Here is a 288,358-nt window from a genome sequence, read left to right on the forward strand (position 1 = left end):
TTACACAGTTCTACTTGCGGGACATAGCGCCACAACATTCACACAAATAAACCAAGAAAAGACCCCCTCAGAGGTAAGGGGGTCAGACTGGACCTGTAGGCCTTTATTACATGGGACTTGGCGGACCGAAGGAGTCCCACGAGACTGTTGCAGGTTACCTCCACCCTCGTGGTGCCTCGCCGGGCCCCGGTTCGGCAACCCTCGGTGGCCCTGCCGTACTCCGCTGGACTCCGCCCGTGCCTTTAACGGCGATCCGGCTGGCGACTCCTCTCCGGCTCGACCAGCGCTTCCGTCGACCAACGAGAGGCTGACAGACACCCACTGCACTCCCAGACCGCAACTCCCAGACTGTAGCTCGACTCCGCTCCCAGACCTCCACAACTCCACAACTCCACACTCTACTATCCACTCACCACTGACTGTACGCCAACGTGGCACTCCGTTCTCCGTTCTCTCCGCGCAGCTGCCACTCCCACCAAGACCAACGCGCCCCACGACCTCTCAACTCGCCCTTTTATCTCGACGGTGCATCGTCCCTCCCTTCGCGGTGCGCGGGGGAGGAAAATTCCCGGAGAGGAGTCGGGTTTTCATGTTTAGTAACCGTCACTTCTGTTTACCAGTTCCGAGGGGAAATTCCGAGAAGTGTGTTATTGGAGCTTCTTCTTGTTCTCCATGGCGTAGATGTTATTCGCTGCGGCGAGGTTTGTGGTGTGGTTGTTTGTTGTGGTGGCGTGGCCGGTGGTTGGCATTGTGGTTGAGATGGTGGTTAGGTGATTGGCGGGGTGGAGAAGGTGATGAGGCGATGTTGGCGGTTGTGGGTATAGTGGTGAGGATGACGTGGTTTGTTGAGGTGCGGGTGTGGTTGTGGAAAGGTGGTTGGTCTGAAGCGGTTGTTGAGAGCGATGTTGGTGGTGGTGGTGGTTGGTGTGAAGTGGTTGATCCAAAATAACAAGAGCAAAAGAATAATGGCTAACTCAAAGATCACAGCCCTTTAAACATCGGTGGGGAAATCTATCTGAACACACACTTCGCGATATAACTGATCTTGGGGATATCCTTTATGGTGTCCTGTGAATTTCCACAGCCGCAACAATATAAAGAAAATTGTCTCCAATTTTCAAACGAGTTCACCGTTTCACTCTTGCTCAGTGACCACTGCTTCGGTGCACGGTGTGTGGTGGCCATTTTGACGACGGGCACGTTGTACGGACGATGTTTATGACACAGCAACAGAGTGAGCTGGTTGGCCGCTCACCTTCTTGTGAGGTGCCATTGGGGTTCGAAGATGGCTCTCGAAACAGGGACGTTCTGCCGATCGCCGTCTCCGGGGTGAAGAGTGCGTGGAATCGTATCCCGACGCTGCCACCATGCCAGAAAGGTTAAAGGGAATCCCCAACGGAGCACCGAGGCCAAACACCAGTGTTGGTGAGGTTGAAATCAACTTTAATAACACACGCGATACAATGTGCCCGGCTAGGCCAAACGTTCCACGATACCGCACCCCTGCACGGTAACCCCGTGCACCACGGTCGCACGACGGATTAAACCACGTACTCTACTGGCGAAGCTTCCAAATTCGCAACAATATAAACGATCAAAAACCATTCAAGAAACCTTTTCCTTGGATTATACAGCCGTACAAAATTGATCATGGTCGTGGAATTCGGCAGTTTCGTCGTTTTCGCTGCATTTGACTCACGCCGATGTCGAAGTAATGTTCATGTTTCTGGGCCAGTGAGGTAAGAAAAACACTAATATATTTCGTATTTATATTTTCTAATCGGTAAACAAACATGTAGTTAATTAGTATGCTCATTATTTCGCTCGTATTTACCAATACGAGCGAAATGATGTGCTGTACGATACTGTCGTGGTGTACATCGCCATGTCGTGAACGCGGTGAGTGTCCGCACATTCGGGTATTTCCTCAAGTTTCCCGTTTTGGTGATGGCGGCGGGTCATGCAACATGGCGGCGGGTCATGCAACATGGCGGCGGGTCATGCAACATGGCGGCGGGTCATGCAACATGGCGGCGGGTCATGCAACATGGCGGCTCAGCGGGGTCACGTGCGTGGTTCAGGGACAGCGCACTCCAGTTCTTACACACAGCTCGATGTTCCGGACTCACTCACTCACTCACCTCCGGACGCTGCTCGATCGCATAAGCTCACCTGACTAAAGTCCAGGTGAGCTAAAAACGGTGAAACCACACCACGGTAAAACTGGGGTGTGTTTCGTTAGCAAGCGGTTCGCTAGCGCTTGCCAAGGCAGCCGTTCCTTATCAACCGTTTCGTTGGAGTGCTTGCTTGGGTGCTTAAGCCACTTGGGGAGCGCTCAACAAGCTGATTGATAACATAGCAAGCGACTTGTTATCGCTTTCCGAGCCTTTCGTTCCGTATGAACCGCTTTGCAAACCGCTCGGCAAGATTAAGAGTGGTGTTTCAGTGCGTGAGCAAAAATGGCCGCTGTAATCGAATTCACAACGACACGACAACCAATGTTCGGAGGCAAATCCCTGATTTATCAGTTTTTAGATCCTCGTGGAGGATCTCGAAGTCTTACTCACATTGTTGTTCTTCATCTTCTTCTTGTGGACTTTTTTGTTTCACAGCCTACAGTTTTCATCGAAACTTCCTGAAACTTGGCATATATATGTAAAAATACCCTGCGCAGACAGTAACCATCTCCAATTTTGAAAATTCCTCCGAGAAAAAAAAGTTATGACGTCAAAATATCTCCGCTTATGGAAATCGCCTAAAAAATTATATCCGAAACTTGGCAAGCTTTTTGAATTCTGTTTGCGGGAATCGAACAAGGCATTAGAAAAGATGAATTACCGCACATATGATACATCACTATGACGTCATATCAATTTTTATGACGTCATTCCTATTTTTTGACATTTTTTTCTTTCACAACCCAGAGTTTTCATCGGATCTTCGTGAAACTTGCCATGTATATGGAGAAAGCCCACGCTCGGGCAGTAACCTCTCCGATTTTGGAAATTCTTCCTAGAAAAAAAAATTTGACGTCATAATATCGCCGCTAATGGAAATCGCCTATACCATTATCTCCGAAACGAGGTGAGCTGTTTGAATTTCGTTTGTGGGAATCAAGTCGGGCATTAGCACAGATAATTTATCGCAAACTTGATACATCCCAATGATTTCATATTCGTTTTTATGATGTCATCATTAAGAAGACCAGGATCTTAGCTCATTTGAGCTTGTTTATGCCGTTTTGTATTTCATAACTCAATTTTTACTCGACTTTTCATCTTGATTGTTCAAAATCTACAAACATGTAAAACCTCTCTCTCAAAATTCACAGCAGTATGTCTATAGACAAGCCGGTAGGCGGACATGGGTAGTCAACTACCCAATAGAACCTGACGCGATAGGCCCGTTCGATGGGGAATGACCTGAGGATTAAGCACAAGAAAATTCATGATTCTAGATTCAAGGGTTAATGCTGCATTGTTTTTTCGTTAAAATACCCCCACATTTAGAGGTTTTTCGGCCGTTGCTAGGCGACGGAGGGGTCCATAGCAACGATCTTTCTCACCCATAACTAGGACATACCATGAACCTACCATACCAGATTCATGTATATCTGACTCATCGAGATATAACGAAATTCGTTTTTTTATTTTTTTTGACCAGGGTTCATTCAAAGTCTATCTTCTCCGACAGTTTTCATAGGATCTGGCTGGAAATTTTTGACAATATGGCTGAATGTACTTACTGCCCACAGTCGCTCGTGGCCTGATTTTTGATTTTCGAAAAAATTAATTTTTTTTATGATTTTTCAAAAATTTCAAAGTCCCATTGCTAGGCAACGGTGGTGTCCATAGTAACGGTTCTCATTTGCACACAACTAGATCATGGTATGAACCTACCAACCAAGTTTCATCGAAATCGCCATTGTATTAACGGAGCACTGGACCGAACAGACAGACAGACAGACAGACAGACAGACAGACAGACAAGCCGGTAGGCGACGAGGGATTCGCTCGGATCGAAGCGCTGGATACGATGCTTTTCATTCTGACCGATCCACCGACGAAGATTCATTGCCAAGACGTATTGGTTCACATACAATTGTTCCTCTGCCTGGCAATATTTTTCCTAAAATTGCGTATTTTGCCAACTGGCACTCCTCATAAAAAATGATGGTAAATAGACACCTTATTGTTGAAGGACTACCATTTGAAAAATAATCGGTTTGCTGGTTTGTGCTGTGGAGCCTCGTGTTGCAGACACACACACACACACACACACACACACACACACACACACACACACACACACACACACACACACACACACACACACACACACACACACACACACACAGCCAGACGGAAAACCCGACAATAAGGGATATCTAGCATATTGTTGCGGATTCACGCCCGCCGGCGTGCGAACGGCCACGTAACTCGAATCGCGGCACGTCGCCCACCGGACGGACAATCCAGTCGTGACCCTCTCGGACTAACGCCGGGAACCAGTCACGGGTGGACCTTTCGGTCTCACCGCGATCGAGCCAATCAGCCCCCGCATGGGATAGGGTTGCTCGCCGAATTCGACCTACCTAAGTACCCACGCGGAGGGTAGACCGGGCGATCGCACCTCGCCGCAGGTCGACTTCGGACACGGGCCACTTAAGCGACCCGTTCCGTACTATCAGAATAACCGAGCGGTGTTATCGTCGACCTCGACGGTTCGATTAATTATCGGGCGTATTCAGCCCACTACCAACCCTTTACGTGAAGCAAGATGGGGATTCAATAGAGGAAAAGACGAAGCGAAGCGGGAGAACAGTTCAATAATAAAGCACATTTATTCGCGATGAACGGAAAGCACACATATTCAATTCCACCAAAAGCACACAGAAAAGAAAAACACAATGCAATTTACACAAAAAGCAAATGCGACAATGCAGATCTAATACCGATTACACGAGCACACGGCAACACTTGTACAATTTTACTTCACAGACGGCGCCGACAACACATACCCAAAACCAAGGAAAGAATACCCTCAAGGATGAGGCGGGCCTGAGGCCGAGACCGGGTCGGGCCTACCCGTCTGGTGATGAGACGCGGAGCGGCGATGGTGCCTCAACTCCGCGGGCCTCGCGGGCAGTGTCTGGTAGGGGGTGGGAAAGGGGCCCCCTTGGTCGCACTATCTCAGCGCGGGGGGAAACAGGAGGGAGTTGCTGATGCTCGGGGTATAGAGGATTTTTATTGCCCCGCAACGAGCGTCTCCACCTCGGCCAGGTCGCGCTGTCGGCCTCCCTGGGGTGCAGCTCCCTGCACGACGCGAGCACCCCCTCGTCTGCCCTCGCCGCCTCTCCACAGCTCCGTCCCCTCCGCTCCGACTCCAACGCACACGACGACCAGCTCCTTCTTGCCAACTCCACCGCCCGCGAAGTCTTAACTCTCTGTTCTCTCCCGACTCTCCTACTCACTGGACTGACGAACACGGTCACTTATATCAGCCCCGTGGCTTCGCCCTCTCATCTTTGACCCCCTCCCTTCGACCTTTCACCTCGCTCCCCATTGGCCCGAGAAAAAGTGGGCGTGAATGCTTTTTGATCCATAAATTTGCATATATCGATCGCCCTCCAACGCCCTGGAGGCGGGGCCAAATCGCCCCTCGCTCACCGATTGGACGGAACAAAAGTGGGCGTGTGTCGTTTTTGATCCGTTTTTGAAGTGGAAAATCCGTGGTTTTGTACACGCTGTTCGGCGCGCGCCCTGCACGAGTCCAACACCGGTACCCACAAGTGGCGCAAGAACGGTGGCGATGCGACGGTTGCGAGGTGTGACGTGAAGGTCGTGGCGGTTGTGGTGAAGCGGCGTTGTGGTTGGTGGGTGATGTTGTGACTGGTGGTGGTAACAATGGCGGTTGGTCCAAAATAAAGATAGTAAAAGAAAAACGGCTATCCTGAAGAGTCGCAGCACGCATAAATGACATGTATTCCCACTAGACAACGGGTTTGGGCCTAACTACACATGTACTTACCGAGATATCTCACCTAAGGGACCTGAATGGTGGTTTGCGAATTTGGTAACCACAACACTACCCCCTCCCCTTTTTACAGACTCGTCCCGAGTCGTCAAATTTTCGTGTGCCATCATGTGTAGTTTTCCCCTAGTACATTTTACCTACGGATCCCTGAGTGCGACATTCATGGTATTCGTGTCCCCAAAATAAATAACCTGAGGGCTGCGTAACTATCTAAACAAACTCACTCACACGGACGACTTAAATAAAATTGCCGGCGCTAGACAAACATGCCGGGGGCGCACTCATATTTACAGTACATCTTAACCTTAACTTACAAATTTTACACTAAACCATGGCCCAGGATCATTGAACTCTGCAAAAAGAAAGCAGTTAGCAGGGAGCCAGGCTGCCCACATGCAGTCTCTGGCTCAAAACAATGCAGGTGACAGGGAACGTGGCTGGCTGCTCACACGCAGTCCAAGGCCTTCCCTTTTGAACTGAACGCAGTGAACCACAACGGTGCATGGGCTGCACAACGCAGTCTCCGTGCCAGCTCAAGTGGCACACACAATGAGCACAACGAATGGATGCATGAACACAAACACGGTGCACGGGCCGCCACTGCAGGCCCGTGTTGTAGCTGCCAACAGGGCAGTTCTTGCAGCTTGCAAACTGTTGCCTTGCGGATCCTGGCGCACATGGAAATGAACAGGGGGGGGCAAAGCAAAAATTGAACGGGGCTGGTGAACATGGGCAGTGGGCATGGCATGGCAAAGGCAGCAGGCAAACTCAGCCCGCAGAATAAGGCCGCTGCAGGCAAACACAGCCCGCAGATGAACTGGCCGGCACAGGCCTTGAAGTACCACAGCTGCAGACGATCCGGCCGGCACAGGCCTTGCAGCACACAGCCAGCAGATGAAGCTGGCCAGCTTTTGCCGTCAGTGGAAGTTGGTGGAGGGAGTGCGGTGGTGCTGGCCACTTGGAAGGCGGGCTCGGACCTACCTACCTGTCTCCCTCCCAACCTATCGCCTTTGCCCGTCACTGTACATACCCACTCCCTTAATTTGTCAAACCCCAATTTAGCCCCAACTTAATTTTTTTTTGTTTTTATTTTTACTCCCCCACTATAAATCGTCCCCTAACCCCCTTTATCGTCCTTGTTCGGCTAACCTATTCTGTCACCTAGCCTACTCCCAACCCCTACGTTCCCTTCCCGGAGGGGAATAAGGGAGAGCTAACGTCCTGTGCCGAGGCCCAATTCAAGCCTCAGAATGGCCTCCCCAGAGTTCGGCGATCTAACCCAAAGTGGGTCCAGCGGCCCACAACGACAGCGAGGGGATGGATGGTGCGGAGGGGTACACTTCCTAATCTACCCAATCCATTAAACTGTTAAACTACCCCGGGGCTTTCAACAAGCGCCTCTCGCTTAAACTATTGGTTCTAACAACCCAGATTCCCATCGCCTGTGTTGGTGTCCTCACAATTTCGGGCCTCGCCCCCCAATTTTCTCTCCGTGCCCTCACACGGTCTCCTGGCTGGGACACGTGGCTCCCTTTGGCAGGCACGACCCTCTGCCGAATCTCCGACGATGGCACCCCCGGGCACTACACTGCCTCCGAGCCTACCAGCTCCCTAACACCGGGGAGTGCCCCCCATGGCACCTCCCCTGAAACGCACACGTGGCAGGCCGGCCTCCCGGGCCCCTTTCCGAGGGTCACCCGTGCCCACAACACTGCCCACGCGGCTAATGGCGCCCCGGGCCCCCGCACCAAGCAGGCGCACCCGTGCCCACTACTCTATCCCGGCCCCCCATGGGCCCATGGCCTACCGCGGCCGACTAGCCTGGTGCCCGGGGTACCCACTCAGCGATACTCACCTTTCGCAGCCACGCTCCCAAGCCCGTCAACAGGGCTCCTGCACCCCTCCAAATGGGTCTCGAGCCTACTTTCCCACCAACAACAAAACGACCTCCATTTTTACAATTTGACTAACCCAGCTAACTCACTCTACACTGACCCCGGGGTCCCTTGGGCGGGAGTCACTCCTCCCCCCAATCACTCATCGCACCATGCATTCCCCATTCGCTCCACTCACACAGACCCGCTGGCCTCACTCACTCAACAAGTACTCACCTCACAACTCACCAACTCTTCAACACACACACCGCTGAACTCTGCCATCCTTCTAACTACCTCCCCTAACTCGTGCTCCCACGTCGTCCCTTAAACTACAGCACGTTCCATTTAACACTACGTAGCTAAACTACGTCCCCTCTACACATTCACTGCCTGTCACTGTCTCAAATGTAATCCCATTTTATTTCCCAACCTAAATCTGGCTACAATCCCTCTAACTAATCCATTCCACGGACTCCATGAGGACTTACCCCTGCCCCATGAAGTCAGTCTAGCTAAGCTAACCCTTCCCCCTAACTAGTTTTCATCCTGTGCCCAGGGTCAAGGGGGTCTTCCACCCCTTGCCCAGGAATCCTGTGCACCCGAAAGTGAGGCTTGCTTTTTTATTTTTTTTTTTTCCATGCGCATCACCAGCGCGGCAACTCGCGCACTTTGCACCTGCCCGTGACGTCATGCAGCTGCACGTGTTCCTCGTCCCTCCTTGGACGGTACCATCTGGCAGAGATACCCCTCCTGCCGGATTCCAACCCCACGTGCAGCCATGGCGTCACCGTGCGCATAAAAAAAACACAAGCCCCACGTCTCGAGGGGTTCCCCACGAGAACACATGTGCTTTGCCCGTTGGAGCTTAACACACACGATCGCGTGGAGAACCCGTCCGGTCCAAATCCATTTTCCTGCCTAAACTTTGTCCGTCCGCGGGATCGGCAAATCCACCGCGTGCGTTTCCGGACCGGGACTTCACTCTCGCAAGCGAGCACGTGGTGGTCTCGTGCGTTGCACAGCACGGACCGCGTGCTCACTGCTGGGTGAACCCGGCACGGTCCCCGAAACAACTACAGCCGCTACTCGGCTTTCTTTCCTCACATGTCGCCGTCGTCGCCATTCAACCCACGCACACCTGCGTGTTACGACGCACACAGTCCACTCCATCACATTCACACCGGGAGACGCGGCTGCGTGCTCCCGCATGCCAACCGACATCTCCCTTACATACCGCTCTCTCACACACACGGTCTCCCTTGCACTCGGCCGTTCACTCACGCGTGCCTCACTACTCACACAAACCATACTATTTACACACGCGGGGGCACTCACCCGCGGTGCCTCATCCACACTGGCCGTTTCACTCACACACACGGCCTCTTCCACACACGGTGCCTCATCCACACACCGTCCCTCACTCACACACGCGGGGGCACTCACCCGCGGTGCCTCACTCATGCTGGCCGTTTCACTCACACACCATGTACTCACCTCACACGGTGCCTCATCCACACACGGCGTGCTGGGAAGCACGTACTCCGGCACCATCGCCACCACACCACTCACACACGGGGTCGCTTCCACACACGGGGACGCACTCACACCTTACATCACACACACAGGGACAACCACACTGGGGATTTGTGTCCCCACAAGGGTCTCCGGGGCCTCTACACCCCCCAAGCTCTCCGTGCACCCGTCCACAGCACCCGTCCCCTCAACCTCGCAAAGCACGACCGAACCCACCTGGTCGTGACTCGCCTCAAGGGGGCATACTCCCTCCCCTCGTTCCTGGAGGAGGCCATCCAGGTGCTCGCACTGGGTCTCTCCCCAGTCCGCCAGCTCACCCCCATTATCCTCCACTACCTCCGTGTGTGTGTGTGCGTCACTTACCTTGTCTTCATCGTGTTGTCTCTCCTCTATCGTTCCCATCTCCCGTGTCTCTGCCAACTCTTCACCCTTTACCTCTCTTGTCTCAACTATTATTTCCGTTGTCGTCATTTCGTGTCTCGTCTCACACGTTTTGGTCTCCCCATTTAATTTTTCCCTTTTGGTCACCGTCGATTCCTCTGTCACGACCCTCGCCCAACACGCCCCCCGAATTATTTTTTTACCCGCCTCCACCGCGGGCCTGTCAGCCGTTGCACCCCCTTCCAGCTCGTTTGCTTCCACACGTGGAGTCGCCATTCCCAGCTCCCTGGTCACGGCCTTCATGCCCGCCTGCAGGCATCGGCCCATGTTCTGCGTCGCACCCCACAGTTCTTTCATTTGCTTGTTCATGCTTTTTATTTCGTTTTTCATTTCATGCGCATTCGTTTCCATTTGCTTGTTCATTGCCGCCAGCATGGCGTATAGCTGGGCCATGTCGGGTGCGCTTGTGTGAGCCGTTTCGGCAAGGGTCGGCGGGTTTTGGTGGGGAGGGGGGGGGAGGTGTCATACACCGCGGCTGCTGCCGCACCTATTTCGGGCTCTGGGTTCAGTTGGGCGAGTCCGTGTTCCTGCACAATCAACATTTCCTGCTCGGGGATTCCATCCTGGACCATGGATCCTACACATTCTACATCCATTTCTAATACCCCCGGCTCCCGCTCGCCTTGAGACGCCATCTTGCTTCTCGTGAAGGGTTAATTTAACTCGCTCGTAATTTGGAGGGAATCGGGGGTCGCTTCTCTCACCCCTGGACCGATTCCCGTAAATTTAGCCGGAGACAGGAGAGCCCGTTTTCCTGTTCTCCGATACCAGTGCCGCGAGGAGGGCGATGAATTTGTATCGCACGACCTGACACCAGTGTTGCGGATTCGCGCCCGCCGGCGTGCGAACGGCCACGTAACTCGAATCGCGGCACGTCGCCCACCGGACGGACAATCCAGTCGTGACCCTCTCGGACTAACGCCGGGAACCAGTCACGGGTGGACCTTTCGGTCTCACCGCGATCGAGCCAATCAGCCCCCGCGTGGGATAGGGTTGCTCGCCGAATTCGACCTAACTAAGTACCCACGCGGAGGGTAGACCGGGCGATCGCACCTCGCCGCAGGTCGACTTCGGACACGGGCCACTTAAGCGACCCGTTCCGTACTATCAGAATAACCGAGCGGTGTTATCGTCGACCTCGACGGTTCGATTAATTATCGGGCGTATTCAGCCCACTACCAACCCTTTACGTGAAGCAAGATGGGGATTCAATAGAGGAAAAGACGAAGCGAAGCGGGAGAACAGTTCAATAATAAAGCACATTTATTCGCGATGAACGGAAAGCACACATATTCAATTCCACCAAAAGCACACAGAAAAGAAAAACACAATGCAATTTACACAAAAAGCAAATGCGACAATGCAGATCTAATACCGATTACACGAGCACACGGCAACACTTGTACAATTTTACTTCACAGACGGCGCCGACAACACATACCCAAAACCAAGGAAAGAATACCCTCAAGGATGAGGCGGGCCTGAGGCCGAGACCGGGTCGGGCCTACCCGTCTGGTGATGAGACGCGGAGCGGCGATGGTGCCTCAACTCCGCGGGCCTCGCGGGCAGTGTCTGGTAGGGGGTGGGAAAGGGGCCCCCTTGGTCGCACTATCTCAGCGCGGGGGGAAACAGGAGGGGGTTGCTGATGCTCGGGGTATAGAGGATTTTTATTGCCCCGCAACGAGCGTCTCCACCTCGGCCAGGTCGCGCTGTCGGCCTCCCTGGGGTGCAGCTCCCTGCACGACGCGAGCACCCCCTCGTCTGCCCTCGCCGCCTCTCCACAGCTCCGTCCCCTCCGCTCCGACTCCAACGCACACGACGACCAGCTCCTTCTTGCCAACTCCACCGCCCGCGAAGTCTTAACTCTCTGTTCTCTCCCGACTCTCCTACTCACTGGACTGACGAACACGGTCACTTATATCAGCCCCGTGGCTTCGCCCTCTCATCTTTGACCCCCTCCCTTCGACCTTTCACCTCGCTCCCCATTGGCCCGAGAAAAAGTGGGCGTGAATGCTTTTGATCCATAAATTTGCATATATCGATCGCCCTCCAACGCCCTGGAGGCGGGGCCAAATCGCCCCTCGCTCACCGATTGGACGGAACAAAAGTGGGCGTGTGTCGTTTTTGATCCGTTTTTGAAGTGGAAAATCCGTGGTTTTGTACACGCTGTTCGGCGCGCGCCCTGCACGAGTCCAACACCGGTACCCACAAGTGGCGCAAGAACGGTGGCGATGCGACGGTTGCGAGGTGTGACGTGAAGGTCGTGGCGGTTGTGGTGAAGCGGCGTTGTGGTTGGTGGGTGATGTTGTGACTGGTGGTGGTAACAATGGCGGTTGGTCCAAAATAAAGATAGTAAAAGAAAAACGGCTATCCTGAAGAGTCGCAGCACGCATAAATGACATGTATTCCCACTAGACAACGGGTTTGGGCCTAACTACACATGTACTTACCGAGATATCTCACCTAAGGGACCTGAATGGTGGTTTGCGAATTTGGTAACCACAACACTGAAAAATAATCGGTTTGCTGGTTTGTGCTGTGGAGCCTCGTGTTGCAGACACACACACACACACACACACACACACACACACACACACACACACACACACACACACACACACACACACACACAGCCAGACGGAAAACCCGACAATAAGGGATATCTAGCATATATAGCGAATCCAACAAGCCGGTAGGCGGACATAGGTAGTCGACTACCCAATAGAACCTGACGCGATGGGCCCATTCCATGGGAATGACCTGAGGATTAAGCACAAGAAAATTCATGATTCTAGCTTCAAGGGTTAATGCTGCATTGTTTTTTCGTTAAAATACCCCCACATTTAGAGGTTTTTCGGCCGTTGCTAGGCAACGGAGGGGTCCATAGCAACGGTTCTTTCTCACCCATAACTAGGACATACCATGAACCTACCATAACAGTTTCATGTATATCTGACTCATAGTCTCTGAGATATAACGAACTTCGTTTTTTTTATTGTTTTTGACCAGGGTTCATTCAAAGTCTATCTTCTCCGACAGTTTTCATAGTATCCGGCTGGAAATTTTTTGACAATATGGCTGAATGTACTGTCCACAGTCTCTCGTGGCTCGATTTTTGATTTTCGAAAAAATAAATTTTTTATGATTTTTCAACCCGATTTTTGATTTTCGAAAAAAGAAATTTTGTATGATTTTTCAAAAATTTCAAAGTCCCGTTGCTAGGCAACGGTGGTGTCCATAGCAACGGTTCTCATTTGCACACAACTAGGTCATGGTAGGAACCTACCAACCAAGTTTCATCGAAATCGCCATTGTATTAACGGAGCACTGGATCGAACAGAGGGACAGACAAACATATCGACAGAAAAAGTGATAATAAGGCTCGAACAAATTTCAAAAAAAAAAAAATTTTGAAAATAGTTTTTTTTCCGACTAGATCGACAACCCAACAGACAAACATATCGACGGAAAAAGTGAAAATAAAGGAAGAACAAATTTCAAAATTTTTTTTTGAAAACAATTTTTTTTCGACTAGATTGACTCCCCAATAAGCTCGGTGGGAGTTCCTCCTTCTTACTCCCCATTTCCCCCCCCCTCCCCTCTTTCTCAGATTCTGCAGCCGCTGCTAACACAATAAATTATTTGGGGAAATTGTCACAAGAGTATCGACTAAAACTAAAAACGACGGACCAGACGGCATTTTCTCGAGTCCGACGACAGCATTGCCGACACGGACGTCGCCATTTGTTAAGCAGTGCCGAGCACTCCGTTCCGTTGGAGTGCTTGATCGAGCACTTTGAATCAAGAAAGCCGCTTGGCAAGCGATATCAAGCCGCTTGCTAACGGAACGCATCGCCGGTGGACGTGACACGAGGTTGTGGGGGGGGGGGAATTGAACACAATGAGGGATGAATAAAGATGGAGGAAATGACACGTATGAAACGGGAAGGGGAGGAGTTCGTGGCGGGAGAGAGAGCGAGCCATCTTGTCGTATTTGCGTACGTAATTTACAGACGTCATCAAAACTTGACACATTTTTTTTGTTTTCGGCCTCGGTACCGGGGGACAGGTGGAACAAAGGTGTGCTCCTTGGAAGGCCAAACAAATCCGCGTGTCTTTCGTCGGTTTCGCCCACGGAGGCGGAAAACGCGACCCTCGGGAGTGTTATATCGTCATTGTGTGTTTGCTCGCTGTGCGAAGTGAATATATCATATTTCTCATCGTTCCCGTCTCCGCTTCCGAGCACTTTTACCAAAGAAGAAACAAAAGGAGAAAATTGAACCCGCACGTGCATTGAGAATGAATTGAGAACGAATAACGATCGAATCATATCCGACTTCCACGCCGCCATCCCGCCCAACCTCTAGGCCCGGTGGGTTTTTTTATTTATTTTAATAAACACCGTTGTGTGATGTTTTTATAACTTACCTTTGTGTGTTTAAAGCGTTTCCTAATCGGTTATCGGTTGGCTTAGTTGTTTTAATTTCAACATTTGCTTCTCTCAACATTCCATCTGTATTTGAGGCATCACCACAGGCCTCTTCGTCTCCGGCACTTCTTTACCAAAGACTCGAAAAATGGTCTTCAAAACGTGTGTCACGTCAACCGTTACGTGTGACGTGTGTGCTTTGATTAAAAAAAAAAGCCTCTTTCATGATCCTTGTGCGTTTAATTTTTTTCTTTTGTAATGTCATGAAATGGCTTTATCCGAATGACGATGAGTGAGGCCTCGACTCGCAGTGCTTTCCAAGTCGGGAAGAGGACGGGGAGGGTGGACAAAGCGAAACGGTGACAGATGTGGCACGGAGAATGGCAACCATGGGCTGAACAGCAATGGACGTCGGGTGCAGGGCAACGGGGTGAAGGTCGGTGCACCTCTTGATGGCTCCTTCCCCCTTGCCATCAAGCTTTCCCCCTTGCCTTGCCCCCTTGCCGTCAAGGTTTCCCCCTTGCTTTCCCACTTGCCTTGCCCCCTTTCCCCCCTTGCCATCAAGGTTTCCCCCTTGCTTCCCCCTCTTGCCATCAAGCTTTCCCCCTTGCCGTCAAGGTTTCCCCCTTGCTTCCCCCCTTGCTTTCCCCCTTGCCTTGCCCCCTTTCCCCCTTGCCATCAAGCTTTCCCCTTGCTTTCCCCCTTGCTTTCCCCCTTAGCTTGCCCCCTTTCCCCCTTGCCATCAAGGTTTCCCCCTTGCTTCCCCCTCTTGCCATCAAGCTTTCCCCCTTGCCTTGCCGTCAAGGTTTCCCCCTTGCTTTCCCCCTTGCTTTCCCCCTTGCCTTGCCCCCTTTCCCCCATTGCCATCAAGGTTTCCCCCTTGCTTCCCCCTCTTGCCATCAAGCTTTCCCCCTTGCCTTGCCCCCTTGCCGTCAAGCTTTCCCCCTTGCCTTGCCCCCTTGCCGTCAAGGTTTCCCCCTTGCTTTCCCACTTGCCTTGCCCCCTTTCCCCCTTGCCATCAAGGTTTCCCCCTTGCTTCCCCCTCTTGCCATCAAGCTTTCCCCCTTGCCATCAAGGTTTCCCCCTTGCTTCCCCCCTTGCTTTCCCCCTTGCCTTGCCCCCTTTCCCCCTTGCCATCAAGCTTTCCCCTTGCTTTCCCCCTTGCTTTCCCCCTTACCTTGCCCCCTTTCCCCCTTGCCATCAAGGTTTCCCCCTTGCTTCCCCCTCTTGCCATCAAGCTTTCCCCCTTGCCTTGCCGTCAAGGTTTCCCCTTGCTTTCCCCCTTGCTTTCCCCCTTGCCTTGCCCCCTTTCCCCCATTGCCATCAAGGTTTCCCCCTTGCTTCCCCCTCTTGCCATCAAGCTTTCCCCCTTGCCTTGCCCCCTTGCCGTCAAGGTTTCCCCCTTGCTTTCCCCCTTGCTTTCCCCCTTGCCTTGCCCCCTTTCCCCCCTTGCCATCAAGCTTTCCCCCTTGCCTTGCCCCCTTGCCGTCAAGGTTTCCCCCTTGCTTTCCCCCTTGCTTTCCCCCTTGCTTTCCCCCTTGCCTTGCCCCCTTTCCCCCCTTGTCATCAAGGTTTCCCCCTTGCCCTTTCCCACCCTCCTCGTCGCACATTGCCGTTGGCCCCCGAACCCCTTTCCCCAAACTTTCCGGTGTCCGGGTCGCCCCCTCTTGTCTTACCTTGTCGTTACCCGAGGCCTTGCTGCCCACTCTGTATGACATCTTGTTTGGGAGTCTGATCTGCTCGTTGCTTGGCTGCATCTCCCTTGCTAAGACTCCTTACTTCCTCCGTCACCTCCCTTTCTAAACGTCTGGGTCCTCCCCAATGTCCATGGGTCTGCCCCCAATCTCGTTTGTCCTCACCATTTCTTACCTCAGTTTTACCGGTCATTCCTTGAATTATTTTAACCTGGCAATCCTCTCTTCCTTTATGACAGGCCATGTCGACTGGGCGGCATTAGCTCAAGCATGGATTGCTCAGCGAGAGGCGGAGGTGGATGTGGGAGGCAGTTGGCGAGACCTAGGTGTCGCCGGTGGTCCTCTAGAGCCACCGCCACGCAGCCTTCCCCTTCCACATCTGCACGTTCCGCCTCTCCCACCTCACCCTTCTCTGACCCATCCCAGCCATGAGGGACACCCTCCACCCCCACCATCCGAGGAGCAAGGAGATGAAGGATATCTTCCAAGTAAGCATTTTTGTTGCGCTTGTCTGTTCAACAAACATCTATATATTAATACTGAAGGACCAATTTTGTACTCCTCCTAGCGGTCGCGTCACGTTTTTCTCGGTACTATGACCTGGACTGAAAGAAACTTCGTACCTGTAAGAGTGCATCGCACATAATGGCAATAGTCAAACTTCAACTCTGAAGCAGAATAAACACTTTTCATTTTACATTTGTTTACATGGCGACGTGTGACGTCACTGCTGAGAGGCGTAAGGACGTCATGACATCATCGGTCATTCGCTGATGTCATTACGTCTGTCGTCGACAGACCGTCACCGTTGAGAGGTGTAATTCCACTCCTCGAAAATAGCGTCTGCAATGTAAAACCCTCTTCTGCACATGCTGACTACCTCAGAATGTGAATTTGACACAAAAAATGTAAGGGTCATTCCATGTCAAATCATCAAAGAATCTGCCGTCATCTCTCAGATTTTTGTAAAACTTTGGGAACCAATTGGGACCCATGACAAACGGCAAGAACTCAAATATTTTTGCTAACAGCCTCTTAATTAGTGAGATACAGACTAACGAACTTTGGACTAATTAACACGACGTCGCGAATTTAAATGGCCATATCTCTAAAAGTATAACACCTGGAGAGCTGGTTTTGGTGTCATTTTAAAGGTTTTTTCATGCCCTATGAATTTGTCTGGGCAACATTTTCCTACCTCCAACCACAAAAAAAGTTATCACAAAATATAAACTTCAATCGTGAATCCCCAAAAAATGTATCCTTCAAATTTCCTCAAATTCATCCCAGAGGTACCTTATGATGTCAAGAAGCTTCCACATAAGTTTTGTGATGGGCACTCCAATAGTTTCTGAGATATGAGCAATAATGTACATGTACGTATGGCATATAGGTTCGAAAATCAGCATTTGTAATGTATTATACAATCATTCTAACCTAGCCATGACAGGGAACACAGGGAACGACCATCAATTGCTTTGAAGTATCATATACTTTCATTTTCAACTGGGCCTAAGGGGAAGAAACAAGTGCTGCTGTTGCTGCATTAAAGAGGAAATTGAAAGCCTAAGTCAGGTTAGTGAACACTGTGTACTTGAACTCACTTATTGATTGTATTCGTGACGTCGTGCTAATTAGTCCAAAGTTCGTTAGTCTGTATCTCACTAATTAAGAGGCTGTTAGCAAAAATATTTGAGTTCTTGCTGTTTTTCATGGGTCCCAATTGGTTCCCAAAGTTTTACAAAAATCTGAGAGATGACTGCAGATTCTTTGATGATTTGACATGGAATGACCCGTAACAAGAAACATTGTATCTATATATTAATACTGAAAGACCAATTTTGTGCTCCTCCTAGCGGTCGCGTCACGTTTTTCTCGGTACTGTGACCTGAGAAGTTTTGACACGGTGTTTGTATGTCAAAGTAGACACGTGCACAAATCGGGTGACTTCTTCACAAGGAGTAGTGTACACCAAAAATGTCGTGTACAAGGACGTTTTGTAGGCCTCATTAAGTAAGGCCATGGAGTTCATCGACTGGGATCCTGCTCTTACAAGAGCCGCCACTGGTTGTCATATTGGGCTCATGGAACAGAATCCGTCTGTGACGGGGTTTTGGCTAGTTCCTAATGATTTGCTTTGAAAAATTGAAAAATCCCCATTACATGCTTCCCAAATAGAGCAGAGGTGAAAGATGGCATAAGATTCCACCTGCAATGACCCAGTATCAAGTTCTGAGTTGAAAAATATGCTTTTCCGTTTTGACCCCTGTGACCTAAGTCCTCGCCCCCCTGGGCCATGAACCGGGGGTCAAATCCAAAAAAGTCATTACGTATTTCATGCATCCTCCAATGTTGATTGCACATAATACAAAGTTTCATCAAAATACGTTTCAAAATGTGTCCGTCATTGAAATTTTTGGTATTTCACCTTTTGGCCCCGCCCCAGGGGGCGTGGCCAAAATGATACGACGCTTGTACCTTCTTGCCTCGTAATGATCATAACTACCGAATTTGGTGAATTTCTGCATAACCGTTTAGCTTAAGGAGGAGACTCGACAACCCATGAACCCGTTGGGTCGTGACAGCAGTTGATGAAAAAAATCATTTCAAGAAAAAATAATGATAGCTCCAGCAAACTATACCACTGAGGTTGTTTGCATTGATCAAATTCTCCCGAAGAGCACTTGACTGAATCAGGAATTGATTTTTTTTTAAATAATTTATTTCGTTGCCTGATTTGAACGAAACGTGATACTGCACACCGCAGGAGAATGGTGAGTAAGGTGGCCCTAAAAGTTTTGCGCTATCTTGTACCATTTTGGTTGTATTTCGGGTACATACAAGATGAGAGTTTTAGTTATATGGTGTGACTGACGGACGGACCTGATTACAATATCCCCCTTTTTATTTATTTATTTGTTTTCAAAAAGCGTTGGGATAGCAAGAATGGAATATGAATGATTCTAACTTGGAAATGAAATAAATGAACACATCTCTTTGACTGATGAGAAGAGCATACAAGCTATCTTCCACCTGCATTGGGTGTTTATTTACTTTTGCTGATTCAATTACCAGCTGTTGTTTCAGGTTTCAAGCTCGCCAGTCTTGTCAATTGACTTCTCATATATATATATATATATATATATATATATATATATATATATATATATATATATATATACTCGTGTTTTTACCTTCGTCATCGAAGGTGGAAGGAGGTTATGCTTTCACCCCTGTCTGCCTGTATATTTGTGAAAATCAAAGATTTTCCAAGTAGATTGGTTGGTCTTGTGTGATATTCTATCTTTGTTTGTTTGTCATTCGCCTACAGGTCACAATTTTAAACTGATCTTCACAAAACGTCACCACGTGCCTCTTGTCTTAGCTTGAAGGACAAGCTCCTCATAAGCAAGAACCCTATTGTTTTGAGGTCAAAAGGTCAACAACTTTGTCAGATTTCCTAAATCCTCAATTTTCATCCGATTGACTTGACATTTGAACAGGATTTGCATATCAGGTCACTGGACCCAAATCAAAAACTTTGGTTGAATCATTGTATCCATCATAAGCTGAAGGCTACAACTCATGCTTTTAAATTAGGTGACAAAGATTTGTATATGAAATCAAGGTGTGACCTGGTAATAGTCATTATAGCGAAGGAATGGAGAGTCAGTACAATGGACCCAACGTGCGACCCCTGTGGCAGGGACTGCAATCCATCACAGACTATAAAGTCAAGCCCCCAGGGAATCGCCTACGCAGCCGCTGATATTCCAGATGAGTTGAACACCTTTTATGCAGGTTTTGAGGTGAACAACATCGATCTACCCCTCTGGGCCCCCGGCTCCCTTGAGGACTTTGTGATAAAACTCTCTGAGGCTGATTTGAGTAGATTCCTTTAAAGGAGTTCAGGCTCTTAAAGCTACCGGGCCGGACGGTGTCCCGTCTTGTGTCCTAAAATTATGCTCTGCTCAGCTGGCTAAGGTGTTTACTGACATTTTAAACATTTCTCTTTCCCTGGCCGTTGTGCCTCTTTTGTTTTTTAAAGAAATCTGTTGTTATTCCTGTGCCCAAAATATCTAAGTTGTCATGCCTCAATGATTACCGCCCAGTGACGCTCACCTCTGTAGTTATGAAGTGTCTAGAAAGACTGGTTATGTCTTTCATAAACTGCAACATCCCCACGTCCCTCGATCCATGACAGTTTGCTTACAAACTTAATAGATCTGTTGTTGATGCAATTTCTCTGGCTTTGCATACTGCCTTAGAACATCTTGACAAGCGAAACACATGTCAGAATGCTATTTGTTGATTATCGCTCTGCTTTTTAACACCATTGTTCCTTCAAACTTGTCACGAAACTACAGGCCCTGGATCTTTTGTAACTGTGTGTAACTAGATCCTTGATTCTCTAATGGGTAGGCCACAGGTTGTGAAAGTTGGGAATGCAATTTCATCATCACTCATACTTGACACTGGTGCCCCACAAGGCTGTGTACTCGGTCCACTACTCCACTCTTTGGATACCCATGATTGTATAGCAAAGTATAACACTAACTGTATAATTAAATTTGCTGATGACACCACTCATTGGATTGATAATTGACAATGATGAGAGTGCTTACAGGTGAGAGGTGCAGTATTTGACAGTGTTAACAATAACTTAGCCCGAAATGTTAGCAAGACTAAAGGACTCGTTGTTGACTTTAGGAGGAATAACACAAGCCATGTTATTATCACCATCGGTGAGGCAGCTGTCGAGGTTGTGAACAGCTTCAGATTTATCGGCGTTTAAATCTGACGATATGACGTGGTCCTTCAACACCAGATTCGTCGTAACATAAGCACAACAGCGCCTCTACTTTCTCAGGCGGCTGAGGAAATTTGGACTGCATGCTTCCACACTTGTGAACTTTTATTGTTGCATCATCAAAATCATATTGACAGGCTGCATCACAGCCTGGTATGGCTATTCCACTGCACAGGACCGCATGGCCATACAAAAGATTGTTAGGACTGCAACAAAAATCACAGGTAAACAGCTTTCATCCACTGAGGATATCCACATCAATCGCTGCTACAGAAAGGCCCTCTGCATTATGAAAGAGCCCACCCATCCTGCACACGGACTGATCTCACCTCTACCATCAGGCAGGCGTTATCGTAGTTTCCGGACTCATACCACCAGGTTTAGAGACAGCGCAACCCCCCCGCCCCCCTCCCAAGGCTGTCTGCATCCTAAATAGCCACTAAATTGGATTATGCTGATGTGCTGTGTTGTATGTAAATTGTAAAATGTAAATTCGTCAATACTGTTGTAAATTTGCTAAACTGTTGTTGTTATAAATAGTATTGTATAGAGCGAGAAGGCTGTGAATAAGAATTTCATTGTTTCTTAACCTTGGTTTGTAAACATATGACAATAAAAGTGATGACTTGACTTGAATTCAACCACCAATTATTTTTGAGGTCAACATAGGCCAAAGGTCAACAACTTGGGTGTATTTTCTAAAATCTTCAATTTTCATCCCATTGACTTGAAATTTGAGGAGGATTTGCATATCACGTCACTGAATTCAACGAACAAGTATTTTTGATGTCATCATAGGCAAAAAAGTCAACATGGGGCAAATTTCTAAAATTGTCAATTTTCATCTGATTGACTTGAAATTTATAGCGGACTTGCATATATGTGGTCATTCAATTCAACCACATTATTTTTGAGGTCAAATTCATTCTATGAATTTCACAAGTATCGTGCTATGCACGACATATTTCTTTTTTGTTTGTTTGTGTACAGGATATCTCAAAAAGTTGTGGACAGATTCAGATGAAATTTGGTTGGCAGGTTGGGTGTGTGACAAGGACGAACTGATTAGATTTTGGTGAAGGTCTGGATTCGGCTACTGGAATTTAAGTGATTCTTCACCATAGAGAGATGGGGCCAAAAACGAGAAAGCACAATATCTCAAAAAGTTATTGATGGATTCGGACGAAACTTGCTGGACACGTTAGGTGCATGACAAGGTTGAATTGATTCGATATTGGTGAAAATCCAAATCCGGATACGGATACAATAACTATTTTTAAAGTGATTCTTCATCAATGAGAGATGAGGCCAAAAACATTGTATAGCATGATACTTCAAAAAGTTATTGGGCCCGATATGTTTTACTTGATCTGCCATTGCATGGCAGAGGAATGCGCCATACCGAGTGCCCTTGTAGTTTTAGATGTAGATTGACAATGAAAATATTTAAATTGATTCCATGACATATTCTTAAATTTGCCGGATGATGGTTTGCCTCTTGTGTATCCATCAGTTCTCCACCCTGTAAACCTCCCCTCCATGCTCTCTATTTCCTCTGTCAGTCCCCTGTTTATTTGTGCTTCTTTATTCCTTCATTTGTTAACATTCCATCAAGTCCATGGGCCCAGGCATATATCGGTACCATCTGAGGAAACCAAACTTTAGGGCTACTAAGTTATTGGTAGGGACTATATGATTATTTCAATATGTGATAACCGTTCCAGAAGAGCAGCTTAGTGTATGTATTTTGCATTTTTACCATTTTACCATTCTGAGATATTGACGTTTTGGGGGAAAATCAAAAAAAAAAAAAACCAAGGACCACTGGGAGGAAGTGGCAGAGCTGAAGTCCACGCAGGAGGAAGCAGACACCCGAATGCTTCTGCATACTCTGCATGCAGCAGAGGCTGGGTACAAGGCTGTGGTGATCACTGCCGAAGATACAGATGTCCTCGTGCTGTGTCTTGCCTTCAATAAGGACATCCCATGCCCCGTGTATCAGAAGTGTGCTACGCAAACCCGCACACGGTTCCTAGACATTGACAAGCTTGCAAGATCGATGGGAGACAGTGTCTGTGATGCCCTGGTTGGACTGCACGTGTTCTCCGGTTGTGATACAGTCAGTGCCTTTGCAGGCCGGGGAAAGATGGGCGCCTTGAAGCAAATGAAGTCGGATAAGACCTACCAAGAGGCCTTCAGTCAGCTCGGTCATTCATGGGAAGTATCCACCGAGCTCTTTCAGAAGCTGCAAGAGGTCACCTGCCACATGTACGTGCCGTCTACCAACTCCACGAAAGTCAATGAACTCCGACATCAACTCTTCTGTGCCAGATGGGGAGAGATAGAGTCCAGTCAGTTTCCACCATATGAAGACTGCCTCTTCATGCACATCCTCCGTGCAAACTACCAGGTGCTATTTGGAGGCGCTGTCTGCAATGCCAACCCTATGTTCCAAGTCCCAAGGGTTGTGGATGGCCAACTGATGATGACGGGAAGCTGGCCATTGAGTGGATGCAGGGTTCTCCAGCACCGGATGCAGTGTTGCAACTGCTTTCCTGCAAGTGTGGATGGTCGTGCAAACTCCCAGACTGCACGTGCCTTGCCAATAGCCTGAAGTGCACTGACATGTGCAAGTTGCGAACCTGCAGCAACCACCCCGCTGATGTTGAGGAAGAGGTTGTAGACCTCGAGGACTCTGATGCTGATAACAGTGATGAAGACTAGACTACTGATCCATGGTGTGAATGTTTTAGCACAATCACAAGGACATTCATGGCTACAAATATGCATGAGTAAAACATAGTACATCAACATGCCACAGTAGCGTGGTGAAATTTGGGGTATCTGTAAATTTCACATTTTGGACTCTTGTTGGAACGAGGGTAGGGGAAGGGCAATTCCTTTAACTGTGGTAAAAACTTGTAAAATGTTCATAAATGTTTTCCTCATACAACATGTGCATGTTGTAGGCTACTGCGGTTCAGTAGCACTACCCAGGGAACTTGTATGACAATATTATAAATGAAAATGTACTGAAAATCACTAATCAGCAACATTTTGATAGGCCCTATTGTTCGCCCCTTTCTGCCATAAAACACATTCTGCCTTCAGGAATGACAGGATTATTCAGATGGTATAAATAAAGCATTTCAGACATGTATTTGTGGTTTGCAGTACATTCTCGCCCCATGTGGAAACAGCAATTGCATCATTAGTGAATGTTTCTGAGTTTGCCTTTTCGCTTTCATTATGCAGATGGTGGGTACATTCCAGAGATGATAACTACCAATAAGCTGCCAGTCTGCAATGGTTATCACATCAAAATATGATCTATATCTATACACCAATTCAAAAATCATAACTAGGATTGGTTTCCTTAGATGGTACCAACAAGTGGAATTTCTGGCCTGGGCCCATGGACTAATCCTCTTATTCACTTGCACATGGCCATATGCTGCATTTTGTAAGGAAAATACAAAAAAACAATAAATACAGCTTACCCCTTTGGTGTCTCATTAGGAATATAAATAAAAATGTATTCCTCTTGCTACAGGCTGGGCAGCTCCGCCATCTTGGTCCCTTCCATCTCTCCCTGTCCCTGACGGAGGGACTCGGGGAAATTTTCCTCCCAACTCCGCACCTCATCCTGCAAAAGAAGATGACTTCCCTCTTCACCCTCATCCACACTATATGGGTCTCAGTCCTTACAATCTCTCTACTCCAGCACAGTATGACTATCAGGTGAGCTCCCCCCTCCCCCACCCCACTCCCCATGTCCTCCAACCCTTTCACCCTTTTGTTTTGCATGTCTTTTCATATCAAGAGTCAAATGTTCTAGCAGTCATTGCAGTAGTTTGCTTCTAATTTGCTATATACTGAAAGTTGTTCTTTTCATGTTGTTAAAACAACACCAGGAAGTCTTCCTAAACACTGAGCTTCCACCTTGCCCCACTCTGCTGCCATTCTGATTCCATTTTTCCTATTGGATGAAATGTTACATGAGCATGTCTGTATACCACCTTACCTAAAGCCTGTTGACCATGATGTGCAATGCAAATGTGAAACTTGTGATCTTTGTTGAAATGATCTTTGTACAGGGCGTTATCAATTAATGGTGAATGTTATCTGTAAAGTCTAAATGATGAATTTGTTGCAGTTTAAGTGGATAGTGGGTGTGGATCACCTTGGTATTTTAATGATAAATTAAAAATCGGCACAATGTTTTGGCATTGCAGAAATAGCAGGTGGGGGTTATACGGTTGAATGTTGGGTTTCAGATGTGAAGTTTCAACCATGGAATTGACGTTCAGGATTCCTTACGGAATATTGGGAAGGAAGTGTGTGAAGAGAAAATGGGGGACATTTAGCAGGGGAAATCGCAAAGAAACAGCAGGGAGACAAGGTGGTAACTAAATGTTCATGAATGGGATTTACATATGAGTAATGTGCTATTTAACATCAATTAAGAAATATCCACCTAATTTCCTCTCCCTGAATTAACTCATTGAGGGAAATTTCCATAAAAATATATATATCTCTATTATAATACCAAGCTTGCACACTAAAAACTCAGCTCGCCGTCACACGATCCCTATGAAACTGCTGTGGCACTTAACGGACATGCCGACAATGTTTGGGAAGTCTTGGCGTTCCATAGTACCACTTGCATTTTGCACAATGCGTATTTTTGTCATTCCCCATGTACGGTCTGTCGTCTGCTACCAGCTATGTTGTACTGCTATCTCGTGCATGTGCACGGGTGTCGCTAGTATATGTATATAACACACATGCACACGCACACGCACGCACTAGCCAGTCAACTTTGTCCTGGGTCGACCAATGTTTGTCACATGGTCCACTAATCCTGATCCTGTTGTCAGACCTTTCTTTTATTGATTTCATTGTCTGGCCTTGGCTGTGGTTTTTTTTATTTTTTTGGACACATTTTCATGTTTATAAATTAACTTGATCACATTTATGCACTTCTCAATGGTCAACCAGTGAGATCTACTACATCTGTCAGCCATGTTTATTTAGCCAATCTGAAAATGGAATCAAAAACGTCAAATTGTCGTTGGCTTTTATCTCCATTTGTGGGTTTAAAAGGTGGAACGAATTGTGCGTGTGCATGTGCATGTGCGTGTGTGTGTGTGTGTATTTGAATGAAAGAGGAATTTGCCCTGGAACCTATATATTATTTAATTACAGGAAAATATTCCTCAATTTTTTTGAAAATATCTCTTCCTGCTTTATCTTTCGTCGAATATCCTGAATCTACAATTTGTATTCATTTATTTATTCATATTTTAGCCTCGTAACCAACTGATATAGCTGCACTTTTATTAGTCGTTGTATATGTTGGTAAATTTCATGAAATTATCCCAATAATTGTGTTTTTGTTTTTTTTTCCCTCATTCTCAACCCCAGCATGGTTTTGCATGCCCACCTCCTGCATTTCCAGGGGAGTTTCCCCCACCCTGGCACCAGCCTCTTCCCCATCGTGAGGTGGCACGACATTCCAGGGGCGAATCTCCACGTACCACCCTCCCCTCCACTGTAGAAGCTACAGTTACAGGTATAAATGTAGAAAATGGAAAGATTATGTAAATTGAATGCAGAGGCATGCAGACAAGTGTGTGCTCATGAATGTTACAGACCAACATTCATAAAATCTAATCGTACTGAGCACTGCACTGGGCAGCCTTGTCCATACCAAGGGCAAAAAGGTAGGAGAGTGGGTGGTGCAGAGACAGAGCTTCTATGAGGTAGGTATATTGAGGAAGGAAGTGTTTTAAAAAAGAAAAAAATTAGTTAAAACCGTGTTGTCTCTTTTGATCTCTTTAGATGCATCAAAACGCCGATCTCTCCCAGCCTGGATTAGAGAAGGGCTGGAGAAGTTGGAGAGAGAAAAACAAAAACAAAGAGAACAAGAGAAGGAACTTGAAGGAAAGACAGGAAAAGATGAAGAGGAAGCAGAGGATATGGTAGTTGAAGACGATGCTTATCAAAGACCTCCCCAGCGGAGCAAATTTGTGAGTAATTTGATGGTAATTGCAATGAAAATGCTTTTTACATTTGTCGTTTTGCTTGACTTTTTTTCATTGCAGTTGTTAATGGAGCAGTAGGATATTTTCAGGCTCGTGTATGTACTGTGATTTATAGCATGGGTAGCACCATACATTTTCTTTCATAGTTATGTTTCTGGGTGGGGGTTGGGCATGACTGGTCAGGTATGGGACCATGCGCTGGAGCAGCGCGTTGATGCTTCCACATTCTGCCAGTACTCCACGGGCCTCCATCTGGCCATTCCCAGGCAGATTCCTGGCCCATCCCATCTCCTTGAGATGCTGATCAACCACGAGGCACGTGGTCGGCCCGTTGCCCTCCTCCATCCACGAGGCTCCCTCACTGACAGAATCTGGTGAGCAGGATCAGCGTCAGGAAAACGAGTCACATGTCCATACAGCAGCAGCTGACACTCACGGACTATGCAGGTAACAAATCTCATTTGAGTCTCTCTCAGCAACTGCCCGTTGGACACAAGGTCCGACCAGCGATAGCCAAGGATTCTGCGAAGAGACCTGGTACCAAAGGACATAAGTTGCCGTCTCAGATCCCTGGTCAGAGTCCAAGTCTCACATCCGTAGAGCAGGACTGGAAGCACCAAGGACCTGAAGACTCAGACTTTTGTCGTCCTGAACAAGTTACCAGCAGCGCCACGCCCCATGATCCAGAGAATTAATGACTCCCCAGGCCCGAGCGAGACGTCTATTGACTTCTGGCTCACAACCAGCAGAGACGTGTATATCACTGCCAAGGTAAGTGAATCTCTACGTGACCTCAACATCCTCGCCACAAACAAGTACAGATAAGAGAGCAGCATCCAAGATGTCATTGGAAGCCTGGATCTTAGTTTTGACGCAGGAAACCTATAATTCCAGCAGCTCCAACTCCTCATTCAGCATCTCGAGGACCCCCAAAATGATATCTAGATTCTCCGCAAAGATGACTGCATCATCTACGAAATCAAGGTCAGAGATCTTGCCATTCCCAAACGATGCATCGCAGCTTGATCTCTCTGACATCCTCCCCAGAATCTAGTCCATACAAGCGCTAAAAAGTGTGGAGGCCAGTACACACACCTGGCGAACTCCAGTAACAACTGGAAATATGTCAGAGATGGTATTCCCACATCTCACAGCATCCTCAGTACCAGAGTGCAGTTCCAACATCAGATTGATCAGTTTGGGTGGCTCCCCACGAAGAGCAAGAATCCAGCAGAGGGCATCCTGATTCACTGAATCGAACGCTTTGCAGAGATCAACATAGGCAGCAAGCAGCCCCTGCCGAAACTCTAGTCTCCGTTCAGTGAGGACCCGAAGAACAAGGATACGATCAATCGTTGGCCTCTTTGGTGTAAAGCCTGACTGCTGTGGATGCTGGTGTTGAAGAGGATGGTGGCGAACCCTATCAAGAATTATCCAAGCAAAGTCCTTGCCCGGCACTGAGAGCAGCATCATCCCTCAGTAGTTGTTGCAGTCCTGTCGATCACCCTTCCCTTTCCAGAAAGGGACAACAAGGCCCTTCTTCCAGTCCTTTGAGACGATGCCTGTGTTCCAGGCAGAGCACAGAACTGCATGCAAAACAACACTAGTGCAGCATTTCCACCGACCTTGAGAAGTTCAGCATGGATGCCACAAATCTCAGGAGCTTTACCCCATTTCAACCGGTTTTCTACAGCCTGTGTTTCCACAAACGAAGGTGGACCACAGTTGATTGGAGGGTCAGCAATAGTAACACCCCTGACATCCAACTCAACAGCTGGTGGATCAGCCTGGTACAGCCGCTCAAATTAACCGGCCCATCGGGCCTTCACGTCAGACTCATCTGTCAAGAGCCGACCACCCTCCGCACTAACTGCAGTACACCGAGGGGCGCTTGGAGGAACCCAATGCGCAAATTCGCCTGTAAGCAGGAAGAGAATCACTTGACCACAAGTGATGCTCTGCTCCCTCAGATTCCTCACACATCAGCTTCTTTGTTCACCCTTGGCACACATCCAGTTTTCTGCCTCAGCTCCTTGAATAGCTCAGCTCTGCCATTCAGCCTGGCCCTGGAACTGTGGTCAATGCTATTCAGTGACCCTTGAGAGAGAAAATTCTTCTTCGCCCGATGGTGAGTTCCATGACATCCACTGGGAACATCAAGGACGGTGGTCTTGAAGGCACTCCACAACTCTTCAGGATTCCCCAAAGCACCCAGACACCCCCCCCCCCACCACCACTCAGCCTGTTTGCAAACTCCTCAGCTTCCCTCTCGTCCTTGAGCTTGCCAACATCCAGCCGAGGCTGGGATAGTACCATTCTCTCAGATTTAAGCTGCAACTTCAGAGTTGCTCCATCAAGCCTGTAGTGAGTATTGAGTAACTGAGCACTCCGTTAGACCCTGCAGTTCTGGATCATCCTCCAGCGACCATCAACGTGCACATGGTAAGTCTCCTTTGCCACAACACCAGCGTTGGAATACCAAGTCCAGCAATGAGCCTTTGGGCGCTGAAACAATGAAACAGCCACCCTAAGTCGATGACTTCTTGCAAAGTCAAGGAACTTAGTGCGATTCTGATTCACAGTTCCAGTCCCATGGGGATCAACACATGTCTCGTAACCATCCCTATCGGTTCCAGTCGATGCAATGAAATCCCCCAAGACCAGAAGAGTATCTCGCCTGTGGCACTGATCAATCACAGACTCAAGCGTGGCATGGAATGCGTCCTTCACGGTGAGATCACTCACCTCAGTCGGAGGATGTACAGAGACCAGGGAAATGACACCCAAGGAGTGATGAATCCTTCGTCTCGTATTACACTCTTGACTGGTGTTACCTTAATTATCATTGGAGTCAGCTTATTGGACACAGCTACAGCAACTCCTTGCGCATCGTAACCATCAGAGCGACAAGACTAATATCAGGTGTAACCCTCCTTCATGATCTCGCCGCAATCTGGTCTCTGAACCTCAGAGAGTCCTGCAATGTTGATGTTTGCGCTTAGATTATAGCAAACAGGTGATCATCCTCTCTTTGTGATTGGACATTCCAGGCACCCACTTGAATGGACCACCTCAGGTTAACCCAAGGCGACTGCCGTCTGGTGGACGACACCTCAGCACCACCTCGACACAAATTCCACAATCTGACCCAGAAAGGTTACCCTGTGTTTTTCCTCCTCTCATCAAAGAGTGGCGGTCCCGAAGCCCCAATCCCATCATCTGGTGAGCTGTCCTGCAGAGGACGGCTGTCCAAGAGATACTTCCACTGAGTGGATTTTCAGATTTCTTTGTGGTTTTGTACGTTTTGCGGAATGAAGGGTTTTACGGTGGCCAGAGTGCAAATCCTGCCACCAACTTCCGAATAAAAAGTAACCCAACTACAGGAGGACATCCGCAGTCACAGTTGGGCACTATAAATGGATGGCCATTGGCTCACAAGGAGCTCCTCCGGGCTTTGACGGGTTTTGTTTTTTATCCTGCTGGGTGTCCATATCATACACCCTCTTCACCAGGGAACCTGGTGGGGGAGACTGTTTAGTTGCCGTCAACCCGACCATGAATTAGGTTACTGTAGGTTTACATGGTAAATGTCGCAAGTCACAGATCTAATCTGACCTGACCTGACCATAATATGTCAGAGAATTGACTCCTTGATTTTTAGAGCGAAGAAAAAGTCGCATGCAACCAACTTGCAGCAGTCTTTCATCTTGTCCGATGAGGCATCAACTGGGACATAAAGAAACTTGAGAGTTCATAGTTCCCTTTGCAGTGTTCAAGTATATACTTCAATTTAATTAAAGAATGATTTTATAGATCGTTTAAACCTGCTGAACGAAGGGGTTACATATCTTTATTCCCCTTCGCACAGCGAACGTTCGTTATGCAAGAGCTTGTTTACCATTATTTCTTCTGGGAAAATTGCACTTCGTTTCCTAATCCTAATTTTTGGTCTACTTGGGAAGACATGGACTTGGTGCATAGACTCCTATAGAGAAGGACTGGAACGTCAAGATCTCAGGGTTTGTAACTTGAGTCTGAAGGATTAACTTGAGTCCGGGGCTAAAATGACTTCTAGAAGGGCTCGAGACACGATCTCGGGATCCATATCGGGGTTTTTGAGGACGACGAGTTCAATAGTGTCATTTTCAACACCACCCGAGGTCATCTTCAAGGTCAAAAGGTCATATTTCAAGGTCAAATTACTGAATTTTGGTATTTTTCCCCTGTTTTTGTGTCTAACTCATAAACGGTGAGAGATGGCTGATTGTAATAAGATGCAAGTGTGTAGAGCTGTCAAACTTTGATATTTATTGTCATATCGTATTACATAAGCATTATATGCATGTCACAACACTATGCCTATTACAACTATGTCTATGTCTATCACTAGTTGGAGAGCATTTCTTGCCTCCTGAGGCATCCCAAAGCTTTGTCTTTGTCACTTACATTGAGGACATGAGCTTTCAATAGAATGTTAGCTAAAGTAGTTCATGCAGCATTACAACTAGGTAAAGGTGCATCTACAGAGGATAACAGCTCAGCAAAATGAAATCGGCAACGCATTTTAGTCTTGTCATACAAATTATAGGCATTATGTACAAAAAAGACGGTTGACATAGTCGGCACACTCAATCCACCTCTATTCAAATTATCTAGAAACTCAGATGACACCTCGTTATCATCTTCATCATCAATGATCTCCTCCATACTAGTGCTATCGCCATATTTATGAACAAGGTGTCCGGCCAAATAAACTACTTTATGCTTAAGGGCATCGTCGGACCCCAAGAGATCCTGAGTGTCTTGAGGAGTAATCTCGTCAATGAGTTCACTTCGCTCATCTGGATTTATGGAAGTTGTACAGTTCTTTTCGCAATCAATCACACGAGAACTAGATTCAGGCATAATGTCATGCTTAATGAGTGTTTGCAAATTTACAATTTTAGCTGCAGCCATAATGTCAACTACGTCAAAGTAGAAGTTTCCACCGCTTCTTTGCCTGGCTTGGCCGAAAAACTTTTCCAAGGCTTCATCTGCAAATATAGCAGGAAGAACGTAGTCAAAGTCTTTCTCTGCCAGAAGCAATTTGGCAGCATCCACATTATTACGTGTGGACACAGTGAAGGCTTCAACAGTTTGCTGAGTGAGCTTCAGCTTACGACCACCACCTCCTTGCCATGCGCAGGTAGATATAATTTGGCAGGCCTACTCCAGCCTAATGAAATTGTACAGTCTACTGTCCAAGGCTGTCTTGATTCGTCGCGCAGATGAATAGCTGAGAAACGGTCTTTCTCGTTAATCATCTTGAACCACTCACTCATTATCTGGGTGAGGATGATTGTGCCTTCGCTGATACCCAGTGAATCCTTGAAGGTCTTTAAAGCAGTGACAGTCTTGTCATTGAACACTTGGCATACCAATGGTACGCTCTGGCATTGAAGGGGCTTGGAGAAAACAGCGGTGTGCGTCAGCTTGGTTAAGCGAATAGGAGTAGCCCGGTCGATCTCATAAACCTTCTAAATATCACTCCAGTAAGCTTTGTACTCATTACCATCTAAAACAAATGAGTGTCTTGCCATCAACAGTAATCCAGTTGTTGCGAACATTTTTGAAGATGTGCACGTAGTCGTACACTAAGAACATAGATCGCTCTTGAATTGACAGCACTTGGCAACTTCCTGGTCCTCCAAGTTTTGAATGAACACTGTGGTTGGTATTGCAATTTTCACATATCAAAGAAATCACAATACCGCCAGCACCAACTACAGCTGATGCAGCTTCGATAAGGAGTTCCTTCAGCTGATCGGCAGTTAGTTTTTTGCAGGGCAAAATGCGTAGAATATAGCGTGGACCACCGAAATGGCAGGCAACTTCAACAACCATAGCATGTGAAGCAAGCATTTCGTGTTCACCACCCGCTGCTGCATTTTGAGCATATCCTACAACATGCCCTCCAGAAAAATCGCAATGTCTCGACCAGCTTTACCTCATCAAACATTAAATTGACCAAACACTGCTGTGGTTTAAGCTGGTCGAACAAGGTTTTGAGGTTGGAGTCCTGCTGACTACTCGCAAGCATCTGTTTTACCTTTTTGTTGATTGTAGAATGATTAAGCCAGATCGACGAATCATTTTGTTTGCACTGGGTGATATGTTGTGAAGCTGCATTGCGAAAATCATAGTATCGGTATCAAATCGGCGACGATCAAGATGTTTGAACATAAGATGCAGCTGCGACAGAAGGAAGGTGAAATGAGTAAGCTCGTGTGCCTCAGTCATCCAACAGAGCTGGCTTATTACAAGCTGAAGAATTTCCTTGCTTGTGCATTCATAGATGTTTACCCGGTCAGTTATGGATCTAACCTGGGACCATTTTGAGAGCAGGCTGTTCTTCTGCAAAGGAAAAAGTCGTTTGGGCACCTCAATGCCATCTTTCTCAACTCTATTCAAGAATAGAAATCCAAAAGGTGAGTGAACTTGTTGGAAATGAAAGAACTGCTTGACAGTTTGTCCAGTAGCATCAGTTCTTGATAGGTAAAGGTTTTCCTGGTCTTTTATGACGTTAAAGCCAGGAAAATAGGAGCTGATTTTAGCACACAAGTGGTTGAAATCTTGGATATTGTCTGCAGCCTCATCAGCTGCCTGCATCTTCTAAGCTCTTGATTCTGACGTAGAAGATGATGTTGGGCGTGAGGCTGAGGTCACCTGCTTCAAAGCTGATTTCGGTACTCCAGGAAATATTGATGGGGGTTCTTTGGGTCGTTTGCCACCCCTAACTGACACCCAATCACAATTGAAATGTGTCTCACAAATATATATCTCCTTTAAGCACCTCAAGCTTTCTTTCTCATTTGGCATTGCCAATATCCATCTCTCCCTCTCCTCAGGATCTTTTGGGAAGGGTATGACCTTTACATAAGGCGTCCCATCATAGTTTCCTCTACAACCAAAGCAGCTGCAACGACGTGGCATATTGTCACCAAAGCAGGAAACAACACAAAGATCCTGTGAGATCACCAGCTGGACAGTTTCTGAAAGAGAAACAAACAATACATACATTAGTTAACGATTATAGAAATCAGCAAGTAGGTGCAATAGGTGCACAATGTCATGTTTTGTCATAGAATTCAAAAAAGTTTTCCTCTATGAGTTAGACACAAAACCGGGCAAAAAATACCAATATTCAGTAATTTGACCTTGAAATATGACCTTTTGACCTTGAAGATGACCTCAGGTGGTGTTGAAAATGACACTATTGAACTCGCTGTCCTCAAAAACCCCTATATGGATCCCGAGATCGTGTCTTCGCTCTCGTAAACGACGACTGATTGGGGCATTGTGTTTATCTATAAATGCGCAGAAGAAATCGAGAAATTATTATAATACAGTAAATTATCACTATCCAGAAGTCCGTACGTTGTAACCCGTAATGGGGAACGCGCTCAAACTTGGCCATAACTTGGGAACCACTGTCCGATTAATTTCAAACCTTTTGAAAGGCAAGCAAACAGAGATTGTTAGAATTATAGATGGATAGAAGATAGATACTGTCTGTGCAAAACGCCAAACAACGTGTCCTGCCATTGGTAACTGAGGATCTCTTCCCCAATGGCCACGCCTACGCAGCAAGGTGTCCTGCCATTGGTAACTAAATGGCGCCCTTTCCCCATCAGCCACGCCTATGCAGCAACGTATCCTGTCATTGGTTTGGTAAATAAATGGCCATAACTTGGGAACCACTTGTCTGATTAATATCAAACCTTGAAAAGGCACATCCTCAGGTCCCCATCAATATAGCTGGCTAGTTTCAATTAAATCGGACAAGTGGTTGTCGAGAAATAGCAGACACACACACACACACACACACACACACACACACACACACACACACACACACACACACACACACACACACACACACACACACACACACACACACACACAGCTGGAATTATAGATAGATGACTGCGAAGTCCTTTTTGAATTTTTTTTTGTTTGTTTTTTTTTGTCTTTATCGACCCCAATTGATCCCACCTTGTGTGGTTGACTGGCAGGAACAAGTCTCGGGGAAGTATTCCTGAAATTGGCTGGCCAGGCTTGACATTCAACTGGCAGGAATTTGTAATTTGTTCAGGATGCAGCGATAGCGCTCCTCCTCTTCGTGAAGGACACCGTGGGATCTTTCACGTTGATAAACAGTACTGGCGGTCAGGTCCAACGGTTTAACGTTCTTTCCATGGATGGCGCACATACTGTTCCTTTGTCTTGCATGTGAAACACCAGGGTGACAGGTTATGGAGCTGGGCATAGATTCAAACCTCAGCTAATTAGTTGAAAAGCAAGTGAGCATACATCTAAGCTATCTTGGCAGTCCTTGATATGATTGCTCAGTGAGGGCACTGAAAAGTTTGACAAATTTTGAATTCCTTTTTAATTTTGAAGCGGTGTCACTGCTTCAATATTTGGTGTGTCCTCCCTTCCGTCTGTCAAAAATATTTTTTAAGCGGTGCAGATGCTGAATTGACACAAGGAGGAGCTCTCGCCGCTTAGCTTCACGATAAGGAAATGCCAAACTGCACTGCTTCATTCAGACACGGGTGGGATTTTATTTTTAATTTTTAAAAATAATACGAGAAGCACACTCTCCCTTGGGAGCATCCAGGGTAGGTCGTGCCTTTTCAGTCTTTCCCTTAATTATACATGTTCTCACACTATGATGTGTGAAAATGATGCATTAGGCTTGGCTGGGAGATGAAGGGGTGGGGGGAGGGTGGTGTTATCCTTTCCATTTTATTGTTGATATTATGACGAGTGCGGGCCCGTAGGTGCGGTCCACCTACGCCACCTCTCTCTCACCTATCTCCAATTAGAGATAATCTATATAACTCTCCCCCCTCTCTTGCACCTCCTCTCACCCCCTCTCTTGAATTGTGATGCCCCCCTCTCCCCCCTCTCCCCCCTCTCCCCCCTCTCCCCCCTCTCCCCCTCTCCCCCCCTCTCCCCCACTCCCCCTCTCCCCCTCTCCCCCTCTCCCCCCTCTCCCCCTCTCCCCCTCTCCCCCCTCCCCCTCTCTCCCCTCTCTCCCCCTCTCTCCCCTCCTCTCCCCCTCTCCCCTCTCTCTCACCCCCTCTCGCTCACCCCTCTCGCTCACCCCTCTGGCTCACCTCTCTCGCTCACCCCTCTCGCTCACCCCGCTCGCTCACCCCTCTCGCTCACCCCTCTCGCTCACCCCTCTCGCTCACCCCCTCTCTCTCACCCCTCTCTCTCACCCCCTCTCTCTCACCCCTCTCTCTCACCCCTCTCTCTCACCCCTCTCTCTCACCCCCTCTCTCTCACCCCTCTCTCTCACCCCCTCTCTCACCCCTCTCTCACCCCCTCTCTCTCACCCCTCTCTCTCACCCCCTCTCTCTCACCCCTCTCTCACCCCCTCTCTCTCACCCCTCTCTCACCCCCTCTCTCACCCCCTCTCTCACCCCCTCTCTCACCCCTCTCTCACCCCCTCTCTCACCCCCTCTCTCACCCCCTCTCTCACCCCCTCTCTCACCCCTCTCTCACCCCTCTCTCACCCCCTCTCTCACCCCCTCTCTCACCCCCTCTCTCACCCCCTCTCTCACCCCCTCTCTCACCCCTCTCTCACCCCTCTCTCACCCTCCTCTCTCACCCTCCTCTCTCACCCTCCTCTCTCACCCCCCTCTCACCCCCCTCTCTCACCCCCTCTCTCACCCCCTCTCTCTCACCCCCTCTCTCACCCCCTCTCTCTCACCCCCCTCTCTCTCACCCCCTCTCTCTCACCCCCCTCTCTCTCACCCCCTCTCTCTCACCCCCCACTCTCTCACCCCCACTCTCTCACCCCCACTCTCTCACCCCCACTCTCTCACCCCCACTCTCTCACCCCCACTCTCTCACCCCCACTCTCTCACCCCCACTCTCTCACCCCCACTCTCTCACCCCCACTCTCTCACCCCCCACTCTCTCACCCCCACTCTCTCACCCCCACTCTCTCACCCCCACTCTCTCACCCCCCACTCTCTCACCCCCACTCTCTCACCCCCACTCTCTCACCCCCACTCTCTCACCCCCACTCTCTCACCCCCACTCTCTCTCGCCTCCTCTCTCTCGCCTCCTCTCTCTCGCCCCCTCTCTCTCTCGCCCCTCTCTCTCTCGCCCCCTCTCTCTCTCGCCCCTCTCTCTCTCGCCCCCTCTCTCTCTCGCCCCCTCCCTCTCTCGCCCCCTCCCTCTCCCCCCTCCCCTCAATTTTGTGGACAGGTTCGTTGTGTGATAAGGATGAACTGATTACATTTTGGTGAAGATCCGGATCCGACTACGAGAATTTTTTTATGTGATTCTTCACCATTGAGGGATTGGGCCAAAAACGACATGAAGCATGATGTCTCAAAAAGTATGGACAGATTCGGACGAAACTTGGTAGACAGGTTGGGTATGTGACAAAGTATTGATAAAATCTTGATGAAGCTCCAAATCCGAATCCGAGAATTTTCATCAGTAATTATTCACCATTGAGTGATGTGACTAAATCTAATATTATTATTCTTCTCCTGCTCTTCCCTTTGTAAAGGGTGAGGTCTGATGGCACCATGGTTCTGCCCTGCCTTGACCATGATACTCCTCTACCTCCCTCTGTCCTCAGCCAACTCTCTCCATTCTCCATCCACCCCTACCTTACTGATTTCCCACCTCACACAATCCTTTCATCTCGACCGTGGTCTCCCTCTTTTCTTCCGACCTTGCTCCCTCAACCGACCCGCTCTCTTTGCCATTCTCTCTTCCCCGATACAGCCCATCTCAGCCAGCATTTCACCAATCTCCTCCCTCAGTTCATCCACCCATCCTTCTATCCACATTCTTCACTCTCGCAAATGTGCAGCCTCTGTTGTCTCTCTGTCAGTGCCACCTTCTCCAGATATATAGCACGATATCTCCAAAGGTTATGGACGGATTCAGACGAAATTTGGTATCATGCTGGTTGTGTGACAAGGACAAATCACTTCGATTTTGGTGAAGATCCGGATCTGGATACGATAATTTTTTTTATTTTTTTTAATTTGTAGGTTGTTCTTCACCATTGAGAGATGGGGCCAAAAATGATATTTAGCATGATATTTTAAAGTTCTGGACAAGTTGTGACAAAACTATGTGGATGAGTTTGGAAGGTGACAAGAACAAGCCGATTCGATTTTGGTTCAGGCCCGGATCCAGATCTGGCCTATCGGTGAGATACAAAACGTAAACTGTTCAGCCTGACGGAGCCATGTGCCCTATTGAGTGCTGTTCTAGTTACTTTTGTTATTAGAAGTGGCCTTAGAAAAATGCTATAATTACCTATCTCAGCACTTATACACCTCAACATGGATTTCCCCCAAGGGGGAAAACCCCTTTGGGGAGGGGGGCAAATGAAGTCGCTACATGTGTCTGAATGTGTGGCGGTCAGACATCCAGACAAACAGACAACACATTGCGTGTTGTTGCAGGGGTTGGGTGAGAAGACCACCAGGGAGGGGGAGCTATCTCGGGTTCCCACCAGACTCCGTGAAATTGCAGGCCGTGACGCGGCGGGTCGCTAACAGACCATGAACGCCAGTATCTCAACCACGTGACCTGGGTACTCCGTCTATGGGTCCGGGTTACCTAATTAATCACGTGACCTAATTACCGGGGGACACGCCCTCGGTATGCCTTGTCCGAACCGGATCACTTTACCAAATCAGATGCAGTCGAGCGACACTGCCAAGGACGTACCTGCTGAAAGGTATAGATCGTTGGGAATAAAGTCCTGGCTAGGTTAGAATACGGACCATGCTGGATCAATGAAAGAAAAGACAAAAACGAGCTGGGAACATTTCTACAAAGGATTTATTACAGGCAGGTGAGGAAAAATATGTGGCACAGTTAGTACTTTTTATTCTTGTGTGTGAGGAGAGATAGTAAGAAAAGTGTGGTGCGACAATAAACAAGCAACTTACAAAAGCAGACACAGCAGAGTTATCCCAATATAATTCTTCTACAATCTTAACTTAAGCGAGGACAGGCACCATGACACACGCATGCACACAGACACACACACATAAAACCGGATGAAGAGTAGCCAATGAAGAGAAAAAGGAGACGAAATGAGGCTAACGGTCTCTCAATACCTTGCACGATTGCTCGAATGTGCCACCAGTATGTTTGGGGAGGGGGGGGGAATGCTCTGCTGGGCGATACCTCCCCGACAGCTGGCATGTCATCTCTTGCTTCGTGCAGCTAGCGTCGGTCCAGAGAATGAGACGCGACAGTCAGGCGTGAAGGAAGGGACTTGGGTGGAGCCAGCAGCGAGTGGGTGTAGAAAGGCGCAGTCCGAAGCAAGTGGGTGGAGCGGCAGACAGGATCATCAGGAGCGTGGGAGGAATCAGCGATGAGGCGGAGAAGGTGGAGTCAGCAAGCGGGTCGGTGAAGAAAGGTGGGTGGAGTAGGCGAGTTGGAGATCCAGAGAGACAGAGACAGAGACAGAGACAGAGACAGAGACAGAGACAGAGACAGAGACAGAGACAGAGACAGAGACAGAGACAGAGACAGAGACAGAGACAGAGACAGAGACAGAGACAGAGACAGAGACAGAGACAGAGACAGAGACAGAGACAGAGACAGAGACAGAGACAGAGACAGAGACAGAGACAGAGACAGAGACAGAGACAGAGACAGAGACAGAGACACAGACGACGACGGACGGACGGCTTCACAATCCACCTTTTTATAAACCCCCCGGTGCAGGGTGGGGGTGCCACATCGAAGGGGTGTCGTCACTTGAATCGGTCGCTCTGATTGGCCCCGGCCACTGCGCGGCCCGGCCATGATGGCCTGAAGCAGCTCCACTCCACTTCCGGCAAGATGGTTCCAAGCTGTGGAATCGTCTTGCTCCGAACCCCGTGATAAGAATCGCCTTGCACCGAACCCCGTGATATGAATCTCCTTGCTCCGAACCCCTTGATATGAATCGCCTTGCACCGAACCCCGTGATATGAATCGCCTTGCACCGAACCCCGTGATATGAATCGCCTTGCACCGAACCCCGTGATATGAATCGCCTTGCACCGAACCCCGTGATATGAATCGCCTTCCACCGAACCCCGTGATATGAATCGCCTTGCACCGAACCCCGTGATATGAATCGCCTTGCACCGAACCCCGTGATATGAATCGCCTTGCACCGAACCCCGTGATATGAATCGCCTTGCACCGAACCCCGTGATATGAATCGCCTTCCACCGAACCCCGTGATATGAATCGCCTTGCACCGAACCCCGTGATATGAATCGCCTTGCACCGAACCCCGTGATATGAATCGCCTTGCACCGAACCCTGTGATATGAATCGCCTTGCACCGAACCCCGTGATATGAATCGCCTTGCACCGAACCCCGTGATATGAATCGCCTTGCACCGAACCCCGTGATATGAATCGCCTTGCACCGAACCCCGTGATATGAATCGCCTTGCACCGAACCCCGTGATATGAATCGCCTTGCACCGAACCCCGTGATATGAATCGCCTTGCACCGAACCCCGTGATATGAATCGCCTTGCACCGAACCCCGTGATATGAATCGCCTTGCACCGAACCTCATGCCATGCCCCGGCGATCAACGGTTGGCGCTGGCCAATGTGCCTGTTCTGTGTGCCACATGGCCCGAGTGATCCGGCCGCACAGCATGCTTCTGCCTGGTAGCAGCTGCATGGAGGAGGATGTCTGCTGTCTGCGGGAGACATTTGTGGCCGTCATGGTGAGCGAAGACCAACGGTAAGACGTTCTTGTAATCCCATGCGCAGACCCGACCAAAGATGTCTGTTATTTGTGCCCTGTTCTGTACGATGATAAGGAATCACGGGCTGCGCACCAGTCCGCCATTGTAGACGTGGTCAGCGCACGGGTCCGCCATTGTACACGTGGTCAGAGTGCAGGTCCGCCCGCCATCAAGCATGCCCCCGTACAGTGCGCGTGGGTTCGCCATTGTACACGTGGTCAGAGTGCAGGTCCGCCCGCCATCAAGCATGCCCCCGTACAGTGCGCGTGGGTTCGCCATTGTACACGTGGTCAGTGTGCAGGTCCGCCCGTCATCGAGCATCATGTTCACGGTTATCAGCGGCGGTGGGGTGCACGGTGCCATGAATTGAAGGAAAGAGCATAGATATAAGTGGATTGAACAAGAATGCGCCACGTGTGTGTACTGTATGTTAGCATTTGGTGTGTTGGTTGTGCCTCTAATCGCCTGAACAGTGGGTGGGGGGTCGTCGCTGTCGGACACGTGCTTCGTGCAGTGCTGACATTTATTGTTGGCTTATACTGCTGTCCTTGGTCTTCTGTGAGGACGCATTCTTACGCGAATGGCGTGGCTGTAATTTTTACAGATGGGTGTCTGAGCGGAGTGCCTGCCGACCTCAGGAGGACCCCTTGCTTTGATTTACCTCCGGAATAGAGAAAAAAGAATAGGAATGAGGTTCAGAGGTTTAATCGGACCTTGCTTTGAGATTTATACAACGCACTGCCCGTTCGACCCATGAGGCAAAGAAGGAAGGGGCTATCTGAATGTACATTAATGAAATAACTGACTGGGGACCACTGTATGTTGGCTGCTATTGGTGTTGGAGGGATGCGGTTTCCATAACCGCAACGGTATTTTAGTATGATAAGATCTTGAAAAGTAGTGTTTGTTGTCAAACCAATGTCATCCCTCCTGACACTTGAAAGTAGAGCCAACTTGGAGCCTTGTCGCTTGATATTTTTGTTTATTTTTTTGTGCCATTTATAGGACTTCAATTGGTTGACTAGTTGAACACTTTTGTAAATCGTCATTGTGAAATATATGTTGTGCTTTGATCCCAGTAATATCTGACCTATTTTTAATGAGTTTAAAAGGGCCCATCTGAGTGATTTCAACGATGTTGTGACATAAACGTTATGTTTTAAAACTAGATTCACCAGGGAAAGAACAAAAGATTGTAGCTCACATTGTAATCCTCTGACTACTTGATTGAACAAGTTGAAACGGCTTAATTATTGCCTTATGATGAGATGTATAAATTTCTCAAAGAAAAAGAACCTGAAATGTGAATTGATGTCTCAGTTTCTGCCTTAACCAGTCAAGTGCGCACATATTTGCATCTACAGATCCAAAAGCCTCCCAAACCTCTGTCTTGTAATAGCTTGGTTTACATGCATGATGTATGTCAATATTTTCAACAGCTAGATTTTGACTAATTTCCTCTCGACAGCGCATCGGTTCTGCCGAAGCAGTTTCTTAGCTCGGGTTACAATCCTGGACAGGTCGCTACTCCGACAATGGAAATCAGCGCAGGAATTTGTAATTTGTTCAGGATGCCAGTGAAAACTCAGCTACTCTTTATGAAGGACACCCTGGAATATTTTACGTCCACCAACTAATGCTGGCAGACATGATGCCCAGTTTAACGTCCATCCAAGAGACTGCACACACATTGATGAATCACCCTGTTTGTGAAACACCGACCTGGATGACAGTTTATTGATGGATGATGATTCAATCCCAGGCTAGACAACTTGGAGACGAGTGCGCGTACCTCTAGGCCATCTTGCCAGCCCAAGGTTTAGACCTATGGTTAAAATTAATTTCACAAATCCCAAAACATTGTTTAAACATTTATTTATACAAAGGCATCAGCTCAGATTGGAATAAAATGCTGATTATTTTTAAAATAACTTGTTATTCCAGACACTTTTTTGATATCTCCTAAATGCTTACAATCACCACATGGCATGAAAGTGCAAGAGCAGTGTAACTTTGCTCCTGCCCCCTGGGGCAGGGTCGAAAGTTAAAACACCAAAAAAATTGGATTCGACCCCCTATTCATGCCCCCACGGAGTGGTGACCGGGTCACGGGTAAAAATGGGGGGGAAAAATTTTCAACTTAAAATCTTATATTGGGTCCATCCTGGTGGACTATTTCAACCTTAAGGCCCGGTCACACCTTGACGTTTTAGCCAGCGATGGCAACGTATTAAAATGTATGTTAAACGCTGGCTTACGTTGAACTTTTGATGTTTTTTTTTAAAGATTCGGACGTATTCGTAGCGACTTGGTCTTATGTATAACGCATTGGTAACGGACACAGAACGTTTCGTTGTGTTATGGATAACTTATACCAACAAATGCTGAACCTGTTGTCGGCCTACACAACCGATGCCCAACGATAGTCTAACTTAGGCATAGCGCGTTGCACGCATCGCCGATGATGTCGTGACGTAGCCTATTAAAAGGCTGACGCACAACGATTTGAATCATAACTGCCGTAGAAATGGAAGTGTCAACATCGCGGTCACACCTTGGCGATCTTGCCAGCGTATGCCGACCTAAGAAAAATGTGTCTAAAACGTTGGGACACGTCAAATACGGTATGAGTAAGTTTGGTATACGTGAGTAGAACGCTAAAGTACGCTATCATACGTCGTAGTAAGTAGTGTACGTCAAGAAATTTTAAACATGTTCAAAATTTTACGACGTACTCGGCGTATGACACACGTTCTGCATGCGATGGGGATAAGTTTTACACACGATATGTGGACGCTTACACACGTCCACAAAGGCTACTTATAAGCTACTCGTAAGTCGAAACACGTCGCGGTAATGTCTTTTTTACGCGAAACTTATTTCTAACTTATGTTTGACGTGCTTTGAACCAATTCTTTACGTAGTCCCAACACACATCGACGTATGTAGACGTATTCCAATGACGTCTTCCGGTCAACAAAAAATAAATAAATTAACGTGTTTCTAGCTTACAACTGCCATATAAAGACGTGTTCCCAGCGGTTTTGGGAATTGGTTTATAAAAATGCTGCTCATAAAAGGGGAACCCAACAGTGTTTTCGAGTCCTTTTTGAGTCGATGTCCATGTCAGCAGTAACAGTATCAGTATTAGTATTAGTAGTAGTTTGTTCATGTTGGCAGTAGTAGGTGAGTGTGAGGGGGAGGGTGTGGGTTATGATGGATCGTCCGCGTGTCCACGGGTAGGAGACATCTTTTCACCATTGTTCGAAGTTCTTCGCGGCTAATTTTTTTATGGGGCTTTTTCAACAATGAGCTATAGCTTGTTTTTACGATTTAGGTCTATTCATAACGGGTTGGACAAATGCACAATGAACTAATAATGTGCATAGAGCGCTTTGATTACTTATAGATACGATATACCAACGAATAATTATCGTGAAGCCGGCGTTCACAAACTATGCCCAACGATAGCCTAACTTATCCATATCGTGCGGCAGTTTATCTTTGCCGGTGACGTGGGGTTTGCTATTCATAGGCTCCACTCAACGATTTAAATGGCTGCATCTCCACAATTGAAAGTAGACGCTTGCACTCAACAATTGGATTTTTTTTCCACTCAACGACTTTTAAACGGTACCACTCAGCTATTTTCATTGTTTACAATGAACGATTTAAATTGCTGTCACTCGCCTTTGTTTTTTGACGCTGGGGTTTGGAAATTTGAAGCGTTTCTTCTGAACGTGTTAAAACGCTCAAACTCGACTATTTTAAATAGACGCTGCCGATGGACAATTGGAATCATAGCCAAGCTAGACATCGAAGTGGGAACATCCTCGTCATGCCGAAGAAAAGTTTGAAGAATGCTGCAAATAAGTGTCCTGGCCGTGGCCGTGGACGCTGACGCAAGGACGATCCATTATACCGACGTCTTTCAGCCTATGAGTAACTTAAAAGTAACGTCTGTCGATGTGTGGCAACGATCGCGTAACGTGCCAACAACACGTTAATCATAGGTTAGAAATAAGTTTCGGGTACGCTAAACATTACCTCGGCGTGTGTCAACTTATGATTAACTTTCAAGTAGCATGTGTTGACGTCTGTTAACGATCGCAGACCGTGCATACAACTTGTGGCCAGCATAGCGGAACGTGTGAGTCATACGCCGGCATACGTCGTGAAATTTCAAGCATGAAAAAATTTGAGGACAACCAAAAAGTACAACGTTTAAAGCCAGCGTACAATGACGTATGGCAGTGTTTTTCAGCGTGCTCTCAATGTTATCAAAACTTAGCCATAACGTATTCAACGTGTGCCAGCGTTTTAGAAAAAAAATTCAAAAATCGGCATACGTTGGCTAAAACGTCAAGGTGTGACCGGGCCTTTACTTTAGGTAAGAAGTGTGGGGATTTGCAATAGGGTGCCGTTGACCTTGCTCTTGTTCAGTATTTTATTCAATAACAGGAAGTTAGGCTATTTTCAAAAGAAATACTTTAATTTTAGCGTGATCATGGTTTAAGTTTCACCATCAGTCAATGTTCAGCCAAAAAATTTGATTTGATTACTGTGCCTGTGTTGTAAAATTATCTCGTGATTCACATTTTGTTAAGCATTAGTCGATGGTTAAATTACCAGGCCTTTGCTGTCTTAAATTTTTCATTTTCACCTTTATGGCAGATAAGTCATACATTTGTCTCCAAGATGGAATTGCAGTGTTGCTCAATCCCCAAGGAAAAATAATTTCGATGAAGAGAAAAAATACAACTGTACATGTTTGGATATCAAATAATGTTGTACAATTGTGCTGCATAATTTGTAGATCGATAGACATGAGACACCTACCTACCTCGACGTGCCAATCACGTAATAGACCTGCCGACTTCTACCCAAACTCTATAGACTTTTTAATTTATTTTTTCCTTATTGTGTATCCACAAAATAAATCTTTTTCTTTTTTTTAGGGGACCTTTATTCTACTCCCAAAGCTGAGACAGGATTTTGAGTATTTTCTTTGAAGGCAAGTCTTGCCAAATCACTGGCACATAATGGTTATTATTTTGGTGACCAAGTGGACCTTTCGCGTGCTTCGGTTTTTGGCAGCATGAGTCGTTACTCCCTTGCTGACATTGTTCAAATGATGTGCTTGAAATAAGGCCCTTTTGGGGTAATAACTCTAATCTTATTCACATCATTTCGGTTAGTTTTTTTGCTTAACGGGAGGAGGCTTTATGAATTTATTTTTTCATGTATTTTGAATAAACTTTTGAACCTCATGCGGCCACCATTGTTGGATCATGTGCCCTGCCAGAATGGGCGTAGCTTGGTGAAAATATCTGATCGAAAAATTGATATACACATGCAGTGCAAAAGTAATGTGAGGTTATTCTTTGAAATGCTCGTTCTTAAGCATTTTAAATGCAAAACCCGTTCATGTCCGCTTTGTACTCAAACTAATCGATGAAAACAGCAGCAAACAAAAAAAATATTAATGTTCTTATCATAAAAGGTTTGTTGAAAATTTGATAACAAAAGCTCAAATGCTAAAGGAGTTATGGCCTGTACAATCACACTGCAGTTAAAATGGTAAATAAATAAAGAAACTCGGAAGTGATTTCAAAATAAATTTTTTTAAAAAGTATTCATATTCTCATAATAGAGGTTTGTTGAAAATTTGACGACAAAAGCTCAAATGGTGAGTCGAGGACACATACGCACACACAAACACATGGATGTGGATACTTTGAGACCCCGAATGGCTCCATTGCACCTTCTGAAACCTGCATATGGCGATAACAACCAACTCATGCAGACACATACACAATTACAGAACCCTGTCTCCTGCTTCTGGGGGGGGGGGGGGTTGAGGGCTAATGAACAGTTCATACTCTAATGAATGAAATACTGACGTGTATTCCTAATTATAATGTGATTTTTTTTTTCCCCCTTCTTCGAGGATTCAAATGATGAAGAAGAAGAAGAAATCGAGAAAAGAGTACAACAAGAGACATTTGTTGGAGATATTGCGGAGGGTCGATTGAAGGAAAAGGAAGAGGAACCAAAAGACCTGGGAGATGGAGAAATTACAGAAGTGGAAGCATCAAAAGGGGATGAGGTGGTTGGAAAAGAAGTTGGAGAGACGACAAGACAAGAGAAAACTCAATGGGAATTTGAAAATATTGTTGGTGATGGTGAGGACATCAAGAAAATGGCAAACAAAGGAATAGAGAAGGAAGAAGAGAAACATATTTTAGATGATTCAAACGTGAAGGAGGACACGACAGAAGCAACAACAAACACTAAATATCCGGAAGGAAACAGTGAATCTGAAACAGAAGAAGAAATTACCGAAGAAGAAAAGCAGATTTTAATGGTAAATACTCTTCATTCCTTTTCATTTTCTACTTTTTTCTGACTTATTACCCTAGGATGCGATGAAGGAAGTCTGGTCAAAGCACTTCCAGTTCATAAGGGGAAGGTAGAGTGAAGAAATGTGTTCTGTCCCCTGGCAGCCTCGATTTGATTTTTTTACTAGAAATGTGATTGCAGGTTTCTATGGTAAAGGTGATTCTGACAGAGGTGTTATTAGAAGTCACAAATGAAGAAATGGCTACGGTGGCTCAGGAAGAGAGGAGGAAAGCTTGCAAAAAGGCTGCAAGACAGAAAGGTAAGTTTGATCTGATGACAGAATGGGTTCGCTCATTAAAATGAAGGTGGTACTCACTGCGGGCCATTTGTGTTTGTGTGGATGTTTGTAGCAAACTTGTCTGGGCCAATTTGGAACTAGGGCAATGCGTTAACCTGTTTTTCCTCTGCTCAAAGCCCCCCCTAAGCAGTTGGTATGGTCTGTTGCAACGGGTAACCTCGGTGGACTTAGTAAGTATCATTTGCTCTTCTTTTAATAGGTTTTATAGCACATTGTCACTTATTGCCATTGCATATATGTATTGATTGGCTTATTTGAGAGTTAACACTTGTTTTGAAAATACAATTGTTTAATCATTGAACCAGATATATGTCTTATTGAAAATAAAATTCTAAATGCATCAGTGCCATTTGAATAAAAGGAATAATGTTAGCTTGGACTCCAACAGGTGGCCTTGGACAGTACGGGTCTGAAAGCGAGGGTGAGGGACTTGCAGAAGGGGAGAGAATGATGGGGGAGACAGCAGGAGATGCAGACACCTCGTCGTTCTCAGAAACTGATGACGATGAGCTCCAAGAAAGAATCCGGCGTAAACAGGAAGCTTTCTTTGTGCATGGTGAGTTTTAACTGCTCCAGATTGTCAAATTCGCATTGCATTTTGTTTTTTTTTCTAATACCATCTCATACAGATTGAGGCCTTCATCCTGCACTGGACTAAATAGGCTGGTCAAGTCAACTCAAGTTGCATCACCGTAACTTCATAAAAAAATGTGTGAAACACAGACCTATTTTTTATGGTTAGCACAAAAAGGTCAAAATATTCAGCCATTTCTTTGCATACGTAACTAGACTGTTCTTAGAACACCTTACCCCATGCGATGTTCAAGTTCAAGTATATAATTCAATTGAAATATAATAGACTTTCAAGGTCATAGAAAATGATATCGGGAAGTTTACACTGTAGATGCAGTGTTTTATAAAACACCTTATCGAACACCTTACATTCGTTCTTCATGCCTGTTGTTTCTGTCCTTTATAACATTCTTAAAAACAGTATCTTTCCTGTTTGGAATTATTTTCAATTCTGTTTGACAGGCAGACAGAGTAAAAATATCTTACTCCTCTGCGCATGTGCGATCAAGTCAAATTCAGAGCTAAAGTACTGTTAAACTACAGATTTCTTTTCCAATTCGTTTTCAAAATATAACATTTAATTGAAATCAAGTTGTTCCTTTATCATAAATTGACATTTTCAGACAGACAGACAGACAGAAGTGAACCAATTGCTTAACTCTGCTTTTTGGTTTGCATGCGTGGGGTAAAAAATGGATACTCTTTTAGTGCTGTGGCCATTCCCCATAAGGGCCCTAAAAAGCAGGGTAACCCCTCCCCAAGGAAGAACAAACCACAACCAAAATTTTTTGGTTTATTGGTATGTCTGAAGTAGGAAATGGATGGTTGTGAAAAAATATATTGGGGATAGCATGTATTTTGGTCATGATTTGTGTTGGTAGTCTCCAAAAAGTGGCAAATGTTGCGAAATCACCAAAATGACTGTTAAACCTGCAATTTTCAACCGATTTGCACAAATAAGGTGTCATTTTGTAGGAAATCTGAAAGGGCAGTACATAATTAGGTTGTGACAGTATTGTTTTGCCTAAAAAAAAAAATAAGAGTGTGTATATGTGTCAAATCCAATTCCAAGGAACATGTTTTTAGTCCCTGTTATTTTACCAGTCCTTCTTTGTCTTTGTAGGGCAGAGAAACTTTCATCATTTAATGCAGTACAAGAAAAGCATAATGGATGGTAAACCTCCTGATAAAAAAAACTCGTTTGAACACCAAACAATGTATATTGTGCTTCAAATCCCTTACAAAAGGAGGTGCTGTTGTCAAGAATCCAACCCAAGATGGTCTTAGGACTATCATGAATGTATGTGAGAAACGCAAAGATGATGTCTATGAATTATTTTCACCCTTAGAAGACCAAATTCTCTCCAGCGAGATTCATGTGAGCTTCCACAAACTTTGCCGCACAAAATATACAAGTTCCTCAAACAATTACATGTATGATGATGCCGCAGGTCCATCTACAAGTAGTCCCTCATTGCGGCAAAGCAGTAGATCACATTCCTCCAATTTCAATATCCGTACTCAATGTTTTGTCTGTGGCAAAGGAGACTAATTCAGAAAAATTGACTCCAATTACAACTGGAAGTGGTAAATCCACCAGACAGAGAGTTCTGGAAGCAGCCGCCAAATGAAATGATGAAGAGATTCATACTCGAATGCTTACACATTCAGACCTCTTTGCCTTTGATGCAAAGTATCATCGGAGTTATTATGGACATATCAGTGATCGCAACATTGAAGCAGCATGTTCGAAGGCAGCCACATCTGACAAAGAAGAGACTTGTCACGAGAAAGCATTCCACGTTGTTCAGAATGAGCTTGAGAAATCAGTGCCATCCCAAAAATTGACAATGACAAGCCGCTCTATCCTGAAAGAAAAGTATGTCCAAGCATTGGTAGACATAGGGGTGACTGATGCACAACAATATTCGTCCTGGAAGTTAAAGACAAAGCTAAAAAAAATATTATGGAAACAGACTAATCTTCGTGCAACACCGTGGACAATCAGACTGGGTCTGTTCAGGCAACATGACAATTGGTGATGCATTCCAACAAGCATCACACATGGAAACTGATGAAGACATTGAGTTTTCTGATTTACATTCAGCAAAAGATCAGCTTGATGAATATCAGATCTTGCATATGACAGCAGCAATCTTGAGAAGCCATATGAGTAATATAACTGACAGTGACAACTACATATATAGTTTTGATCTGGAGCTAGAGGAGTGTGGAAAATTTGTGCCAGATTGTCTGAATGATTTTCTATCATGGTGTGTGAGCAAACAAGCATTTGACTCTGTATCATGCTTTGCCAATGGTGACTCAAACTTGGGAGCTGAAGATCATTGCTATACTAGCCGAAACCCCGTCACAGACGGATTCCGTTCGTTCAACCACCCTCCTCAGCTCACCCACACTTGAGGGACATGGATTGGACAGGGCATGCTTGCCCCCGCCTACTCATCCCCCGCGCCTGCCCCATTCCCCCCGCCTTCAATTTGCTTACCCCCGCCCAAAAATTTAATTACCCCGGCCCCGCCCCCGCCTCTTCACTCCCCGCCCCCGTCTCTTATTTCCCTGCCCCACTTGCCCCCGGGCCCCCGCCCGTCCACCCCTCACACTCAACCCCGCCTAATTCACCCCAGCCCCGCCCACTCATCCCCCGCCCCATTTCCCCCCCCGTCTCCCGCTTTCAATTTGCTTACCCCCGCCCAACAATTTGCTTACCTTGCCCCCCGCCTCTTCACTCCCTGCCCCCGCCTCTTCACTCCTCGCTCCCGTCTCAACGAAAAGTGTTTATTCTGCTTCAGAGTTGAAAGTTGACTATTGCCACTATGTGCGATGCACTCTTACAGGTACGAAGTTTCTTTCAGTCCAGGTCACAGTACCGAGAAAAACGTGACGCAACCGCTAGGAGGAGCACAAAATTGGTCCTTCAGTATTAATATATAGATTCCAAAATATTGTTGCGGTATTCGCGCCCGCCGGCGTGCTGACGGCCACGTAACTCGAATCGCGGCACATCGCCCACCGGACGGACAATCCAGTCGTGACCCTCTCGGACTAACGCCGGGAACCAGTCACGGGTGGACCTTTCGGTCTCACCGCGATCGAGCCAATCAGCCCCCGCGTGGGATAGGGTTGCTCGCCAAATTCGACCTACCTAAGTACCCACGCGGAGGGTAGACCGGGCGATCGCACCTCGCCGCAGGTCGACTTCGGACACGGGCCACTTAAGCGACCCGTTCCGTACTATCAGAATAACCGAGCGGTGTTATCGTCGACCTCGACGGTTCGATTAATTATCGGGCGTATTCAGCCCACTACCAACCCTTTACGTGAAGCAAGATGGGGGTTCAATAGAGGAAAAGACGAAGCGAAGCGGGAGAACAGTTCAATAATAAAGCACATTTATTCGCGGCACACGGGAAGCACACATATTCAATTCCACCAAAAGCACACAAAAAAAACACAATTCCATTTACACAAAAAGCAAATATAAAAGCGAAAACACAATGCCATTTACACAAAAAGCAAATATAAAAGCGAAGACAATGCAGAGCTAATACCGACTACCGAGCACACGGCAACACTTATACAATTCTACCTCACAGACGGCGCCGACAACACATACCCAAAACCAAGGAAAAGAATACCCCCAAGAATGAGGCGGGCCTGAGGCCGAGACCGGGTCGCGCCTACCCGTCTGGTGATGAGACGCGGAGCGGCGATGGCGCCTCACTCCGCGGGCCTCGCGGACAGTGTCTGGCAGGGGGTGGGAAAGGGGCCCCCTTGGTCGCACTATCTCAGCGCGGGGGGAAACAGGAGGGGGTTGCTGATGCTCGGGGTATAGAGGATCTTTATTATCCCTGGTGTGCGTCTCCACCTCGGCCAGGTCGCGCTGCCGGCCTCCCTCGGGCGTGCAGCTCCCGGCACCGACGCGAGCACCCCCTCGTCTGCCTTCGCCGCTGCCGCCTCTCCGCCTCTGGACTCTCCGACTCTGGACTCTCCGACTCTGGACTCTTCTTTGGACTCTCCCGTTGGACTCTTCTTTGGACTCTCCTCGTTGGACTCTCTTTTGGACTCTCCCGTTGGACTCTTCTTTGGACTCTCCTCAGCTTCTCCAGCTACTGCAGGCTTCGGGCTCCAGACTTCCACACTGCTCTGACTGAGGAACACGGTCCTTTTATCCCCCCGTAGCTTCGCCTTTGACCCCCTCCCTTTGACCTTTCACCTCGCTCCCCATTGGCCCGAGAAAAAGTGGGCGTGAAGGCTTTTTGATCCACAAATTTGCATATATCGATCGTTCTGGAGGCGGGGCCAAATCGCCCCTCGCTCACCGATTGGACGGCAAAAAGTGGGCGTGTGTCGTTTTTGATCCGTTTTTGAAGCACAAAATCCGTGATTTTGTACACGCTGTTCAACGTGCGCCCTGCACGAGTCCAACACCGGTACCCACAGCGGGGCAAGAACGGTGGCGATGCTACGGTTGCGAGGTGTGACGTGAAGGTTGTGGCGGTTGTGGTGAAGCGGCGTTGTGGTTGGTGGTTGATGTTGTGGTTGTGGTGGTAATCATGGCGGTTGGTCCAAAATAAAGATAGTAAAAGAAAAACGGCTATCCTGAAGAGTCGCAGCTCGCATAAATGACTTGTATTCCCACTAGACAACGGGTTTGGGCCTAACTACACATATACTTGCCGAGATACCTCACCAAAGGGACCTGAATGGTGGTTTGCGAATTTGGTGACCACAACACTACCCCCTTCCCTTTTTACAGACTCGTCCCGAGTCGTCAAATTTTCGTGTGCCATCATGTGTAGTTTTCCCCTAGTACATTTTACCTACGGATCCCTGAGTGCGACATTCATGGTATTCGTGTCCCCAAAATAAATAACCTGAGGGCTGCGTAACTATCTAAACAAACTCACTCATACGGACGACTTAAATAAAATTGCCGGCGCTAAGACATACATGCCGGGGGTGCACTCATATTTACAGTACATCTTACCTTAACTTACAAATTTTACACAAAACCATGGCCCAGGATCATTGAACTCTGCAAAAGAAAGCAGTTAGCAGGGAGCCAGGCTGCCCACATGCAGTCTCTGGCTCAAAACAATGCAGGTGACAGGGAACGTGGCTGGCTGCTCACACGCAGTCCAAGGCCTTCCCTTTTGAACTGAACGCAGTGAACCACAACGGTGCATGGGCCGCACAAACGTAGTCTCCGTGCCAGCTCAAGTGGCACACGCAATGAGCACAACGAATGGATGCATGAACACAAACACGGTGCACGGGCCGCCACTGCAGGCCCGTGTTGTAGCTGCCAACAGGGCAGTTCTCGCAGCTTGCAAACTGTTGCTTTCTGATCCTGGCGCACATGGAAACGAACGGGGGGGGGGGGGGGGGGCAAAGCAAAAATTGAACGGGGCTGGTGAACGTGGGCAGTGGGCATGGCATGGCAAAGGTGAGCAGGCAAACACAGCCCGCAGAAGAAGGCTGCTGCAGGCAAACACAGCCGGCAGACGAACTGGCCGGCACAGGCCTCGAAGAAAACAGCCAGCAGATGAACTGGCTGGCACAGGCCTTGCAGCACACAGCTGCCGATGAAGTTGGCCGGCCTCCGCCTTGAAGCAAAACACGGCCAGCCGATGAAGCTGGCCAGCTTTTGCCGTTCAATGGAGGTTGGTGGAGGGAGTGCGGTGGTGCTGGCCACTTGGAAGGCGGGCTCGGACCTACCTACCTGTCTCCCTCCCACCTATCGCCTTTGCCTGTCACTGTACATACCCACTCCCTTAATTTGTCAAACCCCAATTTAGCCCCAACTTATTTATTTATTTTTACTTCCCACTATAAATCGTCCCCTAACCCCCTTTACTGTCCTTGTTCGGCTAACCTATCCTGTCACCTAGCCTACTCCCAACCCCTACGTTCCCTTCCCGGAGGGGAATAAGGGAGAGCTAACGTCCTGTGTCGAGGCCCAACTCAAGCCTCAGAATGGCCTCCCCAGAGTTCGGCGATCTAACCCAAAGTGGGTCCAGCGGCCCACAACGACAGCGAGGGGATGGATGGTGCGGAGGGCTACATCTCCTAATCTACCCTAACCATTTAACTGTTAAACTACCCCGGGGCTTTCAACAAGCGCCTCTCGCTTAAACTATTGGTTCTAACAACCCAGATTCCCGTCGCCTGTGTTGGTGTCCTCACAATTTCGGGCCTCGCCCCCCAATTTTCTCTCCGTGCCCTCACACGGTCTCCTGGCTAGGACACGTGGCTCCCTTTTGCAGGCACGACCCTCTGCCGAATCTCCCGCTATGGCACCCCCGGGCACTACACTGCCTCCGAGCCTACCAGCTCCCTAACACCGGGGAGTGCCCCCCATGGCACCTCCCCTGAAACGCACACGTGGCAGGCCGGCCTCCCGGGCCCTTTCCGAGGGTCACCCGTGCCCACAACACTGCCCACGCGGCTAATGGCGCCCCGGGCCCCCGCACCAAGCAGGCGCACCCGTGCCCACTACTCTATCCCGGCCCCCCATGGGCCCATGGCCTACCGCGGCCGACTAGCCTGGTGCCCGGGGTACCCAGCCAGCGATACTCACCTTTCGCAGCCACGCTCCCAAGCCCGTCAACAGGGCTCCTGCACCCCTCCAAATGGGTCTCGAGCCTACTTTCCCACCAACAGCAAAACGACCTCCATTTTTCAATTTGACTAACCCAGCTAACTCACTTTATACTGACCCCGGGGTCCCTTGGGCGGGAGTCACTCCTCCCCCCAATCACTCATCGCACCATGCATTCCCCATTCACTCCACACACACAGACCCGCTGGCCTCACTCACTCAACAAGTACTCACCTCACAACTCACCAACTCTTCAACACACACACCACTGAACTCTGCCATCCTTCTAACTACCTCCCCTAACTAACTCGTGCTCCCACGTCGTCCCTTAAACTATAGCACGTTCCTTTTAACACTACGTCGCTAAACTACGTCAACTCTACACATCCACAAGTCTGTCACTGTCTCCAAATAAATCATTTTATTTCCCAACCTAAATCTCATCTAAATCCCTCTACCTAATCCATTCCACGGACTCCATGAGGACTTACCCCTGCCCCATGAAGTCGGTCTAACTAAGCTAACCCTTCCCCCTAACTAGTTTCCATCCTGTGCCCAGGTAAAGGGGGTCTTCCACCCTTTGCCCAGGAATCCTGTGCACCCGAAAGTGAGGCTTGCTTTTTTTTTTTTTTTTTTTTCATGCGCAGCACCTGCGCGGCAACTCAGAGCTCGCGCACTTTGCACCTGCCCGTGACGTCATGCAGCTGCACGTGTTCCTCGTCCCTCCTTGGACGGGACCATCCGGCAGAGATACCCCTCCTGCCGGATTCCAACCCCACGTGCAGCCATGACGTCACCGTGCGCATAAAAAAAAACAAGCCCCACGTCTCGAGGGGTTCCCCACGCGAACACATGTGCTTTGCCCGTTGGAGCTTAACACACACGATCGCGTGGAGAACCCGTCCGGTCCAAATCCATTTACCTGCCTAAACTTTGTCCGTCCGCGGGATCGGCAAATCCACCGCGTGCGTTTCCGGACCGGGACTTCACTCTCGCAAGCGAGCACGTGGTGGTCTCGTGCGTTGCACAGCACGAACCTCGTGCTCGCGGCTGGGTGAACCCGGCACGGTCCCCGAAACAACTACAGCCGCTACTCGGCTTTCTCTCCTCTGTCGCCGTCTCCGTCTCCATTCCACACACGCATACCTGCGTGTTACGACGCACACAGTCCACACCATCACATTCACACGGGGAGACGCGGCTGCGTGCTCCCGCATGCCAACCGACATCTCCCTGACATACCGCTCTCTCACACACACGGTCTCCCTGGCACACAGCGACCTTGCACACGGCCGTTCACTCACGCGTGCGGGGGCACTCACCCGCGGTGCCTCACTCGCACTCCGTGCCTCATCCACACACGCGGGGGCACTCACCCGCGGTACCTCACTCATACACACGGCGACACTCACACACGCGGTCTCTTCCACACACGGTGCCTCACCCACACACGCGGGGGAACTAACCCGCGGTGCCTCACTCGCACTCCGTGCCTCATCCACACACGGCGTGCTGGGAAGCACGTACTCCGGCACCATCGCCACCACACCACTCACGTGGTGCCTCACTCATACTGGCCGTTTCACTCACACACACGGCCTCACTCACACACGGTGCCCCATCCACACCCGGCGTGCTGGGAAGCACGCACTCTGGCACCATCGCCACCACACCACTCACACGTGGTGCCTCACTCATACTGGCCGTTTCACTCACACACACGGCCTCACTCACACACGGTGCCCCATTCACACCCGGCGTGCTGGGAAGCACGCACTCTGGCACCATCGCCACCACACCACTCACACACGGGGTCGCTTCCACACACGGGGACGCACTCACGCCTTGCACCACACACACAGGGACAACCACACTGGGGATTCGTGTCCCCACAAGGGTCTCCAGGGCCTCTATACCCCCCAAGCTCTCCGTGCACCTGTCCACAGCACTCGTCCCCTCAACCTCGCAAAGCACGACCGAACTCACCTGGTCGTGATCCGCCTCAAGGGGGCAGACTCCCTCCCCTCGTTCCTGGAGGAGGCCATCCCGGTGCTCGCACTGGGTCCCTACACGCTCCGCGAGCTCACCCCCATTATCCTCCACTACCTCCATGTGTGTGTGCGCGTCACTTACCCCGTCTTCCTCGTGTAGTCTTTCCTCTATTTTTTCTATCTCCCGTGTCTCTGCCAACTCTTCACCCTTTACCTCCCTTGTCTCAACTATTATTTCCTTTGTCACGGCCTTCATGCCCGCCTGCAGGCATCGGCCCATGTTCTGCGTCTCACCCCGTAGCTTTTTCATTTCTTCCTTCATGTGCTGTGTATTCGCATCCATCGTCGTTTTCACTTCATTTGTATTTGTATCCATCTTTTCATTCATGCCTTTCATTTCGTTTTTCATTTCATTCGCATTCGTTTCCATTTGCTTGTTCATTGCCGCCAGCATGGTGAATAGCTGGGTCACGTCGGGTGCGCTTGGGTGAGCCGTTTCGGCAGGGGTCGGGGAAGGGTTTTGGTGGAGAGGGGGAGGGGAGGAGGGGGGGAGGTGTCATACACCGCGGCCGCTGCCGCACCCATTTCGGGCTCTGGGTTCAGTTGGGCGAGTCCGTGTTCCTGCACAATCAACATTTCCTGCTCGGGGATTCCATCCTGGACCATGGATTCTACATTACTACACATATACATTTCTAATACCCCCGGCTCCCGCTCGCCTTGAGACGCCATCTTGCTTCTCTTAAAGGGTTAATTTCGCTCGCTCGTAATTTGGAGGGAATCGGGGTCGCTTCTCTCACCCCTGGACCGATTCCCGTGAATTTAATTGGAGACAGGAGAGCCCGTTTTCCTGTTCTCCGATACCAGTGCCGCGAGGAGGGCGATGAATTTGTATCGCACGACCTGACACCAGTGTTGCGGTATTTCGCGCCCGCCGGCGTGCTGACGGCCACGTAACTCGAATCGCGGCACGTCGCCCACCGGACGGACAATCCAGTCGTGACCCTCTCGGACTAACGCCGGGAACCAGTCACGGGTGGACCTTTCGGTCTCACCGCGATCGAGCCAATCAGCCCCCGCGTGGGATAGGGTTGCTCGCCAAATTCGACCTACCTAAGTACCCACGCGGAGGGTAGACCGGGCGATCGCACCTCGCCGCAGGGTCGATTCTTCGGACACGGGCCACTTAAGCGACCCGTTCCGTACTATCAGAATAACCGAGCGGTGTTATCGTCGACCTCGACGGTTCGATTAATTATCGGGCGTATTCAGCCCACTACCAACCCTTTACGTGAAGCAAGATGGGGGTTCAATAGAGGAAAAGACGAAGCGAAGCGGGAGAACAGTTCAATAATAAAGCACATTTATTCGCGGCACACGGGAAGCACACATATTCAATTCCACCAAAAGCACACAAAAAAAACACAATTCCATTTACACAAAAAGCAAATATAAAAGCGAAAACACAATGCCATTTACACAAAAAGCAAATATAAAAGCGAAGACAATGCAGAGCTAATACCGACTACCGAGCACACGGCAACACTTATACAATTCTACCTCACAGACTGCGCCGACAACACATACCCAAAACCAAGGAAAAGAATACCCCCAAGAATGAGGCGGGCCTGAGGCCGAGACCGGGTCGCGCCTACCCGTCTGGTGATGAAACGCGGAGCGGCGATGGCGCCTCACTCCGCGGGCCTCGCGGACAGTGTCTGGCAGGGGGTGGGAAAGGGGCCCCCTTGGTCGCACTATCTCAGCGCGGGGGGAAACAGGAGGGGGTTGCTGATGCTCGGGGTATAGAGGATCTTTATTATCCCTGGTGTGCGTCTCCACCTCGGCCAGGTCGCGCTGCCGGCCTCCCTCGGGCGTGCAGCTCCCGGCACCGACGCGAGCACCCCCTCGTCTGCCTTCGCCGCTGCCGCCTCTCCGCCTCTGGACTCTCCGACTCTGGACTCTCCGACTCTGGACTCTTCTTTGGACTCTCCCGTTGGACTCTTCTTTGGACTCTCCTCGTTGGACTCTCTTTTGGACTCTCCCGTTGGACTCTTCTTTGGACTCTCCTCAGCTTCTCGAGCTACTGCAGGCTTCGGGCTCCAGACTTCCACACTGCTCTGACTGACGAACACGGTCCTTTTATCCCCCCGTAGCTTCGCCTTTGACCCCCTCCCTTTGACCTTTCACCTCGCTCCCCATTGGCCCGAGAAAAAGTGGGCGTGAAGGCTTTTTGATCCACAAATTTGCATATATCGATCGTTCTGGAGGCGGGGCCAAATCGCCCCTCGCTCACCGATTGGACGGCAAAAAGTGGGCGTGTGTCGTTTTTGATCCGTTTTTGAAGCACAAAATCCGTGATTTTGTACACGCTGTTCAACGTGCGCCCTGCACGAGTCCAACACCGGTACCCACAGCGGGGCAAGAACGGTGGCGATGCTACGGTTGCGAGGTGTGACGTGAAGGTCGTGGCGGTTGTGGTGAAGCGGCGTTGTGGTTGGTGGTTGATGTTGTGGTTGTGGTGGTAATCATGGCGGTTGGTCCAAAATAAAGATAGTAAAAGAAAAACGGCTATCCTGAAGAGTCGCAGCTCGCATAAATGACATGTATTCCCACTAGACAACGGGTTTGGGCCTAACTACACATATACTTGCCGAGATACCTCACCTAAGGGACCTGAATGGTGGTTTGCGAATTTGGTAACCACAACAATATCATTGCTCAGAGTCGGTGAATACGGACAACAATAAGTCTTAGTTTAGGAATCTCTGTGCATCATTTGTTTGGGAGTAAGAAAATGGTTGATAATCTTCATGACTTGGGCTACTCTGTGTCCTACTATGAAGTATGGAGGTTTCTTACGTCAGTTGTACTTGACCAAAAAGGGACAGACGTGTACATTCCTAGTGGACTTCAAAGTGTGAATGACCTTGTTATGGTGGATGCTGTCATTGATAATTTTGACCAAAATGAAGAGACCCTTGACGGCAAATCCACAACCCATGCTATGGCTGCAGTCCTCTTCAAGCGCTGCCCGTTGTATACTTCAAAATGTCAAGTAAAACGAGTCAAGGAAAAGTCACTCTTCTACCGATGCACTAACACTCGATGATGACATACGAAGGTAACAATATGTATTTCATCCATAAGCATCCAGCAGTGTGTTGCTGAGGGTGCTAAATTTACATCATTTTGCTTGGTTATTATAACAATAGAGTGACATAATCTTAGAATGTGTTAGTGTAATGCTTTTCTTAATGCTATTTAACCAAGTAGTGTAAGGTGTTGGTTTTCTCAACCAATGTATTTATCATTTCATTTAGTAATGAATGTAATGCTTTCCTAACATCTAATGATCTTGGAGAATATGGTGGTGGGTTGCATGCTTGTCTTTACTGTTTTTAGGTATGTAAAACCTGCACGCAGACCTGAGCCATCAGAGTCCCACGTAACAGTTACTGATGTTCGCCAGAATGCGGACAGTTACAGAGAAGCAAATCAGAAAGACCTCCTATGGCAACTAGCTCGTCTACAGGAATGAGATGCAGAACAGTCAATACCAGCCTGGACTGGGTTTCACATCATCTGTGAGAAGACCATGCCAGTGACTACTGTTAGATACATGCCCTTCCTAAGAGCTCTTCCATCAGACCTCTCAACCATTTACACTATCTTATGCAAATTCGTTGATGTATCTGAACATATTGGACAAAATCACATCTTGGTAACTGCTGATATGGCTATATATAGCAAGGCACAGGAGATCCTATGGAACAAACCAGCATATTTAGATGGAAAGGTGACAATGCGTGTTGGTGGAATGCATACAACAATGGCTTTACTTGCTAGTTTTGGCAAACTGTTTGGTGATGGTGGTCTTATGGCTTTACTAACTGAGTCATCTGTGTATGCTGAGGCAACAGCAAGACAAATGTTGCAGGGTACACAAGTATCACGTGGCATCAAAATTGTGTATGAGGCACTCTTCCGAACTTTCTTCAGTGCAATGGTTATGTGGTTAGAACAATCTGGTAGATCGCTATGCAATGCTGACACTGAAGAGAAGTTCTTTGATCTACAACATGCATGTGGTGTCAAAGACAATGCAGTTGCAAGTGATATTGCCAGAGAACTGATGAACAGTCAGTTGCCAGAAGTTATTGCAGAATTCTTAGCTGTTGGTAGAGAAGAATCAGCTGCATTCACATATTGGGCTGATTTTATGGAGGGTGCTCAAGTCTTGTTGCGTCTACTCAGAGCAGAGAAGGAAGGCTTGATGGAACTTCATTTAAATGCGATGTGCGAAGCAATTGTTTGGTTTAGGGCTGCAGGCAGGCACAATTAAGCAAAGTATGTCCTGACGTATGTGGCACATATGAAACGTCTGGATATTTCACCTCAAGACGTCTATCGGCATATGTGTGAAGGTGGCCAAGTCGTCAGAAGGTCTGACAATTACCGATTTAATGCTGTCAGCACCGACCAAGCACCAGAGCAGACAATTGACCGAGAAGGCAAAAGTGAAGGTGGCATTATTGGCCTTACACTTCGGAAGGGAGTGATGACCCGTTAGTTGATGACCAGACATATCACAAGTGAATATGCCAATGCCTTTCAAGTGCTATGCCATGACAAGATGGAGAGAAAGAGAACACAGGAAGAACTGGGAAAGAGCCGGAAAGCAAGGGATGAATCTGATGGTAATCACATTAACCACATTCTGCACAACAGTCAGAACCCATTTGATATAGAGACTGTGCCTTCAGAACTGGTAAACATCACAGGTCGGGTTGCCTCCCCAGAAGTAGCCAAGAGTCTCTGGATTTCTTGACGAGGGTCGTCAAAAGTACACAGAGTTCATGGAAAAGAGGCTGGCACCAGTATCTAAGTCTGTTTCACTCTGGGATCCAGAAACACGAAAGAAGATTGTGACCTTTGCAGACATGAAGAAGTCCATTAACATAGATAAGGACACCAAGAAGTTGTTGATTGATTCAGAAGTGTTATTTAGAAGGCTTCTGGCTGTGTTTCCATGTTCACATTTCGCTGTTTTGACAGTCTTACAGCATGAGCTTGCAGTCATCCCGCCTGCCTTGTTCTATGATGATGGAAACATGAGGAAGTGTGTTAAAGCAGATCGAGCCAGTAAACTGGACTCAACAACAGAGGAAATCCTTGAGCTTCCACCATTTGATGGTCAAGGGATTTACATATATGATGGGATGGTGCTTCTCCAAGGGATATATGAAACACAGTTCAACACTTTCAGGGATATTGCACAGCTTATCTTGCGCAAAATTGTTGCCCTGCTTAATAATTCATGGAACATCAAGTCTGTAGTCCTTGTGTTTGATGTCCCCCATTCTGTCAAATATCAAGAAAGACAATGCAGAGGTGGCACTTCTGCAGTTGCAAGTCATGTAATTGCTCCAGACAGAGTTGTGCCACATTACAGGAATTTCCTAAAGAATTCTGCTAACAAGGCAAACCTTGCAGCATTCATATCACTGTCATTACTAGATGACCCACCTGGACTGATCAATGGCCAGAGTATAACTCTTGCAGGTGGATTTCCAGAAGCTGAGAGAGTTGTAACCATTGACTCAAATGGAAAAAAATCTTCTCCGGCTCTTCAGCACACAAGAAGATGTAGACACTCGGATGCTTCTTCATGCCATTGACCTAGCATCATCTCATGAAAGGCTGATAGTGAAGTCACATGATACAGATGTCCTAGTCTTACTGGTTTACTATCTAAATGAAGGCAAACTGCCAAAGTTAACATACATGCATTCTGGACACACTGGACAAAGAACAAATAGGGAAAGATTTATACCGGTTCATAGTATCTGTCAAAATGTAGGAGAAAATGTAGCACGTGGCTTACCATCTGCACACGCCCTTACTGGGTGTGATAGCACCAGTAGTCTCTACAAGATTGGCAAGTTTACAGCCTTCAGTAAGCTAGTTCAATATGCAGAGGATCTTCCTGCTCTGAGCACCCTGGGCACAACTCCTGATTTGACAGAAAACCTGCAGGATGCTCATCGGTACACATTAGCATTGCATGGAAACAAAAAGAAATCCAATCGCAACTTGTGTACAACCTTAAGCCGCTGTCACACCTTGACGATTTAGCCAGCGTATGCCGACGTATGAAAAATTTGTCTAAAGCGCTGGCACACATTGAATACGTTATGGGTAAGTTTTGTATACGTTAAGAGCACGCTGGCATACCTCGTAATACGCCGAGCTCGTCGACAAATTTTAACGTGCTAAAAATCTTTCGACGTATGCCAGCGTATGACTCACACGTTCCGCATACGCTGGCCATAAGTTGTAGGCATGTTACGCGATCGTTGACACACATCGACACACGTTACTTGTAAGTTACTCATAAGTCGAAACACATCGAGGTAATGTTTAGCATACCCGAAACTTATTTCTAACCTATGAGTAACGTGTTGTAGGTACGTAACGCGATCGATGACACACCTCGACACACGTTACTTGTAAGTTACTCATAAGTGGAAACGCGTCGAGGTAATGTTTAGCGTCAGTGTTCCAGACTCCATGGTTTTTGGGTTTTTTTCCTTCGGCATGACGGTGATGTTGACACTTCAATTTCTAGTGCGGTTATAATATAATATAATTAATAGGCTGCTGCTCAACGATGTAAATCATAACCGCACTAGAAATCAGTGTCAACATCACCGTCATGCCGAAGAAAAAAAAAAAAAAAACATGCAGTCTGGAACACTGACGGGTTTCTCCTGTGTGAACCCCATTTTTTTTATACCAATTCCCCTAAACGCTGCCCATACGCCATTATATGGTAGCTGTAAGTTAGTAACACGTTCAGTAAGTTCTGTGGTCGTCCGGAAGACGTCAAATACATCTACATATGTCGATATGCGTTGGAGATACGTTACAAATAGGTTCAAAGCATGTTACTCATAGGTTCAAAGCACGTTACTCATAGGTTAGAAATAAGTTTCGGGTACGCTAAAGATTACCTCGACGTGTTTCGACTAATGAGTAACTTACAAGGAACGTTTGTCGATGTGTGTCATCAATCGCATAACGTGCCTACAACTTATGGCCAGCTTATGCGGAACGTGTGCCTCATACGCTGGCATACGTCGAAAAATTTTCAGCATGCTTAAAACTTGTCGACGTACTCAGCGTACTACGACGTTTTGCCAGCGTGCTTCAGCGTGCTCTTAACGTATACAAAACTTACCCATAACTTATTCGACGTGTGCCAGCGTATTCGGCAAATTTTTCATACATCAGCATACGCTGGCTAAAACGTCAAGGTGTGACAGCGGCTTGACACTTTGATGTCTAGTGCGGTTATGATTTGAATCGTCGAGCCGCAGCCTTTTAATAGGCTACGCCACGTGATCGTCGGCGATACGTTGCGACTCGCTATGCATAAGTTAGACTATTGTTGGGCATAGGTGGTGAACGCCGACAACACGCAAATCATTCGTTGGTATAAGTTATCTATATGTTATCGAAACGTTATGCATACGTCCAACTCGTTCTGAATACGCCCAAAACTGGAAAAAAAACATCAATCGTTTAGCGTACGCCAGCGTTTTACATACATTTTGATACGTTGCCATACGCTGGCTAAAACGTCAAGGTGTGACACCGGCTTTAGATGAGTTACGGTATGAATTTGCTTGCAAGAGTGTCAAACCTGCATCAGCATTTCCTCCAACTGAGGATGCTTTCCTTCAACATGTGGTGTGCCAAGTACCAGTTAACTATATGGATGCAATGTGAAGTTTCGAAACCACAACAGTTGAGCCCAATTGGTAATGGCTGGAGATGGGATGAGGAACATCTTTCATGCAACCTGTTTACTATGTGAAAGAGGCTGCACCCATTGAAGTCCGAGACCTAACTCACATGTACTTAACTGTATGGATGCTGAATGCAAGACTTCACAGAAGTGCCACTGTTTGGCATTAGGATTGCCTTGCATTGACTTCTGTTCATGTCTCAGTGTGGAATGTGACAACATACGTGAAGCTCCTGTTGCTGCAGATGAGAGTGACGTGGACAGTGATGATTTTGATTAAATCTCTTTGTGAATTTCATATTCAGGACCATTTTATGCAGAATGTTTTGTTAAATATATTTGCTAGTTTCAGTGTTAAAGCAAAAAATATTAGTATTCAACAAAATGTAAGATAGCATTTCGGAATAAAATTAGTTAGTAAAATCAATTTTTTTCAGTTTTGAAAACTTAATGATTGAGATTTAGCTACTGAGATGATCTGAAAGCAACATACTCTTGATTCTGTACAAAATGACATTTTAATTCTGAAAATTGGTTGATAATTGAAGATTTAACAGTCATTTTTATGATTTTCCGAAACTCACAAAAATTTCAGGCACTATAATTACAAATTCCACCAAAAATACATGTTATCCCCAATATATTTTTTCACAACCATCCATTTCCTACTTCAGACATCCTAATAAACCAAAAAAATATGGTTGTGCTTTGTTCTACCCTGGGGAGGGGTTACCTATTTTTTTTTTCCAGCCAATGCCACAGCACCATTTCATGCTAGACTACTTGCAGGATTGCTTAGGTTTTGTATGAAATTTATTGTCTTTCAAAAGAGCCCCAAAAGTATAATTCTCTAAGGCTGGTTTATTTAATGGAAGTTTTAAATCCCATTTATTAGTTTTTTTCCTTGGCCATGTTGGTGGTTTATGCTATTAGGTTCCAAATATAATCTCAACCACACTTATTCTGGTGCGCTTTTTGTTTTTCTTCCTTTCCTTTTTGCAAGACCTTGACACTTCAGAAACCTCTGCTGCTAATCATGCTGGAAGTTTGGGGAGAGAACTTCAAAAAGAGGGTGGAAGAGGAACAACTGGGAAAGAGCGACGCAGCCGTTGGGATGAGAGTGAGAGAAAGGAGCGGCCCATAAAGACAATGGTATTTTCATTTTATTCATATTTTACGTCCTCTTACTTTATTTATAAAACTTGGTTTTTTGACCAAACTTGACATAACTATGGACTGTAATACAAAGGTGAACTGATTAAATTTTGGGTTCAACAGATCAAATATCAGAGGTCATGTGCCCTTTGAAAATATTTTGCAGACCATAACGCAACTTGGCAGCATCTGATGTTGTCTTTCTTATTATTATCTCTTCTTTTTTTTTCTCTTCCGCACGCTCTCTCATATGACCCAACATTTTCATGTGCCCTCTGAGATACAAGTAACATTGGGTTGCATCTAACATGGGCATCAACACATTCGTGTCATTCTGTTTTCTATTTCTATTCTACATCCAGAAGTCGAGGATCAAGGAGGCGCTAAATTATAGAGTACAACTGTTTTACAGACTAACAGGGAAAAAGGGGAATGGGCAGAAAAAGTGCAAGGACACTGCAAATTGGTAGTTTGAGTGTCCGGAACAAAAGAGGGAGGAGCAAAAAAAAGAAAACCCAGAAAACAAATCGAACAAAAAAGGGGGTGAGGGAGGAGGGTGTCAGCCATTTTGTAGAGCCTTGGTTCTCCAGAGATTGTACCTTTTCAACAAGTTGGCCAGAATGAAATTGACGGAGTTAGCCAACTGATCCTTATGGATGGCCAAAGTGAGAGCTCGGTACCTTCCTACATTGGAAGACAGAGTCCGTTAACTTTGAAGTGTTCAAGATGGGGTGACAGGCAGGGAGGACAGATGGCTGCTCGGGGTAAATAAAGGGTAGGAAAGCAGGGGGGTCTAGTGGGGGATAGCTGTGGATGGGGGCACCAGAAAGAGCTGAAGTAGGTATAGAAGAGATAGCAGCTGGGTGAAAACACTTGCAATAATGTGAGCCATGTGCTTCTGTTGTTCATGTTACATCGAACAGTCATAAACATTGTTGCCAAGGTGGAAAAGCAGACCATTCAAAACTATCAACCTATTTGAATTGTCCATTTCCTTGTGGGATCATTTGGAAGGGCAATAAAATGCGGAAGTGAGTGTCTGTACGTGGAGAAGCTAATATGGTTTGTAAATAGACCGATTAAAAGGAGAGCTTTTGATATCGTTACAGTTTTCGGAGACCTTGGGGAGACGCATGCAAACACAAATACTACAGTTATATCTGTAGTATTTTGTCTAACTAAATTAATGGGTAAAACTCCTTCTGTATATTACGGAAATCCGTATTTTTGTAACGACCCATACGGAGGTTTCCGTCTGTTCTTCATCAGAAAAGCTTGCCACAATTATAAGGAATTGAGGTGCTATTCCGATATGCTGATTAGTTTCTTAACACATTTCATATCTGGATGGAGTGCATTGCTAACGCATTATGACCATGATTATGTGTATTCCTCCCATGGTAGTTTTTTTGAAAGGTATTTTTGTCGAGGTTAGCCAGGTACAAAAGCTTCCAAGTTTGTTACCGTGATCAGAAGTGTTGTCTTTACTTTGGATGACGTAAAATGCAATTCTGCTGCACACAAATACAAAATATGTCTGTTGGTCACAATGAAGTTTGTGACCACAGCAATACCAGAACAATAAATCCTAACTAGAACGGGCACTTGGGAGAGCGCATACCTTCGCCGCCGCTACTTTTTTCTGGGCACATTTGAAAAACGTCATTTAAAAACGTCCATGACGTCACAACCATCAGTCCGATAAACGTCAAATTTGGTGTTAGACGTCATTGAGGGCAGTCCAACAAAATGGAATGATAAACACTGAAAAAAATCGAAAGTTTAAAAATGACGTCATCTTGTGACGTCATTTTGACGCACTTCCAATGACGTCACTACCAATCGCGGACTACCATCCTGAAAGCTCTTATTTCACGAAACATTTTAACGTTGGTTTCATGTTAATAGCTCTATTAGATCTGAAGTTATGCCTACAAGTATATTTTGACCTTGAGTGTGACCTTGACCTTGACCATAGAGTTAATTTGCAAAACCTGTTCATAAATAAGCAGATATTTTGGTAATGATCATAATGCCTGGATTTGGGACAATTTCCTTAACAAATTACATAGATATTTGAATGTAAAATATCAGGACATTTTAGCCACAATTGAAAAACGTTATGTTCAAACGTTAATGACGTCATAACGGTCAGTCCGAACGACGTCAAATTTGGTGTGTGACGTCCTTAAGGTAAGTCCTACAAAACGGTATGATCAAAACTTATGAGGTCTAAAATTGAAAATTTACGTCATCTTGTGACGTCATTTTGACGCACTTCTGATGACGTCACGTCAAATCTGACACCACGTACCCGAAAGGTATTTCGTCATGGAACAATATGGCGTTGGTTGCATGTCGATAGCTGTCTTATGAAGGAAGTTATGCTCAAAAGTTTGTTTTTGACCTTTTCATGACCTTGACCTTTGACCCGATCACTCCCAAAATCTAATCAAATCGTCCTTGGATAATCACGAATCATCCCACCAATTTTTATGCAATTCAGTTTAATGCTTTCTGAGTAATGCGACCAACAAACAAACACACATATTCACAAATAAATAAATACAGAGCGACCAAAACATAACCTTTTGCAGAATGCGAAGGTAAAAAGGAGCTTTGATGCAGGAGGAGGCCATTTGGCCCATCATGCCTGTGTTGCATCACCATGTGGCATGGCATTGTGTGTGCTTACTGACCCCTGCTGGAGGGCTGCTTAGAATTAATTCCATTGGTCTCTTTTCAGAGAATTTTACCAATGTTAACCTCCCCTGTGGATTTGCCATTGAATTCTCGCCTAAATGGTTTATCACGTGTTAAATCTGCAATGTTTATTACAAGAAGGCATGGGATGACGAAAATGGAGAATGCCAGGACAAAAGATAGATGGACATGAAAATGGGTAGAGAAATAAGTAAAGTACACTCACGATCCGATATAACGAAAACCCACTTAATACTGCAAATGTTATCCAATCAAAATGGCCACGAGCGACCAACAGAGGATGCCAGGTGAGATGTTTTGGGCAGACATTATGGCATTGAGTCCAGTATCCGCCAAGTAAAGAAATGCGCAGAAAATGTAAGGGGGAAGTGAATGCTCTAGTTTACACTGGAGCCAGGGTGAACCACTCCTTTCATGATGAGTTTAAAGGGGTAGTGAATGCTTTTGTTTACACTGGAGTTAAGGTAATTCTTCGCCAAATTTCATTTGCATTGTTTTTTCTTTTGCTACAATTTGGACAGGATCACCCCCAAAATGCATATTTTTCATAATTTTACAGGGACCTGCACCTCTCCCTTGACTGTGCACTACATCCTCTACCCCCCCCTTCTTTCTCACCCCTTTCTTACGTTGGTACCAACGTGAGCCCACCGGCTTGCGTCGTGTGAGCGAGAGGCCGACCCTACGCCTCGACATAATCTCGTTTCCCCCGGAATGATTGAGGCACCTGTGTATGTGAGAATTGTGATGAGTTGTCTGATTAAGTGGGCTTACATGCTAGGGTAAGAGGTTTCTCTTGTGACACTGTCTTGCCTCGTAAATACGTGATTTTTGCCAATTCCTTATAAGCTGTTTTAGGACGACAGGACGACAGAACAAATCGTGATAATCGAGCATTTTTGAATACATGTTTATTTGGAAATTAATTGGGTCTTGAAGCATGTTTTCTGTTTTCAAAACTGGTGCCATTTGTACTCTTATTGTTTGAGAGCTGGCTGAGTTGAAAAATTGTGAATGGATGACAGGGTTTCCATTATTGGCTGTTGTGAGAACATAGCTTGTACATTTGCCTTTAAAATGTTTGTTTGTGTGTTTTTTTCACTCCGTGTTTCCTGAACACCCATGTTGAAAAACGTATTTATATGTTTTTCTTGTAATGGCAGGTATTCTTTGTATTGTGTTTGCTTGTAAGACTTGTGCTTAAAAATAACATTGATTGAGGAATTTTTTATTTTTATTAAAAAATTTTTTTTTAAATATTCACATTGTGAAACATGTTAACAGATGCACAAATAGGATGACATTGTGGCCAATAATATTGTATGGGAGGAAACAATTTCATTTTATGGATAAAAGTGTCAAATTGTAAAGCATCATCGAGAAGTTGGTGCATGTCATATGCCAGGGCAAAGATATTAGAGACGTCATGCAAGCACATCAGTAGGTAATCGACACAGATGTAATAGTATAAGATTTTGATCCTGGGATTCCAGCATCATGAGTTCTGCACTCAGATATGAACACCAAGTAGGTCAATCCCCCAAAAAACAAGATAATGAAGAGAAACTTGACTAGTACAAGATAACATGCACTTCCTGCATATTCATTAAAAACAAATTTTTACACTCGCATGTATTACTCAAAACTTTGTTTTATTTTTTTCATTTCATTATTTTGTTACCACCTCGTAACAGTTCTGCCATTGTCTTCTTTCCTTTCCTTCATCATAGACACCTGCCAAATGTCGTTCTCCTTCACGATCTCGTTCTTCCTCCAGTTCTTTGGGTTCCCACTCTCACTCACGTTCTCCATGCTCTCCTTCTCCAACTGGTGAACGAAAGCACAGGAAGAAGAGGAGAAAGATGAAGCGGAAAGAAAAGCGGAACAGTCGGAAAAAAGAGCGAGGGAGGGAAAGTGAAAGATCAGGAGAAAGCAAACGGGAGGGAAAGAATGAACGATCTGGCGACACCGGAAGAGAAGGTAAGAGAGATCGGGAGAGAGAGAGACAAAAGTCAGAAGACAGCAAAAAGGAGAGAGGCTATGAAAAGATCAATGAGGGTGTAAGAGAAACCAAGGTGAAGAAGCAGAGTGTGAATAAGCAAGAGCAAGAAAGAAAGAGTGAGCGAACAATTGAGAGTGGAAAAGAAAGAGCAATTGGTGAAATGCGTCGAGGAGAAAAACAGGAGGGTGATGAGGTTGTGAGAGAAAACAAAAAAGAGCGAGAAACTGAATATGGTCCACATATGGTTCGTGGAAAAGATATCAAAGGTGAAAAATATAAAGATAACAGAAAAGAAGACAAGAGAGGGAGAGACAATGAACAGCTAGAAGAGAGGGGTAGGGATTGTAAGAGCAATAAGTTGGGAGAAAGAGAGTGTGCAAAAGAGTACAAATGTAACAAGTTGAATGAAAGTGAAAATGAAAATCTTGAAGATATCGAAAAAGGAAAAGCAGAGGTTTCTGAGAAGTTAAAAAAAGAAAATGAGATTGAGCGACTGAAAGAAAGCAATCCAACAAGCAAAATGGATACAGGAAAACCAAGAGAAATTGGAAAAGAGGGCTGGAAAGGAAGCAAACCTGTAAATCCAGACAACCTCAAGACAGAGCGACTGGTTGTGGAGAGCCGAGCGAGCAGAGTTGTAGTTCTGGAAAGAGGGTGGAAAGTGGGTGAACAAGAAAACAAGCAGTTGGGAGAAATTGGACGACAATTTGTGAGCGATAGGATCGTAGAGTTTTACGAAAGAGCTCCAGCCACTGCAGAAGCTACGAGAGAACGAGATCGAGTAAGAGAGATCTATACACACACTAAAAAACGAGACAGAACATCAAGAGAGAGAGGTTCAGCAGAGAGAGAGCCACAGGAGAAAAAGAAACGTGAGAGACTGTCACAGGAGGACATGCCACAGAGGAGGGGTGAGAGAGCGCGCCAGGGAGATGTTCGAACACGAGACAGGGATCGTCATAAGTCTTCCAAAATGGAGGGACGAAATGAACGATATGGGGAGCACGAAGACCGGAGATTACAGCATGATGAGCGTGAGAAAAGGAGCAGAGGGGACAGCCGTTCTCGCAAGCATGCAAGGAGGAGAACAAAAGGAGAAGGAAGAAAAAGACATCGGTCACGAGAATCTTCTTCATCTTCGTCGTCGTCGTCGTCATCATCTCCGGTATCTGATTCTTCTTCTTCCTCGGATTCAGATTCTTCTTCCTCTTCCAACCGGAGGGGTTTTGGGAGGCGAGGGGTCCGTAGATCGGGTAAGGAACCGGGAAGTGGGCGGCGAAGGAGATCAACAGCAACAAGGTAACTTTGTCAACCACAAACCTCACAATAACAGAACATTTGAACCTTCACACAACCTCCATAAAATAGCTCGTACATCAACATTCTTATCTTCACCTGTTAGTTATCGTAGAGTGCCAATTTCAACAACATGGATTCTTAGCCCTCCCCATTTCCTGTGAGATGCTAACTCGCTCACACTGCCATCAATTTGATGTCATATATTGTTGAGAACATTCGACTATAATGATGAGTAATTAACAGTAAACTGGCTGTTCATCTGAATGTCTTTGAAACTTTCTTGCTATTATTCTCACAATGCCACACTCGTTCCTCCGTCTCTGTTATTGTCATACACATCCATCCACTCCAATGCTATGATTTTGTTCTTTTTTGCCTTTTTCCCCTCACACCTTTCCTTCTCACCCTAGGGGTCATTCACTCTCACCAGCTCGTTCCCGTCGTTAAGCCAACACCGAAAATGACCTCGAGCATTGAAATGGAGACGGAAGCTCTGAGTAAACTCCAACAGAGGTTGAGGTTTTTTTTATTATTTTAAATTAAAATGTGTCCGGTTCCCCAAAATTCCCAGCTCGTTGTGTTTTTTTTTTTTGTTTGTTTTTTTTTCTTCCAGATTCCTCAGTCCTCTGTGTAACTCTTTTTAAAATGTACAGCTCTTAAAATTTCTCCTGCTTCCTCGAAAAACTCAACCCAACCCACAGTAACACACTCAGCCTGATAACCTTCCAACTTCTTCAAAATGTTCAAGTCTGTCACTTGCCCCCTAAAGTTCCTACCATATCCAACAGTTCTCATGTCCTTTTCAGTTCTTAGGTGATCTATTCCCCTTTGACCTCCAGCCTTTAACCCTTGTAGGTTTCCCAAATTCCAGGCTTACTTTGGTTTTGCAACTTTTGTTTTTTTTTGCATCTGTTTGCAGATCCTTGTAATAAAGATTACAGAGTTTTTTTTTTTTTGCTTTGTTTGTCTTATGTTTCCGTTTCTCGGCGCTTATAAAGGCTTGAGATGCTAAGAACGCCAGATATGGAATTCTCTCTGACATGTGGGATAGGTTTTATTGAACAGATTTACAAGGGACATCCTACGTGTTTAATCTGATTTAAAAAAAATCTTCTTTGTATTGTTTAAATCCCTGCTGCAATACTTACAGCTAAATCTTTTTTGAATTTTAGGCAATTTTGTTTCGAGCCTGAACAAGAAAATGAGAAGATATAAGATCGGAGCTCGTATTATTTTCATTGTAATTGCTCACATTCAACTCTATTTATTTTTGGTATACAAATTACTCTTCACAACATTCACCATCACACTCGAAGACGCATACACGGATGTTTTGCTTGTTTGAAAGTTGGAAATTGTCTGAGAGGGCAAAATCATGTCAATAAGGAAGTATTTCGAACACAATTCCCGCTGATTGCATCGTCAAAACGTTCATTGCCTGAGAATTCTGGGATCCTCTCTTCGTCATTTTATGCCAAAGTGTTTTCTTGAGAGGATGTTTTTATTTTTTATTTTCCTACAGGGGTGTGTGAAATATCAAACTTCTCATTAACATAGCAGGTGTTTTAACTTTCTGATCATAAATACCTTTTCCCACCCCCACCCCATTTTTCCTGCATCATCTCATTTGCCTATTTCTTGACGAGTATGTGTCATGAATACGAGGTGTGATAGTCAACTTTTCTGATTGGTTGAAAATGAGATGATTATTCTTTCTCATCCCAGTGTGGTGCTTGGCAAGTGTGAGCATCCACTTGGAATTTCTGTAAAATATTCTCAATTGACCAGACTCGAGAGTGTTTGCTCTGACTCTTGGAGGTCAGCGGTTCGAACTCTGGCCGAGTCATACCAAAGACTTTAAAAATGGTACGTGCTGCTTCCTTGCTTGACACTTGGCGTTTAAAGAGGGCCAGAGCACGGACAAACAATGCTGGGGGGGTGGGCAGGGAAATGGCAAACCACCCAGTGTAACCCTTGCCAAGAAACTGCTTCGGCAGTATCAGCACTCTAAAGATTGCAGCACATCAAACTCAGAAATATTCTCAATTATGTCAACTTATTTTGTTTATAAAAAGTAGCTGATTGTAAATAGGTTTAGCTGTGTAACTCACTGTGAATTGCATTTTGCTAACATTGAGATGATGGATGAGATGATATATCTTTTCACCATCCTAATACAAATGGAAGTGTTTGATGATACAATAAATGTGGAAATTTTCTGTGCTTAATTTTGCTCCAGTTTTATTCAATTGGAAATAATCAATGGTAAGCTGATTATGGAAAATATGAGCAACTTGCATAAATACTGATAAGATCTATGTAACGTCTTAACACCAGAGTTCATAGAACACTTTACTCCATGCACTGTACAAGTATATAATTCAATTTAAAATAAAATGATTTTAAAGATCATATTTAAAAAAAATCCTCAACTTTGCACTGCTGGTGCAGTCTTATACACCACCTTATTTGATATGTACAAGTACTGCAAAACTGGAGCTTTTTGGAAGCAAAAAGAAGGTGATGTGTTCTTCAGTGTTCAAGTATAGTATATAAATAAATTTAACTTTAAAAAAGTCCAGTATATAAATAAATTGAAATAAAAGAAAGATTTTAAAGGTCATAGAAAAAGATTACAGTACTTCCAGAAGTTTACTGCCGTTAACACAATAGCTATTGCACCACCTTATCTAACACGTCATACTAGTTATTTTTGCTTGTTGTTTGTGTTCTTTATGGCATCCTTAAAAACAGTAAGTTGCCTGGTTGGAGTGATTTTCAATTTTGTTTCTTTTTTTGTGGCTTCCGTCTGGCCACTCTCCCATAAAGCCTAGATTTATGAAGTGCTGCAGAGACTGTTGTCCTTTTGACAGTTTCTCCCATCTCAGCCAAGGAACTCTGTAGTTCTCTGAGAGTGGTCATTGGGTTCTTGGTCACCGAAATAGAATTTTGGTCATAGAACTCCGAGATATAATTGTGAGGAGGCATAGATCTGACCAAGGTGCTCTTTGCTCATTTGCTCTCCCTGACCAAGGTGCTCTTTGCTCATTTGCTCTCCCTGACCAAGGTGCTCTTTGCTCATTTGCTCTCCCTGACCAAGGTGCTCTTTGCTCATTTGCTCTCCCTAACCAAGGTGCTCTTTGCCCAGTTGCTCTCCCTGACCAAGGTGCTCTTTGCCCAGTTGCTCTCCCTCACCAAGGTGCTCTTTGCCCAGTTGCTCTCCCTCACCAAGGTGTTCTTTGCCCAGTTACTCTCCCTACCCAAGGTGCTCTTTGCCCAGTTGCTCTCCCTACCCAGGGTGCTCTTTGCCCGGTTGCTCAGTTTAGCCGGACGGTCAGCTCTATGAAGAGTCTGGGTAGTTCCATATTCTTTCCATTTCCAAATGATGGAGCTCACTATTCTCTTGGGAACTTTCAATACTCTAGAAATTGTTATATATTCTTCACCAGATCTATGCCTCCTCATAATTCCCTCTTGGACTTCACGGTAGAGGTTATGCTTTAACAAGCACGATCAACTGTGGAACCTTGCATAGAAAGGTGCGTTTCTTTCTAAATCATATCCAATCAATTGAATTGGTCACAGGTGGACTCCAATCAAGTTGAGATCTCAAGGATGATCAACAGAAATTGGATGCACTTCAGCTCAATTTGGAGTGTCCATGGCAAAGGGGGTTGAACATTTATTTTTCTGCAAGACATTTCAGCTTTTCATTTTTAATTAATTTGTAAAAAATTCTCAAAACATGTTTTCACTTTGTCATTATGGGATATTTTTTTGGAGATCGGTGACAAAAAATTTAAATTTAATCCGTTTTAAATTCAGGCTGTAACACAACAAAATGTGACGAGTCTAGCAGTGTGAATTTTTAATTATTTATCCAATGGGAAAGGGGTTTCTTAAATGAGTGTTGTTAAATGTCATTGGTAAAAACAAAAAAAAAAATTAAAATTAATATTCATGGATTTAGTCATGTACAAGTCGTGGTGGAAATTTTTTTTCCTGTTAAGTACCCTCTCGTAAGGAAAAGTGTATTGCCTTTAGCGGCAGCCAACAATTGTTGTTGGTAGCCAATAGACAACCGCCTTTCAATGTAAAGTAATGAATTGTAAATCGCTATCAAACGAACGTTGATTCTCCATGTTTTTTGTTTTTTTGGACCCTTTTTCTTGGAGACTATCTCTTTTTATTACATATGCATGTGGTGGGGAGGGAGAGGTAGGAGGAGATAAAATTGAGAGAGGGGAGAGGAGAGAAAAGTTTGGGAAGAAATAGGAAAAGACTTGCATGGAGCATATTGGATAGAGGGTGGTCAATAACTGATATTTGCATTTGGAATAAAGAGGGTCCCTGGACAGTGGCCTTTCCAATAAGGCCAAAAAAAAAAAAAATGTTGCATTGGCGTAACGGGTCACTGAAAAATAGGGTAGGTCGGTCGGGATCTTTTTTTTTTTTTTTTTTTCTTTTTCCTAATAAATCCCTCCCAAAATCTCCCCCGGCTCGAGTACCACCCTTTTTGTCGGCGGGTTCTGTCCGAAACACTTCCGGGTTTTTGCGATCGCGATCGCAATCAACAAGATACTTGAAAACGATAGCAAAACAACAAAAATAGCAATAAAATAGGGTCGGCAAAATTTTTCGATAGCAAAAAAACGTAGGATCGGCGGAATTTTTAGGGTCGGGCGGGTTACGCCAATGCAACATTTTTTTTTTTGGCCTAATCGTGTGTTGAGTTCAATTCAAGATAAATGTTGCCATGATCGCTGTTTGGAGCCTATGAGAGACAGAGAACACAAAATGCCATTGTAGGGGAAAATGTAGGATTCTGGTTGGGGTCATCAGGTCAGGCTGCAGCTCACATTGCACTCCCAGCAATGAGACTGTTTGTTGATCAGATCACCGGTCCAAGTGTAGGTGTCATGGAATATCTGCAGAGCCATGCTGCACACGTGCTTGTATTTCATTCATTTTCAGTACATAAGCAATCTTGGGGGGGGGGGGGGGGGAAACCACTCATAAACCTAATGAAATTTCTTTAAACATTGAAGTGACATCTTTCAATCTTGTTGGGGCGAGGTCAGGAGTACATGCCCGCCTTTCTTCTTGTTCGGCCTGCAGGAATGCAGCGGAGCATGCTTTTTCTACAGTAGTCCGGATGTCAAACACCATTTTTCAAGATGACCTTGCATTAGGGTCCGCACAATGTTTTTCTGCATTTTTGTGATCACCAGACCATCTGAATGAATATTCAGATTGATGCCACTGGCACCCTTGAACATTTTTGTATAAACCTATTAATATGCAAATTATTGGTGGCCATTGTCGAAATTACTATTTTTTTCTTAATATCTCCAAAAGTAAGCATCCAAATAGCCTGGTTTAGGTGTCTACACCCATGTTTTTAGGGTCACTAGTCATGATAAATCCACTTAAAATTTAATAACATTTAAATTTAGCTCATTAATATGCAAATTAGCAGTCGCCATAAATGAAAATTTGGATAAATAGACATATAGATAGAAAAAAAAAAAACACTTCAGTCTTTGTGAATATAGATCACTGTTTTTCATACAGATTCAACAATTCGACTCATCATAGGAACAGGTCACACGATAGTTGTACAACTGCTCGATGAGGCTTTTACGACTGACGAGAACTCCCAGTGCTATTTGGAGTGTAGTTGGTCAATTGGTGATCATATTCGTTATGATGTTTCCTATTGGAGCACCTGGAAGTGTGCAGTCCAGTTTAGCTGATATTTTGGAGAGTAGCAATTGAAGGGTTGAACTCACTGCTTCATTAGCAATATCTATATTAATTCTAGTCTGATAGGAACTGGGGTCGGACGACAACTGCTTAGATTCCTGTGCAACCTTCTTGGCAATTCGTTCTCTGGAAACATCAATGGTGTCATCTTCATCTGATGCTACTAAGTTGATAGCAGTAGACGCTCTGCTGCGAAACAAGATTAAACTTGTGACACCTTCACCAGACAGAACCAGAATCTCAGAGCCAAGTATATCCAACAATTTGGATAACAGGGTTCCTCGAGAGTATAGCTTTCCTCCATGATCCTTGTACATATTGTAGACTTCTACTGAATTCCAGATGTGCAACATGTCGTTTTTCATCGATAGGATGGTAGAACTGACAGCTGGCTCAATGTCCTGAGTTTCTCTGCCACTGTGTGCTGCTGCTGCAACAGAACGGGGTGCCATGAAGGACTTTCTGCAGTTATTGTGCAATCTCGCATCAGCAGCATGAAGATCGCTGATTGTGCCCATTAATCGTATCTTGACCTGGCGTCCTTCATCCTGGCGGGAATCGATAACATCTAGAATAGTTTGTTTGAAAGTTGTCTGATCAACAGGATCTGCAGCCTTACAAAGGAGAACTCGCCGCCAACGATTGGGATTCTTCTTATCAAAGTCCATGATGCACTTTTCGCCGCAAAAAATGCAATGTTCTTTAAAGTCAAATACTGTCGTCTTTGAACGGCGGCTTCTTTTGCTTGTTGAAGCATCTTCCAAACAGACATTACTCATTCGTTTCAAGTGTCTTTCTATGGGTGAGCGTGATGTGTACATTGACATACAGTCTCTATGGCATTTCAGCTCGATAGATTCGTCTGCCTGTAATCTCTGTTCAAGCTCTTCATGCATACCATCTCGTCTTGCTTTGCTTGACCGGATGATGCTTCGCACTCTGTCTGGACCAGCTGTTACCAGATGTTTTCCAGCTTTAGTTGCATCACAGGGACTGAAGAAACAGTCAGTCTCCCATGGTGATGGAGCCTCAACCTGTAACAATAGAAGTAATTATAAACATCAGTAAACATTTAATTTCTTTGTTCGTATTTAAAAAAAAAATTCTCAGGAAACAGGTTCCAGCCTGTGTACTTTTAAAAATCAATAAAATACACAGTTGCTTTCAGACAGATCATGTTAAATAATAAATAAATAAATTGCTTGCAAATAATATCGATCATTCTAATGTATCAGAAGACATTACTCTTACTTAAAACTCAGTTCTCCAAGTTTCTTTCATTACATTACAAGCCTCAACTTACTTGATCAGAAACAGTTCATGCTGTTGATTTTTTCTGGGGTCAGCCATTTCTTTACAACTGTACTGGGGATAAATGGCTCTGCGCAAGTTATTTTCAAACAGTTTTGTTGTTGTATAACTGTACTGCAAAAACGCCAATCGGCTTGGACAAATTCAGGGGGTAGGGCTATGCTCATTTGCATATTATTGAGCGAAATTTAAATGTTATCTAATTGTAAGTGGGTTTATCATGACCAGTGAGTGAACCTAAAAAACATGGGTGTAGACACCTCAACCAGGCTGTTTGGATGCTTACTTCTGGAGATATTAAGAAAAATTATTTTTACAATGGCGACTGCTAATTTGCATATTAATGAGCTAAATTTTAATGTTACTAGATTTTAAGTGGGTTTATCATGACCAGTGACCCTAAAAATATGGGTGTCAACACCTCAGCCAGGCTATTTGGGCACTTACTTTTGGAGATATTAAGAAAAATAGTAATTTTGACAATGGCCACCGCTAATTTGCATATTAATGGATTTTCACAAAAATGCTCAAGGGTGCCAGAGTGGCATCAATCGGAATATTCATTCAGATGGTCTGGTGATCACAAAAATGCAGAAAAACATTGTGCAGACCCTACTGTACGCTTTTCTGGCCAACACTCGGATTACAGCCACGGTATGTTGGGTTCAGAGTATCCGCAAGTCAGCTTTTGCCATTGCTTGTTCCGCTTTCAGCTTGGCCTCAGCTCTTGCTCGGTCTGCTTTGGCTCTTTCTTTATCCGCTTTCAGCTCAGCTTCATGTTTGGCGACTGTCTTCGTTGGCCGCATTCTGAGCAGCGGCGGAGGCTTGAGCCTGGGGCTGCGCACTGAAAGATGAAGAAGATGACCTTGAATATCTTGATGACTTATTTTTTGTGTGCTGGGCCATGATAGTCTCGAGGCATTTTATCTGGTTTCTAGTGCCATGGAATACGTCTTATCCAATGTCTAAGCAATAACACCATTGGCATATTTACTGTTGCCAAGATATAGGTCTCAGTGTGAAAGGTATCTTCGTGATATTTCTGAGTATGCTTGGAGCACCAAACTGGCATCGGTGGGGGTCCATTTGGATTAGGTTTTCATCATTAGCGGCATCTTGAAGATTCTCGAGGGTTTGCTTGGTTTTTCTCCATTGGCGATCAGGCATTCTTTCCATTGTCTGCATGTTGTTGTACATGACCATTGTTGTGGGGCGTCATTCCCTCTGCGAGTGCCCCTGAAGTCCGTTGCGCACGGGGTCTGTTTGGCTGTGAGGTGTCATCGTCAGGTCGAGCTGGGTCAGCATGCGAGTTGTCTGACATGGAGATTTTTTTTTCCTTCTTCACCACAGCGGTTTACTTGTTAAATCAATCCTTGTGCAGAGTTTTCTAATCAGTAAATCATTGTACTGGTTTCAGTTCAAGCAAAGTTCAGAGCTAACAGTAGCTCCAATTCCACCAGTAAATGTCAACTATTCTATAAAGAAATGTCATGTGCAGGCACAGACATGGGATTTAGTAATTGCTTCCTATAATACAACAGGACTGCAACCACAAAACAAACAAACCACTCGATGTTTGCCAAGCTGCAATCTCGATCCAAAATAGAGAAAAGTACAATTGTCATGATAAAAGAATGGTGAACAGTAAATCATGAGAACCCTTACAACCATCAAAATGCAGAGACCGCCCACGACACGAGATGATGTGTGTTATTACTCACTTGATTATGATTTTGTGCAGGGTGAAAACAAGGATTAACAAATATTGAGCAGCAAAGATCATCACGATTTGACAGGATCCAGATAGCTTATCAAATCTCAGGACACCACTCCCCTCAAACCTGATCACAACCAGACTAAGCTCCAGATGAAACTCTGCCCAGCTTTGTGATTCCCAATCTCAGCTCTGCGCATCTTCACACTTTAATCACCGATCATTCGAAGGACCATTACGGGCAAACCATGCTGAACCTTTTTTCGTTTTGTATCCCACTGATACATTGGATCTGCGTCCCCACCTGAAGCAAAATCTAATCAGCTTCTCTTGTCATATCCCCAACTCATCCACTAAGTTTCCTCCAAATCCATCCACATCTTTTTGAGATATCATGATATGTATCGTTTTTAGCCCCCATCTCTTAATGAGGAAGAATTATTTTTAAAAATTAACAAAATCTCGTTTCGGGATTCGGGTCTTCACCAAAATCTAACCAGTTTGTCCTTGTCACACACTCAACCTGTCCACAAAATTTCATCCGAATCCATGCACAACTTTTTGAGATATCCTGCACATAGACAGACAAACAGAAGGGTGAAAACATAACCTCCTTCACCTTCGGTGGTGGAAGTAAATTGAAGGGCACTCAGTAGAGCACATACCCCCACCACGTAATGCCTGATCCACGAGAACATATCGGGCCCAACACATTTTTGAAATATCATGCCATGTGTAGTTTTGGCCCTCTCCCTCTCAATGGTGAAGAATCACTTTGCAAGTTAAATAATCCTTGTATCCAGATTTGGATTCGTATCTTCACCGAAATTGAATCAATTCTTCGTTGTCACACACCCAACGTGTCCACCAAGTTTTTGTCTGAATCTGTCCACAAATTTTTGAGATGTCGTGCTCTGTATCATTTTGGGCCCGATCAATGGTAAAGAATCATTTCAAAAATTCGAGTAGTCGGATCTGGATCTGGATCCTCATCAAAATCTAATCAGTTCGTTCTTGCCACACACCCAACGTGTCCACAACGTTTTGAGATATCCTGCACACAGACAGACAAACAAGAACAAGATGTCGTGCAGAGCACAAAACTTGCAAAATCCATCAAACAAATTTGACCTCAAAAATAATTGGCGGTTCAATTCAAAGACCAAATGTGAAACTCGTCTTCAAATTTCAAGTCAATCGGATGAAAATTGAGGATTTTAGAAACCCCACCTGAGATGTTGACTTTTGGTCAATATTGACCTTTTGACCTCAAAAACAATCGGCTTCCTTTTGACAAACTCGACCACGTGGTGTTACCAAGTTTCGTGAAGATTGGTTTTGTTAAACAGACGGATAGAACAACAAAATCGACTCACCAATATACAGTACTTGAAAATTAATTCCAGCAATCTCTGTGTGTCTGTCTGTCTGTATGTGTGTCTGTCCATCTGTATGTGTTTGTCTGCGACCACCGTTTCTCGACGACCCCTGGTCCGATCTAATTGAAACTTGCCAGCTATATTGCTGGGGACCCGTGGATGTGCGTTTTCAAGGTTTGATATTAATTGGACAAGCGGTTCCCAAGTTATGGGCATTTATTTGCTCACCAATGACAGGGCACGGTGCTATGACGTCACAATGGTTTTTTTTTTGTAGGTGCGGGCACGCACTAGTACTTGAAAAATGGTGGATTTGCAAATGACACAGACAGACAGAGAGAGGGGTGAAAACATAACCTCGTTCAAACAAAGACGTTTAACTCGTTCCTAAGGAGTTGTTTTCACCGCGTTAAAATGGCGGCGGCCGTTGCTAAGCGGAAGTGACCCAAAGCTGCGTCCGCCGATTAACGAGATAAAATAAATTTAAAAAACATTTTTTTTCTCCATTTACATTTTTAACACCCTCAGCCTGTCACACTTTTGTCATCCGCACAATGAAGTTTACTTGGGTTTATTTAATCGGGTGTTAGTGTCGCGCAGGCATGATGGGCCGAACAGCCTCCTCCTCCTCGGTCAAATTTCCTTGTTATCTCATAACCTGAACCCTGCACATCTCGCTCGGTAGAAATTCTCGCGAGAGTTCATGACGATTCCTGAGCCGTACACAAAGTGTAATCGTTTTTTTATTTCCGCACGTTGCGGACACAGAGTCTGACGGCGCAATCTGAAGGAGCATAAATTGTAATAAAGAAGAAGATCCTGAATATTATCGACGATCCTGAACTTTGCCCTCTGTGTCGTCACGCATGCGCCTTGTCTCCTGCCACGTTCGATCTGATGTGAGTGCGGTTGTTTTTTGTTGTGGGGGGTAGGGGGGGGACGATGGGAGAATTTAATTCTTAACATGAACTTTTCCTCATGGAACGAAAATCAACGGCTTATCACGCGGAGCAGTTGAAGAGTTTGGTGTCTCTTTTCATTGGGACTTCAAATCGTCAGATTGAGTGGTACTGGTAGGCCCATCCGGTTGGGAGTGCATCTTGATGTTGGGAAGCTTTTCCTCAAGACCATCAAGGTCGGAGGGACGAGGGAGGACGAGGTGTTGTTCGTCCCCGAAGATGGATCTGATCGTTTGGAGTGTGAAAGTAAATATCGGGGTTGAGTTCGTGTATCCTTGTCATGCGTGTGCACCTCCGCCATCAACAAATCTCCCTGCCTGACTGGAGTTGCCTCCTCATGGTGATGTGTGTATGTGTGTGTGTGTGTGTGTGTGTGTTTTTGTGTGTGTGTGTTTTTGTTTGTGTGTGTGTGTTTTTGTGTGTGTGTGTGTGTGTGGGTGTGTGTGTGTGTGTGTGTGTGTGTGTGTGTGTGTTTTTGTGTTTGTGTGTGTGTGTGTTTTTGTGTATGTGTGTATGTGTGTGTGTGTGTATGTGTGTGTTTTTGTGTGTGGGTGTGTGTGTGTGTGTATGTGTGTGTGTTTTTGTGTGTGTGTATGTGTGTGTGTTTTTGTGTGTGGGTGTATGTGTGTGTGGGTGTGTTTTTGTGTGTGTGTGTGTGTTTTTGTTTGTGTGTATGTGTGTGTGTTTTTGTTTGTGTGTTTTTGTGTGTTTGTGTGTGTGTGTTTGTGTGTGTGTTTTTGTGTGTGTGTGTGTGTGTATGTGTATGTGTGTTTTTGTATTTGTGTGTGTGCCGCCACCCACGAGCCGCTGCTCGCCGACGTGATGTAACATCATCGGTGACTAATCTTGTTTTGTTTGAGACTACCGCACACTTGAATCTCACGACACTCTCACGACTTTCGGTGCTTCTGAGTGTGAAGCCCTTGGTGGAGAGTGGGTCAGCTCGGGGGAGCATTCAACGTACTTGCTCGTGGAACTCACTCTAAAGATCAGGGAACTCGTATTTATATTCACCAGCAAATAACCTTTCCTTCCGGAACTCTTGTGTCATGGACGAATGAAGACGCCAAATATTCCGGTCTGCATTACCGAGTACGTATGTCGAGCACGACTCGGACGTGGAGAAGCCGGAACCACGTATCTTTGTTCACACCTGTGTACGCCTCACCTCCGCTGATGACGTCCCCTTCCTTCACATTCCGCCATGTAACATTCCTCACTCGTACATTGGAAACGGTCACACCTGTTACCATGACGATACACCTGACATTGGTAATACGAACTTTCAACCCATTACATGCAAGTCATCAACTAATCGGTTAAACCAACCTTCTCAACATCGATAATTCTATAACTGAATTTTTTAATCTTAAAAATGCAGACTCTGTGGAGGTCGAGATACTCTGTTGGACCTTCCAGGTACCGTTGGAATTGCTCCACTCGAGTCAGATTTTGAACTAATGTTTGGGAACTGACTGGAATCTGATTTAGGGAGAGATGTAATTTCTCGCACTGAGCTGTCAGACGAAAACGGTAATGTCTGAGGAACCATACTAGGTTGAGCAGGTGAATGGGGTTCCACGATAAAGTCAGGTGACTGCTGACTATTTCTAGGTATTAAATCAAGAACCTCTAACGTTGGTTCGTACTCAGGTAAACTTTGCTCTGGTCTGCCACCATAAATGCATCGCATTTGTCCACGTAATCATCGAAGAACTCTACTTTCTCATCGAAAGCTCCAATATTTCCAAGCACAGCCATGTTTTGCAATGTTTCTTTGGGTTCAAAAATGATGAATGATCCGAGTTGGCAATTTGTTGTATCCTGGATAAGTGAACAAGGTACACTGAATCGTCCAGTCTACATTACTAAGTCGATCAAACACGGCTCGGGTGTAGAGAAGCCATAACCACATTCCTTTATTCATGCGTGCGTGCGCACCTCTCCCTCATGGCATCGGCTTCCTTCAGATTCCACGATTTTATCAGCAACGTGCCACTGCATTAAGCTCACGTTTCTGCTTCTTCTTCTTCAATCACTAGAAAGGCGTGCTTTAAAAGCGGTCATCTTTACGCTTCAACAGACATAAATTTTTGTTCCAAGTGCCTGGAAATTGATTATTAGCTTTGTTACCGAATAGATTATTACTTGTCAAATGGTACCATTTTTATTGGCAGAGTGGGTTGTAATAACTTCATTAAGGTAATGCAGTATGGTCAGGCCAGATCAGATCTGTGACTTGCTACAGGTACCATGTAAACCTGTGCTAACCTGTTCTATGGTTGGGTTGTCGGCGACTAAACTGTCTCCCCCACCAGGTTTTCTGGTGAGGAGGGTGTTTGGATATGGACACCCAGTAGGATTAAAAACAAAACCTGTCTAGGGCGGAGGGGCTCCTTGTGAGCCAACGACCATTCATATCGAGGGCCCAACTGTGCGGACGTCGTCCTGCATCGGGTTACTTCTTATGAGAAGGTTGGTGGCAGGATTTGCACTCCGGCCACCGTAAAACCCTTCATTCCGCAAAACACAAAAACGCAAAGAAATCTGAAAACCTACTCCGTGGGAATACCTCCTGTGCAGCTTCCCTTCTCAGGGCAGCTCACCGGATGACGGGATTGGGGCAAAGCCTTCGGGACCCCCAATCTTTGAAGATAGGGGGGAAACCACGGGGTAACATTGCTTTTGTCAGATTGCGGGAGAGTGTGTCAGAGTGGTGCTGCGGTGTTGTCCACCAGATGGTGGTCTCCTTGGGTTAACCTGAGGCGGTCCCTTCCCGTGGGTGACTGGAATGTCCTGTCCCAAAGAGAGGATGATCGCCTGTCTCATAATTTGAGTTCAAGCGTTTGGACATCGGTATTGCAGCACTCTCTGAGGTTTGGAGACCAGATTGAGGTGAGATCATGAGGGGTGATTACACCTGCTATTGGTCTGGTCGCTCTGATGGTTACCATGCCCAAGGAGTTGCTGTAGCTTTGTCCAATAAGCTGACTCCAATGATGATTGAGATAACACTGGTCAACGAGTGTATTATGAGACTAAGGATTCGTCACTCCTCAGGTGTCATTTCCCTGGTCTCTGTTTATGCTCCGACTGAGGCGAGTGATCTCACCGTGAAGGATGCATTCTATGCCACGCTCGAGTCTGTGGTTGATCAGTGTCCCAGGCGAGATACACTTCTCGTCATGGGGGATTTCAATGCATCGACTGGAACTGATACGCTTGGTTTTGAGACATGTGTTGGTCCATGGGTCTGGAACCGTGAACCTGAATAGCACTAAGTTCCTTGACTTTGCAAGAAGTCATGGACTTAGGATGGCCAGTTCATGGTTTCAGCGCCCACAAGCTTGTCGCTGGACTTGGTATTCCAACGCTGGCAGTGTGGCAAAGGAGATTGACCATGTCCTCGTTGATGGTCGCTGGAGGACGATCCAGAACTGCAGGTTCCATCAGAGTGCTCAGTTCCTCATTTCTGACCACCGGCTTGTTGTGGCAACTCCAAGTTGCACCTTAAATCCTGGAGAATGGTACCATCCCAGCCTAGGCTGGATGTTGGCAAGCTCAAGGATGAGAGAGTAGCTGAGGAGTTTGCGAACAGGTTGAGTGGAGATTTGGGGGGTCTGGGTGTCTTGGAAGATCCTGAAGAGTTGTGGAGTGCCTTCAAGACCACCGTCCTTGATGTTGCCGGTGGAGGTCTTGGAACGCACCGTCGGGCAAAGAAGAATTTTGTCTCGAGGGACACTGGATACCATTGACAGGAGTCACAGGACCAGGCTGAATGGCAGAGCTGAGCTGTTCAAGGAGCTGAGGCGTAAAACTGTATGTGAGCCAAGGGTGGACAAGGAGGCCCATGTGCGAGGAATATGTGAGGGGGTAGAGCATCACCTGTGGTCAGGTGATTCTCGTCCTGCTTACAGGGGAATTCGTGCATTGCATTCCTCCAAGCCCATCCCTCGGTGTACTGCAGTGAAAGCAGAAGGTGGTAGGCTCTTGACAGAGGAGTCCGAAGTGATGGCCCGCTCGGCCGATTACTTTGAGCGGATGTACCAGGCTGATCCACCAGATCTTGAGTTGGACATCAGGGGTCTTAATATCCCGATTACTGACCCTCCAATCAACTGTGGTCCACGTTCGCTTGTGGAAACTCAGGCTGTGGAAAACCGGTTGAAATGGGGTAAAGCTCCTGGGATTTGTGGCATCCATGCTGAACTTCTCAAGGTTGGTGGAAATGCTGCACTCGTGTCATTGAATGCAGTTCTGTGCTCTGCCTGGAACACAGAAATCATCCCAACTGACTGGAAGATGGGCCTTGTTGTCCCTCTCTGGAAAGGGAAGGGCGATCGCCAAGACTGCAACAACTACCAAGGGGTGACGCTGCTCTCAGTGCCGGGCAAGGTCTTCGCTTGGATAGTTCTTGATTAAAACCATCTGCTTGAGCACCAGCGTCCAGAGCAGTCAGGCTTTACACCAAAGAGGTCAACGACTGACCGTGTCCTTGCATTTTGTGTCCTTACCGAACACAGACGAGAGTTTCGGCAGGGGCTGCTTGCAGCCTATGTTGATCTCTGTAAAGCGTTTGATTCAGTGAATCGGGATGCCCTCTGGAGGATTCTTGGTTTTCGTGGGGTGCCACTAAAACCGATCGATCTGATGTCTGAACTCTACTCTGGTACTGAGAGTGCTGTGAGATGTGGTGGTACCATCTCTGACTTATTTCCAGTTGTTACTGGAGTTCGTCAGGGATGTGTACTTGCCCCCACACTTTTCAGCACTTGTATGGACTGGATTCTGGGGAGGATGTCAGAGAGATCAAGCTGTGGTGCATCATTTGGGAATGTCAAGATCTCTGACCTTGATTTCGCAGATGATGCAGTCATCTTTGCGGAGACTCCAGATATCCTTTTGGGGGCCCTCGAGGTGCTGAATGAGGAGTCGGAGCCGCTGGGATTACGGGTTTCCCGGGTCAAAACTAAGATCCAGGCTTTCAATTACATCTTGGATGCTGCTGTCCTGTCTGTGCCTGTTTGTGGTGAGGCTGTTGAGGTCATGGAGAGATTCACTTACCATGGCAGTGGTATTCATGTCTCTGCAGGCTGTGAGTCACAGGTCAATGGACGTCTGGGTCGGGCCTGGGGAGTCATGGATTCACTGGATCATGGGTTGTGGTGCTGCCGGTACCTGTGCGGGAGGACGAAAGTCCGAGTCTTCAGGTTTTAGTGCTTCCAGTCTTGCTCTCTGGATGTGAGACTTGGACTCTGACCAGGCATCTGAGACGGCGACTTAATTCCTTTGGTACCAGGTCTCTTCGGAGAATCCTTGGCTATCGCTGGTCGGACTTTCTGACCAACGAGCCGTTGCTGAGGGAGACTCAAATGAGATTTGTTACCTGCATCGTCTGTGAGTGTCAGCTGCGGCTGTATGGACATGTGGCTCATTTTCCTGACGCTGATCCTGCTCACCAGATTCTCTCAGTGAGTGGAGGAGGCCAGTGGGCCGACCACGTCCCTCATGGTTGCAGCAGATCGATCAAAATCTCAAAGAAATGGGGATGGGCCAGGCATCTTCCTGGGGTATGTCCAGGCAGAGGCCCCTGGAGTACCGGCGGAGTCGAAGCAGCGACGCGCTGCTCTGGCGCATACTCCCATACCTGACCTGAGTACTGGACTGAAAATTTAAATGAGCATCGACTCTAAAAACACACATACACATACACATACACATACACACACACACACTGTATTTAGTATTTTTAGTTGCAGTTGTAAATGAAATATTGCCAGTGTAGGGTCCGACCACTACAGGGGCCTGGGGCCTTCGGGCAGTCCCAGATGCTGGAGGTTCATCGAGGGTTCCTTGAGGAGGTTCTCAGCCATTTTTGACCATAAAAATGACTTTTAATCATGCCGACATTTTGATATTTTTTAAGCATAATGTAATTTTTAAAATCTAAATTTGTTTGACCATCAATTTGCTTGACCAACAATTTGCTTGATGACACATCTTGGTATCTACATGAAAACGAAGAAGAGAATGTAAAATTTTATGATGGCATTTCCAGTAACTGCAGTATTTTGCTCATTTAGGCACTTGTGCACTTATTAACCTCCGTCATCGAAGATCGGAGGTTACTGTTTTCACCCCTTTTTGTTTGTTTGTTTGTTTGTGAACAATATTACGGAAAAACTCCTCGACGGATTTCGCCGAAACTCGGTGGGGGGATTTGGTGTGGTCCATTAGATCATGCCATTAGATTTTGGACTTGGTCCAAAATCCAATATGGCGGGCATTTTGAAAAAATATTTGAATTTTTTTTTTTTTGCCTTTATACATGTTTTAAGTTATTTCCAACCCCCCCCCCCCCAAAAAAAAAAATTGTTTGAGAAAAAAAAATTTTGCAACTTTTTTTTCAACAAAATTTCGAATTTTTTTTGAATTTCTACAGTTATCAGTGATTTCCAACAAAAACATGCCAAAATTATAATTGTGGCTGATTTTGGAACTTCAGGTGGATATACTCACGTAAAATCAATTTCTCTCTCAAGGAATCTCGTTATGACGAATGAATTGAGTATGTAAAAGTAAAAGGGAAAGTTGCAAACGATAACTCTTTCAGCACTGTTGACGTCAAATTGAATGAATAGGATATCAGGTTCACTTGAGTGACCAAGCAGTATTGGTGGCGGAGGTTTTGCACTCTACCGAGTGCTCCCCCTCTAGTTACGGTCTGTCTACATGAAGGTTTTACCTTTGAACTTGACATACGAGCCTTTCTTTGCCTTTGAACTTGTTGCAACTCATATTTAAAAGAGATTGAACTTCATTGCTTGTGTTACCATTCAATAACTTTGCATCGACTATAAACGCACTCGAGCCATTACTCCTTGGGTGTACTCCTGAAAATTGAAATGGTTTAGTCGGCCTGCACGCTCGAACGGTGCCGCACACGGTCGAGTTCCGAACACACTCTGTATCCACGACAGACCGGCATCTAAATTCATCCATTCTTACATGGGAAGTTGAGAAACGCACACACACCTCGTCAGTATATACTACTATAATTTAATGGGGAAGACTATCGTTTAATGTTTTTATAACACACTGCATCTAGAATAGCGCTATTGTGTTGTTTCTGAACGTTTGTTTAATATGGGAAGCAAAGGGCAGACTCAGGCTTCCATATTAAACTTTCGTTATACCTTTTTGGGCTTCAAAGTTCACAAAAGATAGAATTGTTAAGAAATAAAAATTCTGCTGAAGATGTGACACTGTGGCCGGAAACTATTGAAAGCTCATGTTTAACTGGTCAACACGTTTCACTGCTTTGGCGATTGTCCAAGACTGTCACACACTACACCGTTATGCACGATTACCATGGATAACTCGTAAAAGTTGAACGTGTTCTCATTGTGTCGATGCTTCCCACGCTGCGTTTGAAAAGCTGCTGATTGGTTATTTTTCATTTTCGTTTCACTTTTGTTGATGGAATATAGTCGGTCACTTTATTGTCCCTTTCATTCATCTTATCTAAATCGATAGAATAACTTAAACTTTTCCCATCACTGACCCATAAAGTTTTACATCAGGGTGAATGGGTACTTTATTTATTACAAGATTAACGGGGGATTTACTAGTTGAGGATAAGCAGAAGACATTTTTTTTACCTCCGCCACCGAAGGTGAAGGATGTTATGTTTTCACCCCTTTCTGTCTTCGTCTGTGTACAGGATATGTCAAAAAGTTGTGAACGGATCCGGATGAAATTTGGTGGAGAGGTTAGGTGTGTGACAAGGCCGAACTGATTAGATTTTGGTGAAGATCTGGATCCGACTACTTGAATTTTTTAAGTGATTCTTCACCATTGAGAGAGAGAGCCAAAAATGAAATGTAGCACGATATCTCAAAAAGTTGTGGACTGATTCAGACAAAACTTGGTGGACATGTGTTTGTGACGAGGATGAATTTATTCAATTTTGGTGAAGATCCGAATTAGGATCTGGATACGATAATTATTTAATTTTTGAAGTGATTCTTCACCATTGAGAGATGGGGCCAAAACGATATGGAGCATGCTATTTCAAAAATGTATTGGGTGCGATATGTTCTCCTGGATCAGGCATTACGTGGCTGAGGTATGCGCTCTGCCAAGTACCCTTCGAGTTAGGTATAAATCAACTGGACTGGGCTCAGACATTGGATGGTTTTTTTTTATAGTTGACTATTAACCAAGCTTGGGGCTTGTGAAATAGCTGGTAGAGTATAAAAATGAATTCAAAACTCGTTTCATGATAGGCAACAGAGTGCTTGTGAGTAGGAGGATGTCTGGCTGGGAAATTGTAAGTAATGGGGTTCATTGAGGATCGGTGCTGGGTCCGTTATTATTTATAATTTACATCAATTATTATTTGAACGAGAGATAGCTTTTCTAAGTTTTCAGATGGCACAGAGCTTGAACATAAGTTCAATCGTAGGGCTGAGGGGGAGGTTGGGAGGTTGATCAGATTCAGGAAAGTCGAGATACTTTCAGAGATTTTGCAAAAGATTGGCAGATACAGTTTAGCATAAAGAATTGTACGGTGCAGAGGATGGGCAAGAATAATGAAAATGGAGATTACATGATGCAAGGAACAATGTTAGAGCATGTCACACAGGAGAAGGATCTGTGGGTGGTGATAGATACGGAAGGAGTTCGCAGATAGGGCAGTGCCAGGCAGAGCTAATGGGATTTTAGTCGAGGATCAATTGTAAATCTAGAGAGGGAGTTTTTAACACTATAGGAGCAAAATAAGGCCTCATGTAGAATGTTGTGTACAGTGTTGGTCACTACATCTGAGGAAGGACATTTCTGTCAGAGTCGAAAGAAGAGGAGGGTTAAGACGGTAGTAAGGCAAGGGTCCTTCACTCAGAGAGTAGTTGATGCACGGAATGGTCTCCCTGGAAAAGTCGTGGCAGTAAAACGACAGTACAACTTTAAATTGAAATATGATGGAGTGTCGAGATGCATTGGGGATAGAGGGGTACATGTACATTGGCAGCACTGGTAAATAGCTTTGGTATGGAATACGGATTGGGTGATTGTATACGTGTGCCGTGAGAGGGTGTCAAAAGGTGAATGTGCTGTGTGTGTTTGTTCATTCTTCACCTAATAACCATCTTGATCCACCCCTTCCTCAAGTGTCTGTCTGTCTGTCTATCTGTCTGTCTCACCCTGATGACGTACTGTGTTTTCCCTTCTGTTTTCTTCCCTACTATTCCTCCTCCTCCCTACCCTCAACCTTCCTAGAATTCAATAAACTAATCGATAGGATTCATGTGGTGTTGATGTGGCACAGGCACAGCATGACGGACTAACTTGCCTGCTATTTTTTTTTTTTTTTAAGTTCCTTGTTGGGAAACAGTTTTACGTCGGGTTCAGGTTAGAGTTATCTATGAATCACAATAGTCACCATGTATAAAGACGTTATTAATTTTTATCATTATTATTCCTTTTCTTCTCTTGTTTATTTTACTTGATGTCTCTTATGGTATTTGGAAAGCTGTCATGTTTCTTTATTGCTACACTGTATTGATGTAACAAACCTTTGAGCTGTTATTTAAATTGATTAGATCTATAATATGCTTACGACGACATTGCATGATTATAGAAGAAGCATTCCTCCAACACCCCCACCTCTTTTTTTTTTTTTTTTTTTTACCTCCACGATATCTATCTGATCCAGCTCCCACCCTCTCCCTCCCCCACATCCTTTGCTGAGCTAAAAAAAGAATCCATTTGTACATTGGTTGCGTTTTATAAAACTACATACTGTGGTTAACGTGTCCTTATGAATGAGATGTGTCTACCTGTTAGCTGGAATACATCCTCTTCCATAAGAAGAGTGCAAACACAAAGCTGCTCAGCTATCGATCAGTTAGCCTGCTTCCCATAATACAGCAATAGAATCCATACTTGCTGCCTCCATCATCATTCTTTTTCACCCTCAGCCGATAGCCGTCAATCACCAGTTTGTTTTCTGCCTAAGCCACTTAAATATGGCCATGCTGTTGATTCTCTCACAACAATGGATGGAGGCTCCGAATCGGAATAAGGGAAGGACTGTGTCTCTGGATGTATTCCTTGATCGAAACGGTTTAGCATCCAGCTCTATTTGCCAAGCTATCTGATTGTAACATTCAGAGGATGCGTAAAAGCTGGTCCGATATCTGGAATATGACTTTTAATCCAGGTAATTCCCGTATCCTCTGCAAAGACTGTTGGATGAACCTCTGGAAGAAGTCCAGTCCCTTGAACTTGTGGGCCTCACCAGAAGCGATGTCTTCTCCTACGCAGACTACACCTCCAAGCTGGTCGCTAAAATCTGATGCAAAGTTGAGGAAATAGTATTATTTTTGGAAATAAAAAGTTCTTACTATTCGTCTTGAACTATAGCATTTTCAGGGATCCTCTGTCAGTGTGTTATTAAATTATGGAGAATAAACTGAATTGCACACTGGGTTCGTAGGATGGCCTAGAGCAGGTATTCTCAACTGGTCGTGACCCATCAGTGGCCTGCAAGGTGCCATTGAGTGGTCTGTGGAGATCATACCATAAAAGAAGGCAGGCTGTGGTGGCATCATTTTGGCTTTAAATGTCTTAAATAAAGTTATTATTATTATTATTATTATTATGATTAATATTATTATTATATTTATTCACTGCTGCAGACAGCGACATATAACTTTCAGTTCAGAGCACCCTGGGGGTTTTTATTTTATTTATTAAAGTTATTATTTCTTGATGCGTGCATCTATCTATCTTGATGCACGCATCTTTGATGCGTGACTGGGAAGGAGTAGGTTTAAAAAATTTGAACTCGCAAAAATCAGGCTGATTGTTCGATGTCCAACCTTGAGTCGGATGTAATCCAAGGTTGAGTTTATTACCTCTGCCACCGAAGGTGAAGGAGGTTATTTTTTCACCCCTTTTTGTCTAGTCTATATGTCTGTCTGTCTGTCTTTGCTTGTTTGTTTGTGTGCCGGATATCAAATGACCTCGTGCTTGATCAAAAGGCAACTCGTGTGACATTTGCAAAAGACCTGCAATTCTACCAGAGGGAGGAAGATTTTCTCTTGAAGATTATAACATCATGAAACCTGGGTCCGTAATTTCATACCAGAATCCATGTAAGCCAGTATGGAACGAGGACATTTTTGGTCCCCCATAACCCCAAAAAGATGAAGTTCAGCCAGAAAGCCTCTGATGATAATTGTGTTTTGGGACCTCAATATTTTAAGTGAAACTTATTGAATATGTAAAAACCATGCATGCACAGTACCACATTGACTTGTTATCCAATGAAGTGGGAAGCAATATGCAGACAACAGCCAGGTATGCTGTCTCAGGGTGTGCCTGCTGCATGATAATGCTCATCTTCGCTCAGCAAATGTGACGACAACAGAAAAAGATTGGTGTTCTGCATCATCCTTTGTACAGTTCAACAGATGTATCACCTTGTGATTCACATCTCTTTGGACAACTTGAATAACTTCTGGGTGGAATTGTAGTTATTCACGATTGAAGACATCAAAGCATGTGTCCTAAAAATAGCTGTGCACCAATCCTAACAGATTACATAAGGGTGCAACCACATAAAAAAAAAGTGCATGTATTCTTAAATAAATAATTGGTTTCCTTGACTCGCCAATCCGTTTTTGAAGGGTTTCCCCCCCCCCCTCCAGTAAAAAGTCCACATCAACTCTTAACTACCCTCATATGGTGGCCCCTTTCTTAAATATTTCCTTTTACCATAAATGCCCTTCCTCCTTTCAACCATCATTTAAATTCCTATAACGCTGTTCAATCATTCTCTTTCCCTTCACAGTGAATCGCAATGAATGGCCAGTTGGACCTGGCTGGAAAGCTGATCATAAAGACCTGTTTGGGAAATGATATTCGCCGAATCCCAATCCACAATGATGAGATAACGTATGATGAACTGCTGCTCATGATGCAAAGGGTTTATCGTGGTCACTTAGGCCCGACAGATGAAGTTACCATCAAATACAAAGATGAAGGTAAGAGGAACGAGGAGGTTGATTTATGTACATGGCCCTATATGTATGCACGTGTTCAACCATGTTAAGCCAAACAGATATAGTGGACACTCGATAATGCAAACACCTGCCAATTTGAATTTAATAATTTGCATTTGGTCCCATATAGACCATGCTTTCCAATTTTCTAATAATTTTGAATAAGCCGTTTTTAGCTTATCTGGAATCTTAAAGGCCCCTTTCAGTGTCCTCAACGTCTATTGGCTCTTTGGAAAACCTCCACTGATTGGCTGCTCGTGTTCACGCGTTTGCTTCATCACAAATATTGGCAAAAATGCAAAGAAAAATTGAGTCACGACAAGCGTAAAAAGACGACTATTTAATTTGTCCATTTCCCACCACATTTCCAGATTGCAACCAATAAGGAAGTCACGTGAGCTTGCAAGAAGCTTAAAAGCGATGTCCATTGGTTATGAGACGTGCAGGCAGACACGTTTACACAACAGATGAATGTTTTTAAGTTTTTGTTATTCCTTGCTTAAAACTTTGGTTTATTTTGCTGTGTTCCTGGTTTTATTTGTCATTTCTTTTTCTTTTTCTTTATTACAGATGGAGATCTTGTGACCATATTTGACTCTTCAGATCTTTCCTTTGCTATTCAATGCAGTCGAATTTTAAAGCTTACTATTTTCGGTACGTATTCTACAACAGCCAGTGTGTTTCCTGCTTGGCATTCCTATTTGAGCTCAAATATCATGATTCTTTGATCCCAGATTGATATACTGTATCGATCTGTACATCGTCTACTCATATCCTTGTAATGTTATAAAAGGGCATTGACATTGCCATACTTTTCATAATACCAAGATAACTCGATTCAAAAACTCTGACCCTGAACCTCAATAGTGTCATTGAACGTACTTGTGCAGAAAGCAAAGAAATGGGGATTCTCACATGCTTGGCATCTGCTGGGTGTCTTTGGTCCTGAAATTCTGATGTGTTTTCTTTCCCTCTGAACTGCCAAGTACTATGGATTGTAGATGGCAGCTCCAGAAATTTGTTTCTTCGTACAGTTGTACGAGTAGAAAGGCTGTGAAGACAGATTATTTGAATAATACTGCACAAGGAACTTTGACATCAGAGGAGGCCATTTGGCCCAACTTCTAAGACCGACAAAATAAGGAACAATAAAATATACTTGATGCAGTACCAGGTAAATCGCACAAAGGTGAGAAGGCTGTTTGTTGCAGATAAGTACCACAAAATACCAGATAATACCATGAATGTATGAGTTTCCTAAAATGCACAAGAGTCCTTGTAAGATGAGGTTGATCGAAGGTAGAGAATGCAGGTAGAGAATTGAAACCTTGTCAGGCAGCATTACAGAGGCAGTGAAACAAATTTACAAATGCCTGCAAAACTATGATAAAAGGCAAGGTTTTATTCTTCTATTAGTAAATTCTGGATCATTGACAACTCCAAACCTGTAATCGATGACATTCACAATATTAACAACAGGGTGAAGCTTGATGTCGATCATCTTACGATTTTTTTTTTTCCCACATGACGAACTCTTTGCCACATTGGACGGAGCAGTCGACAAATAATTTCCAGGTTGTAAACATTACAGTATGACTAAAGAGAGCACGTTGTTGTCTTGAAAAGAAAACATTTTCATGCAGTTTTTCAAAAAAGAAAAATCAACTTTAAGAAAGTATTATCCTTCTCTTGCACACCCAAGCAGACAATAATACCCATGGGGTCGGATCCGGCACCTTTCTTTGCAAATTTGTTCCCGCGCATGTACAAATGTGATTGGGTCCAGAAAATGATTCGTTAAGTTGCAGGAAGTCTGATGAGGTGACTGTCCCTGTGATTGGGAAGTTCCAGTTTCAGAAAGCAAAATGATTGCTGTGTTGTACGATAAAGATATTTCTCCTAAAAATTGTCTCTACAGAAATTAGTCTACTTTTTTCAGGGTTGACATTCATCGAAAATTCTTTGTTGGATTGCTCGAGGATTTCTGGGATATAGTAAGGAACATGACTGCTGTGAAAAGGAACACCGTGCTCTTTTAGTGAGTAAATTATTATCCCCACGCTTAAAAAAAAAAACACTGATATTTCTGTTTGTCTGTCTGTCTGTCTGTTTGCCTGTCTGTTTGTCCTTCATGTTACCACCTTCTAAACAGTTGTGTAGAAATTCGCCAAACTTGGTAGTTATGATCACCACATGGCAGGAAGGTGTGAGAGCAGTATCATCTTGTGGGACCTGAGTATATTTGAGGGTGAGTCGTAAAGTATCCGCAGTATATTTTTATTGAAATAATATAATTACAATTCAGCATGTACAAGAGCATCTTTTTTCCACATCGTCCCCCTCCTTTTCAACCCACTTAGTCCATCGGTTCACAAGCTTTTGTATGCCCTCAGAAAAAAAATGTTTTTGGCTGAGTGACGAACCACACACACACACACACACACACACACACACACACACACACACACACACACACACACACACACACACACACACACACACACACACACACACACACACACACACACACACACACACACACACACACACACACACACACACACACTGCTTCTTTCACTTGTTGGTCACCGGCAAAGTAGCAGCCTCTTAAAGCGTCTTTGAGTGGACCAAACAGGTGCAAGTCTGAAGGGGTCAGGACTGTACAGAGGATGCTCCAACACCTCAAAGTTCAATTGCTGGAAGATTTCCACAGTATGTGTGGCAGTGTGTGGATGGGCATGGTCATGTAACACCTTTCGACATTAGCCTTCGGCATTTCCATTGGATAGCTGGTTTCTACTAGTCCCAAAGCATTTCACAATAACAGACACTGTTTGCCGTTGTGCCCCCCCCCCTCTTGATCGTTTTCCAAAATTGGGCCTTGTGAGTCCCAGAAAAGCATGAACATCACCTTTCTGGCCGATGGTTGACTTTTGAACTCCTTTTTGACTGGTGATGTCGTTGTTTCCACTCCATAATCTGGCGTTTGCTGTCTCACTCATAATGGTGGATCCATGTCTCGTCTCCAGTGACAATACGTCTCAAAAAAAGCGTTCCCTTCATGATGAAACCGGTTCAAACGGATTTGGCAGATTGTCACATGGTTGTGATTTTGCTTTTGTGTAAGTTGTTTTGGACCTAATCTTGCAGAAACTTTACGAAAGCCAAGTCGGTTGTTGATGATTTCATGTGCAGAACCATGACTGATGTTCAGGATGTTGTTCCGCTTCAATAGTCGGCCGTTGGTTATCCAGAATCGTGGTGCGGACTCGTTCAATGTTTTCTTCTGTTGTGGAGTTGGATGGGCGTCCTGGTCGATCATCATCGGTGACACTTGTGCGACCGTTTATGAAAATTGTAATCCAATCATACACAGTCTGTGATGGATTTCTACCCCTCATACACCGTCAGCCCACAAAAATGGTATCACTGCACGCTGCTCTTCTTTAGTACAAACGGACAGCAGAGCGGTCATGATAACTCAGTTACGACACAACTACTGACTTCTCAAGGTTGAAACTGCTCCACAGTGGCACAGACAGTTCATACTTGTACCTGCAAGTACAATAAGCAATGTATTCAACACAACGCAGTTTTTAATAAATCATTGCGGATACTTTTCGACTCACCCTCGTATGATGTACTGTATAGCATGGGGTCAAAAGGTCAAATATTTACCTCCGCGACCAAAGATGGATGAAGGTTATCTTTTCACACCTGTTTGTCTCTATCTGTTTGTCTGTCTGTGAGCAGGATATTTCAAAAAGTTATGTACTGATGTGCACAGGTTGGGTGTGTGCCAAGTCCGAATTGATATGATTTTGGTGAAGATCCGAACCTTTTGCCATCTTTCAACTTTGCCTTGGTAGAAAGCGTGAAGATTTTTGTATTTGTCTTTGATACCTGTTCCACCATTCTAATTAAATATATAATATTTTGTCCTTTGTTAAAAGGATAACCCCAAGTATAACCTCAAATGTGGAATATAGGCCAACATGAGTGACTATAGACATTGAGATGAGGCATGTCCAACACATGACAACCAGAGATGTTGGTGTAGTCGAGAGATTATTTCTTTTTTCTTTTTTCTTTTTTCTTTTTCCTTTTGAGGATTAGCTAAATGCATTTCAAAAATAAATAACATGATGAGCAAAATCGTCTTTTGTCACCAAGCTCCTCCATTTCCAGTAACTTGTGGGCCCATTGGTCTGATGTACCAAAATTTCATTGGTCTTCACAGCCTTATTGCATACCCACCGGCTGTACTGCTCGAGCATTAGCTTGCCTTTCACCAAGTCCAGATGTGCTTGGGGCCAGCACGGGGATTATTTATGTTCGTTATTATTATTGCCATTTGATACTACTATTCTTATTATTGTTGTAAATATTATAAGTATTTATGAATATATGCTTTGCTACAATGTTATCATTGTTTTTTGTAAGTTGAATGCCATGGTGGAAAGACATATTAAGCTGCTTAATACACCTTGACATGGTGTGCATTTAAAACATGGGAATTATAATGGACTTTTTTGTTGTTAATTAGCCTAATCGACTCAGGAGCTCATGACTTTCATTTTGGTGCATCACATTCCACATACTTTAGTGTAGTAGATAGTAGAAAAATCGTGCAAATGATGATACAAGCATCAAATTTGGCATTTCTGTTCAGCAGGGCTTTCTGATCAAATCTGCCTGATTGGCCATTTGAAAATCCAAATTTTGAAAAATTTGAAGAAAAAAAAAAACTTCAAAAAAATTTGAAGTCACAGCTGGCTGAAATTCTTGAAGTGCAAGTGAACATCCCAGACAGAGAACCAAGGGGAGATGCAGTCATCATCGATGGCTTAGCACTTATCAATGCCCTACCTCCACGTTCTTCAAAGATATTTGATGACTATGCTAAAGAAGACATCATCCCAAAGGTAGAATCCTATGGTGCCAGGTACGAGAGGGTGGACGTAGTGTTTGATGTGTACAAGAAGTAAAGTCTGAAGTCCGAGGCAAGGTCGAAAAGGGGGCAAGGAATCAGAATAAGAGTGACAGGAACCAGTAAGACCCCAAGTAACTGGAGAAGCTTTCTTCAAGATGACAGCAACAAGACTGAGCTGTTTCACTTCCCTGCGGAAAAGATGTTTGAAGCACAGACGACAAGCACAGTCATTGTCACAAAAGAAGATGCCATTAGCAACACAAGGAAGTCACCGGATGCTGTGTCTCCATGTTGTCATGAAGAAGCTGACACTCGAATATTTTGTACACGCCAGGGATGCAACGACGGATGGTAGCAAGTCCATTATCATTAAGGCTAATGACATGGACGTACTAGTCATAGCAATATCTGTACTGCCATCCTTACAGGAACTAGGTCTTGAGAACATGTGGATCGCCTTTGGCCAAGGAGCCAAGGCGCGATGGATTCCAGTCCATGAGGTAGTTTCTGCAATACGGCTCTGAGAAAGCTCGAGGGATCCCATACTTCCATGCGTTCACTGGATGTGACGTCGTGTCTGCCTTCCGCGGTAAAGGGAAGTAAACTGCATGGCAGACTTGGAACGTCTTTGATGATGTTTCTGAAACGTTCACCAATCTCAGCCAGCATCCAACATTGATTCGTGATCTTGACTTTTTTGAAGTTTTTATTTTTATTTTTTCAAATTCTTCAAAATTTGGATTTTCAAATGGCCAATCAGGCAAATTTGATTAGACTCCCCTGGAGAACAAATGTGCCAAATTTGATGCTTGTATCATCATTTGCACGATTCCTCTCAAAAATTGCTGTTATCTGCCCCACTAATCAGAATGGTCGAATAGAACTCCACAAATAAACATGACACATACACATACAAGCAAACACTAAGAAACAAACAAACGCACGCACCTCAACCATTTATAGTATATTGCAGTTTTCGTAAGGCATCTGGAATTTATCCCTTGTACAGTTTTTTAAAGTTATTTCCTTTATTTATTTATTTCATAATTTTTCAATGACCTTGAAAGCACAGGTTCTCTCTTATGCATCATTTATTATTTATTATTATTATTATTTTTTAATCTTCTCACTTTTTGTGTGTTGCCCAGCCATCCCAGAAACGCATGGATCCAAATTTAACGAATTTCACTCTGGCCTGTTCTCAAATCTCACATTTTCATTTCATTTCTTTTCTTCCAATGGTTAAGGCTTATCTTATTCTACCTTAGCGGCCACAATTACTTCCATGTTCCTGTGAGATTGGCTGGGGGAAGCTTGGCCCGAGTCTTTCATGAACCAGCTGGCCAGGCCCGTCGTTTGCCTAAAGTTAGGGCAGGAATTTGTAATTTGTTCGTAGTGCCGGTGATAGCTCACCTACTCTTTACAAAGGACACCATGTAATGTTTAGCCTCCACCAGCTAATGCTGGCAAACAGGACTCCCAGTTTGATGTCCATCTGAGGAACGGCACACATATTGATGTCTCGCCCTGCCTGTGAAACACCAAGATGACAGTTTATAGCTGGGCAGCGATTCAAACCCAGACTAGACAGCTTTGAGACAAATGTGATGGGTTGAGGCTTATGAATGAGCTGAAAGAGCTCATTTGAAAAAATATATTTTTAGTTGCTTCAAATTGCTTTCAATGCATGACCACTGCTTCCTTTCTTCCACAATGCCCAATCACCTTTTTTTCAGTTAATGGAGAGCCAAGACCATTGGAATCTGACCAAGTCAGCAGTTTGCGTCAAGAGCTTTCATTTCTACGCAACAGGCTCAATTCCCTTCTCGACTCGCTGGAGATGCGACAGCCAGCTCCTCCAGCTCAGCACACGACTGGCAAGACTCCACTTTTGCTGGCATATGTTGTTTGCTTGATCGCTTCTTTTTCTTTCTTTCTTTCTTTGTACTTCATGCTAACCGTTATGTTATTGCAAAAAATAATAATAATAATAATAAACTTGACATTCTGCTTTCGGGACTGCTTCAAGTTGATGTAAATGTTGAGTATTTTATCCTTCTAATAGTGTGCTGCATGTATTCTGAAATCTACTGCTGGCACAACTTTCACCGTTTTTATATATTTTTCTTATTTTGTTGGAAGTGGAGGAGAGTTTTGGAAAAAACGTTTTCCATCGAGTTGCTCACTTTCTCATCTATTAAAGATGTATTTTTTTTCTCTGGATGATAATGAATGGTACCCTGTGCCCAATCGAACTGAATATTTTCATGCATGTACTCTACCAGTCAAAAGTTTTTAAGGGGTTTAAGTCTGGAGACTGTGCTGGCCATTCCATGATTTGAAGCCTACCGTCTTGTTCTTTTCTTCGAAGGTAGTTCTGACATAACATGGATGTATGTTTTGGGTCGTTATCTTGCTGTAGGATGAACCCCTGACCAACTTGATGTAGACCAGAGGGCATTGAATGGTGCTGAAAAATGCTGTGGTAGCCCTTTTGGTTCAGGGTGCCAGTCACTCTATGCAAGTCGCCGACTCTGGATCCAGCAAAAAAGCCCCAGATCATCACGCTTCCTTCCTCCTCCATGTTTGACAGTTGGTGTCACACACTGAGGAACCATCCTTTCGCTGACTCGACGGCGTACAAAAACCCTGCGTGATGAACCGAAGATTTCAAATTTTGATTCATCGGTCCATAAGACCTTCTTCCAGTTTTCAGTAGTCCACTGGCGGTTCTTCATGGCTCAGGCAAGCCTCTTTTACCCCTCGGCCCGAATTGCCTAAGGGGTATTGTCGTCGTAGGCGTTGTCCGGGCGTCTGTCAACTTTTGGTTTCCGTAAATTTAGAGGAGAACACCTTGTCCGATTAAATCCATTTTTGCAGGGTGTGCTGGGGTTGAGTAGAGGAAGGTTCCTTTCTAAAATGGGGGCGCTGCCATTTTCAATGTGGCCTCCATGGCAGCCATGTTGAAATTGGTTTCCGTCGATTTCGAGGAGAACGCCTTGTCCGATTAAATCCATTTTTTCTGGGTGTGTTGGGGTTGAGTCGAGGAAGGTTCCTTTCGAAAATGGGCGTGCTGCGATTTTCAATATGGCCACCATCTTGAAATTGGTTTGTGTCAAGGGGCTGAGGGGTTACGCCCGCTTTGCGGTGCTATTTTTTCTTATTTTGCCATCTTAGCAATGGCTTTCTTTCTGCCACTCGACCTGTCGAACCTGCAGCTCGAAGTTTTCTCTTCACAGTTGAAACTGAGACTTCCTTACTTCGACCAGTGTTAAGCTGTGCTTGAAGCTGCTGTCCTGTGAGCCGCCTATCACGCGAGCTGTTGACTCTCAGAAACTTGTCTTCTGATGAATTATGTTGTGGCTTTGGGTCTGCCAGACCTCTTCCTGACAGAGTTTCCTCCAGTTTCCAAGTGCCTTTTGATGGTGTAGGAAATTGTACTCACTGACACCTTGGCTTCTTTGCAATTTCTCTGAAGGAAAGACATGCACTTTTAAGGGTTATAATGGTCTGTCTTCCTTTGTTAATTGTCTTTTTCTCGCAATTTTGATCGCAATATACTACTTCCTGCAGTGCAATATTGTTCAAATAATGCTTCAGAGGGTGAAGCAATACAGTCTGTTCCAACACTGCTTTTAGACAGACAGAGGGTTTGTAACTAACCATCAAAAGTTGAGACACCCGTAGGAATTGTTTGCATCATCTTTCAAGGCTTAATTTACTTCCATTGCTGCAGAACAGCTGCAGTTGCTAACCCATTACTTGTTCCCTGAGTAGGGCCTTTTTTTAACAAGTCTGAAATTTACATTATTTTTCAGTTTTTGGTTACCTAAACTTGTTTTTTGTAACCTCTGGCAGTTTACCGCTTAGCTTTGCTCTATTTCAGGTTATTCACTGGACTTGAACTGCTTAAATTTCAGTAAAAACTGAAAAATGGGGGTGTTCTTAAACTTTAGACTGGTAGAGTATATTATCTCTATATATCGATGTATTGATGCAAGTTGCCCGATTGTGTCTGAGCTGGGTAAACATCGTAACCACAACACTTACAATGCTGAATGATGCCTCATTTAAGAGCTCTTGTGTCCAGACGGTGCACGTGGAGGTTTGATTTTCAAATACTGATATTTATGCAATTTTGAGTTGTATTCATTTTTGTTGTGCACATGATTTATATGCTCAGTTGTTAGTTCACACACCTACCGGAAGTTAAAAAAAATTGAATTCCCTTCCAAATGAATCCCCTGACAAACGGAATCTGTGACCATTTACTAATTCTTCTACTTTCTTTTCATGCACATGTGAAGTGTACAAAAGAGTGCTCTGACAATGCCGTGTATGAATGGAAGCACGAAGTTTCTCGGGCAGTAAATGGGCTCAGTCCCTCGTTTGCATATCCACCGACTATTATGTGGCCTTGGAGTTGTGGGGTTGGGAGGTTGAGTACTTGAAGAAGAAGGAAGATGGAGCAGAGAATGGATAGAGTTGGGAAAGGGGGGGAGGGGTGAGGACTGGGTGGGTAGTGGGGGTTGAGGACTTGAAGCTGCATTTTACATTACGTGGAATTTCCATGGGTCACTGCCATTATGCTGTCGAAGGACATTCCTGTCAAACTCCCTAAATATTCCACTCTCTCTACTGGGAACGAATTCCCTTCCAACAGCCCTTGCAGTGTATTGCTTTTACCTGTTGCTGTGTTTAATCCTTGAGGAGGGAGTAACTGCTGAAGTCTATCTATCCAGGTTCTTCCTGACATCTTTGATCTTTGTTCCTTTCTCTTTCACATGTCTTTCTACCTTTTCACATTTGTCTTTATTTGTGCAAAATCTTGCTTTTTTTTTTTTGCTTTTTTTTTTTAATATTCATTTTCCTCATCTTTTGTTTACTCTTAATTTGTCTCTATTTATTTATCTGTCTATGGAGAAGTGAATTCTTACAATTTGTTTTTGTAAGGCTCACTTGGCTGCACCTGCATGAATTTGAGGGTAGGAGGAGTAGCTGCTGAAACCTGAATCCTCTCCAGATTCCTCTTGATGACTCCATCTTTGCTTATTTGGGTTATTTCTGATTGCTCCAATGCAGTATTTGATCTTTCCTTTGATTTGTTTAAAGTCCCCCCCCCCTCCGCCTCCCCCTCCACACTTGTTGTCAGACATCAACCTTTCTTGCTTTTATTCTTCAAAGATTAGCCAGTTCGGTCTTGTGTACCAGTCAGGATGTGTTGGGTTATGTCAATGAGACATCCTGTCTCCTGTTTAAAATACTAATATTGCTCATTTCTTTGGTCTGACAGGATGGCCTAGAGGTACGCATACTTGCCTCGAAGCTGTCTAGCCTGTGTTTGAATTTTGACCCAACTTTAAATTGTCATCCTGATGTTTCACAGGCAGGGCACAGCCTGGTGTTGGCTTAGTGGTTTGGGTGGCTGGCTTGGGATCTTACGATCCTGAGTTCAAGCCCCGTTGGCTGCTGCATTAACACAAGGTGGGGTTGACTCAGCCTGTCATCCTTCCGAGGTCGGCGAAATGAGTACCAGTGTACTGGTATAGCGCCACAGCATCAGTGGCAGTCGCGCCCCAACAAAATGATAGCTACCTGGGAGCCACGCTGCCAAACGCAAGAAGAAAACAGGCAGGATGATTCATCAGTGCATGTGCTGTCCCTCTTAACAAGCATCCCGTCTGTCAGCATCTGTTTGCGAATGTTAAAGTTCCCATGGAGTCCTTTGTGTGGAGTCTGTGAGCTATCACCATGACCAAATTCCAAATTCCTGCCCTAACCAGCAGAGCCCATTGCATTAGTGGCACAGCCACGCCCTCAGCTAATGATGCTACCCCACAGCCCTTTGCTGCATGATCGAAGAAGACATTTCTTTGGAGTGAGCTCTGTCTCTGTGCCTGTTTCTGTATTTTTGTCCATTGTTTGAGATGTTTCCTTTGCTAACGCACTTGATTTATATTATTTACACCCCCTCCCTTTTATTTTATTTTATTTTATTTTATTTTATTTTATTTTTCTCTGTACCCACAGATCCTCCATCCCGGGAAGAGTCAAGCCCCACGGGTCCAACTCCTTCAGTTCTCCCTAACCCTGGCTCTGTTTCTGCATTTGATCCTCTTAAGTCTACAGGAGGAAATGTCATGGCTGCTTTTGGATTAAAAGATGATCAACCAATGCATGGTAAGTGAAACTTTTTCTTTTGAAAGGGAGCTTCAACCTGTTCTTCATCAATTTTGCCACATCTCTTCAGCTCCTGCGTGGTCCTCAACCCCTTCCCCCATCTCTTGTCGACATAAACCCCTTCGGAGTTTGTGTTTTGGTACTTTGTGCAGCAACTTGTTAATCTAGTTTTTTTTTTCACAAAAACTCCATGACATCCCTGCAGAGGTAGTTCACTTGCTTTTTGAGCTGGGGATATTTGAGTTTGATTTCTGACCTGGCGATTAAACTGGCAAGGCATAGCATCATTGAGTGTGTCATCCTTTGACACACTCATAAGTTGCGTTGGGTGTACTATCTTGTCGTGTTCATTGCTGGATGTTAATTATTCCAAGGTGCCTTTATAAAAGAGTATGTGATTGTGTGCTGATACCCTGACCAAAATGAAAATTCCTGCTCCGACTGCAGCTACACAGAGTAGTGTAAAACCACCCGGTGTATTATCTGCCTCGTTACTTCCTGGCTAGCGCTGACGCTCTGGAAAGAGCATGGTCATGGAGGTCATAGATGGTTATATGTGCATATTTGATATTGGCATTGCATTACATCAGTCAACCTGAAGGTCTAGTGAACTTGCGTTGGGGCTCAGTGAATTCGTTTACTAGTTGTTCCTCACCTTGTGTGATCAGCTGCATGAGTTTTCTCTTTCCACACCCCTCTATCCCGAGCATTCTCTTTCTGCACTGCCACCTCTCTAGTGTCCATCTCCACTACCATGTTCCACTTCATTTTTGCTTTGCCCCTTCTCCTGCCAAATTCTGACAAGCTACTTGGTTGTATGCAAAATTCTACTATCTTTGACCCCCCCCCCCCTGTCAAGCTCTCATTTTTGTGCCAGCAAAATGATTGCACAAATCATTGAAGTAAAATATTTCACCGATTTACTTGAAACATTTTTCAAATGGCTTGGCATAGCATTTTACAGCTGAAAAAATTGCAAATGATCATGGCTGCTGTTTAAATGCCAACTTTTATTGCAGTATTTTGTTTCCTTAACTGAAAGTGATAGCTCTATCTAGAACGCTTGCATAAATCGACTTCCGAATTGCAAAATGGAATCTTTTGTGCTGCACAAAATATTGTTGTTCAATGTGGATGGCATTGTTATTACATCAACAGTGCACGTATTTGTCTCTTCAATTACATTGTTTACCGTTTTATTTGCAGTACCTTCAGGTGCGGTTATGGGAATAGAAGAACGAGCTGGAACTCCAGACAGTATTCATTCTGCCTCATCTGGTCATGGGATTCCCAGCATGGCACCCTATCAAGCACAGCCGCAGCCACAGCCGCAGCCGCAGCCGCAGCCGCAGCCACAGCCATCACATCAGGGTGCAGTGATATTTTTTTTTTTTTTTTTTTTTTTTCCACGCCTGACCTCCATTGAAAAATTAGTTGAATTGGAAACCGCTTGAATTCAGTGCATCATATCAAAGGAGGGACCATTATATGACAGGTCTTCGGGGAACATGAAGTACATCTTTATTTTTTATTTATATGGATAATTGATGATATTTGTCAAATTTCATTGTTTGCGGTATTGGAGCAGAAAATGTTATGGTAGTTTGGCAGGAGGTTTTTATGTATTTATTTATTTTCTAACTTTTAACGAAACAGATGTTAAAGCAAAACATTTGGTTCAACAATATGGGATATGTTTATCAATGTATATATATATATATATATATATATACATACAGTGCCTTCAGAAAGTATTGTCGCGGGGGTGGCCGACCCAAGTTAACCTCCCGACCCAAATTTGTCGGAGCCAGATGGTTAACACCAACAGCTCCCAGACGGCCAAGCGGTCTTTATTAGGAGGCCGACACGTTGATCGACAGATTTAAACATGTGCTCGAAGGACATGGCAGAGGGCGATGGTGGACGGCGGAGGAGTACTGGGAATGGAACGGATACACGGGGGGGAGGGGCTTAATTCGCGAACCCACGGCAGTTACACAAATACAATTTCTTCAAAAGGAATACATTTAATGAACATACACAAATATTTACAACAGGATAATTCAAAAGGAAATGATACCAATAATAAATAAATAACTCTGGTGGTCGAGGCCTCGTACACGGACACAAATACTGACAAACGGGTGACAAAAATGAAAATAACCCCTCCCCCCCTCGCCTTTTAAATACACTGGTACTCAGCTTGGGTCAGAGCTGATCCCCATCAAACCCGGAATGGAGGCGCTTCCACCAGCACGTGCACATGCAGGCAGAATGGCGCTTCACTTGTAGCAGGACACACGCGCGCAAAATGGCGCTTCTCACGTTGCAGGGCAGACATACACAAGGCATCCACAAGCAGCTTTCCACACGCCGGCTCAATAACGTCAAATCTATGCCTTCCTCTTCCAAAGGTGCCACCTGCCTCGTGCGGTCCTCACACCGACTTCATTCGTGTGTGTGCTCTGCCGAACTCCCGTCCTTTTCAGATGGAAGCCTTCCTCAATCCCCCTGTGCGATGCACCAGCCTCTCTTGCGTCTTCGATCACTCCCCTCTCCTTCTGCGCTCTATATCCTCCGCCTCCGGGGCGTGGCCTGCTCACCCCCAAACCCGGGAATTGAAATATTACGGCCTGGCTTGAAATATTAAAAAAAAAAACATAGGGAGAATCACAGAGGGCAATCACGCACTGGGGGGACTTATTCTTACTCTCTAGGCTAATTAACACCCCTCGTCTGGTGACATGTAACACTTAAGCTCACAGATTCCCTAACTTGGTTCCATCAAGATACTTCTACTCGCCCTGGACCAAGCAACCCTACACAATGCTAAACTCCCATTTAAATCCTTAAATCTACCCCCACAACCGTAACAGTATTCACACGCCTTGACTTTTTCATATTTTGGGTTGCAGCCTGAATTTAAAATGGATGAAATTGAAATTTTTTTATCACCGATTTACACAAAATACCCCATAATGACAAAGTGAAAGTGTTTTTAAAAATTTTTTCTTAATTAAAAAAAATGAAAACCGGAAATATCTTTCGGCAATAAGTATTCAACCCCTTTGCTATGGCACACCAAATTGAGCTCATGTGCATCCATTTTCCTTTCATCATTCTTGAGATGTCTCAACAACTTGATTGGAGTCCACCTGTGGCCAATGAAATTGATCGGACATGATTTAGAAAGCAGTACACCTTTCAATATAAGGTCCCATGGTTGACAGTGCATGTCAAACTCTACCATGAAGTCGAAGGAACTATCCGTATAACTTTGATATGGGCTTTTGTGGAGGCATATATATGGGGAAGCGAATATAACAATTTCTCTTGTTGAAAGTTCCCAAAAGCACAGTGAGCTCCATCATGAGGAAATGGAAAGAATATGGGACTACCCAGACTCTTCCTTGAGCTTGCCGTCCAACCAAACCGAGCACCTAGTTATGCCTCCTCACAATTCTATCTCAGAGTTCTATGACAAAAATTCGATTTCGGTGACCAAGAACCCAATGACCACTCTGACAGAACTACAGAGTTCCTTGGCTAAGATGGGAGAAACTGCCAGGACAACAGTCTCTGCAGCACTTCATAAATCTAGGCTTTATCGGAGAGTGGCCAGACGAAAGCCACTCCTGAGAAAAAGACTCAGAGCATGAGGCAAAAGACTCTGTGGTCTGATGAGATGAAGGTTAAACTCTTTGGACTGAATGCAAAAGGTTATGTCTGGTGGAAACCAAGCACAGCTCACCACCCATCGAACACCATCCCTACCGTGACGCATGGTGGTGTCAGCGTTATGCTTTTCAGCGGCAGGGACTGGGAGACTTGTAAGGATAGAGGGAACAATGAATGGAGCCAATACTACAGGCAAATCTTTGAGAATAAGCAACACTGGATTGGCTTTAGAATTAGACCAAGAACGTGAAAGTCCTTGAGTGGCCCAGCCAAAGCCCAGACTTGAATCCCATTGAGAAATCTGTGGAAAGACTTAAAGATTGCTGTTCACCGATGCTCCCCATCCAACTTGATAGCTTGAGCAAACCTGCAAGAAAGAATGGGAGAAAATCCCCAAATCCATATGTGCAAAGCTGACACAGACATGCCCAAGAAGATTTAAAGCTGTAATCACTGACCAAGGTGCTTCTACAAAGTATTGACTCAGGGGGTAGAATACTTATTGATGCAAGACATTTCAGCTTTTCATTTTTAACTAATTTGTAAAACATTCTAAAAACATGTTTTCACTGTCATAGGGTTGTTGTGTAGATCGGTGACAAAAAAAAAAACTTTAAATTTAAATCCATATTAAATTCAGGCTGGAAAACAACAAAATGTTACGAAAGCCGAGGGGTGGGAATACTTTCTTTCGGCACTGTCTCGTGAACGTTCATTCCAAGTCGCAATAAATGTAGCATTGACTGTTCAATACCATAACCATGCTTCCACACCCCTACCCCCACCGCCACCTTGCTTTTTCACATCTGACCTCTTCCAAACCACCAGTCTCTCTCAAACTTTTCGGAATTGTGCTTGCTGTGCTTGCAAGGTCAAAACTTTCACCTTTATTTTTCACTGCAAGTCATTTCATAAAACACGAGTGAACTCGCAGGGCAAGACCAGTTACTGCATGTCAACATAATGCAGTCTGTTAATTGATGTAACATGGGTATTTCTTGTGTTACCCAATAATTAGTCACTTAAAAATACCAGAGCTTAGCTTAGGAACCACAAAACTTTTTATGAATGAAATGTTTTGGCCTGAAGATTATAATTACATAAAATATCGAAATGCATTGCATTGGTTAGTCAGAGCAACATCAGGTATTTTCAATGCTACCATGGGATTGTTGGCAGTGGAAGGTACCCAAAGATGGGTAGGTATTTAGACATGGAAATTTATTTGTGTGCTTGTGTGACAGGTCAGGGATATATGCAGTTTGGAAATGCTCAACAGCAGCAACCTCCTCAACATGCATTTCCTCAACAAGTTTATCCACAAGGTAACTAGCAAAGGTCATGAACATGTTGTATAAACATCAATCATTCCTTATCTAACCCATAATGTAAGTGCAACAACAACTGGAGCCCACCTGGGTGATCATTTTGCAGGATATTGTCCACCTGGATGATGGACTGCCTCCACTGACTGTAAAACACTTAGGGTTTTAACATATAAACACTACTTGTTGATGCATTTACATTGCAGGTTGGAGAAGGAATTATGGATGTTCTATTTAACATGTTCAGTGTTCACGTTCCGAAATGTTATTACCGCTTTGAGAAAATTTAAATTTTCTTGGCACAGTCACATTTATTTGTTTGTTTCAACAGTACATGGGTATTTTCCTCCTGAAATAGTCACTTCGCTGTAGCACATTATTCATCTGGCATAAGGCTGTCAAGTTGCCTTGTATTACAACAAGCAACTACAATGGCACTCAGTACAGCATGTCCCTCTGCCAGGCTGAACCGTTTATATTTTGTATCCCACTAATGGGCTGGACCTGAACTGAACTGCATCCGGACCTCAACCAAAAATTAATCTGCTTGTTCTTGTCAACTATCCAACTCATCCACCAGGTTTTGTCATAATCCGTCCACAACGGTTTGAGACCGTGCTGTATGATCGTGTTTGGCTCTATATCGCAATCGTGATTCATCACTTTAAAATTCTCATGTCTGGATCTTCACCGAAATCTCATCGATTCGATTCGACCTTCGACCCAACCTGTCCACCAAGTTTTGTCCAAGTCTGCTCATAACCTTCTGAGATATCCTGCTTGCAAACAGACAAATGGACAGGGGTGATTACCTAAACTTCATCCATCTTTGTTAATTATTTCATGCACATTGATGCAAATCATCGGTACCATGTGGCATTGCTTCGAAATCTCCATTGCAACAATGAATGTGGAATGTAGTCAGGAATGTCCTGAAGCTTATTTCCCCCACCAGTGTATTTGTTTCAAACTATATTACAGAAAGTGTCATTCCACGTTATCATTCGGAACACTTTTGGTCATCCAAATCGGGTGGTTTAAGATACTTCAACCACTTGTCTCACATTTGACAACCAATACAGTAGCTGTTTTAGTATCAACAAGAACAAATGTGTCCAAGAGCCGCGTCATAAAGGTTTTGTCTTCACCAGAAGAAGAACAACAACAACAACAATGCGGAGCTCTCTTAGAGCCAGCGTTCGCAACGCGATGCGGCTAAAAAAACAAATGCTTCAGAGTGAGTGCCATGATACTACAGTTGATGCAGAAAAGAGTTTGGATGATTCTGGTACTTATCTGCGAGTTGTCGTTGGTGATGAGGGAGACAGAGACAGACAGATGCATCCAGCTTTAAGAGTTTGTTAATGTTATGTTTATGAAGCACAGCAATACATTTATTCTTTCATGGAACATGAAGAGCATGGTGGTTCTCTTCATGAAACTGCTCACCTCCAATCATTTGTTCTTCACTTTCATCTGTGGACTAACTTCCTCAGTCTGTTCAATCTCGTTTTTCAATCTCAGGTCACCCCCCCCCACCCATCTATACCCCTGATCCTTTCTAACCCCATTAACCCTCTCCAAGCCCACCTCTTTTTGGGTTTCTGGGTTATTTCCCCCCACTCCCTCGCCTTCCTTGTTTTTTGGGGTTTTTTTTCTCTCCCCTTCCTAAAGGGTGGAGGAGCTCCTTGTGAGCCGACGGCCATCCATATCTAGTGCCCAACTGTCTGCGGATGTCCTCCTGCAGTTGGGTTACTTTTTTTTTATTAGGAGGTTGGTGGCAGGATTTGCACTCTGGCCACCGTAAAACCCTTCATTCCGCAAAACACAAAAACGCAAAAAAATCTGAAAACCCACTCCGTGGGAGTACCTCCTGTGCAGCTTCCCTTCGCAGGGCAGCTCACCGGATGACGGGATTGGGGCAAAGCCTTCGGGACCCCCAATCTTTGATGATAGGAGGGAAACCACGGGGTAACATCCCTGGGTCAGATTGCGGGAGAGTGTGGCGGAGTGGTGCTGAGGTGTCGTCTACCAGACGGCGGTCTCCTTGGGTTAACCTGAGGCGGTCCCTTCGGGTGGGTGTCTGGAATGTCCTATCCCTAAGAGAGGATGATCACCTGTCTCTGTTATCATCTGAGCTCAAGCGTTTGGACATCGGGATTGCAGCTCTCCCTGAGGTTCGGAGACCGGATTGCGGCGAGATAATAGTGGATGGTTACACCTACTATTGGTCTGGTCGCTCTGATGGTTACCATACCAAGGAGTTGCTGTAGCTGTGTCCAATAAGCTGACCCCAATGATAATTGAGGTAACACCGGTCAACGAGCATATTATGAAATTAATGATTCGTCACTCCTTAGGTGTCATTTCCCTGGTCTCTGTTTATGCTCCGACTGAGGCGAGTGATCTCACCGTGAAGGATGCATTCTACGCCACGCTCGAGTCTGTGGTTGATCAGTGCCCCAGACGAGATACACTTCTCGTCTTGGGGGATTTCAATGCATCGACTGGAACTGATAGGGATGGTTATGAGGTGTGTGTTGGTCCCCATGGGTCTGGAACCGTGAACCTGAATAGCACTAAGTTCCTTGACTTTGCAAGAAGTCATGGACTTAGGGTGGCCAGTTCATGGTTTCAGCGCCCACAAGCTCATCGCTGGACTTGGTATTCCAATGCTGGTGGTGTGGCAAAGGAGATTGACCATGTCCTCATTGACGGTTGTTGGAGGATGATCCAGAACTGCAGGGTCTACCAGAGTGCTCAGTTCCTCAATACTGACCACAGGCTTGTTGTAGCAACTCTAAAGCTGCACTTTAAATCCTGGAGAATGGTACCATCCCAGCCTAGGCTGGATGTTGGCAAGCTCAGGGATGAGAGAGCAGCTGAGGAGTTTGCGAACAGGCTGAGTGGACACTTGGGGGGTCTGGGTGCTTTGGGGGGTCCTGAAGAGTTGTGGAGTGCCTTCAAGACAAGACCGTCCTTGATGTTGCCGGTGGATGTCTTGGAACTCACCGCAGGGCAAAGAAGAATTTTGTCTCTCAAGGGACACTGGATACCATTGATCAGAATCGCAGGGCCAGGCTGAATGGCAGAGCTGAGCTGTTCAGGGAGCTGAGGCGTAAAACTGTACGTGCACTGAGGGTGGACAAGGAGGCCAAAGTGCGAGGAATCTGTGAGGGGGTAGAGCATCACCTGTGGACAGGTGATTCTCGTCCCGCTTACAGGGGAATTCGCGCATTGCGTTCATCCAAGCCCATCCCTCGGAGCACTGCAGTTAGAGCAGAGAGTGGTAGGCTCTTGACAGAGGAGTCTGAAGTGAAGGCCCGTTGGGCCGGTTACTTTGAGCGGTTGTACCAGGCTGATCCCCCAGCTGTCGAGTTGGACGTCAAGGGTGTTACAATCCCTGTTGCTGACCCTCGAATCAACTGTGGCCCACCTTCGCTTGTTGAAACAGGGCAAAGCTCCAGGGATCTGTGGCATCCATGCTGAACTTCTCAAGGCTGGTGGAAATGCTGCGCTCGTGTCGTTGCATGCAGTTTTGTGCTCTGCCTGGAACACAGGCATCATCCCAACTGATTGGAAGAGGGGCCTTGTTGTTCCTCTCTGGAAAGGAAAGGGTGATCGCCAAGACTGCAACAGCTACCGAGGGGTGACGCTGCTCTCAGTGCCGGGCAAGGTCTTTGCTCGGATAATTCTTGATAGGGTTTGCCACCATCTGCTTGAGCACCAGTGTCCAGAGCAGTCAGGCTTTACACCAAAGAGGTCAACGATTGACCTTATCCTTGCTATTTGTGTCCTCACCGAACGCAGATGAGAGTTACGGCAGGGGCTGCTTGCAGCCTATGTTGATCTCTGTAAAGCGTTCGATTCAGTGAATCTGGATGTCCTCTGGAGGATTCTTGGTCTTCGTGGGGTGCCACCAAAACTGTTCGATCTGATGTCTGAACTCTACACTGGTACTGAGAGTGCTGTGAAGTGTGGTGGTTCCACCTCTGACTTATTTCCAGTTATTACTGGAGTTCGTCAGGGGTGTGTACTGGCCCCCACACTTTTCAGCACTTGTATGGACTGGATTTTAGGGAGGATGTCGGAGAGATCAAGCTGCGGTGCATCGTTTGGGAATGTCAAGATGTCGGACCTTGATTTTGCAGATGATGCAGTCATCTTTGTGGAGACTTCAGACATCCTTTTGGGGGCCCTCGAGGTGCTGAATGAGGAGTCGGAGCCGCTGGGATTACGGGTTTCTTGGGTCAAAACTAAGATCCAGGCTTTCGGTGACATCTTGGATGCTGCTGTCCTGTCTGTGTCTGTTTGTGGTGAGAATGTTGAGGTCGTGGAGAGATTCACTTACCTTAGCAGTGATATTCATGTCTCTGCTGGCTGTGAGTCAGAGGTCAATAGACGTCTGGGTCGGGCCTGGGAGTCATGGATTCACTGGATCATGGGGTGTGGCGCTGCCGTTACCTGTGCGGGAGGGCGAAAGTGGTACTTCCACTTTCCACTGTGGTACTTCCAGTCTTGCTCTATGGATGCGAGACTTGGACCCTGACCAAGGATCTGAGATGGAGACTTAATTCCTTTGCTACCAGGTCTCTTTGGAGAATCCTTTGCTACCGTTAGTCGGATTTTGTGTCCAACGAGCGGTTGCTGAGAGAGACTCGGATGACATTTGTTACCTGCATAGTCCGTGAGCGTCAGTTGCGGCTGTATGGACATGTGGCTCGTTTTCCTGACGCTGATCCTGCTCACCAGATTCTCTCAGCGAGGGAGTCTCATTAGTGGAGGAGGCCAGTGGGCCGACCACGTGCCTCATGGTTGCAGCAGGTTGACCATCTCAAGGAGATGGGGATGGGCCTAGCATCTGCCCGGGGGATGGCCAGACGGAGGCCCCTGGAGTACCGGCGGAAAGTGGACGCAGCGACGCGCTGTTCTGGCACATGCTCCCATACCTGACCTGACCTGACCTTCCTAAACTGGAAACATGTTCTGTGATTGAGACTTTGTGCCAGTATCCAGTTTAGTCATCCCCTGTCCTCCTCCCCCTCTCCTTGCACGCACACACACACACACACACACACACACACACACACACACACACACACCGATTTTATAATGCCAGAGATCAGTGTACAGTGTGTGACTTCTGATTGGCTATCTAATTTTAGGAAAGACTGGCATGACTCATTTGACCACATGGTGCTGAGACTCCATCTTGGAGAAGACTTGCATTTCGGCTTTTCATCATGTTGTGTTATTTACAAAACGCCTCGGATCTGAAAAATAAACAAGCAGAAAAAGGAAGCAGGTCAAAAAGGAATACGAAGTTGGGAAGAGGATGAGGAAGTATCGACCGGAATGTGAGAGTTTATGTGGCTTGATTGCGAGGAAGATTGGGACATTGATGTTCTGCAAGGTGTATGTACGGAGGAGTATGTGAAAAGCAACAGAGGCGGGAAGGAAGCAAAATGTATTTTCCACCGCGAAATGTGTGTGATTATGAGTTACGAGGTTGCTGGTATGAAAAGCGCCGAAATTTGATCTGTCGGTGTCGTGAGAAATAGTAATTTAAACATGGATACTGATTTTGTTTTTTTGAACTTTGATGCACCAGCAAATAATATATGGTCAGGCAACCAAAAATGCTGGCTGGCCACAAAAACAAAATCTGTTTAGGTGGCCCGGTGGACCACAAAAAGAAATTAAGCGTGACTCCTGCTTTTAATCCTTCCCTAATTTGATTTTTATTTCTTCCACTTATTTTTTTAACTTCCATTGCTGACCCACAGTATTGTAGTTGGAGATTTTCATTGGTCATTATTGCCATTTAGTTTTATTGTATATCTATAATAAATTACATATTTATATAATGAAGGTAAGTTACTCGTTCATTGCAGAAAGTGTCATTACAAAAAGTGATGGAATTAGGTTGTAAATAATTTGACCATATGGGAGATTAGAATGGGTTTAATCTCTGACCTGATTGGCCATCTGAGTTCACAATTAATAAGAGCTCCACCCTTAAGGTGGGAGGTGTATAACAGTCCTCTTCCACATGGCCATGCAGAGATGTGCGAGAATTACACCAATTGGTAAATTTCTAATTTTTTCTGCCTCCAAATTGGTCAATAATTTGATGGGGGTGAAGAGTTGCCTATCCCTCAACCCGCTCCCCACCTTGTTGATATTAACTGTGACCATTTAAAGATTAATTTTGTATGAAAAATCTATAAATGCTCATTCATGTGGGCCTGCACCTTTAAAGTGAGGGCAATTTCAATATGTTTTGAGTGTACGAGGCGTTGTGATGAGCTTTCCAACATTTTATTTATGATGGAAAGAGCTGATTGTTGTGGTAATGTGAACATGGGTTTATATACCATTAGCAACATTTTGACTGGAATAATTATATCAAGTGAGCTACATTATTTTATAATATTGACACCAAGTTTGTTCTCAATCTCAAGCTTACCCACAGTCTCAGCCTCAGCCCTCATTTGCTCCCTTTACTGGGCAGCCACAAGGCCAGGCTACAAATCAGCAGCCCTTTTATGGAGTCTCAGCATCTGCTGGGGGCTATCATCCTCAACCTCCTCAACCACCTCAACCTCCTCATGCTGCTCAACCTCCTCAACCACCTCATGCAGTTCAACCTCCTCATGCTACACAAGCTCCTCAAGGGCAGCGTCCAACATATCCACCTGGAGCTCCACTTCCTCCAGCAGCAGCACCTTTACCACAAACCCCTCAGGCAAACCCTTATGCCCGTGCCCGTCATGGCGTACCTCAAGGTTACAGCCAGCCTGGTTTGGGCTACCGCTAGCTAAAGAGTTTGCGTAAAGCTGAAATAGATTGGTGGTGAGTCACTAAATTGTTTAAACATTACAGGTGGGGCAATTATTACTCCTGTGATTTAGTTTAATCTTCAAAACATTGAAAACACCAACTGCATGTTTATGCAGAAAGTTATTTCTGTCTGGCTAGCCATTAGGCTTGTCAGTTATCCCTGTAATTGTCTGGCTTGACTGTGCTTTGCTACCTGATTGGCTATCTGGCAAATGTGCCACCATTTGGGCAGTTAGCCAAAAAAAAGTGGACTTTTTGACCAGAGAGATGAGTTTGAAATGGTTACTTCGCATTAAAATGTAACATGTCAAGTGAAAGTTCTTGCATCTCTCGTTCCGTTTCATCATGAACAAGCAAAAGATGTGTGCTGTTAACCTTGTAGTGCTTTTAAGTTTTGTGTCCTGTTTGCTTTTGGGATTAAATCAAATAAATAAACGTGAAATGCATCCTGCCTTATTATTATTATTATTATTATTATTATTATTATTATTATTATCATGATTTTTACCCCTCAGCCCGAATTGGCTAAGGGTTATTGTCGTCATAGGCGTTGTCCGGGCTGGCGGGCGTCCGTCTGTCAACTTTTGGTTTCCGTCAATTTCGAGGAGAACGCCTTGTCCGATTAAATCCATTTTTGCAGGGTATGTTGGGGTTGAGTAGAGGAAGGTTCCTTTCGCAAATGGGCGCGCTGCGATTTTCAGCGTGGCCGCCACAGCAGTCGTCTTGAAATTGGTTTTCGTCAATTTCGAGAACGGCTTGGCTTGTCCGATTAAATGCATTTTTGAAATGGGCGCGCTGCGATTTTCAATATGGTCTCCATGGCAGCCATCTTGAAATTGGTTTCCGTCGATTTCGAGGAGAACGCCTTGTCCGATTAAATCCATTTTTGCAGGTCCGGGCGTCCGTCTGTCAACTTTTGGTTTCCATCAATTTCGAGGAGAACGCCTTGTCCGATTAAATCCATTTTTGCTGGGTGTGTTGGGGTTGAGTCGAGGAAGGTTCCTTTCGAAAATGGGCGTGCTGCGATTTTCAATATGGCCACCATCTTGAAATTGGTTTGCGTCAAGGGGCTGAGAGCTTACGCCCGCTTTGCGGTGATATTTTTAAATTTTAAAATCAGATGTCACCACACAAACTTTTGTCGTTCTCACGGAAAGATGTTTGTGTTTTGGGGTGGGGAAAAAATTAACTCTCAGTAATGAGGTGCTGTATCATCCCAATACAACTGGAAAGGCTGAGTTTTATGCTTGTTTAATTGTAGATAATTATCCAGCGATCCCGATCTTGCAAAATCGAGTTGGCAAGCTTTGGAAGATCGTTCAGTTTTGGGAATTGCCCTGAGTGGGGGAGGGACAATTGATGTACCTCTTCACAATTGGCCAATTACCTTTGAAACATTGCTTGCGACTCGATTTTCAGGACATCTCTGAGTCTGAACATGAAGTGGCTTGCATTACAATATCATCGAGATTATTTCATTTAATGAACTTATTTTCTCCCATTTATGGATCATGAAGCAGTTTGAAAATAAAATTTTAAAATTGCTTCTCTACATCACATTGAGGCTCCGCTCTTGGAAGAGTAGGGTGACCTGAGGGTAAAAAGACAATATCATGTTAGTGGGGTCACAGTTTGATGAAAGAAGCAAGGGAATGAACAAACAGGAAAAGAAAGAGGAGCACTGTTTTAGGTCGGGTTAATGGGGGTTAAAAAAGGTCAATGGGTAGAGATGGGGTGACATGAGATGACGATGGACCACAATCACCATCTCAACGACTTTTTCTGGTGATGGACTTTTTCTGTTTCTGATGTCAATGCTCTGTGGGAATTTGTGTAAAAGGTCCATTTGTGCTGGGCATCATTCATTTAAGTTCACAGAGCAGCCTTTCCTGATTTGGCACTTCAACATCAATTGTGGCACTTCTTGCTTGGGTTACTTCCTCTGATCAATGGTGAACGGAATCTTCAACCAGAGAACTGACATAAATAAATATAAGTTATACATGTGAAGGAAGATGCACATGTGGCACCATTCATTTAATGTCTTGTCTTTGGAAGAAGGGGAGTAGAGGAAATCACAATCTATCTGTCACATACTGTGGGAGAATTCCATGGAGAGAGAACCTCCAATATGGTGTCACAGACTCGATCACTTTAAGTTTGCGAGACAGCATTGGGGTATGCGCACTCACCTTTGAGCTGTGTAATCAAGGTTCAAGTCTTGACCCTGTTTTACATTGCCATGGTGGTGTTGCGCATGCAGAGCGATGCATAAATGTATTCACCAGCCATCAGAAGGAGTTTGGCCAGAGGACTTGTCTGACGGTACAGGTTTCTCGTGGATGTTGAAATATCCCACGGTGTCTTGTGAAGAGTAAGCAAGTTAGTGCCAGCACCATGAACAAATTGCAATTCCTGCCCTAACCAACAGAGGGAATTGTATCAGTGGCACAACCATGCCCCTAATGATGCTACCACCACAGCCTTGGGCTGCATATGAACGAAGAATAAGATTGCTTCTTAAGTGTCAGATGATGCTGTCCATTGAATTAAAAATAGATGTTTTGAAGTGATATCTGTTCATGGATGAGCTTGCAAATAAATTACTTGGAGGACAAAAGCCTTAGTAGGCATCAGTGTACCTTTACAAGAAGGATATGCATTATTCAATTCAAAGTCGTTTTATCATGGCTTGCAGCGGTGGCGCACACATTTGTGTTGACCAATCTGGATTTCATTCTGAGTTGGATCGGGAATCAAACCATAAAATGGCGGACTGGTGCTTTTGCATCCTTGAGCTGATGATGTTAATTAATTGCTGCCTGGGTGTCCAGTCTTCCAGCATTAAACTGAACAATTCCTGCACAAACCATCTTCACTGGAACATATGAGGCCTGGCCAGCTGGTTCGTGGAAGACTTAGCCAGACAGTTTCCCAATGACTGACTCCACAGAAAGGAGAATAATTATGTCCCTTAAAGTGTTTTCTTTTCCAGCATGATTACCTTTTTATCATGTAAAAGTGGAATGTGCTTGCATTCTACAAGGAGATAAATCTTTAACAACCACAATTATTCCCACGTTCTTGTATGCTTGGCCGGGGAAGCTTTTGGCGCGTGTTCACCAACCTGCTGGCCAGGCCTTACGATTGACGATGTAGTTGAGGCGGGAATTTGTAATGTCTTCAGGGTACTGGCCAGCTTGCTATCGTGTGCAGCCTATGGCTGCTGGTTGAATCATTTTCTGGGGGTCTAGCTGTGCCCTCTATTACCAGTGCACTGGTACTCATTTTGCCGACCTTTGAAAGATGACAGGCTGAGTCAACCGGCCCCACCTGGTGTTAATTTAACAGCCGACAGGCAGTTCAAACTCAAGACCCAAATATATTTAGCCAGCTACCTTTACTGTTAAGCCGATGCCGAGCTTAGGGTACTGGCGATTATCTCACCTTCTCTTCGCGATAAGATTCTGTGGAATATTTAACCTCCACCAACTAATCCCGACAGATGTGACGCTCAGTTGAATGTCATCCGAGGGATGACTTTTGTAAAATGCATTCCATGCATGAAACTTGGGGAATTGGAGAGAAGAGGGAAAGATTCATGGATCAACTGAAGTTAACAAAATTGGCCACAACACCAAAAACGACCCCACTTTTCAAATTTGAAAGAGTAGCATCGACGATCCACAAGTACCTGACTTGGACAGAGTAGGACTTGGGCCAGATGAAAGTGACAAGAATGAAGAAGGAGTGAGAAGCTGGGTGCTTACCAGGGGGAGGTTGGTGGAGAGAGGGATGGAGGTGGCTTAGTTGTAATGGCATGAAGATGGAGGAGGAGGAGATGGGACCATACTCTGTGCAGAGCGTTGGTGCTGCTTAAGCAGTCTCCTTGGCTATTGGGCACAATCCTGGATGGGTCACCACTCTGACACAGTATACCAGCATGCTGGCACTCGTTTTGCCGACCTCGGAAGGATGACGGGCCGAGTTAACCCCACCTGGTATTAATTCAACAGCTGAGCGGGATTTGAACTCAGGACCCTCGGATCCAAAACCTGCCATCCCAACCATTAAGCCAACACCAGGCATGTGAAGAAGGACTATGTAGCAAAGTCAAAGCTTGGACTGCAGCCTACCACTAGAGTTACAGAAGCGAAGACCAAGCATGACGAAAGGAAATTAAGGAGACCCACCCCAGGAGAGGGAACAAATTCATCCTGCTGTAACCCAAAGCACATGACACCTACACAGACAGAAGTGATAAGAACAAGAGTAGTAGATGATGAGGTGGAGGAAGACCAGGGAGAAAAACAGAAGAGAAGAAGAGGAAGCTGAGGGTGATGAGGAACAGCGAAGACTTAAAGAAGAGCTGACAAACAAAATAGAGGAGATGAGAATGATAGCATTTGGGGAAAGGCCAAAAGTACAGAATACAAAACAACAAACATGAAAATGTTAAGAAAGAGAAGCAACAAAGTGTTTAGAAAAATGTGTGTTTTGCAGCGGCCCTGTTCATTCAACAAAAAGTAACAAGGACACAACAGAGCAAGAAAAAAAGACCACTTCCCAGAAATAAAAGTCATGTCGGTGTGTTCACATCTACACACACGTGGACTGAGTGACCATGTTCTCAATGACAATGGACACCTGATCCAAGATGACACCAGATGACACCACCACACGTCATGTTGGTGTGTTCACATCTACACACACGTGGACTGAGTGACCATGTTCTCAATGACAATGGACACCTGATCCAAGATGACACCACCACACGTCATGTCGGTGTGTTCACATCTACACACACGTGGACTGAGTGACCATGTTCTCAATGACAATGGACACCTGATCCAAGATGACACCACCACACGTCATGTCGGTGTGTTCACATCTACACACACGTGGACTGAGTGACCATGTTCTCAATGACAATGGACACCTGATCCAAGATGACACCACCACACGTCATGTTGGTGTGTTCACATCTACACACACGTGGACTGATTGACCATGTTCTCAATGACAATGGACACCTGATCCAAGATGACACCAGATGACACCACCACACGTCATGTTGGTGTGTTCACATCTACACACACGTGGACTGAGTGACCATGTTCTCAATGACAATGGACACCTGATCCAAGATGACACCACCACACGTCATGTCGGTGTGTTCACATGTACACACACGTGGACTGAGTGACCATGTTCTCACTGACAATGGACACCTGATCCAAGATGACACCACCACACATCATGTGTGTGTGTTCACATCTACACACACGTGGACTGAGTGACCATGTTCTCAATGACAATGGACACCTGATCCAAGATGACACCACCACACGTCATGTTAGTGTGTTCACATCTACACACACGTGGACTGAGTGACCATGTTCTCAATGACAATGGACACCTGATCCAAGATGACACCACAACACGTCATGTGTGTGTGTTCACATCTACACACACGTGGACTGAGTGACCATGTTCTCAATGACAATGGACACCTGATCCAAGATGACACCACCACACGTCATGTCGGTGTGTTCACATGTACACACACGTGGACTGAGTGACCATGTTCTCAATGACAATGGACACCTGATCCAAGATGACACCACCACACATCATGGTAGTGTGTTCACATGTACACACACGTGGACTGAGTGACCATGTTCTCAATGACAATGGACACCTGATCCAAGATGACACCACCACACGTCATGTTAGTGTGTTTACATCTACACACACGTGGACTGATTGACCATGTTCTCAATGACAATGGACACCTGATCCAAGATGACACCACCACACGTCATGTTGGTGTGTTCACATCTACACACACGTGGACTGAGTGACCATGTTCTCAATGACAATGGACACCTGATCCAAGATGACACCACCACACGTCATGTCGGTGTGTTCACATGTACACACACGTGGACTGAGTGACCATGTTCTCACTGAAAATGGACACCTGATCCAAGATGACACCACCACACGTCATGTGTGTGTGTTCACATCTACACACACGTGGACTGAGTGACCATGTTCTCAATGACAATGGACACCTGATCCAAGATGACACCACCACACGTCATGTTAGTGTGTTCACATCTACACACACGTGGACTGAGTGACCATGTTCTCAATGACAATGGACACCTGATCCAAGATGACACCACCACACATCATGTGTGTGTGTTCACATCTACACACACGTGGACTGAGTGGCCATTTTCTCAATGACAATGGACACCTGATCCAAGATGACACCACTACACGTCATGTGAGTGTGTTCACATCTACACACACGTGGACTGAGTGACCATGTTCTCAATGACAATGGACACCTGATCCAAGATGACACCACCACATGTCATGTCGGTGTGTTCACATCTACACACACGTGGACTGAGTGACCATGTTCTCAATGACAATGGACACCTGATCCAAGATGACACCACTACACGTCATGTGAGTGTGTTCACATCTACACACACGTGGACTGAGTGACCATGTTCTCAATGACAATGGACACCTGATCCAAGATGACACCACCACACGTCATGTCGGTGTGTTCACATCTACACACACGTGGACTGAGTGACCATGTTCTCAATGACAATGGACACCTGATCCAAGATGACACCACTACACGTCATGTTAGTGTGTTCACATGTACACACACGTGGACTGAGTGACCATGTTCTCACTGACAATGGACACCTGATCCAAGATGACACCACCACACGTCATGTCGGTGTGTTCACATCTACACACACGTGGACTGAGTGACCATGTTCTCAATGACAATGGACACCTGATCCAAGATGACACCACCACACGTCATGTTAGTGTGTTCACATCTACACACACGTGGACTGAGTGACCATGTTCTCAATGACAATGGACACCTGATCCAAGATGACACCACCACACGTCATGTTAGTGTGTTCACATCTACACACACGTGGACTGAGTGACCATGTTCTCAATGACAATGGACACCTGATCCAAGATGACACCACTACACGTCATGTTAGTGTGTTCACATCTACACACACGTGGACTGAGTGACCATGTTCTCAATGACAATGGACACCTGATCCAAGATGACACCACCACACGTCATGTTTGTGTGTTAAACAAGGAACTTTGCTGCACCATTTGGCCATTGGGTCCATCATGCCTGCGCTGCACTAACACGACGGGACACGTTAACCGGTCAAGGTTGACAACGACTTCACTCCATGAGGAGTTGGAGGAGACGAGTGGGAATGAGGGGTTGGGGGAGAGGGAGTGGGAATGAGGGGTTGGGGGAGAGGGAGTCGGAATGAGGGGTTTGGGGAGAGGGAGTGGGAATGAGTGGGTGGGGGAGAGGGAGTGGGAATGAGGGGTTTGGGGAGAGGGAGTCGGAATGAGGGGTTGGGGAGAGGGAGTGGGAATGAGTGGTTGGAGGAGACGAGTGGGAATGAGGGGTTGGGGGAGAAGGAGTGGGAATGAGGGGTTGGGGGAGAAGGAGTGGGAATGAGGGGTTGGAGGAGACGCGTGGGAATGAGAAAAGTGTGGAAGGCTCAGGGAGATCACAGGAGAATTACAAATAAATAAAATCAAAAGGATAAAGTTTGTGTGTCGGTGGTTTGAAGGTGAGGAAGGAACGTCACACACACCATCCCTTGAGGAGGTCCCTCTCACAAACATCGCAATCACGACACTGACGTCCAAACGCCCATTCACACCTCATCGAACTCACGTTCAAACCAAATATTCCAATAAACGTATATCGAGGGGGAAACCGGATTTGACCCGATGACCTTTTCATCTCCAGTCAAATACTCAATCACTGAGATATACATTTTATATATATATATATATATATATTTTCCATTATGAGTGATTTGTAACTTTAAATAATCGTTTACTAATAGTTTGCATTCCGCAGATTTGTGGGAATGGAATTTGTTGACGGCGGGTGACGTCACACGTCACGTGGTTCCTTCCACCGTCCGTCGAGCGGTGAATGGTGACGCGCATGCGCAGAGGACTACGGAATCCCGTCGGTACCAAACTTCCGGGCACAGCCCTCGCCTTTGGTTTCTCAAGCGTCCTGTTTGTGTCGATGTGTCCGTTGATATTTATGTGGAGAAACGTTTAGAGATCTCTCCCGAGGCGCGAGCGGGCGATGCGGCCCAAGACGTTCCCCGCGGCGTCTCCGGGAGCAGGAAACGGCCGCTCGTTGTTACAAGAAACCCGAGAGAACCTTCGACATCTGGGCAAGGCCAACGGAGGTGCCTCATTCGGTGGAGATCGGGAGTTACAGCGTGCGTCCACCATGACGTCACGAAGTGGCACCGGGCGGTCACCCTCTCACCAAAAGGCTCTTCAGGAGATTCGGAATTCCCTGTTACCGTTCGCTGCGGATGTGGTGGATGTGTCTTCGGGGAAGGGAGGACATTTGGGACGGAGGGGATCGAGAGGAGACCCGACTGTGGGGTTCGTGGGTCCCCTGGAGGAGGACGCGAGGCACATCGTCAAGGAGCTCATGGAGGTTGGAGTGAGTGTGGTGAGTGGTTCAGTGGGTCCTGTGTGTTTGTTTGGTGAACCACCATGTTGTTGGTTTGGCAGGTGACTAGGTGAGCTCTTTGTTGGTTTGGCAGGTGACTAGGTGAGCTCTTTGTTGGTTTGGCAGGTGACTAGGTGAGCTCTTTGTTGGTTTGGCAGGTGACTAGGTGAGCTCTTTGTTGGTTTGGTAGGTGGCTCGCTTGTCCCACTACGTTGGTTTGGCAGGTGACTCGGTGAGTTCTTTGTTTTGGTAGGTGACTCGGTTTTCCCACTACGTTGGTTTGGTAGGTGACTCGCTTGTCCCACTATGTTGCTTTGGTAGGTGACTCGCTTGTCCCACTATGTTGCTTTGGTAGGTGACTCGGTTGTCCCACTACGTTGGTTTGGCAGGTGACTTGGTGAGCTCTTTGGTTTGGTAGGTGACTCACTTGTTCCACTACGTTGGTTTGGCAGGTGACTCGGTGAGTTCTTTGGTTTGGTAGGTGACTCGGTTTTCCCACAACGTTAGTTTGGCAGGTGACTCGGTGAGCTCTTTGTTTGGCAGGTGGCTAGGTGAGCTCTTTGTTTGTTTGGCAGGTGACTCGGTGAGTTCTTTGGTTTGGTAGGTGACTCGCTTGTCCCACTATGTTGGTTTGGCAGGTGACTCGGTGAGCTCTTTGTTTGGCAGGTGGCTAGATGAGCTCTTTGTTTGGCAGGTGACTCGGTGAGCTCTTTGTTTGGCAGGTGACTCGGTTTTCCCACAACGTTGGTTTGGCAGGTGACTCGGTGAGCTGTTTGTTTGGCAGGTGGCTAGATGAGCTCTTTGTTGGTTTGGTAGGTGACTCACTTGTCCCACTACGTTGGTTTGGCAGGTGGCTAGGTGAGCTCTTTGTTTGTTTGGCAGGTGACTCGGTGAGTTCTTTGTTTGGCAGGTGGTTAGATGAGCTCTTTGTTGGTTTGGTAGGTGACTCATTTGTCCCACTACGTTGGTTTGGCAGGTGACTCGGTGAGCTCTTTGGTTTGGTAGGTGACTTGGTTTTCCCACTACGTTGGTTTGGTAGGTGACTCGCTTGTCCCACTATGTTGGTTTAGCAGGTGACTCGGTGAGCTCTTTGTTTGGCAGGTGGCAAGATGAGCTCTTTGTTGGTTTGGTAGGTGACTCACTTGTCCCACTACGTTGGTTTGGCAGGTGACTCGGTGAGCTCTTTGGTTTGGTAGGTGACTCGGTTTTCCCACTACTTTGGTTTGGTAGGTGACTCGTTTGTCCCACTATGTTGCTTTTGTAGGTGACTCGGTTGTCCCACTACGTTGGTTTGGCAGGTGACTCAGTGAGCTCTTTGGTTTGTTCGGTGACTCACTTGTCCCACTACGTTGGTTTGGCAGGTGACTCGGTGAGCTCTTTGGTTTGGTAGGTGACTCTCTTGTCCCACTACGTTGGTTTGGTAGGTGACTCGCTTGTCCAACTACGTTGGTTTGGCAGGTGACTCGCTTGTCCCACTACGTTGGTTTGGCAGGTGACTCGGTGAGCTCTTTGGTTTGGTAGGTGACTCTCTTGTCCCACTACGTTGGTTTGGTAGGTGACTCGCTTGTCCAACTACGTTGGTTTGGCAGGTGACTCGCTTGTCCCACTACGTTGGTTTGGCAGGTGACTCGGTGAGCTCTTTGGTTTGGTAGGTGACTCGGTTTTCCCACTACTTTGGTTTGGTAGGTGGCTAGCTCGTCCCACTGTTGGTTTGGCAGGTGATTAGGTGGCAGAATTATCTGCGGCTTGTCAGCTTTATGGTTGAAGATGGAGAAGTCCTTCCGAGAGAGGCCACGCATGACCTAGCCAGTGAACCCATAACGATATGATCGCCCTGTGTCCTTATTTATTTATTTTGTCAAGCAAACATTCTGATTTGATTTCCACTTTTTCTTTTTCCATGTGTCACGTGTATGTATGTATGTATGTATGTATGTATGTATGTATTGGTACGAATTTGGTGAAATTCATAATTGTGGAATTCTGCCTTGATATATATATGGATATATATATGTATATATATATATATATATATATATATATATATATATATATATATATATATATATATATATATATATATATATATATATATATATATATATATATATATATATATATATACACACACACACACACACACACACACACACACACACACACACACACACACACACACACACACACACACACACACACACACACACACACTTTTGTCACTTATTTCCAACATTCCAAGATATGGGACCAGGAAGTAAGTGATGGCTGAAATTCATCCATAAATGTGGGCTGGCGGGATGGTGTGGAACCATACACACTTGTAAGCCGTCCAGCCTTGGTTTGAATCCCGACCCAGTTATAAACTGTCATCCCGGTGTTTCACAAGCGGGGCGATTCATCAATGTGTGTGCCCGTCCCTCTGATGGACGTCGAACTGTGTGTCCCATCTGCCTGCCTTAGTTGACGTGAAAGATCGTATGGTTTCCTTCACGAAGAGTCGACGAGCTATCCCGGCACCATGAACAAATTTCAAATTCCCGCCCTAACCTACAGAGGGCACTACATCAGCGGCACAGCTGTGCGCTCAACCAGCGATGCTCTCCCACATCCTTTTGTTCCATTCGAAAGAGGAAGAAGAGAAAAAAAAAAGGGAGATCCTGAAACGTAATTGGACTCCTTTGATCGAGTTTCCTTAGTTATAAACCAAAGCGATGTTTAGTGGTTTTTTTTTGAAGCTCTTATTGAGCACATCACCAGTGACCAATTACTAATATTTTGATCAAATCCAAACTGTGATGCCTTACAAAAGAATTTCAAGCACCAAAGGATTCCAGATCTTCTGCAATTAATTTTGACACATTTCATCATCTGCTTAACCAAGAAGCCTGAGATTTTTTTCGATGCACGTTTCATCTACAGCTCTTACAACTGTATTAAAATCCGTGTTTGTGATGAATCAAAATTCATGGAACCCGCTGAATTTGGCCCTGAATGATCACTTCTTTTTCTCTCTCTTTTACGTGTTATATTGGCTTTGTGAAATGTTTTTTTTTTTTTTTTCAAAGCAAAGAGAGGATAGTTTGGCGTCGTGCCTTTAGCTTGGCTAACAGACAAAAACAGGACGCAAAACACACATGGACGAGGTGGACAAAATGAATACAGAAGGAGACTCCAAGGAGGGAAACATTAGGAGGAGGGATTTGGGTGGGGTTAATGAGGGTAGAAAAGATCATGGTTTAGGAATGGGGATGATCTGAGATGGTGGTGAACAGCTGTCTTGAAGACCTTTGGTCATTGTCTAATCACCTTCCGTGGATTTTCACGTCCCTCATCTCCCAGGAGTTGGCCACCGCTGCTGTGAGGCAGACCGGCGCTCGGGGCATTCCGGCTGCTATCGACTGTATTGGCAAGATGGGTTACTTGGATGCTGGTGCTGCTCGAATAGTTGCTGCTGTGCCAAGAACCAAACCCGGACAACTATCAGGTGATGAGAGAAATGAGTTGGTTAATTAGTTGAGGCACTGCAACCCCGGCACCTGACAGTGGTGCATATTTAGAAGCTTAGAGGAGGTGAATATTTGCACTCGACTACAAAAACAGTTTCTGACATACCCTTCATGCTTTCCTGCGACACTAAAGCATCTTCATATTTTTGTGACTTGACATGCTCGCCCCGTGATGTATCGGCATGATGTCATTATCCTATTCATTGTGAAATTATTATAATGCTAATTTGCCTCGAAATTCCATGTTTTGAACTGTGATCTTTTCCTCTGGGCCCAGGTGGCTTAATGATATCTTGAAGAGCGGACATTGTACCCTTCTGGTGTGAAATTGTGGCCGATAATGCATTGAAGTCGATATTGTGAAGTTTTTTTTTTTTTTAAGGAGCAGACAAACCAATTGTGCCATTTCAATTGCCAAAAATGATATATTGTTGCGAATCTGGAAGCCATGAGCACACAACAGACAGGTCCTATAGATCAGTTATATCGGTAAGTACATGTTGCCAGTTAGGGTCCCGACTAAAGTCTAATGGGTGATTAAATGTTCCTGCGCTGTGGAGTTATTTTAATAGTCAGGTTTTCTTTTCGTTTATTTTTACACCACCAACATCAACGCCGACGACACCGCATCACCCTCACCCTCACCTTCACTTTGCTTCCTTCACCTCACTCTGGCCGACGTCATGGTGGGCGGAGTTCAAGGAGGAGCCGCGTGGTGGCCCTCGACCAATCAGCGTGCAACGAGTGAGGTGACCGTCGCCCGGCCAATCAGATCCCGCAACAGGAGGAAAGGGCTCCGCATAATGTCATCACACCACGGGCCAATCAAGGAGCCAGCCCATTTTGGCCAGTGGGAGAGATGAAGTGCGATGCGCGCCAAAACTGGTTAGTGAGAGAGACTAAGAGCAATTTGCGCACCAAAACCAGCCAGTGAGAGAGGGAGGGTCGCGAGGAAGCAGCCCCCCTCCTCTGAAGAGGGGGGTATAATTATAGGTGCAGTCTGCACATTCTGGGGGTTCTGAGAGTTCTGACAAGGAAGTGAACATCTACGCGCAAGGGGGTGGAGTGAAAAAGCATCTGCGCACGGAGTGGTTGGTACAACGGAGGGTCTTCTCCTGACAGCTTTCGCCCTGCCGACTTCGTTTGCCTGGAGCCCAGTCGCGAGGGCATCTGGATCGTCTGGATCTTGCTGGGGGGTCCAGTTCTGCCCCGAGGACCTGGTCCTTGAAGACCGCACGAGGCGGAAAGGTCAAACAGACTCTCACCTCCAGCTCGACTTCTCCGGGCTGGAGGTCCGAATAAACACCATTTTGGTCCGATTCTTTGGGTGTGTGCGTGTGTGTGCTTGTGGGGCCAGTCAGTTAAGTAGGAAATTGTATAAGTGCCGTGCTGTACATACGTGCATTTCTTTTAATCGGTTTCACTCTGCTCTTGCGTGCTTCTCTCATTCCCCAATTATTATTGTAAATAAACATCCCCATTTGTGAAATGTATCCACTCGTTCGTGTCCTTTCCTCCATTGGCTTAGCGTGTTGCGTGTTGGAAAATTAGCCAGGCTGTTGCCGTTGTAACGGGAGATTTGGACCAATGGATCTCGGTGATAAACCGCTCGGATCGCACACTGTTCGAGTACGCTAAGCGGCTCGTTTCGTACGGGTGCCGTCCGGGGTGTGGAGACTCGGTAAATCGCCACGTGGAAATCTCGGTATTTTGAAAATTGGCGAATAACCCTGTACCACGTGGCAAAAATATTGACGCTTTACAGTCCGATAAGGGACCCGTACTTTTCCGAAAAGGTACGATCTAAATTCCAGGTGATCGGTCAAGTCGACTCTGCTACTCCATCTAGCGGTCGTGCTCGCAGCCGATGCCCGGCCCCGCAACAATATAGCACGATATCTCAAAAAGTTGTTGACGGATTCGGATGAAACTTAGAGGACAGGTTGGGTGTGTGACCGCAACAAATTGATTCGATTTTGGTGAAGATCCGGATCCGGATCTGGATACTTCGACCGTTTAATCACCAATCGTCATCGCAGCATTTACAGTGCTTCATCCGACTACGAGAATTAATAAAAGTGATTCTCCACCATTGAAAGATAGGGCTCAAAAACGATATATAGCATGATATTTCAAAAATGTATTGGGCCTGATATGTTCTTGTGGATCAGGCATTACAGGGTGGAGGTCTGTGCTCTACCGAGTGCCCTTCTAGTAAAGATGCTGTTATGAGTTTGCCAGCCAGGATATGAGTTTCCTCTCGAACCCTCTTCTCGATCTTTGACCATGAAGTCGCCGAGCTGCAGATAACTCCTCGGCAGTTGAGTTGCAAAGCAAACACAGGTGCCATCTGACATGACTAATTCTGGTAGGGTCCTCACGTGCAAATCCTGTGTTACCTCCCTGGTGAATTACTTATCCCAGATAAGGCCTGTGCTCTCAACGTTAAGGTCGCGTGTAGTGCGATCTCTAAAAATATTTGCTCCAAACTCAGGTTGATGCTCCAGAACAGTGTTGGTCAATGAGGTGTATGCACTTGGAGATGCAAAGGTATGAGGTGTGTGTGTAGACGTGTAAGAGAAAAGTCGGTTTGGAGGAGTTCTTGGTCGGTGATCATTCCGCTTTGTGCAACGCTCGTTCTGTCTGGTGCTGTTGTCATTCCGCTTTTTGATTTGGGAACTCGGTCAATCCGGCCAGGTCTCTCTTCCCACCCCCCCCGGGACTCAGGACCTGAAGTCTTTGCATTCAGACTTTCGGAACTTGACACACTACAAACTGTGTAACCCAGCACCCAAACTCCAGAACTCAGTACATGAACTCCAGAACTCCACTTTCAGCTCCTCACAAACTGCTCCGTGAGGCTTTTATTGCCCTTCTTCCTGCCTCCATTGACCTCTGCCTTTCGGCATCCCGCCATGCCGATTGATTGGCTCACTGCGATCCAGCTATCGCGATTGGTCCCAGGGGGGCAGGGTGGCTGGCATGGCCCTGGCGGTGCCGATGGCTCGGCGGTCCAGCAATGATGCCAGTAGCACTGTAAATGCTGCGATGACGAAATTATGATGCTGCGATGATTGAAGCTCTGGAATGGTGATTAAACGGTCAAAGTATTTTGAGAAGGAGAAGGAGCACAAAGGGGATAGTTCTAACGACATTCAAACACATCTTCCCTTCCACTGATGCGAGGGGGAGGGGTATTTTAGTTGAACACAATTGCTATGGAGGTGCATGTGTCTGTGTCTGTGAGAGGACTCGCCACCCGGGGTCTTCCAAAACCGCAACAACACTTTGCTTCGAAGCAAAATCATGGCTGCTGAAAGAGATCTTCGTTTGGGTGGTTTTCCAGACAAATACTCGAATGACCAAGTGTTGAAAATTTCCTTTATTATTGAATGAAGAAAGAAAATCAAATTTTACTCTCCAAAGAAAATATTCTTGAAAGCTAATTTAAGTCTATATGAAAATATTTTGGGTTGTATCTGTTTGCAAAAATCTACTTGATGACCAGCAACAGATGTTTTGCTTTATTTCTTTGTTTTATCGCAAATTATAACTGTGTAATGTCTTATTTGGCCTCTGGCTCCATGGATGACACCACTGTCTCGTTTAATGGTCAACATGCACACGGTAACATGCATTTTCAACACTTGATCCAACTTGTCGTGCCATGATCTAATGTATTACTAAATGGAGAAGTGTCCGTCTGTGTGTCACGCTTCATACTAAAGGGTTGCTGCTGTCGTAGGATAATCCAAATGGAACCGTTGGAAAGCTAACACTCGATTTATTCGGAAAAAAATGTTTGTCCATTTAATCATAAAGGTGCCTGTTTTAAATGCCTCTCTATTTGGATTTGTTTTGTTGTTAATACGTCGTCGTGGCTCGTGGAAGAGCTAAAACATAGGATGGATCAGGATGCAACAAAACAAAAGGAAACAGCAGGAGAAAGGGGAAAAATGCCAACAGCTGTGTGGAGGGAGAAAATAGACTGAGATGGACAAACAAGGGACGTGGGTAACGATGAGGGCAAGGGGTGGACTAGTCGGATACAGAAGCAAAATTTTGGGAGAGGTGATGGGTGGTTTAGCGGGTGTTGAAAAGATCATGGTTTTGTATGTGCAATATAGGGTGCTTCATAATAGGGGGTAAAAAAATAAAAGTATGAATATTCATGCTCCCTGGGTGTGCCTTTGTTCCATTTGACAGTAGAAACATACACACCAAATATGAAGCAGATTGGAGGATGTTTAGGGGTTCCTCAAGTTTGGCACAATATTGTTGAAATTTGCCAAACTGTAACTGACAACTTACCGTCGAATATGCACAATGCAGTACACTTCACAATTAATATGGTTGTTTGATATTTTCAAAAACCACAGCAGTCATATAGGATGAAAGAATGGTTTTTCCAAGGAGACCGAGATGAGCTTTTTGACATTGCAGTGCAAAATGCCCTCTCCATAATGGACATAATTGTGCCAACTTGAGGAACCCCTAAATATCATGGAATTTTGTTCATTTTTGACCTACAAGTTCTTATGGGGTATTGGAACAAAGTCAAAATCAGGGAGCAGCAAAAATCAAACTTTCATTTTTTTGGAACACCCTAATGTGCAAATATGTTCCAACGGTAACATTTATTATTCTATGACAGCAGGAACTTTTTATTAAGGGCACTGATGAGCACACAAAATTATATTTTGTAACAATTCTTGAATCCATAGAAAAATATCTTAAGTACACAGAAGGAGCGCACAAACAACAACCACAACCACCATGACAGCAGCAGCAGCAACAATGAGTTATAAAAGATCAAAAAAAAAATGTTTGCGTTTCACTTCCCTTTACATGCTCATTGAGATTCATAGATGGACATGCAATATATTTGTGAAGTACATCATGCAGTCTTTTGATCAAACCCATTGGCGGACCAACGGCTTAGCCCACCTAGTTTCTCAAACGAAACTGGTTTGCCAATGCTTCCAGCAGCATTTGCGTCATAGGTTCATTTCTGCATGACGTTCTTATTTGACATTTGCTGCAGTAAGCATTAAATTGCCAGACTTGGCAAAAGCGACTGCAGCACCATTAGCGGGCATCTTGGTGTCTGTGTACTTAAACTTGGGACCATCATTAAAATATTGTATATTGTGACGGTTTTTGAAGACCCTGGTGAAGCACATACCTGTACACACAGAGGGACCCCAGTGTAGTTATCCCTGTAGTATATTGCGTAGCTAAATTCCCCCCCCACCCCCTCAGTCATTGGGAAAGGAATATGTATTGTTTGTGATATAATCCAACCCCATTGTGACTATCTCTCCATCTCTCTCTACACCTGTACAGCGCATCCATACATGCTTCATACAACATTACAAAGCCAGCGGTCTACCTTGAGAAACATCAGAACGTGGTGGGGGAGACTGAAGCCTCCGCGCCGACTAGCCTCAGTACAGCTGCACCTGGCCAAATCCCAATGGCAGCAACCTCGATGCACAATGCCGCTTGTCACCGGCTGCTTTGTGGAACCCGAGTGCAGCCAATGGGTATCGCCTGGATATACAGTGGGCCAGTGGGGACGCAAAACTTTGCCGACCTCAACAATGATTGCGTGGGCAGAATTGCGGCAATGCCACAGTGCTGCTAGGACAGAAGAAGTGGAACATCTGCGCCGCCACACCTCCCCACGGCTTATAAAAATATGGGCTGGAGGGCAGAACGAAGCTAACACATCTGGGGATATATGGACTGGTGGTATGAGAACGAGCTGGTGACCAGAGCACAGTGGAAGGCTGGTGGAGTGCTCGAGCGAGCGAGGTTCCATGAAGGCGAACGGATCCAGCCAGCAGGGAATTCCCGGCCACATTGGCCACACATACATACTGACTCACACCACTTACTCTCTTCTTTCTTCTCTCCCCCCCTTTTTGGGGATCAATGTAAGCCTGGCTTTCGTCCTGTGAGCCATAGGCAGAAAATACGCCTCGTACTCTTCTCTCTCTCTTCTGTATCCCTCTTCCTTACCTTGTTTCCCGGTGTGAGTGAGGTGCTTGTGCTGTTGACCTGTGAATAAGTGACTGTACAAGAAGGGCTTCTGTGCTAGGCGTAATAACTTTTATTTTGTGACACTGCCTTGGAGGACACACATGTCCTTTTGTTAACTGGATAAATCGTTTCCTGAACTTTCTGATTGTCAGCGTCCATTGGTTAAAGATAACGTGTAGAACAGGGAGTTCACCTCCACCATTTCACCGAGTAGCCATAAGCCAACGTTTCCACGAGTGGTATCACTCGGCCATTTGATAAATCACAGTGAGACGTTGAGAGCATGGTACTCTTTCTAGGGGGGTTCAATTCACAGGAGGGTAAAGCGGATTCAGATGCTCGACCCTACCTGAATTAAACGTCTCAGACAGCATCCGTGGTTGCAAAGCAACATGCCGTATCGCGGAATTATCCCCGTTTCATCGGCTTCAAAGTCGTTGGCCAGATCGTTGATTTGATAACTCCCTTCGTGATCCCTACCACCCTCTAATCCACAACAATATTGAAAAACTACATAGATTCATTTTTGAGTTTATTTTAAGATTCATCAGATTTCTCCTCCATTGGAAATTGTGAAGATGTACTGGGTAATTTCTACAATTGATGAATACACATTATTCCTAAAAGCCTAATGATAAATGCATTTGTGGTGTTGTGTGAAAAGCAAGTTTCTCTTCCTTTTTGTTCCTAAGTGACAGAACATCAGTTTTTGGTTTCTTACTGATGATGCAACATGACATCTCTGTTAAAGGATCTGTACTTAATTATGCCAAACGTTTTGTTGCAAAAGCCTTGCCATTTTTGAGTCGTTATTGTAAAACTGTGCAATGGAACCTGCGACCTTAATTTTGCAATTGTAGAATTGCACCAAAGGCTCATGACTTCTAATTCTTTCTTCACTCGCATTGAAGACGCTTCCAAAATGCAGCTTCGTACGATGAAGCATTTCCTGTTATGGACCAGACAGACCAACAGACACGACTGAGTAACACAACAACACTACTCTTTGGAGAAGTCTCACCAAAAATGCAGATCTGACCCTTCTGCCACACATCAATATATTACATTGTATGATCGTAGTCATCGTAAATTTAATGCATTTTTTATTTTTTTTGGAAATTCATGAAAATTGGTTTCCATCCAGCTGGAGGCAGTTTAATTAATTAATTTCATTTATTTTTCTCTGAGATTGCCTTTTGTTCCCTCGTCATTGAAGTAAAGGTACAACTCAAATATATTTGAGATTGAAATAGATGGTGAAGCTACTGTGTTTAAGTGAGAAAATGAAGGGGGTGAATTTATCGTTAAAATCTATGATTTTAACATTGGAATGGGGGAAAAGCTATGGGTTCGGTGGAGCTAATTATCCACTTTTTTCACAACTTAGGGAGGAAGGCAAGCTTTCAAGACAGAGAAATGGCAGTCGGTAAGTGGACTTTAAAATTTCTATCGTTCAGGCCAGTTTTCTTGACTGTAAGTAGTAATATTGTGCAATCATATGGTAGTAATTTATCTTAGTGTTGATATTTAAAAAAATTCCCACTTGTCTGAACTTCATGTCTTCTCATGACATTATTAGCTCCCCTCCCGCATGACGGGAGACGTGTGCGTGCGTGCATGTCCAGGCCATAACTTCTTTTTTTTTACCATTTGAACTTTTTCTCTTTTTTTTAATCACATTTTCAACAAACCTTTATGATGAGAATATGGAGAAAATAATTAAAAATTGGGTTAAAATGTGAAAGGGCAAAGTCATAGTAACTATAAATAGCCCTTATGAGTCCCCAAAGCGTGTCAAGCACAAAAGTTTTTTTTTTATTTTATTTTTTTTTGTTAATGACGTCCATGTTTGTTTATTTACCATGGAGCTTCAGTATGTCTATCCATGCCATAACATTTTTACTAATTGAGCTTTCATCATCAACTCTTCAACAAACCTTCATTATGAGAATATGGAGAACACGAATTAATAAAACGTACAATTTTTTTTTTTTAACTGTCATTTTCATCATTTAGTTTGAGTACAAAGTCGACGTGGATGGGTTTTGCATTTTGAGATGCTTTCTAGTTACCCTCGCCAGAAGAGAGGGCATTGCACTTGGGTCCGTTTGTTTGTCTGTTTGTCTGTCTGTCCGCACAAAAAGCGAGTACGATTTTTCTCTGCAACCGCTTGTCGGATTGACCCAAAATTTTTTCAGCATAGGAGCGACTACTCATGTAGAATGTTTAAATGATAACTATGACGTCATAGGTCACATGGTGTGGCAGCGATGTTGGAAAAAAGGAAAAAACTTTGGACCTCTGTATCTCTGGCACCGCACCAAGGAAAAAATTGAAACTTGGCACATAGCAAGTCCTCCTCATGGGGAATAAGTGTTATTTTTATGATTATATAGTTCCCTTCAGTATGACGTCATAATTGCATACTACATCCGATCAGTATGAAAAATTTTGAGGGTCCTCTACACATAAATTCGTTTACAGAAAAAATTATTGATGTCATCAGTCATGTGGTTCGGCAGCCATTCGTATTTATTTGTTTTAAACCTTCAAAAATCTTTTCAAATGGCTGAACAGATTGAAGTGAAACTTCACAGGTATTTAGGTATCAAACTGCCTATCCATGAGAAACAAAATGTTCGCACCCTATGACATCACAGGTCACATGTTTTGGCATCCCAAATTATTAGATCCTTGTGGAGGATCTCTAAGTCTTACTCGCATTGTTGTTCTTGTGGACTTTTTTGTTTCACAGCCTACAGTTTTCATCGAAACATCCTGAAACTTGGCATATATATATATATATATATATATATATATATATATATATATATATATATATATATATATATATATATATATGTATATATGTAAAAATACGCTGCGCAGACAGTAACCATCTCCGATTTTAATAATTCCTCCCCCAAAAAAAGTTATGACGTCAAAATATCTCCGCAAATGGAAATGGCCTAAAAAATTATCTCTGAAACTAGGCAAGCTTTTTGAATTCTGTTTGCGGGAATCGAACAGGGCATTAGCAGAGATTGATTACCGCACATATGATACATCACTATGACGTCATATCAATTTTTATGACGTCATTCCTATTTTTTGACATTTTGTGTTTCACAACCCAGAGTTTTCATCGGATCTTCGTGAAACTTGCCATGGATATGCAGAATGCCCACGCGCAGGCAGTAACCATCTCCGATTTTGAAAATTCTTCTGAGAAAAAAGTTGACGTTATATCGCCGCTAATGGAAATCGCCTATACCATTATCTCCGAAACTAGGCAAGCTGTTTGAATTTTGTTTGCAGGAATCAAGCCGGGCATTAGCACAGATAATTTATCGCAAACCTGATGCATCACAATGACGTCATATTCGTTTTTATGATGTCATCATTAAGAGGACGAGGATCTTAGCTCATTCGAGCTTGTTAATTTTTTTGGTCTGGGTTCTTTTTTTCTTTTTTTTTAAATGGCTCACTTGGCTGTGCCTGGATGGGTTTGAGTTTGGGGGTAGAGGAGTAGCAGCTGAAATCCAAATCGTATCCAGATTCCTCCTGATGACTTCATCTTTTCTTTTTGCTTGTTCGGGTTCCTTCTGATTACTCCAATGTAGGACTGTACCTCTTTAGTCTTCCATTTGATTTGAATTGAATTTATTTGAATCCCACTCTAAATTCAATTGAATAATAATAACCGTCATTGGTCAGGGTCAGTTGTCCGATCAAAGCGGGACGTCTTGGTATCCGGTCATCACTGCCAGCAGTTATAAAGCGGAAGTTCTAATTATGTCTCATTCATTACAAAATACACCACACAAAACTAGTCCTGGCGAGGGTCTGCAATCTTTGATTGCTCTTTCTTGTTCTATTTTGTTTTGGATATGCTGCTGCTCCTTTCATTGGTGCATGTTCATGGTATTTTTACTTTGTGCTTCAAAAATGGGTTTGCAAGATAAGAAGAAGCATACCATGATAGCTTGGTATGTCGAAGGAAATGTGCTGCTGTCGACAACGTCAGCTCATCGAAGTAGAGTGCTTCTCAATCTGGCTTTATGGATACGGGCCGATGGGAGAGATTTCATGTATTTGGTATTTATACTTGAGGACAGAAAATTTTCTCATCTTTTGGTCTTTCGCTGTAGGATATACTGCAGTAACACTCCTAATAGCATGAACATTGACGTAAAAGCATTGCCAATTTGTGGCTTCTCCTCCTTCCAATATGAGTGACTATGATCTATTCCCACCATTAAGCATATGACGTTTGAAGAAGAGCTGAATAAATATAATCTGGTCGGGATATGCCCCAGTAATAATTGATTGACCTGGAAGTGCTGTTTTGGTCAAAAGTGAAAGAATGTATTCTAATTTTGCAGGAATAAGCTTATTCTATGACTGACTTAGGAGGGAGTTCTATAATAGGCAGCTTGGATTTTTAAATCCTTTGATTTTATCCATTTATGTTCAGTCCATTCAGAAAGTATTCACATCCCTTGACTTTTGTCGCATTTTGTTGTGTTTACAGCCTGAATTTAGAGTGGATTAAATTTTAAACAATTTTTTGTCACCAATCGACACAAGATGCCCCACAATGACAAAGTGAAAACAGGTTTTTAGAAATTCTTACACATTAATTGCAAATGAAAATCTGAAATGTCTTGAGTTGATAAGTATTCGACCCCCCCTGAGTCGATACTTTGTAGAAGCGCCTTTGGCAGTGATTACAGCTTCGAGTCTTCTTGGGCATGTCTGTATCAGCTTGGCACATCTTGATTTGGGGATTTCCTTCCATTCTTCCTTGCAGATTTGCTCAAGCTCTGTCAAGTTAGATGGGGAGTGTCGGAGAACAGCAATCTTACAAGTCTTTTTACAGATTCTCAATGGGATTTGAATCTGGGCTTTGTCTGGGCCACTCAAGGACTTTCACATTCTTGTTCTGAAGCCATTACGATATTGCTTTGGCTGTATGCTTGGGGTCATTGTCCTGTTGGAACGTAAATCTTCGCTGCAGTCTCAGGCCTTTTTGCACTCTGAAGCAGGTTCTCCTGAAGGATTGGCTCCATTTATTGTTCCCGCTATCCGTATACGTCTCCCCATCCCTACCGCTGAAAAGCATCTCCAAGGCATGGTGCTCACACCACCAAACTTCACGGTATGAGCTGTGTTGGATGGGTGATGAGCTGTGCTCGGTTTCTGCCAGACATAGCGCTTTGCATTCAGGTTAAAGAGTTCAGTTTTCGTCTCATCAGACCACAGAATCTATTGCCTCATGCTCTCAGAGTCTTTCACGTGCCTTTTTGTGAACTCCAAGGATGCTCTCATGTGCCTTTTTCTCAGGAGTGGCTTATGTCTGGCCACTCTCTCATAAAGCCTAGATTTGAGAAGTGCTGCAGAGACTGTTGTCCTTCCCTCAGGTTCTCCCATCACAGCCAGGGAACTCTAGTTCTGTCAGAGTGGTCAGTGGGTTTCTGGTCACCTCCCTGACCAAGGTCCTTCTTGCTCAGTTTGGTCGGATGGCCAGCTCTAGAAAGAGTCTGGGTAGTTCCATATTCTTTGCATTTCCCAACGATGGAGATCACTCTGCTCTTGGGGACTTTCCACACTCTAGAAATTGTTTTATACCCTTCCCCAGAACAAATTCCTCCTTGCAATTCTCTCTCGAGTTCTTAGGACAGTTCCTTGGACTTAATGGTGGAGTTTCTGCTCTGACATGCACGATCAACTGAGGGACCTCATGTTGAAAGGTGTATTTCTTTCTAAATCATGTCCAATGAATTGACTTGGCTGCAGGTGGTCTTCAATCAAGTTTCACAGATATCTCAAGGACGATCAAAGGAAATTGGATGCGCCTGAGCTTAATTTGGTGCGTTATCGCAAAGTGGTTGAATACTAGTGTGATGCAAGAAATTTCAGATTTCCATTTTTAATTAATTTGTTAAAATTTCTAAAAACATGTTTTCACTTTTCAATTATAGGGTATTAGGTGTAGATCGGTGACAAAATATTTAAATTTAATCTATTTTAAATTCAGGCTGTAACACAACAAGATGTGACAAAAGATAAGGGGTGTGAATACTTTCTGAAGGCACTGTATGTATAACCTCCCCATTTTCCAATTATTGTTGTATGAGAGGTTGTAAAAGAGCCATTTATCTCAAGTGTTCATCTTTAATTTGAGAGTACTGTAACATCATGTTTGAGAGTAAAATGTTAACCTTTGAAATGCATTGTCGATTCTTCATGAGGAGGATGCAATCGATCGAATTTGTCATGTATACGTGTGCAGAATCTTGTAAATGACCATTAAGCCCACCGCGCACGAGCTGGCGTTCACTTGTGTGACGCAACAAGACCATTGGCCACAAATTCTGTACAATCTTGTTTTGTCACCAACTGTGGCATACTAATCGACTGTCGATGACACTATTGTCAGAAAACAAAATACCGATGAAGAAATGCAGGGAGAGTATAAGAAGGGTGAAATATCAGAGCGCTGTTGCTTTGGCACAAATGCTGGTTTGTTGCCGACGGCGTGCCAGTTGAAAGAAGCGGCTGTGGGTAAAGTCCTGGGTGGAGAGGCCGGTTCAGGGAGCGTTCAACAACTTGCTCGTGGAACTTTCTGCACAGTTTATTATATATTTGGTAATTATTTTGGCAGTCGATGGGGTTGTTAAACACTCAGTTGAAGCAAAATTGTAAAAAAAATCCGGATTTTAAATGATTTTAGCCCTCATCACGTTGTCCCACCTCAGCGACCATTCCTCCATAACGAAACGTAATTGTCGTACGAAGTGATGATGTTTTGGACCCTGTCTGAAGCATGCTCTGTTATTGTATATCAATGCTTGTTTAAACTTGGGGATTCGCCGCCATCAGTCTGTCGAGGCCCAGGGTGTAAAGCCCACCATTTATGTGAGTGCTGGTGTCGGTTCAGGATCGCTGGTTCGAATGCCTCTTTGTAAAACAAACGCCTCTCCAGATGAGTCCTGCAACCCGGGATGACGCCAAAAATTGGTCAATACTTTGCTCAGCATCGGTGATCATCATAAACCACCATACACTACACACCGATGCACAACTGTTGCCAACAACACATCGTAAAAGTTTAACAATTTAATATACAGATTAAACTGTCGCAGATTGTCTTGTTGCATTACATTGGCGAGTGTACGGCTGGCTTCAGTTTAACTAATGCCTTTTCCTTTTTGCCCATGTCTTGTATTCAGTAATAATCCAATCTTAATAGGCCTTCCTTTGAATGCCCTATTTTCGATTTTGAATCTTCTTTCTTGTTCTCAACCCTTGTAATTCAATTGCATATTCTTTCTCCCCATCAAATTTCTCTTTGCTAGTTATGCCTTCAATGAATCCCTCATTTTTACTTTGTCTTTCTTTTTTTCTCTACTTTCTAATTTAGAACCCAGTGACTGGATCTCTAACCCCTCTTACCCACGTGAACTTCGGAGTTTCACCCCTCCTCCCACTGCTGCTCCTCATGGTGTCCCCGGACCACTTGCCTCATCGTCATTTCAGCAAGTACTACGTCGTTGTGGCAGCCAGCAAAATCTTGTTCCAACTGCCGGGGAGATTATTGGCCGGCAAGCACAGGGTCATGCACTGGCTTTTCCGCCTTCTTGCTGGGCACTTACCCCTGGGCAGGTCTCTGTTGTTCGTTCCAAACCTCCATTTCGGTCTAATTCTTTCAATGCCATTGCCCGGCCAAGAGCTTATAATGGCAATTCTGAAGGTATTGGAACACCAACATCAGCCAGAAATCCAAATCCATCATCTGGCTTGGCTGTAACACCTGCTCCTTATCTTTGCCCTGCTGTAAGTACACCAGTCCAAAAACCATCCCCACAAACGGCGGTTGCTCCAACAAGACCAGGTTTTCGTGGAGCAGAGCGAAAAGTACCAACTCCCGACTCACAATCTTTAGCCCCACCTTCACCCCCTGCTTCATCACCTTTGGATCCTCGCGTAAGGCCTCCGCCACCCCCATACCCAGGGAGAGAGAGGGAAGGAGCTGGAAAGACAGTAAAATTGTCTCCAAAGCCTGTGAGGAGGAGAGGAATCGAAGAAGTCCAAGGAGACAGTGGTGGAACTTGGGAGAGGATAGGAGAGTTTGGGAGGGACACGGAACTTGAGGAGGATGTCGGAAGAATTGGCAATGAAGTGGCAAGTGACGGATGGGGACCTGACCTGGATAAAAAAACGAGAGAGGGAAAACATGAATCTGAGATGAAGAATGATGATAATGTCACAATAGGAACAGAAGGATGGGGAGCCAGTGGGGAGGTTGGCCAAGAGAGATTGAGAGCTGGAGTGCAGCAAGGAGAAGCAGTGAATGAGAAGTTGAGTGTTGCATCAGCAAGGTCTGTTGAGGAAAGAAGAGTTAAATTTTCACCAAGAGCATATCGGTTCTATATGGAACAGCATGTGGAGAATATACTGAAGAACCGAGAACAGCGTGAGAGCCGGCGAGCCCAGCTTGAAGAAGAGATGGAGAAGGTGAGGGTGAAGTTGTTGGTCGAGTGGAATCGATTGATTATCTGGTAATGGTTGTGTGTGTGAAGTGTTTTGTAAATGGAGGGATATCCCAACTTGGTTCATTCAGAGAGGTAAAGTAAAATTGTGTTGGTCGATCTAATGTTGGAATAGGAGGTAAAAGTGATAAAGAAAATGGTGGTAATGTGTTCCAAATTGAACTTGAATTTGGTGGCCATTTCATTTTGAAAATTCATGTGCTGCTTCAGTATTGTGGGGAGATGGAAGCATTTATGAAATGTATGCAGGGAACAGACTGAAAGCTACAGCCAGTAGCTGAATGACTTGCCATGTGAGTTAATGTGTGAGCAATTAGGATGACCTTGTAACCGAAGCACAAATTGCAGGTGTCCCTTCCACCAGAGGCACAGCAACAAATGAGAAGGATGCTAAGCCAGAAAGAATCGAATTACATACGCTTACGACGAGCAAAGATGGACCAGTCAATGTTTCGGAGAATACACAGCCTGGGTGTGGGGGCATTTGGAGAGGTTGGTCTTATTCATCTGCTGTCTTGTATCTGATGTCATTTGCCTGGCTGAATCTTTAATTGTGTTTGTATTTTTAACATTTGAGTCACCTTATTTCTTCGTTAAAAGGTACAACTATTTCTAAGTTCTTGTGGGGTTGGCTGGGGGGGGAAGCTTGGCCCAAATCTTTCACGAACCGGCCGACCAGGCCTGATGTTCGATTACGGTTAGGGCAGGAATTTGTAATTTGGCCATGGTGCCGGATATAGCTCGCCTACTCTTCGCGAAGGCCACCATTTAACATCCACCAACTAATGCAAGCAGATGAGACGCTCGTTTAATGTCCATCCGAGGGACGGCACACCCATTGATGAGTCGCCTTGCCTTTGAAACACCAGGATGACAGTTTATAGCTGGGTCGAGCTTCAAACCCTGGCTCGACAACTTAGAGGCGAGTGTGCATACCTCAAGGCTATCTTGCCAGCCATTTGGATCACTTTGTTTCCTTAAGTTGTATGGATCACCTTCAGGCATCATAAGAAATTTTTGCATTTTCTGAATGTCTGAGTCATGTCCAAGATTTGTACAAACCAGCCTCTGTGGTGTAATGGTTCTAACCCTTGCCGAGTCATACCAAAGACTTTAAAAATGGTATGTGCTGCTTCCTTGCTTGACACTCAGAATTGTACAACAAAAAAGGATAGAACATGGACAAACAACCATAACTTGGCATCCATGGGTACGAGGAAATTCATCCTTTGTTGCTCTGCTGAGTGTGGAGAGAAAAGTGACATAAAAAGATGGCCCTGCTAGTATCCAGAATGCTTTGGGAAGTGATGCCATCTCCACCAAGCTCAGTAGCTGTGTTTGTCTGAAGTCAACTCCAGTGTCATCTCATGTATGGTATTTATCTTCACTTGTGTATTTTATAGTGATTATGACCATTGCATATAACTTTATTTTTTTATTATGCATAATGCTAAGGCTTGTATGAGAGCTAACACACATAATGTGAGACAAGAGGGGTGGGAGAGGGAAGGAAAAAACAGTGGGGAACAGAGACACGAGGAGATCTGTGGAAGGGAGAGAGATGGGGTGGGGTACACAGGGTAAACAAGATGGATGCTACAGGGACTTGCAAGTGCTTATATAACAGGGACTTTCAAGAAGGAAAGCAGGGAATTTGAACGAGGTGGGTTTGGGGCGGATTAGTGGGGGTAGAAAAGATCGAGGTTTTGGATGGGAGAAGATAAGAGATGGTGGTGAACAGCTATTTTAAAAATCTGGAGGGAAGGGTGGGATTGAAGAGAGTGTGAGAGTTTGTTACAAAGGTGGGGGAAAAAAGAGAAATGAAAGGGTGAAGATGAGCAGTGATTTGTGATTTTGGTAGTTTTACCAGAAGGGCGTTGCTGGCCGACCTTGAGTGCCCTACCAAAATATGGGAGGGGGACACATTTCAGACAGAGTAGGGCAAGGCCGGAGAGGAGACGGTCAAAGACAGAAAGACCAGCGAACTGCCTGCGGTGAGAGAGTGACAGACTCAAAGACTCAGCCTCCTCGCGGGAGATACCAATGATCCGAAATGCCTTGGTTTCCACAGCGTGAAGCCGAGAAAAGAAAGAGGTGGGAGCACCAGCCCAGAGGGGAGAGCAGTACTCCATCAGGCTGCGGACAAGAGCTTTGTATGTGGTGAGGAGCTCAGGGTTGCCAAGGAAGGACTGCACGACGGAGGATGCCCAGTTGGCGACTGGCTTTTGAGGCTAGTTTGGAAATGTAGCTTTCGACATTTTGAGGCTAGGCGACAGATGGTACCACAGAGGGTGAAGTCATCAGCAAAGAGATAAAGAGGATTTTCCAGAGTTGGAGAGATCATTGATGAAAACCAAAAAAAGAACAGGGTCCAGAACACTGCCTTGAACTCCAGCCTGGACAAGAAGAGGGGTTTGAGAGAACTCCATTAAGGGCCACACGTTGGCTGCGACAACAGAGGAAGTCTGCCAGCCATGAGTGGAGATGTCCTTGGATACCATAGGAAGAGAGTTTGTTGAGCAGGGCAGGGTGCCAGATAGTATCGAAGGCACGTGATACGTCGATGGAGATGACCAATTTCATGTCTGGCATTGAGTATCTCCATCCATTGTTGGGAGAGCAGAAGCAGCATATCTAAGGTAGAGTGACCTGATCTGAATCCAAATTGATGATCGGAAATCACCCATCCAGGATTGTAACCCGAGCCAAAGAAACTGCTTTGGGATAAGCAATGTTCTATAGATCTTTAATGTTCATAAGTTTATGCAAGCACGTGGGACAGCTGACTTGATATTCCTTCCCCCCCCCCCCAAAAAAAAAATCATCAAAACAAAATCGGCTTGCTCTTTGATGTAGCATCCCACCATTGAAGCAATAGAACCACAGATTGTAGTCAGATCCAATTGCATCAGCAAGTTTGATCATATTTGAGAGGTGGATTTTGCTCCATGCAGAGCTGTTGATTTGGAATGGGAGGAGGGGAACATATCGTTGACCAATTTGCTTTTGGCTGCAGGTTTGCCTTGTACGCAAGTTAGACACAGGTGCTCTGTATGCCATGAAGACCTTGAGGAAGAAAGATGTTCTCAGAAGGAACCAAGTGGCTCACGTAAAGGCTGAAAGGGATATTCTCGCAGAGGCAGACAATGACTGGGTCGTTCGTCTGCACTATTCATTCCAGGTATGTTTTGACTTTGATGTGAAAAGATTTCTCTTCTCAAAAACTGAGTCCACCTTGATGTTCATTATTTCATTCTCTGTTCATGTTCTCTTCTCTTACTACTTTCACCTAAGACTCATGGCTGTACATAAATCACATGCAGGACAAAGGCATTAATAGACATCAACGTATTTTTACAGAAGTCGCAAAGACATTGGCGGACGATGGACAAACAAATGGTTTATGGAATTTGAACCTCAGTTCTCTGCATGATGAGCCAAGGGGTTGAGATAGAAATGCTTGCAGGTCAATTTGGCATCTTAATTTGTTTTTTGTGAACTTTCTAGATTCCTGCTTGGATAATCCTCACTTATAATGTTTGCTTTTTCCAAATAAAATCAAATCTTGAATGCAAATTTTGACACGGTTTATATATAATGGGCACGATTGCAAATGTATTGTGGGGGGAAATGATATGGAAATCGATTGGCACCAATGACTGCAGTTAGTTATTAATTAATGATGTACAAAAATCGTTTTAAAACCTTAAATGTAAGAACAATGAAGGGTGATGTCGGGTTTCCAAGGAATCTCCAGTTTGCGATTTGATCATGGGGTGTCACACCATCACGAGGCAATTTTTTTTTCTTTGTTCTTATGCAGCACAAGGCTGCGGGGTTGCATCATTGGCTGAGGCGCATGCAGCTGTGCTGCTGATGCAATGCCCTCTGCTGGTTAGAGCAGGAATTTGGAATTTGGCCATGGTGCTGGCAATAATTCACCTACTCTTTGCGAAAAACACAGTGGGATCTTTGACATCTACTAACTAATACCAGGCAGGATGCCCAGTTTAACATCCATCCGATGGACGGGCACACACATGTCGATGAATCATTCTGCCTGTGAAACACTGGGATGACAGTTTATAGCTGGGTCGGAATTCAAACCCAGGCCGGACAGCTTCGAGGCGAGTGTGCGTACATCTAAAGTCCAAGCCCTCCTCTCAACCCATGAGGCAAATGATCAGATCAAACTACCAAATTGGCATCAATGTTTTCCAAAAATGTTATCCACTCCTCTTTAAAAATATTTATTTTTATTTTGGTCTTGTAGCATTCCATTTATTATGAAAAGTTTTTACTTTTCTTTTCTTTTCTTTTTTTTCAGATTAGATTCTCAAATAATGATAATGAAGAAAGCTTTGATGTTAAAATGAAATGTACAAACACTTGTGAATCAAACTGCAGTTGTCACCATTTCTGAAAAGTATTTAAGTAAACAAGTTGTCCCTCATGCATTGATGTATTTGATAAGGGATGGACATCTTCCAAGTCGCACGACTTGTGATTGAGTCTGAGAATTGCTAATTTGCTTTCCAAAAACTTTTTTGTAACAAGATTAGCAAGTTTGGTTACCTCCCTGCCCACCTCTCCTCCCCCCCACCAGCCTTCCTGAACTGCACAACTTTTTTCCCTTTCTCTTAATTTATTTGCTCCCTCCTCTCTCCTTCTTCCATCCTGTCCTCCACTTTTCCCCTTTTCTCTGTTGTCTTTGGTTTGTCTTGTTGAAAATGCCTTGCTTTTACTGTGGCTTTTTTTTACTTACCTCCTTCACAGGACAGAGATAACCTATATTTTGTCATGGACTATATCCCTGGCGGTGACCTTATGTCACTGTTGATTCGTCTTGGTGTCTTTCCTGAGAACTTGGCTCGTTTCTATGTGGCCGAATTGACACTCGCTGTGTCCAGCGTGCATCGTATGGGATTCATTCATCGTGATGTGAAACCCGACAACGTCCTTATCGATCGTGATGGCCATATCAAACTTACGGATTTCGGCCTCTGCACTGGCTTCCGCTGGACACACGACTCTAAGTACTACCAAAACGGTCAGTTATGATACAGTCTTCATTGTGGGATGCTTCGATTTATTTTTTGATTGTGGATAACTACATTTGGGTCTGAGTGTTTGCTTTATTGTCTATGGTCTATACCATACAATAAAGCAATAGACTTTTGATGATTTTCAGAAATGCTTTGCTTGGCGTGTTTCCTGATTCTGTCGACTTTTAAGTATTGTTTCAATGTGCTTGAAGAAATATCGATTGTAGAATGATGCATTCTTGGAGCAATGTTGCAGCTCCTCCTTTGTCACTCTCGCTGTCATTTGCATCTTTCCCGTGTCTTACAGGAGACCACGTGCGACAAGATAGTTTGGAGGTTGGAGCATTGTGGGACGATCCTGGGGAACTTGACACGAAGCCTTTGGCACGGCGGGCAGCTCGGTCAGGCCAAAGAGGTTTGGCACATTCATTGGTTGGGACTCCGAACTACATGGCCCCTGAGGTGTTGACGCGTACAGGTGAGAGATGGGAAAATGACGATTTTGTGAAGGTGTAGGAAAGAAAATGCTTAATGTGATTTATTCCTCTGCCACATGCTCAAGCTGATTCCATCGTCTGTCGCCCTCCCGTCATCCTTAGCCGTCGTGTCCCTGTCCATCAGGGCTAAATTTGTGGGTTTTTTATTTTAACCATTTGAGCTTTTGTAGTCAAATTTTCAACAAACCTTTATGATGAGAATATGAACAACACTAATTAATGAATTTAACCAAAAAAACATTCACTGTTTTCGTCTCATCGAGTTAGTTTCAGTACAATACGGACGCGCACAGGCTTTGCATTTTGGGATGCTTTCTCGTTTCTTTGGTGTGAATCAACCAGAGTCAAAATCACCACTGACCTCCCAGAGACCCAGGTTCAGGGTGGACATTCCACCCATGATGCCACAGTCTGGATTTGAGTAAAAGGAAATGTTTTAAATGAGGAAAAAAAAATTTGCATTAAAGAATTGTGCAGATTTAAAAAAAAATTATTGTTAAATAATTTTGCTTCTTTTTGTGTTTGTTTTATGCAGGTTACACTCAGCTCTGTGATTGGTGGAGTGTGGGTGTTATTTTGTATGAGATGCTTGTTGGACAGCCACCATTTTTGGCACCAACACCAGCTGAAACGCAAATGAAGGTTTGTTGTTTTTATTATTTATTTCCTTTGTGATATCTGCTAACTGCAAGGCCTGCCCAGTCACCCCACCCATCCAAGTGGACCCGAGTATGCGCATATATTTTTGGCTGAGATGTGATGTTATCTTGGGGCTGCTGAATCCGTTAATTGTATCATGACATAATTTGAAAAGGCAGCAACAGAAGGATTTATTACCTCCGCCACCAAAGGTGGATGGGGGTTATGCTTTCACCCCCGTCTGTTTGTTTGTTCTTTGCAAAATCGAAGATTTTCAAGTATATTGGTTGGTCTGGTGTTATTCTGTCTGTTTGTTTTTATGTCGATCGCCTTCAAGTCACATTTTTACTCTGATCTTCACTTCACCACTTGGTAGAGGTAGTGGCAAGCTGGAAGCCTATTGTTTTTGAGGAAAATAGGTCAAAAGATCAAGGTCACAAATCGTCAATTTTCAACCGATTCACTTGATATCAATGTATAGACTATATAAAACTGAAAAAAAAAACATGGGGGAACGGTGAACCCTCGTTGAGGTGACGTCTTTGTCGACCCCTGGGAAATATGCCTTAATTATGTACTATTTGAATGTGAGTACGTCTATTACATATGATTGGACCTTGACTATGTTTATCAATTACAGAGGATTGGAGTCAACCTTTAGAGCCCTTCCACCTTTTAGACTCCTTTCGACCATTTTAAATCTTTTATATCCTTTGGTACTTTTAAGACCGTTTATCTATATATTACTAAAACTCTCATCTTGTATGTATGTTCCTGAAATATAGCGCAAAAATTTTAGTGCCACCTTGCTCACCATTCTCCTGCGGTGTGCAGTATCAAGTTTTGTTAAAATCGGACAACGAAAAACTGATTAAAAAATCAATTCCCGATCAGTCAAGTACTCTTCGGGAGAATTTGATCGATGCAAACAACCTCAGCGGCATAGTTCGCTGGAGCTATCTTTTTTCTTTTTTTTTGAAATAATTTTGTTCATCAACCGCTGTCACAACGGGAACCCAATGGGTTCACGGGTCGTCTAGTATATTACTAAAACGCTCATCTTGTGTGTGTGTGTGTGTGTGTGTATGTATATGTGTATGTATATGTATATATACACACACACACACACACACACACACACACACACACGACGACCCGTGAACCCGTTGGGTTCCCGCTGTGACAGCGGTTGATAAAAAAAAATCATTAAAAAAAAAGATAGCTCCAGCAAACTATACCGCTGAGGTTGTTTGCATTGATCGAATACTCCCGAAGAGTACTTGACTGAATTGGGAATTGATTTTTTAATTTTTTTCGTTGCCCGATTTGAATGAAACTTGATATTGTACACCGCAGGAGAATGGTGAGTAAGGTGGCCCTAAAAGTTTTGCGCTATCATATACAGTTTTGGCTGTATTTCAGGAACATACATACAAACATACATACATACAAAATGAGAGTTTTAGTAACATATATATATATATATATATATATATATATATATATATATATATATATATATATATATATATATATATATATATATATATATATATATATATATATATATATATATATATATATATATATATATATATACAGTGGTACCCCCAGAATCCGAATTTAATTTGTTCCAGGAGGCTGTTCGGATTCCAAAAAGTTTGGATTCCAAAACTATTTTCCCAATAAGAAATAATGGAAAGTGAATTAATCCGTTCCTGGACCCCAAGAAAACCCACTTTCAAGACACTTTCAACTGAAATTACCCATGTTTAAGGTAAAATAAGATGAGTAAATGACCTTTCTGAGTCATGAATCTTCTTCCAAGCCTGGGGGATGAGCAGGAGCGTTGTCGCTTCTTCCATCAGTCTGGATGCAGCTCCAGCCTATCAGTGGCCATTGGGATCCAAAACGTAAACTGTTCAGCCTGGTGGAGGTATGTAATTAACCATGAAGCACCAAGTGGTGTTTTATATCCCAGTACTCTCTGTGGAGACACAAACGTGCCGTTTTCACCGCACGGTTCCATGGGAGAGAATCAAGAGGTGAAGCGATTGGGTGATGCAGCATGACGTCACTACCATGCTCGCGAAAAAACGTTGAGTTCGTTAAAGCCGATTCGTCAGAGGGTTCATTGAATGAGTTCGCTTCACGACGGGTTTTCGCACTTTTATCGCTTCTTTATTTTTCAGAATCCTACACACGGTCGATTTCGGCAGCTCGAACATGGCAGCGAGATCAGACACACGCGTACCGCTCTCATGCTTAGCGATAAGTTCTTTCTTCAACTCAATTGTCGTTCTCACGGACTTCCTCTTACTCCTATTTGCTTCACTGCTCTTCTTGGTTGCCATGGTGAATGCACAAGGGTGATAATTATCATAATAATAATTGTAAATATTATTGAATGGTGATAATAAAAATAATTGAAGAAAAAAAAACAGCACAAATCAAGGTGAAAACACGAGGTAAAGTAGCGATCGACACACGAGAGATGCTTTCACGAGTACTTCCACCGACGAACTGAATGAACAAAGTGTGAAGATGCAGGTCGAACAGGCGGGGGAGACACGTGAACAAACATGAACGCCGCGTTGTGTTCGGTTTTCGAAAATGTGTTTGGTTTTTAGGGCAAATTTTTCTCGAAAAAATTGTTCGGATTCCAATTTGTTCAAACAATGGGGCGTTCGGATTCTGGGGGCATGACGGTATATATATATATATATATATATATATATATATATATATATATATATATATATATATATATATATATATATATATATATATATATATATATATATATATATATAGAACAGAATCCCGAGAGGGCCTTGGAGGAAAGGTGTGAGAAGCAAGGTAATTTACCATGGTTCTCCTGCACTAATTTGCGGATTAGCAGGAGCACCGTAGACTGCAGGATCGGACCCAGGGTCGTTCGGGGTCACATGGGGACCCGGGGTTGTTGCACGCAGACAGTCAGACATCCAGGAGGTGCCGTGCTTGGAAGCCGGTATGACGCACGTGCACAAGATGTGGGGCAGTTACGCCACCAATGACTGTGTGTGAGCAGCTGTGAGAGTTGCAAAGATAAAGGACATTCAAAATGGCCTGTGAAACTGTGCATGGCCTGCAGTGCTAGGGAATGCTGCCCCCAGCAGCTGGTGAGAGAGCTGTCACGAGCAACCATGACATGGCATTGTGCTGGATATTCACTGCCTCATGTTCCTCGTTAACTGTTTTTTCTTTTGCAGGTTTTGGGCCATGGAAAGTGTAAATATTAAAATGTACATAATTATTGTGAGCCCAACTGTTTATGTTTAGTTTCAAATTCTGGCAATTTTAGCAAAAGGCTGTCCGTGTGAGTCGGTTCATTGAGTTATGCAGCACATTAGGTTTCATTATTTTTGGGACGTGTATGGAACTTTGAAATGTCACTCTCCGGGAGCCATAGGTAATTTGTTTAAGAGAAAAGTACACCTTCATGCTACACGATGGTTTGGTGACTCAGGACGAGTCTGGTTAAATGGAAGGGGTGGGGGGGGGGGGTAGTATTGCTGATTTTTGAATCCGGCTCTCCCCCGAGGTAATGGCACACAACATATAGTGTTGCCGAGGAAGTTATTTCAGAAGTATTCGTTTTAGATAGGCCTTTCCTTATTTGTTATGGGTTTATGGCTCATATGCGTTGCGTGGACTTTCGGCAGCTCTTTATTCACATTCTATTTTACTTTGTACACATGACCTCTCTATCATACAAGCATGCAGACCACAGCAACAGCAGCAACTCATTTGCATATGCGTGCCCTTTCACATTCAAATCGCTCGCCATTACCCAACAGACGCATTAACTCAGACTTCACCAGATTTAGACCACAACTTTCATACAATCACCACAATGCCTTCGTTTTTTAAAAATCATCACACCATCGAACCCCAACTCAAGCTCACCTACACCTCACCACTGACGCCACAATGAACGACCACCACCAGAAATCACCACACTGAAAGCTCAGCGCTACACCACCGCTACCATTGCTAAACCACTTCAATCATCACCAATGCCAACACCACTTTTTAGGACCAACAAGGAACAAGGGAGCGGCCCATACCATTGTAGATACTCTCATCTGGATGTTCTAGGATGTAGCTTGAAGCGTAAATGTGCACGAGACTCCGTTCAAAAGTCTGCTCAAAGCCTGAGTTTTCTGCTCAATTACGGCCCCCCTTAGGTGTCTGGCATGTGTTCGTGGCGGAGTACACAACCAAATGCCCCGTCGCCATGTTTATGTCAGAGCTAAGTCGCGTGGCCGATTTCAGGGCAAGTAAGGGTATTTCCGCTGCCAAAGCCTCGCATGGGTGTAGGTAGCACCAGATAATGGGTCATACACCAATGAGGGCGCTGGAGAACACCCAAATCTCCGCATGTTCCACCCTCAAGCACCGCCCCTGCGGGGAGATTATAAAGGGGTGCTTGGTTTTCTGGCACTCACTTCTTGCTCTTAGGGTCACATAGCGGAACGAAGCTTGACGGAACCAGCAGAGCTTGACCAAGGGAATAGAACTGAGTCCACTTGCAAGCGGGATACACCAGACCGAATGCTGCCTTAGCTCTTTAAACACTTTCACGTACAGACATTTTTAAATTCGTGTTAGGCCTATCTTCTCACATGTTCTTTTCTTTGTTTCCAAAAGCCACTGACCCACATCTTTACACCTTCCTTTTTGCCCCTCATCTGCTAAGCACTGCATCCCTCATTTTGCACCTCCCTCTGACCATGCACAGTAGATACCCTCAGTTTTCCTCCCACCCCCCCTCCCCCTTATATGCCTGGTGTTGGCTTAATGGTGGTTTTAATGCTGGTGGTGGGCTTGGGACCCTAGGGTCATGAGCTCAAATCCCGCTCTCCGTTGAATTAACACCAGATGGGGTTGACTCATCCTGTCATCCTTCTGAGATTGGCAAAATGAGTACCAGCTTTCTGAGATGATTGAGCAATTCACAAATCCTGCGCCGGAGTGGCAACCAGTCAAGAGTGGTGCCCAATAGCCCAGGAGACTACTTTGGCACCACTGACACTCTCTCTATACAGAGTATGGTCCCCTCCCCTAATCAGCAACTGGGAAGCGTTGGTCCATCGACCGCGCGAGCTAACAAGGAGGTCGCAAACGCGTCGTTTTTATTTCATCGTTCTTGCTCTTTAACCTTCCTCAGGAAAGATTCTGATGGCGTCTGTCATGTTGGTATAAGATAAGATTGTCGAAGTTTGAGGATCGGTTTCGCCCTGCAGTGTCTCTCTCTCTTTTTGTAAATATGTGTATTTTCTTCTGCCACACCTCATCAATCCTTGCTTTCACCTGCTGTACAAATTGCTGTGCATTATAATCCCTTTTATTGCACACATACTTTTCCTCACCCCCACTTCGAGATAAATTGTTTATTTTATTGGGTCGCCGAAATAGGTGACCCTTATTGTCAGTAATTCTGTCTGTTTGTTTGGATGTTTGTTCGTTTGTCATCAGCATAATTGGTAGTAAACATGGGCGGATTTTGACCAAACTCAGGTGGCAGGTACATCTTATGACCTCGTGCTTTGGAAATTGTGATGGTTGCTAGGGATGCTTTGGTTCCCTAGCAACAACCAAAAAACCTTCAAAATCGGTACCGTTCACGCAAAATCAATTCCGAAAACCATTATCCCACGTAGGATTATGAAATTTGGCACGAATGATCTACAGGTGATGCTCTATCAAATATATTCCGGTTTTTGTGATATATGGAATACTTTACCCGCAGCGCCCTCTACAATTAGGGTATGCGCAAAAATTGGCGAAAATTGAAGGCCCCCTAGCGACCAGGTGAGTGCATCGATACGAATGAAACTTTGCAGGTTATTGGTACTCAATGAGTATGACAACTTTGCCTCAGGACATAGACCGATTTCACTTAGGTCAGGGGTCAAAGCTCAATTAGTGCAGAAATCAATAATATGCGAGAGCTGGAGGTGCCTTCGTGCCAAATGCTACTCCTCCTAGGGTTATGGTCGGATGGTCATGAAAATTCGCACTAATCGTCTGGAATACATTGTGCACAAAAGATCGAGCCGGATTTTCGATTTAGATCTTTGTTCACCCACAGCACCCCCTCGAACTTTGGGGATTTCCGATTTCAAACCGCATTTTCGGTACTTTTCATTCAAATGGATACCGAGTAGTTATCAGTAGATGGAACTGGATGAGATTTGATGTGCACAATCTTAAGGTGATTCCCTATCCGCTATATGACATCCCTTTTGTTCAATATCTTATAGTTTCCATGCTCGGCGACCCATCGCCGCCTACCGGCTTGTAAATGTTCTTTGCTTGTCACGTCCTTTCCTCCAATGCTGCAGCATAGTCCATAAGCAGTGTTTTACCAGGAAGTCTTACCCTACCGACTTGCTTTTGTTAGCCAGTGCATACTTGGCAGCTCCGCTCGACTACACCTGACCGGGTAAGTTAACACAAGTACGCATCGAGGGCACAAAACTCACTTGGTGCGGTCAATCCACCGGAAACGTTAACACGCAAAGTAGTGACACCCTGCCAGGAACGGCAGTACCGATCAGTATTCATGGTTGTTTAACAACCCTCTGAAGCACAGGGTTATCCGTGCTCTGGCCTCAGGGCCGGGCGTTTGAGAGGGACCCGAGTGCTTCCCCTCGTGGTGAGCTTTGAACACTGGATCCGAAACAATATTGTTTAAAAATAAATGGGTGCAACAAGATTTGAAACATGAACTGCACTTTTTATCTGAATTTCAAAGAACTTCTTTCGAACTGCTCTTCTTCAGGTTAAGATACCAAAAAAGCTCATGTGTATTGTTTGCAGTTGTACAAGTTATCATTCTACGTTTTCCATTGTACAAGACTGTTGCACCTTGTTTTATCACTGTTGTTTACCTGATTTCCATGCATGAGTTTGCTCTGTTTTCTCAAGTGTTTTTAATCTAAACATTTGCAACAGAGCTCAATAAAAATATATAATGCTCGCTCATTCATGGTGAAATTGAAATTGAAAGGGAGTGGCAGTATTAATTGGATATTCTCAATCGTATTTTATTTCTCTTTCAACAAGGTAATCAACTGGCGAACAACCCTGCGGATTCCACCAGAGGCCTTGCTCTCTCCAGCTGCCTCTGATCTCATCCTCTCACTTTGTCGAGCTGAAACGGATCGGCTTGGTGGACCAGCTACTGGTGGTGTCGAAGTGATTGTAGAGCACCCCTTCTTGGATATTTATGGCCTATTTGGCCCCTCTGCAGATCCCCATTCCATTCCTGCTCCGTACGTCCCCAAGATCGCTCACGCTACTGACATTTCAAACTTTGACCCTGTGGAAGAACCTGGGATTACAGCCGCAGGTAGTGATGGAGAGAAGCAGGAGGAAGCAGGGGAGGCAGACAAGAAACAGGAAAGGGGTGTTGGTGGTGGGAGAGTTGAATCTGAGCTGCCATTCTTCGAGTTTACATTTCGGAGGTAAGTACTTTCTTTCAAGGCAGGTAAAGCATTTTAATGGGTATAGAAGGGGTGGTTTGAAGTAAGATGAGCAAAACGTTTTTACTACCTGTCATTTTTGAAGTTTTTCAAGGACAATTTACATATGATTGTAAAAGTAATATAAATTTAGCCTATCCTTACACTTCAATGTCTTCTCCCTTTTTATTTTCTCTCAATCTCATTTGCTCCCCCACTTTTGTCCTTTTCATGCATACTTAATATGTAGATATCCTTATGTATTTGCTCTGTTTATTTTTGTCACTTCTAATTCCATACCCGAGTTGTTTCAACTGTTTTTTTTTTTAATTAATTACCTGTTCTATCAGTAGCTTTTATTTTTGCTTTCCTGTTTCCTGATCCTCAGGTTCTTTGATGATGCAGGCTTACCCTCTGGAGCTTCGCACGTAGTTGGAGGAACTGGCACTGGAATTGGAGCCGTGTTTGTATGAGATAAAAGGGAGATTAGCATTTTGTAAGAAGAAGAACAAGAAGGAAAAATTTGTTTTCGGTGTTACTGGTTTATTGCCTGAAGAAAAATGATCATACCAAAATTTTAGAAATTCTCTATGTGTACGTACATGGTGATCCATAATCAAGTCCCTGTTTTAAATAAAGAAATACCATGTTGTTAATGTTAATAAAACACCAAAATGATTTTTTTTTTGTCCCTCTGAAAGGCTATTATGCTGTTTAAATTTGTGAACATTAACAGCAAAAAAATTTCCATCGTTCGATAACATTTTCTACGAAACGCCGAAGAAACTCCTCTGGAAAATCGGCAAAAACATTGCAAATAGAACTTTATAATTAATCCAAATTGGCTGCCTTGCAGACACCCACTTCTTCTTTAGTCCTGTTGTGGAATTTTTGGAAGAAGAAATTTTGAAGCATTTCCAAGCATCTGTCCATTCATTGTGTCGTGGAAGATGTAAAGTCCAATGAGTTGGGTTGAAGTAATTCCGCACCAAACGAGCAGTTTTGGCCGACTTTGGCTGTGTTCGACTGTCGTTTCTAGATCATTTCCTGACCAGTAATGACAGTTGTACCTATTGACAAATCCACCAACATGGAAAACAGCCTCGTCAGACCAGATTAATGCTGTGGAACACATCTGGACTGTCATTCCACTGAGGGAAATGTTCACTAACTTCATTATCACTGGAAATAACTGCTGAACATCATGAGGTTTGTATAGTTGCCATCCCATGTCTTTCAAAATTGCCGGAATTTTAAGGTGGACTGTGCTAACCCGGATTAACATGCCACTTCACTATTCATATCTCCTGCTCTACCCTCCTTATGATCTGCATTTTAGTTTCTAAAGAGATGGATTTACGTTGCACTTTGTTAAACGTTTTATTCACTTACCAAGTAAGGCCACTAGCATGAGCTGGACGTTTGGATGAAATCATTGTGGTAATAAAATCACTATCACTCCAAAAAAAACACTATATATATATATATATATATATATATATATATATATATATATATATATATATATATATATATATATATATATATATATATATATATATATATATTTAACACTAGTATCTCAAGCAATGTATGCCTGGTGTTGGCTTAATGGTTAGGGTGGTGGGCTTAGGATCCGAGTATCCTGAGTTCAAATCCCACTCGGCTGTTGAATTAATACCAGGTGGGGTTGACTCTGCCTGTCATCCTTCCGAGGTCGGCAAAATGAGTGCCAGCATGCTGGTATCCTGTGTCGGAGTGGCGACCTGTCCAGGATTGTACCCAATAGCCAAGGAGACTGCTTTGGCAGCACCAACGCTCTGCACAGAGTATGGTCCCAGTGGATGGATGGATCTCAAGCAATGGTGGGCGGGAGAGGGAAGGCTGGTGAAGTGCGTTGCTGATTGGGTCGGGTGATGGAAATTGGCGAAGCTCTTCCCTGATTGGCTGCTGTTTTGGGCATTTTTTTTGGGGGGGGGGGGGGGTGGTCGACTTGATTATGGATCACCATGCATGTATATATGTGCGTGGATATATATATATATATATATATATATATATATATATATATATATATATATATATATATATATATATATATACACATATCTGAACTTTATAGAATCGAAAGCTGCTTGGCGAATTTTCCTCAAAATTTGCATGTATTCTTGGGGTACTCAGGCTTCGGTCATGGTCATGAAATAATCTCTCCCCCACTAGGGTGGGGAGACGACATGCAATTTCTGCTTGTACTTGTGGCAGAGTGCGTGTTTTAACCACTTACCCCTGCTGGTGGGAGGGGGTATTGTCGAGAAATGACATGATGTAGTGCAAGTCATCATCATCATTTCGTTTTCAGCACATGCTGACTGGTTTGCATCATTCTCAGGTGCGCTGATGCAGTGCCCCTTGTAGATTAGAGCAGGAATTTGTAATTTGTTCAGGGTGCCGGCGATAGCTCACCTACTGTTTATGAAGGACACTGTGGGATCTTTAATGTACACTAACTAATGCCGACAGACGCGATAGTGCAAGTGGTTCACCGATTCACTGACACCATATTTTGCTTCTGCAGGGAGCAGGTATTACGTAGTTTTATAAAACCTATACAGTTATTAGCAGATTAATTTTTTTCCCACACTTTCGCTTTCCCCACTTGGACAAGATTGCAATTGTTTTGTTTATGGCCTGACACAAGAAAGCCTTTCCCATTGATGTTCTAATGACGTATGTGGCAATAGTGCTGTAGTCTCCTCCCGCCCACCCCTCTGTATTGTTCATTTCTTTAGTCACTGTTGTCAAAAAATATGAACCTGACTCGACAGTCACCACACTACTACACCTTTTTTCTTTTTATTATTTTTTCTTTTTCTTTTTCTTTTTGCTGTTTAAATCGTTCTCCCAAATCAATTTTCAGCTGTGGGAATGGATAGGAATCTGTTGTTGCCATGTTTGCAAGGTGAGACCAAGCTAATGTGAATTTGCTTGTGTGTATATATGTATATGTATATTGGAACAGATAGAACTCTAATAAGGCCAGGCTTGGTTGTATGTGAAGGCACTGTTGAAAGATGATTACCTGGGATGTATTTGGCAAATGAAAAGTAGTTTTGTGCTTTGGAAGCAAAGTTTATGCAATAGAGCAAAATTTGTTGCCATGAAAATACAAGTACAATGCTGGAAATGTTATTTGGAGAATTTTACTGAAAAGTAATAAAACATTTCCAAAACGTTTCAGTATTTTGTCAAGTTCAAGATTTGTTGCTTTCCTCCTCTTATATCGCTTCCCCCATATCTTCTCTTCTTTTTATAACCCCTGACATCACATCACACTTTTCTCAAAGGTGTATACTCTGAATTTTGTCTGCTTCTATAAATGTTTTCCAAACCATTGAAATAAAGTTCTTAATTTATTTTAACTTCCTAATTTTATGTCCTGTCCAGAGGTTGTCGGTATTCAGATTGATTACATGGGATTGTTTTTCTTTGCAATTTTTTTTTTGTATACATTCTATTCAGAGTCGATGCTTGTGGAAGAGATAGTTGAGTACACTGAACAGGACAAAAGGAACAGCAGAGATGGGAGGGGGGAGACACCAACAGTAGAGCTGAAGGCCAAGATAGAGGAATGCAAACAAAGAATGGGTGTGGGGCAGGAGAGGATGCATGGGGGTGGATAAGATGGAATCAGACGGAAACTCTGTCACGAAAACTGGAAATTTGGAGGGAGGAGGGATTGGGGTGTGTGTTTAATGATAGTATAAAATATGGTTTTGGATTGTGGACAATCTGAGATGGAGATGAACAGCTGACTTACAGACCTGTCAGGAAGAATGAGATTGAAGACAATGTGGAAGTAGTCGATGATAAATGGGGCTTCTGGGACATCCATTCAAATGAATGGGGGAAAAGGAAAAAACTTTGACTCAAGCCCCAAAAGCCCAAAATGGGAGACTGATTTTCTCTCCACCTATCCCCTTCCCTCCCATACAAGCAAATGTAAAATTGAGACTTACTGATTAAAGCACTTCTTCCCCCCAACATAATCACAGTCCTTTTATATTTTCATTCCACTGAAAGAGCGAACCAACAAATATTTGCCCATGTTCTACTTTAGGGAATAACTTCATTTTCTTATAACATTCATTTCCATCGAGTATATTCACAAAGAATAACTTGGAACTTGGTTTTTGTTATAAGTGTCTTTGTTGAGCAGAAATAAAATGACAAACTTCTCTTCATGCTCTTGTTTGACTACCTCCTGAGCCACATATCATTTTGAGATTGTAGTAAATTGTTTTTTCATTGTTCAATTGATAACCATCAAAGTTTTCAGTCCATTCAAGGATATTAATTTTTTTCTTTACATCTTCCAACTTATTTGTAATTAAATTTATCCGCTTATTTGTTTTATCTACTTTTATCCCGCTTATTTCTTCAAGAAGACTTATTTGATATTTCTCACATTGTTTATGTTTCCCATTTAAATACCAAGGCTGATTACATCTCCACTCTTTGGTTTGGTTATTGCTTAGTTCTATAATTTATAAATCAGTAAAATGATGGTGGTTGCCTTTAAAAATTCCCAACCCAATATCTTAACACTTATGCTTATAACCATAAGGGAGACTATTGATTCCATTCTCTAAAAAATATATCCTTTATCATCAAAAGCTCCTAATGCTTTCTTATATATCTCTTCTATATATTGTTGCGGTTGAGGAAATTCGCAAACCACCATTCAGGTCCCGTAGGTGAGATATATCTGTAAGTACATGTGTAGTTAGCCCCAAACCCGTTGTTTAGAGGGAATAAATGTGATTCATTCAGGCTGCGACTCATCATCAAAGACACGGGTAGGATCCACCCGGTCTCACGGCCCACAGGCCCCGTCTGCCCCTTTGTCTTTGAGGGTTGCCCTTTTCTTTTGCTTTAGAGTAAATGTGTTGGCGGCGCTGTCTGCAAAGTAAAACTGTGTAAGTGTTGCCGTGTGCTCGCGTAGTCGGTAGTAGATCTGCATTGTTGTGTTTCTTTTGTTACATCTGCTTTTGGTGCATAATTGTTGTAATTGTATATGTGTGCTCTCCGTGTGCCGCGGAATAAATGTGAATTATGTTGAACTGTTTTTCCAGTTTCGCTTCGTCTTTTCTTTAATTGAATCTCCATCTTGCTTCACGTAAAGGGTTGGTAGTGGGCTTAATACGCCCGATAATTAATCGGAACCGTCGAGGCCGACGATAACACCGCTCGGTTATCCCGATAGTACGGAACGGGTCGCTTAAGTGGCCCGTGTCCGGAGTCGACCTGCGGCGAGGTGCGATCGCCCGGTCTACCCTCCGCGTGGGTACTTAGGTAGGTCGAATTTGGCGAACCCTATCCCACGCGGGGGCCGATTGGCACGATCGTGGTGAGGCCGAAAGGCCCACCCGTGACTAGCTCCCGGCGTTAGTCCGAGAGGGTCACGACAGAATTGTCCGTCCGGTGGGCGACGTGCCGCGATTCGAGTTACGTGGCCGTTCGCACGCCGGTGGGCGCGAATTCGCAACAATATAATTGATGTTTATAACTTATTGTATTTATTTTTCTGTACTCTTTCTTCTTCATGTTTAAAGTTTATTGTTTCCTTGATTATATTTTTCATTATTCCCTAAAGCTGCAAATCACACATTTCAATGTTATTATTATCAATATATGTAAAAGCATAAGACTTTGATCTCAATCCTATAAATTCACTCATGACCTTCCCACCCAATTCATCTTTAAACTTACCAATAACCTTTTTATTCTTTCATGAAAACAACATCACCTGACTTATAATTACTTGTTTCATATATATCAATATTATCAATCATATCCTTATATACATCACTTGTCTTTATTTCTAATATAAAACTATCTGTATCCAATATGTAACAATGTCACATTATCCTTGTACTTTGATTTTTAATTATTATAGTAATAGTCATACATTAACGACTTTGACAAGTCAAGAATTGATGTTCCGATATAAATATGTTTATCCATTTCAAGACTCTCTTTTTTTCAAATGAATAGCACAAAAGTTCTCCGAAAACACCTCCGCTCGCTCAAAACTTAGTCTATTAATTAACTTTGAAGCCTGTTTCCAAGATGTAGCAAGTCTTATGTTTTGTTGATTCCTAACATTTTCCATAGTCTTTCCAAATACAGCATTATTCATTAATTTATAAAAGTCATTCTCAAAAATCTGTTTTTGCATTAAAATCAATATACCTATTTAACCAATGACTGTTTAAATTTCAAAATCCGATGAATTTTCCTCACTCTCAACCCAGCAGATAAATATTGTTGTGGGCTGGGGGGTCGGGTGAGAAGACCACTCGGTGGGGAAGCTATGTCGATTCCCACCAGACTCCGCAGAATTGTAGGCCGTCGCACACGGATAATTCTGTGATGCGGCGGGTCGCTTAACCGACTGTGGATGCCAATAACTCAACCGCGTGACCTAGGGTCCTCCCGTCTATGGGTTGTCGGTTTACCAAATTAATCACGTGGTTTAATTACTGGGGGAAACGCCCTCGGTACGCCTTGTCCAAACCAGATCACTCTACCGGATCAGATGCAGCCGAGAGACACTGCCAAGGACGTACCGGCTAAAAGGAACGGATCATTGGGAATAAAGTCCCGGCTAAACTAGGATTCGGACCATGCTGGATCAATGAAAGAAACCACAAAGACAAGATGGGAACATTCCTCATGATAATAATTTATTTACAAGAAGTCAGGGAAAGCGATGTGGCACAGTGAAGATTTATTGGGGTGTAATGCAGGGATAGAAAGAAGCGTGGGGTGCAGCAATAATACAAGCAACTTACGAAAGCAGACTTGACGCAAAATTAATAACATTAATGATCTTCTACAGACTTACTTAACCAGAGAGGTGCCAGGACAAACACGCACACACACACACACACACACACACACACACACACACACACACACACACACACACACACACACACACACACACACACACACACACACACACACACACACACACACACACACACACACACACACACACAGAAAAAGAAACCCCGATGAGAGGGGAGTTTTGCAGCCAGGGAGGGAGGAGAGTTGAGGTTATGCTCTCGGTACCTGTGCGCCCGATGGCACGACGCGCCACCAATACGTTTCTGGGGGGGGGGGATGCTCCATGGTGCGTTACCCGACAGTAGTCGTGTTGTCTCTGACCCCAGCCGCACGAGCGGAGACTGTGTTCTGAAGGAGGAGCTTGAGTGGAGAAGGGGTGGAGTCCAGAGTGCGAGGAGGGAGTGGTGGGCGGGACCAGGTAGGTGGGTGGGGTCTACATCGAGGTGTGGGCAGAGGCGGAGTCGAGAAGCAGGAGGCGGATCGACGAGGCGAGGAGTGGGCGGAGACTAGAAGCAGGCGGCATGAACAGGAACACTGCGTGAAAACACACATGAGACGGAGGAACTTCTCCGTCTTTTATCAGGCCCGAAGCTCGGGGGGGGGGCTATGCCAAATTCAAACGTCATCGCCCGAATTGGGTGCTCAGATTGGCCCCCACCCATCACGTGGCCCGCCAGCTTGGGCCGGAAACTGCCTCACTCCGTTTCCGGCAAGGCTCTCCCCAACAGCGGGAACATTGCACTCCGACTCCACAAGGTGACACGAATCACCCACACCGAAATCGGCACGCGAATCAGAAGCAAATCTTCATCGGGTCTGGACCCTTTGTGCTCGAGTGAACCAACCATGGACCCGCGGTCTTCCAGAGAACCTCCTGGACTGACCATGTATCCTCCATCGGAGCCACTTGCGGATCCCGGGGGTGTTCACTCTGAGATCTCGGGTCATTGTGGACCGCACATTGTGTCAGGTGAAGGACGGTATGCTGTGGTAAACGAGATGAGGGGCAAGCAGGGCAGAAGGTACCATGGATTGTTTTGCTGTCAAAAAAACACCATCCGTGCAGCCTCTTAAGAGGTATTTGTTTGCATGCCTTTCTAATGCAATCGGCAATTCTCCCCAGCTTATTGGAAGCTCAAATCGACAGTCCAGCACCGAGCACACGTCACTCGCCGCACATGCCGGGTTTCGGGCTCGCCCGGGAACGAGACTCCGGGTGCAGCGGATCCTTCACGGCAGCGCGGCAGTTTACCCACCTGACAGCAAAAGCGCACGTGACTGATTTATCCCAGGAAACAAAAGAAGAGTGGGGATGAAATGAAAAGAAAATGATTTAGCAACCCTAAAGGCCCGGTCACACCTTGACGTTTTAGCCAGCGATGGCAACGTATTAAAATGTATGTAAAACGCTGGCTTACGTTGAACTTTTGATGTTTTTTTTTAAAGATTCGGACGTATTCATAGCGACTTGGTCTTATGTATAACGCATTGGTAACGGACACAGAACGTTTCGTTGTGTTATAGATAACTTATACCAACGAATGCTGAACCTGTTGTCGGCCTACACAACCGATGCCCAACGATAGTCTAACTTAGGCATAGCGCGTTGCACGCATCGCCGACGATGTCGTGACGTAGCCTATTAAAAGGCTGACGCACAACGATTCGAATCATAACTGCCGTAGAAATGGAAGCGTCAACATCGCGGTCACACCTTGGCGATCTTGCCAGCGTATGCCGACCTAAGAAAAATGTGTCTAAAACGTTGGGGCACGTCAAATACGGTATGAGTAAGTTTGGTACACGTGAGTAGAATGCTGAAGTACGCTATCATACGTCGTAGTAAGTAGAGTACGTCAAGAAATTTTAAACATGTTCAAAATTTTACGACGTACTCGGCGTATGACACACGTTCCGCATGCGATGGGGATAAGTTTTACACACGATATGTGGACGCTTACACACGTCCACAAAGGCTACTTATAAGCTACTCATAAGTCGAAACACGTCGCGGTAATGTCTTTACGCGAAACTTATTTCTAACTTATGTTTGACGTGCTTTGAACCAATTCTTTACGTAGTCCCAACACACATCGACGTATGTAGACGTATTCCAATGATGTCTTCCGGTCGACAAAAAAAATAAATGAACGTGTTTCTAGCTTACAACTGACATATAAAGACGTGTTCCCAGCGGTTTTGGGAATTGGTATATAAAAATGCTGCTCATAAAAGGGGAACCCAACAGTGTTTTCGAGTCCTTTTTGAGTCAATGTCCATGTCAGCAGTAACAGTATCAGTATTAGTATTAGTATTAGTATTAGTAGTAGTTTGTTCATGTTGGCAGTAGTAGGTGAGTGTGAGGGGAGGGTGTGGGTTATGATGGATCGTCCTTGCGTCCGCGTGTCCACGGGTAAGAGACATCTTTTCACCATTGTTCGAAGTTCTTCGCGGCTAATTTTTTATGGGGCTTTTTCAACAATGAGCTATAACTTGTTTTTACGATTTAGGTCTATTCATAACGGGTTGGACAAATGCACAATGAACTAATAATGTGCATAGAGCGCTTTGATTACTTATAGATACGATATACCAACGAATAATTATCGTGAAGCCGGCGTTCACAAACTATGCCCAACGATAGCCTAACTTATCCATATCGTGCGGCAGTTTTTCTTTGCCGGTGACGTAGGGTTTGCTATTCATAGGCTGCCACTCAGCGATTTAAATGGCTGCATCTCCACTATTGAACGTAGACGCTTGCGCTCAACAATTGGATTGTTTTTACACTCAACGACTTTTAAACGGTACCACTCAGCTATTTTCATTGTTTACAATGAACGATTTAAATTGCTGTCACTCGCCTTTGTTTTTTGACGCTGGCGCTCAGAAATTTGAAGCGTTTCTTCTGAACGTGTTAAAACGCTCAAACTCGACTATTTTAAATAGACGCTGCTGATGGACAATTGGAATCATAGCCAAGCTGGACATCGAAGTGTGAACATCCTCGTCATGCCGAAGAAAAGTTTGAAGAATGCTGCAAATAAGTGTCCTGGCCGTGGCCGTGGACGCTGACGCAAGGACGATCCATTATACCGACGTCTTTCAGCCTATGAGTAACTTAAAAGTAACGTCTGTCGATGTGTGGCAACGATCGCGTAACGTGCCAACAACACGTTTATCATAGGTTAGAAATAAGTTTCGGGTATGCTAAACATTACCTCGGCGTGTCTCAACTTATGATTAACTTACAAGTAGCATGTGTTGACGTCTGTCAACGATCGCAGACCGTGCATACAACTTGTGGCCAGCATAGCGGAACGTGTGAGTCATACGCCGGCATACGTCGTGAAATTTCAAGCATGAAAAAATTTGACGACAACCAAAAAGTACAACGTTTAAAGCCAGCGTACAACGACGTATGGCAGTGCTTTTCAGCGTGCTATCAATGTTATCAAAACTTAGCCATAACGTATTCAACGTGTGCCAGTGTTTTAGAAAAAAAATTCAAAAATCGGCATACGTTGGCTAAAACGACAAGGTGTGACCGAGCCTTAACTATTAAATCATCGCAACGCACTCCCTGTTGTCCCGATAAACTAAAGGGAGGGGACTACACGTATAATAATGGCATAACTGTCTTGGGAGACCTATCTGTTGCATGCATGCGTTCCGAGAACCACAACAATATTGTCTCAAGTTCCTTTGATGCAAAACATAACTTTCTTTATGATTTAATGTAGTAAGTAGTTTTTCTGGAGATTTACCTTTTATATTAAATGACTGTTGGTAATCACTTAACCATTGTTTTCTTGGACTTTATCAGGGGCATAAGGTAAGTCTTTATGTTTGTGATGAAGTTCTTCTGGATAATTTAAATCAACCTCAAAATAATATCCAATTTCAGCTTCATCCAATTTTTTGAGAGGAGACAACAATGTCTTGTAAAACTTTTTCACAATATGATTCTTTAACCCATTTAAGTTTTCCATAAGGTAAAGATTGAGACATAGCCCACCCATACAAATTGTTAGCATCATAATACATCAGGTAAGAGTTGTCCTCATTCTTATTATCATCAGGAAGATATTTACCTTCGCATTCTGCGAAAGGTTATGTTTTGGTCGCTGTGTATTTATTTATTTGTGAATATGTGTTTGTTTGTTATTCGCATAACTCAGAAAGTATAAAACCGAATTGCATGAAATTTGGTGGGATGATTCGTGAGTATCCAAGGACGATTTGATTAGATTTTGGGAGCGATCGGGTCAAAGGTCAAGGTCAAGGTCATGAAAAGGTCAAAAACACTCTTTTGAGCATAACTTCCTTCATAATACAGCTATCGACATGCAACCACCACCATATTGTTCCATGACGAGATACCTTTCGGATATGTAATGTCGGATTTGACGTAACGTCATCGGAAGTGTCTAAATGACGTCACAAAATGACGTAAATTTTCAATTTTCGATCTCATCAGTTTTGATCATACCGTTTTGTGGGACTTACCTTAAGGACGTCACACACCAAATTTGACTTCGATCGGTCTGACCGTTATGATGTCATTGACGTTTGAACATGACATTTTTCAATTTTGGCTAAAATGTCCTGATATTTTACATTCAAATATCTATATAATTTATAAAGCAAAGTCTCCCAAATCCAGGCATTAGGATCAGTACCAAAATATCTGTTTATTGGTATGCAGGTTTTGCCAATTAACTCTGTAGTCAAGGTCAAGGTCACACTCAAGGTCAAAATATACTTGTAGGCATAGCTTCAGATCTAATAGAGCTATTGACATGAAACCAACGTTAAAATGTTCAGTGAACTACGAGCTTTCAGAATGGTAGTCCCCGATTGGACGTGACGTCCCCGGAAGTGCGTCAAAATGACGTCAAAAGATGACGTCATTTTTCAACTTTTTAATTTTTCAGTGTTTATCATTCCATTTTGTTGGACTGCCTTCAAGGAGGTTACACACCAAATTTGATGTTAATCGGACTGACGGTTGTGACGTCATGGACGTTTTAAAATGACGTTTTTCAAATGTGCCCGGAAAAAAGTTGCAGCGGCGAAGGTATGCGCTCTACCGAGTGCCCGTTCTAGTTGTTATTTGCTTTAGCATATCTCTTGGAACATACTTGAGATATTCCTCCTCTTTTAGCCTTCTCTATCATTAAAAGCATATCTATATCACTGATTAATTCCAAATTCTGTTTTGTCATTTTTACATAGCACTCCAAGCCAAACCCGGGGCTGTGTAATAGTGAGCGGGGTCTAATCCATAAGAATTTTTATTATGACAGACTGTTCTAAAAGTTTCAAACACTTCAGCCAATAACAATACATCAGTTTTAAGATACAAATCATGATATTTTCCAAGATTCTTTATATTAAACTTCTCCCAAACCTTTTTAACTTGTGTATAATCTCTATCGGAAATATGAATTTTATTCAACTTGCTATAGAAACTTTCCCTTGAAGGAAGTTGTGTTTCTTTAAACTTCTCAAATGAATCCATGTAGTCAAACGGATATATTCCCTTTTGTGATAGATCAATCTCTTCTTGATTTGCGAAATGTGATTTAAGATTCGGTAAGCTTTTAATATTTGATGCGAAGTTAGATAATGGACTTGCCATAAACTTGTACGTGTCAAGAAATCTGATATGGGTTATGGGGGATGTATGAATTGTTTTTGTGAATGAGATGTATTTTTAATCTGTGTTAGGAATGGCAGAAATATCTCCAGATGTCTTTGAAAGTTCATTCATAAATAGATGTGTGTCATAGTGAGCGTTGTTGTGAAGAAAGACAGGAATAAAGTTTGGGGGCTTGTAATTAAGATTACAACGGGAATGAGCTGGACCTCTATATTTCCCAGTAAGATGACAATGATCCCTAACTTTGACCTCTTCCTCATTTTTCTCCTTACAAATATGACAGATACTGTTCTTTCTAAGTTCCTTTTTCTCTCCCTTTGTTAATGACATTGCATAAGATTAAGAGAAATAATGGTTAAAACCTATAAACCAGTCTTTTTCCAATCGTCTTACAAACTCCTCTAAGGCATCTTCTCCTCTATAAAGTTCTAACTTGTATTCATCACCAACAGATGATTTGATATAATAACAGAAACCACAAGGAGTATGTTTTTGCTATTTATTTGTGTATAAAAATTTGGATTTGGAGAAACAGTATCTATCTTTTCAAGGATACTTTCAAAATCAGCATATATCACAAACGGGTGTTTTATATATTTGTTAAAATCTTTGTATGATATGTTTGAACTTGCTTTTGGTAAATTGATTACGGTTGATTTATGATTACGACAATATTTTGAATGTTGATTTAATCGTTCTTTTGTGTGAAAGGAGTTGAGACATCTCTTACAAGGATACGTTTTACATTTTCTCTTGTATAGTTGTGATTTGGTTAGTCTTGATAAATTTTTGATGAAAGCATAATGTGATTTTTCCTTTGAAGTAAAGTAGAGAAGGTCAATGTGTGTCTTATCATTTTTATAGTTGTTTGAAAATTTTAATATCTGAACTTTGTTTGTATCCGTTAATCCATATACATTAACAGATAGATTATTCATTTTCTCAAATTTAAGAATATCTCTCAATGACATTGGAAACATTAAATCTTTAACATTGAATGTATTCGCGTATCTACTATACTAAAGAAATAGAATATGTTTGTATGTATGTGTGTTTGTTACTTACGAAATCTAAAGATTTCGTAAGTATATTGATCAGTTCCGTTTCTGTTTGTTTGTTTGTAGGCACGACAACTCAAGAACAGAAGAAGCTACCAATGTCAAATTACACCACGTGATTCAGGAGGGTGATGGCTCGTGCTGCTTAGATTTTGGTCAAAATCGGTCAAAGGACAAGGTCACAGTGAGGTCAAACATCCAAAAAAAAGTTATAACTCGAGAACGGAAGAAGCTACCAATGTCAAATTACACCACCTGATTCAGGGGGGTGATGGCTTGCGATGATTAGATTTTGGTCAAAATCGGTTGAAGGTCAAGGTCACAGTGAGGTCAAACATTCGATTTTTGATGGTTTGGTACAGAATCATCATAGAAACTTCTGGTTTGCGTCGCTACCTTCCCAAGAGACAGCTTTTATTAGACAAGGTCAGAGGTCAAGTTGACGATTTCGTAAGTACCAGTCTATGACTGCTTGTTTGTTTGTTTGTTTGTTCGTCTTTTATAGGCGGCCGAACCGTTGGATGGAATGAGATGAAACTTGGCATGAGTGATCCTTGGGACATGGGGGGGGGGGGTCAAGTTCAAGGTCAAAGGTCACGGGGTCAAGGTCACCGGGTAACTTCAATTTCATCCGATCGAGACGGGACCAACTCCATTCGACAGATAATCAAAATTAAATGACAGTTGATTGACGACATTCACTTCCGACTTCCGGTTTTCGAGTTACGACGTCATAAATTGACTAAAACGTCAATTTTTTATGTTTGTTTGTCCTTTATAGATGGCCAAATAGTTGGATAGAATGAGATGAAACTTGGCATATGTGATGCTTGGGAACGGACATAAGGGGATCAAGGTCAAGGTCAAAGGTCACGGGGTCAAGGTCACCAGATAACGTCAATTTCTCAATTTCATCCGATCGAGACGGGACCAACGCCATTCAACAGATAACTGTACCCGCCCATGGGTGGGTACTTTGCTAGTTTCTTATAATGTTCAACCCTTTCAGGTTTCCATTGTGGAGGATGGAAGTGAGCAAGAACAGACCATAGAAAACATTTATTATCTTTGTTTTGAATATTAAAAACCACTTTCTTCAGTTTTATCTGTTTTGGTAAATCAATATAAGAAGAAGCTTGAAGAGGATCTGATTTCAAAATGTGTATATCTAAAAAGATGATTTTTGTAATTGCAAATCCACTACCTACTGCAGTGTTATCAACATCTTATTCTTGTCTCTGGAGTTCATCGTAAACATCACATCTTACAAAATCTTGAAATGATGATATAAAGTGAGGTTTTGTCCTCATATAGGGAGTAGTGTCATCACCTTCTCTTACCATATTCAATTTTACTCCCATGTAAAACTTAAAAGTTTTCATTTCACTTAATGTGTTTTTAATTATAGTTTCAATACTTTGTTTAACCATATCAACAGCTTCCATGATTGAAGATGGTCCAGGGTCTTGAAAGCGAAACAATCTTATTTTTATATGTCCTTTAAATGCCCCATCAGTTTTCTCAATGGATAATTTAGTGGTACCTTCCCTTTCTTCATTGTTCTTGTGCTTGCGTGATTGAAGGTGTTTATTATAAAAAAAAAATTTTTAAAGAATATCATTATCACATCTATCACAATGTTTTGTTTCTTGGTCAAGTGGAGATATTTGTCTGAAAAGATTGAATGTGTGTTTGTTGGTTTGAAGGTGTTTTTTATAACATTTATATTCATGATTACAAACGTCGCAGTACATTGTATTCACCATATTTATATTGCAAAACTTTGCTGAAAATAAAATTTTCTTGATGAAAATTCCGTTTAATTTATAGGTGAATCTGTGCTTTAAACCATTTTATCCTCCAACTTTTTTCACTTAATAAATACAATGTATCAAGACACAAAAGACAAGTTTCAATCAACTCTTCATTTGTAAAATATACTCAGAAATATGTCGAGGATGTAAAATTGAATAAAGATAAATATAATAACTATTGGATAAAAACAATTATGGTGAATGATATGAGTTCTTCTATTTCCTTCAGTGGAAGGGCTTTTAGTATATCTGGAAGAACATCAATTAAAGTAGCTCCAACAAAAGTTTCTCCTCTCCTTCTGGCAATATATTCAAAACGAGAAAAAGCAATGAAACAAGAAAAAGTATCAAAAAAGAAATAACCTTATGGATGAAGCTTTAGAAAGAAAAGATAAGACAATCTGTAATATGCAAAGATAAATTTGTATTTTTATCAACAACCCTAAAGATGTAAATACTGATGAAATAAAGGATGTTAATATATCAGGTGAAATTACATTTCGTTCAATAGTAGTTAAGGACCATTTTAAAATTACCTTTAATATAAAAAATGTAGTCGTTGAATCTGTTCATGTAAAAAAGTATATAGATATAGATGGTAGTTTTTTTCTACTAATTAAATACGAGTCATTATTCAACTGAAGATTTTCAAGATTATGAGAGTGATGATAGTATCTCTGTTGGAACAGAAGACAGTTATGATACCGAGAGTTTGTGTTCAAACGATAGTTATGAAAGTAGTTTTGTTGATGATTGTGAAAGCACAAATGAAAGTACCGAAGATGAATTTTATTTGAAGTAAAGTTTTACTTTATAAATATGAATAGTTTACTAGATTTTGAGCCTCTTGAATTTCCTGATTCTCCACATGATAAATTTGAGAATTGTCCTGCGTGTGAAAGATGGGGATTAAATACAGAGTCAAAAGCCTATAAACAATGTATGTCTGTGATTATCTTTTAATTAATGATAATAAAAAATGTAAAACGGAATATAATTCTTTGAGATTTACACCAAAAATGAATTACTTTGCAAGATTGATTCGAGAAATGAATGTAAGGTATGAGGGTGATTATACACCTTTTCTTTCAAGAGAAGAGACTGAACAAATGACGACCATGTTTCGTGGATTGATGATTTATATTATTAATGATTGTCATTTTCAGGGAAATATCAACACAAGATATTGTATAAAAAAAATAATGGATTATCTTGAAATTTAACCTGAACTTCGGATAAAACATAGTTTCCAAAAAAGCCAATAAAAATTTAACAACCTGTTTTCCATATATATAAATGAATTATTTTTTTTACCCATTTGAAAAAATAAGATAAAATTTAACAACCATAAAAAATCTTCCAAATTCATTAAAATGTCTCATAGTTGGTTCAAGCAGATGTGGAAAAACCTGCTTACTTTTAAAGATGCTCCTTACTCCCAACTTTTTACATTATGATAATTTAATAATTTTCACAAAGTCGAGTTTTCAACCTGAGTATCAACTACTCTCACAAAGGTTTTAATGCTGGTCTTCAAAAAGAAGATATAATCAGTTTATTTAAACTTCAAAACAAACTAAATGATTACAACTTTGAAGATATAATACAACTATTTTGTGATACACAGAGATATAAAAAGAAATCACAGCCGATAACTTGTATTCTTAGTAATAATACGGATGATATACCTTCTCCCCAAGATTTGGTTAAATCAAAAAAGAACCTCGTTATCTTTGATGATTGTGTTAATGAGAGAAACCAAATGGTAATGGACAGCTACTACACAAGAGGGGGACATTCTTCTTGCAATTGTATTTATCTTAGTCAATCATACTTTCAACTCCCTCCTCGCTCAATAAGAAACAATGCTAATACTTTTATTTTATTCAAGTTAAATTCAATAGATATAAACAATTTTTCGAGAGACAATTGTTCTACATTATGCAGTAAAAAGGAATTTGGGGATTATATGAAGCAGACGACTGAAAAATATAAGTATATTGTTGTGAAACAAGATGGGATATGAAAAGATATATTTTTTATTTTATAAACAATTGCATTTATAAATGACAACTATTATTATAAATCTTGTGGGTAAATCTGCTTCTGGAAAAAAAACTTTCATAAATCAAGGTTCTTGCATAGTACAAATGAGAATATTGTAAATTTGCTGAAAAAGCACCCCGTAATACGCATTGTATCAACAACAACTGGAGCAATAAGACCTGGAGAAGTGGAAGGTGAAGATTATTACTATATTTCAGAAGAGGAACATATGCGATTGAGGAATGAAGGCCAAACATTTGAGGAGGTTTCTATTGGTACAACAAAATATTCACATTGTAAGAGTGAGTGAAAGAAACTAAAATCTGGTGGTCTTGGGATATAAGAAACTAATCCAGAAGGAATGAGACAAATTATTAAACATCTGAGTGGTAATGGGGTTTAGATTTTATCTTTCGGTTTTGATCTTGATGAAGAAACTCAACGCAAACATATGAAAAGCAGAGATACAAGTATTGGTGAAGAAGAAATTACAACTCGTATTAATGATAATAAAGAATTTGATGAAATATTTAAAGAAAATGATTTATTTGAACACATCTACTTTAATGATGAAGAAAAGGAAAATTTCCCTGTTGATCTTTATAATTCAGTGAATGATATTTTCCCATAAATGAATGGATGTGAAAGAAAGAGCAAGAAAATTTAAGGAGCATCAAGATTGGTTTCAAAAGTTGTAAAACAAAAGGAAGACATAAAGAAGAAATACAGGCAGAAACTAACAGGTGAAGAAGCATTTGAAAGAAAACAAGAAAAAAATTTAAAACCACTTTAAAAACTTCCCAAGAAAATATTATAGATACTTCCACAGTTCCCACAATAGAATATACTCCTAAAAAACTTCAAATGTTAAAAGATTTGTCAAATGACGGAGGAAGGATTAGAGCATATATTGGAGAATTAGAATATGATGATGGATTATTTCAACAACTGGAAGAGATTAATCAACCCCCTGATTATATTGTGAATGCTCTTCAAAACAATAATTATTCAGCAGATTCAAAAACCAAAGCAGGACTCATTCCAACAGAACAACCAGCATTATTTCATCTTGTTCAAGAAAAGGTATTGATATTTAATGATGAATTAAGGTTCTTGAGTTCTGCTCAACCCCCTGTTAAACTAACTCCGAGATTAATGTTTCTTCTCACAAAAGATGGAAAACAAGGTTCAACTGTGAGGGATGAATCAAAAATATTTTGATAAACCATTGGATATGAAAGATAAGGATGATCGAGTATATATTGATCTGCTGGACTCTTAATTATAGGGTGAGTCTATCTGGTAAAAGAAGGAAGAATGAGAAGGAGAATCTCATTATTCAGGCTTGGTTCAGGTGCTAGTTTTCTTCCAAATGACCCATCACAATATATATTGATCTGCTGGACTCTTAATTATAGGGTTAGTCTATCTAGTAAAAGAAGGAAGAATGAGAAGGAGAATCTCATTATTCAGGCTTGGTTCAGGTGCTAGTTTTCTTCCAAAAGACCCATCACAATTAGTTAATGGACTGTTATTGCTGTTAAGTAGTCAGAAGGCTGGAAATAACAATTGTTTTAATGAAGCATCAGCCATTTTAGACCAGTTGATGAACATGAAAATAATTAATAAATGTCAATACAAAGACATTTTATCCCATATTAAATAAGATGAGAAGCGCAATCCTTAGTTGTAATTTCACAACAAGCGACCACACATCTTCATTCCCATACCCACAACAACTTCAACAAGGTTGATTTCACAATTGATAATTTGAGAGTTATTGGGTTTCTCCTCAAAAAAGATTGAAACTAATGGGACATTTTACAGTGATGATGTCGTTAAAATATCCTCACGCATAAATTCGGAATTAATTCACTGTGATTTGATTGATGGCGCTTATAATGATGGAATACGAACAAATACAATATTTTCATTCAGCGCATACTCAACCCCAATTGGTTATAAATTCAATATGGAACGCAAAAATCTGGTTTATCTATCTGTGTCAGGAAAAACCATATACAGAGTAAATTTTAGGATAACCGACCAAAATAATCGCATGATTTCTTTTAATGGAGAAATTATATCCATCAGAATTCACCTATGTGAAGTTTTCCAATAAATAAATACGATGGTTATTGTGAGGAAACACAAGTTGGGAAAAGATAAAATAATTACAGGGGATGGGATGTTCCTTTCCCCATACTACAAGGTTGAAGGTATGTATCTTGGTTGAGGATACTATCAACTTGAGACAAAGGGGTGTAGGACATCAATTTAGGAAAAAAGGAGATGGTATAATTGATACACTAATGGGTGTAGGTTCAACTATTCTTAAACATAAATACCTAATTGGTTCAACTGCCTCTGCTGTGGGAAATGTAGCAGGTGCTATAAAGAGTATAAAAGATGCCCAAAAGGAATCTCATAAATTGCAAGCAATAAAAGAAATTAAGAAAGGCAAAACTCAGTTGTCTCCCCAAGAATGACAGAAAATAATTCAAATACTTGGGTCAGGGTTTCAAAAGTTTTAACATATTTTTTCCTAAATAAATACAAGTATGGAAGCAATTGATAGTATCTATGATTTGGATGATACCATTGTCATCTCAAACTCTACTAAAAAAGAAGACTACTTCAAGGTAAATGCAATAATTGGAACAGATTGGAATGCAAATGGAACAAAAAGTTTTGAAATAAATAATCAACAAACTTATTTGAATCCAGCTGAAAGTTTCTTGTTGTGTAAATTTACATTCACTAAGGATGCGAATAACACAAACACTACACTTGTCAATTATTTCTTCTGGAAAATGTTTGATTGTGTTCGTTTGTATATTGGAACACAAGAAGTTGAAGCAGTTGATTATGTCTCTGCGACATCACAAATGATGAAATTTACACTATATTTATTTAGTGATAGAATGGGAAAGGGGGCTGTCGAAGGTTTTATTCCTGATATGGCAACGGGAACAAACACAGACCCTGGATATAGTCAAAGGAAAGGAATGTATAATGATGATACAAAAACAGGTAATAGTTTTACTGTGGCAGTTCCTCTTAAAGGTATATTTGGATTTTGTGATCATGATAAAGTTCTGTATGGTCTTAAAATTAGATTTCAACTGCAAAGGAATGATCATGAAAATAGATTGCTTTTTGGTATGGCTAATGCTTTTGCTGATCAGAATAAATTTCTAATTGATGAAATTAGTTGGTATATTAATGAATATACTCCTAATCTTAAAACAGAAGAGATGTTGATTAGAAGACTTAACTCAAAGAAACCACTCAATGTATCGTACCTTAAAAGAAGATGCCAACACGTGAAACTGAACCAAACCACTTACACGTGGAATTTCGGTGTTCTGGAAGGAAAGTGATGATATCTGTGCCTCATTTTTTAAAAAAAACCAGATGGTGATACTGCTACTGATAAAAATAATGCATTGAGTGATAATACTAAGGTGAAACAACTTCGCATTTCTCTACATGGAGCATTTTATCCACGAGATAGATTGGAAATTAATTTGGGAAAAAATGATTATGCTGAAGCATACAAGTCTTACCAAAAGGTGTGTGAAAGCAAAGGAAATAAAGAACCTATTTTGGATATGACAGCATTTAAAAGTTTGTATACAATCTATGCGATTGACCTGAGTGCTCAAAAGGAAACTATAAAGTCTAATCGAGTGGATACTTCCCGATACATTGAAAGAGGAGAGAGTGAAGAAGTTGATGCATATTGTTTGCTTTTGGAAGAAACAGAATTACAGATTAATACAGATAATGGTGTGATAATTAGTCACATAATTTTTTTGATAAATAAATGAGTAATAAAGTGCCAACCTTGGCTTATGTTCATCAAATCAATGTTCATAAACTATCATCTTGTATTCAAAATCAAAAGCCTTGTATGATTAACGTTAATACAATTCAGAGAAAAGGAGCAGTAAGAATTGATGTTTTGCTCACAAGAGAACAGGTGAAAATCTTGAACGATACTGGCTCACTTAAAATTAAAATGTCAAAACCAATGTTGAAGAAATATTCAATAAGAGAGACGAGTGGAGGATTTCCCCCATTTCTAATTCCTTTATTTGCTGGTTTAAGTGCGGTTGGAGCATTGACGGGTGGTATTTCAACAGTGGTGAAAACTGCCAACAAAAGGAAGGCTCAACTCCGGGCTCAAAAAGAATTGGAAAGACATAACAAAGAGTTGGACAAAGAAATTAGTGGAAGTGGTGTAATTGTAGATTTTGCTGAAAATCTTGAAAGTCTGCCTGATAAAGCGAGATTGTTAGTTGGAGATATGCTTTCTTCTATCGCACAAGCAGGTGTAAAATTAACTAAAAGAGGTAATGGATTATATCTTTCTCATAAATAAATGAGCATTGATGAGTGGTTTAAAGAATTTGGAAAGAACACAACATTAAATTTAGAACTTTTCAAATATTGTAAGAAATAAAAAATTCATAATGTGGTTATTTGTATGAGAGATGAATTAACAAATGTGCCTAAACATACAAACAATATTATTATGAACTTAGAAGATAATAATGGGAACGGTTCTCATTGGGTTTGTATTTTTTAATAGTCGACAAATATTATTTTGATAGTTTTGGTCTTCCACCACCTGTTGAAGTAATAAGTTCTTCCAGAATGGTGTTTATCAAACATTTCAAGTCCAAGAATTAAATTCCAAGTGTTGTGGTCAATTATGTCAATGTGTTATTTCAACTCAACAAAAATAAAATTTTAATGACATCTAATATAAATGACTTATGTTGGTAAAGATGGTTCTATCTTTGGTTTATCCCAAGAACTGGATATTGATTTATCAAATTATGACACAAAGGCACAGGCTGAATGACAGAAATATAGTATAGCAAAAAATATTAATGTATAAATGCTTTTAAATTAATAAATTATCCAGGCTCGACTGACGCGAATGACTTGGTGAGATTAAGTGATTTATCACAATATATATCCTTAAATAAAACGGCACGTTTTGTTAAAGGAGTAGAATTTACAACCACAACACCTGGTTCAACAAACCATACACGTTTTCTAATTAAATTCAATTATCTGCTTAGTATTGAAATTTATAAAGAAGGAAGAATTGTTAATATGAGAAGAGAGAAATGAGCTATAATATGTGTGATTTAGGATATACTTGGTCTTTTTCATTCAACCTAGAAGACCGACACGATTTTTATCAGTCTCGTAAAGAAGAATATTATCTTCTTGGTAAGACTCAGGAGATATGTGGAAGCACAATTAGCAAACAACAAATACACGATTTCGGGAATAGGAAATTATATGATGGTGAAGCAATAGTTTATATGATAAAGAAGGAAGGAAATTGGATAATTAAACAAAGTCGAGGAATACAAACTGATTTAACAACAGGAAGATGGGGTGGTATTACGTGTCATCATATTAATCTGTCATATATTTCTGATACATAAGTGACAGCAAGAAGGCTTCAAGAAAATTATAATTTTTGCATTCAAGGATACCTACAAGAAAAGGTGTTCGGTTTTACATTCCTTATGAATTGGAACATACACACGGACATTTTTCAATTAAGAACTGGCCTTATGCTGATGTTAAAAACCCACAAATAGAGATTTGATTAAAATATTAAAGAAAAATGAACTTCTAAAGGTGATGAAATAGAAAACTCTTTTAGAAATCATTAACAAATCTTATTGGTTTCCCATTATGAGAAAAATAATTGTGGATTCAAGAGTATCGCAGAATCCAGATGAATATATGTATGATATTCTATGGGGTGAAAGTGGTTCAAGGATCGTAAGGGATGAGGAAGGAGTTGAAGAAACTGAGACAAGAGAAAAGGAGGAGAGGGAGGAGGAGAGGGAGAGGAGAGAGAAGGAGGAGAGGGAGGGAGGAAAGAGAGAGAATAAATAAATATAAAACAAGTGGTGCCAGGCACAACAAATCCTGCCCATTTAAGGCATAAAGTTATTTTGGGGATCAAATTTAAATTTGATACATCCTTAACCTTAATGTTGATTATAATGAAGAGAATAAGGAATAGTTTAGTCTTAGTTTGAAGTCAATTAAACCATTTTTGATGAAGTTATGACCATAAAATGATTTTGACCTTTCAAGGCCATGTAAGGTTGGGTCACGGTGTCAAATGAAAGCCAATAAAGGACTTGATATATGTCTTCCATAGTAAACACTCATATTCCTAACCTTTTTTGATTTACAATGGAAAATTTGTAATTTTGACCGATGACCATGACCCCCAAAACTTTGGACCCTACCAATCTTCACCAATATGCATTTTTCACTATAGGAATGGGTAGAATTATAAGTGACAAATAGAATAAGGTTCACTATAAGCTTATTTTGAAGTAAATTAGATCATTTTTGACGAAGTTATGAGCGAAAAACGATTTTGATCTTTTCGTGACCTTGACCTTGACCTTTGATCCAATTGGACCCAAAAGTTAATGGGGTCGTCCAAGGTTCATTGCCCACCTGTGGATTAAATTTGATAGTGTTTGCTAAAGCCGTTTTGCCGTAAAGTTGCTAACAGACCGACAAACAAACAAACAAACAAACCGGACGTTTACAATATCCCGCTCCCTCCCTCCGGGGGACGGGATAAATACGGAAACCAGTGAGATTATAAAAAGATCAAAGGTATTACAGAAAATAAATAAATCTCAATGCACTAAGGAGGAAAACAAAGAATTAGCGAGTCTCTTAGACATATATGCGTCAAGACTATCAACATCGGTTTCAGGGAGAAGATTTAAATTAGAAAGTGGAGATTAAGAAGAGAAAGAAGGAAAATATTATATTATTGATGATGTTGGTGTAATTGACTTTGATTAAAGTTTTACATTTTTTTCTTAAATAAATGGAGGAGAGAGTGAAGACATTTCTAAGGATTCTTTATGTTTTAAAAATTAAGATTCAAATGTGCATGTTGGAAACTAAAAAGGTTTTCGCACTCTGTAGGATATTTTCACATAAATAAATGAGTTATTGTCTGAAATGTGAAAAGAAAACCAAGAGTAAAAATATCTCGTATGTTAAAAGTAAAAATAATAGGGTTATCCAAAAGCGTACATGTTCGGTGTGTGGCTCAAAAAAGAGTGAATTCACCAAACATAAACGAGGGGGAGATATACAAAAGTTTTCATCAGGAAGTAAATTTACAATAACTGGAATACCAGGGGAATTACATCTACCAGGGTATTCTTTCTGTGATCCAGGAACAGACTTGAATAAAAGATTAGATGAGGCTGACAATCCTAAACCGTGGAGCAAACCTATCAATAGGATTGATGAAGCGTGCATGAGGAACGATATTGATTATGGAAATAGCACGAAGTTGGAAGAAAAACACGAAGCCGATGGAGAAATGTTGTATAATTTGTCTCTGACACAAAATCCAACCTTGAGAGAAAAAGTTGATAAGTTCATGGTGAAGAAGATGATCAGTGCTAAATTGAAACTTGGGCTTGGAAATTCAAAAAACTTATAGGCTCTAATGATATCATTAAGACTGAAGAGCAATTAGCTGATGAATTACATGAACCAATAATCACAAAGTTTCAGAGAAGGAAGGTTTATTCCAAGGAAGTTGATTATATCTGGTCTGCTGATTTGATTGAACTCAATAATGATAAGGGGTACGAGTATGCTTTAACCGTTATTGATTTGAGAAGTAGATATGCGTGGGTTGTCCCTTTGAAAAACAAAACAGGTAATACTCTTATGTTAGCTTTCCAACAGATATTCAATAAAAGCAAGAGAAAACCTAAAAAATTGTGGACTGATGAGGGTACAGAGTTCTACAACAAAACATTTATGAATTTTCTTTAAAATAACAACATTACATTATACAGTACCTTTAATGAAGGAAAAGCCGTTGTTATTGAGCGTTTTAATCGCACTTTAAAAGAGAGACTATATAAAAAATTCACTCAACTCGGTTCTCAACAATGGTTATCTTTAATTCAGGGCATTGTAGATAAGTACAACGACACAATTCATACCTCAACGAAAACGAAGCCATCAGAAACATTTACAAAATTAAAATATGAAAGAGATTAATGCCAGAAAGCCTAAGTTCAAAGTTGGTGATATAGTAATAATATACAGGTGGAAATCTCATTTTGAAAAAGGTTGTACCAAGCAATGGACAAATGAAATTTTTAAAATTGTTGTTGTCGTCGGTACAGTTCCTTGGATTTACAAATTATGTGATTTAAAGGGGGAAGAGATTTTAGGTTCATTTTATTCACAGGATTTACAAACGACAAAGATAAATTGAAAAACAATTTTTTTGACTCCACCCTTTTTAACTCCGCCCCTTTTTGACTCCGCCCACACAAGCTACATCCACACAAGCCCCACCCACACAAGCCCCACCCACACAAGTCACATCCACGCAAACCCCACTCACGCAAACCTTATTCACGCAAACCCCACCCACACAAGCCACATCCACACAAGCCCACCCACACAAGCCCCATCCACCCACACAAGCCCTCACCTTTGACCCACCACCCCCCTCATCCCACCCCCCACCCTTCCCCCCACATACACGGGGAGGGGAGGGGAGAAGGATGAGGGGGGGGCAGTGCGTCATTGGGGGAGCGCACCTACCCCCCCCCCCTTTACATCTGTATTCTTTTCTTGTAATTCAAAATCAGATAATTATAAGAAAAGCATTTATAATTAAACAAAAGTAATAACATTGAACAAAATCTTATTTCGCAGCAGTCTGATGGTTTGTTTTGGTTTTGAAACTCGATCAACATATTCTGTTCAAAACACAAAGTAAAGAACAATTAGGGTATATAAAGATGATTATATTGTGATATTAATAAAATAATAAATATAACATTTACCTCCAGAAGATAATGTCATGTCAGATTCCTCCAGAAGATTAAGTTGTGTGTTTGGTTCATCCAGACTGGTGTTTAAACTGAAAAAAAAAAAAATGAGTCAAAGACAGACAGAGACGCACGCACGCACGCACGCACACACACACACACACACACACACACACACACACACACACACACACACACACACACACACACACACACACACACACACACACACGGAGAGAGACATAAAGACACACAGAGAGACAGAGGGATAATTTCTCACCTTTGACTCGACTCATTCAAGGTTAGAGGATGTGAGAGAATTTCTTTTCCAGCCAACAAAAATGTCATTCAATTCTCTTCTGAACGATCGAATGTCTTCAAGGAAGTCATTCATTTTTAGCCACTCGTCTTGTAATTCAAAGGCCTCCTGTTCTAGATCAGTTATCAACGATGCTCTTATTGGGGACAACCTGTTAGAAAAAAAACATACAATAATTATTGGTTGTATAGTGATTTAATTCTGTATAAAACAACAAATAATGAATTGGGTTAAGGATCTCACCTGTCATCTTGTGAAAATGATTGATCTGCAAGGTTGTCGTAATAATCTGAACGCTCCATATTCGAAATAAAACACACTCGGCAAGTTCGTTTAAATAGGCAACTTGATGACGTCAATGAAATGTGAAAACAATGGGTTTTTTCAGGGTACATCTCACATAGGAAATGAGTTGCCTTTTTGCTTCGGGCGAGGCAGCTTGGCTGACTTCAGACTGACTCATTTTAACACGAAAATGAAACAGCTTGCTTTGAATGATTTTGAGAAAACTTTCATTAAAAATACATTATTTTTATTAAAGTTGATTTTGCTTGCTTTTAGCTAAACTTTGTTCTGTTAGTGTTCTGATGATTTAAGATATAACCATGAGAGACATGGGCACAGAATACTTCCTCATTTTCACAGCACGACTGTGCTCTTAAAGGCACTTCCCCATTTTACAGAACCAAAGGAGGGATAGTGAACTTCCCTTTATTTTGTGCTTGAAGAGATAAAGTGAATACACTCGATGGAAATGAATGTTATAAGAAAATGAAGTTATTCACTAAAGTAGAACATGGGCAAATATTCGTTGGTTCGCTCTTTGAGTGGAATGAAAATATAAAAGGACTGTGATTATGTTTGGGCGACGAAGTGCTTTAATCAGTAAGTCTCAATCTTTCTTAGTCTGAATTTTACATTTGCTTGTATGGGAGGGAAGGGGATAGGTGGGGAGAAAATCAGTCTCCTATTTTGAGCTTTTGGGGCTTGAGTCAGTTTTTTCCCTTTTCCCCCATTCATTTGAATGGATGTCCCAGAAGCCCCATTTATAATCTACTATCTTTTACCATCTAAAAGAGAAACAAATGAATGGAGGCAAGCAGTGATCCTGGATTGAGGTAGTTTCACCAGAAGGTGGTTGATGGTGAACCATGTGTGCCCTGCAGAAACCTGGAGGGGTTGGGGGAGAGGGACAAAGTATGGAAAGAGCAGAGCGTGCAAAATTTGTACTTGTAAATAAGTTGCAACTGGCAGTGAAATGACCCAATGTGATGTACATTTTTTTTGAAAGGCATTACAAATGAGGGTGGTTTCGATTTGACCTGGAAATTTGTTTAAAACTAATCATTTTTCTTCTTTTATATGCAGTCCAAGGGTGTGCCATAGTATAATTGATTCAGGGTGAGACTGTGACGTTGATGCCAATGTCCTCTTGTAGGTTATGGCAGGAATTGGGAATTTGTTCATGGTGCCAGCGATAGCTCAGCACCTCCGCAAAGAACATTGCTGGAGTTTTAATGTCCACCAACTAATGCCAGCAGACGGGACACTAGTTTAACATCCATCCTAGGGAGGGCACACACATTGATGAATTGCTCTATGAAACACGAATCTTACAGTTTCACACCATTTTAAAGCCTTTTTCCCTGAGCAGGGGTCAGATTTTTGTGGGCTCCAATCATGGTATCCTTTTCTTGTGGCAATGTTTTTACGGTCGGATTCCCCTCCTAACACCAACCCTTTAGTCGCCTTCGACATGCACGGATAATTACCAGTATACTGGTGCTCATTTCGCCGACCTTGGAAGGATGACAGGCCGAGTTAACCCCCCTGATGTTAATTTAGTGACCAGTGGGGCTCGAACTCAGGACCCCGAGGATCCCAAGCCACCACCTTAATCAATAAGCCAACACCAAGCTTACTAGTATTACAGTTTATAGCTGGGTAAACATCTCAGAAGCGAGTTTGCATAACTCAAGGCCATCCAGCAAGACTATTAAAACTAATAGAAAGTCAGTACTATATCGAGATTAATTACACTGAACAACAAATTTCAAAAAAATTTTTTTACTGGAGATGTGTAAAGTGATTAAGACTAATTTGGGTACGCTGATTTCAAAAATCATAACCGTTTTGCTGTATCACGTCAGGATTTTCAAGAACAGAAATATTCCCATTGCCTAGAAGTCAGGATTTCAATTAAATTTACATATGTCTTTAACATGTCTATTTCGTACAATTGTTGTTAACTTGTGTTATATTTTTTTCTTTCAGATAAAGATGAGTAGGCGTTCCTGTACCAATCATCCTGACAACTTCTGTTATGTCTGTGGTCGGTATACCAAAAAAGATCAACAGCGAAGTATATCTACAGCAGTGAAAATGAAGGCCGCCTACTTTCACTACTTCGGGTGTAAGGTGGGGGACCAAGAACAGAGCTGGGCACCACACATCTGCTGCACAAGTTGTCACACAACCTTGACTCAGTGGTTGGTGGGCAAGCGCGCGAGCATGCCATTTGCGGTGCCCATGATATGGCGTGAGCCGCAGAATCATCATGATGATTGTTATTTCTGCTGCACAAGCATCGCCGGCTTCAACAAGAAGAATAAAGGTCACATCAAGTACGCTGACTGCGTCTCTGCTCGTAAACCTGTGCCTCATGATGACGAGAACCCCGTTCCAAAACCTCCAGCTTATCAGAACATAGCTGTAAGCAGTGGTGAAGAGGATGGTGATGATGAACCTTTTGAACCCGACACTCAAGAACCACACCTTCTGAACCAGGGAGACTTAAATGATCTTGTAAGAGATCTCTCGCTGTCAAAGGCGAAGCCAGACCTGCTTGGATCACGGCTGCAGCAGTCGAATCTACTTAGAACCTAACACCAAGATATCCTTGTTCAGAGCACGTCACAGAGACATGGCTGAGTTCTTTGAGATGGAAGACACGATGACATTCTGCAGTGACATCAACGGTCTGTTGAAAGAACTTGGGTGTGATCACGATCCTGCAGACTGGCGCCTCTTCATCGACTCGGGGAAGAACAGCTTGAAGGCTGTTTTGCTCCACAAGGGCAACGACAAACCATCAGTCCCACTGGCTCACGCGTTCGGCATGACAGAGACCTATGAGACTATGCGGCAGCTGCTTGATTCCATCAAGTACAATGACTTCAACTGGCACATCTGCGGAGACTTGAAAGTGGTGGCGCTGTTGTTAGGGCTGCAGTCAGGCTACACGAAATACATGTGCTTCCTTTGTCTCTGGGATAGCAGAGACAACAAGAATCACTGGACTAAGAAAGATTGGGAAGAGCGAAAGGAGCATGTACCTGGTCGACACAACGTGAAGCATGTCGCCCTTGTCGACCCAGCCAAGGTTTTCCTTCCACCACTCCACATAAAGCTCGGCTTGATGAAAAGTTTTGTACGGGCAATGGATCTGAATGGGCGTGGGTTTTTATACCTCAAGGAAAAGTTTGGCAACACCTTGTCGGAGGCCAAGATCAAGGCTGGTGTCTTTGTTGGACCGCAAATCCGACAGATTATGAAGGACGAAACTTTTCCGACAACTCTAAACCCCAAAGAGCTGGCAGCGTGGAGGAGCTTCAAAGCTGTGATGGACAACTTCTTGGGGAACGAGCGCGCGGACAACTATGAAGAAATAGTGCAGCAGCTGCTGGAGTCATTCAGGAAACTTGGCTCCAGGATGTCCCTGAAAATCCATTTCCTACACCAGCACCTGAACTTCTTCCCTGACAACTTGGGAGCAGTCTCGGACGAGCTCGGCGAGCGATTCCACCAAGAGATTTCACTCATGGAGACGCGTTACCAAGGGCGGCACAACCCGAACATGATGGGCGATCTCTGCTGGTTCCTGCATCGTGAAACTGACACAGAGCAGCACAAACGCAAAGCCAAATGCCTAAAGCATTTTTAATTACATTCTAGTGGAGTTTTTCTGTAATTTCTATAATTTTGAAGCATTCATGATGAAATAAATGAATAAATGAATTTTTGTAAATTTCATTGAAATCCTGACTTCTAGGCAATGGGAATATTTCTGTTACTGAAAATCCTGACGTGATACAGCAAAACGGTTATGATTTTTGAAATCAGCGTACCCAAATTAGTCTAAATCACTTTACACATCTCCAGTAAAAATTTTTTGTTGTTCAGTGTTATTTTGAGAGAATGATGTTTGGCACTTCTTATGCATGTCCTCAGGAATTATGCATGTCCTAAGGAGTACACTGAAGGCATATGAAAGCTTCCAGTTTTAAAGGACAAATGTGTCCAAGATGGCAGTCTTGCGTCAAATTGGAAACATCCTCAAATTACAGGGTGCCCCACAGAAAACCAGGAAATTTGAGATTTTGAGATATATTTTGCCGTATTTTACCATATCAATAAACTAACATATAATAAAGTGTATCTTTGTTTTACACTACATCTAAATTTGCTTTTGTTTTGTTTGAAAATAAAGTGTATCTTTGTTTTACACTACATCTCAGTTTGCTTTTGTTTTGTTTTAAATAAACTGTACCAAATTTCCTAGTTTTCTGTGGGGCACCCTGTAGAACAGCACTCGGTGCATACCTCTGCCAGGCTGAACAGCTCGGTTTTGTATCCCATTGGTAAGCCGGATTTGTATCCGGACCTGAACCAAATTCGATTCCGCTTGTTCTTGTCACCAAACCAACTCATCCACCAAAATTTGTCATAATCCATTCACAACTTTTTGAAATATTGTGCTATATATCGTTTTTGACCCCACCTCAATGGTGACGAATCACTTAAAAATAATTCTCTGATCCGGATCTTCACCAAAATCGAATCGATTTGTACTTGTCAGACCCAATCGTGGGGTAGATAACAGCAATTTTTGAGAGGAATCGTGCAAATGATACAAGTATCAAACTTGACACATTTGTTCTCCAGGGGATTCCAATCAAATCTGCCTGATTGGCCATTTGAAAATCCAAATTTTGAAAAATTTGAAGAAAAAAAAAACTTCAAAAAAGTCAAGATCACGAATCAATGTTGGATGCTGGCTGAGATTGGTGAACGTTTCAGAAACATCATCAAAGACGTTCCAAGTCTGCCATGCAGTTTTCTTCCCTTTACCGCGGAAGGCAGACACGACGTCACATCCAGTGAATGCATGGAAGTATGGGATCCCTCTAGCTTTCTCAGGCCCTATTGCAGAAACTACCTCATGGACTGGAATCCATTGCACCTTGGCCAAAGGGAATCCACATGTTCCCAAGACCTAGTTCCTGTAAGGATGGCAGTACAGATATTGCTATGACTAGTATGTCCATGTCATTAGCCTTAATGATAATGGACTTGCTACCATCCGTCGTTGCATCCCTGGCATGTACAAATATTCGAGTGTCAGCTTCTTCATGACAACATGGACACACAGCATCCAATGACTTCCTTGTGTTGCTAATGGCATCTTCTCCTTTTGTGACAATGACTGTGCTTGTCATCTGTGCTTCACACATCTTTTCCGCAGGGAAGTGAAACAGCTCAGTCTTGTTGCTGTCATCTCGAAGAAAGCTTCTCCAGTTACTTGGGGTCTTACTGGTTCCTGTCACTCTTCTTCTGATTCCTTGCCCCATTTTCGACCTCGCCTCGGACTTCAGACTTGACTTCTTGTACACATCAAACACTACGTCCACCCTCTCGTTCCTGGCACCATAGGATTCCACCTTTGGGATGATGTCTTCTTTAGCATTGTCATCAAATATCTTTGAAGTGCGTGGAGGTAGGGCATTGATAAGTGCTGAGCCATCAATGATGACTACATCTCCCCTTGGTTCTCTGTCTGGGATGTTCACTTGCGCTTCAAGAATTTCATTCAGCTGTGATTTCAAATTTTTTTGAAGGTTTTTTTTTTAACATTTGGATTTTCAAATGGCCAATCGGGCAGATTTGATCAGAAAGGCCTGCAGAACAGAAATGCCAAATTTGATGCTTGTATCATAATTTGCACGATTTTTCTATCTACTACACTACAACCTGTCCACCAAGTTTCATCTGAATCTGTCCATAACTTTTTTGAGATATCCTGCTCATAGACAAACATACAAGAAAGATGTCATGCATTGCATGATACTTGCAAAATCCAAACAAACAATAGTTGACATACAAACAGCAATTAAAAAAAAATGATCAACAATCAAGTATCAAGACTAATTTTGACCAGATTTTGCATACATACACGACACATACATACAAATAGGCTGTGTACGTTTCAATCTGAAATGTTGAAAAAATATTGAGGACTGTGATTTCCAAATGCCACGCAGCATTTCCAACTGCCACACAGCATTAATAAAATCACAAAAACAACCTATTTTATTATAATGAGGTGAAATTATGCCTGGTGTTGGCTTAATGGTTGAGGGGGTGGGCTTGGGCTCCAAGGGTCCTGAGTTCAAATCCCATTCAGCTGTTGAATTTATACCAGGTGGGGTTGACTCTGCCTGTCATCCTGAGGTTGGCAAAATGAGTAGCAGCTTGCTGGGATGATTGAGCCGTTTAAGTATTCTGTGTCAGAGTGACAACTCATCCATATTGTGCCCAATAGCCCAGGAGACTGCTTCAGCAACATGAACGCTCTGCACAGAGTGTGGCTCTAATGGATGAATGTATGGGGTGAAATTGTCGTGGACGAAGTACCACATGGGACTTTTTCTGTGCAATGCAGAACTTTCGACACCATGTGGGGCCTTTGTCTTTGCCACAGGTCAGGTGAGGTATTGGAGCATGTGCCGGAGCAGCGCGTCGTTGCGTCCACTTTCTGCCGGTACTCCAGGGGACTCCATCTGGCCATCCCCCAGGCATATGCCGAGCCCACTCCAATCTCCTTGAGATGCTGATAAACCTGCTGCAACCATGAGGAACGTGGTTGGCCCATTGGCTTCCTCCACTCATGAGGCTCCCTCACTGAGAGAATCTGGTGAGTAGATTCAGCATCAAGAAAATGAGCCACATGTCCATGCAGCCGCAGCTGACGCTCACAAACTACACAGGTAACAAATCTCATTTGAGTCTCAGCAACCACTCTTTGGACAGAAAGTCTGACCAGTGAGAGCCAAGGATTCTCCGAAGAGACCTGGTCCCGAAGGAGTTAAGACTCCATCTCAAATCCCGAGTCAGAGTCCAAGTCTCTCATTCATAGAGCAAGACTGGAAGTACCAATGACATGAAGACTCAGACGTTAGTCCTCCTGCACAGGTTCCGACAGCGCTACACCCCATGATCCAATGACTCCGAGGGCTGATCCAGACATCAATTGACCTCTGGATCACAGTGAGTGGAGACATGAATATCACTGCCAATGTAAGTGAATCTTTCCTTGACCTCAACATCCTCACCGCAAATGGGCACAGACAAGATAGCAGTATCCAGATGTCGTTGAAAGCCTGGATCTGAGTTTGACCCAGGAAACTTGTAATCTCAGCGGCTCCAACTCCTCATTCAGCACCTCGAGGGCCCCCAAAAGGATATCTAGAGTCTCCGCAAAGATGACTGCATCATCTGTGAATTCAAGGTCAGAAATCTTGACATTCCCAAACGATGCACCACAGCTTGATCTCTCCGACATCCTCCCCAGAATGCAGTCCAGACAAGCGCTGAAAAGTGTGGGGGGCAGTACACACCCCTGAAGAACTCCAGCAACAACTGGAAGTAAGTATCACCACATCTCGCAGTACTCTCAGTACCAGAGTATAGTTCAGACATCAGATTGACCAGTTTTGGTGGCACCCCACGAAGACCAACAATCCTCCAGAGGGCATCCTGATTCACTGAATTGAACGCTTTGCAGAGATCAACATTGTTTTTTTTTTTTGTTTTTGTTTTGTATACCTTGTCGAGGCTCGTATGAGAGCTAACACACAACGCACAGCAAGGGGGCATGAGACAAGAGGGGCAGGAGTGGAAGGGACAAAACAGTGGGGAACAGACACATGAGGTGATCTGTGGAAGGGAGAGGGATGGGGATGGGACGGCAAACATGGGGAAGAGAAGATGAACATTACAGGGACTTTCAGGAAGGAAAGCAAGGGAATTGAAGGCAGTGGGCTTTTGGTGGATTATCGGGGGTAGAAAAGATCGAGGATTTGGATGGGGGATGATAAGAGGTGGTGGTGAACAGCTGTTTTGAAAGACTGGAGGGAAGAATGGGAAAGAATAGAGTGAGGGAGTTTATTCCAAAGGTGGGAAAAAAGGGGAATGAAAGAGTGAAGGAGAGCAGTGATTCGTGATTTTGGTAGTTTTAGCAGAAGGGGGTTGTTGGCGGACCTTGAGCGCCGTGTAGAAATGTGGTGGGGACAAATCGCAGAGAGAGAGCAGGGGGGGGGGCAAGGCTGGAGAGGAGTCGGTAGAAGACAGAAAGACCACCGACCAACCTGCGGTGATTGAGTGAGAGGCCCAAAGACTCAGCTTCATTGCGTGAGATGCCGATGATCCTAAATGCCCTGGTTTCGACAGCGTGAAGCCGAGAAAGGTGGGAGGCAGGAGCACCAGCCCAGAGGGGAGAGCAGTACTCCATCAGGCTACGGACAAAAGCTTTGTAAGTGCTCAGGAGCTCAAGAGGGCCGAGGAAGGACTTTGCACGACGGAGGATTCCCAGTCGGCGACTGGCTTTTGAGGCGAAGTTGGAAATGTGACTTTCCCAGGAAAGGTCATGGCAGATAGTGAGACCTAGAAGCTTGAAAGAAAAGACTTCTTCCAGAGGATTGTTGAGAAAGTGGATGGGGGGGGGGTTTCTAAACGGTCCTTTCGGCGGGACATAGTGAGAGTGTGAGATTTGTCTGGATTGAAAGACATGTTCCACGTGTTGGACCAGCTTGTGATTTTATCCAGATCTGCAGTGAGCGAAGAAGCTGCTGCTTGCCGATCTGAGGGATGACAGATGGTACGGCAGAGGGTGGAGTCATCAGCAAAGAGATATGGAGGATTTTCCAGAGAGTCGGAGAGATCATTGATGAAAACCAGAAAAAGAACGGGGCCCAGAACGCTACCTTGAGGAACTCCAGCCTGCACAGGAAGAGGGGATGAAAGAACTCCATTTAGGGCCACACGTTGACTGCAACAGGAGAGGAAGTCTGCGAGCCATGAGTGGAGATGGCCTTGAATACCATGGGAAGAGAGTTTGGTGAGTAGTGCAGGGTGCCAGACTGTGTCAAAAGCATGTGATATGTCCAGGGATACGGCTCGGATTTCCTGTCTGGCATTGAGGACCTCCATCCATTGATGGGAGAGCAGAAGCAGCATATCCAGGGTAGAGTGACCTGGTCTGAAACCAAACTGATGACCAGAAATCAAGCCATTGGAGAAGAGGAAGAATTTCATGTCTGAAGCGATGATGGATTCCATAACCTTGCTGATGATTGGGAGAAGGCTGATTGGTCTGTAGTTGCAAGGATCTGTTTTTGCACGTTTTTATGCAGGGCAGTGATGTTAGCAGATTTCCAAGCAGATGGCAGATGACTTTGAGCAAATGAGAGGGTGAATAGAGCAGAGAGAGGGTGAGCAAGAGCAGAAGAGCAGGCTTTGAGGACACGTGGGCTGATGCCGTCTGGACCGGTTGCAGAATCTGAGTCGAGGTTGGACGGCAAGCTCTCCACCTTGTCAGGAGAAAAGGACACAGAGTCCAGGGACAGTTGGGTGCGACTGGATAAGGTGGGTAGAGAAAGTGATGGGTTTTGGACACAAGATTTAGCTGCAAACACTGAGTTTAGGCATTCAGCTTTTTCATGTGCGGTATCAGCAGTGCTGCCATTTGAGGTAAGGGAGGGGTTGGAGGGGGAACATACACCAGAAAGAGATTTGATTAGACGCCACCAGGATTTTGAGAAGGGAGAGAGGTTTGAGAGTTCAGACTTGAGATGAGAAAGATGTTGTTTTCTGCCTCTCCTGAGGGTAGATACACACTTGTTCCAAGCTTTGTGGAAGGAACTGAGATTGCCCTCAGTTGGGTTTGCATTCCATGAGGCAAACACAAGTTGTTTCAGGACAACTGCCTCACCACAAGCTTCAGTAAACCATGGGCGGGAGGAAGGGTAGGACAACTGAACACGAGAGGGGATAAATCTGTACATGAGGGAGAGCAAGTTTCTTTGAAAGAATTCCCAGGATGAGTTGATGTTTGAGAAAGTAGTGATAGGAGACCAGTCTGTAAGTTTGATGGCTGCTCGGAGACCCTGCCAGTCGGCTTGAGTGAAATGCCAGATTCGACGGCGGTGAGGGGGTTCTCTGATAACAGCCAGAGAGATGTCCACTTTGACAAGGACGTGGTCAGAAGAACCGATTGGAGCGAAGGAAGAGCAGCAGATATTGTCAGGGAAATTTGTCAAAATCAGATCCAGAAGAGATGGAGTACCATTGGTTGAGATCCGGGTCGGGAAGTTGACCGATTGAGTTAGTCCCAATGAGTCGCAGAAAGCTTTTGCTGAGGTGCCATGACAGGTGAGAGAGGTACTCACACCTAGCCAACTGGCGTGATGACAATTGAAGTCACCACATAAGAGGAAGAGAGAGTTTGGATGAGAAGATAGAAGATGGTCCATGTTTTCGGATAGTGAGGTGTAGATGGAGTCATCACTGTTCGGTGGACGGTACAGTACACATATAAACATGAGGTGGGAGTGGAGGGAAGCTGTAGCCAGAGGTATTCCTGGGGGTGTGGGGAGTGAGAGCAGTGCATGGAGAGTGAGGAATAGAGTCTTTGATGAAGAGAGCAACTCCTCCACCAAGATGAGGCTCAGGTCTGTCATACCGGAGGAGGGAGTAACCGGGGAGAGATACTTGGGAGTCAGACACGTCTTGGGAGAGGAAAGTTTCTGTTAGGCAGATTCTGTCTGGATTGTCAGTGGCAGCCTGTATGGAAAGATCTGAAAGGTTTGAGCGAAGGCCCCGGATATTTGAGGTCCACACTTTTAATGAAGAGGTAGGGGAGGAGGCTTTGGGTGCAGGGGGTGGGGGGGAGGGGAGGGTAGGACAAGGGATGATGGGGGGAGGTAAGTAGGGTTGTTGAAAGAGTGTGCGGGATTGTAGCATAGCCTGCGGAGGGGGCTGAATGAGGAGGAGAAAAGGCTCTGTGGTGTTGGGGGAGAGGGGGACAAGAGACAAGGAAGAAGGCAGTTGAGGATTTGATGAGGTGGACTGAAGAGATGGAGGTGAGAGGGCAGTGGAGGGAGGCAGCTTGGTAGATGAGAGGGGGGCAACTTTGAGAAGGATGAGTGAGGGGATGAAAGGTGGGAGAAAGGTGAGGGGGGAATTTTTGAGAGAGGTGAGAGGGAGGCTTGGAGGGAGAAGAGTGGGATGGTTGCTTTGAGAGTGAGAGTGAGGGGTGAGGGGGTGAGTTTGCACTGAAGTTGGAAAAAAAGAATGGTTGGTGGAAAGCGAACATCCATAGCAAACTGTGGTTTTTAAAAGTTTTAGGTCAGAGATGCGATTTAACACAATTCTTGATGGATGCAATGAAGGCGAATTCAGAGAATGGAGAGAAAAAAACGCTGTAACAGTTGGATTTTTTCTGCAAGGAATGAAGGAGAGGTCGAAATGAGAGCAGTCTGTTAAAATAGCAGAAGAGTAGTGCATTGTGAAACAGTAAAGAGTACCACATGTGTGAGAGAGGAAGATGAAGCATTATAAGATCGTTTTTGTTGTTAATATTAATGTTTGAGAGAGTTTTCAACAGATTAGGTCATGGAAGTGTTGTAGGAAAAATTGAGTAAGAAGACGAGGAAGATAAGAGGAAGAAGAAGAATCAGAATCGGGAGAAGGTGAGCGTGTTGTTGTTGTTGTTGGGTTTTTTTATTTTTTTTTTGAGATAAGAAATAGAGATTAGTTGGGAGAATGGGGAACGTTAGGAAAGTGGGGAGGATGAAAATTGAAGGTAATGGGGAGGATATAAATTGAAGGTAATGGGGAGAAAAATCAAAACAACAAAATCAAAAAACAATCGAACACTGAGGGGAACCGGTAGGCCTCAAGCCTAGGCCAAGGCCTTAGCCTCAAACACCCTGTAAGAATGTCGAAAAAAAACTCACAAAATAGCACGACTTTTGAAACAAAACCGAATTAGGAACACACAGTAACATGTAGGTGAGAAAATTAAACAGTTAAAACGGGACAAATAACGACCGGAAACTTAACTTTGAGAACGTCAGCAGGAGCCCGCAAGGAGACCTCTCGTCGCTCCAAACTCGGAACCGGAAGTGACGCAGGTTGCACGCAGCCCCTACCAAAACTCTCATCTGCATTCAGTGAGGACCCGAAGAGCAAGGATGCAGTCATTCGTTGACCTCTTTCATGTAAAGCCTGACTGCTCTGGGTGCTGGTGCTTAAGCAGATGGTGGTGAACCATATCAAGAATTATCGGAGCAAAGACCTTGCCTGGCTCTGAAGCCAGCGTCACCCCTCGGTAGTTGTTGCAGTCCTGAAGATCAACCTTCCCTTTCAGGAGAGGGATAACAAGGCCCCTCTTCCAGTCAGTTGAGATGATGCCTGTGTTCCAGAAAGAGCACAGAACTGCATGCAACGTAATGAGTGCAGCATTTCCACCAGCCTTGAGAAGTTCAGCATGGATGCCACAGATCCCTGGAGCTTATCCCCATTTCAACCAGTTCACTGCAGGCTGTTTCCACACACAAAGTTGGATCACAGTTGATTGCAAAAGAGATAGTAACACCCCTGAAATCCAACTCAACAGCTGGTGGATTAGCCTGGTACAGCTGCTCAAAGTAACCGGCCCAGTGGACCTTCACTTGGCGGAACGCAATGCCTGAATTCCCCTGTAAGCAGGACGAAAATCACTTGACCACAGATGATGCTCGACCCCCTCACAGATTCCTCGCACATGGGTCTCCATGTCCACCCTTAACACAAGTACAGTTTTGCGCCTCAGCTCCCTGAACAGCTCAGCTCTGCCATTAAGCCTGGCCCTGCGACTCTGGTCAATGATATCAATGTCCCTTGAGAGACAAAATTCTTCTTCGTCCTACGGTGAGTTCCAAGACATCCACTGGCAACATGAAGGATGGTGGTCTTGTAGGCACTCCACAACTCCATCTCGTCTTCAGTTGTCCTACCCTTCCTCCCGCCCATAGTATACTGAAGCTTGTGGCGAGGCAGTTGTCCTGAAACAACTTTCCTCACCTGATGGAAGGACAATCCAACTGAAGGCAATCTCAGTTCCTTCCACAAAGCTTGGAACAAGTGTGTGTCTACCCTCAAGAGAGCCAGAAAACAACATCTTTCTAATCTCAAGTCTGAACTCACAAACCTGTCACCCTCCTCCAAATTCTGGTGGCATCTAGTTAAGTCTGTTTCTGGTGTATGTTCGGACTCCATCCCCTCCCTTACCTCAAATGGCTGCACAGCTGACACTGCACGTGAAAAGGCTGAATGCCTAAACTCCGTGTTTGCTTCTAAATATTGTCCCAAACCCGTCGCTTTCTATAACCACCTTACCCAGTCATACCCAGCTGTCCCTGGACTCTGTGTCCTTTTGTTCTGACAAAGTGGAGAGCATGCTGTCAAACCTCGACTCAGATTCTGCAACCGGTCCAGACGGCATCAGCCCATGTGTCCTAATAACTTGCTCTGCTGCTCTTGCTCACCCTGTCTCTGTTCTAATCACCCTTTCATTTGCTCAAGATAATCTGCCATCTTCTTGGAAATCAGCAAACATTACTGCCCTGTATAAACAAGCTCAAATGAGCTAAGTTCCTCGTCCTCTTAATGATGACGTCATATAAACGAATAAGACGTCATTGTGATCTATCAGGTTTGCGATAAATTATCTGTGCTAATGCCCGGCTTGATTCCCGCAAACAAAATTCAAACAGCTTGCCTAGTTTCGGAGATAATGGTATAGGCGATTTCCATTAGCTGCAATATTACAACTTCAACTTTTTTCTAGGAAGAATTTCCAAAATCGGAGATGGTTACTGCCTGCGCGTGGGCTTTCTACATATACATGGCAAGTTTCATGAAGATCCGATGAAAACTCTGGGTTGTGAAACAAAAAATAGGAATGACGTCATAAAAATTGATATGACGTCATAGTGATGCATCATATGTGCGGTAATTCATCTCTGCTAATGCCCTGTTCGATTCCCACAAACAGAATTCAAAAAGCTTGCCTAGTTTTGGAGATAATTTTTTTAGGCGATTTCCATAAGTGGAGATATTTTGACGTCATAACTTTTTTTCTTGGAGGAATTTTCAAAATTGGAGATGGTTACTGTCTGCGCAGGGTATTTTTTACATACATACGCCAAGTTTCAGGAGGTTTCGATGAAAACTGTAGGCTGTGGAACAAAAAAGTCCTCAAGAACAACAACGTGAGTAAGACTTAGAGATCCTCCACGAGGATCTAAAAAGGTGCATAAACAGATCCCTGCAACTACAGACCAATCAGCCTTCTCTCAATCATCAGCAGGGTCATAGAATCCATCATCACTTCAGACATTAAATCCTTCCTCTTCTCAAATGGCTTGATTTCCGATCATCAATTCGGATTCAGACCTGGTCACTCTACCTTGGATATGCTGCTTCTGCTCTCCCAATAATGGATGGAGATACTCAATGCCAGACATGAAATTGGTCATCTCCCTCGACGTATCACTTGCCTTCGATACTATCTGACACCTTGCCCTGCTCACCAAACTCTCTTCCTGTGGTATCCAAGGACATCTCCACTCATGGCTCGCAGACTTCCTCTCCTGGAGCAGCCAATGTGTGACCCTAAATGGAGTCCTTTCATTCCATCTTCCTGTCCAGGCTGGAGTTCCTCAAAGCAGTGTTCTGGGCCCTGTTCTTTTTCTGGTTTTCATCAATGATCTCTCCGACTCTGGAAAATCCTCTTTATCTCTTTGCCGATGACTTCACCCTCTATGGTACCATCTGTCATCCCTCAGACCGGCAAGCAGCAGCCTTTTCACTCTCTGCAGATCTGGGTAAAATCATAAACTGGTCCAACACGTGGAACATGTCTTTCAACCCTGACAAATCTCACACTCTCACTATGTTTTTCTGAAAGGACTGTTTGGAACCCCCCCCCCCCATCTACTTTGTCAACAATCCAATTGAAGAAGTCATTTCATTCCAGCTTCTGGGTCTCACTATCTGCCATGATCTTTCCTGGGAAAGCCACATTTCCAACCTGGCCTCCAAAGCCAGTCGCCTACTGGGAATCCTCCATCATGCAAAGTCCTTCCTCTGCCCACCTGAGCTCCTGATCACATACAAAGCTTTCATCTGCAACCTGATGGAGTATTGCTCTCCCCTCTGGGCTGGTGCTCCTGCCTCTCACCTTTCTCGACTTCATGCTGTGGAAACTAAGGCATTTAGGATCATTGGCATCTCCCGCGATGTGGCTGAGTCTTTGGGTCTCTCACTCGCTCACCACAGGCAGTTCGGTGGTCTTGCTGTCTTCCACTGTCTCCTCTCCGGCCTTTCCTACCCCCGCTCTGTCTGAAATATGTCATTGTCCCCCCCCCCCGATATTTCCGCAGGGCACTCAAGGTCTGCCAGCAACCACCTTCTGGGAAAACTACCAAAATCAAGAATCACTGCTCACCTTCACTCTTTCATTCCTCTCCCCCCCCCCCGCTTTTGGAGCAAACTCAGACACTCTCTTCAATCCCACTCTTCCTTCAGATCTTCAAAACAGCAGTTCACCACCACCTCTTATCTTCTCCCATCCAAAACCTCAATCTTTCCTACCCCCGCTAATCCACCCCAAACCCACCTCTTTCAAATTCCCTGCTTTCCTTCCTGAAAGTGCTTGTAATGTCCATCTTGTTTACCCTATGTACCCTACCCCATCTCTCTCCCTTCCACATGTGTCTGTTCCACACAACTGTTGTTTTCCTTCCCTCTCCTCCCCCCCACCCCCCCCACTTCTTGTCTCCTGCTCCCATTGTTGTTCGTTGTGTGTTAGCTCTCATACGAGCCTCAACAGTGTATTATAAAAAAAAAAACTTCAGGATTCCCCAAAGCACCCAGACCCCCCGTCCCGCACCACATCCCCATTGAGCCTGTTCGCAAACTCCTCAGCTTCCCTCTCATCCTTGAGCTTGTCAACATCCAGCTTTGTCTGTGATGACACCATTCTCCCAGATTTAAATTACAACAAGCCGATGGTCGGTATTGAGGAACTGAGCACTCTGGTAGACCATGCAGTTCTGGATTGTCCTCCAGCGACCATCAACGTGCACATGGTTAATCTCCTTTGCCACACCGCCAGCGATGAGACTGTAGGTGCTGAAACCATGAACCAGTCACCAAAAGTCCATGACTTCTTGTAACTTCAAGGAACTTGGTGCTATTCTGGTTCACAGTTCCCGACCCAGAGGGACCAACACACGTCTCTTACGCATCCCTATCAGTTCCAGTCGATGCATTGAAATCCCCCAAGACCAGAAGAGTATCTCACCTGAGGTACTGATCAACCACAGACTCTTTCGTTGCATCGAATGTGTCCTTCACGGAGAGATCACTCACCTCAGGCAGAACATATACAGAGACTAGGGAAACGACACCCAAGGAGTGACAAATCCTTAGTCTCATAACGCTCGTTGACCGGTATTACCTCAATTGTCATTGGAGTTAGCTTATTGGACCTTGAGGCTGCAGCAACTCCTTGGGCATGGGAACCATCAGAGCGACCAGATCAATCGTAGGTGTAACCACCCACCATGATCTCGCTGCATTCCGGTGTCAGAACCTCAGGGATTGCTGCAATTCCGATGTTGAAATGCTTGAGCTCAGATGATAACAGACAGGTGATCATCCTCTCCGAGATAAGACATTCCAGGCACCCACCCAAAGGGACCGCCTCAGGTTTACCCAAGGAGACCTCCGTTTGGTGGACCACACCTCAGTACCACTCCACCACACACCACCGCAATCTAACCTTGGAGGTTCACCCTGTGATTTTCCTCCTTTCATCAAGGAATGGGGGTCCTGAAGGCTTTGCCCCAATCCCATCATCTGGAGGACACCAGCACAGGAGGTACTTCCATGGAGTGGGTTTTCAGATTTAACATTTTTGGGGGTTTTGCGGAGTGAAGTGTTTTACGGTGGCCGGAGTGCAAATCCTGCTACCAACCTCCTAAAAAACAAGTAACCCGACTGCAGGAGGATGTCCGCAGACACAGTTGGGCACTAGAAATCGATGGCCATTGGCTTACAAGGAGCTCCTCCGCTCTTTGAGGAGCCAAGCAAGAAAAACACCACAAATAAACATACTCTCAGAAAAAATAACAATAAGAGACAACCGAATAAATATCATTGTGAGAATTTAAAAAAAAAACACGATTAAATGTTCCAGAACACAAAAGGTTCAGGTAAGGAAGCCCAGACATAGGAGAAGGTCACTCAGCCAGCCCATCCTGCCTCTGTCTGTATCCACCCACCTGAGACACTCTCAATAAGGTAACAGTGGAGTGCCTTTTGACGTGAAGTCTGTTAAGTGTCCATGATTATTTGTTTTTTCGAAGGAATTTCAACGCAGGAGGAAGCTAATCAACCCATCAAGCCTGAGCAATCTTGACAATATTCATGTACCCCTCTCACCCCACTGTATGGAAGTCAGTACCTAATGCCAGTTAAAAACAAACAAACAGACACCACGTCAACTGCCACCAGTTTTCCCAGGAGAGCACTCCAAGGAAGGAGAACATTCAAGATTGTGCCTTGCGTCATGTAATCTCTATTTTCATTATTCTTGCCCATCGCCATCAGCTTACACTTGTTTTTGCTAAACTGTGTCTGCCAATCTTCTGCCCAATCTATGTATCAATACTTTCCTGTATCTGATTACCGCCCACTCTCCTATCCACCTTACCTCCAAGCTTCGTGTCATCTGCAAATTTGGAAAACCTACTCTTCACCCCACTATCCAAATTGTTGATGTAAATAATGAATAGTAATGGTCCGAGTACTGATCCCTGAGGTACCAGACTACTTGCATCCTCACAGCAAGACATCCTCCCACTCACAGCCACTCTTTGCTTCCTATCACTAAGCCACTTTGCAATCCAATTATAAGCTACCTGACCAGTCACTCCACAAGCCCTCACTGAAACAACAACCTTCGATGTGATACCTTCTCAAAGTCGAGGTATACTATGTCCACCGCACTTCCCTTATACATTCAATCAGAAACTGCTTCTTTGAACTCCATTCAATTTGTTACACTCGCATCTCAAGCAGGTTTGTGGTCTCAGTCGTGTACTTGCACCTGCTTTCTGGTGTTGCACCAAATGCCCTTTCTGTGCTCTGCACACCCCCCCCCCCCCACCCACTCGCTCCAGGTTTCTGCAGGTCACACTTGGTTGGACTGCCACTAACCCCTTCTTTTGAAACTCCCATAATCCAGGCTCACACTGATCACCTCCACTTACTTTTTCCTCTTCTTGCTTGGAACTAACTTCCTCAGTCTATTCAATCTCATCCTTCCGTTCATGGATTCAAGATGTTACTGGATGAAATCGACAGGATGTTGATCGAGGTATGCGAACCTATCAGCGAGATATGATCAGCACAGACATCAGAGGCTGGGGTTTGCCATAATTAACTCTGCTACCGAAGGTGAAGGAGGTTATGTCTCTCTCTCTCTCTCTCTCTCTCTCTCTCTCTCTCTCTCTCTCTCTCTCTCTCTCTCTCTCTCTCTCTCTCTCTCTCTCTCTCACTCTCTCTCTCTCCTCTCTCTCTCTCTCTCTCACTCTCTCACTCTCTCTCTCACTCTCTCACTCTCTCACTCTCTCACTCTCTCACTCTCTCACTCTCTCACTCTCTCACTCTCTCACTCTCTCACTCTCTCACTCTCTCACTCTCTCACTCTCTCACTCTCTCACTCTCTCACCCGCTCTCACTCACTCACCCGCTCTCACTCTCTCACTCTCTCACTCTCTCACTCTCTCTCCCTCTCTCACTCTCTCACTCTCTCACTCTCTCACTCTCTCACTCTCTCACTCTCTCACTCTCTCACTCTCTCACTCTCTCACTCTCTCACTCTCTCACTCTCTCACTCTCTCACTCTCTCACTCTCTCACTCTCTCACTCTCTCACTCTCTCTCAAAATCGAAGATTTTTCAATTATATTGGTTCATCGATTTTGTTATTTTGTCTGTTTGTCTGTCACCTACAGATCACAATTTTAAACCGATCTTCACAAAACTTCACCACATGGAAGAATTTGTCATAGGAAAGAATCCTATTGCTTTTGAGGTCAAAACGTCAACAGAGGTCAAAGGTCAACAACTTAGGTGAGATTTCTAAAATCCTCAATTTTCATCCCATTGACTTGAAATTTGAAGAGGATTTATATTTTATGTCTGAATTCAACAAGCCAATTATTTTTAGGTCAACATAGGGATTGATGAGAGTGTCTGAGTTTGCTCCAAAAGCGGGGGGGGGGGAGAGGAATGTAAGAGTGAAGGTGAGAAGTGATTCTTGATTTTGGTAGTTTTACCAGAAGGGGGTTGCTGGCAGACCTTGAGTGCCCTGCGGAAATATCGGGAGGGGGGGGGGACAATGACATATTTCAGACAGAGCGGGGGGTAGGAAAGGCCGGAGAGGAGACAGTGGAAGACAGCAAGACCACCGAACTGCCTGTGGTGAGCGAGTGAGAGACCCAAAGACTCAGCCACATCGCGGGAGATGCCAATGATCCTAAATGCCTTAGTTTCCACAGCATGAAGTCGAGAAAGGTGAGAGGCAGGAGCACCAGCCCAGAGGGGAGAGCAATACTCCATCAGGTTGCAGATGAAAGCTTTGTACGTGATCAGGAGCTCAGGTGGGCAGAGGAAGGACTTTGCATGATGGAGGATTCCCAGTAGGCGACTGGCTTTGGAGGCCAGGTTGGAAATGTGGCTTTCCCAGGAAAGATCATGGCAGATAGTGAGACCCAGAAGCTTGAATGAAATGACTTCTTCAATTGGATTGTTGACAAAGTAGATGGGGGGGGGGGTTCCAAACAGTCCTTTCAGAAAAACATAGTGAGAGTGTGAGATTTGTCAGGGTTGAAAGACATGTTCCACGTGTTGGACCAGTTTATGATTTTACCCAGATCTGCAGAGAGTGAAAAGGCTGCTGCTTGCCGGTCTGAGGGATGACAGATGGTACCATAGAGGGTGAAGTCATCGGCAAAGAGATAAAGAGGATTTTCCAGAGTCGGAGAGATCATTGATGAAAACCAGAAAAAGAACAGGGCCCAGAACACTGCTTTGAGGAACTCCAGCCTGGACAGGAAGATGGAATGAAAGAACTCCATTAAGGGTCACACATTGGCTGCTCCAGGAGAGGAAGTCTGCGAGCCATGAGTGGAGATGTCCTTGGATACCACAGGAAGAGAGTTTGGTGAGCAGGGCAAGGTGTCAGATGGTATCGAAGGCAAGTGATACGTCGAGGGAGATGACCAATTTCATGTCTGGCATTGAGTATCTCCATCCATTATTGGGAGAGCAGAAGCAGCATATCCAAGGTAGAGTGACCAGGTCTGAATCCGAATTGATGATCGGAAATCAAGCCATTTGAGAAGAGGAAGGATTTAATGTCTGAAGTGATGATGGATTCTATGACCCTGCTGATGATTGAGAGAAGGCTGATTGGTCTGTAGTTGCAGGGATCTGTTTATGCACCTTTTTAGATCCTCGTGGAGGATCTCTAAGTCTTACTCACGTTGTTGTTCTTGAGGACTTTTTTGTTCCACAGCCTACAGTTTTCATCGAAACCTCCTGAAACTTGGCGTATGTATGTAAAAAATACCCTGCGCAGACAGTAACCATCTCCAATTTTGAAAATTCCTCCAAGAAAAAAAGTTATGACGTCAAAATATCTCCACTTATGGAAATCGCCTAAAAAAATTATCTCCAAAACTAGGCAAGCTTTTTGAATTCTGTTTGTGGGAATCGAACAGGGCATTAGCAGAGATGAATTACCGCACATATGATGCATCACTATGACGTCATATCAATTTTTATGACGTCATTCCTATTTTTTGTTTCACAACCCAGAGTTTTCATCGGATCTTCATGAAACTTGCCATGTATATGTAGAAAGCCCACGCGCAGGCAGTAACCATCTCCGATTTTGGAAATTCTTCCTCGAAAAAAGTTGAAGTTGTAATATTGCAGCTAATGGAAATCGCCTATACCATTATCTCCGAAACTAGGCAAGCTGTTTGAATTTTGTTTGCGGGAATCAAGCCGGGCATTAGCACAGATAATTTATCGCAAACCTGATAGATCACAATGACGTCTTATTCGTTTATATGACGTCATCATTAAGAGGACGAGGAACTTAGCTCATTTGAGCTTGTTTATACAGGGCAGTAATGTTTGCTGATTTCCAAGAAGATGGCAGATTATCTTGAGCAAATGAAAGGGTGATTAGAACAGAGACAGGGTGAGCAAGAGCAGCAGAGCAAGTTATTAGGACACATGGGCTGATGCCGTCTGGACCGGTTGCAGAATCTGAGTCGAGGTTTGACAGCATGCTCTCCACTTTGTCAGAACAAAAGGACACAGAGTCCAGGGACAGCTGGGTATGACTGGGTAAGGTGGTTATAGAAAGCGACGGGTTTGGGACAATATTTAGAAGCAAACACGGAGTTTAGGCATTCAGCCTTTTCACGTGCAGTGTCAGCTGTGCAGCCATTTGAGGTAAGGGAGGGGATGGAGTCCGAACATACACCAGAAACAGACTTAACTAGATGCCACCAGAATTTGGAGGAGGGTGACAGGTTTGTGAGTTCAGACTTGAGATTAGAAAGATGTTGTTTTCTGGCTCTCTTGAGGGTAGACACACACTTGTTCCAAGCTTTGTGGAAGGAACTGAGATTGCCTTCAGTTGGATTGTCCTTCCATCAGGTGAGGAAAGTTGTTTCAGGACAACTGCCTCGCCACAAGCTTCAGTATACTATGGGCGGGAGGAAGGGTAGGACAACTGAAGACGAGATGGAGTTGTGGAGTGCCTACAAGACCACCATCCTTCATGTTGCCAGTGGATGTCTTGGAACTCACCGTAGGACGAAGAAGAATTTTGTCTCTCAAGGGACATTGATATCATTGACCAGTGTCGCAGGGCCAGGCTTAATGGCAGATCTGAGCTGTTCAGGGAGCTGAGGCGCAAAACTGTACTTGTGTTAAGGGTGGACATGGAGACCCATGTGCGAGGAATCTGTGAGGGGGTCGAGCATCATCTGTGGTCAAGTGATTTTCGTCCTGCTTACAGGGGAATTCAGGCATTGCGTTCCGCCAAGTGAAGGTCCACTGGGCCGGTTACTTTGAGCAGCTGTACCAGGCTAATCCACCAGCTGTTGAGTTGGATTTCAGGGGTGTTACTATCTCTTTTGCAATCAACTGTGATCCAACTTTGTGTGTGGAAGCAGCCTGCAGTGAACTGGTTGAAATGGGGATAAGCTCCAGGGATCTGTGGCATCCATGCTGAACTTCTCAAGGCTGGTGGAAATGCTGCACTCATTACGTTGCATGCAGTTCTGTGCTCTTTCTGGAACACAGGCATCATCTCAACTGACTGGAAGAGGGGCCTTGTTATCCCTCTCCTGAAAGGGAAGGTTGATCTTCAGGACTGCAACAACTACCGAGGGGTGACGCTGGCTTCAGAGCCAGGCAAGGTCTTTGCTCCGATAATTCTTGATATGGTTCACCACCATCTGCTTAAGCACCAGCACCCAGAGCAGTCAGGCTTTACATGAAAGAGGTCAACGAATGACTGCATCCTTGCTCTTCGGGTCCTCACTGAATGCAGATGAGAGTTTTGGTAGGGGCTGCGTGCAACCTGCGTCACTTCCGGTTCCGAGTTTGGAGCGACGAGAGGTCTCCTTGCGGGCTCCTGCTGACGTTCTCAAAGTTAAGTTTCCGGTCGTTATTTGTCCCGTTTTAACTGTTTAATTTTCTCACCTACATGTTACTGTGTGTTCCTAGTTCGGTTTTGTTTCAAAAGTCGTGCTATTTTGTGAGTTTTTTTTCGACGTTCTTACCGGGTGTTTGAGGCTAAGGCCTTGGCCTAGGCTTGAGGCCGACCGGTTCCCCTCAGTGTTCGATCGTTTTTTGATTTTGTTGTTTTGATTTTTCTCCCCATTACCTTCAATTTATATCCTCCCCATTACCTTCAATTTTCATCCTCCCCACTTTCCTAACGTTCCCCATTCTCCCAACTAATCTCTATTTCTTATCTCAAAAAAAAAATAAAAAAACCCAACAACAACAACAACATGCTCACCTTCTCCCGATTCTGATTCTTCTTCTTCCTCTTATCTTCCTCGTCTTCTTACTCAATTTTTCCTACAACACTTCCATGACCTAATCTGTTGAAAACTCTCTCATACATTAATATTAACAACAAAAACGATCTTATAATGCTTCATCTTCCTCTCTCACACATGTGGTACTCTTTACTGTTTCACAATGCACTACTCTTCTGCTATTTTAACAGACTGCTCTCATTTCGACCTCTCCTTCATTCCTTGCAGAAAAAATCCAACTGTTACAGCGTTTTTTTCTCTCCATTCTCTGAATTCACCTTCATTGCATCCATCAAGAATTGTGTTAAATCGCATCTCTGACCTAAAACTTTTAAAAACCACAGTTTGCTATGGATGTTCGCTTTCCATCAACCATTCTTTTTTTCCAACTTCAGTGCAAACTCACCCCCTCACCCCTCACTCTCACTCTCAAAGCAACCATCCCACTCTTCTCCCTCCAAGCCTCCCTCTCACCTCTCTCAAAAATTCCCCCCTCACCTTCCTCCCTCCTTTCATCCCCTCACTCATCCTTCTCAAAGTTGCCCCCCTCTCATCTACCAAGCTGCCTCCCTCCACTGCCCTCTCACCTCCATCTCTTCAGTCCACCTCATCAAATCCTCAACTGCCTTCTTCCTTGTCTCTTGTCCGCCTCTCCCCCAACACCACAGAGCCTTTTCTCCTCCTCATTCAGCCCCCTCCCCCAGCCATTCTACAATCCCCCACACTCCTTCAACTACCCTCCTTACCTCCCCCGTCATCCCTTGTCCTACCCTCCCCTCCCCCCACCCCTGCACCCAAAGCCTCCTCCCCTACCTCTTCATTAAAAGTGTGGACCTCAAATATCCGGGGCCTTCGCTCAAACCTTTCAGATCTTTCCATACAGGCTGCCACTGACAATCCAGACAGAATCTGCCTAACAGAAACTTTCCTCTCCCAAGACGTGTCTGACTCCCAAGTATCTCTCCCCGGTTACTCCCTCCTCCGGTATGACAGACCTGAGCCTCATCTTGGTGGAGGAGTTGCTCTCTTCATCAAAGACTCTATTCCTCACTCTCCATGCACTGCTCTCACTCCCCCACACCCCCAGGAATACCTCTGGCTACAGCTTCCCTCCACTCCCACCTCATGTTTATATGTGTACTGTACCGTCCACCGAACAGTGATGACTCCATCTACACCTCACTATCCGAAAACATGGACCATCTTCTATCTTCTCATCCAAACTCTCTCTTCCTCTTATGTGGTGACTTCAATTGTCATCACGCCAGTTGGCTAGGTGTGAGTACCTCTCTCACCTGTCATGGCACCTCAGCAAAAGCTTTCTGCGACTCATTGGGACTAACTCAATCGGTCAACTTCCCGACCCGGATCTCAACCAATGGTACTCCATCTCTTCTGGATCTGATTTTGACAAATTTCCCTGACAATATCTGCTGCTCTTCCTTCGCTCCAATCGGTTCTTCTGACCACGTCCTTGTCAAAGTGGACATCTCTCTGGCTGTTATCAGAGAACCCCCTCACCGCCGTCGAATTTGGCATTTCACTCAAGCCGACTGGCAGGGTCTCCGAGCAGCCATCAAACTGACAGACTGGTCTCCTATCTCTACTTTCTCAAACATCAACTCATCCTGGGAATTCTTTCAAAGAAACTTGCTCTCCCTCATGTACAGATTTATCCCCTCTCGTGTTCAGTTGTCCTACCCTTCCTCCCGCCCATGGTTTACTGAAGCTTGTGGTGAGGCAGTTGTCCTGAAACAACTTGTGTTTGCCTCATGGAATGCAAACCCAACTGAGGGCAATCTCAGTTCCTTCCACAAAGCTTGGAACAAGTGTGTATCTACCCTCAGGAGAGCCAGAAAACAACATCTTTCTCATCTCAAGTCTGAACTCTCAAACCTCTCTCCCTTCTCAAAATCCTGGTGGCGTCTAATCAAATCTCTTTCTGGTGTATGTTCCTCCTCCAACCCCTCCCTTACCTCAAATGGCAGCACTGCTGATACCGCACATGAAAAAGCTGAATGCCTAAACTCAGTGTTTGCAGCTAAATCTTGTGTCCAAAACCCATCACTTTCTCTACCCACCTTATCCAGTCGCACCCAACTGTCCCTGGACTCTGTATCCTTTTCTCCTGACAAGGTGGAGAGCTTGCCGTCCAACCTCGACTCAGATTCTGCAACCGGTCCAGACGGCATCAGCCCACGTGTCCTCAAAGCCTGCTCTTCTGCTCTTGCTCACCCTCTCTCTGCTCTATTCACCCTCTCATTTGCTCAAAGTCATCTGCCATCTGCTTGGAAATCTGCTAACATCACTGCCCTGCATAAAAACGTGCAAAAACAGATCCTTGCAACTACAGACCAATCAGCCTTCTCCCAATCATCAGCAAGGTTATGGAATCCATCATCGCTTCAGACATGAAATCCTTCCTCTTCTCCAATGGCTTGATTTCTGGTCATCAGTTTGGTTTCAGACCAGGTCACTCTACCCTGGATATGCTGCTTCTGCTCTCCCATCAATGGATGGAGGTCCTCAATGCCAGACAGGAAATCCGAGCCGTATCCCTGGACATATCACATGCTTTTGACACAGTCTGGCACCCTGCACTACTCACCAAACTCTCTTCCCATGGTATTCAAGGCCATCTCCACTCATGGCTCGCAGACTTCCTCTCCTGTTGCAGTCAACGTGTGGCCCTAAATGGAGTTCTTTCATCCCCTCTTCCTGTGCAGGCTGGAGTTCCTCAAGGTAGCGTTCTGGGCCCCGTTCTTTTTCTGGTTTTCATCAATGATCTCTCCGACTCTCTGGAAAATCCTCCATATCTCTTTGCTGATGACTTCACCCTCTATGGTACCATCTGTCATCCCTCAGACCGGCAAGCAGCAGCCTTTTCACTCTCTGCAGATCTGGGTAAAATCATAAACTGGTCCAACACGTGGAACATGTCTTTCAACCCTGACAAATCTCACACTCTCACTATGTTTTTCTGAAAGGACTGTTTGGAACCCCCCCCCCATCTACTTTGTCAACAATCCAATTGAAGAAGTCATTTCATTCAAGCTTCTGGGTCTCACTATCTGCCATGATCTTTCCTGGGAAAGCCACATTTCCAACCTGGCCTCCAAAGCCAGTCGCCTACTGGGAATCCTCCATCATGCAAAGTCCTTCCTCTGCCCACCTGAGCTCCTGATCACATACAAAGCTTTCATCTGCAACCTGATGGAGTATTGCTCTCCCCTCTGGGCTGGTGCTCCTGCCTCTCACCTTTCTCGACTTCATGCTGTGGAAACTAAGGCATTTAGGATCATTGGCATCTCCCGCGATGTGGCTGAGTCTTTGGGTCTCTCACTCGCTCACCACAGGCAGTTCGGTGGTCTTGCTGTCTTCCACTGTCTCCTCTCCGGCCTTTCCTACCCCCCGCTCTGTCTGAAATATGTCATTGTCCCCCCCCCCTCCCGATATTTCCGCAGGGCACTCAAGGTCTGCCAGCAACCCCCTTCTGGTAAAACTACCAAAATCAAGAATCACTTCTCACCTTCACTCTTACATTCCTCTCCCCCCCCCCCCCGCTTTTGGAGCAAACTCAGACACTCTCTTCAATCCCACTCTTCCTTCAGATCTTCAAAACAGCAGTTCACCACCACCTCTTATCATCCCCCATCCAAAACCTCAATCTTTCCTACCCCCGCTAATCCACCCCAAACCCACCTCTTTCAAATTCCCTGCTTTCCTTCCTGAAAGTGCTTGTAATGTCCATCTTGTTTACCCTATGTACCCTGCCCCATCTCTCTCCCTTCCACATGTGTCTGTTCCACACAACTGTTGTTTTCCTTCCCTCTCCTCCCCCCCCCCCCACTTCTTGTCTCCTGCTCCCATTGTTGTTCGTTGTGTGTTAGCTCTCATACGAGCCTCAACAGTGTATTAAAAAAAAAACTTCAGGATTCCCCAAAGCACCCAGACCCCCCGTCCCGCACCACATCCCCATTGAGCCTGTTCGCAAACTTCAGCTTCCCTCTCATCCTTGAGCTTGTCAACATCCAGCTTTGTCTGTGATGACACCATTCTCCCAGATTTAAATTACAACAAGCCGATGGTCGGTATTGAGGAACTGAGCACTCTGGTAGACCATGCAGTTCTGGATTGTCCTCCAGCAACCATCAACGTGCACATGGTTAATCTCCTTTGCCACACCGCCAGCGATGAGACTGTAGGTGCTGAAACCATGAACCAGTCACCAAAAGTCCATGACTTCTTGTAACTTCAAGGAACTTGGTGCTATTCTGGTTCACAGTTCCCGACCCAGAGGGACCAACACACGTCTCATACGCATCCCTATCAGTTCCAGTCGATGCATTGAAATCCCCCAAGACCAGAAGAGTATCTCACCTGAGGTACTGATCAACCACAGACTCTTTCGTTGCATCGAATGTGTCCTTCACGGAGAGATCACTCACCTCAGGCAGAACATATACAGAGACTAGGGAAACGACACCCAAGGAGTGACAAATCCTTAGTCTCATAACGCTCGTTGACCGGTATTACCTCAATTGTCATTGGAGTTAGCTTATTGGACCTTGAGGCTGCAGCAACTCCTTGGGCATGGGAACCATCAGAGCGACCAGATCAATCGTAGGTGTAACCACCCACCATGATCTCGCTGCATTCCGGTGTCAGAACCTCAGGGATTGCTGCAATTCCGATGTTGAAATGCTTGAGCTCAGATGATAACAGACAGGTGATCATCCTCTCCGAGATAAGACATTCCAGGCACCCACCCAAAGGGACCGCCTCAGGTTTACCCAAGGAGACCTCCGTTTGGTGGACCACACCTCAGTACCACTCCACCACACACCACCGCAATCTAACCTTGGAGGTTCACCCTGTGATTTTCCTCCTTTCATCAAGGAATGGGGGTCCTGAAGGCTTTGCCCCAATCCCATCATCTGGAGGACACCAGCACAGGAGGTACTTCCATGGAGTGGGTTTTCAGATTTAACATTTTTGGGGGTTTTGCGGAGTGAAGTGTTTTACGGTGGCCGGAGTGCAAATCCTGCTACCAACCTCCTAAAAAACAAGTAACCCGACTGCAGGAGGATGTCCGCAGACACAGTTGGGCACTAGAAATCGATGGCCATTGGCTTACAAGGAGCTCCTCCGCTCTTTGAGGAGCCAAGCAAGAAAAACACCACAAATAAACATACTCTCAGAAAAAATAACAATAAGAGACAACCGAATAAATATCATTGTGAGAATTTAAAAAAACACGATTAAATGTTCCAGAACACAAAAGGTTCAGGTAAGGAAGCCCAGACATAGGAGAAGGTCACTCAGCCAGCCCATCCTGCCTCTGTCTGTATCCACCCACCTGAGACACTCTCAATAAGGTAACAGTGGAGTGCCTTTTGACGTGAAGTCTGTTAAGTGTCCATGATTATTTGTTTTTTCGAAGGAATTTCAACGCAGGAGGAAGCTAATCAACCCATCAAGCCTGAGCAATCTTGACAATATTCATGTACCCCTCTCACCCCACTGTATGGAAGTCAGTACCTAATGCCAGTTAAAAACAAACAAACAGACACCACGTCAACTGCCACCAGTTTTCCCAGGAGAGCACTCCAAGGAAGGAGAACATTCAAGATTGTGCCTTGCGTCATGTAATCTCTATTTTCATTATTCTTGCCCATCGCCATCAGCTTACACTTGTTTTTGCTAAACTGTGTCTGCCAATCTTCTGCCCAATCTATGTATCAATACTTTCCTGTATCTGATTACCACCCCCTCTCCTATCCACCTTACCTCCAAGCTTCGTGTCATCTGCAAATTTGGAAAACCTACTCTTCACCCCACTATCCAAATTGTTGATGTAAATAATGAATAGTAATGGTCCGAGTACTGATCCCTGAGGTACCAGACTACTTGCATCCTCACAGCAAGACATCCTCCCACTCACAGCCACTCTTTGCTTCCTATCACTAAGCCACTTTGCAATCCAATTATAAGCTACCTGACCAGTCACTCCACAAGCCCTCACTGAAACAACAACCTTCGATGTGATACCTTCTCAAAGTCGAGGTATACTATGTCCACCGCACTTCCCTTATACATTCAATCAGAAACTGCTTCTTTGAACTCCATTCAATTTGTTACACTCGCATCTCAAGCAGGTTTGTGGTCTCAGTCGTGTACTTGCACCTGCTTTCTGGTGTTGCACCAAATGCCCTTTCTGTGCTCTGCACACCCCCCCCCCCCACCCACTCGCTCCAGGTTTCTGCAGGTCACACTTGGTTGGACTGCCAGTAACCCCTTCTTTTGAAACTCCCATAATCCAGGCTCACACTGATCACCTCCACTTACTTTTTCCTCTTCTTGCTTGGAACTAACTTCCTCAGTCTATTCAATCTCATCCTTCCGTTCATGGATTCAAGATGCTACTGGATGAAATCGACAGGATGTTGATCGAGGTATGCGAACCTATCAGCGAGATATGATCAGCACAGACATCAGAGGCTGTGGTTTGCCATAATTAACTCTGCCACCGAAGGTGAAGGAGGTTATGTCTCTCTCTCTCTCTCTCTCTCTCTCTCTCTCTCTCTCTCTCTCTCTCTCTCTCTCTCTCTCTCTCTCTCTCTCTCTCTCTCTCTCTCTCTCTCTCTCTCTCTCTCTCTCTCTCTCTCTCTCTCTCTCTCTCTCTCACTCTCACTCTCACTCTCACTCTCACTCTCACTCTCACTCTCACTCTCACTCTCACTCTCACTCTCACTCTCACTCTCACTCTCACTCTCACTCTCACTCTCACTCTCACTCTCACTCTCACTCTCACTCTCTCTCACTCTCTCTCAAAATCGAAGATTTTTCAATTATATTGGTTCATCGATTTTGTTATTTTGTCTGTTTGTCTGTCACCTACAGATCACAATTTTAAACCGATCTTCACAAAACTTCACCACATGGAAGAATTTGTCATAGGAAAGAATCCTATTGCTTTTGAGGTCAAAACGTCAACAGAGGTCAAAGGTCAACAACTTAGGTGAGATTTCTAAAATCCTCAATTTTCATCCCATTGACTTGAAATTTGAAGAGGATTTATATTTTATGTCTGAATTCAACAAGCCAATTATTTTTTAGGTCAACATAGACCCAATCCACTTTCCGCCGGTACTCCACGGGCCTCTGTCTGGCCATCCCCCAGGCAGATGCCTGGCCCATCTCAATCTCCTTGAGATGCTGATCAACCTGTTGCAACCACGAGGCACGTGGTCGGCCCATTGGCCTCCTCCACTCACGAGACTCCCTTGCTGAGAGAATCTAGTGAGCAGGATCAGCATCAGGAAAATGAGCCACATGTCCGTACAGCCGCAGCTGACGCTCACGGACCATGCAGGTAACAAATCTCATTTGAGTCTCTCTCAGCAACTGCTCGATGGACACAAAGTCCGACCAGCGATAGCCAAGGATTCTCCGAAGAGACCCGGTACCAAAGAAATTAAGTCTCCGTCTGAGATCCCTGGTCAGAGTCCAAGTTTCACATCCATAGAGCAAGACTGGAAGCACCAAGGACCTGAAGACCCGGACTTTCGTCCTCTCACACAGGTACCGGCAGCACCACACCCCATGATCCAGTGAATCCATGACTCCCCAGGCTCGACCCAGACGTCTGTTGAACTCTGACTCACAGCCAGCAGAGACATGAATATCACTGCTGAGGTAAGTGAATCTCTCCATGACCTCAACATCCTCACCACAAACAGGCACAGACAGGATAGCAGCATCCAAGATGTCACTGAAATCCTGGATCTTAGTTTTGACCCAGGAAACCATAATCCCAGTGGCTCTGACTCCTCATTCAGCACCTCGAGGGCCCCCAAAAGGATGTCTAAAGTCTCCGCAAAGATGACTGCATCATCTGCGAAATCAAGGTCAGAGATCTTGACATTCCCAAACGATGCACCGCAACTTGATCTCTCCGACATCCTCCCTAAAATCCAGTCCATACAAGTGCTGAAAAGTGTGGGGGCCAGTACACACCCCTGACGAACTCCAGTAACAACTGTAAATAAGTCAGAGATAGTCTCACCACACTTCACAGCACTCTCAGTACCAGAGTAGAGTTCAGACATCAGATCGATCAGTTTTGGTGGCACCCTACGGGGCGAAGAATCCTCCAGAGGACATCCCAATTCACTTAATCAAATGCTTTACAGAGATCAACATAGGCTGCAAGCAGCCCCTACCAAAACTCTCATCTGCATTGGGTGAGGACCCGAAGAGCAAGGATACGGTCAATCGTTGACCGCTTTGGTGTAAAGCCTGACTGCTCTGGGTGCTGGTGCTCAAGCAGATGGTGGCGATCCCTATCAAGAATTATCCGAGCAAAGACCTTGCCCGGCACTGAGAGCAGCGTCACCCCTCGGTAGTTGTTGCAGTCTTGGCGATCACCCTTCCCTTTCCAGAGAGGTACAACAAGGCCCCTCTTCCAGTCAGTTGGGATGATGCCTGTGTTCCAGGCAGAGCACAGAACTGCATGCAACGACATGAGTGCAGCATTTCCACCAGCCTTGAGAAGTTCATCATGGATGCCACAGATTCCTGGAGCTTTACCCCATTTCAACCAGTTCACCGCAGCCCGTGTTTCCACAAGTGAAGGTGGACCACAGTTGATTGGAGGGTCAGCAACAGGGATTGTAACACCCCTGACATCCAACTCGACAGCTGGTGGATCAGCCTGGTACAGCCGCTCAAAGTAACCGGCCCAGCGGGCCTTCACTTCGGACTCCTCTGTCAAGAGCCTACCACCCTCTGCTCTAACTGCAATACACCGAGGGATGGGCTTGGGTGAACGCAATGCACAAATTCCTCTGTAAGCGGGACGAGAATCCCTTGACCACAGGTGATCCTCTACCCCCTCACAGATTCCTCGCACATAGGCCTCCTTGTCCACCCTTAGCGCACGTACAGGAAAGTGGACGCAGCGACGTGCTGCTCTGGCGCATGCTCCCATACCTGACCTGACCTGATAGGCCCAATGGTCAACATAGACCAAAGATCACCAAGTAAGGTGGTATTTCTAAAATCATCAATTTTCATCCAATTGACTTCAAATTTGAAGAGGATTTACACTTCAGGTCACTGAATTCAACCACCCATTATTTTAGAGGTCAATATGGATCAAAAGGTCAACATAAGCAAATTTCTAAAATTGTCAATTTTCATCCGATTCACTTGAAAATTGAAGACGAGTTGCATATTTGGTCATTGAATTCAACCACCAATTATTTTTGAGGTCAAATTTGTTTTGTGGATTTTTGAAGTATCGTGTTCTGCATGACATATTCTTTTTGTTTATCTGTTTGCTTGTGTGCAGGATATCTCCAAAAATCGTGGACGGATCTGGATGAAAATTTGTGGACAGGTTTGGTGTGTGTGACAAGGACGAACCGATTCGATTTTGGTGAAGATCCGGATCCGGATCCAACTACTAGAATTTTTCAGTGATTCTTCACTCTTGAGAGATTGCGGCAAAAACGATATATAGAACGATATCTCAAAAAGTTGTGGACGGATTCTGACGAAACTTGGTGGGCAGGTTCGGAGTGTGATGAGGGCAAATTGCTTCAACCTTGGTGAAGATCCGAATCTGGATACGAGAATTTTTTTTTTTTTTAAGTGATTCTTCACCATTGAGAGATAAGGCCAAAAACGATACATGGTATGATATTTCAAAAATGTATTGGGCCCGATATGTTCTTGGGGATCAGGCATTACGTGGCAGAGGTATGCGCTCCACTGAACTCCCTTCTCCTTTGCTGATGCAGTGTGCCCTGCTGGTAAGAGCACGAATTTGTTATTTGATCATGGCGCCGGCGATAGCTCACCTACTCTTCACGAAGGACACCATGGGATCTTTAACGTCCACTGACTAATTCCGGCATACAGGATTCCCAGCTTAACATCCATCCGAGGTACGACACACACACATTGATGAACCTCACTGCATGCGAAACACCAGGATGGCAATTTTTTTTAGTTTGGCCCAGATTTGAACCCAGGTAAGACAGCTTAAAATCGAGTGTTCACTGAATTTAACAGGCAGAGAATTGTGGACAAAATGTATGAAATCTCCAAATATGTATATATATATATATATATAATCATGAATATCTGATTGATTGATTGATTGTGGCTTTAAAAATGAGTCCTAGATCTCTTGGGCGAACTTACAATGGCATTTGTTGATGTGAATTATTTTATCTGGATGAGCAGAACATAAGTTTATATTGGTTTACCCCCTATTGGCTGCAATTGTTGTTTTTTATGCTGAATTAATAAATGAGCACATTTGTGACATTTCATTTATTTACCTATTGTATACCAAGACGAGGCTCATGTAAAAGTTAAGAATTTAACTAAAATCGTTACTCACCCCACATTCAGTGAATGAACAAATAAATAAATGACTCAACAACCCAATCCCCATTGTTGAGGAAACCCGTAACCAAACCATCGATCGTAGATATAACCTGCATTTGATATAAAATCCCAATCATTATAATTCATTTTTTTCTCAAATGTGAATCAGACGTTTAATTACACTCTGAGAAGCACCAATTAATTATTTGATGAAATATTTCCAGAAGCCTTGCAAAAGTATTCGATGCATTTTCACGTACGTATACTAGGGTGTTCCAAAAAAATGAAAGTTTGATTTTTGCTGCTCCCTGATTTTGCCTTTGTTCCAATACCCCATAAGAACTTATAGGTCAAAAATGAACAACATTCCATGATATTTAGGGGTTCCTCAAGTTGGCACAATTATGTCCATTATGGAGAGGGCATTTTGCACTGCAATGTCAAAAAGCTCATCTCGGTCTCCTTGGAAAAACTATTCTTTCATCCTATATGACTGCTGTGGTTTTTGAAAATATCACACAACCATATTAATTGAGAAGTGTACTGCATTGTGCATATTCGATGGCAATTTGTCAGTTACAGTTTGGCAAATTTCAACAATATTGTGCCAACTTGATGAACCCCTAAACATCCTCCAATCTGCTTCATATTTGGTGTGTATGTTTCCACTGTCAAATGAAACAAAGGCACACCCAGGGAGCATGAATATTCATATTTTAATTTTTTTACCCCCTATTATGAAGCACCCTAACGTATACATATGTTTCAAGATGGAGACATTTCCATGACTGAGTAACGATCAGCATGCCATTTTGAACAGGTGTAAAATCTTAGAAAGTCATTTTGCAAAGAAATTAACTCTTTTTTTGCTTTGAATGACAACATTGAATACGGATCATCCTTGAGACAATGATGGAGCATTATTGCCTGCAGATAGCTGTGGTATTCTGGAGAGATTTCTTATGTTCCTAATTGCCATCTGTCTACCTCGGCGACTTTGCAGCGTCACAAAGTGGCATCATCTTGTCCTGGCACCAAGTGCCCATTTTAACGGTCTTTGTCCCTAGAGGTGCGGATGACGTAATTTTGGAGGTTCGATCTACAATGTACGAGTATTTCTGATCTGTAATAATTCTGTGTTCAGAGCTATTTGTCTTCAGCTGACATTTGGAGGAGATGCCACTAAATTTAAAGGTTACAAATCATTCTTAATACAAAAAGGTGAAAGGTCAGATATGCCAATTATCAACGAATCTTCCCCTCCACGTTAAAATTTCACGTTGGAATGATTTTATCTGCTCATCATGAATCTTTAAAACTATCTGAATTAATCTCTGTTCTCAGAAGGTTGAGAAGAATGTACAGCACTATCAGAAATCATTATGCAAACATTGTTATAGACTATAGAGCATGAAGACCTGGGAATAATAATGAAGGGATATTGATCAGCATTGCCCTGCTCTCACCCCTTTCCACACCAGCAGGCCGATGCATGTTGGATACAATCAATATCGTTGCCTGTTTAATCAGTAACCAATGAGAGGAACACTCAATATTTCATGGACAGAGCTTTATCTTTTTTCTAGCATGAAGGCAAATGTCAGGCTTGCTCAACCTAAGGAGAAGAACTAACAATTCCTTCCTGAACATGAAAGCACAATCAGAAGAATATTCATTGTGCGTGAGACACTCAGAACAAATGTAAGAAGGAAATTTGGTTTCACAAAATGGTCTTTTCGTCTTCCCTACAAAATGCTTCCCTCTCCGTTGACCTCGAAAGGGTCAGATACTGGCCTAACCCTCGGAACCTGTCTTTCAATCCAAGCAAATCTCACCTTCTCACCGTGTCTTTTCAGAAAATAAAGATCGTCAAACGACTCAACTGTGTATACACTCACAAAAACAACGACATAGTTGCGATCACACAGCGATCGCCAAGGTGAGATCCACCCGCACCCACAATCCAGTGATGACCACAATTTGCTTGGACCGCAATATGACTTTGACCTTCAACATTTAGGAATAGTGTTTAAATTAAGAAAATGTGTCACCACCTCGAATGCATCCATGAATCTCAAAATCATGAAAATCGCAAGAAAATTATTCAAGTTATGATCAAAAAGTGCTTTTTGTTAATTGGGTCACAATCCAAAAAGTAGGTCAAGGACACAAATCAAATATCAGGTGCACAACTTCATTGCAGGTACATTATTATGATGCAAGAGCATCTTGGAAGGCCAAATGGTATTTGAGATTCAACATTGGCAAAATTTAGCAATTTATATCTAAAACGTGTGTGTGTGTGTGTGTGTGTGTGTGTGTGTGTGTGTGTGTGTGTGTGTGTGTGTGTGTGTGTGTGTGTGTGTGTGTGTGTGTGTGTGTGTGTGTGTGTGTGTGTAAAAGTGTGTCTCTTCCATAATTCCAAAACGATGAAACCTCAAGGCCCAAATCTTTGCACACATACTGAGAGAATGCCAAGTAAGTGCATTAATTAAAATTGGGTGTTTGGATAAATTTAAACACCCCTTTTTGAAGATAATTAATAGCTTACCTCCAGGGCCTGGTGTTGGCTAAACAGTTAGGGTGGCTGCCTTAAGATCCCAGGGTTTTGAGTTCAAGCCCCTATCGGGCTATTGAGTGAAATGAGATTAGTGCACTGGTAAAAGGGGCACTGCATCAGAGGCACAGCCATGCCCCCCAGCCAATGATGCTACTTGCAGCCTTGTGCTACACATGAAGGAGGAGAAGGCTTACCTCTCCAGAAGGCTTATCTTTGGTCAGCCCAAATTTGTTTTGCAGAGGTAAGAGCTGCCATATTGATTTGGCATATTCAAACATGCATTTCCTTGGAAACACGATATACTCTCACAGACTAATTAAAGTGTCTAATCGAAATATATCAGATTTTAGAATCGGATCTCGTGGACTAAATAAGTATCAAAATTTGGAGTGAAATCTGAAAATTGGTGATTTTTATAATATGTATTTATTTAAGCAAAGCATTAAGCTTAATTTTCTCTACTGTTCAGACGATTAAACTGAGTGAAGAAAAGATTAAGCATTGTGCAGAAAGTGGAACCTCATAGACCACAACAAAAATAATTAACCAGCATGATCGAAGCTGTTTTTTTCAGCAATTACAAACACAATTTTTTTTCACCTTTTTGTGCGATATGCTTTCTTTCTAAAATATTAATGTAAATATATTAATATACAGTATACTTATAATACATAAAAAATATATCATTGTTTCGTTTTTTAAAAAAGTTTTGGTCACAAGCTTCCATGGCAATACTGTGGCTCACTTTTCTTCGGGGACATCTCAGGAGTTGGGAAGGGAAAATAAATTACAGGATTACAATGAGTAAAAAATGTTTTGAGTGGTGACAAATCAATAAATTACCACATCACGGTAAGATAGCTGAGAGGTACGCATGCTCGCTCTAAGCTGGTTTGCCTGGGTTTGAACAGGAAAAGTGGACAGCGACACGCTACTCCGGCACATACTCTCACACCTAACCTAACATTTCACGACCAAGCTGATTTCTGTCCCCTCTAATGTTTATTTACTTCACATAGTATGTGAATTATATGTCCATCAGTTTGTTTGTAAGTCTTAATGTCTGGCGAAAACAAAAAGTTTTTTTTTAAATTAAAGACCACTATTTTCATTCTTACGCATTATGAGAATGTATCTTCGTTGGGTGGTGATTATTAGACTGCTGCCATGTTCGCTACTAAGAAAACATGCATTACCTCCTTTCCTCTGCATGAGTTGTGATCAAAATGTACGTTTTGTTTCCTCAAAATGGTACCTTCATTCAATGATAGAACACTCATTTAGTCTTCAGATGTACACCAGAGGTCTGTGCGGCTGGTTCCAAGGCAAGACATTTTTAATTAGGCTAAAACAAAATAGCTTATTACGACCCTTGCGAGGTGAACGTGGGCTGACCAAGGATAAGCCAGTTTTTGTTTTTTCATGATTAAATAAGTTAATTATCTTCACAGGGGGTGTTTAAATTTACCCAAATACCCAGTTTTCATTCATGCACTCCCTTGGAGTTCCCATATTATGCATGCAAAGTTTCAGGCTGCAAGGTTTCATGGTTTTGGAGTTATGGTGGACACACACACACACACACACACACACACACACACACACACACACACACACACACACACACACACACACACACACACACACACCATTTATTTATATAGATAGATGTGCACAGCTATCAACCATGCAACTTCAATCGTTACATGGGAACTTGTTTGTTTTGTTTTTTCTTCTTCTTTCACTCACAATTTCCAAGCTGTATCTCAGAGCCAGCTGGGACTTTCAGAATAAAATTTTGCATCAACAAGTAAAATAGACATAAAATGTCACAGTGCCAATTGTTTTCGTAATTTTTCTGTCTGGAGTTAAAGGACTAGCCCATATTTATGTACAATTAAAGTGGCCGCCAGTCTACCAGTCAGCCATCTTTGATCAGATCACAAAAAAGGTGAGGGGCACGTTATGGCATCATGTGCTGTGCTTGTGCCAAGTTTTAAACAAAATCGGACCATGTATGTCTGAGAAATGGTTGGGGACACATTTAAGTAACAAAATGGCCACCAGTTGGCCATCTTGGATCTGTCTGCGACATCATTTCTGTCTGTGTGTCCATCGATAGAATCCACCCCACCAGTTGGAACCCCATCATATTGCATACCGTTGGAATCCCCTTGCCAAATGGAGGTGCAAGAAAACATTTTCGAACCTACAGGCTACAGGACAGGGGTTCAGGGTGTGGAGGGGACCCCAATTCTCTCTATGTAAATGTGTATCATATAGCGTCACCCAGTGGTAGGCAGTATTACAAATATTCTTATATCTATATATAAAAGAAAAAAAATTTTAAGGTAAAAACAGAGGGATGAAATCTTAATGAAACAACCAAACAAGGTAGGAATGACACCACACTACGATGCCACAATACGACACCACAATCCTCTTCTGGTTTAGCATCACAACATCTTCTGACATTTTACTTTTGTTGTGGGATTATGATGGATGAAAAAGAAGAAGAAGAATGACAACGAAAAATGACACCATATTACGATGCCACAATACGACATCTAATCACAATCCTCTTCTGGTTTAGCATCATGACATCATTTGACATTTTACTTTTGTTGTGGAATTGTGATGGAACAACATCAAAAGATGTCATTATGGTAATCCAGAAGAGGATTGTGATGTCACATTGCGGTGTCTTAATGTGGTGTCTGTCATTCCTACCTCGTTTGTTTGTTTTTTTGAGATTTCATCAGTCTTTGTTTTTACAATTTTTTTTAAGTTTCTTTTCTTTTTTCTGTAATTTTTTTTAAAGTAATAAAATGCTTAATGTTTCATATATTTTGTTAGTTTGGGGTGGATTGAATCCATCTATGTTATTAAATTGTTTTAATACTGGTTTCTGTTGATGTGCAGGATGGTTTGGATATTTATCACTTTTGGAATGGTGCTTTCCATCTTCCCCCCCTCCCACGATCTGGGCCTGGTTTGGTTGAGTCCACATTTATTTTTGATTTATTTTCCTTGTAAAACGATTAATGTTTTATATGTTTTTAAATTTTAGGTTGCATGCACTAGGCCAGAGACAAAGGAACTTCCTCGCCTTGGAATCACCATTATGGCTTCAGCAGTTATTGAGGTAGGTCGGGCTACAGTTTTACATTGTGTTTGGAGGGGAAAAAGCAGAAATACAAAATGGCAATTTAGTGATCTCTCGTTTGGTACTTTAACAATGTATTCTGGCATCTTTTTAAGTGTTAGTAGTTCAGAAAACGCTCGAGAATATAAGGTATAGCTTTTAAATACTTATGACTTCACTATATAGCAGTTTATGAGCATATCATTTTGCACACATTAGAATGGGGGGCCATTCCCCCCCCCCATGTCATCCTTCCACATGGAGTACTACTGTACTCCATGATAAACAACTCATCTTCTTATATCTAAATATATAAAGTTGTATTTTCTGTCTGTCTGTCTAGCTCTCTTTTTCTAAACTCTAAATTCATTCCACACCTGGTGCAGGTATCCCTGCTATTCCAGTATAAAATTGTGGATCCAGTAATATGCAGTATTGTGATCAGCAAGACAAGAAATTAAGTGATCACGCTGTTATATGTTAGTGTTGTCACTGCTGTTCGAAAAGTGACGTAGGCATGCGCGTCACTTTTTTTTAAAGTAATAAAATGCTTAATATTTTATATATTTTGTTATTTTGGGGTGGATTGAATCAATCTATGTTATTAAATTGCTTTAATACTGGATTTGGTTTATTTGTGGGATGGTTTGGATATTTATCACTTTTGGAATGGTGCTTTCCATCTTCCCCTCTTAACATGACTTCCCCTCTTAACACGACTTCCCCTCTTAACACTTAACCCCTCTAACCCTAACAAATTGGTATATGCATGCATGCAGGTCCTACTTTTCCCACGTGTTGCATCATCATCCTAAAGTTGTGGAGATTAAAGCTGATACTACAACAAAGCCTGAGTGTGTTTTGGTTGGACATTCGCTCCTAAGGAAGGAGAGGCATTTATCCTTCCTGGCGGTGGGACAATTCAGTGAAGTGCAGCAAACGGTGAACAAGATGGCCAACATCGTAGATTAGTTGTTGAATGACAAACAAGTGAAGAGAAACTCATAAGAAAGCTGAAACCAAACAGTAGTGAAGAAGAAAAAGAAGCACTCCTTTTGAGTCTTCAGGCACATCAGGCCACAAAGGCAGTTTTCCATTGGCTGAGGAACACAATCATGTACAGGTCACCGCAACAACACAGGATACTCGGATGGATCATTTTTCGCAGTAAGCTGGTACTCATTTTGCCGAACTCAGAAGAATGACAGGCTGAGACAACCCACCTGGTGTTCTGGAATGGCCATCAGGGGCTCAAACTCAGGACCCTGGAAGCTTAAGCCAGCCACCTTAACTGTTAAACCACCAGCCTGCCTGAAAGGAGAGTAAAAGTTCCACTTGTTCAGCTTAATTGCTCCCAAACATTGATTGAAAGTTCAACTGAATTGCCCAAAAATTAAGGAACAGTTGGAGAACATCATTTCGAGAGAGGTGGGGGGGGGGGGTGGAGGGGTAGTGGAAGCAATCCCAAAACAGTGTAGACTTTCCTTTCCAGAATGAGAGCAATTTGTCCATGACATACAGACATGTCCAAATGTAAGGAGAATGTACGTTTTTGTATACTTATGTAATTTTGTTCATGTGTGAACAGAAATTGCTGAGGTTACTACTACCACCAATGTTTGTGATCAAAATTTAACTTCAAGATGCCTTATACTTACTGTCTTGCTCATTTGTTGGTTCAAAATCTCAATGGACACGACAAGGTTGGATGTTGTGGGCAGCAAAATGTCTGTGTGTACATTGTGTGCACAACCATAAATGTCTCACTCAATACGTCAAATGCAAGAATGCATGAGGACCAGGTGGTGTGTGTGTGTGTGTGTGTGTGTGTGTGTGTGTGTGTGTGTGTGTGTGTGTGTGTATGTGTGTGTGTGTGTGTGTGTGTGTGTGTGTGTGTGTGTGTGTGTGTGTGTGTGTGTGTGTGTGTGTGTGTGTGTGTGTGTGTGTGTGTGTGTGTGTGTGTGTGTGTGTGTGTGTATGTATATCAGTAGCTGGCAGGTGACATGTTCGTCCCATTCGTTTTGCTGTCAAGGTGTTGCCGAACGCGATATCGGAACGCAGTTCAATGTCTGTCTCAATAATCATCCCCATCCCCCATCCCCCATTCCCAATTCCCCATTCCCCCTTCCCCACGTCCTTCTGTCCTTCCCAATCACCCCCACCCCTTCATTTGCATCTTTTCCCTTCTCCTCCGCATGTCCATTCTATTCTTCCCCACATCTCACCTCTTTCTCCATCTCTCTTCCAGACTCCTTTAAGGGATAGCCAAATGCTCTTGTTCACCTTTAACCGGAGTACTATTTGAAATGAATAAATAAATTGCAAACCAAACGAGGGATAAAACCGTAAAAGAAGAAACAAACTTCGATGTTTCACCTATTAATGAGCAGTTTGGTGTTTAAACAAAAAAGCCGGGAGGAAGCATGTCGTGTTAAGAGGACAATTTGAGAAGGGGACGCGAAGATTTATCCTGGATTCCATCTCCGTGCATCTGTCCATCCGCACTCGTCGCCTCAGCATGAAAGGCCTCGGAGGAGGTGAGTGATCTGGTTGCGCGAGCGGCATCGGTTGTGAGCATCGTGGAGGCGACGCGTTGCGATGCTCGCACCTACGGCTAGCCGAGGGTCGTGCTTTCGGCCGCCCGGTGCATCAGCCTAGGCCGCAGAGGAGTTTTTAAAGAAAAATGAAATCTCTTTCGGGTGTTAAGTCGTCCTATTTGTGGAAGCGTTGATAATTCTTCTCGATGTGCTTCTTGATTTGATTTCAGATTGAAAGGTTCATCCACATTTCGATCCGAGACGTTTTTGAATCTTTGTCCTTTTTTATCCCCTCGATTTTTTTCCTTCAAATCGATGGAGATGTCTTTGTTGCACATTGTAAACGATTTCAAATCGACGTTATTATAAATATAAACGTTCTATGACGTCACCGAATGCTTGCATTCCAAATGCGATTACAAAGTAAACAATTTCCACGCTTCGGTATATTATTAAATCACAACGATTTGTATAAGTTTTAATGTTCCCACGGTACGTCGTGAAAACGGCAGGCCATTGTGTGCCGGTGCTTCGACGAAACTCCAAATCCTTTTCACCGGATTGTTCGAGAGCACCGCTCACCTGGTTGCAGCTACATTTCGGGAAGAAACCAGAACCACGTGGAAATAAGCTTCATTAAAAGCCTCACATGCAAGAGATTCCTCGTTGTTGTTGTCGAGAAAATTAGGTGATTTGCTTGAACGTGACCAAAAAATAAATAAATAATAATTTGTGTACTTTGTCGGACAGGATGGTGCAGAGACCTCTCTGAGCTGTCTAGCCTGGGTTGGATTCCAGACTCGACTATATAAACTGTTGGTGCTTCACATCACCAAGTTCCTCGTCACTTAGATCTCTCTAGACTAGAGCATCCCTTTTGAGTTGTTGATTTTGTCGTTCCAATTTATTTGGGTTATGCCTGTACATCTCACCAGCTTTATACAGATGCTATTTTGATAACAATGAGATTGACGCATGAGAAAGGACAATGAGGATGAGTGGGCTTCGCTTTGTGGGCTTTGATAACTCACCTGTAATTCTCCGAGAACTGCATTACCTGCAGAGTCGTAATTATAATTGCTTTTTGTTTGACTGTCAACTGCAAGCTCATTCTGAAGTTCACATGTTGAACATGTTCCCTCATTTGCTTGTTTAGAATGTTCTGTTCCGACAAAATATCGAACCTCACCTTTGGCACATATCAAAAATCCATTGTGAATGATTCATATACAGTAATAATTGTTAATTTTTTTTTTACTTTCTACAAAATTGACCCTTATGGAGGAAATGAGGCAACAAGTGGGGATGGGGGAAACGCACCAACAGTGGGACAGCGTGGGGCAAAAGCAAGGGAATGAATGGGAGGAAACCTAACTGAATGATCTGGAACCAAATCCCAACTATAGCAGCAAAGAGGAGTCCAAGATGCTGTTGGGGCATATGCATGTTAGCACGATGAAAGAAAGAATTGCATTATGGACTGAAAGTGTAATTTGACATTATGTTGGATGTACAACATCAGGAGAATGAAACTTCTGTAGATTCAGAACCACGAGAAGAGGCAAATATCGGATGAGCATTGAGAAAAGTGAAATATTTGGAAACAAAAGGGCATGCACGTGACTGATTATGCAGAAGGGAAGAACAGATGGTGTCCACCGTTGGGTGTTAGTAAAATCCCTGAACTGTATACTTCTGACAACGATGAAGATTTTATTTTAAAATTTTTTTTTTTATAACCTTGTATGATACACAGCACCGAAGGTTAAAATTGGTGACAACGACTGAATGGAATGATATCTGACATCATATACTGTCGTGTGAAAAAGCGGTTTCCATGTACATATGGGGCCTGACACAAAATATCTGTCTCGAATGATGTTAATGACCAGTGCCCCATCAATGCAAAGCCATGAAAAAACTTGTCTGTTCTTACGGTAATACGTTGCACTTCAAGATATTAATATAGCGGCGAAGAAGACAGTAGTTATGATTTGTGCAGTTGATCAAAGCTGATGTCAACAACTTTGGATACCCCAAAGCCATAGTGTGTTACATGCAAAATTTATACGACAACTAACTAAAACTATATAAATGACCAGAACTAACGAGAACTATTTAAATGATATTTAAAGATTCACCATAAAGTGACTTATCACTTCATTAATATACATAAACAAAGTGAATTTTGGTGAATTCAGAATTAAATTAAATATACGAGGCACTGTAACGGACTGCAGGGGAATTGAGTGTTAAAAATAATGTTTGTTAACAACAAATAACACAACAATTTTTTTCATATATATTTGTATGCACTGTCGAGGCTCGTATGAGAGCAAACACACAGAACATACAACAAGGGGAGCAGGAGACAAGAGGGGCGGCAGAGGGAAGGAAACAACAGTGGGGAACAGAGACATAAGGAGATCTGTGGAAGGGAGAGAGATGGGGGCAGGGTACACAGACTAGAACAAGATAGACACCACAGAGCCTTTCAGGTCCTCACACAACAGGGACTTTCAGGAAGGAAAGCAGGGAATTTGAAGGAGGTGGGTTGAGAGTGGATTAGCAGGGGTAGAAAAGATCGTGGTTTTGGATGGGGGAAGATCAGAGATTGTGGTGAACAGCTGTTTTGAAGACCTGGAGGGAAGAGTGCGATTGAACAGAGTGAGGGAGTTTGTTCCAAAGGTGAGAAAAAAGAGGAATGAAAGAGTGAAGGTGAGCAGTGATTCTTGATTTTTGTAGTTTTACCAGAAGGGGATTTCTGGCGGACCTTGAGCACCCTGCGTAAAGATGGGGGGGGGCATATCTCAGACAGACCGGGGGGGATGAGGTCGGAGAGGAGATGGTAGAAGACAGAAAGACCACCGACCTACCTGTGGTGAGAGGGTGAGAGACCCAAAGACTCAACCTAATCGCGGGAGATACCAATGATCCTAAATGCCTTGGTTTCCACAGTGTGAAGCCGAGAAAGGTGAGAGGCAGGAGAACCAGCCCAGAGGGGAGAGCAGTAATCCACCAGGCTGCAGATGAAAGCTTTGTATGTAGTCAGGAACTCAGGTGTTCCAAGGAAGGACTTTGCACGATGTCGGATGCCCAGTCGGCGACTGGCTTTGGAGGCCAGCTTGGGAATGTTGCTTTCTCAGGAAAGATCATGGCAGATAGTGACACACAGAATTTTGAATGAAAGGACTTCTTCAAGCGGATTGTTCAGTAAGTAGATGGGGGGGGGGTCCAGATGGTCCTTTCAGAGAGACATAGTGAGAGTGTGAGCTTTTTCAGGGTTGAAAGACATGTTCTACATGTTGGACCAGCTTGTGATTTTATCCAGATCTGCAGAGAGAAAGAAGAAGCTGCTGCTTGCTGATCTGAGGGATGACAGATGGTACAGCAGAGAGTGGAGTCATCAGCAAAGAGATAAAGAGGATTTTCTAGAGAGTAAGAAAGATCATTAATGAAAACCAGAAAAAGAACAGGGCCCAGAACACTGCCTTGAGGAACTCCAGCCTGGACAGGAAGAGGGGATGAGAGAACTCCAGCCTGGACAGGAAGAGGAGATGAGAGAACTCCACCTGGACAGGAAGGGGGGTACAGAAAGCGATGGGTTTGGGACACAAGATTTAGACACAAACACGAAGTTTAGGCATTCAGCCTTTTTGAACATTGTCACAATTTTGAACATGATGTCATTTCCTCCAATGTTGAAGAAGTCTTTATTCAATTTTAAACTGTGTTGTCTATTTAAGAACACTCGTATGCTTGCATCAGCATCACTTCACTTGAACATGTACGTTCCTGTTATATTGCTTTGATGAGGGTTCTTAGCCTTAAATAATGGGAATGTATGTTATTATTTTGTTTCCTGGCAGTCGGAGGCTCAGAAGCAGAGAGAGCTGGGGAGATTGGAATTGGAGGAGGTTTGGAAGAGAGTGAAAGTGATGGAGAGAGTGAGGAGGAGAATGCTGAAGCTGGAGTTGGGCATTGCAAGTGGTTTAACTCTCGGCTTGGATTTGGTTTCTTGTGCATGACATCCCAGCGTGGAGAAGACCTGGAAGCATCAGTTGATGTTTTCGTACATCAGGTGATTGTTCTTTTGGGACTCTTTAGGATCTTCCAGTAACTTTCTCAATGGTATGAATTTTCAAAAATCTCAAAGCTGGGTCATTACACAAGTGATCGAACAGAAATCGACCTACTTCAATTTGAAAAGATTTGTTAATACAAGGGATGCTTCCAAGCAGTCAATATGTGTAAACTTTATATTTCCAAGGTAATCTGGTTTTAGTGGTGCATGAGGTCGATATTGTGATGTTTTTACCTGATGGAAGGAGACAGTCTGAGTCCATACACAACATTCCTGCTGTTGTGGCAAGAAAGGTGAGCAATATGTGATTTTTTTTTCTTTACAAGATCGAGGAATAGCAAGGTGACAGAGGGGATGAACTGACAATGGGGGCAGTGGGGAAACAGTCGTACACAATAAGCAAAGGGAATGAACAAACAGGAGAAGAGGGGAGGAAACACAGCAATCTACAAGCAAGATGGTTAGATTAGGTAGGGTTAAAAGAGGGTAACAAATATTGTGGGTGACATGAGATGGTGGTGCACTGCATGCTTGAACCCCTGGAGGGAACAGTGAGACAGAACAGCCTCAGGAATGAAGTTCCATAGACGGGAGAAGCACGTAACAGAAGATTTGAGGTGTGCAGTCAGCCTGGATTTTGGAAATTTAACCAGGAGGGGGTTATTGGAAGAACACAAAAATACATCTTGGAGTTGCTGGGGAGAGTTGGAGGATTGAGAGAACAGAGAGAGCTGGACCTGAGTAGAGGCAGTTCGGGTGAGAAGCTACATGTAGATGCTGCGAATTTGAAATATATTTGGGAGTTATCTATGGAAGAGTGACATATATGGAGTGGTGACATGACCTCTGGATTAAATGTTGGAGGGGAGGTCTTGGGGTGGGGGTGGGGGGGAAGGCTGGAGAAGGCCAAAAAATGTAATTTCATATCTTATAATTAACAGTCGTTTCCCCCCAAACAATCTTATGATAAAGGTTTTTAACTCTGAAATTGAGCTTGCAGGATAGTCGAGAGGTACACACACTTGCCTTTAAGCTGTCTAGCCTGGCTTCAAATCCAGACCCAGCTATAAACTGTCATCCAGGTGTTTCTCAGGCGTGGTGATCCATCACAGGCAGGGTCCCTCGGATGGACGTTAAACTGGACGTCTCATCTGCTGGCATTAGTTGGTGGACTTTAAAGACCCCACAGTGTCCTTCATGAAGAGTAGGTGAGCTATCGCCAGCATCATGAACAAATTCCAAATTACTGCCCTAACTTCTGTTGGAAAGGCAATGGAAAACCACCCAGTATAATTCATGCTCATAAACTTCGTTGGCAGCACCGACTCTCTGTCACAGAGTATGGTATATCAGAATCAGAAACTTTGACATTAATCTTGAAAAAGCAAATATTTCGACCTCGACCTGACATTGTTTTACCTGAAGAAAGAAATATTTTTTGAACTCAAAATTTTCCACAATGTTACTTAAATGCCGTAACCCATATATCTGACTATATCTGACATCCGTAGGCTGTATATCTGAATGGGCTGTATTCCAGACACTCGGTGTTAGGATGATGGATTTAGTAAGATGGCAGTATAGTATGATGATGTTATGTTTGTGACTCCATTGCAGCGTTACGTCCAGCACTAGGCTTGGCCTTTATGGTGGTGTATTGTTCATGACAACGAGAATGGTATTTTGCAACTTGGGGAAAAAAACGATGTAATGTCTGATCCCTGGGAATATTTAAAATGAATTCATAATATATTGATTTTGGCAAATGTGTGTGCATATTACTAAAATTAATGCTGGGTTGTTAGCAGTAAACAAAAAGTTTCTGGATTAAAAAAAAAAATGCAAATATTGACTCAATAAACTGTATTACTGTTCTGTAACATATTGTTGCGGATCCGGGGTGGCGGGAATCTGACCCGATCCTAGGTGCCAGCCACGCCACCGCCGTCTCCGGGACTCTATAACTCACGCCATATAACCGTGCCGGCTTGGCACAGGCCTCGGGTCATGTGTCTTCAATCGCGATACCAACATAATCCTGTACCTTACCAGTTGGGGAGATAGAACCCCAAGTTACAGACTGGCTTTGTCAGTGACCGAGCGGAGTCTACCAGCCTGTAAGCATTTTTGGTCTTATATGCCAATCGAACGGATCGTTCCTCGACGCGACACAAATTAATCCAGAGCGGCAACTGCATAAGAATTAACCAGATGTATTGGGGAACATCAGGGATCACAACACAAGCAATAAACACTACAATGGTTATACTAACTATCTACCCATTCTTACCTAGGGAACCACTGTCTAAAGGTTTCGAGGGGATTCTACGAAATATGCCTTATACAACACGTGCAAACAAAACAGACAGACAAACAGCATGCATGCACACAGAGTACTTGGTGATGGCTCATGGACGAGAGGACCGTGTCCAAAAGCACGAATATCGTTTGTAACAAGCGGTGGTGTCCACAGGTTCAAACTCCCGCTCAAACGTGCTGCGCGACAAGATGGCGGCACAGTATTCTTCCTCCTTTAGTTACCGCGTGCGCGGTCTCCGCGCGCTCTGACCTCGTGTAGGGTCGAAGATGAGCCTCAGCTGATCTCTCTCACGGTCCAGCACACAAATCCCGGCCTGGCCTGTTCTCAAGACGAGGCCCCAGTCAAGGTCCGAGTTCCACAGACGGATCGGCAAACGTGACGCGCCATTGGTAAGTAAGGACCGTCCGAAGGTCCGGCGTCTCCTCTCCGGCCTTCCCGCCTCGAAGCCGACTCCCACTTCATCCTCTCAGTGCCTCTCTCGGTCGAATCACCGGCGTGCAGGTCGGGTTAGCGTCTCTCCCGGCAGATCCAACACGGTGCCTCCTTCGTTCGCTCGCCTCGAAGCGACTCCGAGTACGCCTCGATAACCCGGCCGTTCCTCACACACAGCACTCCTTTGTTTGCTCACTTCGAGACACGAACACTCCTCCCAACCGCCTGCAGTTTTCAAACCGCCAAAACTGAACCTGTCCACCAGGTCCCTTTTTTCCTCTCTCTTCCAAACACGAGCACACTTCGAGCGCCACTATTTCCACATACTGATCTTGTTTCTGCTTTCTCTTGCTGCTCTCGGCGACTCTCTGTCCAAAGGCTCCGCCCCTTCGCATCACTTCCTGTCCAGGCCACACCTCGTGCTCTCAGCCACTCCCCTCCCGTTCGTACAGGAGAGGAAGAAGAATCATCTCTCGTTTCACCACCGTATGAACATAAAGTCTTTTACACCTCCTGACACACACATCGTCACTTATTCCAAAAAACCTATCAAAACAGGCATTTAATGGGGGATCTGAGCTAATCCTATACTTAGTTGTCGCACTAAGGGCCATTTCCGTAACACTACTCCCACCTTTCTCCCGAGGCTCTCTCGAGCCTCCATCTGGGGCAGCCCACGGCAATGGCCCTGTCTAACGTACAGCACAGATCTCCCATTTACTCTAACCCACAACATGGGAAGCACTTAACTCCAAAAATCAAAGTGTCACAGTATGATTGGCATGTCCCTATCCTAGTGTGTCGGGTCACCAATCTAACAACCAAATTTACACTTTATGCACAGTACTTAACATTCTAATTATGGATTTGAACGGGAGGGCATTCAATTTTACTTTTAACACCAATATTGGCATAGGAGCAGAACATTCAAAGGTTCAAAGTTCTTTCACGTGTTCGCTCCTTCATGCCCCCTCCCGGCAGTATTGTCCATTCACCCCTGAGGGTTTCCTCACTTCGTGGCCTTATTGGCCTCTCACCAGCTGAGTTCAGTCGGCCCAGTGGCCTAATCTCACAAAGAGTTCTTTGGCTCACTGAGCCCACAAAATGGCATAAATCTTCAGCCGCAATGGCCCACAAAAGCACTTTGGCCTCAATGGCCCACAAAAATGCTTCGGCCCATATGGTCTACTCACAAGCAGCAGCAGGTAACAAGCCCTGCGTTGGACAGCAGGTGACACAGCAATGGTGGCACGGTGATATCGATGGTAAACAAATGCAGTTTGGAGGTGTTCTTGAGGACGCAAATGGGTGTGATGACCTCGGACCAGGTGAGATGGAGTGTACCCTTAACCTTCCTTGCCTGACTTGTTTTGGTAAAGCTCTCTCTTTTTTATCTCTTTCTCTCTTTTTTTTTCTTTTCTTCTACAGACAGGATGGTGTGTTTCTTACTCAACTGTTATCTTTGTGGAAGTGTGCTCATGACATACTGGTGGCCATTCTGGCACTTGGAGAGGGTGACCTAGCCTGGCCCTTGCCAACAATTTCTCCCATCAACACTACTCATACCAGGTGTGAAACATGAATGGTGTGGAGGAGAGTCCATCAAACCTAACCATTTACTTTTAGTTCAATGCAACAAACCCTGCTATGGCTAGAATGATCCTAATGACCCATTTTTCCCGACCTGGCACACTGTTCCATTCTAATAAACCTGGGCAAGGCCCTTCTTTGTCTTTTTCCATTTGGTGGTGCCGGGCATAACTCGCTGGCTGGGGAGTGTGACTACTACTAGGCCTCTTTGCCTGCTTCCAATCGGGGGTGAAGGACACTCAGCGACCTCGGGGTTCACCTGATTGTGCTTCTGGCGCTCCTAACTAAGTGGTGGCTCTCTCTAGTCCCCATACTGTGCCCTCATAGCACCTACACCGTGCTCTCATAGCACCCATACTGTGCTCTCATAGCACCCACACTGTGCTCTCATAGCGCCCATACTGTGCTCTCATAGCACCCATACTGTGCTCCCATAGCACCTACACTGTGCTCTCATAGCACCCATACTGTGCTCTCCTGGCACCTCTGACAGCCTTCACCTGCCAGGAACCCCCAAAGCCCTGCTGCCCTATTTCCCGACTCACCAACTTCCCATACCATGTCACACTACCAACCAGTATCCCCATACCTTGGCCTGCACCTACCCCTCGCAGTCCGCCCGCACAATGGAACAGCAGCCAGAATCCATGTCGAATCCTCGAAGACCCCCTAACCTACACCAACCTGGTTTGGAGACTCCTACCGACAGGGTACGTTGTTCGCACTTACTCTCCTCATCTGCACAATCACGCCATTCACCCAAACACTTTAGTCATTCACTCCACAGTGCCGCACACCCAGTCCACAACACCATCCAACACCTTTCACGTTTATGTGAAAACAAAAACACACCAGTCCCCCGGATCCCACTTGGTCATCAAATTTAACTGGTACACTTTTTCATAAAACCCCAATAAATTTGTCACTACATCCATCGTCTGCTGGCCTCCTCCATAGTGCCCTAATCGTTTATTTCCAATAGTTTAACCGAAACATCAAAATCTCTTCACCAGCCTCATGGAACCTCTGCATGGTTCTAACCAGGCATTGCAATCCTTCCTCAAACAAGCCACCCTTTGTCATCCACTTGTTTCAGGTGTGTCTAACGCTCTGCCTGTAATGTCTCCACCACTTTTTTCAAGAATCACCCAAATCCACTCGTGCTACTCTTATGCTTTCTGTCATCCCTCAATTTGCAATCACTTTCGGTACAATTTCCAACCAAAATTTCTTCTCACATCCCCATTTGGCCTGCTTCTTTGGCTCATTGGAAGGGGAGTGAGGGAACGAATCCCTCATTACCCATTACATGAGCCCGCCGCCTTTCCGCCACGGCTCAAAGGGGGTCACGTCTCAATGAGGGCCGTGATCTACCCCCTCCTTTTCTCCAGGCTTCGCGGAAGTCAGGCAAACCCCAATCGGTGGAACGGCCTCCCCCTCTTCTCCAGGGTTCACGGAAGTCAGGTAAAACCCCAATCGGTGGAATGACCTCCCCCTCTTCTCCAGGGTTCACGGAAATCAGGTAAACCCCAATAGGTGGAACGGCCTCCCTATCTTCTCCAGGGTTCACGGAGATCAGGTAAACCCCAATCTGTGGAATGACCTCCCCCTCTTCTCCATAACTCCCTGAAGACAGATAAACCCCACTCAGCCAGCCAAACCACTCGTGTGCTCAGAAAGGTCCGAAGACCAAGTGACACACGCCAGTGCCGCCTGCCACTCATCTGCACTCCACTCCAAAGTTCCTGTGAGGCTAATAGAGAAATTAAAATCCAATTTCTAAATTGAATTTCTAAAATCCAATCTAAAACTGCTCCTGGATGCAGCACCTCTAACTCTGTAAGAACCCATGCGGAGTTGTCCATTTTGGTTTCCATCCCCTGGCTCAAGTTCTGTCCTGGTGGCATTTCTATTTCCCCTTGCACCTCAAACCTATTTCCTATACTATGTCACCACTCATTCCACGCTCAGGACTCCCACACACAGCAGGCTGCACACATTCCAAGGTTATGTGTTGACATTCCACACCTTCAACCTTGCCTGTGTACTGACCAACTGCCTCACACTCCAGGCCTACATTCTCGACCACCAGGTGAGTACTCACACACTCTTTGGCCTCGGCAGCACATACCGGTGCTGTAGTCTGGACAGTGGGCTCAAAACATTCACCCATAGGCACTCCACACACACATTCAGGGGTCACACACACGTGCACCCCATCGGACAGCGTCTCTTCATGAACATAAAATTCAATTTCTACCTTAAGCTCCTCGTCCACATCATGTATGCATGTACTCACATACCTGCTTCGTTCCAGTCACCTCTCTCCAGTCGCTTCTCTCCAGCAGGTTGCTCATCATTGATTTGCCGCACTCCTCTTGGGCTGTCAGCTCCACATGCTGGACCTGCTCAAAATGTATCTCACTCGTCAACAACCCCGCATGCTCCCTCAATGTTTCAATCACCAGGGTTTGCTCCAAGTGGGGCGTCATCCGACGAGTGATGTCAATCAAGTCCCGCACCACCAACATTACTCCCTGTGGTGACGTCACACATCCCATATTATTGTGCTGTTCTACTTCCTGGCTCCATTTTTTTTTCCATTCGAGTCGTTCTTCCTCTCCGAGCTTTTTGAGTTGTTCGTTATCTTTCCGGAGTTTTTCCATCTCCGTGGACTCCAACTTTGCTTCCTCCTTGAGTAGATTAATTTCAAACTCATATTGTTTTTGTTTTTTACCCCACCATCTCTCATGTTCTTCATTCTCCAATCTCATCATTTCTTTCAATTGGCTGATTTCTTTTTCCCGTTTCATTTGTCGTTCTTTCACTATCTCCGCGTACTTCAACCTTGCTTTCTCTTTTAGTTGTTCTTGTCCCTCTTTTTGTTTCCTCTTCCACTGTCTCTCATGCTCTTCAGTCTCCAATCTCATAGTTTCCTTCAATTGGCCGATCTCCTTTTCCCGTTTCATTAGTTGTTCTTTCACGATCTCCGCGTACTTCAACCTTGCTTTCTCCTTTAGTCGTTCTTGTCCTTCTTTTTGTTTCATTCCTTGTTCTTTTTGTTTCTTATCCCACTGTCTCTCTTGTTCTTCATTCTCCAATCTCGTTGTTTCCTTCAATTGGTTAATCTCCCTTTCCTGTTTCATTCGTTGTTTTTTCCCCATCTCCTCGTACTCCAACTTTGCTTCTAACTCTTCAATCTGCACAGTGTGGTTCCTTAACGTTTCATTCTCCGTTCTCTTTCTTTCCTCTCTTCACATCCTCAGCTCGTTTTGTAATCCCGTCTCTTTGTTTTGGTGTTTCTGTAACTCAGAAGTTTTTTTTCCATAATTCCTCTCTCGCCTCCTCACCTCTCTCGCATGCTTCCTCCCTCAATTCGTCCCTTTTCTTACTGTATTCCTTTAGTTTTTCCTGCCATTCCTTTTCTTTTTCTATCTTCCGTTCTGGGCTTTCTCTTTCCCGATTGCCTGTTCTTACCTCTCGCTTCAGTAGTTCCAATTCCACATCGTGTTTCCGTTTTTCATTTTCCAGCTCTGTTTTCTATTCTTCTTCCAAGTTCTCTCTATCCCGGGAATTACTAATTTGCTCTTCCTCTATTTTTTTGTTCAGTTTGCTCTTCTCTTTTTCCAACTTATGGGTACTCCCCTCTACTTTCCTCCTTTCATCCATTAGTTGGCCAATTTTCAATTCGTGTTCCCTTTGTTTCCTATCCGCTTCTTCCAAGTTCTCCCTCATTTCTTCCTGTAGCTTTTCAAACCGTCTTGACTTTCCCAACAATTCTTCCTTCCTTTCCTCCAGATGTTCCTCTCCTCTTTTTATCTTCCATTCTAGGCTTTCTCTGTCCTGATTGCCTGATCTTACCTCTTCCTTCAGATGTTTCAATTCCAAATCGAGTTCACATTTCCCTTTTTCCAGCTTTTTTTCCATTCTTCCTACAAGTTCTTCCTATCCCGGGAGATGCTAATTTGCTCCTCCTCTATTATTTTGTTCAGTTTGCTCCGCATTTTCCAACTGACGGGTATAAAACACTCCTAAATTCTTTTTCCCACATCGTTTGTCGACTCTGTTAGCTAAGTCCTCTTTTAGCCACCGAATTTGTTCCATCACATCGGCAAATCGTTGTGTCCCTCTGTACACGCAACCCCTCTGAAACCCGTCTGCCAACCGCTGTGCCTCGTCCATTCCAATTTTCGTCTCGTCGATATAATCTTCATAACGCTTCACCTTTTCCAAGACATCCCCCAATTGTGCCTGAAGCTTGCCAATGTTCGCGTAGTCATCCTGCCACGCCTGCCATGGCACATGCTGTAACCACGTGGTCTGAATCGGTGGCTGGGAGCCTCCAACTCGTGTTGTGCCGTTCATTCCGCTATAATTAGCCCTCTCTCGCTTCGTGTCGCACCAAGGTGGAGCCGCCATTTTGCGACTCCATTTTCCTTATAATTTGCAAATTTTTCCTCCGATCCGCTCAAGCATAAAATCAAATCAAATTTGGACCGTTTTTTTTGTACTCAATGACCGGGGTTCGAAATGCACCGCAGGTCCAAATATCCCACTCCTGACACCAGTTTGTTGCGGGTTCGGGGACAGAGGGATTCGAGCTGTATCGGCAACCACAGTCCTCAGCAGCTTTTTTTTGTTTTTTTTTACGAATCGGGCGGATCTATGGGAGCAACACGAAGTGATTCAAAGTGCAACTTCATACCCGAATCAGTCGGATTTGGGGAGGACATCACAAGCAATAAACACTACATTGGTTATACTAACTATCTACCCGTTCGTACCTTGGGAACCATGGTCTAAAGCAGGGGTCGGGAACGTTTTTGACTCAGAGAGCCATTAAAGCAAAATATTCGGATATCTATTTCAGTGAGAGCCATATAATATATTTTAAGACTGAATTCAACTAAATGTGAGTATAATAAGCCTCTGAATTTATTCTTTTAAATAATGTTGTTATAATACTCACCATTAATGGGACTTCTGGTGCTGCATGGATTTGCTGATGGCTTTGTAGTCTGGTTGGTACTTGGTGAGGTTAAGCTTCATGCAAGCGTTGAGGCTTTCATCCATTAGACGTGATCGTAGGTTGGACTTGATGTTTTTAAGATGTGAGAATGACTGCTCACATGCATACGTAGATCCAAACAAGGTCAATACAGCAATACTCACACGCTGCAGTGTGAGGTATGTGACAGGAAGCGCGTTCCAAGTTTTGATAATCAGCTCGTCTTCGGGTTGAAGTTTTTTTCATTTCTGTCCACATGTGCTTGCTCGCCAACTCTGCTTTCTGTCGTGCGATTCTTTCCAAATCTTCATTCAGTGACTTGAACTTATTCACCCACATGTCTGAGGCCTTCAGGTCAGCCACTTCTGCTTCAAAATCTCTGACGGAGACACCAGGAATGTAACTCAGGTCGGCTGTGTTCAGTGAACAGTCGTTTGGATGGGTGATGAACTTAAAAAGACGAGTGTGCTCACGAAATTCTCCAAAGCGTGCTTTGAATGACTGTAGAAGACTGGATGTGAAGCCAGCTAACTGGTGGAGATCAAAGTTTTGAGTGGGCTCACTTGCTGTGCATGCATCTTTAAATTGTCTCAGTTTTTCAAAATGTAGTAAACGACCTGTTTGAAGATCCATGATAAAGAGCTCCAGATTGTTTTCAAAAGCAAACACGGCTTGAAGGGATAACACTGTATTTCCAATGCCTTGCATTTTCACGTTGAGCTCGTTCAGATGTTCAGTCATATCCACGAGATAGTAAAACTTGAGGAGCCACTCAGTTTCGGCTAGCTCAGGATGCTCAATCCCTTTCATTTCAAGGAAAGTCCGGATTTCGTTCAGGCAAGCCACAAAACGGCTAAGCACCTTCCCTCTTGACAACCAACGCACATTGCTGTGCAAAAGCAGACCGTGATAGTTATTTCCAACTTCATCCAGCAGTGTTTTAAACTGGCGACCATTTAAGGCTCGGGCAACAATAAAGTTGATCACACGAATGACCAGCGACATCACTTCGCCAAGCTGCCCATCACACATCTGAGCACAAAGTGCCTCCTGGTGTAGAATGCAATGGAAACTTAGGATGGGTCTATTTTCATGTTCACGGAGAAGCGCCACAAATCCTTTGTTTTTCCCCACCATACACGGAGCACCATCAGTACACACCGAGATAAGTTTATCCATTCCTAGATTTTTTTCCTGAGCGAACTCCATGAAAGACTTGAATAAATACTCACCTCTTGTGGACCCTTTTATTGGCAGAACAGCAAGACTTTCTTCGCGCAGTGTATCACCAGCAGCATATCTTGCAATCACACTGAACTGCGACAAATGGCTTACGTCTGTTGACTCATCCAAAGCCAGGGAAAAGAACGGCGCTGTATTTATGTCCTTCACTTGCGTTTCCTCCACTTGGTTTGCCATCATGATGGTACGATCATGAACAGTTCTTGCCGACAGAGGCATGTCTTGTATCCATTTGATTATCTTGTCTTTGTTCGGAAGATCATCAAAACGTTCATTGGCGACATCCAGCATGAACGTTTTTGCATACTCGCCATCTGTGAATGGTTTTCCGTTCCTCACTATTGCTAAAGATCCAGCAAAGCTGGCGGAATTATAGTCACCTTGCCGGGTCCATACGCGGAGTTGCTGCTGGCTGGCTTGCACCCTGCTCAGTAGCTCTTGGCACGCTTTCTTTCTGCTGTCTCCCACAGGGTATTTTGATGCAAAGGTAGCATGGCGTGTGTCGAAGTGCCACTTTATATTCGACCGTTTCATCGATGCAATTTTGTCATTGCAAATTAGACACCACAGAACCTGCTCTCTCCACAAAGGCGAATTCTTCGGCCCATTCGTCCTGAAATGTACGATACTCCTCATCTTTTTTTCTTTTCGCCATCTTCTTCGTCGAAGGGTTAGCTTTGAGCAAATGAGAGAGAGGGAGATGTTGACCCAAGTGAGTCTGGCTGGCCTGCGCACGGGCTGACATACTCGAGAGGTGCAGCGCGGCCGGCCGACTCTGGGATGCTGTCGCCTCAGCGGTGGCGCGTGATTGGTCGAGATGAATTCCGTGACGCGTCTCGGCGGCGGCACGTCATTGGAGGAACCGAAATCACGAGTCGCCTCAGCGGTGGCGCGTGATTGGTCGAGATGAATTCCGTGACGCGTCTCGGCGGCGGCACGTCATTGGAGGAACCGAAATCACTACTCGTGTCGGCCGCATGACTGGACGAAACAAAAACCGCTTCAGACAATTCGGAGGTGTTTTTTCTTCTCTCCTTCTGCCAAGTTCAGCCCTGCACGTGAATGAAGCACGACACCAAACTATAGGTAAAGCTTCTGCGAGAAATATTGGGCTTTCCAAGTTTCAAACTCCAATTTTATCTGCGAGCCAGATGCAATCATCAAAAGAGCCATACCTGGCTCGCGAGCCACACGTTCCCGACCCCTGGTCTAAAGGTTTCGAGGGGATTCTACGAAATATGCCTTATACAACACGTTCAAACAAAACAGATAGACGAACAGCATGCATGCACACAGAGTACTTGGTGATGGCTCATGGACGAGGGGACCGTGTCCAAAAGCACGAATATCACTCGTAACAAGCGGTGGTGTCCACGGGTTCAAACTCCCGCTCGAATGTGCTGCGCGGCAAGATGGCGGCGCGGTATTCTCCCTCCTTTAGTCACCGCGTGCACAGTCTCTGCGCGCTCTGACCTCGCGTAGGGTCGAAGATGAGCCTCAGCTGATCTCTCTCGCGGTCCAGCACACAAATCCCAGCCTGGCCTGTTCTCTAGACGAGGCCCCAGTCGAGGTCCGAGTTCCACAGGCGGATCGGCAAACGTGACGCGCCATTGGTGAGTAAGGACCGTCCGAAGGTCCGGCGTCTCCTCTCCGGCCTTCCCGCCTCGAAGCCGACTCCCACTTCATCCTCTCAGTGCCTCTCTCGGTCGAATCACCGGCGTGCAGGTCGGGTTAGCGTCCCTCCCGGCAGATCCAACATGGTGCCTCCTTCGTTCGCTCGCCTCGAAGTGACTCCGATCACGCCTCGAGAACCCGGCCGTTCCTCATACACAGCACTCCTTTGTTTGCTCACTTCGAGACACGAACACTCCTCCCAACCGCCTGCAGTTTTCAAACCGCCAAAACTGAACCTGTCCACCAGGTCCCTTTTTTCCTCTCTCTTCGAAACACGAGCACACTTCGAGCGCCACTATTTCCACATACTCATCTTTTGTTTCTGCTTTCTCTCGCTTCTCTCGGCGACTCTCTGACCAAAGGCTCCGCCCCTCGTGTCACTTCCTATCCAGGCCACACCTCTCGCTCTAGGCCACTCCCCTCCCATTCGTACAGGAGAGTAAGAAGAATCATCTCTTGTTTCACCACCGTATGAACATAAAGTCTTTTACACCTCCCGACACACACATATCATCCCTTATACCAAACAACCTATCTAAACAGGCATTTAATGGAGGATCTGTGCTAATCCTATCCTTAGTCGTCCCATTAAGGGCCATTTCCATAACAATATTTATAATTTATGTTGTTCAACTACCATGAACAAAGCGACGGGTTCAATGCTTGTTATCTTAAAAAGACTAATGAAATGGGGGTATACCAGCCTTTAAGAAGTGTTTGATTCATATTTATTTCAAAGAAAACGTGAACTATCCTTTTGAAACACGTTTTAAGGCTTTGACATTTTCATATTATGATAAAGCACGTGTATTCTTTTTAAGATATGATCAGAAAGTTTGGGACAATATGGAAGCAGAAAAGAAAAATAAGGGTGACAGTTCAGTTAAAGGGTTTAAATTGTTGTAAAATGGCCATATTGAAAAAGTCACATTGTTGTCAGTCATTTAAGTAAGGGTAAGAACTTACTGACTTACTGACAGGCCACAGCCTGTTTTGTTCTGACAAAAACGTTGTGTTGTTTTGAAGACAAACTAGAAAACTTCTCAAAATTAAAGTGCATCCGTGTCTGCTTTAAACTTGAACTAAACTTGATGAAAACAACAGGTTAAAAAAAATGGAAATATTATTATTTCGTGTTCTCCATATTCTCATCAATAAAGGTTTGTTGAAAAATTGTAAAAATAAAAATAAAAAAAGGTCAAATGATAAATGAGGACACTGAAAAGATTACAAAACCCGGCTGTCTGGCGCTGCGCGGCAGATGGGCTAATTAGGCCTATTTGTACTGACTTTGTCCTTTGACATTTTGACCCATTTATTAATTAGTCTTCTCCACTTTCTTATAACAGTGTTTTGTTAAAAAATTGATGACAAAAGCTCAAATGGTAAAAACTTTATGGTGTGGACAGACAACACATATACAGAAGTGATTGCAAATCTCCTTGCCACGCCGCGTGGCGGATGGGATAATAAAGCAGGAAATCAACCCAATGTATTTTGAAGATTACATTTGCTTATGTAAATATCTTAAAACACTACTTTTTGCGAGTTACAGTACTATCACACAGTAGTCTTCTCTTGTGACCATGGGACCTATAATGTCCACCAATAACTATAACTGAAATTTATAATTTGATTCTAAGCACTACAATTGCAAAAGCTGAAGAATGGACAGAACACAAAACCTCAACAAACTTGAGGTTGTTTTTTTTTCACAAAAAGACAAAAGTTCAAAAGGTCTAACATTCCAGCCAGAGAGTGGTCTTCACCAACCTGATGATGAACTTCAATATTAAATCAGGCTAGTGAAGACCACTGTCTGTCATTTAAACTCCTGGGTCTCACAATCAGCAATGATTTTTCTTGGGCAAACCACATTTCAAAGTTTGCCTCCAAAGCCAGCTGCCGACTGGACATTCTTCATTGTACAAAGTTCTTCCTTGGCACACCTGAACTTCTATCTATCTATGAGGTCTTCATCTGCAGCTTGATGAAGTACTGCTCTCCCCTCTGGGTTGGCTCCCCTGCCTCACATCTTGCTCAGCTTGATGTCGTGGAAACCAAATTCAAGATTATTGGGATCTCCTCTGATGAAGCAGAGTCTATGGGCTTATCATTTTCACGTTGCAAACAAGTCGGTGGTCTCTCTGTCTTCTACCAACTCCTTTCTGGTCTTGCACCCTCTGCTATATCCATGCTTTGCTCCCGCCTCCCCCCAGGTTTCTGGAGGGCCCACACGGTCCACCATCAAACCCCTTCTGGTGAAACTACATAAATCCAGTATCACTGCTCACATCCACTCATTTGTTCCTCTTTTTTCCACCTGTGGAACGAACTTCCACATTTTCTTCAATCTCATTCTTACCTCCAGGTCTTCAAGACCGCTGTTCACCACCATCTCAGATCGTCCTCCATCCAAAACCATGATCTTTCCTACCCTCATAAACACCCATCCCAATCCCACCTCCATCCAAATTTTCAGATTTTCCTCTTTATAGTTTCCTTCTGTATCCATTTTGTCCACCCCATGCATCATCTTGTCCACCCCATGTATCATCTTGTCCACCCAATGCATCCTCTCCTGCTCCCCATTCCTTCCCACACCCTTTATTTGTCCAAAACACCCTCTATCTAGGCCTTCAACTCTGCTGTTGGCATTTCCCCCCTCTCTCGACTGTTCTTTTTGCATCCTGTTATGTCCTGATCCATTCACTGTACGAGATCTTCCACGAGCATTGATTACGTATACAAAAGAATAATCTCAGTGATTATTAACTTCCTTGGAATGCACACAAGAGGAAACATTTGGAATTTAAATATAGTCTGTATCTGCCAGGGAATAAAGTTTCTTTTCACAATCGATTTTTCATTGCTTCCCCCTCTCTCTGCCCTATTCAGTCTGACCTCTCTTTTAGCCACCACCCCTCTGCATAGAAGTCATCAAAACACCACTCCAGTCCACAAAAATGGTGCAAAAAACAAACCACCAACTATAGGCCAATGAATTTAATTTGCTTCCAATTACAAGCAAAGTCATGGAATCCATCATTGCTTCTTCTGTAGTCTTTCCTGTTTTCAAACACCGACTATCAGTTTGAAATTTGTCTTGGCCACTCAGCCCTGGACATGTTTCTGCTTCTTTCTCAGCAATGTTTGAAAGCCCTCAATCTCAAACAAATGTTAGGACCATCTCCTTTTGACATATCTCGGGCATCCTGCATTGCTTGCTGAGCTCTGCCTATGGCATAGAAGGCCGTCTTCGTTCCTGGATTTCAAACTTCCTTCTCTCACACAGTCAACGTGTTGCCATCAGTGGAACTCTCTCCTCCCCTCTCCCAGCGGATGCTGGTTTCCCAAAGACAATGTTTTGGGCCCAGTCTTGTTCCTCATCTATATTAATGATCTCTCCCATGCTCGAGAAAACCTTGCAGATGACTTCACATTTTGTCGTATAGTACCCCCATCCCTCTGCAAGGCAGACAGCAGCTACCTTTCTCTGTGCTGATTTGGAAATGATTAGACTCTGGTCTGATAAATGGAAGATGTCCAATCCTGGAAAAATCTCAGTCTCGCCCTATCATTTTGGTATGATCGTAAAATAAACACACCCATATATTTCCTTTCTCACCCCCTGGAGGAGGTTCAGTCTGTTGAACTTCTCGGCCTCACCATCAGCCATGACCTTTCCTGGGCTGACCACATAGCAAAGCTGGCCTCCAAAACCAGCTTCAGACTGGGCATTCTCCATCAATCCAAGTCTTTCCTTGGAAAATCAGAGCTGCTCACAGTCTACAAGGCCTTAATCTGTCACTCAATGGAGGACTGCACTCTGCTATGGGCTGGTGTTCCAGCATCACATCTGTCTCAACTGATTTCTGAAGAATCTAAAGCTCTCAATAGTATTGGAATCTCCCATGATAAGGCCACAGCACAAGTCTGTTGCTTTCACATCGCAGGCAGGTAATCTCTGTTTTCTACCAAGACTGAGATTTTTCTATTCTTCAACATTCTTCCCTCTGCTCTTTCAGTGTTCCACCCCCCCCCCCAGAAACTCCAGGATGCATGTGTTCTTCCAATTACCCCCTCATGGTTAAACTTCCAAAATCCAGGCTGATTACACATCTCAACTCTTTTGTTCCTGACTTTTCCTGTCAAAGGAACCATCTTCCAGAGGCTGTTCTACCTCACTTTTCCATCCAGGGCTTAAAACAGGCAGTGCACTGTCAATTCGTGTTACCCCCCCCCCCTACCATCTTGATCCATGATCTCTATTACCTCCATTAACTCTTCCTAACCCAACCCTCTTACTTGCTGATGTGAGTGTTTCCTCAACTTGTCTCTTTCTTTCCTTTTTTTTTTTTTGTTCATCCCTTTGCCAGTTGTGCCCAATTGTTGCCCCAGTACCCCACTGTCAATTTATCCTTGTTCTTTCATGACCCTCACTCTTGCACAGGAAAAATGCAATGTTTCAGTTGAGGAAGGAGACAGTTGGGGGAAGTTCCTCATTTTGCACTGTTTGCCACCAGATTCAGTTGAATCAGTTATACAAGGTTCAGTGCATCTGGAAGATGGAGCAGTCTTCAGGGAGTGTAAATGAGTTGTTCATTGAGATGATAATAATAAGAGTTCCCTCACACGGACTTCAACACAGGAGGCTATTCGGCTCATCAAAGCCTGCATTCATATTGCCAACTTATTGTTGTTTGTCCATGCTCTATCCTTTTAAATTCTGAGCATCAAGCAGGGAAGCAGGGAAGCAGCATGTACCATTTTAAAGTCTTTGGTATGACTTGGCCAGGATTCGAACCACCGACCTCCCAGTCTCAAAGCAGACACTCTAACCATTTTGCCATCGAGCCTGGTTAAATGATCAGCCCCGGAACTTGGCATGAGTACGAGACAGACCTGCTCTGCCTAAGTGTCAGTGACGACCACATACCAGTCATGATGTAAGCCATCAATAACGATTGGTCATCCAAAACAGTGTGTCTGTTTTGGTTTGCTGATGCCTGGTCAGAAATTTACTGAAGACTGATGATTTGGCACCCACGTTTCTGGCAAAAATAACGTTTGTACATTGGATTTGGATAACATCTGCAACGAGCTAGTATTCATCTTCTGTAAGTTCATGATGACCTGGTGTGCTGTTAATATGTACTCACAATGATGGGTGAATTTTGATCGTGTGCCTTCTTGGGGATACACACCTCAGTGTTATAAAACCATTGCTGTCAAGTTATGCACATCAGTCATAATGCACAGGGAAACATTCAGGAAAGTGTTCCTAATTACAGGGTTGCAGTGTATTCTATGCTTCAACAACATAAGGATATTAATACAGAAATGCTATGCACCTTTTGTACTCTGTATCCAAAACAAACTGGTAAATCGTGTAACATTTCCATTTCTTGTTCATTTTATGGCAGAGCAAGTTATACATGGAGGGATTTCGGAGCTTAAAGGTAATCTGTGATCTCTCAATATTTCCAAAGTTTTTACTTTTTGGGGGGCCATTTATTTATTATGTCTGCAAATGTAGCAGAATTTTGAGCCCACTCTCTTTCTTCCCTCTATATGCCTCAGACAAGCTCCTTCCCTCCAATTATCACATTATTATCTTCTCCAAACCTCCTTTTCATTTTCTTCTCAACTCTTTCAATACTCCACTGTTCTTCTTTCGATCTCATGTCCTCCCCCTTCTCTGAATTGGAATTCTGATAATTTCATTTCCCCCTCTCCCAAGAGCATTAATAAATAGATGGCTCTTTATTGCAAGTTATATGGAACCATCGCTTTGTTCCCATGACAACTTAATATTCCCTTTTCATTTCTTTAGGAAGGAGAACCAGTGGAGTTCCTATTTCGTAGATCACCAAAGGGGTTGGAAGCTTTGCAAGTGACCGGACCTGGCGGGGGTGCCTGCAAAGGTCAGGGCCGGACGCCAAGACAAGCCAGCAGAAAACGAGGACAGGACAGGTAATTATTACAATCAATACTTGACAATAAAAACTTTGCCCTTAGTCGCATCATGCTGCACCAGCTATCTACGTGTGACATGCACAAATGACTAGTCCCAAGTGGGACAGATACTCGTCTCTTGGTGGAGGATGGTCTAGTGGGGGTGCATGCGGTGAAAAAGTTCATTTTCTGTTTGAGCCGATGGACAATCATGGGCCCGTGGCAAAATTATAGCCCTGAAAGGCCTGATAACACAATTGTATTCTTGTAGTGGAAAATATGTCGGATCAACGGGTCCTGAATTGAGGAAAAACATTCCATTCGTTTTTGTTCAGTGAAAGGACCATTAAAGCCTTTTAGACCATTCAGAGATGTAGAAGTTCTAAGGGTCTAAGTGCCATAAGGGTCTAAAGGGTTGAAATTGCCATTAAAGGACTAAAAAGGGGTCTAAAGGGTGTAAAGGTCTAAAGGATCTATTGGGGTTTAATGGGTCATAAGGTCTCAATGGTCTGTGGGATCTAAGTAGTCTAAAGTGGTCTTGATGGTCTCAAGGGGTCGAATCGTCTAAGGGGACAAAGGGTCGAAAGGTCCAAAGGGTGCATTCCAATAGTAGTTGGGGTCCAAGAGTATATAGGGTCTTAACTAAAGGGTCTTCAGGAGTCGAGAGGGTGTAAAGTATCAAAAGGATCTTATAGGTATTAAAAGGACTGAAAGGGACTAAAAAAGGGCTAAAAGGACTGTCCCCTCTCTGCCACCCCCCCCCCACCCCACCCCAACTCTGTTTTTCCCTCCCCCTTTCTTTCCTGTTCTTCAAAGCAAGATTGTTATGTATTAATGACATTAATAAGAGTTTAAAAATTAATTAAGAAGTTAAATTAAATTTCGATTAAGATCAAATTAAATTAAGGGGTTTAAATTAAACAAGACCAAAGATCTTGTGAGATGATGGAATCTCAGTGAAATGTGATGAACATACAAACATAGATTACATTTTGAGTTATTTTTTTAGCAATTTATCTCACCACCTGGATGGAAATTAAAAAAGGACTCCATTATTTTTGTGCATCGACGTCATTAATCATCATGCCGAGTTTCAAAACAATCTGTTGAGCTGTCTCGGAGGAGTATGGAAAAAAACGACAAAATGTTTGTGGACCCAAGGTAGAAAGGAAGGAAGAATGGACAGACGGATGGACTGACTGAAGGGCGGGCATCATTATGGCTTTAATAGCTCATCTCAACTTCAGTGTAGACGAGCTAAAAAGGACAAATGTTTTAACTTTCTTCCCCCAAAAAGGACCTTCTTTCCCCAATCTCCCTTTCTTTCTCATATAACATCAATACCCCCTTACAATAAATGTTCCCATATTTATTTTTCCACCTTCCAAGCCTTTTCTCAAATGTATTCCTCCCCTCCCCCCCCACCCTCACCTTTATGAATATTCATTAGTCTCCGACCAGTTTCACTGGAGGGGACTATAGGTTTGCTCTCCATCTGTCTGTCTGTCCATCTTTCTGTTTGTCCATCCCATCTGTGGTTTTTCTGACTTTTTCTTCCCATACTCTCTAACATGTTCAACAGAAACTTGGTACATAGCTTTATTATGATAAGTTACAGAACAAGTTTGAGTTTCAGGGCATTTCATCATTTTTCACAGTTATGCCCTTTTTAAACTTAGAAAATATCACATATTATACATGGGTCAGTGGTCAGCTGCCGTGACTCCACCCCACTGCTTTACACCGATTGGCTGGACAGCTGGTCTGACTCCACCCCAATAAAACCATGTGCCGCTACTCCATGAATCAGCCCAGATTGGCAGGCCTTAGGCCTGTGTGGTAGTTCACGGCCCAGTGCAATTGGAATGATTCCAGGAATATAACCACGATGTATTGTATATGCACATAAGCTGTACGCATGTTTTTGCTTCATATATATATATATATATATATATATATATATATATATATATATATATATATATATATATATATATATATATATATATATATATATATATATATATATATATATCAGGTTATCAGCCACCATTGGACTTAGTCCATAGTGGGGACTTATAGATTTGGTCTCAATTTTTCATGTCCGTACGTGTGTGCATGCGTGCATGTGTGTGTGTGCGCGTGCATCCACAACCATATCTCGGACATGTATGGACCGATTTTATTTGCACTTGGCGCAAAGACAACAAATGATGGTGTACATATGCACATCATTTTGTTTCGCAATGCGATCAAAGATGGCTGACTGGCAGCCATTTTAGGTGTAAAATAAAACCCGGTATCAAACACGTCCTCAACCATTTCTCAGACATGCATTTACCGATCTTGTTCAAACTTGGCAAACAGATAATGAATGATGGCTTACATATGCACATCATTGCTTTTGAGATCAGATCCAAGATGGCTGACTGGTGGCCATTTCACTTGTAAAAAACCCAATGTTGAACACATTCTCCATTTCTCAGAGATGTATTTACCAATGTTGTTCTTACTTGGTGCACAGATAAGGAATGATGGCTTACATATGTATATCATTTTCTTTCGAGATCCGATCCAATATGGCCGACTGGCGGCAATTTTAGTTGTAAAAAACCCAATGTTGAACACGTCCTCAACTTTTTCTTGGACATGTATTTACCAATGTTGTTCAAACTCGGCACACAGATAATGAATGAATGATGGCTTACATATGAACATCTTTTTTTTTTGAGATCATATCCAAAATGGCCGACCGGTGGCCATTTGTTACTTCAATGTGTCCCCAACCATTTCTCAGACATGCATTGTCTGATTTCTTTCAAAGAAGCACAGTAGATGATGGCATATACACGTGCCTCACTATTTTTCAATCTGATCAAAGATGGCCGACTGGTAGACGGGCAACCATTTTAGTTGTGCATAAATATGAGCTAGCCTTTTAAACTCCATTCTGCAAAATTACTCAAACAACGAGGGCGATGACATTTTGCCTTTTTTACTTGTTTTTATTATTTTTGGCATGAAACACGCCATTGTACATTGCCCAAATCAAGGGATGTGATGACTGGTGTGAAAAGTCTGGCTAAAACCGAAATTACACACAAACACATTCATTTGTTTCATTTTTGTTTTGTGTGAATAACATAAAAAATGGGTGTCGGTGGATGGTTTACAGTTATGCACACTCGCCTCTGTCTGGCCGGAGTCCAAATCCTAATTCAGCTAGGGACTGTCACCCCGGTCGCACACGTTTTTGCTTCATGTATGTACATCGGGTTATTTTAAATATCATATCGGTAGGGGACATATATTGCAAAGCAATTGTCGCTCTTGTTATGCAGATGCCTTTCATTGGCTGACCACCAAAAGTGCTGTCCCTCGCTGTCAATCATTGGTTTAGAGCAGGAGTAGGCAACCTTTTTGTGCAGAAGAGCCGAATGAAATTTAAACCTTGAGCAGTTGGTGCACAGAGAGCCAATCAAACAACTGAAACACACAATTAACATTGCCTACTTCATTGTGGAAGTGTAATAATAAAATGGTAAAAATTTAAAGTTTATATTGTACTTTCAGTGGTGTTTTCTGTTCAACCAGAGCTAGGCAATGTTCAACTCTTGATTAAAGATTTAGAATTCCAGAAAACTTTCAGTAAAAATTAAGATAAAACTATTCAACTCCAATGTCAAATCAAATGTTACATGGTGCAGAGACATGGAAAGATGAGCAGGGAAATGAAACTCAACTGGTGTGATATTTCCAGTAGGCTGGTACCCATTTTGCTGACTTTGGCAGGGTGAAAGGCTGAGTCAACCCAGCTGGTGTTGTTTTAAAGCACAACAGGGGTTTAAACTCAGGACCCCAAGATCTTAAGCCAGCCACCTTAACTGTTAAACCAACACCAGGCTTATTTTCCTGTGTGAAGAACATTTTTAGTAAAATTTATTTTCTTGAGTGATTAAGATCATAAAATTTACCTTTACTAATAATGGTGATAAACTTGTTCCAATAATGTGATGATGATGATGGTGATGAGAAAGACGAGTTGATGGAGATGATCGTACATAACGACGGAATCTTCTTCACCCTGAAACACGTCATGCCCTCTCATGCTATATATCAATATATACATGGTTCTTAGAAGTATTCTGAAGACATTTTGTTTTCTACAGTCTTCAAGTATATAATTCAAGTTAAATAAAGGTTTAAAGAGGTTTAAAGGCATATAAATAAAATAAAAAATCCGGTTTTACCGCCATTTTCCGCAGTGTTTATTTCATCACCTTATCCAACACGTTACATTAGTTATTTGTATCTGTGGTTTGTGTACATTAAAACATCCTTAAAAACAGTAAGTTCCCTGTTTGAAATGATTTTCCATTTTGTTTGACTGTCAGGAAGGCAGAAAGAGTAAAAATATAACGTCACTCCTCTCTGCACATGTGCAGTCGGGATGAATTCTCAGCCAAAGTAAAAAGACAGACTTGTCATTTTATTCATGTTCCGATTCATGTTTAAAATATAACATTCGATTAAAATATGTTGTTCCTCAACAACATCAATATCTCAAAATGTTAAGTACAGATTCGGACAAAACTTCGTGGACAGGTTGGGTGTGTGACAAGAAAGAATTGATTCAATTTTGATGAAGATCTAAATCTGGATCTGGATCTGAGAATTATTTTTAATTTTTCAAGTGATTCTTCACCATTTATAGATGGGGCCAAAAATGATATCTTCTTCTTCTTCTTCTTCTTCTTTCGGCTGCTCCCGTTAGGGGTCGCCACAGCAGATCAACCATCTCCATTTCGCTCTATCCTCCATATCTTCCATTGACACTTCAACCGCCCGCATGTTCGCCCTCACCGCATCCATGAACCTCCTCTTTGGCCTTCCTCTTCTCCTCCTGCCTGGCGGATCCATTCTCAGCATCCTTCTCCCGATATACTCCGCTTCCCTCCTGTGCACATGCCCAAACCATCTCAATTTCGCCTCTCTCACTTTGTCTCCAAACCGTCCTACCTGCGCTGTCCCTCTAATATACTCATTCCTTATCCTGTCCATCCTCGTCACTCCCAACGAGAATCGTAGCATCTTTAACTCTGCCACCTCCAGCTCCGCTTCCTGTCTTTTTGTTAGCGCCACCCTCTCCAAACCATACAACATAGCTGGTCTCACTACCGTCTTATATACTTTCCCCTTCACTCTTGCAGCTACCCTTCTGTCACAAATCACTCCTGCAACTCTTCTCCACCCACTCCATCCTGCCTGAACTCTCTTTTTCACTTCTCTACCACACTCTCTGGGGCCAAAAACGATATATAACATGATATTTTAATAGGTTGTGGACGAGTTATGACAAAACTATGTGAATGAGTTTGTTAGGTGACAAGAACAATCCGAGTAGATTTTGGTTCAGGTCCGGATTCAGATCGAGCCTACCAGTGGGATACAAAATGTAAACCGTAAATTGAGTGCCTTTCTAGTTCCAGGTGGAATTGCATGATTAATTGTGTATACCTGACTTTTGAATCAGTTATATGCAGAATTAGATCTATGTTCGGGTTCAGATGCGATTGGAGTCGATGTATCTGACACCTTTCTTCACTGTAGATGTCATACATTGATTGTGATACCAATCTCTTCACCATTGAACAGGTCATTTTTCCTCTGTGCTGAGTAATATCAATTTAAATATCAATTTACGAATTCAAGTTTTGATACTTGTGTAATCATTTAGCTTTAGTTACATATCCTCAGCAATAATTTTTGAACAACTAAATTGGCCTCTAGAATGAGACCACTTTGTTTTAATGTATTATGTTGAAGGAAATGGGGTGGGTGGATTTATAGCTAGGTAATTGTCTTAATAGTATGGACTGTGTGACTGCATAGCTTAAGTTTACACCTAGCATGAGCTATTTGTAATAAGTAAGTCGTCTTGTAAAATGTGCATTGAGGACGCTGTGAGCGTCCATTATAAAGCAGATGGGTGAACATTTTTGTATCAAACCTTTTGTATAGGTGAGGACTTAGGCACAAAGAAATGGCTTCACGCTTATAATGGATCACCATCACAGACTGCATAGTGCACCACAGGCCATGGCAGTGAAATCTGCTGTAGAGCCCTGGTGAGAGGGGCGGAATACTTTTTTTAAAATTGGGCTCCCCACTGGGTGGGACAGCCCAAATGAATGTACGCCCACAAAAGTGGGTGGCCAATCATTGGACTCACTGCCTGTAAAGGCGGTCCCAGAGTTTATGATGGCAGTAGCCATGCTTGCCTGTTGCAGTTGGAGCTGGACTCTGTAGAGTATTATCTATCTCTCCCTCTCTCTCGCTCTTTGCTTTGGTCACTGCCCGAGGATAATGTATTAGAGTGATCGGACAGGCCGTCATCTTCTCGTATTCTGGTCTCATCATGATCGCTCCTCATTGCGAATATTCGTGCCCCGAGTGCACTTCGCCTTGTGCCATGCCAGTCTTGTGCCACGCCAGTCTTGTGCCACATCATCCTGCAGCCACAACCAACTTATGCCAGCCTAAAGTCCTCACCTATCCCCCCTTCATTTTGTTAATTTGGTACTGTGGCACTATGAGTGGGTTGGGCCTTATTTTCATTGTACATAAGATTGTGTGTTCCTCCTTCCCCCTTTTATTATGTTCTTTGACTGCGAGATGTGTCCTGTTTATTGAACTTCTTGTTTACCATTTTCCCCGAATACTTTGTAAATAAGCTCTCCTCCACCACCCCCCCCTCTCCCCTTTTAACTATAAGAAGTGTCTTCCCATCTTTTTGCCTCACACATGTTTCACTGCCAGGTTCTGCTTTCATTTTGTTGATTCTTGGGGAATAGGAAATCGCAATAGTAATTGAACGCAGTAACTTAACATCTTTCGGTCATTCCTGAGGTTCTTCTACCCCGTCTCAGTCAGTCCGTGTTATCAGAGGCTGTCTGACTTGATGGTATATCTAACAATTCTGGAAGTAACAATGCACCTTTATATACAGCTCGGTTGTTTGCAAGATTGCTAATGGATTATTGTGTATCACAAAAACACTACATCTTGAGGTATGACACTTAACTTTTTCTGATCTTGGGACTTTCCATGTTGGCCCTTTCTATTATTTTTTGAAGTATAAAACTCAAAATCACACCAATTTCATAATGTCTTCCATACCATACTGAAACCTAAAATTTCACTGTCATCTGTCGTATGGAGTCGCTTACTGGCTTCATAAGCCAAGGTTTAGAGTTCCATTAAGCCTGGTGTTGGCTTAGTGGCTAGGGTGGCTGGCTTGGGATCTTCGGGTCCTGAGTTTGAGCTCTGTTGGGCTGCTGAATTAACACGAGGTGGGGTTGACTAAGCCAGTCATCCTTCTGAGGTCAGTGAAATGAGTACCAGTCCACTGGAAAAGGGGCACAGCATCAGTGGCATAGTTGCACCCCCAACAAATTAACAGCTACTTGGCAGTCAAGCTGCCATATGCAAGAAGAAGAAGAAGAATTCGCTGGTGAGAATAGTAGTCTTTGCACATTTGCAAAAACAACAGTTGCTGTTGTTTTTGTGATCCTTCCATGTACTGTTATATGTATTTATATTGCTTTGAGAAGTATTACAATATCTAATTTTGTGTCCTCCTTCCTTGTCCATAATGCTTTATTCTAAACAGTTCCTGTTGTGGAATAATTTTTAATATGGTACCATTGGAACCACTACATTAAATTCCATGTCCTGATAAAGGGCCTTTTTATGACTAATTGGACACAACATTTTACAACTTTGAATTTTTTGTTCCAAGTAAATCAATTATTAGCTTTCCAGCGATACCATTTTTATATTCTACAACAGCAGGAACCCTTTGGAATAAAGTGTGACACACGGACATATGCGGCTCATTTTAATAATAGATTTTCTGAGGTGGCAGTGTCCTATTGCTTGAAAAACAGCAAACCAGAATGTAAACGATCAACATGTGAGTGCAATTTCTGTAAAACTTGCATTTTATATCTTGGTTTTTAAATACTATTTTCTTAAACATGTTACACTGTTGTGTACCCATAACCTTTTTAGGTGTTTTAACTGTGGTGGACTGGAGCATCATGCCAAGCAGTGCCAGTTGCCACCTCAACCCAAGCGCTGTCATGCATGTCACAGTGCTGGTCATATGATCGCAGCCTGCCCTCTTCGACAGGCTTCAACGGTCTCCGGCAGGGGTCCTGCTTCTCGAATGCCCCTCTCCGGCTCTTCCAGAAGTGGTCCAACCAGCCAGGAAACAAGCTAAACTTCCATATGTACCAGTGTTATTTTATGACATAATGCAAGTATTGGATTCAAGATTGTGGGACACTAGGTTTAAGGTAGGTTTAATTTAAGATTGTTCTCAGAATGTGCCATTTCTCAAACACTTAACTTCCGCAATGATATGGAAACAAGCTTTACGACCAGATTATGCTGCTCGAGCACACAGCCTCTGCCTCTGTCCTGGTTTAATCGGGGAGCAAATTTTTACAAAAGTTTCAGGAACGATTGTACTACAATATAAGAACTAGTGCATCACTTCAAGAAGGAAACGGAGATGAGTCTTTGCTGTTGTAATATTTCAGTTGAGTAGTTTTGTTTGGCAGTGCGAGGCTATATCTTCAAAATATAAACGCTATCTCAGCTGAGACTGCAAGTTACATGAGGTATTAGTTCAATGTAAATGTCAACTGAAATGAGTTACTGAAGATTAGGGAACAATCAATACCAGCAGGTACTTCAAACTATCTTAATGCTGGCAAACCTTTTTTGCTAAAATTCACGTTCAATTGTTTAAGCCATTACCTCAAACTCAAATTAATACTGTACTCCTAGATTTACCTCATGTTAAGTGAAACCTTGTGCTTGGACTCATAAATAAAAGGTCAAGATAACTGAAGTCAGTATTCCAGATGTTGATCGAACATACTGTATGCGTTTTATTTTTTTTTATTTTTTTTTTAAGCCTGAACAGCAACTTTAAAATTAATATTGTTGGTTTGGGAAGTAAGATACTTTTAGACCTTTATACTCTCTAATGAATCAACATTAACCTATCAGCTCGGTCTTCAATCGTTATGATGTCATCGCTTAATATCAAAATACTTTGTGATTGCTGTATTTCATTATCTTTTTATCATCCCAATTTTCGCCGTTTCATAACTTTTAACTTATTGTCCTTTTATGACAAAGTTATCTTTATTTTCTAAACTGTTTGATTCCTTCAATCATAATGCATTGATTTTTCTTGCATTCATCGTTTTTGATTTTTGTATTGATCTATATTTTTACATTCTAAACGTATTTATGTTTGTTCAAGTTTTCCAACCGGCTTTAAACACCAAAAGAGTCTTTTAATTATGTTTACATCCAGCGATTGCTTCCGAGCAGTCTGTTATTCTTGACCTGTCAGCTTATGAACATTTTACTTGAATTATGTTATTATAATTTTTGGGGGTGTTTTATGTGTACGTGCATTGCATAAAATCTATTTTTGGTTAATCTTTTTTTCCCCCTTCATTTAATATTCTTTAAAAAAAATTATAACTTTTTTTTTTGTTTGAATTCCAATTTAGGGACAAATTTCCACCTATTTACTCCTTATATACCTGCTAGCATTGTTTTAAGAATCCAGTGTGATGATAAGACATTTCCTTTTGACCTAATGTTTCACTGAAACTATAATGATGTAATCAAATCATCCTGTTCGTAACAAAGTTCATTTTATCCCAAAAATATTTGATAGAGTGCTGTTTGCTACAATCTTCCTCTCACTAGTGTTCCCTTTCTTCCTCTTCCTCTCTGCTACTCAGGTTTTATTGAATGTTTACTATATGCAATTGAGTGGTTTACTCTTTTTTTTAATATTTTTTTTTAACAATTTTGAACTTTAGAATGTGACAGACAGCCGAATGTATCTGAAAAAAAAACTTGAAAAAGAAATCAGGTTATTCTTCTCTACCTCAGACTTACATAGGTTTGCGTTTCAACACGAAGTCTTACCTCATGAGGGTGACTTGCTTTGGTATTATTCAAAACAGGAGTGTGCCAATGATAAATATTTGTTGTGAAATGAATGTTAGGTTATCTTGTTGTGAAATCAATGTGAATGTAAAAGGTGAGTTGGGGATTGCCTTTTTGGAGTGACAGGTTATGAAAGGAATTCTTCTGTTATTCCTTCACCAGTTAATGTAATAAAGCACAGAAAGCAACAGCAACCAAACATCATGTGAAGCTCAGACCAAATGATTGTTTTAGCTTTTCCTGTATGATGTGAATTTTAAAGTGATACTTTCACATGAACTATCATATTGCAATAAATCTGTTTCCAAGTGATGCATTTTGTACATTTATACCATGTTGTGTACTTTGAAATCTTAATAGCAATGTTATGCTAAGGGTGGGTGTTTCTTGTTTTTGTTTGTTTAGTCTATTATTGTACTGTCAAATTTTCTTTCCACCCCCATTTCCTGCCAACTTTAACTACATTAGTGACTTTTTGTTGCATTTTCTTTGTAGTTAAGTAGTTTGTGTTTATTTATTTATTTATTCCTTAATTCAAACCAGGACAACAACAGATGACTAAGCTGCTAGTCACAAGTGATCACTTTTCGTTGAGGAGTGTGGTATGTGGGGAGAAATATGGAAGGGAGAGGGTGGGGGTGGAGGGAGAGGTGACACACTGTAATAAACTGCATGTATAAATGATTGGAACAAGCATGTTGTAGAAAATGTTCAAAGCCTTATTATGTTATGTTTCAAAAGAAAATACTGGAGATGTTGACTGGTGCATGAATATGGAATGGAAATAGATCATGTGGGTCTTTTGTGGGAATTGGGAGATTTATTGTGTACTCGGTGGGTTGTCTTTATGGTAACAAATATTCTAAGAGAAACACAGCAAGATGGTGATGAATCTTGTATTTAAAAAAAATAAAAATTAAGAGGAGATATTCCTTTATGGAACAATGGAGAAACGTCATGAATGGAAAGAGAAGCAGAACACTATGCTGGATCCAAAGATGAATAGAAACAGGCAACAGCATTACTACCCAGACAGAATTGTAATATTCCATATTCCACGATAGACAGTAGAAACAACACAATCACTGGTAAGCCATTTGGCCTTTCAATTAATGATAAGCTTCATACCAAATTTGGAAATGGTTTGAATTCAGAAATGGGAAGTCCAGTTGAACTTCAAATTCAGGATCACACTGAGAATTTTAAGATGTGGGGTAATTGGTAGCTGTTGAATGTATGATGTTAGGATACAATCATATGTTGAGATTAAGATGGATTAAAAAGCATGCTCCAGACCATAGCCCAGTTCTCAAGTTTCTGAAGTAAGGAAGCTACCTATTCATCCCTTGCAGCTGGAGAAGTAATAGGGTTGAAGTGTGTGCAATCATCATATGGTCTGACAGGATGATGCAGAGGGAGCATACTTAACTTTGAGGTTAATCTGGGTTTGAACTAGATCGGACTATAAACTTGGATTGGTGCTTTGCAGGCAGAGTGTTGCATCACAAAGTGCACTGTCTCTTGGATAGATGTAAGGTTGGCGACTCGTCTGCTGGCATAACTTGGTGGACGTTAAAGACCCCACAGTGTCCTTCGTGAAGAGTCGACGAGCTGTCATAGGCACCATGACCAAATTTATGCTCTCATTCATATATAGTAGGCCATGGATCAGCACCAAAACCACACGCTCAGCCAATGTTGCTAACTTCAGCCACGTGTCGCATACGAAACAAGAACACAAAATTGACAGATTTTAGCTGGGTTGAGATTCAAACTTAGGATAGGCAGCTCAAAGGCAAGTGAACATGCTATCCTGTGAGCCCATAAATAATATATGGAGAGAAAATTAGTGGTATATTTCTGAACCTGCTTGGTTGGTTGAATGTATATTTGTTTTTCAATGCATCAATTAAACTTTTGCTTCCAGGACCAAGGAAATCCAGTCAGACATTTATATACTTGAGGCTTTGTGTTTGATGGTTCAATTTCATCTTGAAAACCAACATGAGGGTCTAAATTAAAAGGCTAAACTGTTACAGGAACCATGGTAGATTTGCTAGTTTACCTGGTTTGCTCCTTGCAACAGTTTCAGGATGCTGCATCGTCATCATAACCAAACCAAAAGTATAAACCCAACCAGTAATGCTGGAAGCATTTCAGGATTTGGGGGGGAAAAAAAAAAACCCATGAGAAGAATATTTTTCATTACAAAAAGGGTGTCCACCAAAAAGGATGCCTTTTCGCTGTGATAAGTCCCATCCTGAAAAAATGGTCACTTTTCAACATGAAAAGGGCACTCATTCTATCATAAATAAATAAAAATCACTACCTTGTATTAAGAGTTACTTTCTCCACTCCACATACTTCTTTACGAATTTTGTATTTTTCTTTGTATTTACTTTTTATTGCTGTTTTTTTCTCTCTGCCCCCTTCCCCCCCCCCCACACTCCCCCTTCCTCTCTATCTCTTTTCCTCTCTTTAAAAGGGGGTGCAATCAAAAAATAATTTTGTCACCCTCCCCAAAAAAATTGGGGGGGGGCCTCTTCTCCCCCTCCTGTCACCCCCCCCGCACTTCCGAGACACTTGATTCCTTGTTAATGTGGGGTGGTGACGGTTTGGGCAGAAATTGATAATTTGTTCAGGTTATGGGGTAGAGGTGGAGGAAGAGGATGAGCAAGATAGGAAGATGAGTAGTAGCATTACCTGTAATTTGTTAATAAGGTTAATTTACTTGAGACTGGAAAAAATGAATCTTTTGTTTGGACTGGATGGTTGAATGGTTGAGACTCGACCTGCTCTTCTGTGGGTTTGTGGTTTAAATTATGTTCAGGACATATTATACACAATAACTAAGTTGTTGCAACTTGTGACTTTCTAATGTACCCATCTTATTAAAAATTCATTGGACTATTACTTTAATCATATGTATGTATATATATATATATATATATATATATATATATATATATATATATATATATATATATATATATATATATATATATATATATATATATAAATATATCCTACAAATCACAATGTGTGTGTTTGTGTATTTGTTTGTGTGATGACTGTCCCCCTTCAAAAGGATGATTTAAGAAGGGGTTTAAAGGACAATCTTTTAACATGACTGTGTGTTCACTACGGTCTATTTTTCAGGATAAAAAAACCTGAAAAACATTTTCCATAAAAGAGTAATTACATCTCTTCTTTTGGAAATGTAAACAGTGAGTTGCAAGCGGGCCTCAATGGCAGTGTCCAGAAGCGTTTAAAAATAAAAATAAATACAAGGCTCAGGGAGGTGAAATTCACCGCACATGATGTGAAACAAGTGTTCATTTACATGTGTGCATTGTCAAATAAATAAAGAAGTCATAAGCACACCTGATGCGAGGCCGAGGCGTCAGGCTTTGGCACGCTCACGAAACTGTACCCTTGTAATGAAAGGTCCCATAAGACGTATAATAGGGTAACATTTGTACATGTCGTGTTTCAAAATTACGCTTTTTCTTGATGCAAAACATCATATTGTCCAGTCTGAATAAAATAATTCCAATCCATTATTTTTGATGGGCTTTAAAACGAGTATATATCTATATATATATATATATATATATATATATATATATATATATATATATATATATATATATATATATATATATATATATATATATATATATATATATATATATATATATATTTAGAAAGAAACGCCGAATTTTGTTCCCATTTTGCGATGTCAAATCAAATCATGTCCCCCTGAAAATTGGTAGTTATTTAAGTTGCTATCGGAAAGGTGGCTAGATGTACTTTTCGTTATGAACTAGCTTTTATCTATTTTGAATTTTGGGGGTGAAAATGGGCAGGACACACTCAATGCTCTTCAGAAGGAAGTAAACAAAGATGCAGATTTGCATAACATTTGAACAGTGCAAAAAAGATGCAGGTTGGGTTTGCTCTTGATTTGAACAGTCAACAGTGCAAAAAGACACAGTGTTGTATTCGGTAGTTTTTCAGGTTTGCATTTGAAAAGTAGAATGAAAGATGCAGGTGGTTTGCTTACCAGCATACTTTTCTGATCCAATCACTCTCGGCCTGTAATCAACTTCAAATTGTCGAATTGACTCAAATTATACAACCATCCTCAAATTGTCAAGCTAAATTTTTTTTATCCCCCGCCACGTGGCGGAAGGGGGATATTGTTGTCACCCAGGTCGTCCAGCATTCCGTCCGGCTGTCTGTCTGTCTGTCTGTCTGTCTGTCCGGGCGTCAACATTTATAGCTGTGAGTGCGATAACTCATAAACTATTCGCCATATTGATTTTAAATTTGGGTCACACATGTAGCACCTGAAAAGGAAAAACTCTGTTGATTTTGGGCGTGGCCGGATCCAAGATGGCCGACTGGGGCGGCCATCTTCAAAAAAATGTTTTTTCGCCATATCAATTTGAAATTTGAGTCACACATGTACCACCTGAAAAGGAAGAACCCTATTGATTTTGGGCGTGGTCGGATCCAAGATGGCCGACTGGGGTGGCCATCTTGAAAAAAATGTTTTTTGTAATAAATGGAAAACCACTTATCTGATTTCAATTATTTTTGGTTCCTACGTTCCTCACCCCTGGGGAACTTTTTCGAGATGATGACCAAATGGTGTCTTGTTTCCAATTCACCTCCCTCATTATTTGGAATATGTATGACCTTTTTCATTCAATGGCAAGGGGATTCCCCATCTCTGATGGTATATTTTTTCTTTCTCCACTGACTCACAACTCGGTTATCAGTCACTACTGAGCAAAAATTGTACAACTACCCACCCTCTTTGGTGGAGTCTTCCTGCTCCAAATAAAGTAAAATAAAAGAAAAGTTATTCACTCTCCTTTTTAGCTGACCATCAAGTGAGATTGTACCTGAAAATCAGTTTGTGAGCTTGCAAGATCTTACTACATTTCAGTAAGTCACTTTTATCTACTTGGAAACCCAACTTCAGTACTTGGAAGACCCAGTGCAGTACTTTGCAATCCCACTGCAGCACTGAGCAATTCAACCGCAACACTTGGTACTCCTGTTGCAGTACTTGGAATTCCCACTGCAGTATGTACTTGGAAATTCCACTGCATTACTTGGAAATTCCACTGCAGCATTGGTAATTCTCCATCATTCAGGCCATACACGTGCATTAAAAGGCCATGCACCCAAAATAATCTGGGGGGCTATATTATATTCCAAGAACTAAAATCCGTTGATTGAAACGCACATTACAAATTACTTTTATATGTTTCCAGGTACATATATATATATATATATATATATATATATATATATATATATATATATATATATATATATATATATATATATATATACATGCCGAGAACACCAAAACGAAGAAGAATTTCCCAGCGATTACCAGAAATCCGTGCACAAAGGAACGCAAGACGACAGCTGCAGTTGCCAGCGGTCCCACGAAGGAACGCAAGACGACAGCTGCAGTTGCAAGCGGTCCCTTGAGCCTACACGAATGACGAAAATGTGTTCTTCCTTGAAACAGATATTGGAGAAATGGAAATAGCATGTAACTTATACAGTTTTATTTGACAGACGGCGCCACGACAACATTCATTCAAAAGCCCAAAATAAAAGGACCCCCTCACAGACAAGGTCAGGCTGGACCACTTGGGTCTTTATGACGTGGGACTTGGAAGACTGAATGGGTCCCGCAAGACCGTAGCAGGTTACCTGCACCCTCAAGGTGCCTCGGTGGTCGGCGAGCTCTCTCCGGCACTCTCCTCCTGACTGCGTGGCAGAGCTGGTCCTCCACACACAACCCTCGCGACTTTGCGCCCAGAGGGAAAGGCAGCACCTCTACGTCGTCCACCCCAGAAGGCGAAACCACCAAAGCCACGAGCTTGGACCGCACCAGCGACGGACCACACCAGCGACGGACCCGAACACCGACTTAAAAGACAAAGGACCAAGGCCAAGTTCCGGCTCGAAAACCACCAAAGAAAGACAGACAAAGGCCACCCCAAAGACAAAGACACGAAGCTCGCGTGCTGTCCGCCTGATATCCCCTGGGGCTCAGCGCTTTGCCCCTCCCCGTTTTTGGCTCCGCCTCCCTTCGATCCTTTTCGAGAAGCTTCTCGAAAAGGGGCATTCCTCAGCTCCTAGCGCCTCATTCCTCGTATCCACCAATCGCGAGCGAGCTGCCTCGCCCTTCCACTCACACCAAACGCGGAGAAAAAAAGGCGGGAAAACCCGCGCACCATTGGAGGTTTCTTTTCTCGGTCTTTTAACTCGCGTTCTCGGACGGTTTTCGACGCGGAAAGGGTTGTAGCGTGGTTTGTGGAGCATGGTGTTTGATAGCTGGCGTAGCGGCGAAGATGGTTAGATGGTGGCATACTTGTTGTGGCGATTGTAGCATGGTTGGCATTGTGGCGTGGTTGGTGGTGGTTGTTATTGGCGTTGTGGTTGTTTGGGGGGCGAAGTTGGTTGCTGTAATGGTGGTCGTGATAGGGTCGGTCCAAAATAACGATAGCAACAGAAAAACCTACCTCAAAGGGTCACAGCCCGGTGAACACGAATAATATCCTCTAAATAACGGTGGGGAAACCTATCTGAACACTCACTTACTGGGATAACTGATCTAAGGAACCTTTATGGTGTTCTGCGAATTTCCACAGCCGTAATAGTATATGTGGGTGGTCCACAATATTTTTTTTCTGAATTTCCCGTGTCCACAAGGCTTGATTTTGTCCACTACCACTATGGATTTATTCTACAAAATTTCATGGTGATTGATGTATAACTAGGGGTCGCTCAGAAAGTCAACTTTTGACCAAAACATCAAAAAACATTTGAGAATATTGGATTTTTTGTTTCAAACACTTTATTATTCCACAAGTTACATAAAAAGATGCAGCACACTGCACTCTGCACTACAACACTGTCATAACACATGTCACATTTCTCTGTCCGTTATCCTGTCCTTGGCCTAGTTCATCAAAAGGGCCTTTGATGACTCAGGAAGGGCCTTGCGATGGTTCGAAACAAGTCTGAGTAGGTATTGTTTCTGTTCCTCGTCTTTCGTGAGTGTCTCGTTGTACTGCTGGACGAGTCGGATACTGCGCTCGGCAGTGTCGTTTATGACTTTCTGCCTCTGTCATGCCTGCTGGAGCTATGTGTAGCAGGGATGGCTCTCCCACTCGTTCAGCGCTACCTTCAGGAATTCGGAGGCCTTTTCACGGCTTTTTTCACCCAGCAGGGAGAAGAAGGTCATCGTTCATTCTGTAACCAATCCTGGGATTTGTTCAGGCCCCGCAATCATGTCTGATGGAGGAATTGGTCGAGAACGCTTTAACTGTCTTGTCCAATAATTTCCAATCTGGGTAACGTTTGAGCACATTCATGAACTGGATGTCGTTATAAGGAGTCCGGACCCCAATGGGTGCCTCGTTCCAATATTTCATGTATGCCAGGCTCACAAACAAGGCAAAGTCCAGAATATTCTTGCTTTCCTTTTTTGTCAGTTTGAATTGATGGCGGAGCAAGTAAATTTTTATAGCGTATATTCCTTTAGCCATCCATCGAGTGTGATGCATTGCTCCTGGAGCCCGGAATCTGAAAGATCCGGCATCTGCATCGCCACCCAGGAATAGGAGAGATATCTTCAGCAATTCCAGGTAATCATCCCTCGGTTGTTGTTGGGTGATTGCTATTGGTAAATAATCCAACATCTCCACTCGCAGCTCAGCGAGTACTGGATCATCAAAAACCGTACACACGTCGTACTGGTTATGATCCAAGTCTGTCCATTTCTTCTGGAAGCGTTTGAACAGAAGATCGTCGGGGCCAGAAGTTCCACTGAATGTGCAGGCATCGGCGTGCGACAGAACTATTTCATGCATGTGGTGTCGACACGCAACCCACACGATTTCTCTCTCCACGTAGTTCTCCAGTCTGATGCAAGCGCCTCGATGTAGGCCAGTATTGCTGCTCGTAGTATCAAAGACAATGCCATGAACCTGATCTTTGACTCCCCATTTTTTCAATGCAATCAATGCAAGCAGTCGCTTGCTGTTTGCCTGTTCCACTGGTTGCTTTTGGGACACCCAATAGCTTCTCTTCTCCATTACCAGTAACCAGCACCGCGATACGGCCGACATTTTTCTTTGAGCCGTCAATATCTGGTAAGAGTTTACCATCCCAGTGGAGAAGTAGAGGTCATTTCAGGGAGAAGTCATCTTCCTCGGCGGCAGCTGCTTCTCTACGTCCCTCCATATGAGAACGTCCTACAAAGCTCCGTGACAAAGGCGATGTCACCGATATCATGACCGAGGGCCTTGGCGACAGCTCCGGCCACGAACACAGCCTCGCGATCTGGCAAGTTCACGCGATCCAGCGCTGCTACAACATCCGGAGATCGGAAAATGTTCTTTGGTTTGGGATTGGATGAAGTAGCCGAATGAGCTTGTTTTGCTGCAGCCAGGGATCTCTGATGACGTTAAGGGAGCTATATATTCATCCTCCGGACTTTCAGATTCAGATTCACCTGATGTAGACGATAGCGGTTCGCTTTCAGTTACCTTCAGCTTGCGGCTTTCCCTTTCAGTGTAGCATTGCCGAGCTAAGTCTTCATTTTCGTCTCTTTTTCGTTTATTTTCTTCTCTAGAGTGGGTGACTAAATCAGCTCCAGCCATGCTACTAGAGAACACACTCTCTCGCTGATGCTCCAGGAAGTCACAGTCGGCACTGATCACTATTTCCGACAATGCATTGGCTGTCGCAACGTCGAATAACTCCTCCAGGTCTGAGAGAAATTGATTATTGTTCATTTCACCAGTGTCGTTGTCCCTTTTGAGATTTTTCTTTAGTTTTAGATATCTCTCGTGGAGCTTTTTCAGCTTACGTAAGCATGCATCCGGACGTTGCGTGGGCAATCTCGCTCTATTCCACACCTCAATCACTTCACAACACGTGATTCTATAGCTCTCAGCAAGTCTTTTTCTCGGTAACATGGTGGAATTGTAAGAGGCGTAGAACATCCAGTCCACGTGGCAATCTTCCGGCAGAAAGCTGTGATATCAATGCTCCCAGTAGCTAGCTTTCGGAAGAAGAATGGAGTCCTGGCTTCAACGCCATCACTCAACCTAAGCCAAAGAAATTGAAAGAAATGATGGACCAAAAATATCACATGATCAGCACAATATATTATTGAAGAGTGCGGCTGCTCTTGACATGTGAGTCTAAAACCAACCGCCTTCACCGTTCCCGCTCGTGCTGCCACCCCCTTCCATTGCTGTAACGGAAGCACCACCACGCCGCTGGTTTGGCAGGGGGGGTATGCAGGAGTACCAACAATCCATCTCAAAATTAGGCAAATTTCACTCATCAGCCAAAACTCCTCATCTTTGAGCGACCACTAAACGTTATCGTAGGACCACAACAATTTACAGGCAAATAAGTATATCATAGTGAACAAAAACAAGCCATGTGGAGGGAACATTCAGACAACTTTATATTTTTCATATTGATCATGAACCACCCTAATGTATATACTGTATGTATATATGTATATATATATATATATATATGTATAAATAGGGTGTCCCCAAAAAATATACAACTTTTTAAATGCTTCGTTTGATCCTAAAAAAGCAGTAATTTTGTCAATAATGCTTCATTTCTTGTTGCAGAGATCCTGAAGTTTATTTTGATACCAAGAAAGGACCAGAAAAATGCCAAGACTGACCGTACAACAACGGACGAAAATTGTTGAACTTTGGCACCAGACGAAAAGTGTCATTCAGGTGCAACATCTTTACTCAAGACATTTCGGTATCCACTTGCACCATGCACCAAACTTTCGGACAATAAAGTGCACCATCGCAAAGTTTACCAATGTGGGGACCATCTGTGACCTTCACAAGGATCACAGTGGTCAGAAGAGGACAGGTCGTAGTGAAGAAAATGTGGAAATGGTGAGACAGGCGGTCGTTCAGAGTCCAAAAAAATCGATTCGACGACTTTCTTCTGAGACAAACATTCATAAAAGCACTGTTCAGAGGATCCTTCGCCAAGACATTCATGCCTTTCCATACAACATTCAAACGGAAACGGTGCTAACTGATCAACAGAAACGCAAACGACTAGACTTTGCAAATTAGTTCTCAGGAAAGTTGGAGGAAGATGCAGACTTCCTCAAAAAACTTCACATGACGGACAAATGCCATGCTCACTTGTCCGGGGAGGTAAACAAGCAAAACTTTCGGTACTGGGGAACTGAAAATCCTGGTAATGCATCAACTGAACTGGTGCCTCGATCTGTTCTCAAAGTCACCATATGGGTGGCGGTTGGTTGGTATGGGATAATTGGTCCATACTTCTTTGAATATGACCAGGGATGCACTTGCATGGTAAACCAGAGGAACTATCGCGAAATGATTCAGGAATTCTATCTGCCTGAGCTACGTACTCAGGCCCGTAGGAGAAACAACCTGATCCAGATAAGAACCCAGTGGTTCCAGCAGGATGGGGCACCGCCCCATACAGCCAGGGAAACAAGGCGTTTTCTCAACCAACATTTTGAGGGCCGCTTTATCTCCCTCTACGAAGACGTTGAGTGGCCACCGTATTCCCTTGACCTTACTCCTCCAGACTTCTTCTTGTGGGGGTATCTCAAGGACAGGATCTATGGAAACCCTAGGCCTCAGACTCTTGATCAGCTGAAGGAAAACATCCACCGAGAAATCCAGAACATTCCTCAGGAAACGTTTCCCAAAGTGATGGAGAACATGACAACGTGTTTGCAGGCAGTGATCGGACAACGTGGAGCCTACGTCGAACATGTGGTCAAAAAGAAAACGATGATTCTATATCAATATTTAAATTTTGGTGGCAATTTTGACATTGGTACAATAAACTTCAACCTTTCAGCTTTCTATCCAGCCATATATCTTTAAAACTATACATGTTATGACCATCCTCTTTGCAGATGAAAAGTTGTATATTTTTTGGGACACCCTGTGTATATATATATATATATATATATATATATATATATATATATATATATATATATATATATATATATATATATATATATATATATATATATATATATATATATATATATCCATATTAATATTTCGGCACGCCCCTTTCTTTGTTCTACCATCAGATTTTTGTTACTGCATGAAATGAAACAAGATTTGGCACATATACTAATGATATTATTGTCTTCCTTAAGAGGCCCCTCAAAATTCGTTTTGATGCATTTTCACAAACTCCAACGGATTCCATTCAAATTCGGTAAGATTCTGGCTTTTGGTCCAACTAAGGTCATTGGCTATAAATTTTTTCCATAACACTTCCGATATTCGAAAAAATCGATAAATCAATATCCCTTATGGGATTTTCCATTCAAATCCACTCAAGTTTAAGGCCTACGGGGGACACAAATTTCCACTTTGCCCCGGGCGCTGTTTACCTCCGCTACGCCAAGCTGTTAGGGTTAGGGTTAGGGTTTGGGTTAGTGTTAGGGTTAGGGTTAGGGTTAGCTACCCCAACACTAACCCTAACCCTAACCCTAACAGCGAACCATAACCCTAACAGCTAACTCTAACCCTAACCCTAACCCTAACCCTAACCGCTAACCCTAACCCTAACCGCTAACCCTAACCCTAACTGCTAACCCCTAACCGCTAACCGCTAACAGCTATTCAGGAAATTTGCAAGAAAGCCCGGGCAACACCGGGCTTTATTGCTTGCCCGAGCAACGCCGGGCATTACTACTAGTATATTATATGTATATGTATATATATATATATATATATATATATATATATATATATATATATATATATATTTATATGTAAAATGTATATATATATATATATATATATATATATATATATATATATATATATATATATATATATATATATATTGTTACGAATTTCGGCCCGCCCGACGTGCGATCGGCCACGTAACTCAAATCGCGACGCGTCGCCCACCGGAATGGACAATTCAGTCGTGACCCTCCTGGAACTACCGCCAGGAGCCAGTCATGGGTGGGGTTTAACCTCACCACAACCCAGTCCGCATTCTACCTGCGCGAAATAGGGTGAATCGCCGAATGTCGATATACCTAAGTACCTGCACGGGTAGCATACCGAGGAGTTGTACCACGCCGCAGGTCGACTCCGGACACGAACCGCTTAAGCAGCTCGTTCCATGCTGCAGGGATAACCGAGCGGAGTTATCGCCGACCTCGACGGTTCAGATTATTTATTGGGTGTCTACACCCACTACCAATCCCTTACGTGATGCAAGATGGAACTTTCAAATGAAGGAAAGGACGCAACGAAACGGGTCACAGTTCAACAAGCAAGTATTTTATTACACACGCAGACAAGGCACGTATTTACAGCCATACAGTGAAAGCAAGCACGTATATACAGTCATACAGTAAAAGCAAGAACACAACGCAGAGTTACAACCGAATAAAGCAATGTACAAGCACTTATTCAGGTTTACTTAAAAGACTGGCGCCACACACACATTTACACAAAAAGCAAATAAAAGCCACCCTCATAGGCAAGGGGGCAGACAGGTCCGTGGACCAAATGTAAGTGGGACCTGGGTGAGCGGCCAGGTCCATGAGACCGAAGGGGTCTTAACCGCGCCCTCCTGGTGCGATGGTGGGCTAGCCACAATGTCAGCGTAACGTGCCTGACTCCGTGCCCCTGGCGTGGTCGGTGAGCTCCTTTAGGCATGCGTTGCGCAGGCACGTGTTGGTCGGTCGACACCACGGTTGGGGTGGGGAACGGACGGGGTTACCGGCGCTATCTCAGCGCGGATGGGGGGAATTGTTGATGCTCGGGGTGGAGAGAGGGGAATGACGGATGCTCCATCCCGCGAGCGGGGCCTTGGGACCGCACCGACTCCGGCGAACTCTTGCCCCTGAGCCCTCTTCCGTGTCCCTGCTTCACTCCGCGACTCGTCCATCGACCTCAACTCCGAGCTCCGTCCCCTTCGCCATCCGATCCCCGCAAACACACGACTCAGACTCCACGACTTCGACGACGACCTCCGTCTTCACTCGACCAGCCAGCCAGCAGCAAGTCGCCTTGCATTCGCGTCTTTATAGACCGGGGGGAGGAGCGTGTATGTAAATTCGCGGATCAAAACGCGCTTGGTGGCGGGGCCACACCACCCGATGTTCAGCCATTGGTCGGGCAAAAAGGGGCGTGAGCCTCTCTTGCTCCGAATTTCCTCCTAAAAGTAATCCACGTGCATCACGCTTGGGGGCGGGGCCACACCGCCCAACGCTCGCCCATTGGACGGAAGAAAAAGGGAGCGTGAACCTCCCCTGATCCGATTTCCTCTCCCATAAAGGCATCCATTTGTACTCGCGGCTCGACGCGTTCGGCAACGATCACTAAACAGGCCCTGGACAGCACGACGTTCGGTGTTGACAAGTGGTGTGGTTGATGGTTGTAGAAGGAGAAAGGCGAAGGTGGTGGGGAGTTTACTGTGGTGGTTTGGTTGTTGGCGGGCGTTGTTTGAGAATGGGGGTGAGGCGATGCTTGCGGGGTGGGGTTGTGGAGGTGAAAGTAGTGGCGGTTTGGTGTAGTTGTTTGGGGGCGTTGTTGGTGGTGGTGATCTGGTTGTTGGGGGGGGTGATTGGTCCAAAATAATGATAGATAAAGAAAAATGGCGAACTCAAAGCGTCGCAGCCCGGATGAATCACACATATTCTCTCTAAACAACGGGTGTGGACTAACTACACATTAACTTATCGATATATCTAACCTGAGGACCTTTCTGGTGTATTGCAAATTTCCACAGCCATAACAATATATATATATATATATATATATATATATATATATATATATATATATATATATATATATATATATATATATATATATATATATATATATATATATATATATATATATATATATATATATATATATATATATATATATATATATATATATATATATATATATATATATATATATATATATATATATATATATATATATATATATATATATATATATATATATATATATATATATATATATATATATATATATATATATATATATATATATATATATATATATATATATATATATATATATATATATATATATATATATATATATATATATATATATATATATATATATATATATATATATATATATATATATATATATATATATATATATATATATATATATATATATATATATATATATATATATATATATATATATATATATATATATATATATATATATATATGTATATATATATATATATATATATATATATATATATATATATATATATATGTTATTTATATGTATATATATATATATATATATATATATATATGTTATTTATACATATATATATATATATATATATGTTATTTATACATATATATATATATGTAATATATATAAATATATAGATAAGTAGGGTGAATATACTGATTCTGGCTCACTTTTCCCCATGTAAATGAATGGGGGATTTTCAGCGATTCATTTTTTTCCCTCTATAAAGTAAACCCCCTTTTTATCCCAAGGTATATTTATTTGTCTCCCCTTTTAACCTGGAGACACTTTTTTTCAAATAACCAATGCAATAAGATAAAGATTTGTTCAAGTAGTAAAGTAGTAATGTGATTTGTTAAAGGTAATTCTAAAGAAATATCTGAAACATGTAAGCCTCGGGACACTCTTTTTCAAATAACCAATGCATATTGTTTAGCTCACTCATAGAACCTATAAAGATTTGTTCATTCTCAAATTCCTTCAATCGTTTAATTTTCTTTGCACAATAATCCCCATCTAAAATATTTAAAAACAAAACATTTGAATCTTTATATTTTTTAAGACACCCCATTTGTGCCATTACAAAATGATAAACTTCTCTTAATGCTCTTGTTTGACCACCTCCTGAGCCACAGGTTATTTTTTGTTAAGCCACGCCCACTTCCCATAAGCCCCGCCCATTTTTCTTAAGCCTCGCCCACTTTTCCTAAGCCCCGCCCACTTTTCCTTAGCCCCACCTACTCTTCCATCGTTTCCAGTTCATCTCTGACTCACAAATAAATCACCAGAAAATTCTAGAATGTTATGCTTTTGAAAAATTTGCCTGGGCTTGCCCAGGTAATTTCCAAAAGAAACCACACCCACCAGTCTTTCCCTATAAAAGCCTCAAGCCCAGGCTCCATTTTAAACATATTTTTTGCTGGCAATGGTGTGCTGTGTGCTTGCCTGGAGATCGACGACTTGTATGGAACTAAACCTTCAAGTTGATGAACTGGATTCAAACCTCTTATCCATTGAGGGAAGATTTTATTTCCCTATTTTCAGTTTGATTGAAGCATCGACTCATTTAATAATTAAATAACTTAATTAATACATTATTATTTTCTCTCACAGGAAATTGTATCTGAAAATACCGATTTTGCCACAATTTGGGGCGAAATTGTTGGCTTGGTTGAAGACCTTGTGAGCGACCAAGACCAACAGAACGAGCTAGGCCTTGAGTGGGATGACTTTGGGGTTCCTTGGAGATCGAGTACTTGTATGGACCCAAACCTTCAAGTTGATGAACTGGATTCAAACCTCTTATCTGTTGAGGTAAGATTTTATTTTCCTATTATCAAAGTTTGATTGAAGCATACTCATTTAATAATTAAATCACTTTATTAATACATTATTATTTTCTCTCACAGGAAATTGTATCTGAAATACGAAATGAAAATACTGCTTTTGCCACAACTTGAGGCGAAATTGTTGGCTTGGTTGAAGACCTTGTGAGCGACCAAGACCTACAGAACGAGTTCGTCCTTGATGACCCAACCATAGAGTTATACCTTGGAGACCAGCAAAATCCTGAAAAAAGAGTTTTGCAACAATAGTACTCATTGTGAGTTATCAAGACAATACCCCCTGAACAAGTTATACCTTGATGAGCCAGAATACAAGTTTTATCTTGGAGACTCACAAATTTCAGACATTTTTAAAAATGGAGTTTTCCTTGATGATCCACAGTTATACTATGTGAGATCTATCACTGAAACCCATAAAAATTGGAAAAATGGAGATTTCCTTGATGATCCACAGTTATACTATGTGAGATCTATCACCGACACCCATAAAAATTGGAGAAATGGAGTTTTCCTTGATGATCCACAGTTATACTATGTGAGATCTATCACTGAAACCCATACAAATTGGAAAAATGGAGATTTCCTTGATGATCCACAGTTATACTATGTGAGATCTATCACCGAAACCCACAATATTTCTGGAAATTGTGATTCTACCTTGGAGTCGTGGATAGATGGTTATATTTTTGGAGACTTGAAATGTGGGTTCTGGCTTGATAACTCACAATGTGATACATATCTTGGAAACTCAACAGCAATGTGGTTATACCTTGGAGACTTGGAAAGTTGGGTTTATTTTGGAGACTTGAAATGCCACCACTCTTTGGGATCTAAACCTATCAAGAAAGTTCTTACTCCCCTTTCTACATCATCAAACCTGATAGCCTTAAAAGACAGAATTGGAAGAAGAGAAAAAAACATTAAAAAAATATATATTGTGAGTTCTGGGAAGAAAGTGCAGGCTTACTCCCCCTTTCTACATCATCAAACCTGAAAGCCTTAAAGGACAGAATTGGAAGAAGAGAAAAAAACGTAAAAAAAAAAAAATATATATATATATATAGGTGGAAATCTCATTTTGAAAAAGACATTGTGTTGGGCGAGGGTTGGGGGGTTGGGGTTGAGATTTTGAATGTGAGGGTTGGGGTTAAGATTTTGAATATGAGGGTTGGGACACACACAAACACACACACACACACACACACACACACACACATACACGCACGCACGCACGCACACACACACACACACACACACACACACACACACACACACACACACACATCAACAAACAAAAGTTAAGCCTTGAATATTCAGTTGAGGATTCTGTGTTTGGGGTTCACAGATCTAAGAAGGTCCCCCTTCACACACATTATATACTGGTATACACCTCAGACTTGGCCCTTGAGTGTCAACAACGGTGTATAGTAGGAGGGAGTGAAGCGCCAACCCATTCCTCCCATTGCACACACACGAACACACACACACACACACACACACACCAACAAACAAAAGTTAAGCCTTGACTATTCAGTTGAGGATTCTGTGTTTGGGGTTCACAGATCTAAGAACGTCCCTCTTCACACACATTATATACTGTTATACACCTCGGACTTGGCCCTCGAGTGTCCACAACGGTGTATAGTAGGAGGGAGTAAAGCGCCAACCCATTACTCCCATGGGTATCATCTGCTTAGTTTTGTCTTTTGTAATTCCTGTTGAATAAAATGAACCTAAAATCTCTTCCTCTTCTAAGTCATATATCTTATAAGTCCAAGGAACCGTATCTATTACATCAACAATTAAAAAAAGTTCGTTCGTCCATCGCTTTGTATAACCCTTTTCAAAATGAGATTTCCATCTATATAGTCTTACGATATCACCAACTTTGAACTTAGGTTTTCTGACATTCATCTCTTTTTCATATTTTAATTTTGTAAATGTTTCTGATGGTTTCATATTCATTGACGTGTGAATCGTGTCATTATACTTATCCACAATATCCTGGATAAAAGATGACCATTGTTGTGAACCGAGTTGTGTGAATTTTTTATATAGTCTCTCTTTTAAGGTACGATTAAAACGTTCAACAACAACGGCCTTCCCTTCATTTAAGGTACTGTATAATGTAATACTGTTATTTTTTAGAAATTCATAAATGTCTTGTTGTAGAACTCTGTACCCTCATCAATCCACAATTTTTTAGGTTTTCTCCTACTTTTATTAAATATCTGTTGAAAGGCTAACATCAGAGCCTTTCTACCTTGGAAAGGTAGATTTAAAAAACCTGATTGTTTTTTAAAGGGACAACCCATGCGTATCTCCTCCTCAAATCAATAACGGTTAAAGCATACTTGTACCCCTTATCATTATTGAGTTCAATCAAATCAGCGGACCAGATATTACCAACTTCCTTGGAATAAACCTTCCTTCTCTGAAACTTTGTGAATATTGGTTTATGTAATTCATCAGCTAATTGCTCTTCAATCTTAATGACATCATTAGAGCCTATAAGTTTTTGAATTTCCAAGTCTAAGTTTCAATTTAGCATTGATCATCTTCTTCACGATGAACCTACCAACTTTTTCTCTCAAGGTTGGATTTTGTATCAGAAACAAATTATCCAACATTTCTCTATCGGCTTCATGCTTTTCTTCCAAAGTTGTGGTATTCCTATAATCAATATCGTGTCTCATGCACACTTCATCAACTCTATTGATGGGTTTACTCCATGATTTAGGATTGTCTGCCTCATCTAATCTTTTACCCAAGTTTGTGCCTGGACCACAGAAAGAATACCCTGGTAGATATAATTCCCGTTGGCATTCCAGTCGTTGTAAATTTAGTTCCTAATAAAAACTTTTGTATATCTCCTCCGAGTTTGTGTTTGGAGATAAATTGATTTTTTTTTGAACCACACACCGAACATATACCTTTTTGTATAACCCTGTTATTTTTACTCTTAATATATGAAATAATTTTGGTATTAGATTTCTTTTTACATTTTTGACAATAACTCATTTATTTATGAGAAAAATCCTGCAGAGTGCAAAAACCTTTTTAGTTTCCAACATGCACATTTGAATCTTAATTTTTAAAACATAAAGAATCCTTAGAAATGCCTTCACTCTCTCCTCCATTTATTAAAGAAAAAAATGAAAAACTTGAATTAAAATCAATATCTTGCCGATGACAATCGTCTTATCGAAAATATTGCAAATGGACTTGTCAATTCTTTGTTTTCCTCCTCGGTGGGTTGAGTTATTTTTTGTAATAGCTCCATTCTTTTTGTAATCTCACTGGTTTCCATATTTTGATATTTATTCATTCTCGATCTTTCCTCCCTCTCCTCCCTCTCCTCCCTCTCCTCCTTCTCTCTCTTCTCTTTCTCTTCTCCCTCTTCTCCCTCTCCTTCTCTCTCTTTTCCCTCTCCTCTTTTTTCTCCTTCTCTCTCTTCTCCCTCTTCTCCCTCTTCTCCGTCTCTTCCTTCTCTCTTTCCTCCCTCGCCTCCCTGTCCTCCATCTCTTACTTCTCCCTCTCCTCCTTCTCTTTCTTCTCCCTGTCCTCCTTCTATCCCTTCTCCTTTTCCTCCTCTTCTCTCTCTTCAACTCCTTCCTCGTCCCTTACTATCCTTGAATCGCTTACACCCCATAGAATATCATACATATATTCATCAGGATTTCTTGTTATTCCCGTATCCAAAATAATTTTTTTACAACAGGAAACCGATAAAATTTCTAAAAGAGCCTTACCTTTTCTTAATTTTATAATTTTGTATTATTTAACATTCTAATTAAATCTAAAGTTGTCGGTTTATCAACATCAGCATAATGCCAATCTTTAATTGAAAATACCTCATTCTTATATTGTGGAACATATTCATTAAAATACCGAATACCCTTTTCTGGAAGGTATGCTTGGACACAGAAATGATAATTTTCTTGAAGCCTTCTTGCTTGTCATTTATGTATTAGAAATATATGTTAGAATAATATTATGACACGAAACACCTCCCCATCTTCCCATAGTGAAATCATTTTGTATTTCCCTACTTATTATATACTAGATCAGGGGTCGGGAACGTGTGGCTCGCGAGCCAGGTGTGGCTCTTTTGATGATTGCATCTGGCTCGCAGATAAAATTGGAGTTTGAAACTTTGAAAGCCCAATATTTCTCGCGGAAGCTTTACCTATAGTTTGAATGGTGTCGTGCTTCATTCACGTGCAGGGCTGAACTTGCCAGAAGGAGAGAAGAAAAAACGCCTCCGAATTGGCTGAAGCGGTTTTTGTTTCGTCCAGTCATGCGGCCGAGGTGACTCGTGATTTCGGTTCCTCCGATGACGTGCCGCCGCCGACACGCGTAGCGGAATTCATCTCGACCAATCACGCGCCACCGCTGAGGTGACAGCATCCCAGAGTCGGCCGGCCGCGCCGCACCTCTCGAGTATATAAGCCCGTGCGCAGGCCAGCCAGACTCACTATTTACCAAGCCTCAGTTGGGTCAACATCTCCCTCTCTCTCTCACTTGCTCAAAGCTAACCCTTCGACGAAGAAGATGGCGAAAAGAAAAAAAGATGAGGAGCATCCTACATTTTAGGACGAATGGGCTGAAGAATTCGCCTTTGTGGAGAGAGCAGGTTCTGTGGTGTGTCTAATTTGCAATGACAAAATTGCATCGATGAAACGTTGAATATAAAGCGGCACTTCGACACACGCCATGCTACCTTTGCATCAAAATACCCTGCGGGAGACGGCAGAAAGAAAGCGTGCCAAGAGCTACTGAGCAGGGTGCAAGCCAGCCAGCAGCAACTCCGCGTATGGACCCAGCAAGGTGACTATAATTCCGCTCGCTTTGCTGGATCTTTAGCAATAGTGAGGAACGGAAAACCATTCACAGATGGCGAGGATGCTAAAACGTTCATGCTGGATGTTGCCAATGAACTTTTTGATGATCTTCCGAACAAAGACAAGATAATCAAACGGATACAAGACATACCTCTATCGGCAAGAACTGTTCATGATCGTACCATCATGATGGCAAACCAAGTGGAGGAAACGCAAGTGAAGGACATAAATACAGCACCGTTCTTTTCCCTGGCTTTGGATGAGTCAACAGGCATAAGCAATTTGTCGCAGTTCAGTGTGATTGCAAAATATGCTGCTGGTGATACACTGCGAGAAGAAAGTCTTGCTGTTCTGCCAATAAAAGGGTCCACAAGAGGTGAGTATTTATTCAAGTCTTTCATGGAGTTCGCTCAAGAAAAAAAATCTACCTCTGGAAAAACTTATCTCAGTGTGTACTGATGGTGCTCCGTGTATGGTGGGGAAAACAAAGGATTTGTGGCGCTTCTCCGTGAACATGAAAATAGACCCATCCTAAGTTTCCATTGCATTCTATACCAGGAGGCACTTTGTGCTCAGATGTGTGATGGGCAGGTTGGCGAAGTGATGTCGCTGGTCATTCGTGTGATCAACTTTATTGTTGCCCGAGCCTTAAATGGTCGCCAGTTTAAAACACTGCTGGATGAAGTTGGAAATAACTATCACGGTCTGCTTTTGCACACCAATGTGCGTTGGTTGTCAAGAGGGAAGGTGCTTAGCCGTTTTGCGGCTTGCCTGAACGAAATCCGGACTTTCCTTGAAATGAAAGGGATTGAGCATCCTGAGCTAGCCGAAACTGAGTGGCTCCTCAAGTTTTACTATCTCGTGGATATGACTGAACATCTGAACGAGCTCAACGTGAAAATGCAAGGCATTGGAAATACAGTGTTATCCCTTCAACAAGCCGTGTTTGCTTTTGAAAACAAGCTGGAGCTCTTTATCATGGATCTTGAAACAGGTCGTTTACTACATTTTGAAAAACTGAGACAATTTAAAGATGCATGCACAGCAAGTGAGCCCACTCAAAACTTTGATCTCCACCAGTTAGCTGGCTTCACATCCAGTCTCCTACAGTCATTCAAAGCACGCTTTGGAGAATTTCGTGAGCACACTCGTCTTTTTAAGTTCATCACCCATCCAAACGAGTGTTCACTGAACACAGCCGACCTGAGTTACATTCCTGGTGTCTCAGTCAGAGATTTTGAAGCAGAAGTGGCTGACCTGAAGGCCTCAGACATGTGGGTGAATAAGTTCAAGTCACTGAATGAAGATTTGGAAAGAATCGCACGACAGAAAGCAGAGTTGGCGAGCAAGCACATGTGGACAGAAATGAAAAAAACTTCAACCCGAAGACCAGCTGATTATCAAAACTTGGAACGTGCTTCCTGTCACATACCTCACACTGCAGTGTGTGAGTATTGCTGTATTGACCTTGTTTGGATCTACGTATGCATGTGAGCAGTCATTCTCACATCTTAAAAACATCAAGTCCAACCTACGATCACGTCTAACGGATGAAAGCCTCAACGCTTGCATGAAGCTTAACCTCACCAAGTACCAACCAGACTACAAAGCCATCAGCAAATCCATGCAGCACCAGAAGTCCCATTAATGGTGAGTATTATTACAACATTATTTAAAAGAATAAATTCAGAGGCTTATTATACTCACATTTAGTTGAATTCAGTCTTAAAATATATTATATGGCTCTCACTGAAATAGATTTCCAAATATTTTGCTTTAATGGCTCTCCGAGTCAAAAACGTTCCCGACCCCTGTACTAGATGAATGCACCCGGCACTGCCCGGGTTCTTTTTGAATGAATTTAATCTTCCATACATATATCTGACGCGAGCACAGTCTCAGTTCCCTTTTGAGCCATGGCAGTCATATGCTGAGGGGGTTGGTGAGGGGGAAACACACCCCCTTCCCCCCCTCACTCCCCGGCCGAGGGGCCTTGCCACATCGCCGATAACCTTCCCGGGCCCATCCCGACATTTTTTGTTTCAGTGGTTAGCTCCTTTCTTTCACCTTTCAGTTGGTTAGCACGTGTAGACAAACAAACAAACAAACAAACAAACAGACAAACAAAATCTTAAAAGCATATGTGAGATATATTGTATATGGCGTTGGCCGCACGTAAATCGGCTGAACTTGAAAAATTTACGTTACGAAATCTGGTGATGACATCATAATTCGGAAACAGGAAGTCGGAAATACAATTCTTTTACATCGGGACACTACCGGGTACATGTTCTGTCAGCATGTGAAGTTTGGTGAGGATCAGTACAGTACTTTTCTCGTGCATAGGTCACAGAGAAACACACAATCAGGTGATGATGTCATAATTCAGAAACCAGAAGTCGGAAGTACAATTATTTTACATCGAGACACTCCCGGGTACATGTTCTGTCAGCATGTGAAGTTTGGTGAGGCTCAGTCCAGTAATTTTCGCGTGCATAGGTCACAGAGAAACACACAGACACACTTTCAACTATATATATATATATATATATATATATATATATATATATATATATATATATATATATATATATATATATATATATAAAATCCTGTTTTTTTCTGTTTTCATGATATAAAGTAGGGCAAAACCATTATTATATTTACCCTTATTAAATTCTTTTATTTGTTGTTTACTAATCGTGGCTCCACAAAACTCATTATCTATAACAAGTGGATAATATTCTTCCTTACGAGACTGATTTAATTGTTCCAGGTCTTTTGGGTCAATTTTAAATGACCAATTATACCCTAAAACTAGTCGATCTCCGGCACCTCAAACCCAATCACTCCCAAACCGACCAGACCAGACTAGTCGATCTCCGGCACCTCAAACCCAATCACTCCCAAACCGATCAGACCAGACGAGTCGATTTTTTGGGGAGGCGTCCATTCATCGCGCATTTTCACTTAGCGCGGGGAGGTTTGGAACGTAACCCCCGCGAGAAACGGGGGATTACTGTATATGATACAAGTAATTTTAGTAAGAAGAGTGAGTTATTTTCAAAAAAGAATGAAAAGGTTATTGGTAAGTTTGATGAGTTGGGTGGAAAAGTAGTGAGTGAGTTTATTGGATTGAGAGCAAAGGCATATGCTTATAAGTATGGTGATCACATTGATAAGTGGTTAAAGGGAATAAAGAAATATGTAATAAAGAAATCAATAACTTTTAGAAATTATTATAATTGTTTGATGAATAAGAAAGAAGAATATCGGAAAATGAATACAATAAGAAGTTATAAGCAGAAGATATATAGTGAAGAAGTAAATAAAAAGGCGAAAGGAGCCTTTGATGATAAGAGATTTATTTTAGATAATGGAATAGATTGTGTTCCATATGGATATTGTATGATAGAGTGTATAAAATAGATTGTGTTTTAACGATGGGAAGATGGGTTAGGGTTTTTTAAGGGCTACCGCCGTGTTTTTTTCACAATATATAAATAGTCAAACCAAGTATTAATCAAACTAAGGAGTGGAGAAAATCTCAGTCTTGGTATATAAATGGAAAACATAATGAATGTGAAAAATATCAAATAAGTCTTAATGAAAAAAATAACTAAAACAAAGGTAAATAAAACAAATAAGCGAATCAATTTAAAAACTAGTAAGTTAGAGGATGTAAAGATAAAAATAAATATCCTTGAATGGACTGAAAACTTTGATGGTTATCAATTGAACAATGAAAAAACAATTTACTATAATCTCAAAATGATATGTGGCTCAGGAGGTGGTCAAACAAGAGCATGAAGAGAAGTTTATCATTTCGTAATGGCACAAAAGGGGTATTTTAAAAAATACAAAGATTCAAATGTTTTATTTTTAAATATTTTAGATGAGGATTATTGTGCAAAGAAAATTAAACTATTGAAGGAATTTGAGAATGAACAAATCTTTATAGGTTCAATGAGTGAGCTAAACAATATGCATTGGTTATTTGAAAAAGAGTGTCCCCAGGCTTACATGTTTCGGATATTTCTTTAGAATCATCTTTAACAAATCACATTACGACTTTACTACTTGAACAAATCTTTATCTTATTGCATTGGTTATTTGAAAAAAAAAGTGTCCCCAGGTTAAAAGGGGAGACAAATAAATATACCTTGGGGTAAAAAGGGGGTTTACTTTTTAGGGGAAAAAAATGAATCGCTGAAAATCCCCCCATTCATTTACATGGGGAAAAGTGAGCCAGAATCAGTATATTCACCCTACTCACCACATTGGTCACCCATCTGTGACATCACAACGTTCTTCAGTTGCAATTTTGTTGGACTGCTCAAAAAATTTTCAACTCAAGGAACTGTTTCTTCATGAAAAAAACGCTCAAAATGTTATTTTTTCTCTCTTTCCTCACTCATATCATCGATGAAGGGGTGGTCGGATGGACTCAGCATTGCCTGGCAACGCCAGGTACCTTTGCGAGTCACAAATAAAAGGATTGAAGACCGAAGTTCGATGCACGTTTCTCTTCTGCCGTGGAAATAATCTGATGTTGCAGCACATTGCCAATCAGATGTGGGCCGAGAAGGGTATCAGGAGGAGAGAGCCTGCTCGAACAAACGATATATTACAGGTTGACAAAAGAAAACATATCCATGAGCACAGGTGAGATGAACCAGGTCAGGAAACATCCTTCCATGTCCAGGTTAATTCAGTGTGTTGAACTGGAAGTGACGAAAATTCATGCAAAAACTTTAATTGATGCTGAAAACGAAGAGGTTTTGTGAGTGCTTTTAACACAATGTGTAGCAGAGTGGCGCAGCGGAAGCGTGCTGGTCCCATAACCCAGAGGTCGATGGATCGAAACCATCCTCTGCTAATTATTTATTTTATAAAACTGGAATTTCATTTTGAAAAAAGTTTTCATTTCACTTTTTGTCACTTCAACGATGAGACTCCCCAACAGATAATTACTTCACTTTCCCTCTTTATTTTTAACTTCTACTCAGATAAACACCATACCAATCATTCATTTCATCTATCAAAAATTCCAGCAATCTCTGTGTGTGTCTGTCTGTTTGTCTGTTTGTCTGTCTGTTTGTCTGTCTGTTTGTCTGTCTGTTTGTCTGCGACCGCCGTTTCTCGACGACCGCCGGTCCGATCTCATTGAAACTTGCCAGGATTATTGCCGGGGACCCGCGGATGTGCCTTTTCGAGGTTTGATATCAATCGGACGAGCGGTTCGCAGGTTACGGCCATTTATCTGTCAACCAATGACAGTTCACGATGCTATGACGTCACGAATGACGTCAGAAGTAACGTTTATTTATTTATTTGTTTATTTTGCACGATAGACGGTCCGATCTGATTGAAACTTCCCAGGAATATTGCTGGGGACCCGCGGATGTGCCTTTTCAAGTTTTGATATTAATCGGACGAGCGGTTCCCAAGTTACAGCCATTTACCTGTCGACCAATGACAGGACACGGTGCTATGACATCACGAATGACGTCACAATTAATGTTTTTTTTGCATGATTGACGGTCCGATCTGATTGAAACTTGCCAGGAATATTGCCGGGGACCCGCGGATGTGCCTTTTCGAGGTTTGATATCAATTGGACGAGCGGTTCACGAGTTACGGCCATTTATCTGTCAACCAATGACAGGACATGGTGCTATGACGTCACAAATGACGTCACAATTAGTGTTTATTTATTTAATTATTATTTTTTTTTTTTGCACAATTGATGTCACAATTCTTTTTCTTCTTCATTTGGTATGACGTCACAATCGACACTGGGGACCTGATTATGTGCCTTTTCAAAGTTTCATATCGTACTTTCTCATCCATTTCAGCTGTTCTCAAGTGTTTCCCAAGGTTTGAAAGCTGTTTTTTCCCAAAGTTTGAATTAATTAATTAATCCCAAGGTTTGATTATTATTCAAATTATTAATTAATCCCAAGGATTGAATTTTCCCAAGGGAAACAACTGTTTCCCAAGGGTTTGAAAGCTGTTTTTTTCCCAAGGTTGGAATTAATTGTTGTGCTTGGTAGACATTTGTGAATACATTTACAGAGAGAGGGGCGAGAGAGGAGGGGGGACAGAGGAGGGGGGACAGAGGAGGGGGAGAGAGGAGGGGGAGGGAGGAGGGGGGAGAGAGGGGGGAAAGAGGGGGGGCGAGAGAGTGGGTGTCACAATTCTTCTTCTTCGTTTGATGTGACGTCACAATTGATGCTGGGGACCTGAAACTGCAAGCACGAAGCTGCACATACTGGCACGCCCCTACGGGTGTGCTTGAATGAAAGAGGAGAGGGAGAGAAGAGGGGGGAGGGAGAAGGGCGACAGAGGGGGTGAGAGGGGGGCAAGAGAAGGGAGAGAGAAGGGCGAGAGAGGTGGTGAGAGAGAGAGAGGGGGAGAGAGAGGGGGAGGGCGGGGGAAGAGGGAGGGGGGAGAGAGAGGGGAGAGAGAGAGAGAGAGAGGGGGGCGAGAGAGAGGGGGCGTCACAATTATTCTTCTTCGTTTGATATAACGTCACAATTGATGCTGGGGACCTGATACTGCAGGCAAGAAGCTGCACATACTGGCACGCACCTACGGGCCCGCACTCGGGGAGGATCCAGGGAGGAGAAGGGAGAGAGGGGGAGAAAAAAAAGAGGAAGCATTGTAACGTCATTCGTGAGGTCACAATGCTTCGTCTTTTTTTTTTGCACGAGAGGAGGGGGAGGAGAAGGGAGAGAGGGGGAGAGAGAAGGGTGAGAGAGGGGGGCGAGAGAGGGGCGAGAGAGAGGGGCGAGAGAGGGCCGCACATACGGGCCTGCCCCTACGGGCCCGTACAAGTCTATGTATAATTCCAGCAATATTTGTGTGTGTGTGTGTGTGTGTGTGTGTGTGTGTGTGTGTGTGTGTGTGTGTGTGTGTGTGTGTGTGTGTGTGTGTGTGTGTGTGTGTGTGTGTGTGTGTGTGTGTGTGTGTGTGTGTGTGTGTGTGTGTGTGTGTGTGTGTGTGTGTGTGTGTGTGTGTGTGTGTGTGGCCGCTGTTTCGCAACAACCACTGGTCCGATCTCATTGAAACTTGCCAACTATATTGCTGGGGACCTGAGGGTGTGCCTTTTCTTGGTTTGATATTAATCGGCCAAGTGCTTCCCAAGTTATGGCCATTTATTTACCAACCAATGAAATGACACGTTGCTGCGTAGACGTGGCTGCGTTGGCCAGTGCGCGGCGGGCCAACGATGACGTCACGGGCCTTGCCGGTTTCATGGCAGCGAATATCATGGCAAGCAAAGACAGGGAGTTAAGCTTGATTTTAATTTGGATTTCAATTAACTCTTTGTGTGGAAGTGTGGTTGGCGCAAGAACGCGAGAGCGAAGGAACAGCCTGTGTGGTTGTCGTTTCTGGCTAGCGGTTTGAGTTTTTTTTTGCACATACGGCCACGCACGTACGGGCATGCACATACAGGCACGTGAGAGTGAAGGAACGGCCTGTGTGGTTGTTGTTTCTGGCACGCGGTTTGAAAGTTTTTTGGTTTTTTTTGCAAGTACGGCCACGCACGTATGGGCACGCACGTCCAGGCACGCATCTAAGGGCATGGACTAGTCTAACTATAATTCCAGCAATCTGTGTGTTTGTGTGTGTGTGTGTGTGTGTGTGTGTGTGTGTGTGTGTGTGTGTGTGTGTGTGTGTGTGTGTGTGTGTGTGTGTGTGTGTGTGTGTGTGTGTGTGTGTGTGTGTGTGTGTGTGTGACCGCTGTTTCTCGTCAACCACTGGTCCTATCAAATTGAAACTTGCCAGCTATATTGCTGGGGCCCTGTGGATGTGCCTTTTCAAGGTTTGATGTTAAATCGGACAAGTGGTTCTCAAGTTAAGGCCATTTATTTACCAAACCAATGACAGGACACAGTGCCATGATATCACAATTGAAGTCATCATTCTTCTTCTTCGTTCGATATGATGTCACAATTGACGCTGCGGACCTGAGTATGTGCCTTTTCAAGGTTTGATATCGTTCTTCTTCATCCGTTTCAGCTGTATCCCAAGTGTTTCCCAAGTTATCCCCATTTCTTTTCCAAACCAGTGACAGGACACGGTGCTATGACGTCACAATTTTTCTTCTTCGTTTGATATGACGTCACAATTGACGCTGGGTTCCTGAGTTTGTGCCTTTTCAATGGATAGATATATTTTCTGGCACGCGGTTTGAAAGTTTGTTTTTTTGCACCTACGGCCGAGCACGTATGACCACGCACGTACGGGGACGCACTAGTGTTAAAAACTAGAACAGCACTCGTTCCAGTGCACACCACCTCTAGGTTGAACAGTTTCCGTTTTGAATCCCACTGACTGGTCGGATCTGAACTTGGACCTTCACCAACATCGAATCCACTTGTTCTTATCACCTACCCAACTCATCAGTAGGGTGAATATACTGATTCTGGCTCACTTTTCCCCATGTAAGTGAAAGGGGGATTCTCAGCCATTCATATTTTTTCCCCTCAAAAATAAACCCCCTTTTTATCCCAAGGTATATTTATTTGTCTCCCCTTTTAACCAAGCGGCACTCCTTTCAAATAACCAATGCAATAAGATAAAGATTTGTTCAAGTAGTAAAGTAGTAATGTGATTTGTTAAAGGTGATTCTAAAAAAATATCTGAAACATGTAAGCTTCGGGGCACTCTTTTTCAAATAACCAATGCATATTTTTTAGCTCACTCATTGAACCTACAAAGATT

General features: G+C 43.6%; 4 protein-coding genes across 7 annotated transcripts; all 4 read left to right on the top strand.

The window, feature by feature from the left end:
- Window positions 1-13,895: 13,895 nt before the first annotated feature.
- On the top strand, window positions 13,896-73,772 carry LOC147015538 (uncharacterized). Of its 2 annotated transcripts, XR_015050365.1 has the most exons (14): window positions 13,896-14,259; window positions 14,628-14,752; window positions 16,250-16,498; window positions 24,374-24,561; window positions 26,248-26,395; window positions 26,665-26,852; window positions 46,616-47,032; window positions 47,209-47,326; window positions 47,482-47,535; window positions 47,754-47,921; window positions 65,368-65,516; window positions 69,974-71,544; window positions 71,955-72,057; window positions 72,717-73,772. XR_015050365.1 is itself a non-coding variant. In XM_085850368.1 (13 exons), the coding sequence occupies exons 2-13, from the start codon at window positions 14,683-14,685 to the stop codon at window positions 71,989-71,991; spliced, it is 3,357 nt and encodes a 1,118-aa protein (XP_085706494.1). In that variant the 5' UTR covers window positions 13,897-14,259; window positions 14,628-14,682; the 3' UTR covers window positions 71,992-73,772. The 2 variants fall into 2 exon arrangements, 1 of the variants encoding a protein (XP_085706494.1); XM_085850368.1 differs by having other exon boundaries at window positions 13,897-14,259; window positions 71,955-73,772.
- An 8,622-nt stretch (window positions 73,773-82,394) lies between these two features.
- On the top strand, window positions 82,395-118,146 carry TFG (trafficking from ER to golgi regulator). 2 transcript variants are annotated; one of them, XM_085850369.1, is made up of 8 exons: window positions 82,395-82,613; window positions 94,531-94,723; window positions 95,312-95,395; window positions 101,411-101,551; window positions 105,705-105,854; window positions 107,061-107,225; window positions 110,777-110,857; window positions 117,322-118,146. In XM_085850369.1, the coding sequence occupies exons 2-8, from the start codon at window positions 94,540-94,542 to the stop codon at window positions 117,675-117,677; spliced, it is 1,161 nt and encodes a 386-aa protein (XP_085706495.1). In that variant the 5' UTR covers window positions 82,395-82,613; window positions 94,531-94,539; the 3' UTR covers window positions 117,678-118,146. The 2 variants fall into 2 exon arrangements, with proteins under 2 accessions (XP_085706495.1, XP_085706496.1); XM_085850370.1 differs by lacking the exon at window positions 82,395-82,613 and adding an exon at window positions 82,659-82,919.
- A 7,595-nt stretch (window positions 118,147-125,741) lies between these two features.
- On the top strand, window positions 125,742-161,310 carry LOC147015540 (serine/threonine-protein kinase LATS1-like). Of its 2 annotated transcripts, XM_085850371.1 has the most exons (11): window positions 125,744-126,272; window positions 129,612-129,756; window positions 137,211-137,249; window positions 143,250-144,343; window positions 144,727-144,870; window positions 147,395-147,559; window positions 149,155-149,428; window positions 149,731-149,901; window positions 150,456-150,562; window positions 157,676-158,076; window positions 158,462-161,310. In XM_085850371.1, the coding sequence occupies exons 1-11, from the start codon at window positions 125,892-125,894 to the stop codon at window positions 158,544-158,546; spliced, it is 3,006 nt and encodes a 1,001-aa protein (XP_085706497.1). In that variant the 5' UTR covers window positions 125,744-125,891; the 3' UTR covers window positions 158,547-161,310. The 2 variants fall into 2 exon arrangements, with proteins under 2 accessions (XP_085706498.1, XP_085706497.1); XM_085850372.1 differs by lacking the exon at window positions 144,727-144,870 and having other exon boundaries at window positions 125,742-126,272.
- A 65,032-nt stretch (window positions 161,311-226,342) lies between these two features.
- On the top strand, window positions 226,343-259,384 carry LOC147015541 (protein lin-28 homolog A-like). The gene is made up of 5 exons (XM_085850386.1): window positions 226,343-226,720; window positions 230,590-230,801; window positions 248,497-248,532; window positions 248,907-249,046; window positions 257,102-259,384. The coding sequence occupies exons 1-5, from the start codon at window positions 226,702-226,704 to the stop codon at window positions 257,310-257,312; spliced, it is 618 nt and encodes a 205-aa protein (XP_085706512.1). The 5' UTR covers window positions 226,343-226,701; the 3' UTR covers window positions 257,313-259,384.
- Window positions 259,385-288,358: the final 28,974 nt, after the last annotated feature.

Source organism: Eptatretus burgeri, chromosome 12, assembly GCF_056783735.1.
Source record: "Eptatretus burgeri isolate ZD-2024b chromosome 12, Ebu_testis_v1, whole genome shotgun sequence".
NCBI classification, from domain to species: Eukaryota; Metazoa; Chordata; class Myxini; order Myxiniformes; family Myxinidae; genus Eptatretus; species Eptatretus burgeri.

What these genes read in the sequence shown, in the direction of transcription:
- LOC147015540 (XM_085850371.1), top strand. Translation starts at nt 125,892, where the DNA reads ATGCGGCCCAAGACGTTCCCCGCGGCGTCTCCGGGAGCAGGAAACGGC. An exon ending in TTGAAGAAGAGATGGAGAAG is followed by an intron (nt 144,344 to 144,726) that starts GTGAGGGTGAAG and finishes CACAAATTGCAG; the next exon opens with GTGTCCCTTCCACCAGAGGC. An exon ending in CTCTAAGTACTACCAAAACG is followed by an intron (nt 149,429 to 149,730) that starts GTCAGTTATGAT and finishes CGTGTCTTACAG; the next exon opens with GAGACCACGTGCGACAAGAT.
- LOC147015541 (XM_085850386.1), top strand. An exon ending in TTGATGTTTTCGTACATCAG is followed by an intron (nt 230,802 to 248,496) that starts GTGATTGTTCTT and finishes ATTTTATGGCAG; the next exon opens with AGCAAGTTATACATGGAGGG. An exon ending in AGAAAACGAGGACAGGACAG is followed by an intron (nt 249,047 to 257,101) that starts GTAATTATTACA and finishes TAACCTTTTTAG; the next exon opens with GTGTTTTAACTGTGGTGGAC.
- LOC147015538 (XM_085850368.1), top strand. Translation starts at nt 14,683, where the DNA reads ATGTGGCACGGAGAATGGCAACCATGGGCTGAACAGCAATGGACGTCG. An exon ending in TGTAGAAGCTACAGTTACAG is followed by an intron (nt 26,396 to 26,664) that starts GTATAAATGTAG and finishes TGATCTCTTTAG; the next exon opens with ATGCATCAAAACGCCGATCT. An exon ending in AGCGGCCCATAAAGACAATG is followed by an intron (nt 65,517 to 69,973) that starts GTATTTTCATTT and finishes CCTTCATCATAG; the next exon opens with ACACCTGCCAAATGTCGTTC.
- TFG (XM_085850369.1), top strand. Translation starts at nt 94,540, where the DNA reads ATGAATGGCCAGTTGGACCTGGCTGGAAAGCTGATCATAAAGACCTGT. An exon ending in CATCAAATACAAAGATGAAG is followed by an intron (nt 94,724 to 95,311) that starts GTAAGAGGAACG and finishes TCTTTATTACAG; the next exon opens with ATGGAGATCTTGTGACCATA. An exon ending in TCCAGCTCAGCACACGACTG is followed by an intron (nt 101,552 to 105,704) that starts GCAAGACTCCAC and finishes CTGTACCCACAG; the next exon opens with ATCCTCCATCCCGGGAAGAG.